This window comes from Podarcis melisellensis, assembly GCF_964234715.1.
Source record: "Podarcis melisellensis genome assembly, chromosome: 8".
In the NCBI taxonomy this organism is placed as follows: Eukaryota; Metazoa; Chordata; class Lepidosauria; order Squamata; family Lacertidae; genus Podarcis; species Podarcis melisellensis.
The window spans coordinates 11,599,116-11,830,858 of NC_138540.1; the positions used below are offsets into that span (position 1 = coordinate 11,599,116).

The 231,743-nt window shown below is 49.2% G+C and overlaps 9 protein-coding genes and 2 long non-coding RNA genes across 44 annotated transcripts in view; 2 read left to right on the forward strand and 9 right to left on the reverse strand.

The window, feature by feature from the left end:
- The window catches only part of FBLIM1 (filamin binding LIM protein 1), a 10,926-nt gene extending 9,434 nt beyond the window's left edge, over nucleotides 1-1,492 (reverse strand). Inside the window, exon 1 of the mRNA XM_081923150.1 lies at nucleotides 1,298-1,492. The gene's annotated coding sequence lies outside the window, so the exon portion shown is untranslated. The remainder of the gene's footprint in view (nucleotides 1-1,297) is intronic.
- Nucleotides 1,493-6,595: 5,103 nt separating this feature from the next.
- On the reverse strand, nucleotides 6,596-16,048 carry TMEM82 (transmembrane protein 82). Its single transcript, XM_081923153.1, has 6 exons — nucleotides 15,796-16,048; nucleotides 15,645-15,717; nucleotides 14,035-14,209; nucleotides 12,061-12,469; nucleotides 8,690-8,877; nucleotides 6,596-7,700 (listed from the first exon to the last, which is right to left on the reverse strand). The coding sequence occupies exons 1-6, from the start codon at nucleotides 15,887-15,889 to the stop codon at nucleotides 7,599-7,601; spliced, it is 1,041 nt and encodes a 346-aa protein (XP_081779279.1). The 5' UTR covers nucleotides 15,890-16,048; the 3' UTR covers nucleotides 6,596-7,598.
- A 6,528-nt stretch (nucleotides 16,049-22,576) lies between these two features.
- On the reverse strand, nucleotides 22,577-32,517 carry SLC25A34 (solute carrier family 25 member 34). The gene is made up of 5 exons (XM_081923154.1): nucleotides 31,836-32,517; nucleotides 29,539-29,604; nucleotides 25,034-25,186; nucleotides 24,308-24,442; nucleotides 22,577-24,083 (listed from the first exon to the last, which is right to left on the reverse strand). Exons 1-5 carry the CDS (start codon nucleotides 32,292-32,294, stop codon nucleotides 23,907-23,909), a joined length of 990 nt encoding a protein of 329 aa, XP_081779280.1. The 5' UTR covers nucleotides 32,295-32,517; the 3' UTR covers nucleotides 22,577-23,906.
- Nucleotides 32,518-35,646: 3,129 nt separating this feature from the next.
- On the reverse strand, nucleotides 35,647-69,874 carry PLEKHM2 (pleckstrin homology and RUN domain containing M2). Of its 2 annotated transcripts, XM_081923123.1 has the most exons (20): nucleotides 69,299-69,872; nucleotides 61,376-61,482; nucleotides 59,938-60,047; nucleotides 58,599-58,698; nucleotides 57,775-57,862; nucleotides 56,627-56,813; nucleotides 55,435-55,494; nucleotides 53,465-53,702; nucleotides 49,565-50,332; nucleotides 47,861-47,930; nucleotides 47,401-47,491; nucleotides 45,658-45,722; nucleotides 44,165-44,253; nucleotides 43,259-43,391; nucleotides 42,277-42,467; nucleotides 41,907-41,972; nucleotides 41,652-41,811; nucleotides 40,696-40,875; nucleotides 38,926-39,042; nucleotides 35,647-37,136 (listed from the first exon to the last, which is right to left on the reverse strand). In XM_081923123.1, the coding sequence occupies exons 1-20, from the start codon at nucleotides 69,359-69,361 to the stop codon at nucleotides 36,999-37,001; spliced, it is 3,021 nt and encodes a 1,006-aa protein (XP_081779249.1). In that variant the 5' UTR covers nucleotides 69,362-69,872; the 3' UTR covers nucleotides 35,647-36,998. The 2 variants fall into 2 exon arrangements, with proteins under 2 accessions (XP_081779249.1, XP_081779250.1); XM_081923124.1 differs by lacking the exon at nucleotides 55,435-55,494 and having other exon boundaries at nucleotides 69,299-69,874.
- LOC309376644 lies at nucleotides 37,037-56,616 on the forward strand. Of its 2 annotated transcripts, none has more exons than XR_014171258.1 (3): nucleotides 37,037-37,168; nucleotides 37,581-38,394; nucleotides 56,461-56,616. It is a non-coding gene; the product is annotated as an uncharacterized lncRNA (long non-coding RNA). The 2 variants fall into 2 exon arrangements; XR_014171259.1 differs by lacking the exon at nucleotides 56,461-56,616 and adding an exon at nucleotides 40,094-40,366.
- Nucleotides 69,875-77,857: 7,983 nt separating the features above from the next.
- Nucleotides 77,858-97,358, reverse strand: DDI2 (DNA damage inducible 1 homolog 2). 4 transcript variants are annotated; one of them, XM_081922819.1, is made up of 10 exons: nucleotides 97,094-97,357; nucleotides 92,873-93,002; nucleotides 90,538-90,795; nucleotides 89,679-89,805; nucleotides 88,927-89,054; nucleotides 88,424-88,552; nucleotides 87,591-87,694; nucleotides 86,243-86,432; nucleotides 81,449-81,512; nucleotides 79,719-79,856 (listed from the first exon to the last, which is right to left on the reverse strand). In XM_081922819.1, the coding sequence occupies exons 1-9, from the start codon at nucleotides 97,229-97,231 to the stop codon at nucleotides 81,496-81,498; spliced, it is 1,221 nt and encodes a 406-aa protein (XP_081778945.1). In that variant the 5' UTR covers nucleotides 97,232-97,357; the 3' UTR covers nucleotides 79,719-79,856; nucleotides 81,449-81,495. The 4 variants fall into 4 exon arrangements, with proteins under 4 accessions (XP_081778942.1, XP_081778945.1, XP_081778944.1 ...); XM_081922816.1 differs by lacking the exon at nucleotides 81,449-81,512 and having other exon boundaries at nucleotides 77,858-79,856; nucleotides 97,094-97,358; XM_081922818.1 differs by lacking the exons at nucleotides 79,719-79,856; nucleotides 81,449-81,512 and adding an exon at nucleotides 84,678-84,897 and having other exon boundaries at nucleotides 97,094-97,358.
- Nucleotides 81,512-84,568, forward strand: LOC309376456. The gene is made up of 3 exons (XR_014171200.1): nucleotides 81,512-82,168; nucleotides 82,718-84,029; nucleotides 84,317-84,568. It is a non-coding gene; the product is annotated as an uncharacterized lncRNA (long non-coding RNA).
- A 2,003-nt stretch (nucleotides 97,359-99,361) lies between the features above and the next one.
- DDOST (dolichyl-diphosphooligosaccharide--protein glycosyltransferase non-catalytic subunit) lies at nucleotides 99,362-111,272 on the reverse strand. Its single transcript, XM_081923148.1, has 11 exons — nucleotides 111,052-111,272; nucleotides 109,268-109,378; nucleotides 107,902-107,988; nucleotides 106,782-106,885; nucleotides 105,712-105,806; nucleotides 105,109-105,202; nucleotides 104,730-104,878; nucleotides 103,112-103,259; nucleotides 102,884-103,004; nucleotides 101,399-101,505; nucleotides 99,362-99,869 (listed from the first exon to the last, which is right to left on the reverse strand). The coding sequence occupies exons 1-11, from the start codon at nucleotides 111,242-111,244 to the stop codon at nucleotides 99,720-99,722; spliced, it is 1,359 nt and encodes a 452-aa protein (XP_081779274.1). The 5' UTR covers nucleotides 111,245-111,272; the 3' UTR covers nucleotides 99,362-99,719.
- Nucleotides 111,273-111,717: 445 nt separating this feature from the next.
- SH2D5 (SH2 domain containing 5) lies at nucleotides 111,718-121,583 on the reverse strand. Its single transcript, XM_081923149.1, has 10 exons — nucleotides 121,303-121,583; nucleotides 120,792-120,925; nucleotides 119,464-119,544; nucleotides 119,073-119,147; nucleotides 117,951-118,097; nucleotides 117,301-117,549; nucleotides 116,680-116,854; nucleotides 114,585-114,690; nucleotides 113,812-113,971; nucleotides 111,718-113,207 (listed from the first exon to the last, which is right to left on the reverse strand). The coding sequence occupies exons 2-10, from the start codon at nucleotides 120,891-120,893 to the stop codon at nucleotides 112,986-112,988; spliced, it is 1,317 nt and encodes a 438-aa protein (XP_081779275.1). The 5' UTR covers nucleotides 120,894-120,925; nucleotides 121,303-121,583; the 3' UTR covers nucleotides 111,718-112,985.
- A 3,725-nt stretch (nucleotides 121,584-125,308) lies between these two features.
- HP1BP3 (heterochromatin protein 1 binding protein 3) lies at nucleotides 125,309-140,936 on the reverse strand. Its single transcript, XM_081923147.1, is given in 13 exon segments — nucleotides 125,309-126,395; nucleotides 126,398-126,512; nucleotides 126,650-126,775; nucleotides 127,343-127,454; nucleotides 129,292-129,451; nucleotides 129,599-129,689; nucleotides 130,618-130,775; nucleotides 131,306-131,386; nucleotides 131,959-132,102; nucleotides 132,912-133,071; nucleotides 133,430-133,583; nucleotides 134,766-134,868; nucleotides 140,780-140,936. Coding segments are annotated over 12 exon segments (1,572 nt in total). The 5' UTR covers nucleotides 134,851-134,868; nucleotides 140,780-140,936; the 3' UTR covers nucleotides 125,309-126,209.
- A 7,390-nt stretch (nucleotides 140,937-148,326) lies between these two features.
- Nucleotides 148,327-227,482, reverse strand: EIF4G3 (eukaryotic translation initiation factor 4 gamma 3). Of its 29 annotated transcripts, none has more exons than XM_081923114.1 (38): nucleotides 227,334-227,480; nucleotides 209,387-209,462; nucleotides 201,125-201,253; nucleotides 198,519-198,620; nucleotides 190,889-190,984; nucleotides 189,942-190,055; nucleotides 186,793-186,828; nucleotides 182,569-182,589; nucleotides 181,759-181,938; nucleotides 180,256-180,370; nucleotides 178,691-178,797; nucleotides 178,038-178,160; nucleotides 177,260-177,368; nucleotides 173,139-173,993; nucleotides 169,350-169,438; nucleotides 168,246-168,498; nucleotides 166,610-166,743; nucleotides 165,957-166,076; nucleotides 165,298-165,408; nucleotides 163,131-163,301; nucleotides 162,063-162,260; nucleotides 161,311-161,457; nucleotides 160,920-161,156; nucleotides 160,327-160,431; nucleotides 159,849-159,981; nucleotides 159,318-159,412; nucleotides 158,255-158,348; nucleotides 156,935-157,052; nucleotides 156,392-156,615; nucleotides 155,472-155,587; nucleotides 155,067-155,239; nucleotides 154,784-154,909; nucleotides 153,564-153,645; nucleotides 152,949-153,047; nucleotides 152,545-152,691; nucleotides 151,858-151,939; nucleotides 150,620-150,766; nucleotides 148,327-149,458 (listed from the first exon to the last, which is right to left on the reverse strand). In XM_081923114.1, the coding sequence occupies exons 4-38, from the start codon at nucleotides 198,519-198,521 to the stop codon at nucleotides 149,277-149,279; spliced, it is 5,142 nt and encodes a 1,713-aa protein (XP_081779240.1). In that variant the 5' UTR covers nucleotides 198,522-198,620; nucleotides 201,125-201,253; nucleotides 209,387-209,462; nucleotides 227,334-227,480; the 3' UTR covers nucleotides 148,327-149,276. The 29 variants fall into 29 exon arrangements, 28 of the variants coding, with proteins under 28 accessions (XP_081779240.1, XP_081779241.1, XP_081779239.1 ...); XM_081923115.1 differs by having other exon boundaries at nucleotides 177,260-177,365; nucleotides 198,519-198,623; XM_081923113.1 differs by having other exon boundaries at nucleotides 198,519-198,623.
- Between the last annotated feature and the right edge of the window lie 4,261 nt (nucleotides 227,483-231,743).

Genomic DNA, 231,743 nt, shown 5'->3' on the forward strand with positions numbered 1-231,743 from the left:
TGTGTGTGTCCCATTTTCAGGGTGAAGCCTCCAACACATTGGTGGAAAGCCAGCCACTTCCTCATCTGCCAATGGAAGAAGGCCTTTCTGCCTTGCCAAACCTCACAGCATGCACCCCATGTCCCCTTTGTATTCTGTGGGGCTTCCTCCTGGGAAAGAGTGCCTTGGATTGCAGCCTTTGCCTCTTAGGACAATATTGGAGACACAAACTTCTAAGCTGCACATGCATGCTATTTTCGTTTTCAAAGTGCAGAGGTTTTTCACCTAAAGTCAACCAACACCTTCACTTAAACAAGGGTACCTAAGTTATCACCTTACCAGGTTCACAGTCCTGACAAGCAGTGGCGTAGCGTGGGGGGTGCAGGGGGGCCTGGCCGCACCGGGCGCAACATCTGGAGGGGGGCGTGCACTCGCACTAACTAATCTAGTGGAAGAGACTCGAGTACTAAAATCCACGGGTTAGGGGGCGCAAATTACTTGCCTTGCCCCGGGTGCTGACAACCCATGCTATGCCACTGCTGACAAGCAAAAGCTAGAGTTTCCCTTTCCCAGGATCACCATGCAAGCAGAGGGAAGCAGGGTCCTGACAAGGCCACCCCCCCCAAAAAAAAGAGAGGAAACGAGGCACAAGAGTTTGCAACACTAACGTTTTGTAGGGAGAACTGAAGTGCTAGGAATCAAGACCGCTGTAGGCTTTCTTTGGCTAAGGGGTTGTTTCGGTGGGGGCCACTCCCTGCACCGAGGCTGTGTCTGTGGAGGAGGAAGAGGCGCCCCCAGTGGTGGACCTACATTTGTGGGAGGGGTCCCTGAAGCTTGAACTGTTATGCGGGCCCCTTTGCAACCAGCAGCAAGTTTTGGGTAACCGCTGTTATCTTCTTCCACGACGGATCACCATACCTTTGCAACATCTGTGCAAACTTGGGGATCGTTGAAATGTATCCACCAAAAAAAATCCATCAAACTTGGCCTACTAGACCCAAATCTTAGAAGCAATGTAGGCTAAATGGGGGCCCCTCCAGGATTAGGGGCCCTGAATTAGGTTCATCATAGTAGATCCACCCCTGGGCGCACGCCCCCCCATCTCCGCCCTGGCTCCCCAAAAGTCCTCCCGGACATTGAATGGGGCAGCTCCCGGCAGGCAGGGCTGTGCCCACGGGCGCCTCCTGCAGGGGGAGCCTCCAAAGAGCGGGAGACCCGCCGCGCCCTGCTCCCTCCAGCACCCTTCTCTTCTGGCGGGCCGGGGAGGCTGCGGAGGGCCACCGACAAGGGCGCCGGACACCCTTGGACGCCACCCTACCTGGATCCGCGGCAACGCTGGTCCGGCCACTTGGTACCTGCCCGGCGCAGCGGAGAGCGTGTGCCAACGGAGAGAGAGAGGGAGGCGGGCCGGGCTGGCGGCCCCCGGCTGATCTCGCCCCGGTCCCCGGGAGGGAAGGGTCTGCTGCCCCCGCCTGCTGCGTCCTGCTCGCCGTCCTCGACGGGCGCCGTCTGCCCGCTTCCCGCCCCTCCTCGAACAAAAGGTGGCCCCGCCCGCGCGCTCCCCGCGCGCCCCGCCCCCTCCGTCCCGCTACCTACCTGGGTCCGGGGGCTCCCCTCCTGCAAGCCCACCCCTTTCTCCGGCAAGCTCCCACATGCCGGCCCGGCCCGGCCCGAGGTGGAGGAGCAGCCCGCGCCACGCAGCCAGATCAGGCCACCCAAAGGCCAGAGGTCGGCTGCCTCTGCTACTGATTGGGGGGCAAGATGCAGCCGCATCGGGACTAGTAGTAGCCACGGAGAGCCTTAGCCCCCACCCCACCCCCTCGGCATTTGCGCCTTTGGGAGTCCTCTCCCCTAAGGCCAGCAGAAGAGACTTGCGCCTCCCTTGGACCACAAGCGAGCCCATCTAAGCCAACATCTTAGGAGCCAACGTGTAGGGGCCAAGGTCCCTTCGTGCACCCCCCCCCCAAATATTTAGGCATTGCCATTCAAATGGTGTGTGTGCACTGAGTCATGTGATCGATTATGCAGGTTGGGGCTTACCTGGGCCCCCCAATATTTTATTCCAAGTTGGCACCACTGCCCCCAAAGACTTCTCCTGGACACACTCACTGATACCCTCTGCCACACATGGGTATCTAGGCCCTGCCGTTGAAGTCAAGGAAAATAGGTTTAAATTCTCTGAACCCTCTCTAGCCCAGGGGCCGCAAAACTTTTTGGACCTGGGGGCACATTTGAAATCCTAAGAAACACTCACAAGCACTGCCATTTCACAGAACGAAAACCGGCAATCCTCAGACCACATAAGACCTCCTACACAGCCATAGGCAAAGTTGGCCCTCCAGATGTTTTGGGACTACAACACCCATCATCCCTAGCTAAAAGGACCAATGGTCAGGGATGATGGGAATTGTAGTCTCGAAACATCTGGAGGGCCGAGTTTGCCTATGCCTGTCCTACACCCTACTTCCAATGTATGCAACAACAGCAGCAAGAATACTTATAGCGAAGTATTGGAAGACACAAGATTTACCCACCCGGGAAGAATGGCAGATGAAGTTGATGGACTATATGGAACTGACGGAAATGACTGGCAGAATCCGAGACCAGGGAGAATATTGTAAAATTAATGAATGTTAGAAAAATGTGGGAATGAAGTTATATGGCGTTAGTAGAAATGTTATAAGGAATTAAGTATAAACAGATTATTAGAGTATTAAAAGAAAAAATAAGGTTAGAATATGTTAAGATAATTATAGGATAGAAAACAGAGGAAGATGGAAAGGAATTGCTGAAACAATTAACAAAAGTGGAATACAAAAAGGGAGGTGTGAGGAGGTTGTTTAAATAAGCGAATGAAGGATAGGATGATGAAATTGTATGATGTGTTGTAAATTGTTTTTATTTTGTTGTGTTAGTTTAATATGTTAGTGTTGTGTGGTGTTTTTGTATTGTATTGTCTATTTTGTTTTGTAGTGTCAAATGTTTAAATTGTTGGAAAAGTAATAAATATTATTTTAAAAAAACAAAAACAAAAGAAGGCAGGTGAAATGCAAAAAATAGGCACCTCACTCCAAGAACCCTAATTTATTCTAAATTAAAATTAGGAGGAGCAGGGTACAGGATCAGTGGGTGCCAAGGGGGGAGGCTGAGAATGCTGTGGTGCCCGCTGGCAGCAGATCCCAGAAGAATCCTGCTGGAAAAGTTGATAAAGAGTCCCATCTAGGCCAGCACCCAGCCCTCACAGTGGCCAACCAGTTGCCCCAAAGGGAAGCCTGTGAGTGAGACCTGGGCACAACAGCGGCCCTCTCCCCACTAGCAGCACGCTATCCAAGGACAAAAGGAAACAGTGCTTCAGGTGCTGTGGAACTCACCGCCACAGGCTATTGCAACGAAAGCCAGCTGGCATAAGAAGCAAGCGTTGCAAAGGACTGGGTAAGGTTGTGGGCCTAGTGACAGTCTCTCTGCCTCTGGCGTTCCCCTCTCATGTCTTGGCCCTGAATCATCTTTGCTGCTTCATGGAGACCACTTCCCTCTATGGGAGACAATGTTTTCTCCTGCCTGACCTTGCAAGGGGCAAGGGTACAGATGTGTTTCTCAACTCCCAAGCAGAGCTCAGACGCTGCGTGCTCTGAGTCATTGGCCAGCCTTGGAATGAACCTTTGCAAATATGCACCACCACAAACTACAGGATAGAACAAAGGCCTTCGACTGCTTGTGATGTTTCACACAGGAATGTAGGAAAGTGGCCTTACACTGAGCCAGACCCTTTGACCACCTAGCTCAGTTTTGCCACTAGCCTGGTGCCCCAGAGAAGGCTGCAAGCAAGACATGAGCACAACAGCCAGTTGCGTAGCGTGGGTTGTCAGCACCCGGGGCAAGGCAAGTAATTTGCGCCCCCTAACCTGTGGATTTGCGCCCCCTAACCCCCAAAAAGCCTTTGACTGTGTCGACCACGGCAAACTATGGCAAGTTCTTAAAGAAATGGGAGTGCCAGATCACCTCATCTGTCTCCTGAGAAATCTCTATGTGGGACAAGAAGCTACAGTTAGAACTGGATATGGAACAACTGATTGGTTCAAAATTGGGAAAGGAGTACGACAAGGCTGTATTTTGTCTCCCTGCTTATTTAACTTATATGCAGAATTCATCATGCGAAAGGCTGGGCTGGATGAATCCCAAGCCGGAATTAAGATTGCCGGAAGAAATATCAACAACCTCAGATATGCAGATGACACAACCTTGATGGCAGAAAGTGAGGAGGAATTAAAGAACCTTTTAATGAGGGGTGAAAGAGGAGAGCGCAAAATATGGTCTGAAGCTCAACATCAAAAAAACGAAGATCATGGCCACTGGTCCCATCACCTCCTGGCAAATAGAAGGGGAAGAAATGGAGGTAGTGAGAGATTTTACTTTCTTGGGCTCCATGATCACTGCAGATGGTGACAGCAGCCACGAAATTAAAAGACGCCTGCTTCTTGGGAGAAGGGCAATGACAGGCCTAGACAGTATCTTGAGAAGTAGAGACATCACCTTGCCAACAAAGGTTCGTAGATGGTTGGATAGTGTTTTCGAGGTTACCAGCATGAGTTTGACCAAACTGCGGGAGGCAGTGGAGGACAGAAGTGCCTGGCGTGCTCTGGTCCATGGGGTCACGAAGAGTCGGACACGACTAAACAACTAAACAACAACAACAACCCTAACCCCCAGATGTTGTGCCCGGTGCGGCCGCCCCCCCTGCACCCCCTGCACCCCCCACACTACACCACTGACAACAGCCCCTCCCCACTTGTGATCCCCAGCAATGGGAATCACCCAGGAGTGGACATTCAGCCACCGTGCCTGGCAACCTTTTGGAGGTCTCCATTTGCCACATTTCGGAGACAAATTCAGTGAGATTTAGGCTGCAAGGATAAGCAGGACCACCGCCCTCTCCTCCTCTGTGTCTCCTTCAATCATTTTCTGGAGTGGGGCTGAATGTTTTTATTTCCTGGTCTGCAGTGGTTTCCTTTCTTTTGTCCAGCACTCTTGCGGAAGCAGCTGAGCTGTGTCAGCATTTGACAGCTCATTTGAGTTGCAGTGGTGAAGCCTTGAGTCAGCTTGAGCTGGCGTGGGGAGGAGGTGGGAGAGCCATTGAGGATTCCCATATAAGCCTTGCTTTTCGCCAACCAGACAGGCAGACAGGAAGTGCAAGTGTGGGAGGCCTCCCTCTCTACACATAATCGTGTATCCCCATGATTACAAGGGCTGGAGGCAAAGGGAAGGGAAGGGAAGGGTGTGGAGCACAGCACTAAGAATATAAAGGAAGGGCATGCAAGATTAGGCTCGAGGCAGAGAAGGAAGGAAGGATTGATCAAACCCCAGTTTGCAAAGAGGCTTCTGGGTAAGTAGAGGGTGTTTGCACACACGAGGATTAAATCACTTTGTGGTTTAATCCGTCTGCAACAACACAGCCATGGATCTGGCTCTGCCCGGCCAGCTTTTCCCACACTCCTGATAACGTACAATCCCCCCCCCCATAGCTTCCTGAACAGCAAGGCATTTGTAGCACAAAGTGCAGCTATAAGTTAGTTAAGCACACTAAAGACCCCCACCCCCAAATTTCAATGGGTAAGAGTTAAGGACATGGGTAGGCAAACTAAGGCCCGGGGGCTGGATCTGGCCCAATCACCTTCTAAATCCAGCCCGCAGATGGTCCGGGAATCAGCGTGTTTTTACATGAGTAGAATGTGTGCTTTTATTTAAAATGCATCTCTGGGTTATTTGTCGGGCATAGGAATTCGTTCATTACCCCCCCCAAATATAGTCCAGCCCCCCACAAGGTCTGAGGGACGTGAACTGGCCCCCTACTGAAAAAGTTTGCTGACCCCTGATTAAGGAAGTCCTTGGGTGGCTAGTCAAGAAGAGTTAGACAAATGCACTGGGGATAAAGGCTCTCAGTAGCCACTAGCCACAATGACTATGTTCTACTTTTTTATTGATAAAATTACTTTTGTATACCACCGTGTTATAAGTGAAAATCCGGACACAAAAGTTGTTGAGCGGAAATTCACCAAAATCTACACTTCTGACATGGGCTGCCATATGTCCGGATTTTCCCAGACAATTCAGCTTTAAAAAAACCCACAATAATACAGATAATCACCCAGGTGGCTGAAGAATCCATGATTAAACAATAACAGGCCCCGCTGGTGCAAAAATGTATTCCAGAAGCGAGGTGGCCTCGGCTGAATCTCTGCTGGTAGGGAGACGGGTGACACTCCATGCCAATTTCTGGTTGGATAACCGCCCTTGCAAGGTAGCCCCTTCATAAGTAACAAAGAGTCTTGTCGGCTACCAAATGTATTATGGAATAAGCAGATACAGAAAGTGTGCGCCTCCAATCATAGTACCTGGGTCTATTCAGTAGTGTCTGAGTGTGGAGAAGGAGACAGTAAACTCTGAGGAGAGGGAAATTAAATGCCAAAAAAACCCCCCAAACCACTCAACAACAAAGCAACTCCAACCACAGGCAACATTTCGCACATTGGACTCTGATCTACAAAAATCTTATTTCCATAATATAATCCCATAGTTTTTCAGCTGCTCCAAGACTCATTTTTGATGCATGAATGCTATATCATTGTTAATGGTTTATTATTCTCATCATCTCAATTTCCTACCTGCTGCTCACTGTCAGGATCCAGGTCAGGTTACAGGAATTTAAAAACAGTTTAAAACAAATTACTACTGTCATGCGAATAGGGTGGATCCTGAACACACACATCTATTGATCTATTGAGCTGAGGTGTCAAAGGCCAGGGAAAGAGGTGGGTCTTCAGCAAACAATTGAAACGACACACATAGGAAGATGCAGGAGGAATGACGGATGAGAAAAAGGGCTGGGGGGGGGGGGACAACCTTATTTAGGAATGTGGGGCGTGCAGAGAGCATGAAAAAGACTCCAGAGTTTCACATAAATATTTGTTGTTGTTTAGTCGTTTAGTCGTGTCCGACTCTTCATGACCCGATGGACCAGAGCATGACAGGCACTTCTGTCTTCCACTGCCTCCTGCAGTTTGGTCAAACTCAAAATAGAAGTCCGCTTTATTCCAGTTTTTGCCAGAAGCCTTTGCTCCCTAGGCACACCAGCTCCTTCCTTAGCTATCAGCAGAGTACTTTAGTGTTTATTTAAGACAAAGGGGGGCATTTTCAGCACCCCTGCAACACACATACATGAAGCACATAATCCCTTGGTGCAATCTGTCCACCTACCAGCCCCTGTGTGGTTAGTGTGTGTTATTTTGGTGGCATTCCCATAGCAGGCTGACTTTAAAAAGGGTTGGCTGTTTGTTCAAGAGAGGAGATAGCTTAAATTGGGGAGTAGGGGGGTTGCAATTAATGGGGTGGGGAAATGCAGTTGGGCAAGGCAACAACTAGCACAGAAATAAATAAGTCACCATTTAGTAAAGTGACAGGCATGAAATATCTATCCCACATCCAATGCGGGGCCCAGAGAGTCCACAGTACAGTGGATTGGGATGAAATCAAGCATTGGGATGAAATCCAGCCCCTAGGATTTCCCCACCTTGGACCTGCAGTCACTGGCTCATATCAACCTCCTCCAAAGCCCGCTCTGTGTTTCAGGATGTTGCCATTGCAGAGTGGGATTTTGAAGGGTCTTTGTAGTGTCTCGAGGGCTTTCGGGAGGCAGAAGCTGAGGGCGCGAACCTTTGAGAATAATCCTGAAGTGCCACAACAAACAAAAGAAAAAACAGAAATATTAGGTTCTAGAAAGCAAATCAATGACATCGTTTAGCCATCTTCAAATATCTCAAGGGCTGTCACAAGGAAGATTTCTTGTTTTCTCGTGCTCTGGGGGTGAGAACCCAAACCAATGGCTTCAAGTTACAAGAAAGGAAATTCTGAGTAAACATGGGAATAGTTTTCTGGCAGTTATAGCTGTTGGACAGTGGAATGGACTCCCTTGGAAGATGGAAGGCTCTCCTTCATTGGTGGTTTTAAGCAGAGGTTGGACGGCCATCTGTCCATCTGCCATGGATGCTTTAGTTGAGATTCCTGCATTTCAGGCAGTTGGACTAGATGACTCTCAGGGTCCCTTCCAGCTCTACAATTCTATGATTCTATGATTAGGAGGAGATTTGTGACAGGCAAAGAGGAGCATTTCTTTCATGAAATAGCTGTTAAACTTGTGGAGCTCATGATCACAGGACGTGGCCTTTTGAAGCAGATTAGACACATTCATTGAGTATATATAATCCCGTCTCTCCTAACGCTCTGGTGGCCATGAGATGCTTTGCATTGTGGCTCCCTTCTCTGCCTGGGTCTGAAACATCTGGAGGGGCACTAGGTTGGGGAAGCATGGGGCAGGCTATATGCCAGGAGAGCAGGAAATGTGTCCTCCGAGTTTAGAGACAGGAGCAGATGTTGGAGAGAAACCCCAGGGATTGGCTTTCACCATCTTCCTCAAACTGAGAGCTTTCCAGACCTCCATGTGACAAAATGGTGGACCTCTGGTATGATTCAGTGTGACTGTTTCCAAATATGGTTTTTTTAATAGGTTTTTAAATATTGTCTCCCCCCAAGGTGGTGGCAGCCTCCACTGAGGTCCCTCAGACTTCCCACCCCAACAAAGCCCACTGTTCCTCTCCCTTCCCACTGCCATCTTGGAATACCTTCCAGATGGCGCCAACACTCTCTTGCTCCTCCTCACCTGCTTCCTGCAGATATCCAGTATAATTCCCGCCCGCATCAGGCACCAGATCTCCCCCACCAGTGAAACGAGGACGTTCACAATGTCCATCCACCGGCCAACGGTCATCAGCAGGATCAAGAGGCCCCCCATTCTGACAAAGACCGTCTGGTAGGCCATCTGCTCTGTGGGGTTCTGCCGTTGCTCTTCTGCCATTGGACAAAGGAAAGATAAAATGGTTAGGTTTCTGCTGGTCAACTTATATACAATGCCAGTACTATTCAGAGGAGACTTGTTTAAATTAATGAACCTAAGAAAGACTCACACTGGATACACTCTGCAAATGAGAAGGCAGGGATGGGGAACAACTGTGGTCCTCCAAGTGTCAAGGACTGGCTGGATGAGGAAGAGCAGTGGGAGCCCCCCGCCCAAGAGACCCCCGGGAAGATGCAGAAGATGACGACTTAGATCCTGGGTCCTGGTGGTGGGACACGGAAGAGCAGTCTGGGGAAGGGACGAGCTGGGAGGTGCTAGAAGCAGGGAGTTTGAGTGATCCAGGGGAGCCAGGAGGAGGAGGCACCTTCCAGGACAGGATCTGAGGCCGAGTGTCACAGTGTGAGCACAGACTCAGAAAGAGAGCAGTCAGAGGTTGCCCTTGCTCCCAGCAGCAGGGCAGTCTCGGTCCTGCTGGGTCGCTTCCCCCTCTGATACCCCAATCGATGAGAATCCTGCACGCTGCTGAGCGTTGGGTCAGACAAGCCCAGAGGATGAGCACTCCCCTTTGACGCAGCCTTCATCTGCTTGGGAGGGATCCAGAGTGAGAGGCTAGAGGGGAATGTGAAGGGCTAGTGGTCAGTTTCAGCAACTTCTCAGCTGGATTAAGGTGTTGTTGTTTCGTCATTTAGTCGTGTCCGACTCTTCGTGACCGCATGGACCAGAGCACGCCAGGCACTCCTGTCTTCCACTGCCTCCCGCAGTCTGGTCAAACTCATGCTGGTAGCTTCGAGAACACTGTCCCACCATCTCGTCCTCTGTCATCCCCTTCTCCTTGTGCCCTCCATCTTTCCCAACATCAGGATCTTTTCCAGGTGGCCAAAGTATTGGAGCCTCAGCTTCAGGATCTGTCCTTCCAGTGAGCACTCAGGGCTGATTTCCTTCAGAATGGATAGGTTTGTTCTTCTTGCAGTCCATGGGACTCTCAAGAGTCTCCTCCAGCACCATAATTCAAAAGCATCAATTCTTCGGCGATCAGCCTTCTTTATGGTCCAGCTCTCACTTCCGTACATCACTACTGGGAAAACCATAGCTTTAACTATATGGACCTTTGTTGGCAAGGTGATGTCTCTGCTTTTTAAGATGCTGTCTAGGTTTGTCATTGCTGCTGCGTTAATAAAAGCTAATTGCATTCCGTGCCTCCTGTGTGTCCCTGCCCTGTGGTCAACCTGGGCTCACTTGGTAGCTTCTGGACACCAAGTGATACTGGTCTCCCAACTCCAGCATAGCCAGTAGTCCGGGATGATAATGGGAGCTGGAGGAGTCCAGTAACATCTGGAGGCCCACAGGCTCTCCCATCCCTGCATTAAAAGGATACAGAGTAGTGATGGAGGCATCTGGAGCAGTAAAAGCAAGTGATGGTCTAGTTAAGGGACAGAGAACCTGTGCTGCCATCTAGACCTTGCAGGACTCCGGGTCCCAGCAGCCAGCATGGGCAAGAGTCAGGGCCAGAGCTGGGAGCTGGAGTCACAACAACATCATCCGGAAGGCCACAGGCCACCATCCCTGCTGTAGGGATAGCTCAGTGAGAACAGTCTCTTAATCTCAGGGTTTCTGGTTCAAGCTCCACATGGAGCAAACATTTCCTGAATTGCAGGGTGTTGTGACTAGAGGACCCAACTCTACAATTCCACGATTGTATCATCAGCAGAACCAGTCCAATTCTCTCTTCTAAAAAAGACAAGAAACTGAACTATCATGTCAACATAGGAAAAGGCCTTGTACCAAGTTGATACTATTTTGCCAGCCTCATGTCCTTTTGAGGAGGGCTGAACCCGGGGTCTCCTACACGGCAAGTGTGTGCTCTGCTGTGTGCTCTTTATTTGGGGCCTCCACAGTTAAGAGCAGAGGAAGCTGCCTTAGACCAGACCATCAGATGCTTTCTCCGCCTTTCTCTTGTAATTGGCAGCAGGTCCTCAAGGTCTCTGGCAGGGTGTGTCTCTCTGTGTGTGCCTTGTACACATATTTGCATTTCTTCTTTCTTTGGTGATCCCTCGTAGTCAAGTAAGACTGTCTTCCGTAAACACAGTTTTAACAATGAGTCCAGAAGAAGAAGAAGAAGAAGAAGAAGAAGAAGAGTTTGGATTTGATATCCCGCCTTTCACTCCCTTTAAGGAGTCTCAAAGCGGTTAACATTCTCCTTTCCCTTCCTCCCCCACAACAAAGACTCTGTGAGGTGAGTGGGGCTGAGAGACTTCAGAGAAGTGTGACTGGCCCAAGGTCACCCAGCAGCTGCATGTGGAGGAGCAGGGAATCGAACCCGGTTCACCAGATTATGAGACTACCGCTCTTAACCACTACACCACACTGGCTGTGGAGGCCAATTCTGGATCCACACATCCTTCCACAGTGGGGATATATGTTTCCGGGCAGGAGTTGATCACGATGAGGGTATGCCAAGTGTGTCTTCTTCTTAGCACATTTCTCCCTTTCATCCTGAGTTTGAGTGTCTTCAAAGCCCATGACACCTTTGGAAAAGGCTGTTCTCCAACTGGAGCGCTCGCAGGCCGGTGTTTCCCAGTTGTCGGTGTTTATCCTACTTTTTTAAGATTTGCCTTGAGACAGTCTTTAAACCCCTTTTGTTGACCAACAGCATGACACTTTCCATTTTTAAGTTGGGAATAGAGTAGTTGCTTTGGAAGACGATAATCAGACATCCGCACAACATGACCAGTCCAACGATGTTGATGTTGAAGAATCATTGCTTTGACACTGGTGATCTTTGCTTCTTCCAATGCACTAACATTAGTTTGCCTGCCTTCCCAAGTGATGTGTAAAAATTTTCAGAGACACCGTTGATGGAACGGATCTACAAGGGATCTTTGTATTTAATGGATCTTTGTATTTAAGATCCCCCTAGCTAGAAATGCCAGGAGTTGCACCTGGCGACTTTCCCCCTTACCAGACATTATTCTGATGGCCTGTGATGCCACGGAACGTTCGCAAACATTCCAACCGCTCCAGGAAGGGAAGGTGCCAGAAGTGGACCATTCTGCAGGAGGGTGCTGCTTGCTTGCTGCTGGGGAAGGAAGCCAAAGGCCAACGGCCGCCCACACCTAGCAACCTCCCAAAGATCTTGCCCACTGAGCCAGAGGCCCACGAGGGGAGGAGGAGCTCACCTTGCATATAGATGACAAGCAGCGTGTAGCAGATGGTGAGCGGGGTCCAGAAGCGGATGGCCTCTGAGGTGGTGAGGAAGTCCCGGTTGATCAGGGCCACCGCCGCCAGGTCGGCCACCACGAAGGTGACCTTGAGGGCGTTGCAGAGGAGGCGAGGGATGCCGTGCCAGGTGGTCAGGAGGAAGAGGCAGGCTCCGCAGTAGCGCTCCTTGCAGTGGAGCTCGTACATGGTGAAGATGTGGCGCGTCAGGCGCCAGACATAGTAAGTTAAGAGTCCTGCCAGGCCGACGCTGAGGAGCAGGTTCCAGGTGCGGTGGGGCGCCCCCTCCTGGAGGTAACTGAGACTGCAGGAGATGCCGCAGCCCAGGGAGTACTGGCAGAAGAGGTAGAGCTGGCTGCTGTGCGCCCCCTGCAGGATCCCAGTGGAAATTGAGAGATGGTAGCAGCGTATATTATTTTTTTTATATAGAAATAATTTCAATTATAAAGAAATAGAGTGCTACAAAGGGGGGGAGAGAGAAAGTAAGGGGGGAGAATAAATGTGTGTGTAAGAAAGAGAGAGAAAGAAACAATACACAAAACTGCAATGTAATATACAGTCGTACCTTGGATCCTGAACGCCCTGGAACTTGGACTTTTTGGCTCCTGAATGCCGCAGACCTGGAAGTGACTGTTCCGGTTTGCGGACGTTCTTTTGGAACCCAAATGTCCGATAGGGCTTCCACAGCTTCTGATTGGCTGCAGGAGCTTCCTGCAACCAATCAGAAATAGCTACAGTGGTACCTCAGGTTAAGTACTTAATTCATTCCGGAGGTCCGTTCTTAACCTGAAACTGTTCTTAACCTGAAGCACCACTTTAGCTAATGGGGCCTCCTGCTGCTAGCACGCCGCTGCAGCATGATTTCTGTTCTCATCCTGAAGCAAAGTTCTTAACCCGAGGTACTATTTCTGGGTTGGCGGAGTTTGTAGGCTGAAGCGTCTGTAACCTGAAGCGTATGTGACCTGAGGTACCACTGTATTTGGTTTGGAAGTCGAACAGTCTTCCAGAACAGATTCCAAGGTACGACTGTACTCCCATACATTCATATATTAATTGATATGGACGGTGGCAGTGTATGGGGGGGTGTTTATTTTGATTAAATATATTTTGATTTTAGATTTAGATTCTGTTCTGTCAACCACCCTGTGACTTCCATGTATAGGGCGGCATATAAATTCAAGAAATAAATAATAATGGTTAGTGTGTCGGACTAGGACCAGGGAGATCAGAGTTCAAATCCCCACCCGGCCATGAAGCTCACTGGGGGACGTTGGGGACCAGTCACTGCCTCAGCCTAACCTACCTCACACGGATGTTGTGGGGACAAAATGGGGAATGAGAACCACCGCGTACAGCGCTTTGAACCCCTTGGAAGAAAAGCTGGGATGTAAATGCAGTGAATAAATAAATAAAAATCCCTCCATCCAAATGGCAGGATAAATCTCGACTGTCGCAGGAATTCGCTTCCTTCTATCGCAGGGCTCCTGGTGACTTTGACTCCACTCAGGCATGTGGTCCCACCTCAGCCCGCACATGAAGAAATATAATAATAATGATAATAATATAATAATAATTTATTATTTATACCCTGCCCATCTGGCTGGGCTTCCCCAGCCACTCTGGGCGGCTTCCAAAAAAATATTAAAACACTGTAATACATCAAACATTAAAAGCTTCCCTAAACAGGGCTGCCTTCAGATGTCTTCTAAAAGTTTGCTGGTTGTTGTTCTCTTTGACATCTGGTGGGAGGGCGTTCCACAGGGCGGGTGCCACTACCGAGAAGGCCCTCTGCCTGGTTCCCTGTAACATGGCTTCTCGCAGTGAGGGAACCGCCAGAAGGCTCTCGGTGCTGGACCTCAGTGTCTGGGTAGAACAATGGGGGTGGAGACGCTCCTTCAGATATACTGGGAAAAGGGAAAGAAAGAGTCGCTCACCTTGTCAAGGGAGAGGACGGTGGAGATGGCCCGAAGGGAGAACTCTAGCACCACCAAGGCAGCCACACGATAGCCGACCACCGTGAAGGTCCCGGTCAGCACCAGGAGATGCAGCTGGTCCAGCAGCGGCCACTGGTTGCGGATGATCTCCTTCTCCTTCTGCCGGTCGGGGTCGCTGGGGCAGAAATGAGGGTCTCAAGAAGGGAAAGGCAATTTCTCCGCTCAGGACTGAGAGCTCAAACTCAGGAAGCTACAGGGACTAGCTAGAGTAAACACACCTTCCCTTTGCTGAGTCCCATCTGAGTACTTCCGGGAGAGCCCAGAGAGTTTCTCCCACCACCAGGTCTCCAAAGTTGGCAGGAACCTGATATCCTCTGAATTTACTTCCACCTAAACATTAGGAAGAACTTCCTGACAGTAAGATCTGTTCGACAGTGGAATTTGCTGTCGAACACACCACAAGGAGTGTGGTGGAGTCTCCTTCTTTGGAGGTCTTTAAGCAGAGGCTTGACAACCATATGTCAGGAGTGCTCTGATGGTGTTTCCTGCTTGGCAGGGGGTTGGACTCGATGGCCCTTGTGGTCTCTTCCAACTCTATGATTCTATGATTCCATTCTATGATTCTACTCCAGGAGAACCAGAGGGGGTGCTCCTCTTCTGTACTGTTTCTGGAGCCTGAAAAGGGTCTTCTTGGGGCTTGGCTCTGAAAAGACCCTTGGAAACACACAAAGGTTTGTTCGCTGGCAAACACAACCTCCCTGGCTGCCTTTCCCTGTATCAATCTTGGGGCGTGTTCAGGTCCTCTGTGATCATTTCACATTTCCCAAGTTGAGTTTGGTCACCGAGATCAAATGAAACCTGCTCCTATTTAAGCTCCCGGTTCAGCCCTGACCGAAACCGTCCCCAAATCCATAGGGATGTGTTTGCAATGTCCCTGTCCTCATACAAAGAATCACGGCTTAAGGACAACCTCATCCTCTGAAAAATAGTTGATACACTGCTGAATATCGTTTTCCATTGCCTGTGCTCATCTGCTTTGTTTTCCATAGCTGAAAAGATGAAGGAAATGCCAAGGAAGGCATCTTTGCCTGGCAATCTTTTTCTCACCAATACAAAAGGCATCTTGCCAGCCAGCGTACAAAGAAGTCAGCTGGGCACTGCCCAGGTGGGGCTATGCTTGCGCCCTGCCCTGGAGATAAGATGCTGCCACACCAATATTTAACTCCCAGGGATCCCTGGGACTCCAAAGCATGGCATTGGTGGAAGCTCACATGAACCAGATCTTAAAAGGAGGTTCCTCAAAGGCAAGACCAGAGACAATCAACTTTGCAGGAGCAGAAAATCTGGGCTTATCCCTATTGAATTAATAGGAGTGTCTGAGATTCTTTCTGCAGACAGACAGCCATCAAAGCATCCGGTTTCAGGAGGCAAACGTGACACTAGGCAGATCGGCTTGCTGGTCTTTATGGCTCCTACCTTCCACCACCTAGTCAGCACCTTATCAGAGCCCTGCAGGGGTTAATAGCCACCCCAGGGCCGCCTGCAAGGACAGATTGAGGAAGCGGCTCTCTGTTTAGAAATCTCTGCTCTGCTGCCTAACAAACACTCACTTCAAACAGTTGATGTAGATGTAAATCTTCATCAGGCTGCCCAGGATGGAGACGGCACAGGCGCCCACCAGCCCTGAAAGGAAGCAAAGGTCAGAACAGGGGTAGGGCTCAGTGGGTGAGGAAGGCCCCCCCGGGAGGAGGAGAAGCTCACCCTGCAAGACGGAGTCCACCAGATCGGAGCCCCAGGCCAGGCTGGGGAAGGCGGGCAGCCAGGAGACCAGGTAGGAGTAGAGGCTGGAAAGCATGGTGGTGCCGTGGGGCAGGGGGAGGGTGGGTCTGGCCTTCCTCTTCCCGGCTGCAGGCTCAAAGGTCTGCTGTTGGAGGGCTGGCGAGAGCCCAGGGACCTTGTCCTTGTGTTGCTGATGCTCTGGTAAATCATTGCTGCCTCTTTGCCCCTCCTGGGGAGGAGGCCACTCAGCCAGAGCCCTTGCACAACCATTTCTGCTTGGGGAGAAGCAGGAAAATCATTTCCTGCGCCAGTAGTAGTAGTAGTAGTAGCAGCAGCAGCTCCCCACAATGAAAGCAAAGGGAAACACTTCAGGCAAGGAGGTTTTTCAGCTCCAGCCCAACTGCAAAATGTTCTTCTTCTTTTCTTTCAAATTTTTTTTATTACTTTTCACAAAATTATAAACAAAAACAAACAAACAAACATACAAAGATAAATCATAACCTTATTAAAATGACACTTATTAACATTGTTAAGTGACTTCCTCGCTTCCCCTTGGTTGAATTTCCATGCATATCCTTTTAACGGCTTTCCAAATCATAATTCTTATAAACTTCACTTAGTCTGTTAACATCCTTATATCTTTTCAATTCAAGATTGAACACGTTCAACATCACACCAGCTGCAAAATGTTCTTGCAGGTGTTGTCCTCTCTGCCTGCCTCCCTTGAGCCTCTTCTGAGAAGCCCCTTCTTTACAAAAACAGGTGCCAAAAAGGAGATCATGTAGGGAAGTGCTGCTGAGCATATGCAGAGTGCTTTTCCCTCGCATCACTGGTGAGTAACTTTAAATGGAGGAGGAGGACTCTCATGCGGGCCTGAGCCCCAGAATCCATTTTTCTTCTCAACAGACTACTTTTAGGTCACAGCACTTCAGAGCTGCATTTGTTTTACTTGTGATACGTGGGTTTTTATGCATACTCCGACAGACAGCATAGCACACATAACAAATGCATGCAGATAAATGTATCTGGACGAACACGAGCCCTTGCTTGGACACACCGCATGCCAGAAACAAACCCCAGGTGCCAAAGCTCACTCGTCTAGCCCACTTCCCTTTGCACAATGGTGAAGCAAAATATAACAAAGACCTGTCAATCAAAGCAGCAGGATGCCTTGTAAATCAGCACGGTTCCAACTGTGGTACTAGTAATAATAATAATAATAATAATAATAATAATAATAATAATAATAATAATAATAGATTTATACTCCACCCATCTGGCTGGGTTTCCCCAGCCACTCTGGGCAGCTTCCAACAAAATATTAAGATACAATAGCCTGTTAAACATTAAAAGCATCCCTAAACAGGGCTGCCTTCAGATGTCTTCTAAAAGTCTGGTAGTTTTTCTCTTATTAAGCTTCTGTCAGATAAAGAGAAACCACTCCCCTTTGTGTAACAAATATTTATTTTTGTACTCAGCAGGGGTGCCAAGTTGAATAAAATATTGAGGGTTTTCAGGTAAGCCCTACTCCACATAACTGATCACATGATGTGGCACATGCACATTTGAATGGCAATGCCAACGAGCTTAGGAGGAGCCCTCAAATATTTTGGGGGGTTTGTCGGACGGGACCTCAGCCACTACGAGTTGACTCCTATAGTACTCAGTATATGTAAAGACCGTAACCAAGGAAGTCAGGGGAAGTTTGTATCTTGAATTTTTATACTGTCTCGAAAGTCCCATCTCAGGTGAGCTGTGGAGGGGTGAGGCTCCTTTTTTTCTGATCCTGAGGTGGTTCCTGCTAAGAGGGGGTCTTCCCCAAGTGCACAGTTGCTCCTGAGTTTGAGTTTATCTCCACTGAAATCAAGGGACACTGCCAGGACAGTGGTACCTTGGGTTAAGTATTTAATTTGTTCCAGAGGTCCGTTTTTAACCTGAAACTGTTCTTAACCTGAAGCACCACTTTAGCTAATGGGGCCTCTCACTGCCGCTGCGCCGGCGGAGCACGATTTCTGTTCTCATCCTGAAGCAAAGTTCTTAACCCGAGGTACTATTTCTGGGTCAGCGGAGTCTGTAACCTGAAGCGTATGTAACCCGAGGTACTACTGTACGTACTGCCATGCAAACCCTCCTTGACAAGCTTTCTGTCAAAATGTTTTGCAAGGAGGGGGGGCCGGCCGCACCAGGCGCAACATCTGGGGGTTAGGGTTAGGGGCGCAAATCCATGGGTTAGGGGGCGCAAATCCATGGGTTAGGGGGCACAAATTACTTGCCTTGCCCCGGGTGCTGACAACCCACGCTACGCCACTGCACAAGTACAAAGGCAGCAGGGTCAGTTCTGGTGCCAGAAGACCCCCATGGAAGCATGCAAGTCTGCTGGGCAGACCTTTGAGCTAACTTCCATTTGGCCTTTGCATCCTGAGCCCTCATCCCAATTTCTGGTCCTAGGGACTCAGGTTCTCCCTTCTGCTCCCACAAACCACCTACAGTGGGTGCAAAGGGTGCTAATCATGTACACCAGCTAGAGCTCACTGGGCAGGTGGGAAGGTGATATATAAATGTAATAAATAATAATTGAGGTTTGGGGATATCTTGTTAATCACTTAGGACTTCAGTCATGAAGTCAAGGCCCTCTGCAGGTGACAAAGCAGCTCCTTCTGCCATGTTAAAAAATGGAAGCATCTGCTAGATCCGTTGAGTCCGGCAACCTATTCTCAGCTAGAATATGCTTTGACCCTCCTGCCTGAATGAAAATGGAACCTAGAGTGCTTCTTTAAAAGCAATTAGAGGTACTTTGCCTGCAACAGTCATTATTATGTGCCAGGCATCATAGCCCTTGGTGCAAGCCTCGGCTAAAAAGCTTTCGGAAGAGCTTCTGCTCATAAGCCGGACCACAAAATGAAAATCGCACAGAGCAATTAGAGCCAATCAATACCAAGTGATAAAAGATACAATTGTGTAATAGTCAGCGAAGGCACCAGGGAGGGAAAAGCTGTGTGTGTGTGTCTGCTAAAAAGGCAGTGTGTTTGTGCCAGGGGAGTCCAAATGTGGTGCTGCATCTGAGATTTTTGCTCCCTTCCTCATCACATTTTCTCTTAAGAATGTTGCGGAAACTTATGGGCTGCAGTAAGTTGGCCCTGGGGGCTGATGGGGAAGAGAGGGGAATCGGAATGAGAGTGGCTTTGACAGTGGCTCTAGGGTGGAGTGCAAGACCCAATCAAGTAGAGGGAAATCCAGCTCCATCCTTGGTACATTTTAACCTACCCTGCCTTCGGCTTTTGTGAAGTAGTCTTCCTTACTTTTTAATATTTGCGGAGTATCACAGTCCTATATTATGCACTGATAGTTTTAATTACATAACATAAAAGAAAAGATAAAATTGTTTTGGGCTTTCCCTCTACTGCACAGGGTGGCGCTGTGGTCTAAACCACTGAGCCTCTTAGGCTTGCCAATCAGATGGTCGGAGGTTCGAATCCCTGCGACGGGGTGATCTCCCATTGCTCAGTCCCAGCTCCTGCCAACATAGCAGTTCGAAAGCACGACCAAAAGTGCAAGTAGATAAATAGGTACCGCTCCAGCAGGAAGGTAAACAGTGTTTTCCTGCACTCTGGTTTCGGTGTTCTGTTGCGCCAGAAGCGGCTTAGTCATCCTGGACACATGACCCGGAAGCTGTACGCCGGCTCCCTCGGCCAATAAAGCGAGATGAGCGCCACAACCCCAGAGTCATCTGCGACTGGACTTAACTGTCAGGGGTCCTTTACCTTTACCTTTTCTACTGCTGAAAGTTGACAGTCTTTATGGCAGCATTTAGTATATTAAAAAAGGATTCCTGGACAAAGGTGACTATGGGGTGCGGCGCTCATCTCGCTTCAGGCCAAGGGAGCCGCGTTTGTCCACAGACAGCTTTCTGGGTCATGTGGCCAGCAGGACTAAACCACTTCTGGTGCAACGGGACACTGTGACAGAAACCAGAGCGCACGCTAACGTCGTTTACCTTCCCATCGCAGTGGTACCTATTTATCTACTTGCATTGGTGTGCTTTCGAACTGCTAGGTTGGCAGAAGATGGGACAGAGCAATGGGAGCTCACCCTGTCGTGGGGATTCGAACCGCCAACCTTCTGATCAGCAAGCCCAAGAGGGGTTTAGACCACAGCACCACCCACGTCCTGCTATTTAGTATGAACATAATTTTGGCTCGATGTGCTTTAACAGCCCTTCTCTAGGCAGACATATGCAATTGTACATTGAGCATAATGTATTTTTGTGGGATGGATGGGTTTTTATTGGTAGGAGATGATATATTAATTGAAATTTATCCCTCCAGGCTCCCAGATGTGGGGATTTCAAAATCTAAAAAGCAAAGGAATTAAGAATGGAAAGCCTTGTTTTGAGCAGGTCCAGCTAAGAAAGCAAGCTGGCTTCGCCCCTCTTACCACACTTAACAAAGAATCAGGCAACAACTTGTAAAGTTTGTTTAAAAACAAGATTATCTGGGAGAGGGGAATTGACATCACACCAAGCTCACTCTACCAATTGTATTCCTATGGTCTGAGTATCTGCCTTTCTGCAGGACTTAGCCCCTTCTCAAGCTAGCTAGCAATAATATGCACTTGTTGGGTTTGGCTGCTAATCTCCCAAAATTGTAATAGTTTAATTGTTTAGTGAAATGTGCAGCTGAGCAGTTAATGTGCAGAGTCACTGGCCACTGTGCACTTTCCTGTGAGGAAAATTTGTAGCATTTGGAGCTTTTTAGTTTACAGAACAGATGAGTAAGAGGCAACATGTTAGAAACTTTGTCTAGGTCATGATTTTCTGAATTTGTGATGTTTTGATGATTTTGTTCCACATGGTGTCAAGCTCTTTTAAAAAAAAATGAGTCAGCTGTTTATAAATAAAATAGCCATCAGGCCTATAGAGAAATTTATTTTACAACCTTCTGCTAGATGGCAGGAGAGAGGTTTGTGGACTTTGTGCGAAGCATATTAAACTGGTTAGCAGGGCGGCATTGTTGGCTGATGACTATCCTCTGCTGCTTCTCTTTTGCTATTTGTGCACCTTGGCCTTCCTCAAGCCGATGTTTTGAACTACAGCGCCCCCCAGCCCCCAGCCAGCACAGCTGCATGGGGCTGGGGCTGATGGGAGCTGTAGTCCAACTAGCTCAGAGGGCACCAGATTGACAAAGGCTGGCCTTGCTGATGACAACAGTCGTGCTGAGCTCCCTTCCGTCCTTCTGTCTGCCTTGCTACCTGTTCCCATCCTACAGAAGTGCCACCAGGTTGGAGCAGCCCATCCCTGTGAGCTTTCAGCCAAGGGCACCTATAGAGAGTCAACAGTGTATACCTGGTGAGGTGGCACCTTCTGGTGGATTTCTGGTGTGATGTTGACAAAGGTGCCTGTTCATGTGTAAAGCTGAAAGTCCACAGGAGGGTGCGGCTGTTTGTCTCATAGCTGTTGTTCAGAAATGCCCAGCCTGTGAAGAGGGAGTGCCCCTCCCCTCCCCATTGCCCCGGTTGGCACAACTCCCTCTTCCCTTCCCCAAACACGCTGCTTCTCTGGCAACAAGATGCCCAGGGGAAGCCCACAAGCAGGGTATGAAGAGAGCAGTAGCAGACACTCTCCCACATTCGCTTGAGGAAAAAACTGAACTTGGTGCGCCAGTGGGCTGGAGTGGTTTTGCAGGTGCCAGGCTATTGAAGGGGAGACCCAAGTTCCAATCCCCTACTCAGTTGTGACTGCCAGTTGCTCCCTCTCAGCCTATCCTGCCTAACAGGGTTGTTGTGAGGATAAAATGTGCAGAACGGTCCTTTTTGCCGCCTTTGTTGCTGTTTAGTCATTTAGTCAGGTCCGACTCTTCGTGACCCCATGGACTAGAGCACGCCAGGCACTCCTGGCTTCCACTGCCTCCCAGTTTGGTCAAACTCCTGTTAGTAGCTTCAAAAACACTGTCCCACCATCTCGTCCTCTGTTGTCCCCTTCTCCTTGTGCCCTCCATCTTTCCCAACATCAGGGTCTTTTCCAGGGAGTCTTCTCTTCTCATGAGGTGGCCAAAGTACTGGAGCCTCAGCTTCAGGATCTGTCCTTCCAGTGAGCACCCGGGGCTGATTTCCTTCAGAATGGAAAGGTTTGATCTTCTTGCAGTCCATGGGACTTTCAAGAGTCTCCTCCAGCACCATAATTCAAAAGCATCAATTCTTCGGCAATCAGCCTTCTTTATGGTCCAGCTCTCACTTCCATACATCACTACTGGGAAACCCGTAGCTTTAACTATACGCTTTTTGCCGCTATATTGAGCTTATTTGGGGGAAAGGTGGACTAGAGATAAGAAGTGAAAACATAGAATGGGGAGGAGGGACCCATTGAAGCCTCTTACCTGTGGGGATGCACAGGTGGGTTCTGTGTAGGCAAAAGAGTACATTGTGATTCCATCTCTCTCTCTCTGACAGTGTTTGCACAAAGGGATTTATATAGCGCTCCCCAATATTCCTACACCACACACACCATCATCTGAGTGACCCTCACAAGCAACTTTGTGGGGCAGGGCAGTGCCCTTAAGGTGCTTTAGCAACTCATGGTTGACTTTCTAGATTTGTGCTGGTGGGGGACAGGAGCTCCCTGCCAACTCCCCTGGAAAGAAAGTGGGGGACAAGGAGGCCTAATGTGGCTTAGAACCCACCCCCAGACCTATTTGCTGAACTGAACATTGCTTACTCATCCATGGAAACCCCGCCCTCCAAATGACACCTCCTGAGAGAGGGCTATAAATACAACAAAGTAGAAACAATCTTTATTGGGCTTGAGCTCTGCCCAGCCACTGGGCTCCAGTTACAGCAGCTGTTGGAGGAAACAAGATCACCTTGCTGAGCAAACCTGCCACCCCTCCTTCCCCAGTCCCGGAGGGAGGGGGGCTCTGCTCTTGGCAAGGGGCAAGGAGGACAGACGGGAACTTGGCAGGGTCCAAATGTCAGAGGCTAAGGCGTTGCCTGCGTCGCCGATGTCTCCGGAGGATTTCGACCTCGACCCAAAACACAGCTCTGCTGTTCCTGAAAGTGGCCACAGCTCCTCTCCTGCTTGCACTCCTCAAACTCCCATCTGACGGGTTCGGAGATTCCAAACAGACCTATTGTCAGCTCTCCAGGGTTTCAGGCTGGGAGACTGAACCTGACACTGCCTGCAAATGGCAAGGAGGCCGCAGAGCTACAGCTCCTTCCCCAAGTCCTGAGGACTGAATGGGCTTTGTGAGGGCCACTGTCTCTAGGACAGAAGCCTCCGCCTCTTCAAAAAGCAGGAGCCTCTTCTGCTAAGGGCGAACCACTTTTGCCTCTCACTCTCCGCACAAGTGCTTTGTCTTTCTGCTCACCTTCCCTGTCGCTTCTTTGGCTTTCTTCTCTTCCCCTGGCACAGGACGTGCTGCAGTCTACCTTAGACCCAAGCTTTGGAGCCTTCTGCACCAACCAAAGCAACACTGGTCCATCAGGACTCATAACTGGGAGAGCCTCACCGGGCCAGCCTTCTCATGCCATTTACCCTTTTATTTTGGTCTGTTAACGCCTGGTGCCCATTCGGTTGCAGGGAATGTGTGTCCCAAGGCAGGGGATGGACAGGATACTGTTTGCAGGCCACCAAACACCCAAATCTGCACAGGTGGAGCTGCAGGTAGTCCGGGGATGCCCCTCCCTGAGCAGCTCACCCCTCCCAAAAAAGGTCACGTTGTTGTGAAGCTGATGTTTGACTCAGAGGCAACAGTCCTTCTCGTGCAACCGAGTGCGCGTTTGCAATTCTTGCTTTTCAGAAAGTTGGTTCTTGGAGGCCACTTCTCTGATGTCACACGACGAGTGAGAAAACAAGATGGGGAAGGGCCAGGTGCTCCCAACCATCTCCTGGAAGAAGGAGCTGGACGACCGCCCCCAACCAAGAACTCTGGTCCAGGGAAAAGAGAACAGGCAGCGCCGAAAGCCCCATTCTTCATTCCAAAGCTGCCTGGGGAAAGACCAGCCTCCCACCGCATGTTCTGGTCCCATCAGTGCGGCGGGGAGAGGGAGGAAGAGAGCAGGCGCCCCTCTCTTTGGAAATGTCGTCTTTTCTTGCAGGGTTTTCAAGCCCCCTGGAGCTGGTAGGTGAATTTCCTCAGTTCGTCCCAGAAGAGGAGGCTGAGAATGGTGTGTGGTCCCAGGCGGAGGTAGGCAGGCCCCAGGCCCTTGTAGAGGGCCAGGACACCCTCCTTGCCGGTGACTTGCACCACGCAGTCGAAGAAGCCGCGGTAGTGCTTGCCCTGCGGGTGGCAGAGGGGAGAGAGACTGGTTAAAATCTGGACACACGGCCTGCAGAACAAGGGAATTCAGCAACACCTTGGGGGGCTGCAGCTGCTCCCCATCCCTGAACTAGCCCCAGGCTGCTTCTATTTAGGCTCAGAGCCATGAAACTCCTCACCTCCCTCCACAAGCTTCTTGGGGTTCCTAAGGCTGCCAGTGACCACCCCTGGCACGAGAGACTTACCATGCCCAGCTCGTCCACTGGCTGGTTGTAGAGTCTGGTGCTCACCACGTCGAAGGGCGTCATAGCCACAGCAACAGCCACGCTGCTGATCATGCCACCAGCAAGCGCCACAATCCAGCTGTCTTCCTGGAACCACTGGGGGCAGAAGAGGGCAACAGTAAGGGGGGGGAGAGTCGGCCCCACCCCACCCGCTCTTGACAGCATCAGGATCGAGCAACAGGAAAAGCCATAAAGGCTGAATATTGTATTTATTTATTTAAGGTATATACCACCTTCCTCCCCAAAGCAGCCCACGACGGCCAACACACAAGCGATGAAACAGTTAAACCATGTGAAGATAAAGCAGGATAGAGGTCTTGAATTAAAAGGAAGGTGTTCAGCAGGTGCCAAAAGGCAACAGAGACAGCGCCTGTCACACATTTAATGGGAGAGAATTCCAAGGGGTTGGTGCCACCACCCAAAAGGCCCCGCTCCTATCCTGTGTGGAATGGATTTCCTGATGAACTGGCCACCCTCTGCAGAGTGCAGGGATCAAGTGGGGTATATAAGGGGTGAGAGGATCTGCTAGAGGAATCAAACAAGCTGGCAGGGCTCATCTTGGAAAGGGGTTTAGGACGGGGTGGGTCTGAGGCGCTGTTGATAGACTTTTGTTCCAGAGGCAATGACAAAACCAGAGTCATGCAACTGCCACGGACCATCTCCCCCACCTTCCGGCCCCCTCCTCACCTTTTGCTTCCTGACCCACTCTTTGGCGGAGGCGAAAGTGGCCAGCTGGACGGCCGAGCCCACCATGACGCGAGGCACGGCCCCGTTCACCCCTCGCCACAGTCCCAGGAGGCCTTGCTTCTTGTAGATGGTCTCAAAGGCGCTGGAGACACTCTGCAGGGGGAGAAAAGCTGCAGGGGTTAGTCAGCAGGGGGCAGCAGAGAGCAGGGGCAGCTGCCTGCATTGCCCCACTGTGGCGGGACACTCATCTCTGGCTTTGCCCCCCTCTTCTTGGTCTGGTAAGGGGGGGCAGGAAGGAAAGCCACACCCTTCTCAGGCTTCAAGCAGTTCCTCCCCATAAACATGGGAACTATAGTTTACCCCTTACAGAGCTACAGTTTCCAGGATTTGGAGGTGATGTGCATTAAATTATAGAAATGTAGAAATGGAAGGCGTCCCCAGGGCCATTTAGTCCAACCCCTTCAAACTACGGTCCCCTATCCACTGTCCCTTATCCCCTATCCAATTTGAAGCCATACCGGACCCTGCTCAGCTTTGCAAATGTGCTAGCAGTTTTATTGCTTGCACCACTAGGATGACTAGTTTTGTAGCTTCGTTCTCTCTCTTTCAAAGAGATACACCATCATGCCAGTGAGGGACCATCTGCTTCTGTTGCCTCAACCCAGACTTAATCTGAAGGCAAAAGGGCCAAGCCTACGAGGTCAAACTGCATTTCCTCCTCTCTTAGTGATGAAGAGTTGCACTCCAGACTCCTGAGGGGCTCAGGAAGGGTTTCAATGGAGTCCAAATTACCAGGGACACCAAAGAGCACATGATGCACCTATCCTGACCCATTTTGCTTTGGATAAAACAACAACAACCCTACCTCACCCACCAAGGCTGTTGTTGCATGAAGCAGACGGGAGAAATAATAATAATAATAATAATAATAATAAAATAATAATAATAATAATATATTTATACCCTGCCCATCTGGCTGAGTTTCCCCAGCCACTCTGGGCAGCTCCCAATCAAGTGTTAAAAACAATACAGCATTAAAAATTAAAAACTTCCCTAAACAGGGCTGCCTTCAGATGTCTCTTAAAGAGAAGATAGCTGCTTATTTCCTTCACATCTGAAGTGAGGGCATTCCACAGGGTGGGCGCCACTACTGAGAAGGCCCTCTGTCTGGTACCCTGTAATCTCACTTCTCACAATGAGGGAACCGCCAGAAGGCCCTCGGCACTGGACCTCAGTGTTCGGGCAGAACGATGGGGGTGGAGATGCTCCTTCAGATATACAGGACTGAGGCCGTTTAGGGCTTTAAAGGTCAGCACCAACACTTTGAATTGTGCTTGGAAACGCACTGAGAGCCAATGCAGAAGGAGATCTTGCAGGGGGAGTACCTCTGAAATGAAATGAAGACTGTTCTCTTGGTTCCATGGGCCTGAAATTGAGGCCCACTTAAGGTCTGAAGTCATCCCCAGCTGGTAATCCCCCCACCCAGACCTGGTCCACCCATGAGGCAGCTGCCTGGGGTGGTGCCCCTGTGGGCCTCTGCATGCCCAGGGCAAGCGGCATGGTCCTCTTTCACCCCAAGCGGTGAAATGACATGCTCTGGCTCTGCCCCCTCACCCCAGAAGTGGTCCTCCTCTCTAATGGGGGATCTGGATTTCACATAAGCCACTGAGAAACGCCAGGGGACACAAGAGCCAAGTGGTCCAGTTTCATTTCTGATGTGAACAACTTGACTTCAGCTCCATGGCCACGGACGACCTCATGGGCACACGATGGAAAGATGCCCTTGGCCAGAGAAAGCAGATGCAGCACACAGACCAATGAATCTGCAGACCCTCCAAACGTCCCTATTTTCCAGGGACAGTCTCAGATTTACAGAAGCCATCCTGGTTTCTGATTTGATCCCAGAATGTCCCATTTTTCCTTAGGATGTGCCTATTTGCATCAGAGAAATGTTGGAGGCTATGGAGTTATGCCACCCCGAGCCAAGGAGATAAGTAACCAGACAACCTTTAGAAGACATCTGAAGGCAGCCCTGTATAGGGAGTTTGTTTTAATGATGTTTTATTATGTTTTTATATATGTTGGAAGCCCCCCAAGAGTTTGGGGCAACCCAGTTGTTGTTGTTGTTGTTGTTGTTGTTGAATAAAGGGTAAAGGGACCCCTGACCATTAGGTCCAGTTGTGATCGACTCTGGGGTTGCAGCGCTCATCTCACTTTACTGGCCAAGGGAGCTAGTGTACAGCTTTTGGGTCATGTGGCCAGCATGACTAAGCCGCTTCTGGCGAACCAGAGCAGCGCACAGAAATGCCGTTTACCTTCCCGCCGGAGTGGTACCTATTTATTTACTTGCACTTTTGTGCTTTCGAATTGCTAGGTTGGCAGCAGCAGGGACCGAGCAACGGGGGCTCACCCCGTTGCAGGGATTCGAACCGCCGATCTTCTGATTGGCAAGTCCTAGGCTCTAGAAGCTGTTATTTTCATTGGAGAAATATTGGAAGGTATGAATCTCATACCTCTGATTGAACGCTGTGGGTTAGCTCTGCAAAAAACACCTGAAGACAAGTTGAACCAGGTGAGGGATGGAGTGTGGTGGATACTATCCAGGCCAGAGCTCTGAATCTCCTGATCTGAGGTTGGGTGGGCTCTGGGAGAGAGGGTCTTGCCCTGTGCCAGGGAGGGCAAAGGGAGCCACATCAGCAGGAACCCCTGGCCGCTGGGCCTGGGACCAGCACACACTAGTGGCACAGCTGGAGGTCCCTTCCCCAGGCGCTTTGCTTCCACCTCCCTGCTGGGAGAGAAGCCAGCCGGAGGGAGCTCAGGCCAAGGGGGAGGGTGCAGAGAGGACGTCCGTGTTTTGCAAAACAAACATGCTGAGGTGGTTGGAAAGCAATCCGTGCGGAGCGGCACAAACAGCTGACGTCACCTGAGCTCAGGAACAAGCCAACGTCACCCTCTGCCCTCTCTCCTCCTTCCCCAACTCCTCCCATTCGGCAACTCTGGATGCTGCTAAACACTCGCTTGGTTCTCAGGCTGGCAAAGTGAGAGGGCTGAGATTCTCCTTAAGAGCAAGAGAGCCCCCCACCCCTGTTCCGTTCTGCCCCGGGAACGGGGTGGAGGCCAGGCATAATCCAAATTTAAACCTAACTGGGGCAGAGAAAAGAAGAGGAAGCAGAGTCTGCCTCTAACATGCCATAAGCCATGAGTAGGCAAACTAAGGCCCGGGGACCAGATTCGTCCCAGTCGCCTTCTAAATCCGGCCTGTGGACGGTCCGGGAATCAGCGTGTTTTTACATGAGTAGAATGTGTCCTTTTATTTAAAATGCATCTCTGGGTTATTTGTGGGGCATAGGAATTTGTTCCTCCCCCCCAAAAAAAATATATAGTCCGGCCCCCCACAAGGTCTGAAGGACAGTAGACCGGCTGAAAAAGTTTGCTGCCCCCTGCATTAAGCTGTCTAAGATGGCACACTAAATATTGGCGTGGTGGGCATATCAGAACCCCCTGGAAGAATAAGAATAGCCCCTGTTGGCTGGAACAGGGCTGAGCAAAGCCAGACAATATCACTGGACTTCAACTCTGGCCATCCCTTATACCACCCCTTATACAGAGGCAGTCCATGGGTCCATCTAGGTCTGTCTCATTTATACATTGACTGGCAGCAGTGGCTCTCCAGAGCTTCAAGACAGGGGTCACCCCCAGCCCTACTTGGAGATGTTGCCCGGTCTCGAACCTGTGACATTGTGCATGCAAAGCAGAAGCTCTGTCACTGAGCTACGGCCCTTTCTCGGCCGTGTTGGCAGCTGGGAGTTGGGAGTCCAACGCCATCACCTATAGGGGCACTGCGTTGCCCATCCCTGCTCTAGAGGCACCTCTGGCCTCTTTGTCAATGAATCAGCCCTCCTCTGCGGCGACTGATGGGACCGGGGACAGCAGGCAACAAGGAGAGCTGCTTCAAGCCATTTTGCAGCCTCAGAAAGAAGTGGCACACCCACACAGGCGTAACACATTACTGCTGCTGCTGCTGACCACCCCACAAGCGCCGCCTGAGGCAGCTTCCTCACACTGCCTAATGGAAGAGCCGGCCCTGGCTGTTATGGTGGCTGCTGATTGGCTGCCTGTCGTTTATACAGAAAGTGCCCAGACGATGCTGCCAGAGCATGGTAGCCCGCAGCCCAAAGGTCTTGGGTGTGCTCACCCAGTGCTTTCTTCCACCAATCCTTGCTCCTCTTCTCTGCAGCAACAAACCCCTTCCCCTTTAAATGGTACCAGCTGGGGGGGGGGTGGTTCTGCTAGAGCGTCTGCTCTGCATGCAGAAGGTCATCCCCTGTTTTAAAAAACCCATTGACAGCTGATGGTTAGGTGGCCTGGCCTGATAGAAGACGGTTTTCTGTCTTCCTCCTGCATACACAACAGACTAGACATCACACACTCTCTCTCAAAGGCCACTCCCTGCAAATTCACCCCCCAAAGCCTCATCGCCGCCACCCCCCTGACCCCCAGCTCACCTGGTGGTTGTGCTGGTGCCCCACGGCGATGGCGGCCAAAGTCTGGGCCTGGAGATGCGTCTTGACCTGGAGTCGCAAGCAGAGGAGAAAGGTCAGCGAGAGCAGAGGGGGGGTGGCAGGAGTCCCCCCCCACCGCAGATTGTTTGAACCACTGGCTCCTTTGCAGAAAGAGGAGGACTCTGCCCGACCTTGCAGGCAACAATAACGCCTCCACCTTCTCTGCTCTGTCAACACCCTGGAGAGGTACCTTGGGGACAGTTACATAACTCTACCTGGCTGGTGATCAGACTTTTGAGCACCCCGGGAAGGCGCCGCTCCTCTTTCCAACGGCCAGCCCCTAGGCCAAGTTACAGAGGGCTTATGGTCCGTCTCAGGGAAGTGGATCCTCATTTCAGGCAGGCTGGAGCCCAGAGGGTGTGTTCTCTCTGAACCGTGCAGTGTGGATACTGCGAGATTTTGCTAGAGTTTAGCGGGGCCCTGCCAGCAGATGTGCTGACTTGCATAAGATATTGGGGAGGGGGCCCAGGTAGGTCCCATCCCACATAATCAATCACAAGATGCAGCACACACACCCCTGTATGAATGGCAACGCCAATCAGTGGCGTAGCGTGGGTTGTCAGCACCCGGGGCAAGGCAAGTAATTTGCGCCCCCTAACCTGTGGATTTTAGCAGGGGGCAGAGAGCTGCGAGTGCGAGCGCCCCCCCCAGATGTTGCGCCTGGTGCGGCCGGCACCCCCTGCACCCCCATGCTACGCCACTGATGCCAATCACATTTTTCGGGGGGGGGGCAGCCCCTTCAAATATTTTATTGGGGCAGCTCCTAAGCCTGCCAGGTCTTGGCCATGTCTTCAGAAGTCCTGAGCTCCCCTGAAGGGTGTGTTAGGCTGTAACACAGATAGCAAAATAGCCACCCTTCCTCTATGCCCCCAGCTCTCTAAGAATGTCTTAACCACCAGGTCTTCAGAAAAATGGGTACCACCATCTTTTCCTCATTGGTGCTCACTCTGTGCCGTATCTTTTAAAGCGCACAACTTTCCCTTTGTTCTGTGCCGGACCTCAGCATCCTCTGAGCTACTTGGGATCCTTGTTCAGACCATAGGTTGGTGGGTGGAGAAAGGCTCTCGCCTGGGCTCCTCCGGCATCAGGATAGGGCCAATGGGAATTGCAGCCCAAAACATGCTAGAGACAAGCTTGATCCAGGGCAGTCAGCGCAAGATTGATAGGCTGTGCATTTCACATGCACCTAACCTCTAGCAAAGAGCGGTTTTGTATCCCAGGCACAAATGAGCAAGATTGCCCCAAGTTTGTGCGCTTGAGTTCTCTTCTGGGCAAGGAGGAGGCTGTGAGAAGGTCAGCCATCCCCTGGGAATCTTGCTCCTACGTTGCCCAAACACATTTCACAGCCTGCCTTCACTGGGACAAGACTCTTGGCAGCTTTACGAAACAGGAACAGCTTCGCGGAATGCTGCAGAGCAACTCTTGCAACCCCACACAGGGCTGTCCTAAAGCTCTAGGACGGATGGTTGGACAGACAAGACAGACCCAAGCAACCAGCAGCCATTTTCTGGGGTGGTTGGTAGCTGCTTGTGGAAGAAACTGCTCAGCCCTCCAGGGTTTTTTTTTCTGTTTCTGTCCTGCCATTCCTCCAGGGAGCTCACAGCAGCGGTATATGTGGTTCCCTCCTCATTATATACTCACATCTGCCCAGTGAGGTGGGTGAGACTGAGAGTGGCTCAAGACTATACTTTCAGGGATCATCCAGTGAGCTTCATGGCTGTTTGGGGATTTGAACTCAGCTCTCACCTGGTCCTAGCCCAGCACTAACCACTACAGCACTCTGGCTCTCAATGGGCAAAGAGTGGGGGACGTCACAGCTGTTCTACAGACCACCAGAGGGTATCTGAGAGACACAGCAAGAGAGGCACAACAGGAATGCCTCGGATGTGGCAGACCTGTGCTGAAAAATCCCATTTCTGACACAAGCGCAGTTCATGGCCAGAGGCCAACTGCCTCAGCTTCCTGTTCTGTAAAATGGGAGCAAGCCATGTGAAAGGGAGCCGCCTGATACACGGGCAAAACAGGACACGGGTTCACAACAGAATTACTGCAGATTTGTGGGGCTTGGCCAGCTTTCTGCCTGCCTCAGTTCTAGCTCTGCAAGATGGGGATGATGAGAACTGGCCTGTGTGCAAGGTTCAGATGACAAAATAACATATTTCTACTTGCTACAAAGCAGGGGTCACGGAGACACAAGGCTGCCCACTGCCCTGAAGCCAGAGCATCGCCAGGAGACTCACCAGATAGGCTGGGCTGCCCACGAAGGCCCCCAGCGCCCCGGCCACAGCCCCTGCCATGATGGTCCCGCCCGGCTGCTGCGTCAAGCCGATGTCTTCGGCGTGGGAGTAGAAGAAGAAGCGCACACCGTTCATCAGTCCCTGGTAGAGCAGCCCGGCCGTCAGGCCTTTCTGGAGCCCCCGGAGCCCGTCAGCCCGGCTGACAGCCACCATGGCGTGCAGGACCCCCCGGTAATGGCGAGGGTAGGTGCCCCGCGAGCGGAGCTCCCCTTGCAGCTGCAGGCGGGTCTTCACCACCTCCAGAGGGTTGGTGAAGACGCAGGCCATGCAGCAGGCCGTGGCCCCCAGCACAAAATCCACCGGAGGAGAGATGGAGAGCATGGCTGCCGTGGGGCTGGGTGGGGGCTCCATGGCGTGGCCCCCGCTGGCCCAGCTGTTGATGGGGACGACCTGGCAGGACATGCAGGGGGGTCTCCTCTGAAACTGAGCTCTGTCTCCAGAGAAGTTTGGTGGGACCGCAGGTGGGCCCCAGCAGGAGCCTGCTTGGCCAGTGCCAATGCCGCCACCAACTCCTCCTTTCCTAGGGAGATCAGCCCCTCTCCTCCGGCAACCAGCTCCTCACTTCCTGCCCTGCTCTCCAGCTTGCTTTGTGCCATGCAAGCTTGTTTGTGCCACTTGAGTGACACCTTTGGGCTTATATCGCTGGCCAGCCCCCTCCCTCAGCTGACTCTCCGCCTCTGGGAGGGATGTTTGGGTGGTGCCTTCCTCTATACAGTATTTGCCTGGGTGCCAGGGAAGGGGTTGGGCAAGGGAGGGAAGCAGGCAAAATGTAGGGGAAAGTTCACACACACACAACCTTCTGCCTGCCTCCCTCTTTTGTTTACTGGAGATCATTTTGCTCCTGAGCTTGCAGGAACACACTGCTCTGCAAGTGGGAGGCGGGCGGGCGGGGGGGGGGGGGAGAGAGATTCAGCTCTTTCCAGACCAGAACAAAAAAAAACAAAACAAAAACAAAAAACCCAACCCCAGCGGCCAGCCTTGAATTCCTGAAAAAGTGTGATTAGTGGGATGCATTCCTTGCGGGGAGAGCAGTCCAGTCAGCTAGGCAGGCAACACACACACTTGTGGGCGTTTTTTTCATCATGTACACATACCCAGAGTCATCCAAGAGGAATCCGTGTCATCCAATTTTTATCAGAATTCTAAGGTCTCAAATATAGAATTAATGTTCATAAATGTATATGTGTTTGAAATAGCACAGAAGAGCAATCCTGAAGCCATTTTGACTCTCCCAATTTGGCCTCAAATATTTCTCTGCAAGGAGGAAGGAAATGGGGAAAGTTTTCCAATTGTCTTTGGACTGTAGGGGCTTACACCTTCCTGCAAATACAGCCTGGCAAGTATTAGTTAAGCTGAGCAAACTATCAAAATGTGTAAGAAATTCAGGAACTGAAGTATTTGCCATCTCCAAGGAATGGCCAGGCTACTCAGAAAATGCAATCAAGTACCATAAGTCATTATCAGGTATTCTGGCAGACAGAGAAGCGACACTCTCAAATTTCTGCTGGAGACCGCCTCCTTCTGTGATGTATGTATGATGTTTTGGGGGTGGTCTTGGGCAATTTCAAAAGTCTTTATAGGGGCTTGCGCACCATTGTTCTGGGTCTCTCCTACCTCCTTGCAAGGGGGGGGGCTCTTGCAACAGAAAAATAAAGACCCCTCTTGCTTTCGATGGATCTTGCCCCCATCCATTCATCTCTGACCGATCATGGACTTAGGGGACTCAGTCACTTGGGGAGCTGGGCAGCAAAAACCAAACCCCCTATTTTTACTATAATACAATGAAGCTGAATTTGGGAAGATTAATAGAGTTGGCAGGGACCCTGAGAATCATCTAACCCAATCCCCTGCTGTCCCTTACGGGGATCGAACCTGCAACCATGGCATTTTCAGCACCACGCTCTAACCAACTGACCTATCAAGTCTGGAAAGGCAGAGGAACAGGCCCAGTTAAGACCAACATAGTTAAGAATCTGAAGAAAGCCTGGAAGCAGTGGCGGAGGAAGGGAGCAAGGGTGGCAGTCATCTCTGAGGGGGTGACAAGAGAACACCCCACACGGGGCTCAGCCCACCGCCCCCGGTTGCAGCAGTGCCAGCCATCACCATTGCGCCACCGCCACTGCGTGTGGTTTCCTCTGCTGCTGCTGCCGTGAGCGGAGGAACCCTCTGCTGCTGCTGCAGCCACGAGTGGAGGAACCCTCTGCCATCTGTATGGTGCATGCGCAGCCGCACATGCGCTGTATGTAGCAGCGTAGTGCATGTACCGCCAGGCAGTTTGCTCCAAAGGAAGACTGAGGGCAACCACCACACTCTTGCGACTCTCGGCCACTGGGATTCAGAGGCGTTTATGGCCTCCAGCTGCAGAGGATGGCTAAGGATGGCAGTGCAGTGGCGAATCTCAACAAACGACGCACCAAGAATCCTGCCCCGGGTACACAGTGCCTCTGCTGCTGGGCATGCGTGGCCCTTCCAGAGAGGCAGAGCAGGAGCACGTCTTGAGCACATGTCCAAAGAGGGCAGGCAGCAACCCGTGCCCGAAAAAGAGCAGCTGGCTCGGTTTGGAGGCGTCTTCTTGTCAACAGCTCGAAATAGCACGTCTCGGGAGAGTGTGGCATTGCTGATGCTTGCGTAAGATGCACTGAGAGGACAGAAACATGGAAGGGTGCCGAGGAGGAGGCAGGTTGGGAACTAGGGCACAGGAGGGGGCAAAGGGACCCCTGGCTGCCCTTTGCCCTGGTCGTGGAGCCTTCTGCACCCATCTGGGGGCACCAGCTTCTCCTGCTCTTGGGTGTGGCCCTGAGGCCTTACTGTGCAAAAGGCACATGAGGTCTGTTTCCATTTTGGGGTCTCTACAAGTTGGCACTTCCTGCCAGGACTGCAAAGGTTAGAAAAGCCTCCCCCCCCCCATGGCAATGGACTGGATTGCCTCGGCCTCAGCCTCCTCCCTGGCATAGGAATCTGCCTTACACTCATTCAGACCACTGGGTCCATCATGTTCTGTATTGTCTGCACTGAGTGGCAGCAACTATTCAAAGTCTCTCCCCCAGGCAGAGTCCTTTCCCAAGCTGAGGCCTTTTTACCAAATGACACCCGAGGCTCCATTCCTCACCTTAAAGCACAAACAGGTAAACAACAGGGGAAGGAGACGAGAGAACAGAAGCTAAGATTAAACTGAGATAACAATTTGTCAAATCCCTTTGGAGAACAAACCGCCAGAGAAGAGCAAGCTGGTCCTCCCGCCGCCTTGGCAAATAAAACCACCCTACAACTCTCATCGGCACAAGGGTGGCGCTTTGGGTTAAACCACAGAGCCTAGGACTTGCCGATCAGAAGGCCGGCGGTTTGAATCCCCGTGACATGGTGAGCTCCCGTTGCTTGGTCCCTGCTCCTGCCAACCTAGCAGTTCGAAAGCACATCAAAGTGCAAGTAGATAAATAGGTACCACTCTGGAGGAAAGGTAAACTGTGTTTCCGTGTGTTGCTCTGGTTCGCCAGAAGCGGCTTAGTCCTGCTGGCCACATGACCCGGAAGCTGTACGCCGGCTCCCTTGGCCAGAGTCGTCCGCGACTGGACCTAATGGTCAGGGGTCCCTTTACCTTTACAACTCCCATCATCCTTAGCTAGCAAGACCATTGGTCAGGGATTATGGGAATTGTAGTCTGAAAACAGCTGGAGACCCAAGACTGGGAACCACTGAGCTACAGGGAGCTTTCGGGTCACCCCCTGATGTCCCAGGCAAGCAGGCAGACTCAGCATTAACCAAGAAGTGTTTATTACAGGGTAGGAGGGGAGATGTATGTGCAGATACATTCTGCCACACAGGCCACCTCTTGGGGGGAGGGGAGACCCCCGCATGAATGCATATAATACATTAGCAAGTCTTTTCTCTGTTAAAGAAAATTTAAAATACCAACAGCTTAAAAAAAACCACACCACCACCCTCCTCAGGCAAATAAAACCCGAACCCTGCCTATCATGGCTGGGATAACCAATGCGGCCCCTGCTGCTTCCTATAGATTTGCTCTTGGCATAAACAGATCAGCACCACCCACCCAGCACCCCCCAGCAGCACTACCACTGCCCTAAAGCCAGCCAGGAGGGAGGCAGGCACAGAGGGACTCCCCTCCTGCAAAAAAACAGGAATGTGAAGAGGCAGGATCTGCACAGACCAGCAGCTGCCAGGGCAGACTGCCCCCTCCCCAAAGGAAGCTTCTCTGGTTGCAAGGGGCAAGGAGGAGAAGAGGATCTCACTGCACCAGGTCAAAGCCCACTCCTGACAACAGGTCCTTTCCTGGGAAACTCCACTCCACCTAGGGAAACCTGGGGACAGAGCGCCACCTGCTGGCCTAGCAGAGGAAGTTGCTGGTGCCGCCACTCCCACCCTGGCTGCTCCTTCTCAGCTTCCTTGAAGAGATGGCGAAGGCCCGATCCGCTGTGCCAGCTTTGCCCAGTAGCAGAGGGCAGGGCAGAAGGGCTGGAGACAGGCAGAGATCCCTTCACAGAACAAGAACATCTGGGGGACGAAGGAGAGATGGGAGAGCAGCAGGCGGAGATTTGTCTGTACCTCAGGGTGGGGCGAAAGTGGAATAAGACCGGCGAGCTTCTGCTTCGTTTCGACAAGAGAAATGCATGCAGGGTGTCCGCCACGTCCCAACCTTGCCTCATCCTAACAGCTCCAGACCTCCCGGCCCGTGCCCCTGTACCCCATCCCCGTTAATAAGAGATTAGTATTCTTCCAAGATGAGGCCTTGCCACCAGGCCCCTGGGAGGGCTGCCAGTGGAGCGCCAGCAAGCCAGTCCTGTTCACCGCTGCCGGCAGCCCTTGTACCGTAACCTCCAGCTGAGATGTAGCCGGAGAAGGAGAGATGCAGCAAGGTGGGCCCGGTGGAAGTTGCTCGAGGATCGCAGTGCTTCATCGGCCTATTATTACACGTGCACACTCACTCACTCAGTCACCCACACGGCCCCCTTTCGTCTCCAGCTGGATTCTGCTGGCAGCCAGGCGGCCGCAGGGAAGCCCAGCTCCACTTCAAGCAGCCTCTGGCTCGTGAAGAAGGCCAATGCCTGCGCTGCCGCAGAGTCATGTTTTTCCCTGCCGGCCGGGAGGCTAACACCAGGGGTCCCGGGAAGCCCTCCCGCGGCAAAGGCTGTCGCTCCGCTGCCAGGCGCTGTGGATCAAGCTCACGGCGTCCTCACACTTCTTCCGGATGGAGGCGTCCTCGATTGGCTTGTGCAGGAGGTCCACCTGTCAGGACAAAACAGGGGCAGGAGAGGAAGGTTTGTGGCTTGCTAAGACCAAAAACAGGCAGTTGGGCGAGGATGAAGGGTGAACCCTGCCTGGTTAAAGCCCCAGCAGCCAAACCACAGAGCCTGTGGCCACCTGGTCCACAGGATGCGACAGTAGCTATTTCTTCATCACAGGTAAGAGACTCAAATGGTATTGATGTATTGTATTTCTATCCCACTTTTTTCTCAAGCTGGCATACATAGTTTTTCCTTTTCCTTTTCCATAGAATTTCCTTTTTTGTAACTTGAAGCCATTGGTTTGGGTCCTCACCTCCAGAGCAGGAGAAAACAAGCTTGTTCCCTATTCCTTGTGACAGCCCTTGAGATATTTGAAGATGTCATTGATTTGCTTTCTAGAACATAGTATTTCTGTTTTTTTCTTTTGTTTGTGGTGGCACTTCAGGATTATTCTCAAAGGTTCTCACCCTCAGCTTCTGCCTCCTGACAGCCCTCGAGACACTACAAAGACCCTTCAAAATCCCACTCTGCAACGGCAACATCCTGAAACACAGAGCGGGCTCTGGAGGAGGCTGATATGAGCCAGTGACTGCAGGTCCAAGGTGGGGAAATCCTAGGGGCTGGATTTCATCCCAATTCTTGATTTCATCTGATCAACAGTGCTGGGCTGCTCTGGACTCTCTGGGCCCAGGATTGGATACGGGAAAGGTATTTCATGCCTGTCACTTTACTAAAAGGTATTTATTTCTATGCTAGTCATAGAAATATTTCTATGCTAGTCATTTTTACTTCTTTTTATCTTTCCATTTTATTCCTTTATTATTTCCTTCAATACTCTTCTCTCTTTGCTCTCTTTTCTTTTCTCTGCTTTCTTTGTGTTGTTGTTCTGCTCTGGTCTTTTGCAATTTTTGTGGTCCTCGACTCAGGATTAAGGAGGGGTTAACATGGATGGATGGATGAAGGGAAAGGAAGATCTTCCCAGGGTGGGAAGATGGAAAAAGAAAGGTAAGCTCCAAAGTGAGAGCTGGAACAGTCCCCCCCCCCCTTTGTGTGCGACAAATTAAGATGTACCTGTGAAAGAGGACTTTTTCTTTCTCTGTTTTGGTTTAGATTTGTTTGGTTTTTTTCTTGCAGTGCATTATGTCTGAATAAGCCATATTATATAAAAGAGGAAGGAGTGATGAATGTGCCCAGAGTCTCATAGTCCCTTGCTATACGTTGAATCAGAATGTGACGACAGCCTTATATCATCAGTACAGGTATTATTCGCAACTAGGAGAAGGAAAACTGTGCCTTGTAGGGTATCTTTAAGAGAAGACATGGTTAAGGAATAAACCCGACTCAAATCTCTAAGATTGGTTGGATGGTGCCTTGTGGACCTCCTTCCAGCAACTCCTGCAGCCCCTGGTGCCAAATGTATTGCTTGCTCCACATCAGCGAGGCCGAAAGGGGGGTCTTGTCGTCTGGGCACCCCAGAACATCCATGCACACTGTCTAGGCTTGCGCCCCAGGGAGGTCACTGGTCACTTTGGTGCTGCTAATGCAGCAGTTTAACTTCACCCCTGGAGGCGCACTCCATTGTCTCTTGAAACAGAAGGACATCAACAAAAGGCCCTTTTTACGTTTCATAGCAGCAGCACAGCCACGCCTATGGTTTGATGGCAATGCCACGGTAGGAGCCAAGACAAAGCATGGGCTTCAGTGTGTAGGAAAGGGAGGAGAGCAGGCAAAGCCTAGCCGCCTTTCAGAGGACTGGGAGGAGAGCCAGGCCAACAGCCAGGCCAGCTTACCTGGTAGGTGCTTTTCCACACTGTGTCCAACGCCAGGAGGAACCTCTCCAGTTCTGCTATGCAGCTAAAATAGAGCACCCAGGAGGGCAGGTATTGCTTGCGGTCCTGGGCAAATTCCTAGGGACAGAGAGAGGGTAAGACACACATCAGTTGAGGGGAAGGGCACCTGCTTGGTATGCAGAAGGACCCGGGTTCAATCTCCAATGTCAGCATCTCCAAGGAAGCTGGAAATGGGCTCCTCCTGTCTGAAAACCCTGAAGAGCTGGATAGCTAAGTCGGCTAGAGCATGGTGCTGGTAATTGCAAGGCTGCCCGTAATGGACAGCTGCATGTTCCTGCATCGCAGGAGGCTGGGTTAGATGATCCTCAGGCTCCCTTCCAACTCTAAGCCTTTGGATATGTTGATCAGTAATTGACAATAATGAGCAAGACAGACTACGGGCCGTGTAGTGATCAGGTGGGAATGCTATGAGGAATTATAACAAATATAGAGTAAGCCATCTGTGTCAGCAATGAAAGCATTGCGTTGACTGGGTTTAAACTCTTTTGATATGATTCTTGATCAATCCACACCTCTGCATCCCTGTTCCATTTCTCTTTCTTGACCAGTCACGTACACTGCCAGTTGCTTCGCCAGGCAGGCATCCTGGGTCATCAAAGACAGTGGGCAGTTTCTTTGATGTAGCTTTTCTGATATGTTAATCTTAGGATGTTAATCTTAGGGCCAGGAAACAGGTTTCACATAAAGGTGATAATGATTGCTATCCTCCTGACCATCCTTCTTATCATGTATATTGCTTGTTTATCACCTCCCGGGGTTGCCAAATGCACTCCTTTGTAGTTTTGTAGTCTGTTTTATTTACCCCATGCTTAATTAGTTTTGGTAGTTTAACTTTGTCCCCACTGGTTTGTTGAAATGCTCAGAAGAAATCTGATTGGTTCTTAACAAACACTCTGTAAAAAGTTCTTTTGTGAATAAAACGACCTGGGCCGGAGGGTGGAGGGAGAGATTATTATACGCACCCTTCCCAGAGTCTTGCTGGTTCAAGCCTCTGTGTGTATTCTTATTAATCAGAGTATAATCCTTCCTTTACTTTGAGAACGCTTCAGGGCTGGACTTTGTATAAGGCAGCTTCCTATTTTCTTATTTAAATCGGCCCTTTATTCAGAACTATGCTGGCTTGGTCGTGGTACACAAAATGAAATATGGCAGGATCCCCAAGTATGCTTTGCGGAGCTGCCTTTAGGCCCATCAGCAGACCAACTCTGCGTTAGGAAGGTGTCTGCAAATGAGTCACGAAGGTTGGCTTCATCAGTGGCCAGAGAAGGAATGACCGCTGGGAGGAGCACACAGAGAAGACATGCCATGGTGCACCCACAGCAGCAAAATTTGTCCCACCTACAATAAAACAGGTCTCCCCACATTGGTCTCTCCAGCCACAGCAGGCACTGTAACTCTCCAATGGTTTGACTTCACTCCCAAAGGTGTCTTCCGAGACAGACGGATGCCAATCATTATTCAGAACTTACTTTATTTATGCTTTAGGAGAAGGGTCATAGCTCAGATTTGGATGCAGAAGGTCGCACCTTCAGTCCTTGGCAGCACCTCCAGGTAGGCCTGGGAATGTCCCGTGCCCAAGACCCTGGACAGCTACTGCTGACAATACTGAGCTAGGTGGACTGATGGTAAGATCTGGTATAAGGTGTCTGTAGCAACTGCTGGCTGGACACACCCATGTGGCACATGCCCCCAGGTCGCCCAAATACTCACCAAGATACAGTATTCCCGGCCAGCCTCTGTGGAGACAGAGACCACATCCGCCAACTCAGTCGTGGCCAGCGAGCGAAAGAAGCTGGTCTGGCAGTCCTCGTGGCAGGTGAAGAGTTTCTGATCTGTCAGCACCAGGCAGCAAGGGACACAGGGGGCAGGAACCACACCCTGGGGGACCACCTGGAAGAAGGCAGAGATTTCCAAACATTTCATGTTGGTGACACACTTTTTAGACATGCATCCGTTCACAAAATAGTAAATCAGTTTTATTAGCAAATTAAACTAACCCATTTCAAGCCCGGCAAGAGTTTGCGCAACACACCTACACACTGCAGTTGACACACTAACAGTGTTTAGAAAGCTCTGGCATATGGAGTGTGTTGGTTCTCCAGTTCTACTCAGGAGTTGACCCACTGAAGTTAATAGACATGGCTAACTTGCAGTCATTCATTTCAGCAGGTCTCCCCCTTTACTAGGGACGCGGGTGGCGCTATGGGTTAAACCACAGAGCCTAGAACTTGCCGATCAGAAGGTCGGTGGTTCGAATCCCTGCGACGGGGTGAGCTCCCATTGCTCGGTCCCTGCTCCTGCCAACCTAGCAGTTCGAAAGCACGTCAAAGTGCAAGTAGATAAATAGGTACCACTCTGGTGGTAAGGTAAATGGCGTTTCCGTGCACTGCTTTGGTTCGCCAGAAGTGGCTTCGTCATGCTGGCCACATGACCCGGAAGCTGTACGCCAGCTCCCTCGGCCAATAAAGCGAGATGAGCGCCGCAACCCCAGAGTTGGCCACGACTGGACCTAATGGTCAGGGGTCCCTTTACCTTTACCCCCTTTACTGATGAGGGCCAAAAGCGGTTTTGTGGGGCCACAGAAGCCCAGGCTGCCTTGGACCCCTCATAAGCGGCAACCCCTGTGAGTCATAGTGGTCTCATCTGGAAGCAGAGCTCTTTCTCACCCCTTTGGAGACCGCCTGGCACAGGTACTGCATCCAGTCAGCCATCTCCTCCTCGCTCTCAGCGCTCAGCTCTAGGGAGGGTCGGTCGGTCAGGATCACCTGGAAGGAGTGGGGGCGGTCCGTCCCGTTGGACCTCCGGCACCCTCCACACTGCTCCCCACTGCAAGGAGGGCCAGAGAGGGTTGCAAGTGAGTGAGTGGGGTGGGTGTGGGTGGGGAGGAGGGAAGATCTGGAAGACTCGCGGGGCAAACTCACCCCATGGTCACGGAGAGAAGAAGGGTGACGTCCGCACGGTCCGGGTACTGGTACAAGATGCCGTTGCTGTGGAGGGAAAATGCAAGAGCCGATTTTGTTATGCTCTCCTGTCCTGTGTTCAGGACTCAAGCTGAGGAGCTCCATCACTCTGGCAAAGGGTGGCCACTCACGGCAGCTGCTGCATCAGCTGTGCATCAGCTTGGTGCTGATGCGAGTCGCAGGGCACAATGTCCGACGGGGGCGGGGGGAGGGTCATTAGGAAGGCAAAGGGGGCTGCACATTGGAGGCACAAACGGCTCAGAGCAAGCGCCATGGGCTTGCTTCTCTTGCTCCCGTCCTTGCTCACTCGGGAATCCTGTTTCTCTCTCACCTGAGCACCACGTAGCAGGTCTTCCAGTTCTCCTTGCCCAGGTAGTTGGTCCCTGCCTTGTAGCTCAGGACACCTTCCTTTGTGATGGGATGTTCGGCTAGCATGTAGTCCGAGGGGGCTGGCCCCAGAGTCTCGTCCATGGGGTCTTCCCAGTGGATCAGGCCGTAGAAGCGGACCACCACATCCGAGATCTGAAGGAGACCCCGCCCCAACCCACAAGTAGGGTTAATAGCTTCATAGCACTGGGGGTGGGGAGGAGGAAGGAGCTTGTGATGAAGTCCCTCCAGGGCAGGTGCCTGAAAGGCCCCTTGGTGGGGGGGGGGGAGAGGGTCTGAAATGCTAGGGGGACCCCTGAACCAATCCTATTTGTGGGGAAGGAGGACAGCAGCAGCTAAGTATCCAGGTGGGAAAATTGGCAGAGACCATGACAGTCTCCTTCTTCTTCCCTCACAGCTGAGGCAGGGAACCTTTTTGGCACATTCAACACCCCCAACCCACCCGCCAACGTCATTAGGATATCATGTGACCCCTGCCCACCAGGGTGTTCCTCGCAGGAAACAGGCTGGCAAAGCAGCAGACAGCAGGACTGAGCTCTCTGTTCACCAGCTGATGAGTGGAGGATTGGCTCCTGTTCTCTGTAGGGGGAACACTCCTCATGGGGAACTCCCTGGTGAAGCAGAACCCAGCAGGACTGACCTGCCAACCGGCTAATGTCACCTGGTGATGTCAGCTGACTGACAGGTGGGTGTGGCTTTGGGAAAACAGCCCCCCCCCCTGCAGCCTTATTGCATATGGAATTTTCTTAGACGCAGTGCAAAAGTGGAGCAGGCCTGCCGTTCTCATTCTGATCCCGAGGACCATCTGATCATTGTGCAACATGCAGACACTAGTCATGTTCTCCCCTTGCTGAAAACAGGTCAGCCAGGCTTGCACTTAAACTGCCTGCAGTTGGCTGGGAAATGGCCCAGAGTGCCCTCCTCACCTCCCGCTTAGATTCTTGAGCCACAAACTTGGCCAGTGCCAGCTTCTCCATGGTGGCGTCCGTCAGGATGCTGGGATAGGGAGGCTCTCGGCATCCTTTGATCATGGCTGACTTGAGGCACACCAGGAAAAATCTGGGGGAGGGAGGGGGAATACAGAGGGCAAAAGCGGGAGTCAGGGGGTGAGGATTCATTCCCAGAAATCGGGGATCAGGCCAGAAAACCAAAGCTGACCTAATTCTAATAATAATAATAATAATAATAATTTACATGCTGCCCATCTGAGTGGGTTTGCCACAGCCATTCTGGGCAGCTTCCAACAATTAAAACATTAAGCACAGGAAAACAACGAACATTAAAAACTCTCCTATATGCCTTCAGATGTCAGATAGTTGTTTATTTCCTTGACATCTGAAAGGAGGGCGTTCCACAGGGCGGGCGCCACTACTGAGAAGGCCCTCTGCCTGGTTCCCTGTACCTTCACTTCTTGTAGTGAGGGAACTGCCAGGAGGTCCTCAGTTTCAGGGCTGAACGATGGAGGTGGAGACGCTCCTTCAGGTACAGAGGGCCGAGGCCATTTAGGGCTTTCTAAGTCAGCACCGCCACTTTGAATTGTGCTCAGAAATGTACTGGGAATGTACTGAAATCCTCCCCGTCCCCCCTTAATAGCATTTAGATGCTGTTAAAATACAGTCTTACTGCAGCCAGCAGACTCTTCTGAGGCCATCCCAGAAGCAAACTGATAAGGGAGGAGCCCTTAAAATGTGGGGCCAGTCCCTTTCTGCACCCCCAGCTGGCACACTGTTCTGCCTTGTGCAGGGCAAGAGCACCCAAGGCCACAAAGCGGGCAGCTGCCTCATAAAGGTGCCAGGAAGGGAGCAGGCATGCCTGGCTGGCGCTTTACTCACTCGGTCAGGGTGACATCGGCCGTGTCCAGAAGGAACTGCTTCCTGCGGTTGGTGCAGACCAAGGTCACCGTCTGCTGGTCCAGGCCCACCTGCGGCAGAAGGAAGACACCCCAGGTCAGGGAAGGAGCCTTTGAGCTGAGAAGCTGCTCAAAGGTGGGCTGCCCAACTGAATATTTACAAACAAACTGTAAACAGGTAAGAACACTGGCAGGACTACTGTAATAACCTGCAGTTTTATAAGAGTATGCACTTAAAGTAGATGAATAAATGATTAAGTTAATATGGAATATGCATTTCTGAAACAACAATGGGATATTAGCTCCACCCAAGGCATGATGGAGAACATCAACAACCAGGAAAGACAGACACAGCATTTTACAAGGACAGGAAGAAACATTATGGACAGAATAATTGTCACACACAGGAAGAACAAGGACATAGTTTGAGTGCCTCACTTGTAGTTTCATAAACCATTTAATGTGTCAATACGAATAGAAATTAATATTGCAGTTGTTGTATATGGGATTATTATCGTGACAGGAATGTAATTGAAATTAGTATCTGGAATGCAGATGTAAAGAAAACAATTCAATCAATTCTAGCATGCGGGGGAACACCTAAACTACAGTGGTACCTCGGGTTAAGTACTTAATTCGTTCCGGAGGTCCGTACTTAACCTGAAGAACCACTTTAGCTAATGGGGCCTCCTGCTGCCGCCGTGCCGCCAGAGCCCGATTTCTGTTCTCATCCTGAAGCAAAGTTCTTAACCTGAAGCACTATTTCTGGTTTAGCGGAGCCTGTAACCTGAAGCGTATGTAACCTAAAGCGTCTGTAACCCGAGGTACCACTGTGTATTTCAATTTGGTATTAGAATGATTGGTATTAGTAACTGTATTATAATTTGGCATTGTTATAATGAGGCTATTAATGGGTTGTAATTGAAAACTAATAAAAAATATTATTAAAAAGGGTTAATTTGGAATATGCAGAAAATATGTAAAATAAATTTGAAGAACCACAGAAAGAGCGGGAAGGAAGATGAGTTTCAAAATGTTAAAATGATTGTAAAATTACTGAAGTGTATAAAATTGAAAATCATAAAAAATAAAAAGGTGCTCAAAGGTGGGCACTGGAGGTGGGGCTTGGTGCTGCGGAGCCTGGCATGGTGCCCTCTATGGCCATGACTCTGCAATCTCCTTGGGTGCCAAGCAGTTTCAACAGGTCCAGGTGCCCCTGCTGCATTCACACAATGGTGTGTGTCCCCCCCCCCCCCCCCGGCAGAAGCCAGCAGCTCAACCTGGCAGCTTCTGTGCCTTTGAAACCGCACTGGTAAAAGCCCCACAACTCTTTGGGAACAGCACCCTTGCCCTGGAATTCAGAGCACTGAAAACAAGAAGGCCCTCTCCTCCCAGGTGTACCATGGCTGGATCCAGCTTCTGTCCCAAGAGGCGCCAACACTGTCCCCCTGCCTCAGTCCCCCTTTCCCAACTCACTGAGATGTAGTCCAGCTCATTGTAAGAAACGGCTTCCTCCACCATGTAGGGCTTCTCAGCGGCTCCTGAGCCAAAAAGGGTGAGGGTGCAGGGAGGAGGAAGAGAGAGAGAGCCAAGTCAGTCACATGGTTTGGGAAAGTTGCAGCCCATCCACGAGGGTCTTTGGATCACCTGGCATGGCCTCTTACTGCTCAGTGATCAGGCCCCAGGTGATACTGCTCACATCCTCACTTAAAAGAACAACAACAAAGCAACTAGAACAGAAGGCGGGGAGATGGCCTGGAAGCCACACTCCCTGGACACAGTCACAGCAAACAGGGAGGCAGGCTTTGAACTGAGCAAGGCAATGCCACGCAATGTGCCCGTCCCCACCAAGATGAGGAAGGGCTGTGGCTCAGCGGCAGAGAATCTTCTTTGCGCACAGAGGATCCCAGGTTCAATCCCTCGCAGTTTCTTCAGGTAGGGCTGGGAATGCCTCCCCCACTTGCCTGCAACCATGGAGAGGCACTGCTGCCAGTCAGCGCAGGCAACACTGAGCATCAGCAAAGCCCACTCACTAAACCGCCTCCAGGGCAAATTTAAATTGGGATGCCTCCATGCCAGGTTCTTGGGCTGGGGGGAGGGGAGGGCTGTTGCTGTTGGTTTTTTTTTTTGCATTTTTATTATAGATCTTCTTGTGATTTATGTGAAAGCTGTTCAGTTGGGTTGTGAATGTTTTTAATGTTTTATTTGTTGTTTATGACTACAGTGGTACCTCTGGTTGCGACCGGGATCCGTTCCGGAGCCCAGTTCGCAACATGAGCAGAACGCAACCCGCGCCTGCGTGTCGCGATTCACCGCTTCCGTGCGTGACGTCATTTTGAGCGTCTGTGAGCGGCGAAACCCAGAAGTAACACTTTCTGGTACTTTTGGGTCGCCGCAGGACGCAACCTGTAAAGATTTAACCTGAAGGAAACATAACAAGAGGTATGACTGTACTATTGTCATGTTGTAGCTATATATTGTTTTCATTTTGTAGGTCACCTTGAGCATGGTTTGAACTGTGGAAAGGCAGCATACAAATTAAATTATCATAGAACTGTAGAGCTGGAAGGGACCCAGCTCTACAGTCCAACCCCCTGCAATGTGAGAATCTCAACTAAAGCAGCCATGGCAGATGGCCATCCAACCTCTGCTTAAAAACCTCCATGGAAGGAGAGTCTACTACCTCCCGAGGGAGACCGTTCCACTGTCTAACAGCTCTTGCTGTCAGCTAGTTCTTCCTGATGTTTAGTCGGATTCTCCTTTCTTGTAACTTGAAGCCATGGGTTCGAGTCCTACCCTCCAGAACAGGAGAAAATAAGCTTGTTCCCCCTTCCATGCGACAGCCCCTTGAGGTATTTGAAGATGGCTGTTATGTATGCATGCCACCAAAACCCTGCCTTTGGAAGTTGCCCGTGGCCCAAAAGAAAGTATGATGGGGAGTGCCAAGTTATTTGCTGAGGGGGAGAGGGAGAAAGACAGGTGTATGTGGGGTATATTATGTGATACAAATACTTTTTGCGACTCCAGTGGCCACAAAGGGAGCAGAAAGGATGTGTTAAGCAGCCCTGGTAAAAATGCTTTTTCAATCCACCATCTGCAGCACCACCTGCCAAATAATCACCCCTGAAGCATCACTAAATGGCTCCTTTGCAAGTACAAAGCCAGGAACGGGGCCTGTGCCCCAAGGAGGGAAGAGACTGGGCCAGATTGGCAGGATACCTTTGCGGAGAAGGTAGACGTAGCAGTCGGTCAGCAGCACGTAGACGAGCTGGAGGTTGCCCTCCATGTGCCCAGAGCTCATGCGGATCATCTGCGTGGGGGGGAAAGAGAGAGGCGCCCTGTTAAGGCTTTGCCGCAGGGGCTCCGCGAAACGCACCCACTGGCCACAACTCTGCCACTGGGGCAACGCTGCCCATGGAACACTGCTCTTTTGCTGCAAGGCGCGTCGGAGATCCTCCCTGCCCCTGATCTGCTGGAACTGCTGGTGACTCTAGGACGGAAAAGAGTTCTTTCCCTCCTAAGAAGGCTTTGAGCTGGCTGGCATCAAGCCCCGCGCACACAAACACCCCCCCTTCACTTTGCCTCTTAAGGACAGGAGAAACTGAGTAAGTGGAGAGGGGGACATCCCAAAAGGAGTGGGGGAAAGGGAAGAGAAGGCGGCAACACCTCACAGACCTACCCGGAACAGCTGCTCCTCATTTTCCCGGAAGACATGGATCATCAGAAGCAACAAGTGGTTGTTGTCTACCCTGTGCAGAGAGAGAGAGAGAGAGAGAGAGAGATATGAATCTCGAAAAGCATGGAAGATTTAGACCTCCCCCTAATATCTCAGGGCCAGTGGGAGAGGGGGAGATTTGGGCCTTATGAGGTCATTCCCACGCGGCAATTTAATATAGGACTATATTATCCAGCAATGCTTCCCGCACCCAATGGTCAATATTCTTCTTCAAAGTTGACCCTCTTGCATTTGGGCTGGAAGGAGCAACACCTCACCGTCACCCCAAGTCAAAAATGTAAGTGCTTGCATGCCACTAAGGACAGAAGTCTCCACAATGTTTGCTCAGAAGAAAGCCCCATTCAGTGACAGGTCTCCTGCAAATTGAGTTAGAAGCTTCCTTCTTGTGGCTTCTCCCTCTCAATACTGATGCAACTGCCCCTGGCTTAGTTCTTGTTCCCACAGAGGAGGAGGGGAGACTGTTTCTTCTCATTCCTCCCCCCCCCCCCAGTAATTATATAATACAATTACATGATAAACAAAAAACCCCTAAGTAAATAATGAGAGGAAGCCAGTAAAATTAAAGACGTTTTGCCTGGGTGGGGAAAAGGGGATGATTAACCGAGGAGCAGTTCAAAGGCAGTTTCTTGTCACTAAACAGGAAGGAATGAGAGGAAGATGTCGCACAGGGGAAGCTCCGATTCGAAGGCACAGCACAGTGGTACCTCGGGTTAAGAACTTAATTCGTTTTGGAGGTCTGTTCTTAACCTGAAACTGTTCTTAATCTGAAGCACCACTTTAGCTAATGGGGCCTCCTGCTGCCACTGTACCGCTGCTGCATGATTTCTGTTCTCATCCTGAAGCAAAGTACTATTTCTGGGTTAGCGGAGGTACTATTTCTGGGTTAGCCAAGTCTGTAACCTGAAGCGAATGTAACCTGAGGTACCACAGTAGCTGGAAGCCTCAAATGAATTCTGCCAGCCCACCTGGGCCAACGCAGCACCTCAGCTGTGGCAAGTCAGAGAAGCTGCCTGGGTTTTTAAAAACACAAAGACTGCACAACGTAATGTTTTGTCAGCTACGCCATCTGGATTCTTTGTCATCAGCAAGTGAATGCAGCCAAGAAGAGATTTCAGGCTGAACGGCTCCACCATGAGGTTAGCAGGCTGGAGTGACAATTTGCCAGACAGATAAAAAACGACTGAGAATTCCCTCCCCCGCCCCCCGGTCTTTTCTCCTTGTGTCAGGAGACCCAGCAGAAGGAGCCAGCCACCTTTTGGGGGGTGGGATTTGATATCCCGCTTTATCACTACCCAAAGGAGTCTCAAAGCGGCTAACATTCTCCTTTCCCTTCCTCCCCCACAACAAACACTCTGTGAGGTGAGTGGGGCTGAGAGACTTCAGAGAAGTGTGACTAGCCCAAGGTCACCCAGCAGCTGCAGGTGGAGGAGCAGGGAAGCGAACCCAGTTCACCAGATTACGAGTCCACCGCTCTTAACCACAACACCACATTTTGTCCTCAGGTAGAGAAACTCATTCACCTTGTTTATAAGGGGAATAACTGTTTCCCCTTCCCATCCTACCCTGCCCTGGGTCAGAAAGGCTCCCACCTTCTTTCACCCTCTGTCGTGGGCAGCTTTATTTGGTTCCCTCTGCGCAGCCACTTACCTGAACTCAGAGGGGTGAGCTGCCTCAGAAGGGCTCCCCTGGCCTTCTTCCACGCCAGAGTCTTCAGCGCTGCTCAGAGAGGGGCTGGCCCTGTCTCCCTTTAGCTTACCGAGGGCCTCCACACTGCCTGCCTCAACCACCTCCTGCTCCTGCTCCTGCTCCTGCAAGTCCGTTGCTATGCATGGCTCAGGCGTCTCTTCTCCTCCTCCTCCTTCCTCCTCTTCTCTAGCAGCTTGAGGGCCACCAGGAACATGTGGCGGTTGACCATCCCCTGCAGCGTCATGGCGGCCACCACCTGCCGAAGCAGCGTTTGGACTCTCGACGGTAAAGCGGTAGAAATCCATGGGGGCCGAAACCCCCTCGCTAACGCTGCCAGAGGGTGGCCCCTCCGAGGGGGCCTCCTCTGGCAAGACGGTCCGAAAGGACTGGTCCGGGGGCTCGAGGGAGCGGCTCCACCCACCGGCATCGTCCAGGGAGTCAATCACCCTGCTCAGAGATTGCCCCATCCTCTCCATGGAGGTGTCCTTCATCTCGGGGATGCACAGACCCAGCTGGGGAAGGGCCGGGCTCCTCTCACTGCTGACATCTGGGTTGGCCTCCAGGACAGATTCCTGCCGCCTGGCTCCGGTGCCCGACTTGTCCCCCTCGCCTGCCCCTTGAGTTCCAGCCTGGGCCGCAGAAGAGTTGGGAGTGGTGCTGGAGTCCTCCTGTCTGACCTCTTCGGTCTTGACCTTTTTCTTCTTGCCTGTCTTCTTCTTTTTAGCTAATCTACAAAGAGATGGAGAAGTATTAGATAGATGATAGATAGATAGATAGATAGATAGATAGATGATAGATAGATAGATAGATAGATAGATAGATAGATAGATAGATATAGATAGATAGATAGATGATAGATAGATAGATGATAGATAGATAGATAGATAGATAGATGATAGATAGATAGATAGATAGATAGATAGATAGATAGATAGATAGATGATAGATGATAGATAGATGATAGATAGATGATAGATAGATAGGTAGATAGATGATAGATAGATAGATAGATAGATAGATAGGCGCCGACTCCATGGGGCCTGAGGGGGCCCGAGCCCCCTCAAAAATTCGTTTGGGGGGGCTCCGCCCCCCCAATAATTTAAGAAAATTATTAGTTATATTATGCTTTGTAAAATCACAAAATTATGCTGGTATTTTTTATTTTCCTTGTTTGACGATAGTTACCTTTTAAAATACATTCAGTAATGAGTTAAAACAAAGCCACTCCCGATCTAGAGAGGGGGTGGGGTTGCGGGCTCTCGACCCATCAACAATCTCGCGGGCTGGCGTCAGCCCCGCGAGAAGCGGGGATTCCCCCTAGCTCATTAATATTCACCGCCCACGGCGGCAGCCAATCGGCTGCCGCAAAGGGCGGGCCCTCACAGGTTCACTTAAGGTCGGGGCAGCCCAGGGCTCGCCCCTTTCGTTCCCCCAGCAGCAGCGGTTTGGAGGTCTTGGGCCCCCCCAATATTTTTTATAAGTCAATATGGGCCCCCGCCCCCCCCAATATTTTTAATAAGTCGGCGCCCCTGGATAGATAGATAGATAGATAGATAGATAGATAGATAGATAGATAATAGATAGATAGATGATAGATATCTAACACCGAGTAAATTGGCAAAAATGTATAACTCTAAATCAAATAAGTGTTGGAAATGTAAGGAGAAAGAAGGTTCTTTTTATCATGTGGTGGTCTTGAAGCTTCCTGGGAAATGATATATAATGAATTGAAAAAGATTATTAAAATAACGTTTGTAAAAAGACAAACTCAGAAACTTTCCTTTTGGGAATTATAGGGACAGAACTACCCAAACTATACAAAAACTTATTCATGTACGCTACCATAGCAGCAAGAATGTTACTTGCCCCAAATTGGAAAGAAGCAGAAGTCCCAGCAAAAGAAGAATGGATACAAAAACTTATGGAATATGCTGAAATGGCGAAACTTACCAGAAAAAAAATAAGAAATCAAGATAGCAAGCTTTTTATAAAAGAACGGAAATGGTTTATTGAATATTTACTGACAAATTGTAAACAGATAAGAACACTGGCAAGATTTTTGTAATCTGCAGTTATAAAAGAGTTTATTTTTTAAAGTAGATGAATAAATGAGTAAAGATAATTTGGAAATGCAGAAGATATTAAAAATAAATTTAAGGAACCGCAGAAAGGGGGGAAGGAAGTCAAGTTTTGAAATGTTAAAATGACTGTAAAATTGAAATGCATGAACCTGAAAATCATAAATAAAATAAAATAAGAGATGGAGAAGTAGAGGCACCGTGAGGCATAAGGGCAGTGTCAGGCCACGGGGGTGTTGGGGGGCAGCGACAGCCCTCCAGAAAACGCAGCCAGCGTGAATATTTGGTCCCATACCGAAGGACACCCCCCTAGGCTTATTAGGAGTAGAAGCAGCTGGCTGGGGCTGATGGGAATTGAAGTCCAGCAACATCTGGAAGGCCACGGCTCCCCCAAACCTAAACTAGACTGCCACTTGCCTCTCCTGCCCCTGCTTACCTCCATCAAAACTCTGCCTCCTCTTTAAGGCAGGGGTGTGGAACCTGTGGCACTCTGGGTGTGGGACTCCAGCTCCTTCCATCTTCCCTGACCACAGGCGATGCTGGGCCTGGAGGGAGTTGGAGTCAAGCAACATCTGGAGGGCCACAGTAAGCCCAGCCATGAGTAAAATAGAGCAAGGTGCTGCCTCTTTCATCCAGGTAATTTATTATACTGTATGTTTTAAGGAGGGGACAATAGCAGTGAAGCCTATCCACCTCGCTGGTATCTCTGACTGCAAACCTGCTGACTGTCAGGAGTAGAGGACACTCAACTAGATGGAAGAATGGCCCAATTCAACAGGAATGCTGAAGAGGTACTCCCTTACTCCGACCTTTGACCCCTCAAGAAGTGAGGTTTTTTAGGATATACTCTCTTCCTCTGACTTGCTTCAACTGTTAATATGGTAAAGGTAAAAGGACCCCTGACCATTAGGTCTAGTCGTGGCTGACTGGGGTTGCGGCGCTCATCTCGCTTTACTGGCTGAGGGAGCCGGCGTACAGCTTCCAGATCATGTGGCCAGCATGACTCAGCCACTTCTGGCGAACCAGAGCAGCGCACGAAACGCCGTTTACCTTCCGCCGGAGTGGTACCTATTTATCTACTTGCACTTTGACGTGGTTTCGAACTGCTAGGTCGGCAGGAGCAGGGACCAAGCAACGGGAGCTCACCCTGTCGCGGGGATTCGAACTGCCGACCTTCTGATCGGCAAGTCCTAGGCTCTGTGGTTTAACTGACAGCGCCACCCACTGAATTTTAAATTGCTGTAGCCTGCCCTGGGATGATGATGATGATAATGCTAGCCCAAAGATGGAAAGCACCAACAGTTCCGACCAAGGAAGAATGGCGAGCCAAACTGAAATGCTGAAATGGCAAAACTGACTGGGAGACTCAGGAATCAAGAAGATAATGACTTTAAAAAAGAATGGGGAAAATTTATTATTTACTTAGGAGACCATTGTAAACAAATAAAAATGTTAGCTGGACTTTAAAAATAACTTGCAAAGAAACGAAAAATATGGACAATTTAGAGAAATGAAAACTGGAGAACCTAATGATATGTAGTTTTAGAAAAACCATTTTAAGCACCCATGCAGGGGAGGTGGGGAAGTCACGAGATTCAGAGAATCTCATATATGGATATGGCTCAAGTTTTTTCTCTTTATTATTTTGAATTTGTTTTTATAAAAACCAATAAAAATATTTTTTTTAAAAGATAAGGATAATGATAATTATGATAATAAGCAGTTTCATAGGATTCCAGCTGACCAGGGAACCCTGGACTTTCTGCCCCCCCACCCCGCTGACCTTATGACCTCCAGCTCCATGAAGTTCTCCGATTGGTCTGTGCCCTCCGTGGTTGTGAGGTCTGCCTTCTCTTGGGAGGCAGAGTGGACTGGGGTGGTCTCAATGGAGGACAACACCTCCGCCTTCTCGTTGAAAGGGTTGTAGCGCTGCTGAGTTGGGCTCTTGGCCGACGCTCGGCAGTTGTTCACCTCGGAGGCTGTGGAGCGCGAGCAGCTGAGGGTGTCTGTTAGGTCTCCGTCTGAGCAAGAGGAGAAGAAAAAGCAACAAAGTGTGATTCAGCTCCCCCCTCCCTACGAGAAGGTCCTGAAGCCAGAAGCAAAGCCTGGGGAAAGAGTGGCCCATGAAGGACCCTCCGGCAAAGGGATGGTTTTTGGTGCCCCCTGCAGACCTCCTGAGACAACTCAGGGTCATTCAAAGTAAGCAGCCAGGAATCAGAGGAGGACTCGTCTACATCACAAGTGCTCATTGGTTTTGGTTTAAAACTGATTTTGGAAACTTATCACAGATTGCGATACTTATCATCGTTCATCTCACTGAGATCCAGCACTGAGGCCCTTCTGGCAGTTCCCTCACTGCGAGAAGTGAGGTTACAGGGAACCAGACAGAGGGCCTTCTCGGTGGTGGCACCCGCCCTGTGGAACACCCTCCCTTCAGATGTGAAGGAAATAAGCAGCTATCCTATCTTTAAAAGACATCTGACGGCAGCCCTATTTAGGGAAGTTTTTAATATTTAATGCTGTACTGTTTTTAACACTCGATTGGGAGCCGTCCAGAGTGGCTGAGGAAATTCAGCCAGATGGGCGGGGTATAAATAAATTACTATTATTATTATTATTATTATTATTATTATTATTATTATTATTATTATATCATGGCATTACAATCTGGCAAAGGCAGTGAAAAGTCTTATTCAGCACCCCCTGATGCTTTAACGCCTGTTTGGACAGAACTCACAGGTTTTCAAGCTTGATCAGCTATTTAAAGAACTACAGCACTGTGGTGCAGAAATGCCCCTGAGTGCTGAGCTGCCTTGGGATTGGACTTGGTTCCAAGCAAGGCAAGAGGAGCAGTCCCATTCAGCTGCTCTGTAAGCAACCCAACATCAGCCATGAACAGGTGCCCCAAACCCTGAACACCGCAGGGTTGGTAGGCAGATTGCTCTTGGAAGAGAACGGAAAACGGGCAGGAGGAGCCTCAACTCAACGTTTTGAGCACCTTCCCACTGGCAATTTCTGCTGTCCTGTCCTCCCTGTCTCCCTTTCCAATCATAAGGACTAGAAGCTCGCCTACAAACAAGACAAAACAATAGAGAGTCCTTGGTTTCCTTCTGCTGCAAAGCCCTGTGAGGAGGACGAGGCGGCAGCAGCACAGAGTCCGAGGCAGCCCGTAAAGAGGGAGAGCAGAGCAAAGAGATGGGCCCGCTTAAAAAATGAGGCTGCCAGTGGGGAAAGGGGGGTTGGTGGCAATCAAGTAAGTGATGGCTTCTTTCAGGTCTTTCCCATGCACTGTTGGAACAGAGAAAGCGGTTAGTGGCCCAGGAGAAGGGAGAAGGTGATCACCGACGCCTGTGCAGAAAAAGAGGGTTTGGAAGGCTTGTTAATCTGGAGACGAGGAGGACACCCAGCATCTCATGCTGCCAGAGACAAAGCCACAGAACGAGGAAGGATGTTAAAGACACTCAGGACTGGCCTCACTGGGAGGGAGAGGGAGGTCAAAGGCTGCGGGGAAGGGCCAGCGAGGTGGAGAGCCTTGCTTCCCAGAGTGCCGCAGCACCCAGTGCCAAGCCCTTGTTTACCCCACAAGGAACGGCGGAGGGAGAGACCTCACACTCTTCTGAGCCGTTGGTTCACCCTAGGGGTGCCAAGCGGCTTTAGGGACCCATGGCGGGGCATGCAAGCAAGCTCTGACGAAGGAAACAAAAGCGGCACAGAGAGAGCACGGCTACGGAGAAGCGGGCGAGCTGGTCGCACCTTCCCAGGCTGTGGTGGGCATGGACGGCACTGCAGGGAACACATCTCCAAAATCATAATCTACAAAACGAGGGATAAAAAAGGAGGGTTAGAAATGGAGCCTGAAGGAAGGGGTGGGGAATAAATGGCCAGTAGTGTGTGCAAGGGGGGCATCAAGGGGGACAGAGGCGGGGTGCTAATTCATTGCTCTTATTATTTATATCCCACCTTCTTTCTCCAAAGAGCTCTAGAATGGTATACATGGTTTGCCTCCTCCTCATTTAATGGCAACAACAACCCTGCGAGGTAGGTTGGGCTGAGAAGAAGTGACCCTGAGCTTCATGGCCAGGCAGAGATTCGAACCCTGCTCTCCCAGGCCCTAGTCTGACAAGCCGTCCACTACATCATGCTGGTTCTTCCCAGCAGCACAGGTGTACATATGAGGCAGAGAGGTGGGGAACTGTGGCTGGATTATACCACTCCAGGCTATGGGGGGGGGAAGGTGCCAGTTTCCAAATGCTCCCCCAAATACAAAACTTCCAGAAAGGAAATGCCATCATCGCCAGCAACAAACACGGCAGTTTACCAGGGAGGAATATTCAAGTTTGGTCTACTCCTTAGTTGTGCCTGCCTTCTATACCTCTGGGTGTGTTCCTGCTTGCTTGTTCGTTTTTTGAATGCAAGAGGGCATTAAAAAAGTGGTTCCCCTGACTGGCTCTCAGATGTGGTACAGTCCAGTCTAGCACCCAGTTCATTCTACAGCACAGGCAGATGAGGCTTAACCAGCATCAGGTGGGGAGAAAACCGTGCAACATGACATTTTCAAATACCTTATTAAACATACCACTCTTAGAGAAGTACTCCATTCATGTGTCTCCAAGAGGAAGCCTTTTAGGCCATGGAGAGACCTGGCTGCAGGTAACTCCCCCACCCTGGGTTTTGCCCACGAAGACAGGGAGATGTCACCCACGCTCTGGGTCTCCAGCACAGAGGGCTGGAATACCCTACTAGCAAAATCACTCACGCTCCCTCCCCTTCTCTCTGCAGAGAAACAGCACCACTACTAGATACCCAAACTGGATTAACTCTCTGTGCCTTCGCCCCAAACTGATGTTTTGTGAGCGAGGAGGGATTTCTGCCTGCAGACTTCAGACACTGTGCACCAATCGCCTGGCCTCCTCCAGCCCTGTTCAAACACTTGCACCCCACTTACCCTCGCTGGAGGGGGCAATGGCACTGTCGTCCCATTCCAGGTTGGTGGAGGTGACGGAATTGAAGGAGTTGAGGGAGAGGCTGTCTGAGCCATGGACTGAGCTGGGCAGGCGGTCCTCGAAGTCCAGCAGGTACTGAGGCTTGTAGTAATCTGGCATGTAGGGCGCCAGGTCCAGGTAAGGGGCATCCTGGAAGGGCCAGGGAAAAACCTGGGGTTACTGTTCATCTAGGGAATGGAGAAACCCCCCTCCTGACCTGCCTCCCCTAAGGAGCCCCTGCTGGCAGCACAGCTGGCTGCTCACTGCTGCCACCATCCTCCTTCCAGGCACCACCTCTCTTAGGGCACCTGCATGTGGCCAGCTGCCTCCAAGCACTGCAGAGAACTGGAGCCACAGCCATGCCAGAGCTCGGAGGGCTGCTTATTAAGGAAGAACAAGAGGGGGTAACTTGACTAGGGAGAAGTCTCAGTACCCAGAGCCCTGGGAGAGGCATCTTTGTGGGGAAAGGGTCTGCTTGCAGGCTCCTTGACACTGATGCGCCTGGTTGGCAAATTAATTGAAAGGGGCTCGCCACTGAAACTCAGGACACACCTCAAGGCACCTAAGGAATAAAAGGAAGGCGAAATGCTGCTCCTCTTTGGTCCAGACTAAATCAGAAGGCTGTAGCGAAAGGGGTTTGAACAGCCAATGTAATGAAGGGGTCCCTCTTGAGTCTCTCTCTCTCCCCCCTGCCAGCCCAGTAAATCACTTTCCACACAGGGCTCTTAGTCCTAGTGTCTAGCAAAGTACTTCTTAAATGCTGCTAATGTAATACAGAAGACGCAAGGGCCTTTCAAAATGGGGGGAAAAAATCAATGCAGCATCTTTATTTGGCCGTAGACGCAGGAAATTGAAGGGTAGGGCAGGAGGTGGATTAAGCTTTCCTCGTGGCACCAACAAGATGCTGCAACTCAAAAGGAGGAATGGAAATTTCCGTGCGTGTATTCTAAGCCTGATGGAAGTTGTGCTGCCAAAGACTGGGGTAGTCAAATGGGGGCCAGGGGGATTGAAAAATACCGGGCAGGTTTGCATCAAGAGTTTGTTCTTTGCTGCTTCTGTGTGTGTGTGTGTCTCTCCGCTACTCTCCAGCAAGAGGAGATGATTTGCTCACCAGGTCCAAATCAAAGCGGATGAACTCCAAACCAGAGACCAGCGTGAGGAAGAGGGTCAAATGATGGTGGCTGCAGACAAGAGCGTTCCTGTGGGAGAGAGAAGTTGAAGCTGGTCATCCAAGAACCCAGAGGTTTCGTGGCCCACCCAGGTAAAAACAAGGCCCAACCTCTTCCCATCTGATCTTTCCCTTCCTTCTGCAATCCAAAAAGACAAATTCTGCAAGTTCAGCAAGGAAGGAAAGATTGAAAAGGCTTCCATTTAATATTCCAAGTCACATAAGCAGATTTGTCTGTTCGGACTCCTTGCAACATCATTGAAGAAAAATATGTTGGTTTTCCAGAAAATTTTCTTTGTCTGGTATTCTGAACTGAACTGTGTTACACTGTTGTAAACATTTTCCTTTTGCGGGTCTTGTTTAAATAAAATCATTAAGTTTTTATTTAAAAAAAGAAAAGAGAAGAGAAGTCTTCTGGCACCCTCAGCCAAATGGAATCTGAATTAGTGTGTTTATTTGAATTTCATTTAGAAAATGAAAGTAAGTCACCCATGCTAACGATATGTACCGTTTAAACCTTTTCCCAATAACCCAAAGACTGTTGAACTGCAATATTCAATTAGGTGGAGACACCCAATAATGTAAACTTTGTGTGTTTTCTATGGTGCATTCAACAAGACGATTAACCTAAGAAACCAGTGAACTGGAATAGTTGTATGTATTTTAAAACATGCCGACTCAACAGTTTGCACTTCCCATACACTGTTTGAACATTAAGGGTGGGGGGAAGTGCAGCTGTGCCTTCTCCATGCCAGTGCCAGACTCACTTGACGTAGTACTTGTGCAGCAGACTCAGGTTCTCCTGGAAAAGGCGCAGGTAGCTTTCCAGGGAGTTCTCATTGAGGGCCAGGTACAGCCATGCTCGGCCTGCAAGGGGGGGGGGGACAAAAAAGGAGAGGGCTTTACGGGCACTGCATGAGGAGTAGGCAACCTCCCACCCGTCATGGTTAAATGTCAAGAGCAATGCACAGGCTTTGGGTAATGCCTCCGAGATGTCATCATGAGACAATGCTCAGCTGCTGCCAAGAGGTGCTGGGAAGCCATGCACTCTGGGCCTGGCCATGCCCTGCTCCTTAACCTCAGGTTGCAGGACAAGACAGGTTTTTCTGTATTACACAAGGCCAAGCCCATCAAATGTCCCAGGATTAAGCCCTTTTGAAAAAGGTGCCAGCCTTAAATCAGCCCCTGCTTTAACCAGCAAAACACTATGGGATCAGAGCATCCTTGCCCCTGTTAAGGAACCTGGTTCTGTACAAAGCTGGCAGCCTGGCGAAGATCTCAGTGCAGCTCAGAAGCTTGCATGTCCTTGTGTCAGCAGAGAGGGGTCTAGGGAACACAAATTCCCCTCCCTGCCCAACGTATTTCAGAGTCAACACAACATGGTTACAGTAGGCCTGGGGGGGAGTGCCTGGATGGGGGACCCCTGTGAGGAGGAGGACTGTGGCCTGGCAGCTGGAAGACCGGATCAGTCCTTTGGCTAGGAGCCCAAAGGGAGCAACAGCTTAGAACAAGATATGTGTTTCATTCATTTCAAAGTGTTTATATTCTCTCGTTCTACAGTATTGAAAGCAACAACGGCAGTGCTCAGGGCAGATTTAAAAAACCCCCGAAACAACAGCAATACAGCATTAAAAATAATAATAAAAGACCACAGGAAAAGAGTTAACAGCTAAAATAACTGGAGTAGAGCCATTTAAAATCCAGAATTGTAGCCAATGCTAGCCCTACTCGGGGTAGACCTGTCAAAGTTAAGGAACATAACTACTTTAGGTTTTTTAATTTAAATGCGTCTCCTCTGAGTAGGACTAGGACAATTCCTAACTGGGCAAATTAAAAGTTAGCTTAAATAAAAGTGTCTTATCTGAGTGGTGGAAGGCAGGGAGAGAGGGGCCAAAGGGACCCCCTGAAGGACAGAGTTCCTTAGTTTCTCTACTGCATCCTGAGTGCTCTAGTCCTGGCAGGAGCCAGGATGCAAAGGAGAGGTTTGTCTTCAGATTCCAGGACACAGGTTGGGTTTAAGTCGAACCAGAAAACAGGTAACACAAACACTATGCCACATTACATCCCGGGAAGGCGGTTGCCAGCCAGGCTCTGGCCCACACTTACTGCGCCCCAAGTTGGTGGCCACATGCTCCAGGACCTCGATCTGCTCAATGGCTTCTCGGCGAGTGAAGTGAACCACCAGGACCCAGTAGCCCGAAGGGAGATCTTGCAGCCTGTGGAAATGGAGGAGTAAAAACAGGGTGATGTAGGACAGCCACTGTGTCAAGGCCTCGGCCTCAGAGCTGTTTAACAGCCCAGCCTGCAATATGAATATTATTTATCTGTGTAGCTGGAGCCATTACAAAATAATAATAATACACAAAGCGGAATAAAATACATTACACAGTTACAATAATTATTGAAACCAGGCATTCTGTCAGACAAGAGTTTGCTCCCCTGAAGAATTTAACTCATCACCCCAGCAAACTTTTCTCTTTAAAATGGGCACTCTAAAGGCAAAACAGGTAACTTTTACCGAATTGTAAGGGCAACCAGCCACACAGCCTGGAAGACACATGGAATTCCTTTCATTGCCTCCGCAGCCCCAGAAAAAAAGTTCAGGAGAGATCCAGCCCAGACCCAAAATATCTAACTCAACTTGCTCATGAATGGACTCCAGATACCACCTCTCACCTTATAAGAACACCAGAGGAGCTTAGCTGCTGGATCAGGCCAAAAGCCTATCAAGACAAGTGTTCTGCCCTGCAGCAGCCAATCTGGCGTCTCCAGGAGGCTCACAGGCAGTGCGTGAGCACAACGGCCCCATGGCTGTTCCCCACCAGTTGGCATTCAGATGGCCTGCCATCTCTGATACTGGAGGAAGACTGTGGCTGCAGTAGCTAGCAATTCCCCTCGGTGAATTTCTGCCCAAGGTGGGGTCCATCACCACCTCTGGAGCAGCAAGTTCCACAGCTCAGCTCTGTGAGAACTCATAAGCTGCTGCTGCTTCCTGCTTGCCCTGAATCTCTCACCTTCTGAAAAGCTTCCCCTTGCCCACTTTCTCCACGCCTCTATCCCATCTCTCCACCTTTCTCCGCTCTTTACACTAGCAAGTCCCAAACATAGCGACCTCTCTTCACAGGGGAGCTGCTCCATCGGTCATTTGGCTTTTTGTTTTCAGATCCTGTCTGAGGGGTGGTGATGAGAACCGTACGTCGTACTGCGAGCGAAGTTGCACCTTAGATCTGTAGAAGCGCACTGAGATATTGGCGACTTTAACATCTGCCTGACAGTTTTTCCTGCCTGAAGCTGGCAGGGCTTTTACGCCTAGCCTGTTGCTTTAAGAGAAAACGCTCACCAGTTCTTTCGTAAAGTGGGCCGAACAAGGAAGGGGGGGGGACGGTAAGAGCCCTTCCCAAGTGCCACACAAACAAGCCGGGTTCTTAATTCACCAGGTGTTCCTTCGCCTTTGCAACATTTTCAAAGAGAGGAGTGGCACTGGGGGTTGGGAATATTTTCAGCACCGAACTGGAAAGTGGTTAGGAAGGCCTGGCTGCCTTACCCATACAGCAGCGCATGGTCAAGGTGCTCGCAGAGCCTCTGCAGGACCTTGTCGTGGTTCCTGATGGCCGGGGTTTCATCCTCGCAGGCGGCGAAGTAGCTTTGCAGCTAAGGGTGAGAGAAAGAGAAAAAACACGTCAGTGAATGAGTTTTGGGGGAGAGCATTCTGCCTTGTAGAATTACAGAACGGTAGAGCCGGAAGGTAGCAATGCAGGAATCGCGACACCCCAGAGGGGTCCGGGGGCAAGCACCTAGGAGCTCAGACGCCTCTCAAGGGCTCAAAAGGCTTTTCCCAGCCCTGCCTGAAGATGATGATGATGAAGAAGAAGAGTAGTAGTTTGGATTTGATATCCCACTTTATCACTACCCAAAGGAGTCTCAAAGCGGCTAACAATCTCCTTTTCCCTTCCTCCCCCACAACAAACACTCTGTGAGGTGAGTGGGGCTGAGAGACTTCAAAGAAGTGTGACTGGCCCAAGGTCACCCAGCAGCTGCATGTGGAGGAGCGGAGATGCGAACCCGGTTCACTAGATTACGAGTCCACTGCTCTTAACCACTACACCACACTGGCTCTGCTGACGGGGACTGAACCTGGGGCCTTCTGTTTGCAAGGCAGGTGCTCTGGCTGTGAGCTATTTCCTGCAGGTGACAAGAGGGATCCAACAGTGCAGCAAGGGGGTGCCAGGGAGATATTTATTGTGGGTACCTTCCATCAGCACCACCTCTGTATGCCTGCTAGGATACAGTTGTGTACACAGACAGTTCTCCCGGCCAATCAGACGCACAGAGCAAGGTGGGAGGGACATTTTCTCCCTAAGCCAGGGTTCCCAGCCTTGCCAGTTTTGGGAGGGACACCCAAGCAATGCGCTGGCTCAGCTGAATGAGGCTCCTGCGACGAGCTGATCGGATCGCAGGGAGAGCCTGGGGCAGGAGAGGCAACACCCCATAGCTCCCGTCGCCCATTTTGCAATTGCTCACTCAAGGGGTGTGTCCCAAAGTGTACCTGCACAGAAGCTCTCCAGCATAGACTGCAAGGAGGGGAGGGGGACGCAAGGAAGAGCTGCTCCTGGCTTGGAGGGGGTGGGGCCTGGCTGCCTCTTGGAGCTCTGCCCCCTAGGGGCTAATGGTGGCAAGTGCAAGGGAAGCAACACGGAGGACACACAGGGAAGGGGGCTCGGCGGCAGAACATCTGCTAAGCATGCCAAAAGTCCCAGGCCCTGGCAGCGTCTCCCCTGCTTGAAACCCTGGGGAGCCACTGAAACTAAAGGACTGAAATTAATCAGAGTTATTGATTCCAATGGATCTACTCTGAATAAATGTTAATTGGATACAACCCTTTCTTTCCCAACCATAAAGGAAATCTCAGAGTCCGACCGCACTACTGGCTCTAGGCCTGGCCCCAGTACAGCAACACCCACTGTACCACACTATCACACCCTTGGTGTGGATGCAGAACAGCACCCAAGTGGTGTTCGAAACTAGTCATTTGCACCTGGCTATCGGTCACTTGCGTCAAGCGAAGATACCTGGGCACCAGGATGGTGCCTGACTTCTCCACCATCTGGAGGTGTGAAGAATATTCTTATGTTACGAATGGTCTGTGTAACCATTAAAAAAAAGAGGTTGGAACAGGCCAATATATGTGGACTGTCCCTGGATCAATTGCCTTTTCTTCTTTAAGTTCTCAGCGTTCTATACCTAGTTCATGGTTGCCATCTGAACTAGCCAGAATTAATCACAGTCAGTCCATCATTTGAAAAATAAGACTTCAGAGCCTCCTGGCCCAAAAATGGCAACTAAACATCCTGTGTTGGTGACTAACTTTGGTTTAAGGAGCCATTCGGCACCTAGTTTATATATATGACTTTCTCACACTGCACCCAATGGGGAAAAAACTGCATGTTCTGGTAAAAACACCTGCTCCAGGGGGCTGAAAAATCCCGACCAGCAGGAAAGGCAGGAAGCTGGACCTCCCTCCCTGATCAGGGTGTCGATTCACGTGTCAACTGGATATCCTGCCAAGCAGTACTTGACTGATCAGGTTCTGCTCCAGCTGATGCCACCAAGCAAAGCTGACCCATAAGGTGACAGGGCAAAATTTCCTCCTGTGGGAATGCTGGTCTGGTGAGTCACAGAGCTATTTATAAACCCTTTGACAAGCAAAACAAACGGCGTCCATGTTTAAGAGACACCCATGTGATTGCCCAAGCGCATTCACAGGCAGGACACACAAACAGAGAGAGCACCGTAAACAGTCGCCTGGCTGAGATGTTCGGCTTGAACCCGGCTGACCATTCAGAGCTGGTGGAAAATAACCCCATGACAAGAGGGTCAGTCCCAGCCTCCCCTGCCGTATGGAGTGCTGAGGGGCCTATTGCTCTGTGGAATACTTTTCATGAACACCTAGTCCCTAACTGGGGATCCACAACTGCTCAGACCAGAAAGGAAGCAGTGTCTCTGCAACGTCCATACGTCACCAGGGCAGAGGGCTGGTATCTCATGCTTTGCATGCAAAAGGCCCCAGGTAGGAGCAAAATGCCTTTCTCTGCCAGATACCCTGGAGAGCTGCTGCCAGTCAGAGCAGGCGACACTGAACTAGATGGATCAATGAATCAACACTACATAACTCAGCTTGCCATGCTCCTGCTCTGTGGGCACAGGGGGCCACATGGGATGGGGGTGATGCCCACCAGAGACCCTTTCATGGCAACTCTGAGCCAGTTTGTTCAGCGCTCGGCTGCCAGCGCTGGGCAGATTCCAAAGACTGGAACAAGTCCAGAAAGGCAGCGGCTGGTGCAGTTCATGAGATGAGCAGGCTGAGACTGACGCAAAGCATATGACTGCTCCTTCGAGGACGGAACAGCCACTTCACAAAGGACGGAGTGGGGGGTTGCAGGGAGGCCATAGATCCCCTGCCATGCGGCAAAATCCTGGAAAGCACACTAAGAGAGGGCCGTGCAGAGAGGAGGAGGACTGTGGCTTGCTCACTGAAACCCCCCTAGAGGAAAGGGGCTCCCCACTTAAGCCAACTTCTGCAAACTGGCCCTCGTACTGATGTGAAACTTGTCGAGAGAGGAAGGAGGGAATGTGCTTTTGACAGCATTCTCTGCTCACGGCAACAGCTGGAGGAAACTCTGCTGATGGTAACGCGGGAGCTGGAAAGTTGCTCTTCTCCATTTCGTTCTTTCGGTGGCCATTTGGGTCCTGCTCTACAGCCAGTAACTGGGGGCCCTGTCAGAGCTCAGAGCTGATCACACAGCAGCCCTCCTCACTTTCGCTGCCTGGATGCCAACGTTTGCCCCTTCCCTGGCCACATGCCATGCCTGACTGGCCGCAGGCTGCAGGAGACAAGGAAGGACATCAGCTCCCTCTTCCAACTCCCAGCCTTGGCCTCCCTCCTCCTGTGCCCAGCAACCAACACAGCCAACAGCTGCTCTGCTCCTACAAGGGGCCACTCTCAGCACCTTTCTCCTACTCCTATGCATCACAGATCTTCCATGCACCTGCTGGTGGGTGCCTGACACAGCACCCAACGCACAGGCTACACAGTCTGGCACCAGTGGGAAACTCTTGTTTTATAAAGCAGCCCAGTAGTTGTTAAACATAGAAGACCGTGTTCCTGCCACTGAAGCTCAGGACCCTTTGGCTGAACTTCATTAATGGATTTACCTGATATGCAGCTGTTCCCCTTCACCTCAAAGAAAGAAATCAAGCCTTTAATACCACTCTTCCTTGGAAATTCCTAGGGCTGAGATGAGCTGTAGCAGCCCCCTCCCCAGGGGATTGTGTTTCTTGCTGAAACGACAGTCTCCAGGAGTTGCATTCCACGTTAGTCCTCCTCAGAGTAGGCCCACTGAAATTAGTGGGTGCGACTATCTTGGGGTCATTGATTTTAATGGGATGACGCTGAGTAGGACTTACCTGGATACCACCCCAGGGTGCTTTAGGAAAGCCCACAAAAGGTTAGCACATATGCAATGGCAAAGACCACAACTCTTGCCAAAGAATTTTGCAATACTCCTTCACGCACCCACTGCATTATGCCACCCACTTTCAAACAAGAGGAATGAAGGAGTTGCAGCAATGCTCTCCTCCCAGGGTGGAGTTAGGGAACATTTGGGCATCTTATAAAATTAAACCTAGGCCCATCATCTGATTAACTAGTTTATGAAATGTATATTCCACCCTTCCCTCACAAATGAGCCCCGGGTGATGCGACCTTACAGTACGAACTCATGGAGACCCAATTTTATGAGGAAAAAACTACCGGACAGCAATTTATGAAAGTTTTGGGATCTCTACCTGCTTCCTTCAGAATTTTGGAAAGGAGTTTACAGGGTTTTTGCATTTTCTCTGCTTTGCAGCCACAGGGAGAAAGCAGGTGGGCATGGCCAAAACAACCACATGGGCCAAATGGGGAGGTCTGGTAGGCCACAGGCTGGAGATTCCCTAACCCAGCACTAGAGTTTATGCAATATCTCGTGTTGAGTGGGAAGAACCAGCCATGAAATACTGGCAATTTGTGCAACTGCTGTGGGACAAGTGGAAATGGATTTGCCTGGGGAAGACAGGAGCGGTTATGTGGAGCAAGGGGCTGGTGGAGGGTGGAGGAGTTGAGCGAGTGAGAGGGGAAGAGAAGATGAAAGCAAGTCTGAAGACATCTCCTTGCTGGTATCTAGGGTGCACTGCTGATTGCTTTAAACGGTTTTAAGTTGTGATTACTTTATGTTGCGTGTTACGCTATCTAACTGGAGCTATCAAAGAGGACCGTGTAGAAACAGTGACTAACCTACCAACAATGGCTAAGGTGTTCATTATGTACTTTCAGAAGAAACCCCACTGTCCTGCCTGCATTGGACCGGTTCTTAATAGAATCTGAGACATCCCGATGACGCCAAAATGAACATATTGTTCCTGGATGTGGAAAGGACTAAAGTTGAGCAAAGAAGCAGTGCATAATATCTGCAACATCCTGGAATGACAGATGTCAGGGCAATAGTAGCCTTATGAATGCACACACACAGTTATCTGAACATTTTAAATATTTGCATTGTACAGGTGTATCTCTGCTTTGAATATTGCTGTTTGACTACACATATATACATATACCACAAAGGGTGAGTTACTTTTTATTACTGTTTTGTAAACCACTGTAAGAGTCTCCAGTTTAGGATTACGGCTGGGCGATATCTGGTTTTCAACACTGTGATATGTCACCAGCTAAATGTTGCAATATACCGATATATCACAGTGTCTGAAATAAGAATGACACTATGTAGAAGCATTGGCTGGCTTCACAGTTTTTCCTGCATCATGATTTCTGCATAGCACACACACACACACATCATGATTCACAACATATTGCCAAGTCAAAAATTATGAAACCGGTATCACAATATTGGCTTCAATCCAGTTTTGGATGATATATTGCCAGCCCTAGTTAGGATTAAGGCTAAGGATGAGCACTATAGGGTATAAAGAAATCCAAAGGCCAGATCTAGTAAAAGCATGAAGCCTTAAAAAAAAAAAAAAAGGATTTCAGCAGTGAATATAAAAGGCACAGTTTGATAACAAAGAGGACAGACTTGCCTCTAGTTCCCTACAACCAAGCAAAGTCATGTCAAAGGATAGCTAGATCTAGATAGTATAAAATCCTAGTTCTGCAAACTGAATATATTATCCAAAGGCACTTCCCCTTCATATTATGTCTGGCTGCAGATATTGCACAGAATGGCCTGTGCATTTGGATAAGTGGGTTATTATGGGCTTGGGGGGTGAAAGTCAGGGGCAGGGAAAAGGTTACAAAAGGCAAAGGAGAAGAAAGAATGACTGGTAAATTGGATGATGCAGTGCTGGGAAACACAATTAATGGAATTATGAGAACTACACACTGCTGGCTCTCCTTCCTGCCAATCAATGGGCTGTTTCTTCAAGCAGCAAAGGACCAGCAGAGAGCAAAGTGCCTCTGCTTGTTTGAAGGCATCTGCTTGTTTAAGAGGTTGGGAGAGATAAGCTCCACAAATCACTGAGGCTTTCCTGTCATGGTGGGGAGCCATCAGGGTACCCTGCAGATGTTGCTGGACTCAAATACCTATCATTCACAGCTGCATGCCAAACAGTCAGAATAGCAGCTGCTGAGAAGCACAGCAGGGGAAGGATGCTGTTGAACTCAGGTCCATCATTTTGCAGACTTTCCAAAGGAATCTGGTTGGCCACAGCAAGGACAATTGGCCTTACGTTCTTAGGATGGTAGACCCTTGGTCACCTGGCTCAGGATGACCCACACTGACTGCCTAGGGTTTTGAGCAGGGGATGTTCCCACCTGCACAGAAAGCAGATGCTCCACCGCTGAGCTGCAGCCCTTCCCTTCAGCCTCGGTTTGTTGTCAGTAAAATGGGAACAGAGGCTTCTCTAAAAACATCCATTGCTGAAGAAAGCAGCCCTTTGGCTCACTGAAAATTCAACACGCGCTGCAACTTGCTTGTTGCTGAGACTGCATACCCAGGCTTATTACAGTCCAGCTAGGATAAAGAAGCAAGAGAGCACAGTAGCTGGGCTGTGGGCGCAAAGGCAGACCATGCGGGAAAAGAGATGTACAGTCACAACCAGGGATGCTGGTTAAGTGATGTCATATGGTGCTAAAACAGAGGTGACAGCTTTGATGAAATGGTCAGAAAGCACAGCCTGAGCAGTTATCATTACCATGGGGTGGGCCCTGATAGGGTGCTCCTGGGTGGGTAATGTTCAGAAGAACCCACACCAGCAGGAGAATCCCGTACAGTATTGTATTCTATGGCAGCTTCCCTGCCCCTGACTTTCTTCCCCCACGCCCACAACAATCCCCCAGCATAGGCCGCTTATAGCAGGGAAAGGATTGAGTAATCTGCAATGAACTAAAAAAGGCTGATTTAATAGTATTATAAGTAATACTATGCTACTGTGGCTAATCACATCAACAACATGTGACAATGATGAAACGACGTTACTAACAACACTATTGTTGCGGTACGTCAACAATGGGCTGTGTCCTCTTCTGAGAAGACCCACTGAAACCAATGGGCCAAAAATCCACCACGCCTATCAACTTCAGCGGGTCCAGCTCTGAGTGTAATTCGTACCGGATAGCACCTCTCGATTTTATTTATATTGCATTAAATCCATAACCTGCCCTTCCTCCCCGAAAGGAGCCCATGAAGCAGTTTTTAAGTGACTCAGATTCCTGTGACCTACCCTGCTCTTGGTTTAACTGCTTTTAATTTTGAAAGTGAAGCGAAGGCTGTAACCCTGGAGCCTGCCTGTCAAAGGGGGGGGGGAATAATAATAATAATAATAATAATAATAATAATAATAATAATAGAATTTATATATTGCCGTATACCTGGAGGTCTCAGGGCAGTTCACAGAAAAGGTCATAAATTTAAGAACGCCGATGATGGTAGCAAAAGGACAAGAAAACTGACAGATCTTAATAACAAATCATAATGATTGTGAATAACAGCAACAACAGCGAACAAGAATAACGAGTGACATGTAATAGTAATAACAACGAATAAGAATTGGGAGTAGGGGGGTGAAAGGAATATGCTGGGATCAGTGGCGTAGCGTGGGGGGTGCAGGGGGGGCCCGGCCGCACCGGGCGCAACATCTGGGGGTTAGGGTTAGGGGGCGCAAATCCACGGGTTAGGGGGCGCAAATCCACGGGTTAGGGGGCGCAAATCCACGGGTTAGGGGGTGCAAATTACTTGCCTTGCCCCGGGTGCTGACAACCCACGCTACGCCACTGGCTGGGATGGGGGTGGCTGGCTGTGTGTGTCTGTGGACGGCCGCTGAGTGGGGCTGGGAAGGGCACCCTTGTGGCGGGTCTGTGGGTCTCCCCCCCCCCAACAACACCCCAATAAAAACAACCCCTCCCAACCCCGCTGACCTTCTTGACGGAGAGGGAGATGTTCTCCAGGATGCGGTCCTTGACCTGCCCGGGGGGCTCCATGGCCGGCGCCGACGCGCTCCTCTGGCGGAGACCCCGGCCGCCCCGACGGCGAGGACGCCCGCCCCCACGGCGCTGCGGACCCCTCGCTCCCTCCGTCCTGAGGGTCCCCCGGGGGCCACGGAGAGGAAGGTCCTCCCCCAACCCTCAAGGCCCGCCCCCCGCCGGGGGCACTTCGGGGGCGGGGAAGAGGAGGACGAAGAGGGCCCTCGGGAAGGATCCTGCGCGGAACCGAGGAGCGGGACCGGCCGGGGAAGAGGAGGAGGGGGAGGGCCGCCGCCGCCGCCGCGGGGTGGAGCCGCCTCGTGACAAGCGGGGAGGCGCCCAGGGAGAGCGCCGGACCGGCCCCTCTCGCCTCGGGCCTCCTGCGGCCTGTGAGGAAAGGGAAGCGAGGAGGAGAGGCTCGGCCCGGCAAGGCGGGAGAAGAAGTGGCAGCCACCGAGACCGCCGCCGCTGCCGCCGCCTCTGCCTCCCGGCGGCTGCTGCAGTCCGTCCCCGGCCAGGCCGCTCTCGGCCCGCGCAAAGGACACCGGGAAATGTAGTTCGCCGGGTCTGAGGGGGAACAGGGAAAGCGTATATAGTGTGCCTAGGAGGAGAGGGAGAAGCGTGAGGGCTCTTCAGGGGCCCCCTTCCCACTCTACAATTCTACCAGTCCGTGGTGGAATCTAGACACACACACACACACATATATTAAAAAAACAAAAACCGCTGTGAAAATGCTTTAGAAAAAGAAAGACACGTTTTGAAAACTATGTTGAATCTGCCATGAGCTCACCACCGCCATCTAGTGTCACATTTGTATAATGCACTTGGAATGCTGTATTTGCAGATGTATAGCTGAGTCCATATGATTATACAGTAATATTATAAATAAAATCTTTGTGGGGGTTTTTTGTTGTGTATATCTATCTATCTATCTATCTATCTATCTATCTATCTATCTATCTATCTATCTATCTTATCTAGTTTTCCTTCCTCCCATAGGTGAAGGACTTTGGGTTCCATTGCTTTAACTGTATGAATGTTTAATTGGGGTTTTTTTTAGTGATTGTTCCCTTCCCCTCCTATTCCCCCCCTCCTATTTTTTGTTTGCCCCCTTGTTTTTCTCATAAAACCCTGCGAAGTAGGCTAAGCCAAGAGGCACTGCCTGCTGTTCTCCTCACAACAAACCTATCAGGTGGGCCAGGCTTTGTGTGAGGGCATCCGTCTCCTTTTTAGTCCCGCGACCACCCAGGGAGGAAGCCAACAACAAGGTCCACCAGCGCAGCTTTGCAGTTGAACGCAGCTTTGAACCCAGATCTCCTCCACCATGCAGCCTTGTGTTATTGTTAAGATAGTTTTTAAAGCTCTTGAGAGATATATTTTTGCAAGCTGCACAGGGTAGGAACTGACCAGAGAAAGGTAGGTTCTAAATACCAAAATAAATAAAGAACCCAATACCCTCATGCCAGCACCCCCATCTCTGGTAAAAACTTTCTTCAACCTTCAGCTCAGTGTTGCAAACACTTCTTTTCTCCTTCCGCTAACAAAATTATGTGTGTGTAAATATGCATGTGCAAATACGTGACTTCCTGCCCTCAACACACATGGCGTTTTCCAAATTTCAAGGGAGAGTAAGGTCCCAGCCCCCAGCAAGTTTACAATCTAAAATTTGGCTTGTGCTAATTCACCCCCTTCTGGCGCTGGATGGGAGCCTGTTTACACATTTTATTGTGTGAACACCCTTCCAAGAACTTCTACCTATTCAATTCCTCCTCCCTCCCAATTTGTTTTCCTTTTGTGCTATGTATTTTGGGGTTGCAAGGCTGTCCTTTTTTAAAAGTGATGTCCTTAATTTAAAATCTGCAAGCACACATCTTACCAGCCTTACAAGAATTCCAGCGTTCACCCTGGGGAAAAAATACTTGCATTAGGCCAACCAAAACGTTTTACAAAACAGCGTGTACGACGTGGCAGTTGGCCTAATGAAGGTATTGCCCCGATGTGGATTTTCTTACGTGTTGAGGTAGCTCTGTGTGTCCTTGCCATAATGCCAGTTTCTATTCCATTCCAGAGGCAAATTGCAAGCTGGAGTTTGGCCCTTCTGTCAGCTTGTCAAGGCTTCACCGGTGAAATCCGTGCCTATTTATTAAAGACAGAGATGAGTCATACCACAAGACGGAGACTAGAGTTGGCCACCCCTGCTTGGTGTGGAAGAGGAAAGCAAGCCCAGACAGGTAACTCGGTGGCCTATTTCTCGGGGTGAGCTTGTTAGCTTGGTGGAGTAAGCACCTTGGAGGTGTCACACACCCACAGATGCTAAGCTGAACCTGTCTAACCACTTTATAGGGTGCAGTGGGAAAGGTGTGCAGAAGTGCTTGAGGGGATGCAAGCAAGAATACAAAAGTGCTCCAGCATCAGCAGTCCGCTACTGGATCAAAGGCCTGTGTGGACCAGTATCCTAGAGATGGGTGCAGCAGCACTTGCCAAAGTGTGTCTAGGCTCCCTTGCGCCCTTGGCAAGGAGCTGTATTGGTGCTCTCTCGCCAACCCCTATCTGGCTTATGCTCCGCCAGCAACAGATATTCACCCTGCCTCTGATAGCAGAGGTAAGATATCCACATCTATGGTTTTGTCTAAGCCCCTTTTAAAGCCCTTTCTCGCCCTGATCTGGCCACAGTGATCCATTCGATGGTCACCTCCGGGCTTGATTATTGTAACTTGCCCTTGAAGCTGACCCAGAAACTCCAGCGGGTGCAGAATGCCGCAGCAAGGCTCCTTACAGGGCCCTTGCCGCGGGATCACATCATCCAGTGCTTTACCAACAGCGCTGGCTCCCGGTGGAGTACAGGGTCAGGTTTAAGGTGCTGGTTTTGACCTTTAACGCCCTATGCGGCCTAGGACCCATATACCTACGGGACCGCCTCTCCTGCTATGCCCCGCGGAGGAGCTTAAGGTCCACAAATGACATCATTTTGGAGGTCCCAGGTCGCAAGGTGGTTAGATTGGTCTCAACTAGGGCCAGGGCCTTTTCAGTACTGGCCCCGACTTGGTGGAACGCTCTGTCACAAGAGACTAGGGCCCTGCGGGACTTGACATCTTTCTGCAGGGCCTGCAAGACAGAGCTGTTCCGCCTGGCCTTTGGTTTGGACTCAGTCTGACCCTTATGTTTCCCTCCCTTTTTGGTTTTGATATATGGGCTACATTTAAAATGAGGCTGCATTTTAAATTGCATTTTAGCCTGTATTTTAAATTGGTTTCCCCCCCCTATTATGTTTTTACTGTAATTTTACTGGTGTTAGCCGCTCTGACCCCGGCTCTGGCTGGGGTGTAAATAAAATTTATTATTATTAAAGACATCCAATTCAGCACTCACTAAATCCTGCAGCAGTGCGTTCCACAGCTTAATTATGTGCTTTGTGAAGAAGTCCTCCTCCTTGTTTGTCCCAATTTTTCTCCAACATTCAGCTTCATTGGATGAGCCCCCCCCCCCAGCTCTCCCAGCTATGTTCCAGGTGTTTTTTCGTGAGAAAGGGAGGAAAAAATCTCAACAACCATTATGATAAAACTTTTTTTATTTTTAAAAATGTTTTTACATGTTTTTCTTCTGATTGTTTATCCCCAAGTATTAAAAAAACCCAAATAAACCAAAAGTTGGCTGCCAGTGGCAGTAACAGAAAACATAGCTTGATCAGAAAAACAGCAACAAAACTCCAAATGCTCCCACAATGCTGAAGCTGTCGGTGGCAAGAACAACCCAGCCCAAACAAATAAGTTTATAGCCCAGAAGGGTGCATTGAAGCAAAACAGATTGAGGATTCCTGAGAGGCCCAGACCACTGGAAAAAGCCTGAGCTCAAGGACAGACAAGTTCTACTCAAGAATGGACACACTGAAATTACTGGGCCCAAGTTAGGTGTGTTCATTCATCTCAATGGGCCTACTTCGAGTAGGGCTAACGTTGGATGCAGCACCTTTCCTCTGTTCAGCATCTATCACACAGGGTTTATGTTCTTATGCAATAACTAAACAGTAGGGAGAACTTTCTCACAGTAGTAGCTGTTCCAACAGCAACTCCTTTGGAAGGTTTACAGAAATTCCTTCATTGGAGGTTTTTAAACAGAGGTTGGATGGACATCTGTCAGGGAAGCTTCAGCTTTCCAGCTCTACATTTCTATGATTTTGTATCCAGACAGGCATTGGACATTTTCTCCATCTTGGCCCATACACTAGAGCAGAGCTTTCCAAACTTTTCATGTTGGGGCCAGACTTTTTAGACACGCATCATTTCACGACACAGTAATTCAGTTTTACTAGCAAACCAGAGGTTAAACGTGCCCCTTTCCAGCCCCAGGAGGAGCATTTGCACAACACACCTACACAATGCAGCCAACACACTAACGTGTCGCGACGCACAATTTGGAAAGCTGTGCTCCAGAAGTATCCCTGTGGCATGCCAGGTTTCAGATGAGGTCATGAATCCTCTTGTGAAAAAGGCCCCACTTTGGTAAGCTGTCCACCATCTTCTGCAAATTATTATCATGAATGGGTGGCGGCGGCTCTGGCAACCTCTCAGATCATTATTTAAATAAAGATGTTTGCCAACACTCTTTTGTAGGGAAGCTACCCAAACTCGTCCAAGACTTCTCTTACAAATTTGCAGACACCGTTGCTTGCTAATGGGGGCAACTGTATTTCTAAAAGAGGTACCCTATATAGACTATTCTACCTGGGTGCCCTCCAGATGTTTTGAACTGCAACAACATTCATCTGCCTCAGAATTCAGAATTCTTACCTATGGCTGAAGCAGATTTCCTATGAAAAACAGGCAAATCCATTAGTGGGGTAAGCTTCCCAAATTTTTTAGTTAAAGCCAACGCAGCCCTGAGGGGCTCAAGGTTTCCCAAAATATGAGGGGTTTTTTAATATTAAAAAAGTAAAATATAATCAGCTCAAGATTCCCACCAGCTCTGCCCCAACACTGACATGAGCCAAAGGGCAGAGTTTGGAGCCCCAAATAGCCACCTGGGAGACCTTGGGTTTTGTGCCAGCTCAGAGATGGGCAAAACCGCTCAGGCCTGAGAGTCACCATCAGAAATGTGCTCAGTGGCAGAACACCTGCTTTACACATTGAAGGCTGCAGCTTTAATTCCTGAAGGCATCTGCAGCCGGGAATTTCCTGTGTCTGAAACCCTGGACAGCTGCTGCCGGTCAGTGTAGGGCCAGGCCTCCAATTGCCTACCCCAGGACCATCTCTTGTATTAAAGGAGGCAGCCCTTAATGGCAAAGGGGAAGTAATCAAAGCTGGTAGAAGACATCCTTTAAGTCAGGCTTTAGGGCTGAAGCAAGTTGTAGTCCAAAACATCGCACAGCAGGTTCTTGCAGGAGGAAAAAAATGGTAGTTGCAACTGAAGCCCATAAGAGCAGCCCTGAAGCTGGATCACCCCAGCATAGTCCAGCACCTGTTCTCTCAGTGGCCAACCAGGCATCCCAACAGGAAGTGAAGACAACCTCACTCTCCCCATTGTCCCACCACCCCAGCAACTGGTATCTCGGAAGCATTGGTGCCTCCTGACAGCACGGCCACAACATAGCCTTCATGGCTAGCATCCTCCCTGAATTTGCCCACTCCCCCTTTTAAGGCAGCCCAGGCTGGTAGCCAACACTACACCTTGCAGCAGTGAATTCCACAGTTCCACCATGCGCTGGGTGAATAAATACCTGCTTTTGTCTGCCCTCTCACCATTCAACGGACGACCCTGTGGGGTTCTACTGTTCTGAGATAGAACTACCAACCCCACACATTTTGGGTTGCCCTTTTTGCAGCTTCACAATATCCCATTGGAGCCAAGGAAAACAGAACTGTGCCCAGCATTCCATAGAATCACAACTTCGGCAGTTTTATTTTCAATCTCTTTCCAAATAATCCCTAGCGTGGAATTCTCTCCCCCCCCCCCCGCACCCTGGACTAGGTTTCCACTCTAAAAGCCTTCTTTGTAAGGATTTCCCTCTTTACCGGAGGAAGAGATGAAGAGGAGGCAAAGATGTCCCTGGGTATGACAAAAAAATCCCCCTATGCCATTATGAAGATGGAACAGAAATATTATGCAGACTTGCAGCCCAATTCTTTCTTTCAGGTCCCAGCTCACACCTACAATTGGAGCTTTAATTAGGTTGAAGCCCTAATGAAGAGATCTCGGGTTGTGTCAAGAGCCACAGGACAAAGCAACACAGCTGCCCTTTGAAAAATATGAAAGCCAATTGTCATTCCTATCAGTTCTAGTGACACTCAACACACACAGGTTCCTGGTGAGGCAGGGAGCAGAACAAAAGGGGGCATGTTTTGCTTTGGGTCTGCTCTCTGCCATAAAGCGGATCTGTAATGTCTGAATGATAGAAGGAACAGAATAATGGGGTGGTTAGATTGGGGTATTGTTGAAAAGAGGGTGTCCGTTCTTTTCCTTCTCTCTCCTAGTGCCGTCTCAATATTGCTTTGCACCCAGGACAGTCCTGCCTGATTAAGTCTGACACATCTCGCCCATCTTTTCAGCGGTGGACTCGGACATTTTCATGATCCTCCAGGAACGTTTTCTTCCCTGTCTCCACCATTTATTTTCTTTGCAAAATATTCTCTTAGCTGTGTGGTTCCAATGAGAGCTTGGTTCACTCAGTGCAAAAAAAAAAAAAAAAACAGCACTCCCAATTGCTCATTGCTTTTCAAACCCCAATGTAGCCATGCACCATTTTGGTCCACTGGGAACTAGATAATCGCCATTACAATGTAAACAGAGTACTGGACAGTGCAGCAAGATAGTTACGCAAGGAAACACTCAAGCTGCAGAGTACCCAGAACGGCAGAGAATTCACTAGTTTAAACCTGAGTCTCTTTTCAGATGCAACAAAGACAGTTTCAGGATTTTGCAGGGCCTGCAAATATAAAGCTGAGCCCCCTGGGCTTGGGTCTCCGTGTATGGCATTCCCATGGCAAACGTGATACCTGATGTACCTAAAAGCCATTTCAAGAGGGGATGCCTGCTGGAGAAAAAGGCTTCTGGGTTCCTCACCTTGGAATGTGAGAGGTTTACACAACCCATTGGGGCCCAAATGTCATCATCTCCCACCGTGCTAACTTCGGGGCACCTTCAGAACTGGTTGACAACCCAACAGCACCACATTCTAGTCCTCCCCCTTGAAGCCAAACACACGCCAGGAGAGGCCCAAACAAAAAATAAATAAATTTAAAAATAGGGGGAAGGGAAAGAGCGTTTCAAAATGGACAACTCTACTGACAAGATTTGGGTTCAGCCCCTGGGCCTCAGTGGTTATTCCTGTTACAGATAGGTAGCCAAAACAATTTTTTTCCCCTTCCAGTAGCACCTTAAAGACCAACTAAGTTAGTTCTTGGTATGAGCTTTCGTGTGCATGCACACTTCTTCAGCTGAATTGCAACTTATCACCAAACTTAAAACCATGGAGAAACCTGGTCTGAACAAAGACATTGGATTCTTATCTCATTATACACGACAAAGCCATTTTTCACCTTTTCACCCCTTGCTTTTTCCTGTAAGACCTATTGCAGTCGTTAAGAGTCGTCAACAGGCTCATCACAGCTATCTGCCAATCATCCATTCCCACCACCCTTCTGAGTAATACCCCTCCCCACCTTCTCACTATATAGAAGGGTCTGGAAACTTCTGTTTCAGTGTATCTGAAGAAGTGTGCATGCACACCAAAGCTCATACCAAGAACTGACTTAGTTGGTCTTTAAGGTGCTACTGGAAGGAATTTGGTTATTCCTGCTCAGTGTTTTTTTTTCTGGGGGGACGCGGGGGTACACCCCCCTAAACATTTTGTGAATCTTTGTACTTTTGTCCATTTACTGCATTTATTTTTCCCAGGTCTGAACTATAAAATGGTGATTTTCTTGAGTCAAAATGAGAGAACCCCTAAACATTTTTTTTAGGGGGAATAAAGCACTGTTCCTGCTTCTAGGTTGCCAGCCCGACTGCTCATCAGCAAGGCAAGATACAGCAGCAGGAATCCAACCCAACAGTCAAGCTTGCAGGGGTGGCCCCTACCATTCTACTGGCTGCGACAGATTTAGGGGCTTCTCCTTAACCAGCCTAAGAGCATGCAAATGGAGTATTCTCTCAGGGACCTTTCTGATCACCACACCCGCTCCATGCAGAGCATGGATGATGGCATTCTTGGGGGAAATGGAGATGCTTCTGCCAGGGTCTTGGCAAACTCATGAGCTCACCTCCTCAGCTTCTGGAGCTGGCCCTGGCTTGCCCACCCCTCCTTGCAAAGCTGCACAAAGCACCCCATTGTGACACTCTGCTGCTTGCTAAGCACCCAAGATTCTGCAGCCCCTGTGAGCATCAACCCCATGGAGGCGAAGGATAGCCCAGAGAGCAGAGATCCTCCTGCCACGCCTGTTTCTGAGGGATTTGCTGAAGAAGAGGGACTACATTCTACAGCTTTCTCGCCTCTTAAGTTTGGCCTCTTCTTTTAAAAACAGGTTATTTAAATAAAGACTTTATTCCATTATACATTGCCTTAATCATCATCATAATCATCATCATCATAAAAAGCTACTGTGCTGATACATTACCAATGCTTTGCTCCTTTTAAAATGCCTAAATTCAACAAGGGAAAACAAGACAGAAGATACTTTGGCTGAAAATAAATGATATTCTCTCTTTTCTCCTTTTTCTTTTAAGAAAAAAAAGTGTGGCTCAATCATCGAAGCAGAATATTCTATGTAGTTGAGATACAGACTCTTTTTTGGGGGGTGGGGGAGTACAGGCCAGCAAGCCAGGCCGTCTTCCTGCCACGATTACGTAGGAACGACTATATTCTTGGCTAGCAAAATGAGAAGGGCAAGGTCTGCATTTCCGCCGGCATGCTCCAAAGCCTCACCAGCTTCCTGGGGTGTAAAGCCGGCCCCCACAATCTGATCAATGTCTGCAGCAGGGAAAACAGAGGGCCAGGGGGGCACGAGATCTGGGAAGCCTAGAGGCAGCAAGGGGCCAGTTGGCTCATTGAGTGGCCCCAAAGCACCTTCATTTAAGGTGTCTGGTGGTCCAGTTTCTTCCGGGAAAGAACTCTGAGAGCTCAGAGATGCATCTTGACCCATGCTGAGACGCTGGCCCTGCTCCAAAGTTTCACCACCCAGAATTAAATGAGGAGGCTGGCTTTCAGAACATTCACAGTGCGGAAGCTGAGCAGAAGCTGCCGATGGGCTCAGAGAGAGGGAAGTGCTCAAAGTAGAAGATCCTTGGATGACCAGAGCCTCCCGTTCGGACGTCACAGCCAACCTGTGGGCCTCCTGGAGGTCAATGGACACTTGTATCCCTGCACTTTCAGGGATGGGGAGTTCCACATCCTGGCTCTCAAGGCGTGCACATCCGTGTTCCTCTTTAAAGATCTCCCCACCTGCCGTTTGCTCTTCAGGGGCAGACGCGGACGGGCTGGTGTCTTCATGCCAAGGAACACTTAACTCCCCTTTGCAACTGACAGCAAGAAGTTGGTGAAGCTCCTTTAAGGCAGAGGAGAGGGAGACGTGCTGGTCTTCCGCCTGGTTGGTCAGTTGGCCACTGGGAGGGGTGGCGGGTGTATCCGATTCAAAAAATGCATTTCCTGGCTGCATCAAATCAGTGGCTGGAGTGGAGTCAACTCGCTTGGCCCATTCCACCTCCATCATGGCACATTCTGAGCTCACAGCAGCCAGTCCAAGGGAGCTCTGTGGATCTGAAGGGTCCTGGGTGGCTCCCACTGCAGGGTGTTCGGGCGGCAGGCTCTCTGAGCTCCTTCCCTCCCCTGCAGAAAATCCCACCTCCCTTTCCATGGGGGTGTTGTCAGGGCTCTGCTCTCCATCAGCAGGGGGTGGGGAAACAGCCATCTCGCAGAGAGGCTCCTGGTTATCTGATACCTTCTGCACCCCCAGAGGCTGCTCATTTCCAAGGGTTTCAAGTGCCTGGAGGTCTAATTGAAGCTTATGTGTTTGTTTCCCTTCCTGCTGCTCTGAAGGGAAGGGTCCGTCCAGATCCTTTGGCCACCCACAAATGCCCAACATGTGGCTTCCTCCCTCTCCTTCAACAGCAGGCGCCAGACCAAGGGGATAGTCTTCAGCACTGGGCTTCTGCAGGCTGCCATGAGCAACTGGCTCTCGGTCCTGTGAATGAGGACGGGACCCCGTTCCAGTTTTTTCAGCCGGGGAATCATCGGAATTGGCAGAAGCAGTATGGTTTGGTGGAGACAGAAGCGGCTCTTTGCCTTCCAAATTGGTTGGGCATTCAAGAAGAGAGTCCATGGACTTGGCCGCCTTGGGGCTAAGAGTCTCATCCTGGCTGCCCTCGTGGGAGAAAACAGAAGGCGCAGAGACTGAACGGTCAAGCAATTGGCTTGCCAGGTCGCCGGCCTTCGGACCCATCTCTGGAAAACGGACTGGACGTTTTGTCCCATCAGAAGTTGGTAGCGATGGCATTTCTAGTGAGGTAGTTTCTTTGTCACTATTCTCTGTATAAAGGGGAGAGGAGAAAGGGGGGTGGGAAGGAGAGAGAAATGGAATGAGATTCTCCCTTTGATACATTCCACAAGCGTATATAAAACCTTCAGGAGGTACAGCCCATTAGCTTGCGTCACTGGGACTTGCTTTGGGATATGCACTCAGGGTGCTGTTAAGAAATGCCTGGAGGCTGGATCAGGCCCAAGGGGGCCCATCTAATCCTCACAGTGCTCAACCAGATGCCCCAATGGGAAGCCCCAAGGCAGGACCTGAGTGCAAGAACACTCTCTTTTTACATGTGATTTCCAGCTACTAATATTCATATCCAAACTGCCTCCAACTGTGAAAGTAGAAAGGAACCACCAAGGTTAGTAACCACTAGGCAAGGCTCCTGTTTTTCCACCCGCACCCCAAGTATAGTAACACTGGGGGAAGAGAAGCAGGGGCAGCCCTTGCCCTTGCCTCGCAGGGGGTTGGACTAGACGACCAGTTTGGCCCCTTCCCCACACTATAATTCTATGGGTCTGAGATTCCACTGGGTTGGTTTGGGACAAAGGACCACTTGGCTTCTGTCAGAGCCGCCTCCATCAAGCAGTCACCTCACCTGTCATTATTATTATTATGCAGCATGAAACCAACAGCTGGCACCCAAACAAGCACCAGATATCTTCGTCCTCTGCCCACTTCTTGCCCTTTTGGCAGGAAGCTGCCCATACTGCTTTGGCAGAGATACAGCATATAAATAAGGCTGAGAATCAAGAGTGGCCACAAAGCTACAGGTTTCACTGTTTCCCCCCATGCTCCAATAAGATGCAATTAGTGAAACCAACATTCTTGCTAACGTTTTAAGAGTAGGTATAAATATCCAAAACTGGGTATTTTCCCTCTTTCCCAGGGTGAAAAAAGGAGAGGGGGTTGAGTGGTAAAGTAGCCTGGCCATGTTTTAAAATATATTTTATTTCAAGCAGCTGGTGTATTAAAAGCAGCCAGGCTGATTTGCTCAGCACTAGGCAACCTGTTAGGTTTGAGCTCGGGGGTCATCTAAGCTCCCGAAATTACAGATCTGGATATGAGCCTCCTGGTTAGTCAGTCTTGTGAGATAATCAATCGCACAGCAAAAGGCGTTAAAAGTTTTGCTAGCTAAAATAGAAAGAAATGACACTGCATTTTCGACTTGAGTTATTTGGCAAACAGTCTTAAACAAGCAGACGGTTCTGAGGTCCGCTTTGCATCTACTCACCTGAGAAACTCCCCGGAGACCGAACGAAACAAAACTCCTGCACTTCCCCCCACTTATCGGTTCTGGGGTGAACATCCAAAAAAGAGGCCAAGTCTGGCCAGTGGTGAGTTAATCCCTCAGAGAGTGGTGTTGAGTGTTCAGCTCCAGGCACCACCAAAAACTACTGCACTCAAGTTGTCTGAATCGAGCACATCCACACAAATATGCCCCCTCTGCAGTTCTCTTCTCTCTGCAGCAGACGCTGGGAAGATCCAAGAGCCTGCTCCACGCCGACCAGGGAAGATGCCAGAGTAGGCAGGAGCTCCTTTAAAGTCCCCACCCCTGCAACCCCCGTCAAGGAGATGGAAGAGCTCGGTGGAATACCTGGTCTGTGGCCCACTCCAGCGGCAGCAAACCCCACACAACATGCATCAAGGCTTCTGGCGTTCTGTTTGGATTAGGAAACAAACACACCAAACTCGGGTTAGCACACACACACATGCACCACGACTCGGGAGGTGGCTTGCAGCCCTCGTGTGGGTCCTCATGTCACGGTCTGATTTCCTGTCCCCTCCCATTCCTGCATGCAACTTAGCAGCTTCTCACGGCTGGGACTTCTTCCAGGAACGATCCTCAGCTATCTTAGCCTCACAATGCACACTGAATTGCTTTTTAGAACGGGTCAAGAACTGTCCGCTTGCTCTCCAGTTGACGTCTGGTATGGATGGGCGCTGGCAGGGCTCCTGTCTTCTATTCTCAACTAGCATGGGTTTTTGGCACTGCATGCTTCTGGGCCACTTTCTGAGCCTGAGCTCTGGGTTCCTCTCTGCCTCCCTGCCATCTAGATCTCGATGCTCTGCAAGGAAGGGACTCTCCAGCTGCCTGAAGATCTCCACTGCGCTACCTCTTCAGAATTTCTTCCTGGCTCTAGTTGACTCAATCAGCTCAAGTGATAAGGTAGGGCTTGCGAACCCTGCGCAGGCACTGCCCCAGCTGGTCCCTAGGGAGGGGGGGCCACAGCTCCATCATCTGCTGCAAACCAACAAAACCAATGAGGGCTCAAGAACTAGAGAGGGAGGAGGCCTCCAACATTGCCTCTGCGGGGTGGGGGGAACACCGTACTTTTTGCTCTATAAGACGCACACGCCCATAAGTTATTAGGGGAGGAAAACAAGAAATAAGAAGCCTCCTGAGCGAAGAGGGAGCGCTCCTCCCTCTTCGCTCAGGAGGCTTTGCGGGGCTATCCCTGAAGCCAGGAGAGCAAGCGGGATTGGTGTGCACCAATCCTGCTTGCTCTCCTGGCTTCAGCGAAAGCAAGTCTCCTGGCTTTCCCCCGACCTCTCACAAGAGCCGCACTCTCTTTAAAGGGAGCGCGGCTCTTGGGAGCTTTTCTGGGAGGTGGGGGAAGGGCCACGTGCTCTGTCCCTTCCCCCACCTTCCGCAAAAGCCAGGATAGCTGCACGAAGCCTCCGCAGGGCAGCGGGATGAAGGCTTTGCGCAGCTAAGCCAGAAGCTAGAACAGCGAGAGGGAGCACTGTGCAGTGCTCCCCCTAGCTGTTCTGGCTTCTGGGGTAGCCTGTAAAGCCGCTCCATAACACACACACACATTTCCCCTTACTTTTTAGGAGGGGAAAAGTGCGTCTTATAGAGCAGAAAATACGGTATTTTAAAAGTAATTCAGGATGGCCAGACTTGCAGGGGGTGGGGAGGTGTGCAGGAGAGAAGCAACATTGGATGGGGAACATGGAGGAACAGTTATCAAATGCGTAACTCAAGAATGGAATGCAAGCTTTCCTTTGCTAGATTTTCAAGGCAGAAAAGTGACAGTGGGCATCACAAGGAGTGACTCCACGTCTTCCCGGGGTTATCAAGTGCTGTTTTTATTTTTTATTTCATAATTTCTATACAGCTTGATTGTAAAACAAAAACCTCAAAGCGGTTTACAAAAAATAATAAAACAGTAACAGTATCACACTAAGAAAAATTAACAAAAATAAAGAGTTTGAGAGAGCTCAGATAACACACTAACAGATGGATTTCTTACAAATGTAGAAATGGCGTCTGTAATAACGCCAGTTCAGCCGATCAAAGTTGTCATGTGGGCATATATGGGCTAAGGCAATCTTGTTGTTGGCACCTGTCTGTCTCAAGAGACAATGCAGTGCGCCTCTGGGAGTGAGGTCAGGTGTTAGCAGCACCAAAGAGACCTCCCTGGGATGCAAGCCTAGACAGTGTGTGTCTGGGAGTCCTGGGATCCCTAGATGACAAGACTCCGCTGCTCTTGGCCTCGCTGATGGTGGTCCAAAGGAAAGCAGAGCAATACATCTGGCACCAGCTTGGCTTGCAGGAGTTGCTGGAAGGAGGCTGACAAGGCGCCATCCAACTGCCTTAGGGACTCCACTCCGGATTTCTGTTTACTCCTTAGCCTCTCCTTCTCCCACAAATATCCAGTGGAGGTTTTGGATCCAAGGTTTCCTTCTCCTAGATGGGCTACCTTCCCAGGTAGACAAGCCCTATCTGCCCCCTCTCAGTAGGTCCCCATATAAATATGGGTGTTGGTGTTGTTGTTACTTTGTGCCCCCTAGGCTGGGCGCTCTGTGCAGCGCAACTGCTTGCACTGCCCTAAATTCCCTCCAGATGTTCTTGGGATGCCTAGCCCCTGCTTGCAGGGCCAGTGGCTGAGGATGATCTGCATCAGCCTGCCAGCTGCTGAAGCCTTCTTTCTCTGCCCCTTTGCCACAAGCCCTTGGGCCCCACAGAGGCCTCAGCCCGGGCTCTTGGGCATGTTCCAGTGTTTATGTGGCACGTGAGATCTTGTAGGTAAACAAACATTAGCTTCTGGAAAGAGCATCTAAGCTGCGTTTCACTGCTGTGGGCGAGAACGTGGTCAAAGGCTTTCCACATCACCCCACATGGCAACCAGACTGGCATGGTTCAGTTTTACAAGACTGAATGGAGAAAGGTTGTTTTCTGCTGCTCCAGAGAAGCGGACACGGAGCAATGGTTCCAAACTACAAGAAAGAAGATTCCACCTAAACATTAGGAAGAACTTCCTGACAGTAAGAGCTGTTCGACAGTGGAATTTGCTGCCAAGGAGTGTGGTGGAGTCTCCTTCTTTGGAGGTCTTTAAGCAGAGGCTTGACAACCATATGTCAGGAGTGCTCTGATGGTGTTTCCTGCTTGGCAGGGGCTTGGACTCGATGGCCCTTGGGGTCTCTTCCAACTCTATGAGTCTATGAATGTGCTGTGGAGTAGTGGTGAATGTTAGAACCCACCACTACTCCAAGCCCCTAGCTCCTAAACAAAGGGCCATCCTCCTTTTCCTGAAACACCAAAAATCCTGGTGCATTTCAGGTAAAGAATTATAATGCCACAAAATCACAGCAGCCACTAGTAAGGAGCAGAGGGGTCTGCCCACTCAGATGCCCGGGCAGAAGCACTGGGGGATGGGGAGAAATAGCCTGGCAGAGAAAAGGGAGAGAAGGATGGAGGAAAGGCAAAGCCATTGCTTCATCGAGACAGGCCTGCCCCACCCCCTGCCCTCCTAAGCACTCCTGTCTCTCCTCGAGGTGGGCCAGGGGTCTCCGAACAAAACTCGAGACTGAGCTAGACGTGTTGGAACGGGAGGCTTTTAATGTCAGGACTGGAGTACAAAGTAATTCCCCTGGCACGCTGTTTTATCCAAGCTGTGTAAGGCCTGGGTGAAGGGAGTGCCAGGCGTTAGAAGATGACGCACTGGGAGGCCCTGTGGCGGGCAGAGGCTCCCGAAGACAGGCGACGCTCCCTCCGCAGTCTCCTCTCCTCCTCTCTTCTGACTCGGATGTCTCGGGCAACTGCAACTAACACATCCAGAGGTGGTGGTGGGGAGGTGGGTGAAAGCGTCAGTCAAGGCCCTCGCATTTTACCGGGCCAAGATATTTGGTCCTAGCTTTACTTCAATATGGGACTCGGGTGGTGCTGTGGGTTAAACCACAGAACCTAGGGCTTGCCGATCAGAAGGTCGGCGGTTCGAATCCCCGCGACGTGGTGAGCTCCCGTTGCTCAGTCCGTGTTCCTGCCAACCTAGCAGTTCTAAAGCACAATAGTGCAAGTAGATAAATAGGTACCACTCCAGCGAGAAAGTAAATGGTGTTTTCATGCGCTGCTCTGGTTTGCCAGAAGTGGCTTAGTCATGCTGGCCACATGACCTGGAAGCTGTATGCTGGCTTCCTCGGCCAATAAAGCGAGATGAGCGCCGCAACCCCAGAGTCGGCCATGACTGGACCTAATGGTCAGGGGTCCCTTTACCTTTACCTTACTTCAGTATGCTTAGCTTTGCAAGAGGGGCTGGGCCACAATGACCCCTTGGGTCCTTTTCAACTCTCCAGTTCTATCCTATGATTCTATATGCGCTGTTCTGCTGCTATGGAGGACACCTAGCCTGGCTTGTGAGGAGGGGGCAATCCTGCTTTGGGACCAAGGTGGAAGCAGGGCCCGCAGAGAGCAGGAAGGGGCCTCTGGTGGCTTCCAAGTCTTATTGGTTGAGCAGCCAACAAAGCTCAGTGACCAGGAAGGCAGCCATGGGCCTGGGTTCATCATTCACTGGGGAGCCTTGGGAAAGCCAGTGTCTTGCAGCCGAGCCTACCTCACTGGGTTGCTGTAAGGCCAAAGCTCCTTGGCAAATGGGTTACGAAGGTAACTGCGATTCCTTTTATAAAATTTCTAAGCAAACGGGGTTCTGCAACTTTCAACTGATTAACTGGTTAGGTTAATAAGGGTTTAATGGATTAACAAATTAAAAAGTCACAGGCACCATCTCTAGGAGGCGTAAGGAAGAAGCCTCTAGGCTTGGCATGCTCTTAAACCAGCTTGGTGTTCTCCAAGCGCTTCAGACTACAACTCCTCTCGGTCTCGGCCTTTGCAGTGGCTTGCACAAAAACAGCCAGCCAGGTTGGCAAAGGGGAAACGAGGGAGGCTTCTGTCAACAGAAACACAGAGGGAGCCACCTTATGTGGAGCCAGAACCTTGGGCCCATCTAGCTCAGCACTGACCTACACTGGCTGGCAGCAGCTCTCCAGGACAGCAAGCAGAGAGGGGCTCTCCCAGCCCTACAGCTAGAGATTCCAGGGACTGGGCCTGGGGCCCTTTGGCATGCCAGGCAGGTGTCTTGCCACTCCGCTTTGCGTATCCTTGCCGTACCTGCTTCGTCGACGGACTTCTGTATGGCTTCTGCCAGCTCCTGGTCTGCGATCTCCTCGGGCCGCACGTCCTCTCGCCCCGCCCCGTAGGCCAACCTCGCACACTCGGGGAGCTCCCCCTCCGGCAGGAAGGTCGTCTGGGAGCCGGTAGTGCCAATCACCAGCACGTTCTTCTTGAGGTCTATGGAACACTGGTGGTGGGTGGGAAGGAGCAGAGATCCTGGTTAGGGGACACCAGGGGAGCTTCATTGCTCTCAACTGCAGGCAATGCCCTAATGCCAGACAGCTTCAAAAAGCACCCAGGGAAAAACAGGGTAGATGGCAAATGCCCTACAAATGAATGTGACAGGAAAAGCATTCAAATGCCCTGAATCCATTCAGTTACCTTCCCTCAGTATAATATAGAGACCATGGTTTTTAATCATCTTGTTTCACCATTATGTCTATGCCACAAGTAGTTCCAGCTGCTACCTTCCTCACAGTCACATACCTGTGGCTTAGTTGCTTTGGTTTTATTTTACATTTGTTTTTGTTCAACAGTGAACAAAAATAATTTTATTTTTCTTATAATAAATTCCTATTGAATTTTCAAAAAAATATTAATATAATGATTTTGTCTTTTCTCTACTTCCCACCCCATTTTCCATGGTGTTTTAATTTCTCCCCCCTCTGCTGCTCACTGCATTCTATTTCTTATGCCAACACATCAAAACTGTATTCTCCAATTCCTTCTGTGGCTCATAATTCAAATCCTGCACGCGACGTCATCGAACTATAATATCTCCTTAAGTAGTCCTCAAAGGGCTTCCATACTTCCACAAAACTATCATTGTTAGATTCTCTTATTCTGGCTGTTAACTTTGCCAATTCTGCATAGTCCATCACCTTACTTATCCGTTCTTCTTTGTTGGGAACTTCTTCCTTCCAAGCGGTCCTCAATTGTTTATGGACTATGTATACTGCTATCAAATCCTGATAGCAGTTAATTTGCAGGATTTCTGTATGACGCTTAAAAAAAACCTATTGAACATACAGTGGTACCTCGGGTTAAGAACGTAATTCGTTCCAGAGGTCCGTTCTTAACCTGAAATAGTTCTTAACCTGAGGTGTGCTTTCGCTAATGGGGCCTCCCGCTGCTGCTGGTGCACAATTTCCATTCTTATCCTGGGGCAAAGTTCTTAACCTGAAGCAACCACTTCCTGCTTAGCGGAGTTTGTAACCCAAAGCGTCTGTAACCCGAGGTACCACTGTATTTTTTTTAAAAGCTAGAAGCTGCTGGGCAAAGACCACACACAGAGACACTCACACAAACACATTTCAGAGGATGCGGCCCCCTTTGCCAGCCTCACCTGGTGCCTCTTCAGCATGTCCAGTCCCAGGAGCATATCCATGGGCTGCTCCTCCAGGATGGAGAACGAACAAGGCAGGAAATCTCCTTCAATCTGGACCTGAGCTAAAGCAGGTTGGGGGTGGGGAGGAGAGAAGAGAGACTAGCATATTAACCAAACCAATCCAATTCAAATAACTTCATTGTTCTAGCCGTTGGCCATGACAAGTCGTATTAACGTAAGCAGCTGCCCGAAAGCAGCATCAGGCTAGAATTCCCACCCAAGTCCAGCACCCTGTTCTCCCAGTGGCCACCCACAAGCAGGATTCGAAAACAAGAGCAACTCTTCCCTAACTGTGATTTCCAGCCACTGGCACTCATAAACATTCAGAGCAATATTTCATAAATATCACTGCAGACATGTCTGAGATCATGGTATTTCCAAAAAGTGGCTCCTCTCCGGGTTTGTTAAATGTTGTGAGGATCCTATGCCATTTTAAAATGTGTTTTTTGGGGGGATGGGAGGTTATTGGGTTGTTGTTTTTATTTTGATTATGCATTTTGCAGTTCTGTGAACCGCCCTGAGACCTCCGGGTACGGGGTGGTATATAAATTCAATAAATAATAGTAATAAAATAAATTTCCTGCCTCTGACAGCAGAGGGAACACAGAGCCTCTACCCTCCTCTGTCAATCTAGCTCATGCTCTCTGCAAGTTGGCGGTCATCACTGCCTCCTGTGGGATAAGAGTTCCACTTTGTGCTGCCTGCAGCAGCCTCGACTCTGGCTCTGGAAGCAGGGAGCTCCCCACCCTCCCTGCCCTGCCAGCCAGCGGCAAGGAATCTGCCGCCCTTACCCAGGTGGACCCTGCCAATGATCTTCTGGGTCCCCACGCCTTTGGCAATGCCTGCCCACCTCCGGTCCACCAGCCGCATGATGTTGCACCTCTCTGCGCACGCTTGGCTCATGATGGTCATCTGTGCCCCTGCCAGAAATACAGCAGCCGGTGTTAAAAGGCACACCCAACCTCTTCCCAGGGAGCAAAAGGGGCGGCTGCCCCATACCCTCCCCATTATGGGGGCAATGCTTGGGAAAACATTTGCCTCTGGGGGGCAAGGCTCTCTTAGAAGCACAGCAGAAATTTAGCATTAAGTACACAGGACCAAGGCAAGGGGTTGTAACCAACAGAGGTTTACTCAAGAGTAGACCCAGCACTGGAAGCAGCCCAATGTCTTATTGGGTGACAAGAGCAAGTTTGGCATAGCGGTTAGCATGTGGGACTAGGATCCTTGAAGCCAAGGTTCAATCCTCGCTCAGTGGGTGACCTTGGGCCAGTTGCTGTCTCTTAGCCTAACTCACCTGAGTCCACAAAGGCTTTCACAGGGTGGCCGTTGACTTTGCAATTGATGTAGAGCATCACCACCTGGCCAAAGCTCTCCGGGGCCTCCTCCATGGCGATGGTCATGTTCTCCTCGATGTTCTGCTGCCTGGATCCAACATCAATACACGGGTGAAGGGCAAGAATTAAGCGCCAGCACCATGGATTGGGCTGCCTGCCACGTGCTCCATGCCAGAAGCAGAGGCAGAGCAACCCCCCTGGGTCAGAGGGTGAAGCTGACAACAGGGCTGACCCACAGCAACACAGCAGGCCTGGCCTCGTGCAGGGGCCCCGAGATACTTCACAGGTTAGCTCTCTGTGTGCGTGCGTGTGTAGAGATGCCGCCTGAGATTCTTTCCCACCTGCTCTGTACCAAGTCAGACCCTTGGGTCCATCTAGCTCACTATGGTCTGCACTGACAAGCAGCACCTCTCCAGGGTTGCAGGCAAGGAGTCTCTTCCCAGACCTACCTGGAAATGCCATTAGGAGCTGAACCTGGGACCTTCGGTTTGCAAGGCAGACACTCTGCCATTGAGCTACAGCTCTTCCTCATAAACCCAACAGATGTGGGTTTGAGGATACCTGTTGTCGCCCACCTCCTTAGAGGACAGGGAGGCGCAGGAGTTCAGAGAAGGCTCAGCCAGGAGGCGACAAATCTGCACTACGTTTGCTCCAGGTTTGAAACCGACAAGCCACTTGCACCCCCAGGGGTGGCTCCCAGACCTTTGCCTACCTAATGTCCTCTTCGATCTTGGCCTGAGCTTCAAGATCAAAAGGGTCGGCGGAGAACAGGCGGATCCTTTCCTGCTCCCGGCGGGCTCGATCTTGCTGCTGCTCTACAAGCACCCGGGTGAACTTCTCTAGAGTAAGGAAAGACATTTACAATAGCGACTGGCAGGAGGAGGAGCACCGGGAGGAATGGAAGAAATTTAAAGACTATTTAGCTAAATATGTTAAGATAATTTAAATAGAATTACTTGCAAGCATCAGATTGGCCTAGGATTTAAATATGGGATGTTATAGAATAATATGCTTAAAGTTAAAATGAAAAGAAAGAAATATGTTAATTGACTAAGTAAATTTTATGTGAAAATAGTTTTGGAAAACTGCTACAATGATTTATATGGAAACTCAGCCAGAGGGATTCGAGGAAGACACTTAACAATGTTAACAAAAGTGGAATTATTATAGCCATGATAAATGTTTGTTTCTTTCTTCTTGTTTTTCCCCCCTGTTTGTTATAAACTTGGAAAACTAATTTAAAAAATGGGGGGGGGGGGGAGAATACAATAGCGACTGGCAGCCACAGCTAGCGTTTCTGTGGCACGCCTTGACAGCTCACGAAGCGCTCCACTTGCACCACCCGGCTCCAGTTTTCCAAACACTCCTCACTTCCCTCCTCTCCCCAAATCCTTGTCAGTCTGGGATAGTGCAAAAACCAGGAAGTCAAACCATGCACGAACCCACCCATTTGAGCGCAGCCATGTGGCTAAAGCACCCATTCTTCTGCCCGTCCTTGCAGCCTTCCAGCAAGTTACCCCAAAGAATCCAGAGGGTTTCTTCTCCTCCGGCACGCCAGGGGAGAAACTCACCCAGGTCCCCGCTGAGCAGAGCCTCTGCTAGAGGTGGGTTGCGCTCCTTCAGCAGGGAAAGCTCGTGGGGATTGGCCAGCAACATGTCTCTCAACAGCGCCGGGTTGTCCAAGCCCTGCGGTGGGGAGGGGAACTCGGGAGGAGACGGGCCGGGCTGCGAGGAGGGCTGCTGCACTGGGGGTGCCAGTGAGGGCAGCTGGGGAGGCTGGCCTGAAGTCCCAGGAACTGTGATGCTGCTGAAGTCTATCCTGGGCAAACCTAGGCAGAGGGGAATTAACAGAACAGTTAATACTAGCCCTGGTGATTTTTACCGTATGGGGGACGACGACCCCAAGGCCCAATCCCCTCTGATACACACATATACCATAGCTGTCAACTTTTCCCTTTTCTTGCGAGGAATCCTATTCGGAATAAGGGAAATTCCCTTTTTAAAAAAGGAAACTTTGACAGCTATGGACATACACACACACACACACACACACACACACACACAGCCATGCCAAGAATCCAGCCTCCACAATGTAGTTCAGCAGGTTGACAAAATAATAGAATCACAGAATTGTAAAGCTAGAAGGGACCCCCAATGGTCATCTAGTCCAACCCCCGGAAATGCAGGAACCACAGTGACATAGTCCTAGACAGGATGGCCATCCAACCTGTGCCTAAAGTCCTGCTATGTAGGAGAGTCCACACCCTTCTGAGAGTGTTTGGTCCACTGTCAAACAGCTCTCCCTGCCAGAATGTTTTTCCTGACGTTTAGCCAGACTCTCCTTTCTTGTAACTTGAACTCATCGGTTCAGGTCCTGCCCTCTGGAGCAGCAGAAAACAAGCTTGCTCCATCTTCCATGTGACAGCCCTTTAGATATATGAAGATCCAGTCAAGAGACACAGCAATGGTAGCTCCGGGATCACAGCAGCCTCTGCTACGATGAATCTCCTGCTTTCCTCCTGGGCAAGTGATGGCCGGCTCCAGGGACGAGGAAGTTCACAAGTGTCCTTACAGTCTCAGCATGTGCAAACATGACAAGGAAGCAATGCTCAAGAGTGGAGCAGTAAGAACAGCGGTGAGCAGAAGGCAGTTTCCCAAAGCAGGACAAGAAGAGGAGGCTGGCTCAGCCCACAGTTTCATAGAGTTATAGAATGCAGGAATCCCACCCACTGCTGCCCCTGGGTGGGCTTGAACCACCAAACTTCTGGTTAACAGTAAGACACACTGGCTCAGAAACCTTTTAATGAAACCGTTATTTAAGACAGTGCAATACAAAAAATTAAAATCATATATATATATATGATCTACGAAAGCATATATATATATATATATATATATATATATATATATATATATATATGGTTTTGGTGTCCTCGGGTGTCTTCCCGTGTAAAAGTTGGGGTGTCTAGGCGACGTTTCGACGAGGTCTCACTCGTCATCTTCAGGCTGGTGCTTTCGGCTTCTTGTTACTGGAACAGAGCAGGATCTCCAGTAACAAGAAGCCGAAAGCACCAGCCTGAAGATGACGAGTGAGACCTCGTCGAAACGTCGCCTAGACACCCCAACTTTTACACGGGAAGACACCCGAGGACACCAAAACCTGCATTCCTGTACCCGTGAAAATCTACGAAAGCATATATATATATATATATATGATTGTGCATAAATGTACCAACCAAGCACAAACATAGATATGTGGACCACATGTCTGGAGCAGCACAGGAAGACCGCCCTGAAACCATTTTGACTCCCAAACTGACCAAATGTTTTCTCTGCAAGGAGGGTGGGCAGGAATTGGGTAATCACCATTTCAAAGGAATGGGCAGACTACCAGGAAAGGCAACCAGATAAGGCATTATCAGATAAACTGGCAGACAGGAAAAACAACAACATTCAAATTTCTGTTGTAGACCACCTTTTCTGTGATGTAGGTATGATGTATGGAGGGGTGGTCTTGAGCTCTAGGGCAGGGAATTTAAAATGTCTATATAAGGGCAGGCACACCTTTGTTCTGGGGACTCCTCCATCCTCCTGCAGGAACAGGAACACCCTGTTACAACAGCTTTAATAAAGATCAGGCTTACTAGCTGCTTTGCTTCTCAATATTCTCTGGTTGGCCTCTGTTATTTTCTCCTACCAATAGGGAACCCACGTAAGGACTCTATACGGGGCTCTTGGATACCCCATAAGGGGAAAGGGACAGATTTTGTTTACAACAGCAGCAAAATTAAATGGTTAGAGAATCAACAGACTCCTAGGCTCAATGTGACCTGAGTCCTGTGGACAGCCCAGACCACGGAGAAGTCTGCCAGGGACAGGGTGGGGTGAAGAGGGAGCCTTCCTCACCGGGAAATGGGGCTGGGGGCCGCACCCCTGCATTCTCCACTTGCTGCAGGATCACCACGTCGCCGTCTTTCAAGCCGTAAGAAGCCAGCGACCGGTGGTTGTCAGTCAGGGGCTGCTCTGCATAAACAATCTGGGAGACAAGGGAAGGCTGGTTAATAAACAACTCACCACATCTGACTAGGAGAAAAGGACTGCCAAGAAAGCTCAGACACGAGAGAATAAATGTCCGCACTCCACTGCTGCCCGGACACACACAGGATGGAAGATCCCCAGAGGGATCTGTGAGGACCAGGCCTTAAGCAGGACAGACTCAGCTTGCCTCACTTTTGCTAGCCAACAGGGTGCCAGAAAAATGAGGACTGGGGGCTTGTGCTGTGCTTTGGACTGATTCAGGACATGTGACACAATGTTTTCCCCTATGGAATACCCTCCAATCAGATGTCAAGGAGATAAAGAACTACACAACTTTTAGAAGACATCCGAAGGCAGTCCTGTATCAGGAAGTTTTTAATGTTTGACGTTTTATTATGTTTTTATATGTGTTGGAAGCTGCAACCCAGCGGGATAGACGGGGTATAAATATATTTAAAAATTAATTATTATAAGAAACCTGGCATTTGCGGGGGGAACTCCTTCCACATTTCCCTGCGCAACCACACTCAAAACCACAGATAATGCTATCGTTATCTTGCTTTGCTTCATGAAACCTGCACTGGAAGTCAATGGCCTGAGAGATAACACTGAAACACAGGACTGCTGGCTATCAGGTGAGCGCCTTATGACAGCTTTGCATCTAAACACTCTCAAGGCAGACAAGAGGTGGCAAGAAAACGCCATGTCAGCGAAAGAGCAGGCTTGATGGAGGAGGGAGAGAGGGCTTTGCTGAATTCCCCACACAAAGCCTCAGGCAGGTAAGTATCACTTTCGCTTTCCAACTTATAGTTTTGACATCCCATGGCACAGCCCTAGACAAAGACAGCCCAGGAGCAAAAGAGCCACACTTGACTCAAACAGTTCACAAAAGCAGCCAAGTCAGGGGCTCGTCTCTGAACTGATCCAGGTTATGAAACACACACTACTTACACCAGCCAGCCTGGCGCGGAGCAGGGAGCTCTTTGGAGCAAGTCGCTTCTCCTCCCAGTCCCAAGATACCATTAGGAGTTGGCAAAAGTCGTGCACACCTCTACTATGGGATGCGTCATTCACAGTGCAAGATGGGAATTCAAAAGCAGCTCCTCCAGAGCCGCCCACAAGCCTGAGCAATCTTGCCCAACTGGCACAAAGGATTGTGGGTGAGCCAGTTCTATCAGAGGCAGGAGCCACCTCCGTCAAGGGAGGGGCGCCAGGAAACACAGCAAAGGCAAGTGCAAGGGGTTCCAGTACCAGGAGACACCTGGCCAGTTCTCTGAGAGGGGGGCATGGACTGGGCTGGATCCCTCAATGTTTCACTGGGGGAACATCTCCGCCCCCTCCAGCTTCCTTCTATCACCAGTCCATAATGTGCAATATGAGAAGGAGGCAGGGAGAGAGATTGAGGAGGCAGGACAGAAGGGGAGTAAAAGGAGGCCCAGTGAGTCAAGGGGGGCTCCCTACTCTGAGACAAGGATCCGGGGGCCCATCTGGGAGGTCCACGGTGTTTACTGCTCCATGATGTTTACTGCTTGCATGAAGGGAGCAGTTTAGCTATGGAGGCGGGAGAGAATTCACAGCTTCCCACAATCTTAAAATAGACGGTCATGATACTCTGGCGCAAGAGTCCGGGGAAGGACCTCACGTTGCCAACCCAAGATGAGCCGGACACTCACTCCTCTGTGCCAGGCGGTTGCCTCATCCTGCAAAGTCCTGTTGACTGCAAGAGACTTCCAAAGAGACTTCCAAGCTATGAGGTCCTCCTTTTGACTCCCTACCTTCCCATGGGACAAGGTTGATTCCAACTAAGCTCTACTCCAGATAAGACCCACTGGCATTGGTTGGTCTTCATTCTTTTCAGGTGTGTAGGGCCTGATGCACTCCTGAGAAACATGAACCATACCACGGAGACTCCTCTGGGTGGTTACAGGGGCCAGATCAGCATAACTATCTTCTAAGCTGAATTATTATTTATTTAAATTTACTACTCGCCTTTCACCCTAAGAACCCAGGGCAATTTGCAAGTATTTAAAACACAACATTAAAAACTGTTTTAAACAACTTACAATAACAAGAACAGGGTCAAAGCCCAGGGTAAAGAGGTGCCAGGGTAAACACAGACAATCCTAAAAACCTAGCCTCTCTACCTTAGTGGCAAAGCCCCTGCTTGGCATGCAGAAGGTCCCATGTTCACTTTCCACCAGGATCTCCAGGTAGGGCTGCGAAAGACCAAGGCATGAGAGCAGCTGATGGTCTGTGTCAGGCACACTGGGGCAAACTGGTTGACTTGGCCCAAAGCAGCTTAAGCTGCTTTCATTTTTACAGACCCACAGCTGGAGGAAGTGGGCCCCACCCCAATCCCTGATGCAAGATGCTCCTAGGAGAGCTCGGCAGGGGCTTTCCTCTCCCACTCTGCTTTTAACAAGCTGCACACTGTGGAACGCAGAGACCGCCGACACCGCCTCCTTTATCAGTCTCTTGCGAAAAGCCAGGCAGTTTTATCACATATCATGAGGAGCCACCAACAGAGCCAGCTGCAATAAAAACTGCAGCACAGCACCCAACAAACACCCCACCAAGGATGCCTCCTACACAACCAGAGCACAAGTTGTTGCTGGGCTACCACCCCATCACTGGCCACACTGGGAATTGGGAGTCTGACAATACCTGGAGAGCCACCAATGCCACTTGCTTTTACTGGCCCTAGCTACCTCCAATGCTATTTTTCCTTCTTTTAACGCAGGGACTGAGAAACCGCAGCCCCCCTGGATGCTGCTGGCCTTCAGCTCCCTGGTCATGCAGGATCACTGATGGGAGTCCAGCAATGTCTAGAGCAGTGGTGGCCAAACTTGGCCCTCCAGCTGTTTTTGGATTACAACTCCCATCCTCCCTAGCTAATAGGACCAGTGTCCAGGGATGATGGGAATTGTAGTCCCAAAACAGCTGGAGGGCCAAGTTTGGCCACCACTGCTCTAGAAAGTTTCAGGTTGGGAAAGGGTGCTTTGATCCACCTGGAAGACACCCATCCAATGTTAGCTAGGCATACTCGAGAATAGCCCACATTGAAGCCAATAATGGGCTTATGAATCAACCCCACCCCATTAGATGCAAATGGGTCTACTCTTGAGTACAGGTGGCTAACACTGGACAGATACTGTCCATTTGGTTGTATAGCCAATGTGGGTCCTACTCAGCGGAGGCCCACTAACAATAATTGGACTGAGTTAGTCTTTATTCATTTAAAGAAGTCTGAGAAGAGCTAGTGTCTTATTTGGACTGTGCTTGGCACTGAAATCTGTTGATTTCTTTGGCAACGCTAACCCTACACAGAGTGGACACAATTTTAATAAATGGGCATGGGTAACTTTGCTCCATTCCCTTCAATGGGTCTACTCTTGGTAGAACTTACATGGATATGACCCACGGGGTTGGGCACCCTGAAGCTTTTCGGAGGGGGACAACTATCCCCACCACAGCTTTACTAATCATACTATCTATACTAATCATACTATCTATACCATATTCACATACCACTTTTTTGCCAAAGGTGCCCAAAGCAAATTACAGTTTAAAAGGCAAATGGTGCAACATGTAAAGAGGCGATTTGCATGTGTCTTACACACAGGATAATTATTTAAAAATAAATAAAACATGACTAAAAACCTTAAGAAAGCAGATATATGGGAGGGGGGAAGGGAGAAATACACACACTGCTGGGTCAAGACCCCATTCACCCAGCTGGGGAAAGCCGGACCCATGCATCGAAACGGTGAGCTCTACTCAAGAGGAGACCCTTCCATAGGCCTGAAGAGCTGAAAGGGACCAGGGACGACTAGGGTCATCTAGTCGCACCCCCCCCGCCCCGCCCTTGCAATGCAGGAACCACAGCTAAACCCGAAGTTGATTAAAAAGCAAGGGAGGCCGGATTAAGCCGCCCTCGTTTTAAAAGAGGGTCTACTCGGAGTAAGAGGGGGAGAGCACACACAGAGAGACACACGTGCCCCTTTGGCCTCGCCTTATTTCCCCCCTCCCCCCTCTTCATGTCCCGGCCCCGGGCACGCGCACCCCTCCCCCTCCCGGGCGCGCGCTGACCTGGCTCTCGGCGGCGGGGATGCCGGACTCGAGCTCGCAGAGGGCGCGGAAGTTCTGGAGCTCGAAGTCGGCGTCCACCTGGAGCGAGAAGGTGAGCTCGGAGCGGTCGCGCCGCAGGCAGAAGACCGTCAGGAGCATCGCTCGGCCGAGGGGTTGCCGGGTGGGAAGCGAACGCGCGAAGGACGGCAGAGCGGATCCGGAGCCCGCCTGGCTGAGCCCCAGCTCGCCCGCCTGCCTCGCCTCAGAGACGCCGCAAAGCGACGCCGCGTTTACGGCAGCGCCTCTTGAACGCCCCGCCCCGCCCCTCCGTCGCAAAAGGACGGGCAGGTGGGCGGGGACAGCGCTGCGCCAGCGCGGCGTCGCCCCGCCCCCGGGGCGGAGACCTTAGGGGTAAGGGGCGGGAGGAGGCGCCCACGACGTCCGGCTCCGTCGCCAAGTGCAGGGCAGGACCAAAGTGGGGCGAAGGTGGTGTCGTTTGTAGAGTTGCAGCGTTTCTGCTGTTATTTTATCTTTCCAGGTCGCGATTAAAATTTTAATGGAGGCTGTGGATTAAATTTAATGATTACTTCGTTAAATATGTTAAGTTAAATTAACTGAAAACAGCTTGCAGATACTTAATTGGCTCAGGATTTTAAGTATCCAATTAATATGTTTAATTTCATAATGTGAAGTTCTAAGGATGTTGAAGTTAAAATTTATAAGAACTGTGATTTGGAAAACCGTTAAAGGGACATGCAATGAAATTCAACCACGGGGAAGCGAGGAAGTCACTTAACAATGGAAACAAGTGTAATTTTCAATAAGGCTATGATTTATGTTTGTTTGTCTTATGTGTTTGTTTGTTGATAATGTTGTGAAAACCCCAAAAAAAATTGGGGGGGGGGAACACAATTTTAATAGAGGCTGAGTGGCAAGAAGGTAAAGGATCGCTGGACGGTTAATAATAATAATTTATTATTTCTACCCCGCCCATCTGGCTGGGTTTCCCCAGCCACTCTGGGTGGCTTCCAATGGAATATTAAAATACAATAACCTATTAAACATTAAAAGCTTCCCTAAACAGGGCTTCCTTCAGATGTCTTCTAAAAGTTTGGTAGTTGTTTTTCTCTTTGACATCTGGTGGGAGGGCGTTCCACAGGGCAGGGGCCACTACCGAGAAGGCCCTCTGCCTGGTTCCCTGTAACTTGGCTTCTCGCAGTGAGGGAACTGCCAGAAGGCCCTCGGTGCTGGACCAGTGTCCAGGCAGAACAGTGGAGGTGGAGACGCTCCTTCAGGTATACTGGACCAAGGCTGTTTAGGGCTTTAATGGTCAGCACCAACACTTTGAATTGTGCTCGGAAACGTACTGGGAGCCAGGTTAAATCCCGTCAAAAGCAACTACGGGGTTGTGGCGCTCATCTCGCTTTCAAGCTGAGGGAGCCGGTGTTTGTCCGCAGACAGCTTTCTGGGTCATGTGGCCAACAGGACTAAACCGCTTCTGGTGCAACACGGGACACCGTGACGGAAGCCAGAGCGCACAGAAACACCGTTTACCTTCCCACTACTGCAGTACCTATTTATCTACTTGCACTGATGTGCTTTCGAACTGCTAGGCTGGCAGAAGCTGGGATAGAGCAACGGGAACTCACCCCATCACGCAGATTTGAACCGCTGACCTTGTGATCAGCAAGCCCAAGAGGCTCTGTGGTTTAGACCACAGCGCCACCTGCTCCCTCTCCCAGTACTATCCAGGTGTAACTCAAGGCTTCTTCCTGCTGCAGGTGCTGCTGCCGCCACCCTCCTCCCTGGAGCCTTCAGTCTCTGCTGCAAACTAGGCAGCAGAGAACCGGTGCTGGTCAGTTTGTCCCAGGCTGGCTGGCTGTTGGCGAGGGTGACCTTTTCTTACTGTTGAGAAGCACAGTTGCTCCAAATGTAGTTAGATTGCATTTGTTCAAAACTCTGCTTTATATTTAAATCAAAATATTACATGAAACACCCAGACTGAAAAATTGCAGAGTTGTGCATTTTCAGGATTCAGAAGCTACTTCTGGTTCTGCCCCCTTCAAAAAAAAATGTGTGCCCTATCTCATCACTGAGCAAGTTTCTTTAGGTTATTCAGGTACTCCATGGCAAAGACATTCCAGAAGATGCCACTTGCCCCTCTTTGCTCATATGCGTCTTCACATTCATTGCCTGTTGCAGCTAATTGTTCTTATTTATTTCCCACCTTTCCCCCCAAGTTGGGAATCAAGGCCGCTCCCAAATTATTTTCAAGAAAACAACTATCACTGGAAGGTGAGGCTGCTTTATTTCAGAAAACAAAATTCAAGTACAGCAATCTTTCGTTGGGAGACCAGAAACAAGTCACAGTGGCAGTAAGCATGTTTGAGAGACGTCCACAAAGGAACTGACACGTGGATTCTGTAAGAGTTCATTCAGGGGCTGCTCACTCTCCCTTCTCTTCCTCCAAGAGGCATCTGCTTCCCCTTGCCCACCCCCAAAATCCTGACCCCCACCCACCAGGCCCTGGTCCCTCAATCCTGAGGACTTCCAGTCTCCAAATGTTGTGTGTACTCAGCGCCTGCACTGCTTGGGGCCACCGCCTTGGAAGAGGGGTGGGCTCCCTACTCCTTCTGCTGGGAGACCCTCAATCCGATTTCTCCTTCTCCTTCATGTGGAGGAACACGATGCTGAACAGGAAGAGGCCCACCATCATGGAGAAGGCGCTGGCATAGTAGGGGTACGCCGAGGGGATGAATCGCTCGTACTGCGTGTGCTGGAGGGGACGCACCGATACCTGGCAAAGGCGGGAGATAGCAGAGCAAGGTGTGAGGCGGCTTCTCAGGAGCCATCCAGACGCACAGGTGGGGAGTTCTGTCTCCCACCTTACGGGCAACAAACAGGCTTCTTGCAAAGCACACACCCAGGAGAGAAAAACAACTATCGAGCCAAAGATTTAATCACTATAATTGATAAATATATCTGTCAGGGCTGCCGCTAAGTCCCAGCTCACAGAGGACCAACGCCCAGTGGATGTTATATACAAAAGTCTTTATTGAAGTTTAGTCTCCATTTCCAAGTTCTGGGCGCGCAGACCCACGTCTTGACGCTAGACCGGCTAAGTCCCCTCTGACTCACTGCTGACCCCACACCAGTTTAAGATCGTAGCCCGGCTCCACCTCCTGCGCTGGGTCCTTCTGCCCCCTGGGGTTTCCTCCTTCCTGGACTCTTCTGACGCTGACCCCCCTGAGTCTCGCCCTTCCTTCCGGCGGGCTTTAGGACCTGGCTCCCTGTCAGGACTCCCTGCTGTGCCGCTCGCCTGTACATTTGAACTTGGCGCGCGCGCCCAGCCGGTAACCTTCCTTCTGACCGTTTCCCCGCTTCCTGATGTGGGCGTTGCCAAACCTGACTCCTCTCCTCCCGCTGGTGGTGAGAGCACTGGTCCCGACTCCTGGGACTCCCCCTCCCCACTGCGCTCTGGTGGGGAAGCTGGTCCTGATTTCCAACTGCTGCTCAGGAACTCCCCGCTGGCCCCTCCCTCCTGGGGCTTCCCCCCTGGAACCCCCCTCGCTCTGGCCATTGGTGCTCCCTTCTGTGAGTCCTCCGATTCGCTAGAGAGGCTTGTGGAGTGACTCTGGCCGCTGTCACTGCCTGCTCCCCCTTCGTACTCCTCCTCCTCACTCTCCATTTGCTCCCCCTCCTGTGTCTCTCCTTCTGAACCCCTGACAATATCCAACTCTATTAAAAGCAAACAGAGCGGTCTGCAGCATAATCATTAAAGGCCTGTGGTGTTAGGAGGACTGGGGAGTGATTCTGCCCCTCTTAAAGGGCAATTGCAATGAAAAGCCAAAACTGCCCTGAATCATTCTCAGCTCACTGAGTTCCTCCAATGAGAGCCCTGTCTGGGAGCCCCTCATCTCACATTCCCGAAGGGAAAGGGGTCAGGATAGCTCTTTGGTGGCCCAGGCACTGTGGGCCAGAGATGGGGAATCTGCAACCACTGGCCATGCCAGCTGGGGTTGCCTATTTAACATAAGAACCACCACCTGCTGGTTCAGGCCAGTGGCCCATCTAGTCCTGCATTCTGTTCTTGCAAGTGGCCGACCAGATGCCGGTGGGAAACCAGCAAGCACAATTTGAGCACAAGAACAACTCTCCCCTTCTGTGGTTTCCAGCCATTATCTTCTAATGGGCTTGTCTTTTTACTGTTAGCTAGCTTGAGAGATCGGGGACCCCAAAATTTACAGGAGACACCATCCATGGTATCTTTCTACCTGGCTCTTGGGCCAGAAGCTCCTTCCTTGCCCAGGCCAAGGCTCTTCTTACCTGGGTGGAGGAGTACAGGTGGGTGTAGCCCAGCCGGTTGTAATCCACTTTGAACTGGAAGACTCCATAGACGTCGGGCAGCTTGAACTGGACACGGTACTTGCCTCCTAGGAGGCAAACACATTTCAGGGGGGCTCAGGCCAACTTGTGGTCAACATGCAAAGAAAGTGAAGGAGTCCCCCCTCCTTCCCCTGTGCATTTCAACAACCTATCCTAACTTCTGTCATTCTGACCTGGAAGCGTAATAGTTTCTGCGGCTCTGGTGGCCACACTACCCTTAATGCAGTAGAATTTATGCCCATTATACAGTTGGGAACTGGAGGTCGCCTCCCAAGTAGGAAATTCAAGCCCTGCTCAGAGCACACCTGCTGAAACTCATGGACCTAAGTGGGTCACGCCTCGAGTAGGACTAGCACTGGCTGCAACTCTCAGCCCCAGCGAAAATTCTCTGCACATATCCCTCTCACTGGCTGTTGCAGCTAGTTGCTGTTATTTTTATTCTATTTCTTTATATCCCACCTTTCTCCCAAGTTGGGATTCAAGGCAGCTTACAATGTTATGAAATGCAAAGTAAGAAAAGCAATCTAGTTATAAGACAGTAATTCAAATACAGTCATACCTCGAGTTACAGACACTTCAGTTTGCGTTTTTTCGGGTTGTGGACTGCCAAAACCCAGAAGTACTGGAATAGGTTACTTCCGGGTTTCGGCGGCCGTGCATGCACAGAAGCACCAAATTGCGCTTTGCGCATATGCGCCAAATCGCAACCTGCGCATGCACAGACGCACCGCTGCGGGTTGCGAATGTGCATCCCGCACAGAACACGTTCATAACCTGAGCGTCCACTGTATATCAAAACACATTTAGAACCAGCAATTAAGATCCAGTTCGCCCTGACAGCAGCCCATTGATCAACACCATCTGCACTTTATCTTTCAATGGCCTGTCTGAACAATAAGGTGTCAGCATGCTGACAGAAGAATAGGAGGGAGCCAGTCTAACCTCTCTTGGAAGGGGGCGGAATTCCACAATCAGGGAGCAGTCACTGAAAAGGCTTTCCCTCTTTTTCTTTTTCTTTCTTGTGTCACCACCAGCGGTGCCTCACATGTTTTTAGGACTGAGTTAAGCTGCTCAACCTGAGGATCTTAGCAGCTGGGTAGGTTCAGACAGTATAGGTGGCAGGTCTCTCAATGCGTATCGGAATTTCTCATCACCACCCAACATCACTATGACAATTTCTTTTTGTTAACGTGGACGTGTTAGGATACTGCAAGCCTGGGTCATAACAGACTGCAAACCTGCATACAAGCTACTCACCTTGGGCCAGAAATGAATCTTTTCTAAAAGGGAACAGAGGTGGTCTCACCTCTCCCCCACTCCCAGGTCACAGTGGAGGGGACACGAAGGAATACAGGCAAATGGGAACAGCAGAAATTCTGAAATTTTCAAGGGGCTGATAATGCACGACTGAGAAAACCAGTTTACCATTCCTCTTGAGGAAAGTTCTCACAAACGGGTCGATGCGGACAAATTCGAGCTGGATATCATCGCCATCAAAGGGGACCCACTTCCCATCAGAGAGCTTCTCAATTACGATACTGTATTCCTGAGATAGAGGGGGGAGCGAGTGTCATTGGCCGGCTAAAAAGGCATGTGCAGACTGTGAAGGGAACTCTTAAGCTGTGGCTGCAAAGGATGGTTTAAAAATCTCACCACCAGGTCTGTGACGGTGTAGGCACTAGGGGGCGTGATCTCCCCCACCCGGTGGTGGGACACCTCTCCCACGCGAAGGACGCCTTCCTCCTTGAACACCCAGCGCGACAAAGCCATGGCCAGCTCATAGTTCCCTGTCTGGGAGTACCTGAGAAGAGGAAGCCAAGGAATGAGAGTTAACATTTGCTCAAGGGATGTTGCATAGCCACAGAAATTCAACTCCAGTAGAGAAAGATTAATCAGCGTTATTTGCACGGCAGATCAAGCACGGTCTGCATCGACTTTTGCCAACCTAGAGACTTCCAGGTGTTTCGGACTACAAACCTAGCTGGGGTGGTGGGTGTCAGTTGGCATTTCTTAGTACAGTACAGAAAATATTGATCTGATGTGTAGAGATCTTTCCTATTCTAATTAATTCAAGAGGGTTCTGGAAGCTTCCCTGTGTGAAAGAAGCAAGCAGGAGGTTACTGATGTTTGGGTTATTCCTTCCGGGAAGCCGAGTACAGCTGGTTTAAACTGGTTCTGTTCTCTCTTTCTGTCAAGGTCATGCTGCCTATAAAAGTAGGGCCAGAAGGAGCCGGAGTTTCACCCTCTCTCTTTTCGCTCTGGTGTGGTGTTCCGTACATAGTGTTACGGTTTAGTCTTATTATAAGATATTGTAAAGTTTAAGTTAAGTCTGCTGCAAATGGATTTCTTATAGACAGTGCCAATCCTGAATGTATTGGATTTGTGACCATTAAGCTCATTTGCCTTCAGTAGCAGTAAAGCTCTGCTGGATGAAATGCCTCTGGTCTATTTTTTGGGAATCCTGCAATGTATTTAAGTTTTTACTCTGCTAACTATACATTGGAATCTACTCTGGATCAATACAACGTAGAATTTCAACGACAAAAAAACTGCAGACCTAAACACCTGGGGGTCTCTAGGTTGGAGAAGGCTGATCTTGCATCAGGTATGAAGTGGAGAATCTTCCTGCATGACCTACAGAGACTACACTCTGTGTCCTGGTAATAGACCCATCTGCCTGGGGTATGAGAGAGACATTTTCAGCGGTAGCATGCAGATTACGTCACATCCCACCCCCACCCCCCACACCTGATGGCTTTTAGCCACCTCACAAAATACCTTTCTGATTCCAGCAGCTGTTTAATCTTCTGGTTGCTGGTGCTTTTATGCTTTCATGCTGTATGGACTTTATCCTCTACTCTGGATTACCTGGCAGGAAACTGTTAGCTATTTCCAATAGCGTTCCAATGGTTACTTGAGGGCTCGTTCTCATGTACCGATGTAAACCGCCCTCAATGTCTCTTTTGAGGATGTAAATTTCCTAACACGGGAGACCAGGGGTTCAAATCCCCCCACTTGACCACGAAGCTCACCGGGTGACCTGGGGCCAGACATTGCCTCTCAGCCTAACCTACCTCCCAGGGATGTTGTGAGGATTAAATGAGGAGGGGGAGAACTATGTATACCACTTTAAGCAACTTGGGGGGGGGGAGTGAAGTAATAAATAAAATAGAATTGTCTCTGTCAAAAGACATGGGCTCTGTCCCTCCTCATGCACACAGAAGGTGGGCATCATTTGGAACACAAGAATGGAATGGAAACCCGACTGTACCTTTGGGAGCCAGGGGTAGCTTTCTGCACAGCAGAGTTGAAGAAGGCATCACTGAAGAAATCCAGGGAACCGCTGAAGACAACACGGGCGTTATTCCGGGCCTGGAGACCCGCAATCAGGAGCGTGTTCTTCCCAACAGCATGAGGGTACTAAGGGAGCAAAATGACTGGTCAGTGCAGGTGAACCATTTTTCGGAGAGGATGCCAATTGCCACCAATTTGGGCTCTCAAATTTCAGGTGTCCTGTGCTCCGTCCTACAGCATTGTTTTGGCGCCCCCTGCAGTCCCCAACTAAAACGAAAGCAATTGGAGCCTGGCACCAAGGTACTTTTTGTCAGCAGGTTTTTAAAAAAGGCAAGCCCCCCCCCTTCATGTCATACCTGTGTGATGGGTTTGTCAGGAAAGAAGGAGTAAGAGGTTGAGGAGCCAGTCAGGATATCTAGAACCAAAGGGTTGTCAGGATCAGCCACCATCCTGCAGGGGGGAAAAACTAATTGTGAAGATTTCCGACAGCAGGGGAGAAGTTTCCTTCCAAGGCGCAGTTCAAAATGCCCATGCGCCCCTCCAGGTGGGAGCCGCCAAATATTAATAATGTATTTATGGAAAGCACTTGGTGCAAGACCCAACACTGCCTTGAAAGGAGGCTCTTCTCTTTATGCTTAGGATTTAAAATAAAGGAAAGATGAAAAGAAACCATGGGAGGTATTCACTGCTAGTCCTACTTAAGAGTAACCCCATTGAAATTTATGGACAACAGGACTAACTTGGGCCAATTCATTTGAGTGGGTCTACTGAGAATGACTTGGCTGGAGAAAGCCCCATGAGCTGGGAGCGTAGGAAAGTAGTTACCAAATTTTCTTGTTGTCTAGGTGAAGACATAGTCTCTTCACACTTTACTAAACTTCACTCTTTCCTAAACTGGCCAAGAGCACCAGCTCCTATAGCTGTGGCCAAACACAACCCTCGTGTTGCAGGAGACTCACCCAACTCCCCGAAAGAGTATGGGGTTCAGAGGCTTCTTCCCCACAATAGTCGGAGCCTTCAGGAGGTTCTCAGAATCTGCCACGATGAGGGTGTGCTGCAAAGAGACCGCAGTTAAAACCTTTTGGGGACTGCCAACTCTACAGGCAGGTTCAGCCAATGCTTCATCAAATGACAATGTGGCTAACACTTTGCCTTAGAAGAAGAAGCAGCCACAATCCTTTGCCCACTAGCCCCAACTCTGCCTTTCTGCCCTCTCCAACTTTCTCTGCAACACACAGAAGGCTGCATTTGGATGGTTACAGCTCAGCACCATCAACCAAGATATGCAAAAGCATCTGCATTACAAGGGCACAGCACCATTCAACGCACAGCACAATTCAACCAAGTAGTCTCCATATAGCTGGATTTCATGAGTCGGACATTTACAGTTACTAGCCAGAATATTTAATCATAGTTTGAACCATAACTTCTCATAACTCTGCAATTTCAGTTTATCTCCTGACAATATGGTTTTTAAACGCCTTATGTGCTTTGTCCTTACCGTACCACAAGTATGCATGCCATCCAAAAACATTATCATGTCCTTCCAAATCAAGAATGTCTGTATTCTCAAGAAGTAGCCATTCCTTCAACCAGCAAAAGGCTGCCGCCTTGTAATATAGTTTAAAGTCCGGCAGGGCAAACCCCCCTCTATCCTTTGCATCAGTAAGAATTTTATATTTAATTCTGGGCTTTTTTACAAAAGTTGAGAATGTAGCCAGTGGCTGCTGGCATTCCATTTCCATGTTGGGGCCGAAAGTAGATTCGTCTGATCAATTAACTGGTAAATTGGCATATGTTCTTTGTTTTTTCAAATATACATGTAGATGTTGTAGCAAGCACCATCTTGGAAGCAGCTTTCCCTCCTCTGTGGAAGTGAAGAGGCTGTTGCCTTTTCTAAGATTCTGGCTGCCACCTGCAGCCTTTGTAAGAGCTTAATGGCTAACACAAGCAATTGTTTCAAAACAACTAAATATTTACTGCCTAGAAGAAAGCCGGTCTACCCAGCACTTTGCATCCTGCTGCTTACCTGACCCAGATCAGAGACATCGTAGTTGTGATGGTCAATGACAGCTGTCTTCTCCTCATCAAATTCTATGCCACATTCACTTCCCAGCTCTCGAAGGGGATCGCCTAAGAATTGTCAACATTGTACTTGTTTAGAAAAAGGGGAGCTGTTCATAATTAAAGCCACAAGTAGCCTGGCATCTACTTAGATGATACACACACAAATCACTCTCCAAGTACGAAAAAATGAGACACTTCCGGGTCACGTGGCCAGCGTGACGAAGCTGCTCTGGCGAGCCAGCACCAGCACAGCACACGGAAACGCCGTTTACCTTCCCGCTATAAAGCGGTATCTATTTATCTACTTGCACTTTAGGGGTGCTTTCAAACTGCTAGGTGGGCGGGAGCTGGGACCGAAAGACGGGAGCTCACCCCGCCGCGGGGATTCGAACCGCCGACCATGCGATCGACAAGCCCTAGGTGCTGAGGTTTTACCCACAGCGCCACCCGCGTCCCTACTCTGTTCAAGATACCAGCTTCCAAACAGATGCAAAGGAAGGGGGGGGGGGAATCATGCCACCTTCAAAGATGACAGCAGACAGAAACAGACCCTTTTGCTTTCCTTTGAGATAATGGCTATATAGAGAGAAAAGGTGCTAATGGAAGAGCCGTAAAGACGTTGAGGCACCCTGGGTTTGTTGTTTCTTAAATCTATACTCATTCATCACTCAGGTAAAAGTATTAAGTCAGCTCCTGCCAACCTTGTGCCCTCCCTTTGCAACTCCCATCAGCTCCAGTCAGCACAGCTGCCAATACCAGTCTAAAACACCTAGAGGGTATTGGGTTGGCAAAGTTTGGCCTAGGAGGTCAATTATCCAGCTAAATAGCAAAAGGTTCAAGGCATTTACAGTTAGCATTCACACTTTAAGGTGGTTAGAAAAAGTACTTTGTCCTGTATTTCCTGTTTAATTTACAGTGGTACCCAGAATTCCAGGGCTGCTGTAGCCAAAGGAATTCTAGGCACAGGCGACTCAACCGAACTACAAAAAATGGCTGATCAACGAGAAGTTCCCCGTTCATGGTGGGGGTAGGGAGAAGCTCTCTTTCAAGTCAAAGGCTTGGATAAAGTTCATTTTACTGACCAATATCTGAACTGGCGGCCACAAGGACGCTCCCCCCTCCATCGATGAAAGCAGCAATGGTCTCCACATTGATGTTGCCTCCAAAATCTGAAACGAAGGGCCAATGATGTTTAAACATGTCAAAGCAAAAGCTAGATTTGAAAGGAGCAGTTTACAGGAGGGATAATACCTGCAGTGCATACAGAGGTAGGTGAAGCAGCTGGACTTCAGGGCTGCACACCACAAATGACTGACTTCCAGCTGCCAACATCCACCCCCAAAACTCATTTTTAAAAACATAAATGTTTTTCTAGCAAAAAGCAGCATGCAGTTGTATTTATCCATGTATTCAACCGATAACAACTCTTCCTCACCTTTTACAATATTTCTCCGCCAAGCTAAGCAGTTGGCTCCTTACCTCTCTTGCCCTGACCTAGCCACTGTGATCCACGCGACGGTCACCTCCAGACTGGATTATTGTAACTCGTTCTATGTGGGGCTGCCCTTGAGACTGACCCAAAAACTCCAGTGGGTGCAGAATGCCGCAACGAGACTCCTTACAGGGTCTTCGCTGCGAGATCACATTCATCCGGTGCTATACCAGCTGCACTGGCTCCCGGTGGAGTACAGGATCAGGTTTAAGGTGCTGGTTTTAACCTTCAAAGCCCTATACGGCCTAGGACCCTCGTACCTACGGGACCGCCTCTCCTGGTATGGCCCACAGAGGAACTTACGGTCTTCAAATAAAAACATCTTGAAGGTCCCAGGCCACAGAGAGGTTAGGCTGGCCTCAACTAGAGCCAGGGCTTTTTCGGCTGCGGCTCCAACCTGGTGGAACGCTCTGTCACAAGAGACAAGGGCCCTGCAGGACATCTTTCCGCAGGGCCTGCAAGACAGAGCTGTTCCACCAGGCCTTTGGTCAGGGCGCAGCCTGACTCCCTCCTTTGGCAATCTTTACAAAACTTTAGTTTATGGTTGCCATCAATTTTGATTTTAATTAATTTTTATAATGTTTTTATAATGTTGCACTACTTTAGTGTTGTTAGCCGCCCTGAGCCCGGCTTCGGCTGGGGACGGCGGGATATAAATAAATTTTTTTATTATTATTACGCCTATCGTAAGGGTGACAGAAAGAAATGCCTTCCAACTCCAACCAAAAAACCCTCAAATGAAGCCCATTACCTACTCAACAGGTGAAATATAAGAAAAAAGCAAAACAGGTGCAGAAAGCAAAACAGAATAATGACACACAAGTATTATTTATACAATAAGCACTGAACAGTTCAAGGAAATAAAGCTCGAACAAACTTTGTGGTCTTCACTTCTGAATAAACACAGCATAGGGTTGCACTGCAAACTTCTCTACATTGCTTCATTTCTGTCTTACCTTCTACAGATGGAGAGAAGATAATCAGGTTGTCATACAGGAACTCTCCATATTTAATGAGAGACAACCCAGGGTCATCTGCAGTCCTGAAGGTGAGATCAAAGCCCCTATCTAGATTTAGAAGTGCAGGAGAAAATAAGGGACTTGTAATATTCCCAAGCACAAAGAGAAATTCAGGAACCAGTAAAGTTCTAGGTCCACTAGACATTGCTAAAAGACTAACGGGCAAATCAGGGAGTTCCAAATTCCCATTTTGCCTCTGCTGGGTAATATTAGCTGGCCTGAAACAACCCTCACAGTGCCTCTTCTATTCCCCTTGTTTGCAAGCGGAATAAAAGCCCAATACCTGCCCCACAGAATTATTCACGCCAACTGTTCATTTATCCTAAAAGCATTTATAAACCATAAAACATAAAATCTCTTGAGCTGCCTAAAATGAGCTTGAGGGTTATGTTATTAAATAACCAAGTTATTACTTGGAAAAGCCTGGGAATAAGAACAAATCATGTCCTACTCACGCTTCAACCAACACTGCCTTCCACTCCTAACCCTCTAAAGCAGGCTTAGGCAAACTCCAGCCCTCTAAATGTTTGGGACTACAATTGCCATCATCCCTAGCTAACAAGACCAGTGGTCAGGGATGATGGGAATTGTAGTCCCAAACACCTCGAGGGCTGGAGTTTGCCTATGCCTGCTCTAAAGCTGAGGTGAAGAGTCAGATGTAGCCCACCAGGCTTCCCTCAAGGCCACATCCCACATTAGCTCTGCACCCTCCTTTGAATGTTTTCTATTAATTTCTTTTTTGCTTTTACAACTCACCAAGGAGCTCAGACTGGGATACGCAGCTCCACCCCTCCTCTTTTCATCCCCTTAATTCCCCTGCAAGGTAGGTTCTGCTAAGAGTGACCAACTGGCCCAATGTCAGGCAGTGAGTTTCATGGCTGAGTGGCAGTGGGGATTTGAGTGCTGGTCCCGGTCTAACACTCACTGTGCCACACTGGAATGTATGCTGGGACTCTGATAACAGCTCTCACTCCCCTGAATGGAGGATAGAGAGGTGCGTGTGTGAGAATCTGTGCATATACATACAGCCTAGTGGTGTAATGATTCAGAGTGCTGGACAAGCACCTTTGGAGAGGCGATGCTCTGAATCCCCAGCTCAGCCATTAAACTCACTGGGGGGGGGGGGCAGTCAGTGTCTCTCAGCCTGATCTACCTCACAGGATTGTTGTGGGGATGAAATGAGGAATAAGAGAGCCATGTGCACCATCCTTGATAAATGTAATAAATATTTAATGCAAGTTACAGGGAACTGACACTAAGGACCTGCTGGCAGTTCCCTCACTACAAGAAGTGAAGTTACGGGGAACCAGGCAGAGGGCCTTCTTGGTAGTGGCACCCGCCCTGTGGAACGCCCTCCCACCAGATGTCAAAAAGAAAAATAACTACCAAACTTTTAGAAGACATCTGAAGGCAGCCCTGTTTAGGGAAGCTTTTAATGTTTAATAGGTTATGGTATTTTAGTGTTTTGTTGGAAGCCGCACAGAGCGGCTGGGGAAACCCAGCCAGGGGGGCGGGGTATAAATAATAAATTATTATTATTACAGTGGTCCAAAGCTAGGAATTCCACGTGTTCACACACACACACACACACACACACCTCGCTGACATGTCCCTTCTGGGAGGTTGCCTTGAAGGGAATGCTGCCCTGGCGCTGGAAAAGGCTCTCACCCCCCCCTCCGCACCCCGTCTGCTCTAAAGCGCCCCCCGCTCCCGGGCCAGACCTGCCAGGCTGCGCATGAAGAGCGAGTGCGTGTCCTTCAGGTTCATGTTCTCCAGCAGCACCAGCGTGCGGGTCCCGCCTCCCCCGGCCGCCGCCTCCCGCGCCAGGCATAGCAGCACCAGCGCCGCCGCTAGAGAAGCTGCCATCGACCTCCGCCGGTGCAGCCCGGGAGCTCCACGCACTGCAGCCGCCATCTTGCCTTCTCTCACTCTCCGAGCGACGCGGAAGCGAACTCCGCCGCAGCCGCCAATCAGCGGACGCCGCCCTCTCAGGGAAGGCGGGCGCCCAAGCGTCTCCCAGCCAACTAGCAGCAAGCGACGAGGCAACGTGGGGCGCGCGGGAGCGAGTGCTCGCCCTGCCTTCCGCCATGAGCCAATCGGAGACAGACAACTCTCGACACGGCGTTGCTCCCCGCGGCCGGATCTGCCAGTCTGAGCTCGGCCCTTGGCGGAAGCCAATCACATCTTTTCTTTTGCTGCTGGTATCCAATCAAGCATGAGAGCAGCCATGGCTAATACAGCGCGGAGCTGAGCGATTGTTGCTAGGCAACGGAGGCATCTAGGCCTTAATGGCCGCCATTGATTTTGAAAACTAACGTTTTAAAGGTCTTCTCCTCCCAGTCACGTTTTATTGCCATTTCCCAACACACTCTCACACACAAACAAACGACAGCTAAAATTTAATCATTTTGGATTACAAATATATTTTTCATCACATTTATATATAAACATATTTAAAATATAGGTTATGTATTCATATATTGGCATGCTCACAAATATTTCCCCCCCCAAAAAATATTTCTTTCAAAATATTCTGGCTGGAGCAGGTACATAAACCCCCATAAGGAAAACAAGGGATTGTAACCAACTAAATTCTACTGAGAGTAGACCCATTTAAATTATGTACATTAACTTTGAGTAGGACCAACATTGGACACAACCCAAGGAACATAAGCCAGCAGCATTAAGTGGGAAAGAGGGTGTTGACTTAACTGACCTGCAAGAGCTAAAAACCACTTGCAGAATTTTGTTTAGATTAAACCTGGAGTTATCTCTGACCTCTCAAATGCTCAGTTAATTTGTTTTGTTTTTAAGATAAGTGGCAAGAATCTGGAAAACCAATGTTCTAATTGAAGGAGCATTTATTGTCTGAGCTGCAGCCCAAGATAGGAAAATAGGTGGTGAGGGAACACCTAGCTACTTTAAATGAATTCACAGTTGAGATTCCAGCATTGCATTGAGTTGGACTAGATGAGCCTTGGGGTGCCTTCCAACTCTACAATTCTGTGATGCAGTATTGAGACAAAAAGTGCAACTCTAGAGTACTTCTAGTCAGTAGTAACTCCAAGACCAATGGGGCCTTTGTGCTTGGAAAGTAGACTTGCCACACGTCAGGAAAATTCCTGCCATGTCCTGGTTTTTGGTGTAAAAATGTTGTCAGGGGGGAATTCTGCCAAACAGCCGAAATGTCTGGGAGAACATGGATGTATGGCAATGTGATAGAAAAAGCTCAAAAAGCTTAAAATAACTATTGGTTTTCCAAAAAAAAGCTAAACAATTTGGGTTTGTTCCCAAATTAGTGGTGGTTTCCTTAAAAAAGCTCAACAACTTTGCGGGTGTCAGAAATTTTACTTTTTAAAAATATGGCAATTCTATTGGAAAGCATGTGCAGGATTTCAGCCGCTGATGAAAAATCTATCTCTGAATGACCAGGGACATCAGCGCCATGGGACCCTTTGGCTAGAAAAGTTAAGACTAGTTTGCCATTCTACTAGGGGGCAAGAGGGAAGGATTGGATCAATGCCATCAAGCCTAATCCCTACCATATCAGTATGAGAAAGCTAGCCCAAGTGCAAAAGTGCCACATAGCTTGAACACCACAAAAAGAGTTAGCACAGTTAGCATGTGGATGGCAGGAAAGCTAAGCCCAGACTCCTCATCCCAGTTCCTGTGGGACAGCCAGAGATTTACTAGTGCCATGTAGCCAAGATGCCTGCCGGCGGCTTCTATCTTCCTTCCAGGAATCCTCCACTGCGCAGTCTTGCTCCTCGTAACAGTGGTTGATCCGGCCTGCAGCCAGAGAGCAGAAGAGGCCTCCTTGGATTCCAGAGTAGTGATCCAACAGAGCTTCCATACTGGGGAACTCCACATTCAAATGCTATGAGAACAAAGAGAAAAGGAAAGAAATGATAAGAGATCGAAAACTGGCTGTTGCCCGCAAACCACCCCTCATTGGACGAGCTTCTGTGATGTCACATAATGTTTCCACACAATCTAATTTGCGAAGGGGAACAGTCCCTTGTGGAATTTCAACACAAATCAATGCAGGAGCTATTGTTGAGAGGTAAGGGAAAGATTTATTTAAAGGGGGGAAAATGTACCGGATTGGGCTTAGAGATGAGGCTTTGGGGACAGGAAGAGCTGTGTAATGTTTCTATTACTATTGTCATACTTTGTTTCTGGACTGCTTTTGGCCAAAAAGGCCCCCAAAGGAGCTCAGAAATGTTGGTGAGAATTTTTATTGTTTTCAATATTTCAGTTAATGTTTTAACATTTTAATCTTTTAACCAATTGATACAAATCCACCTAGTTACCATTCCTTCTGGCTCCTGGAAACTTGCTTATCTCGTGCACCAAAGTGGTCCAATATATTGGCAATATTGTATGACAGGAGTTTAAAAAAACCTGTCCAAATGTGCTTGCAACAACTGAATCAGGCAGAATCAGGCAGAGCCGGCATGTCATTTCCCTCAAGTTCTCACCTCCACAGAATACTTCCCAAGCTGGCTCCTGTAAATCTGGTAAGGGATGATTCCACATCTTGTCCTCACTGTAAGACACCACTGATCGGTGGCCCCTGGCTCAGCCCAGAGGAGGAAGGCTCCAATTACATCATTCCTGAGCAGCGCCATCCCAGCATCCCTGAAAACCAGAAGGCAGTGTGGAAGAAGGGACCTCTGAACAGGAGGAAAGCAGCCCATGGAACCAGGTTTCTCTCTCTGGAGCAGAATCCCTCTCCCCGCTCCAGCCCTTCCACATCTGGGAATAAAGTCTACCATCCAATGAGCCCTTCCCTTGGAGTAAGCTGCACTGGAAACAGTGGGGCTTACTTCAGAGTAATCATGATTAAGTTTACACCACAAGTGTGGGAAATGTTTGGCTATCTTTCTTGGGTCATTCAACAACAAGCAGTGTCAGTGGCTACTAGCCATGATAGCAGTATGCCTTTTGATGGGAATCACAAGTAGCGACAGCACTGCTGTTGTGCTTGGGTCCTGCTCACAGGCTTCCCATTGGGATTGGGCCCTATGAGAACAGGATGCTGGACCAGACAGGCCATTGGTCTCTTCTAGCTGCAGGGCTTCTCTCACATTCTTACCAATTTGGCACCAGCAACCATGAATTTATATGGGAAATCTTAGCTTCCTTCTTGTGGTCAACCACCTGTGCTGTGCAGTTTACTTCCATTCCCCAATTCGCAAGCATCCTTGGAGGCCTCCTGTCAGAGGGCACACGAGGGGAGACCTCCCCATACCTGTCAATGCCTGCAAAAGACCACACGTTCTCCATCAGACTACTGTCGTTATCCAGCAAGCAAGCCAGGCTCCCTCTGCTGCCTTTGCTGTCGCAGCTGGTGAGAACTGAAGCCAAGAAGGAAACAGAGGGGGAGGTTATACAAAAGAGACCATCTCAGCAGCATAGATGCTTGAGCAAAATCTCAAAAGAACAAGGAAGGAGGACTTCCGGGGAGAGGAATTGGTGGTTCAGCTGTCTCTCTATAAGCATGCCGCAAACAGAATATAATTATGTGGTGATTGATAACAGACAGACAGACGGTCTGAATATTAATCACTCTGGAATATAAGGGTGATTATGGGAGCAACCTCAAATGCTTTGGATGAAGCCATTTTATGCTGTCTTCACTTGGCGGCTTGGACGGGAGTGAGAACAAGCTGGCAAGCTAGGGAGTTGACACTATGCCCAAATGCTACGTAAGCACCTTTCATAGGTAGAAAAGTCACAGCCCCACTTTCTTAAACACTTCAGGGACAAGGTAACTTAGAGATACCCCTCCATCTTCTGGTGAAAATTTACAATCTAAAAATTTGCAAGTACTGCATTCTGTCATTAAGAAGAACAGAAAGGAAAAGTGGACATTAAAGTGTCTAAGGAAGAGTGACATGTCTGATTTATGTTTGGCAATAAAGATTAAACGGATGAAGGAATCCCATGTGTGAAGAATCATTAACACTTTTTCTTTTGCTTGCCACTAAAGAGCTGAAATAACTGAAAGTAAACCAGCAATAACTCCATTATTCCAGCCATGGAAATAATTTATTGTGAGAAAGGATATGCTGGCTGTGATCTTAATGTGGAAATATTAAGGTAGACTGAGTTGCTAATAATATTCAAAACATCAAAAGCACCCAATATGGCAAATGTACCTTTGGATCTCCCAGTGGCCGTTGGTATTGTTCATCAGTTGAGGCTGAACAATTAAAAATGATCAGATCGGTGTATGATGAAAGGGGGAAAGAAAATGAATCTGAGAAATACGAAATGGAAATGAATAATACTTCAATGCTTCATACTGAATAGATGAAAAGCTGGCAGGGCTGGATGATGAAATAGCTAAATTGAAAAAAGCAAGTGCTGAAATGGAAATGCCTTGCATACAAGGATTTGGAGGAGAAAATCACAAATGGAGAGATGGGGAATTAAATGGATATGGCATCAATGGAGCTGAGAGGATATAAAGCTTTGGGAAAACTTAAATCCTGCCCTTTCTTCAGTTCTAGCAGATAAAAAGTATTTTGCATACAATTTGGAGCAAATGATGCTACTAAATTTATGCTACTCTCTGGAAAAAGACTGGGGGGAAATCAAGATACTATCAAAAATACATCAGGAAATGGAAACACAACAGGAAATGGGGGAGACTCTGGATGAGAGATAGGGGAATGTTGGTCTCCCAGGATGAAAGGCTGGGATGAGAAAATATCTCAGGTGAGAACCGGGATGAGCTACTATCTTCTGTGGTTGGTAAGGGCTAATAATTACTTTTAAGAGGACTCCACATTCTACTTATTCAGTTGGTTTTTTTTTGTAGCAGCTATTTTACAGTATCATGTAAAACTTTAATAATAATAAGAAGAGGAGTTTGGATTTGATATCCCGCCTTTCACTCCCTTTAAGGAGTCTCAAAGCGGCTAACATTCTCCTTTCCCTTCCTCCCCCACAACAAACACTCTGTGAGGTGAGTGAGGCTGAGAGACTTCAGAGAAGTGCGACTGGCCCAAGGTCACCCAGCAGCTGCATGTGGAGGAGCAGGGAATCGAACCCGGTTCACCAGATTACGAGACTACCGCTCTTAACCACTACAGCACACTGGCTCTCCATAAGAATCTCATTACAAGAAAAATAAAGAAATGAGGAATGAGAATGCAAAAGGAGATGCAGGAGGCAAGATATCCTCTGAAAAACAGGGATAAAAACACCCCAAAGACACTCTCGGAAATAAAGAGAAGCTCTTTACATAGCTGGAATGCAACATGGATGAAAGAGCAGCACAGGATATTCTCTTCTGTCTCCCTGAACAGCAGAATCTTCCGCATTCCCCGAATACTCACACATCTCTCGGGCGCTCTGCTGCAACTGAGCCTCGAATGTGCAGCCCCTATAAGCTCCGGAGCGGAGGGTTTTGCTGCGGATCGCCTTCTTCCTCACCAGGATTGGAGAGCAGTATGGATTCCCTGGGCGAGAGGTGCCCAGGCTGCTCCTTTCCTCCAAATCCAGCCTCTCTCTCTAGGGATAGGAGACAGAGACCGATGGACACTGAGCAGGAGAAGCAGAATTTGGAGCTGGCGATAAAGTTTAGCGTGAAGCTGAATGGCTCAAAGTTCCACCCCAGCACAGTAGGTCACCTTGAATCAATTCAGGTGGTACCTTTCCTCCTGGCCCTCTGGATAAGACTGAAAGCCTTCTTTTGGAAGGCAGTTTCTTCCTGATCCCGATCCGGACATAGGAAACTGCCTTATACTGAATCAGACCATTGGTCAATCCAGCTCAGCATTGCCTACATTGACTGGCAGCAGTGGCTCTCCATGGTTCCAGGCAGGTAGTATGTTTCTAGCCCTACCTGGAGATGCCGCTGGCAGGGGGAGGTAAGAGGCCTTCCTTCCACTGCCAGGTGCAGCTGGGCTCACTTCCTCGGCTTACTCAATGGAGAAGCCCAGAGAGAACCCACTTACCACACTGATGGAGGGGCCAAAGTCAGCAGGGCACGGAAGCCTCCGGAAGGACACCAACGCATTGACGTTTTGAGAGACATCCTCTGGATCTAGGGACTCCCAGGCCACCCGGTTATCCAGAGAGGCTCCCAGCAGCCTCCCAGGCTCCTGTTGTGTGGAACCACTGGGGAGCCATTCTTGGTCCTCAGGATGCATCAGGAGATAGTAGAGCTGGAAGGAGCGGCAGAGCAAAAAGTGCAAAATCTGGACCTGTAGGGCAGAAAACGCAGGAGGCACATTAGCCACCACCAGCCCACCCCCCCGTCCCCCTTCCAAGGGCCAGTCTGTTAACTCAGGCAATGGCTGAAAGCAGCTTCACTCCTGAGTAGCACATTTCTGTCAGGAGAGGAGCAGGCACTAAACATCTCCCTTCATGGGGCAGTAGGATTAGTGCTCTCCAAGCTTTCACGGCAACCAACGGTGCTCACTGTTTCTGGGGGGCAAGAGGCAGGGCCTTCTTGGTAGTGACTTCACCAGTAATAGAATGTTCATCCTCTAGTGGGTAAGGCAAATTCATGGATGATAAGTTCATCAGTGACTGCTACTCAGGGTGGCTGAATTTCTCCTCCACTGTCGGAGATGCCATACCTTTGTCCCACCAGCTGGCCTACCTCACTGGGCTGGCTGCCCACAAACAAGTGGCAGAAGAGGCTGCTGCGAGGGCTGCGTGGGTTGCGGGCCACAAAGGCGAACTGGCACTCAGTGGGTATCCAGGTGCTATACAGGATGCGCTTGAGGGCATGCGCCATAAGCAGGGCCTGCAGGAGAAGAGAGGAGGAGGAAGGGGCAACGAGGTCAAGCAGTTGGCAACCCACGTCCTCATCAAACAACCACTGGGGCTGCCTCATTCTGTATCCAGGGCAGCTGTCTACCAACTCCACCTGGTACGCAGGTTGAGACCCTACCTGCACCTGCCCGCGGACTGTCTCGCCAGAGTGGTGCATGCTCTGGTTATCTCCCGCTTGGACTACTGCAATGCGCTCTACGTGGGGCTACCTTTGAAGGTGACTCGGAAACTACAACTAATCCAGAATGCGGCAGCTAGACTGGTGACTGGGGGCAGCCGCCGAGACCACATAACACCGGTCTTGAAAGACCTACATTGGCTCCCAGTACGTTTCTGAGCACAATTCAAAGTGCTGGTGTTGACCTTTAAAGCCCTAAACGGCCTCGGCCCAGTATACCTGAAGGAGCGTCTCCACCCCCATCGTTCTGCTCGGACGCTGAGGTCCAGCGCCGAGGGCCTTTTGGCGGTTCCCTCATTGCGAGAAGCAAAGCTACAGGGTACCAGGCAGAGGGCCTTCTCGGTAGTGGCGCCTGCCCTGTGGAATGCCCTCCCATCAGATGTCAAAGCGATAAATACCTGACATTCAGAAGACATCTTAAGGCAGCCCTGTTCAGGGAAGTTTTTAATCTGTGATATTTTAGTGTATTTTTGGTTTCTATGGAAGCCGCCCAGAGTGGCTGGGGAAACCCAGCCAGATGGGCGGGGTACAAATAATAAATTTTATTATTCTTATTCTTATTCTTATTCTTATTATCCAAGCAGAGAAGGCCTCCCCGGCTCAGTCATCCTCAGGATATCCTCACCACAACCCAGGAAGGTGGGCCAGCCGGAAAACAAAACGGGACCCCCACCCAGCCTGGCACAAGCCCCAGTTAACTCCCCATAAGGCAAGATGGCTCCTAGTTCCGGCATGCTGTCGTGCATCAAACCATGAACCCACTCCTACCTCCCCCTCTGCGCTGTACATCTTCAGACCCTGCAGGCAAAACTTGAGGACAACAGATCGCCGCCTGGGGCAGTCCTGTGTTCCGGGAGAGCAGGATGAGAGATGGAGAAAAGGAGAAACGGAGTCAGAGATGGCACACCAAGGAGACTCACTTTGCTCTTCTAGTCACACAAAGATTCTGAGCAGAGACAATTCTCTTTTGCTCCCCACACTTCCAGAATTTTGGGGGCTTTGCTGCATGCACATCCCAGGGGCTCAGAGCCGGAGCTGGTTTCACAGTGCCAGAGTAATGACCCCCCCCCCAAATAGGGGGAAGAAGCATTGGGTGGGGCTAGTGCCTCTAAGCACGTGCAGAGGGCTAATGAGGCCACAACCAGCTCCGACTGCTTACCTTCAGGCGCTGAAGCTGCTGCTGGATGGCCAGAGCCTTTTGCTGGAGCTCCGCGTCCTCGACGGTAAAGGAGCCCACATACTGTTGGCAAGGGAAGGAGGAGAGTGAGAGAGGAGAATACCCTGGGGAGCCCTTCTAAGGACCCACATGGAACACCAAGGAGGACCTGGGAAGATGAGGCCTCTGGGGAGCAATTAAGGGAGATGCACCTCAAACCTCCACTGCCCCCCTTGCAAAAAAGTGGGGGGTTCTGACAAACTCCTTAGACTAGCTGCTGAGCTAGGGTGGCCCTCTCCTTTCTCTGGGATTCTCCCTTCCTCTCCTTTGATCCGTTGCAAGGTTTTCAGATGGGACGTGGGTGGTGCTGTGGGTTAAACCACAGAGACTAGGACTTGCCGATCAGAAGGTCGGCGGTTCGAATCCCCGTGACGGGGTGACTTCCTGTTGCTCAGTCCTTGCTCCTGCCAACCTAGCAGTTCGAAAGCACATCAAAGTGCAAATAGATAAATAGGTACCGCTCTGGCGGGAAGGTAAACAGCGTTTCTGTGTGCTGCTCTGGTTTGCCAGAAGCGGCTTAGTCATGCTGGCCACATGACCTGGAAGCTGTACGCCAGCTCCCTCGGCCAATAAAGCAAGATGAGCGCTGCAGCCCCAGAGTTGGCCACGACTGGACCTAATAGTCGGGGTCCCTTTACCTTTACCTTAAGGTTTTCAGGGGAGTGGGCTGAGCAGCAAAGCAGGCTTCCACCCAGGCTGAGAGGGAGGTGGAGCCATGGGCTGCTTCCGTGGGCACAGGTGCCCCTGCAAAGCCAGACAAGGCACCAGAAGAGGCAATAATGGCCCAACCCTGCTCACTTTCCAGATTCCTGGCCATGGGATCAAGGCAGGCAGGATCTAGATCAGCCCCTCTACCCCACAACCTCTCCCCACCCTCCCAAGTCCTCTCTTTCATAGACACCTAGAAAGTTGCCATCCACGTAGCTCAGTACTGCCTACACTGACTGGCAGCGGTGGCTCTCCTGCATTCCAGACTGAGGTTTTACCTGGCTTGAAATTGAGCTTGAGACCTTCTGCATGCAGAGCAGATGCTCTACCCACTGCCCCCACCCCCAGAAAGCTGCCTTATACTGAGTCAGTGTTGCCTACACTGACTGTCAGCAGTGGTTCGCCATGATTTCAGGCAGGGATCCCTCCCAGCCCCACCTGGAGATGCTGCCAGTGGAGATTGAACCTGGGTCCTTCTGCATGCCAAGCAGCTGCTCCACCCCTGAGCTATTACGATCCTCCCTCACCCCCTCCCTCCCACAAGAGCGAAAGCCCAGCCTCACCTCCGCCAGTTTGGCTATGACCCGCCCGCCCCTCTGCTGGTGGTGGTGCGGGGAAGCCAGGGGCTCTGGCCCTCCCCAGTACTCGGAGCGCTGCTTCTTCATGGCGCCGACGGCTGGGACCGCTCCGGGGGTTGCTGCGGGGATGGAGACAGGGAGATGGGGGGAGGAGACGGCCTCTCCCCGAAGAGGCACCGCGGATGCCCAAGCGGCAGGGGAGGAAGGGGCACCTCCGCCCCCGCACTGGCCCCAAAAGAAAACGATGGGGAGGGGGCGCTGGGTGCCAGGAAAGAGATATTGGGGGGCGGGCGAGGACGAGAAGATGCCCCAGGAGCAGTTCCTGGGGTCCCACCCCATAGGAAGCCCCTAAAGAAGAAGAACTCCTCTTTCCACGACGGGAGATCAAGGACCCGGGGGGCGCTCTGCACGTGCCCAGAAACCCCCTTCTCCCATCCTGCCACAGGAGAAGGATGGAGAAAAGCCGCCTCCCTCCCTCCCTCCGCGCAGCCCTCACCTGGCAGAGGCGGTGTGGGAAGCCGCCGCCGCCGCGCATCTCCTCCGCGCCCAGGCGCTCCGCTCTCCGCAGCTGCAGCAGCAGCATCTTCCCGGCCCCTGCTCGGCCTCTCCGGCCCGGCTCACCTGGACGCGCCGCCTCCGCAGCAGACTCCGAATCCCGGCCGACCAATCAGCGGCCAGGAATGCGAGTCCCCGCCCCCGGCTGCGGAGATGTAGCAGCGGGTGGGGGGCGGCGGCGTAGAGCGACCTGCAGCGCTTAGGGCTGGCGAGAGCCCCCCCACTCGCCCTTGCCCGCTTTCCTTTAGAACAGCTCCCCCATCCAGGGAAGTTCTGAGGTCCTGTTACAGGGCACCGCACAGAACAGCCCTCCCCGGCCAGCGAGGGGGCGCCCCCAGAATCATTTGCAAGAGAAGCAGGGGTGCCAACTTGAATAAAATACTGGGGTGGGTGTCCAGGTAAACCCCGCCCTGCTGCACAATCAACCACATGACGTGGTGCATGCAACCATTTGAATGGCAAGTCGCATCAACTTGGGGGGTCCCCAAGCCCCTCAAGTATTTTATTGTGGAGTGGGGGGGGGGGCAAAGAGATCTCAGCCTTTAGGAGTTGACTTCTATGGATACAAGCATTTCCTCAGAAGGGAAGGGGGTACACTTTTGGGGGTTGTGGACCCTTTTGAAAATCTGATGAAAGCTATGTGGACTGTGGGACGCGGGTGGTGCTGTGGTTTAAACCACAGAGCCTAGGGCTTGCCGAGAGCTCCCATTGCTGGGTTCCTGCTCCTGTCAACCTAGCAGTTCGAAAGCACATCAAAGTGTAAGTAGATACCGTAAATAGGTACCACTCTGGCGGGAAGGTAAACGGCGTTTCCGTGCGCTGCCAGAAGTGGCTTAGTCATGCTGGCCAAATGACCTGGAAGCTGTACGCCGGCTCCCTCAGCCAATAAAGCGAGATGAGCGCCACAACCCCAGAGTCGGCCACGACTGGACCTAATGGTCAGGGGTCCCTTTACGTGGATTGGCCCTCCCCCACAATACTTTGCATATTTTTATGGCATCGGGGAAATATTTTTTTGGGGGGGGGATGGGGCAGTTCATAGACCCTTCAGGGATCTGTGGATGAAAGGGGAACCCCTGGTCTGTATGGAAAGCAGCCCATTCAAACAGCCCAGGGTGGCAGGGCAGAGTAGGACTGTTTGAGCACTTAGGTGGCACTTTAACCAAAGGGCACCTCCATGGTTCCTGCCCCAACATGTGCAGAAAAAGGGCTCATTCTTTGCATGCCTCCATCCCATCCTGAGGAAAGGCTGCACCTGTGGTACATCTGTCTTTCTCACAGCTCCTGAAGCCCCTTTCCCTGCAGAGCGTGCAAAGTAAGTCACAAGAACATAGGAAGATCCCTGCTAGATCTGGCTAATGGCCCATCTAGTCCAGCCTTCTGTTCTCTCAGTGGCGACCCAGATGCCCCAATGGGAACCCCAAAAGCAGGATTTGGGGAACATGTATTCCCAAATAAGGGCTTCCAGGAGCACGTATTCAGAAGCATTGCTGCCTCCAACTGTGGAGGTGGAACATATAGCCCCATCCTCCCGGAATTCGTTCCCTAATCTTTGGAAGCCACCCAAGTTGGTGGCCATCAGTGCGTCTTGTGGGAGCGAGTTCCAGTGTGAAGTAGAACATAAAAGAACAAAAAACTAGGATGGACAAAATAATCACAACCCCCTCCCAGAAGTGACCTTGAGGCAGAATTTATTTTTGCAGACAAAAGAGGACTGGAAAGAAGCCACCTTCCCGGGAAGAATTAAAGCACCAGATTTGGGCCGAGAGCATTGCCAAGGCAGAAGGGACAGATGGTTCTTGAACATGCAAAAAGGGGGGGCAGGGCAGAACAGGAGCAGGAAGTGGTTGGAAGTTAAGGAAGGAAGGAGCTGGGATAATGTGTGGAGGAACTCTTATTAGTGAAGGTTGCCAAGGTGGCGAGATGATGTGTGGCTGTTGCAAGCTGCCCTGCAAAGATTCTGCGGGTGGGGGGGGGGGATCTAGGAAGGTACCTCTACTCTTAAAGGCAAGGTAAAAGTAAAGGGACCCCTGATGGTTACGTCCAGTCTCGGACAACTCTGGGGTTGTGGCGCTCATCTCGCTTTACTGGCCGAGGGAGCCGGCATACAGCTTCCAGGTCATGTGGCCAGCATGACTAAGCCGCTTCTGGCGAACCAGAGCAGTGCACAGAAACGCTGTTTACCTTCCCGCCGGAGCGGTACCTATTTATCTACTTGCACTGCATGCTTTCGAACTGCTAGGTTGGCAGGAGCTGGGACCGAGCAATGGGAGCTTACCCCGTCACAGGGATTCGAACCACCGACCTTCTGATTGGCAAGCCCAAGGCTTAGTGGTTTAGACCACAGTGCCACCCGTGTACCTGTCTTAAAGGAAAGGATGCCTCTAAATACCAGTTGCTAAGTATCACAGGTGGGGAGAGCCCTGCTGTTGAGCTCAGGTCTTACTTGCAGGATTCCCTTTAGGGCATCTGTGAGAACTAGATAGATTGGACTGGACCAAGGTTTCCCAAACTTTGGGTCTCCAGCTAGCTGTTTCTGGACTACAACTCCCACCATCCCTAGCTAGCAGGAACTGCGGTCAGGGATGATGGGAATTGGTAGTCCAAAAACAGCTGGAAACCCAAGACCTCAGACTTAGGCTTGAAGCTGCAAAGCAAGGACTCTGGAGAAACCAAGATGCACCTGGGAAGCTCTTCGCCAGCATATTCCGGATCTTATGTACTGTAGCAAGAATGTTAGACCTCTGGCCCTCCAGGTGTTGAGGGGATAGAACTTCCATCAGCGCCAGGCAGCATGACCAACGATGATAATGGGAGTTGTAGTCCAACTTGAGGAGCCCTGCCCCCGTTCCTGCAGCCTTTCCTTCTAGTGAGCCCTGGCAGTGCTGTTGCTGGACTCCTTCCTGTTGATGGTACTTTTATGACCTGACTTTGTCTGTGGGATGTGCTTGATCAGCCTTTGGCAGACCATGGATGGCTGCATCAGTGGTTTTGGTAAACCTCTTGTATCTGGACTCAAGCACTGCTGCTAAAACAGATGTTGTGCCATTTAAAGTCTTTTCTCCCTGCCCTGTAGAAGCACATGGGTCTCCACAGCAGGGCGTGTGTCTCTACTGTGTGCTCCTGCACATTTGTGCACCATCCCAAATGCCAAGCGAGAGCCCAGATGGCCGACACTGCCTGCATTTTCACCCTTGACCATGGATCACAGGATCCCCGCTGCCCAGCTCAGTTTTACGTGTTGTGTTCTGGGTACACTAAATGCATTTTATTTATGAAAGGAACCTTCCAAACCTCTGTGAATTAAGGAGTGAGGAGCAGGAGAGCGAGGGTGGAATGTAGCAGACAAAAGTGAGATCCTGACGTTTTCTTGAAATGAAGGTGGTCCTCTGCAACCTCCAACACTTCCAGCAGCTGCCTGCCTAATCCACCAACATGGCCATCACTCCTGCCCCGGCCATCTCCCCCCAGAAAGAACTGGGCCAGATATGTGGGCATCTGATAAAAGACCTAGGTCAATGCAGAGCACGTGTTTTGCATGCAGAAGGTCCCAGGCATGGCTGGGCAGAGACGCCTGCCTGCAACCTTGGAGACTCACTGCTGCCAGTCAGCAAAAACGCTAAGCTAGATGGACCGATGGGTCTGACTCAGCACAAGGCAACTTCCTATGTTCCTAGGGTTTTGTGGAAATGAAGAATTGAATTAAATCCAACTGGGCATCATCAACAACTTTGGGAAACAGTGGCCAAAAGATTCCCAAGCCCTCTGTTGAGGTGGTGCTTCAGGGCACTTCTGAGCTGCAAGCAAGACCCTCTTGGCCCATGACAGAGCTGGAGCTATGCTGGGATGGCTCTGGGGAGCAGGCTTCTCTCTCCCACATCCCAACCCCCCAGGCCCCAGCCCCACACTTTGTGGGTGTCTGCAAAAGACCACACCCCAGACAGGTGTCAAGAGTCTACTTTTTATTTTAACAAACAGCATGTTCCTTTGCTTAATGGCTCTACTCATTTGCTCTACTTAGATTGTTCTCGGTCATTTTCTTTTCTCTCTTTTTTTTCCTTTAAAAAAAGGGGAGGGGGAACAAATGACGAAACCTGGTGTTTGTTCCCAACCCCCCTCTTTCTTTACAGAACAAGCTTCAAAAGCTGGATTCAAAAAGAACTTTATGCAAGCTTGGTTTTCAGGCGACATTGAAACACTGGGGGTGGGGAGCATCTAAGCTAAAAAAAAACAAACACAAGAAAACACAACAAGGTAATGAAGAAGGCGTCTGTGGGGAAGCCCCCCGCCCCCCCATCTGGCACCCAACTCTTCTTCTGAGAAGACTTGCTCACCCCAGGGGGTTCACTGGCCTGCAAGAACCAAGCAAGGCACCCAAAAGGCGGGAGGAGGGAGAAGGAGGAGGAAGTGCCCTGTTCAGAAAGTCTTCCCGGGGATCCTTTCCACTTTCTAAAAATATAAAAATCTTCTTCTGCAACCTGTTTCAAAAGCCCAAAATTCAAAGGCAAGGTGACCCTGTACAGATTAACCTTCTCCTTATTTTTTATTTTCAAAAAAGAACAGTTCTATGTTACTGATTAAAGGTTCTGGAGGGGAAGGGGTCAGGTAGATGGGAGGGGGGGGAGGCGAGAAGGCACAGAGGGCAGGACCTAGATCTAAGGGGAGACGCTTGGATTATTAAGTGCCACTTTGACTAGCTGGCTTTCACCGCTGCTGAAGGAAGTGGGGGGAGAAGAGAGAGATGTTTGAAAGCATCAGGAGGAAGAGACAAAGGTGGCCTTGCACTTCGCAAGCAAGCGTGTGAGATCCCCACCCCCTTGTGCCCTGCCACTCCGGAGGGAGAAGGGGTTACTTTTTGGCTCTCAGGGACTTGCGCATGGTGGTCTTGCTCTTCTTGGCCGAGGGCTTCAGGTCCTTCCTTGCGCTGGTAGCCGAGGAGGGCTTCTTGGGGGCAGAGAGAGTCTTGAGGGCTGGGCGGGGCGGGGCAGCTGGCTTGGCTTTCTTGGCCTTGGGGGCCTTGACCTTGGGAGGGGGGCTTTGGCCTTCCCACGGCGGGCCACGGGGGCTTTGCGGGGCTTGGGCTTGGCCTCCCGCCGCTTTGCCAGTGGGGGGGCCCTGTTCCGGGCCTTCGGCGGGGGCCGCTTCTGCATCCTGCCAAGGAAAGGAAAAGCTCTCAGGACAGGACCTGCAAGCCCAGCCCCAGCCTCTTCACAGCAGGCCAGGTGGCCCCGGAGGGCTGCCACGACTGTCAAAACTACTTGGACCCAAAAGCGCTCCCCAACAGATACCTTTTCCTTGGAGGGGGCTCTTCCTCCTCTGACTCCTCCTCTGACTCCTCCTCTTCCTCTGACTCTTCCTCTTCATCCTCATCTGACTCTTCCTCTTTCTGTTTCTCTGGAAACAGGACACCGGGGCTGCAGGGGGGGGGGGAAGGAAGGAACACCCCCAAGAGGAAATAATCAACTCAGCAGGTGGGAAAGTGGAGCTCAATGGGAGCAAAAGGGGCAGGATCCTCCTCTCTCCCATACCTTTAACCACCCAAGGCTTTAGAACAGGGAGGGGGAACTTTGGCCCACTGGGGGGGGGGGTCCAGTTTTGCCCGCAAAGTCACTTCCCCCAAACCAGGCCCACCTGTCAATCATCTGATGTCAGCTGGTAGCCAGGGAGAAGTGGGAATCAATCCTGCTAAAGGCTGCTTCACCAGGGGGGCGCCACCTATCAGTCACCTGACATCAGATGATTGGCGGTTGGGGGCCTGCGGGGTGGGAGATGAAACGATCTGGACTTGCCAATCAAAAAGGTTCCCACTCCTGCCGTTAGAGAGTCAGCTGGAGGACAGGTGTGTTTGTGAGAATAAGCTTGGCTCGAGTATTTAAAGCATTTTCTCAACTTTTCCCGCTCACCTTGCCCTGTCCCACATTGCACCTTGGAATCTCAGGTGCTTCCTCTTAAGGCAGAGGCTCCCCCCCCAACCCCGTTACCTGGGATAGTAGGGGAAACACAGCTGGAAGGTGCCACTGAAGCCCTTCCCGGAAATTTGCTCCATCCAGCCGTACTTCTCACACTTCTGCAGGGTCCTCTTCAGTAGGTGGACTGTGGGGAGGGAGGGGGATGGCAACATCAGGAGGGGACCAGCCGCTTGAGCTTAGCACACCCCCAGCAAATCCCTTCCCTGCCACGGAATGGCCTTTTTTGCAAGCCCCGTTACTTGGGATTCTGACAAAGAGGCCAATTTTGAGCCGCCTGTGTGCTCGGGTTGAGGAGGGGTTCGAGAGTTCAGGCCAAAGCTGCAAGGCAGGACCTCTGAGCATCCCAACCTCTGCTCTTCCCAATAAGCCGATTCCTACTTGCCCCCCCCCCCGCGGCATGGCTGCCAGAGCAACTGGAAAGCTTGCCTTCATCTCCCTAGCAACAGTTTATGCTAAATGCCTCCCCACTCCACCCCTGCTCCTCCCTCCTTTTTTTTTTAAGGTGAACTTTGGCATGAACTTGCACCCAGCACCTTCTCCAAAGGGAACAAAAATCCCAAAGGAACAAAAATCAGATTCCAAACTGCCTCTCTCTAAGCCCTTTCAAAACAAGGTCAAAATTGGGCCCCAAAGCCTTTGTCTGTCTGTCTGTCTGTCTCTCTGTCTGCTCCCCTATATTTGCAATGAGTATTCTGAGCCAAGTGGAGGGGCTTTTGCTTCAACCACTGCCCCCGCCCCCAAGATGCCTGAGGCAGGGTGGAAAAAGCACTCTGGCTTTGTGTTGAAGGAGGAAATAATCCAGGCACAGGCTGTGAGATATAAGCAGCAGCCCACGGACTTCTCCTTGTGGCGGACAGAACAGGCTGCCTTGAAAGGGCAGCTAGAAGGGAGCCCATGTGGAGAACTGGGGGGTGGCAGCTTCCATTAAGCCCTGTGCCCTTTCCAAGGCTCAGTGTCTTTTCAAGAGCAGGCGCTCCTCTCCTGGAACAAAAATATGCGCATGCGCGCGCGCACACACACGCACACAGCCTGTACACGCTTTCTCCCAGCAGGTCTCCTGCAAACCTCAACACTGGGCTATTTTAAAACCCAAGATCTGAGAGGGGAAACCTGGGCTGTAAAGGCAATCAATGGAAGAAGGGAGTGAGGGAGGATCGTGCAGGCATTTCATTTGCCTAGGCTCTGCTCCTGCAACGTAACCCCTGTCCTGGTTGAAGCCCTCACCCTAAACCCACTTAACCTCCAAGGCTCTTCTCTGGAGATGTAAATCTCCAGAAACCAGGGGCCCTCTGTAATCCAAGCACCACCAACCTTCCCTACACCTGACAACAGGTGGCGATGGCTGGTTGCCACTCTCATCTTTTCCTATTTCTATAGATCTGGGTGCCCCAGAGAGATAAGAGGAAATACACTGGAGGGGGTTGGACTGCGATCAACGCATTAACCCCAAAGTTAGAGGCTTGTAGCCTGCGCACAAACCAATGAAATGTGTCAGTCTCCTTCCCACCCCTGCCGTACCCCACGGCTGGGCCCTGCTGGTATTCACTTTGGTCAGTGCACGGCCCTCCCAGATGACAGGGGGATTCTTTAGCTGCAATTCTTGCATTGCAGGGGGGCTGGAGCAGATTATCCTTGGGGGGTCCCTTCCAACTCTACAATGTTACACTTCTATGACTTTGCCTGCTTGCTCTCTCCCCCAGTGTGGTGTAGTGGTTAAGAGCGGTGGACTCGTAATCTGGTGAACCGGGTTCGATTCCCCGCTCCTTCACCTGCAGCTGCTGGGTGACCTTGGGCCAGTCACACTTCTCTGAAGTCTCTCAGCCACACTCACCTCACAGAGTCTTTGTTGTGGGGGAGGAAGGGAGAGGAGACTGTTAGCCGCTTTGAGACTCCTTCGGGTGGTGATAAAGCGGGATATCAAATGCAAACTCTTCTTCTTCCCCCCCTCTGTGCCTCCTTACCTTGGAAGCTGGAGTTTGACCCTGGGTGATTCTCCAGAACATATTTCTTCAGAGCAGTGGTGGAGCAGGTCTTGGGCTCATTCATGGCCGCAATGGCGGAGAGGATGGCATCTTCCATCAGGCTCCCACCCAGAAGGGGCTTCTCCCCAGATTTCTTCAGCTGAAACAGATAGTCGTTATGGTAAACCCCAGCCCAAACCAGACGCAGCCCCCTAAGCTGCTTGCTCTTGGCAGGCCAGTGGAGGAGGGGAGCCAGACTGAGTCAGGTTAAAGGGAGCTGGGCTGCTCTCCCCCCCCCCCAACACACCTGGAAAGTTCCAGAAGCTCCTTTGCCTGTGATCTGCTCCAACTGGCCCTTCTCCACTGCTCTCTGCAGAGCATTCTTCAGCAACTGGGGTCTGTGGGAGGGAAGAAAAAGAGCTTTAAGGCCATAATGGGCAGAGAGAGCGGCAAAGACCACACGGTCCCTATCTCCCAGCAGCAGGGAGATCCTGCTGAAAAGAGGGAGGATGGGTGAAACGGCCTCCCAGGAGGAAGAGTGATGCTTCTTTCCTGGGACCGAGGCTGACGCAAAGCCCTCCTGGGAGGCCCTTCCTTGAAGTGGAGGAGATTCTGCTCCCTCACGGGATGCAGAATTGCTTGTTCTGTCCACAGGCTGTGAACTGGAGCACAAAACCCTCGCACAGACTACCAGCCAAGTAGTTACACCCTCCCCCCCCCCCCCCTGTTTGAAAAATCCAAGTATACTTCAAAACATTTGGAATAAACCTAGAAGAGTTTAAGGGTTCCTTTTTTTGCAGAGAGGAGGATCACAGGAGCAGTGGGGCGAAACTAATTTTGAGCAGGAGCGAAAGCTGCCTTCTACCAATCCTGGCTGTTTGCCCACTGAGCTCAGAATTGAGCTTTCTTTACAGCTCAGGGGTGGAGCACCCGGCTTTCGTGCTGGGAGCCCCAGGTTCAGTCGCCACTGAGCTGTAAAGAAAGCCATTTCCTCTGCTCTGGCTACAATGGCGGGACACTCTGAACACCCCATAGGTACATGTCTCAGGTGAGAACATCAGTTCGTACCCAAAGTTAGTCCTACTTGAGTAGATGCAACTGATGGACATGGCTCAGTTCCTCTCATTGAAATGGGTCCACTTCTGTGAACATGGTACCACCCGTGTTCCCAACAGGGAATAATCCTTTGCTGCCAGTGCCAAGTCGGAAGTTGTTGAAGAGTCGTGCCCAGCCACCTGCTGTCACAGAGGGCAGAGCCTAAAGCAAGAAGTCCCGGCTGGTTGGTCGGCCAGTCCCTCCTTCCTGCCCTCCCCCTTCCAGCCCTACCTGATGTCCACCTTCAGCTTCGGGTAATACTGGGAGACATATTTCTTGATCAAGCTGTAGGATGCCTCCTTCGGCTCGCAGAGGCGTGTAAAGGCCAGCGGGAGGATGTCTTCCAGCTTCACCTGCTGCTCTGGGCCTGACGCCGAAGAAGAGCTCCGCTGCGGAGGAGAGAGGTCGGAAGCAAAGCAAGTATTCATTTCTTCTAATGCATTCCTAGCCCCGTTTTCTACATGTTGTTTACAAAGCAATTGTCTGTGCTAATCATCACGCCCACATCACATGCTTAAAGCACATCCCACTCCCCAGCAAAGAATCCCAGCAACTGTAGTTTACCCCCACACAGCTACATTTCTCACAACCCTTAAACTACAGTTCCCATAATTCATTGGCGGAAAGTCATGTGCTTTAAATGTATGTGGCAAATGTGGCTTTTATCTCAAAGATTATGTATGTTTACTGTAATCCTTTGCCATCAACAGACATGGAAATAGGTCTGCCACTAGTTCTTCAAGCGCTTCCACCACTGTGGAACGTGTGCCTTCTTCAGAGCTCTTGAAGGGATACAAGACCTGATTCAGACAAGACCCCTTGTTAGTTCCTTCAGAGAATGGAGGATTTCAACTGTGCACACTAATTACGAGTTTTGCTACCTCAACTCCTAAACCTCCCCCAGGCCCCTCAGCATTACCTTCCGGTCCCTGGATTTGGGGGCCGTTTTCCCTGAGTTCGGGGCCACCACAAAGCTCCCAGAGGCTCCTTTTCCTTTCACCTGGCATGGAGAAAGAGGGGTCCAGTTCAGGCACCAGGCAAACTTTCCTTAGGAGGAAAGGCTGGGAAAGCTTCCCTATGCCATGCTGGCAGATGCTTTCCTCAGGCCTACTGTAAATTGGTTTTAGTGGTACATTTAACACCTTTGTTCCCTGCCCGTGAATTCTCCTTGGGACTGAGTGTTGGACAAAACAAATGCATTTCCTTCTCTTAGCTTCTAAGATGCTACTTTAAACCACATCAGGGCACTGTTTCTCTAGTAATCTATCCAACATTTTTGTAGTCTCTTTGTCTAAGTTAACTGTGCCCCTAAAAGCTCAGCCATTTTGTTTCTCTCTCCCAACTCGTTCTGACAAGGTGTCTGCCATTTCTCTCTCTTTAGCTCTGCTCATCCTGTAAGTAAATAGTTTTTGCCAAGACAAAGCTGCTCCTGCATGAATAAAGCCTTTGAACTCTGGAAAATGTAAGTGATTGTTTCAGTCTTAACAGACCCAATCTGCAAGCTCTCCTAATGCTGGGCAGGCTAGAGAGAAATAAGCAAGCAAAAGAACCCTTGACCCACACCCAACTCACCTGCCGAATGACCCCTCGCTCTAGCTCCCTCTTGAGGGCCTGCTTGAGGAGGTAGCCCCTCCTCTCCAGCTCCAGTGAAGGGTACTTATGGATGATGTACTTCCGGATGGCCACAACTGATGCCCCGCCTTTCTGATAGCATGCCTGGAAGGAGAAGAGGCACCTGTGACTAGGCTTACCCTATGCCAGTTGCTGGGGAAAATCACACCGAGGTGTCTGCTGGGTATAGTGAGAACAGGAAGATGGCCTGATCTGGCTGTATCTTTCTTGCACAGTTTCAAGACGGGGTGCTTCATAACCCTACCTGGAGCGACTAGGAGGTCAATACCATCTAGCTCAGGGTTACCAGATGGACTAGCAGGGGCTTTTCACTCGCAGGATTCTCCCAGGACAACTAGCAAAGCCCAGGCTGCTCATGACTTGAGCCATTCTCCCTTTCTGACTCAAATCAGGGTGCTCTCATAGCCATACGCTGCCCTCCTAAAGTGTGTGCATTCCCCCCACCTCCACATGAAATGTGATGGTGGCAGATTTCTGACAGCATCCCAAACAAAGCCCTCTATAAAGATACTTTAAGCCTGGAGGACTTCCTATAGGAAACTGGGAGGTCCAACTGGCAGGTGTCAAGGGCGTCTCCTGGCCCAAAGGCTGAACACTGACCACAGCAGAGCTGTGCCCTTTGAGCTGGGAGGCAGGGGCGTTTGCACTGGTGCTGACGGAGAGAGCAATTATTATCAATGATTTATTAATCGCCTTCTAAACAATCCGTTTCAAGGCGACCTATGCAGTAAAAACACAGAAACAGCAAATATGTTTAAACCAGCGGTGCAACTGGCACTCTATTCCTGGGGAGTGAAAGGTGACCAAAAACACCACATACCTGGGGGCGGGGAAGAGGCACAAAGAGAAAGGAAGAGCAGCAAACCCACTAGAAGCCCACCCTTTGTGCTCACCTTGATTGCCTCAATCAAAATGGCATCCATCTTGGGGCGAGAAGAAGCTGCCATATGCGTCTGCTTCTGTGCTCTGGCTAGCTGGCTGGCAGAGAGGGTGGCCCAGGCAGGGATGGTCTTCTTGACTTTCTTCTTCTCCTCTTTGACTTGATCCTTCTCCCTTTACACACACAAAGGGAGAGACTCAAAAGTTATGCAGGAATCCCAGAAGCCCAAATACATTTTCTGCAGCTCAGGGGAGCTCTGAGTTCACAGAAAAGCAGAGAGCTGGAATCAGAAGAACTGGGCAACTGAATGTTGGACATGGCCTTATACAAAGTCACTTCCACTTAGCCCAGGACTGCATCCCCCAAATTGTCAGGGAAGGATGGCAGCTCAGAGGTTGAGCACCTGCTTAGCATTCAGAAGGCCCCAGGTCAATCCCTGGCTGCATCTCCAGGTAGGCTTGGCAGAGACATTGGCACAGCCTTTGCCCCTGGGTATGGACTGCCCCCCACTTCAGTGCCCCCACCCCTTACTCCTTTTTGGCTTCCTCGGCAGGCTTGGCCTCTCCTTCCTTTTCCTCCACTTCGGACTCCTTGGGTGGCTCGGCCTCATTGGGTGCGGCTGGTGGAGTTTCATTCTCTTGCTCCTCTACAGTCGAAGCAGATTCCTCTGAGCTGACATCAGGATCTGAGAGGGAAGAGGAAGAAGAGGGCCATGTGCAAGTTACATGCAAAGGACAAAACGCACCCACTGCAGTTGGGCCAACAGGCCCTGCCTGAGGAATGCCACAATGGGACAGATCGACCTTGGCCCCTTCTGCTATGTCTCCTGGCTGAAGTGACTGCTCACAAGCAGGCAGGATGGCAAAAGCAATCAGCTGGTAGCCAGAGGCAGACGGGGGGGGGGGGTTGCCCACTGGTGGGCTATTGGGAACCATAGGTAGTGACGGAGTTGCCTTTTTGGTACCTTTCAGCCTCCTTCACTTATAAGCTGGTGAGTTGGAGGGCAGCCACTGGCTCAATCGGCAACTGAGGCTCAGTTTCCATCCGCAATACTCTGCAGGGTGGGTGTGGTGGTGAGGGCAGGCCATAGTTCAGGGGCTGAGCCCGTGCTTTGCCTGTACAAGGTGGTCTTCTTGGTGGTACGACCACGGGGGAATAGCCAGTTGGCAGTGAGCCCAGTTGCTGGGGACGGTTCTCACCCCTTGTGGAACGCTCTTCCCGGTGACATATGCCCGTTTGTGCCATTACTGATTTCCAGGAGGAAATCTAAAAACATCCTTTGGCCTTGGATGGCTGAAAGGTAATGTTTCAGGCAACTCTGAACTCACTGGTTGGGGGAACACTTTTCAAAACTGTTTTTATTGAAGTTGAAATACTTTATTGTCACTTGTACAACTTGTATACAGTGATATTACATGAGCACCCCCCACTCAGCTCTCTTAGTATCTCATTTTTCTGTTTTAGAACACTTCTCCAAACAAAAACAAAAACAAAAAAAAAGGAAAGGAAAAAATGAACCACTTTTAATTTAATAAAATTCATACACCTCTTGATTGTAAAAACAAGGAACCCAAACCAGTTTACAAAAAACATTGTTCCTATTTTTCTTATTAGGAAGGGAGGGATGCAAACTGAAATAATAAATGCTATTAAAAATAACATAATGCATCAAACTTTCCAAACTCCCACCTGATTCTCTGTGTGTCTCATACATACACATACAATTCCAGTAGATCCCCAAGGGTCAACTTATAAAACAGTGATGGTTCTCTGGCAGAAAGGACAAGGCTGCATGCGAATCAGCCCTACCACCACCACTTGACCACAGACCAAGGAGGACAACAGGTGGTCAAGTGGGAGTCTTTACCTGGCTTGGCCTCCTCCCCTTCAGCAGGTTTGCTTTTGGGAGGAGTTTCCCGAGCAGAAGAATTCACGGCCCGGCGGATGGGCATGGTGGCGTCTTCAGCCGTCTGGAAGGGAAACAGTGTCAAGAGCGTCACGAGGAGAGTCCAGGAGGTGCGGAGTGGGCTGGGGCAGGGGTAAGGCTCCAGAGGGAAATAGGGACACCCAGAAGGAAGCCACCATCACCCCACCATGTATTCCACCTAAAACGGAGGCAACTGCACTCAGGCTCCTTAGGAGGCAGCTGGCTCCAACTTCCTGTTTCCATCAGAACTTGTGAGCTTCACAGGATGTATATACATTTTAATACGTATACAGTATATTGCTTCTGTTCAGAACGAGAAGAGCAAAGGGACCCAGCAAGGGAGGTCTCAGGGGAAGCAGGGGAAGGGATCATTGCTTTGGGGTGGGGTGGGGAGGGGAGGGCAGGGGAAAGGGAAGGGGGGTGTTGGAGGCAGCCCCAACCAAGATTCCTAAAAGCAGCAGGGGAAGGAAGAGTAGAGCAGCCCTCGCAGGGGCCAGTCCAAGGGCAAGCGTGGGGAAGGGTCGGCCCCTACCTCACTCAACTTGTCCGGGGGGGCTCCCGTTAACAGTGGAAGCGCCTTACGGTGTGCGGGATCAGCTTCGGACAGATCAGTCGCCATTTTAAATTAATGTATAACCCCAACGTGAGGGTAACACTTTGGAGCCCCAGGTTTTAACCTCAAGGGGAGAGGACTTCCTAACACAGACAACCTGAAGTGCAGAAAAGATTTGGTGTGAAGGTTAACAACGAAACAAAAACAAAGGCAACTTCATCTACATCCCTATCGCGCTACTGAGCAGTCAAAGCAAAAGAAAACAACAAATTAAGCAGTTGCAGAGGAGGAGGCCAGGAAGCCCACTTTGATGGTGGTCCAACAGAGAAGCCGGAAGCTCCCGTCAGAAAACCCTGCAGGTGGGAAATGGGTTTTCCTTGCACAGATTGAGGGAGGGGTGAGGGAATGTCCTCCTCCTCCAAGGCCCCTTGCCCAGCACCCAACAGACCAAGGATGGAAGTGGAGGCCCCAGGGTAGGCAACCCAAGCAGAATGCAACCAGCTGGCATGTTGTGGGTGGAAACGTCCCCCTCCAGCCCCAAAATCTTATTCTACATGTGGGACGTTTAAAGACAACCCCACAGCTTTCGTCAGCAGAGGCCTGAAGAGCCCAGCCCACCAGCTTCCACCCATTTTTACCGCAAAGCAGCTCATCGCCCTCACCTTCACCGGCTTATTTTTAAATGTCACAAACCTCCAGGCAGCAGAGGGCTACCTTTAAAAACAATCCCACCAGTCACCCCCTCTAACAAACAAGGAGTTGCAGCAACAGACCCACACAGCTCCATGGCGGGGACAGCAGGGGGGAAATGAATTTGGAGTTTCAGCCCCCAATCCTGTTTCTTGAAGCAGATGAAATGTGACACTCGGGGAAAACAACTTCTCAGCCCCACTGCACTGTAATAGAGCTGAAAGTGGGTGGGTGGAATCCTCATTTTTCAGAATTACAACTTTTTTGGGGGATGAGAGGAAATAATTAAACTGCCTGGAGCACAAATCAGTCTTATCCCCTCCCCCCTAACCTATTTGAGGTGTGGGAAGGATGTGGGTCGGACGAGGGCAAGACCTGCAAGGCTGCAACTTTAATAAAAAAAACCCCACCAAGTTAAAATGCAGGAAATGAAAAACAGCATGGGGAGGTTCTAGGCCCACCGCAGGGCAAATTCCCTACATTCCTTCTGGCCTCAGGCCCCACCAACAAGAAAGGTTTTACGTCCTCTCGGGGGGGGGGGGGGAGGAGCCTTGATGGAGCGACTGGGAATACAGGGTAGAGGGGGGAAGGCAAATGCAGGAAGACCACCCCAGATTTATCTCCCAAAGGGAACAATGCCCTGCAATCTTTCTGAATGTTTACTTCTGTCAGAAGAGACTGGAGAGAGAGACCGAGAGATCTGGGTGACACTGGGACACCTCTGCCTCTTTGAGCTCAGGCATGGTAGGGCATAGGTCCCCTTGGCTGGCACAGTCCTGTGTATGGATTTGCAAAACATACCTTCTTCCCCTCCTCCAAAAGACCCAGGAAAAAAACTTAATTTTTATTTTAAAAAACAACCCAGATAGCCTCAGACAGCCAACATGTGTGCATTATTCCTGGCATGAAGTGTAGTAACCCCTCCACCCAGGCTAGCAACTGCCACCTCCTCCTTCTTTGCCTACAAAACACTCTTCTTCAGGCTGAGATTCCGAAGCATGTAACCTGTACATTTCAAACCTTTGCTTAATCAAATGCAAGTCCCCCCTCACCCATTTTACTTTTCTAAAGAATACTGAAAGTGAGCATGATGTTCAGGAGAAGGTTTCATACATTTCTGTGGGACCAAGGGAACTCCTTAGGCTTTGATTTTGCTGGTGCTTGAATGGACTTTTTTTAAAAAAAGAGAGCTGCCCCTCCAGAGAGCCGTCGTGTTTGAATCTTGCAAAGCTTTGTCTCTGCACAAGGCTGGTTTCAAAGCGTGGAAGCTACTAACAGGGTTTCCCCCTAGGCAGTGGCGTAGCGTGGGGGGTGCAGGGGGGGGGCCGGCCGCACCGGGCGCAACATCTGGGAGTTAGGGTTAGGGGGCACAAATCCACGGGTTAGGGGGCGCAAATTACTTGCCTTGCCCTGGGTGCTGACAGCCCATGCTACGCCACTGCCCCAAGGAGATTAAAAGTGCTGTTGTACCAGACCTCCTAAGCACAGAATGAAAGGATTTTCTTCTACCTTTTTTAATCTTGTCAAGCTGTAGTAGATGCTAACAACAGTGTGGTATGGTGGTCAGAGTGTTGGTTTAGGATCAGGAAGGTCCAGGTACACATCTAACCCTCAGCCACAAAGCTCCCTGGGCAAACAAGGGACAGTTACCTAACTCTCTCTTAGCCTCACCTACCTCACAGGTAGCAAGACCCTCAGGCCATGGAAAGGATCGGTTTGTCCCCGTATGTGCTAGAGGTCTCACAGAGCTCTGGGTGCAAACGAGCACCTTCTCTGTGTGGAAGGTCTCACTGCAGGTGCATTTCAAACCACATGCATTTTTCTAGGCAAAAGCGAGAATCATACAAAAGACTCCAAAGGCCCAGATTTAGCTATAAGCTTTTACATCACAAGTCATATAGGGGATTTATGACGCCAACATTTCAAACTAAAACTAGGTGGCAAAGCTACAATTGTTCCGGGAGACTTTCAGCACCTACCCAATACTCTGATCGTGTATCTCAGTCCTCCAGATGTATTGGTCTACAACTCCCATCATCCCCAGCATCATACAGCTGTGCTGGCGGGGGGGGGGGGGGCGATGGAAGCTGCAGATCAAAACACCTGTAGGGCACCAGAGGTTGGGGAAAGCTGATCATTATTTTGCACTTATAAATCACCTGCTGTACAAGGCAATTTGCTGTTGCAGCCCTTATAGCTGTGTCCCCCCCCAGTTGTAGATTAGGGGGTGCAATAAGGCTGAGAGACTTGCCTTAAGGCCACCTAACCAGCTCATAGCAGAGGCAGGATTTGCACTGGGGCATCCAAGTTGGCAGTTCAGCCACTGAGATGCTACACTCTGCCACTTCTCAAAAGAAGTTAAAAGCATTTCCAGGAACAATGTCAGTGCCTAAATCAACACGACTCTATACTTTCCTGATGAAACACACCTACAGGAACACACCTTCCTGTGGCCCAAGCTAACTTCAGTTGGAAATTCTGTGCTGGATTAAAATAGTCCACATGGACAGCATTCCTCCTCTTCCTCCTTGTGACAGGCCTTCTGGTATCTCTGACACTGCTTGCAGGGTGGGAGAGGGATGCCTCTGTGTGCGTCTTTCCTGCTGAATCCAAAACGAAGCGGCTGGTCGAGATGAAATAATTTTGCACTGGAACCTTAAGGAATCATCGCTTGTGGATTCTGCTATAGGCAAGACAGAGATCAGAGACCACAATGGAATTGCCACAATAATTATATATTGAGCCAGGCCTCTGGGTAGATCTAGCTCAGTGTTGTCTACACAGACTGGCAGCAATGGCTCTCCAGGTTCAGGCAGCGTCACTAAAGATGCTGTCAGGGACTGAACGTGGATATTCTGCTTTCAAAACAGATGCTCTTCTACTGTGCACTTCCCTAATGAAGATCCAAGCACAGCAGTCTAGATTTTAGCTTTTCTACCAGAAACTTGGCGGGGGGTATGTGTGTTAGTAGTTCTTGCCTGCTTCAGCCATTTAGCCCCCAAAGCAGGTGGTGGTAGGCTGGAGGAGGAAGGAGCTACAGAACCACACCTAGAATGTGATTCTGGAGTTGCTAGCTCCACCTGATAAAAGTTTTCAAGATTCTTCTGTGTCTTACCCATCATCCTTGTAGTTTCCTCTTCACCACCCTCAGATCTACTGCTCCTTTATGTAACACCCATCATTCCTCCATTGTTGCCCCTTATGCCCAGAGCACCTTACCAAACACCTGCACACCATCACCTCTGCCCTATTTCATCCTGCAAAGCCTTCCTCAACACCCACCTCCTGGCATGACCCTTAGCTCTCACCCCTCCCTGAAAGTACACCAGGGCAATGGGCTGTGTGGAGGCCCTTCAGACGTTGTTGGACTCCAACACCTATCAGCAATGATCAGGGATCCTGGGCCCACCAACCTCTGAAACCCCTGACTTGCCCCGGATCCACATTATTGGACCAAACAGAGCACAGCTGCCCTTCCTCTATTTATTGCTGCCTCCCCTTTTCCTTGTGTCTCTCCTGTTCAGCATTATGCCTTCCTCAGATGCCCAGCAGCCCCCAGCAGCGTACAAATATCCTGGCTGGGGCTGATGGAAGTTGTAGTCAAAAAGCTTTGGAGAACACCAGGTTCCCCCTGGATTTAATAATAGATTACATTCACACAGAAGTTGCCAATGTGGTGCCCTCCAGATCTCACCGGGATCCCCAATTCCCATCAGATAGCATGGCCAATGGTCAGGGTCAATGCTGGGAGTTGTAGTCCAGAGCACCTCATTGGCTGCCAGTGGAGGCTAGTCCACTAGAGGAAAAGGAGCACTGTCCTGTGCCAGGCCCCACCTTCCTCCTTACTTACATCCAGCTCCGTGGAATGGCTGTGCCTATCAGTTTTCCCTCCTCGTCGTCGTCTCAGTGTTGCCCTTGTGAAACTCAACAGGGGGATGAATGGGTACAAAACTAGAATTTAGTTACCTCTGTCATTGGCTCTGGCACCGCCTACTGCTGGGGCTCCCCCTCCTTTCCTCCCAGTCACTGCTGTTGGCTCCCTTGGAATGAAAAGCATTTCAAACTAGGGGGACCCAGCTCATTTTTGTAAAGTGCGATATAAGCACTGGCGAGGATGCATACGCAGCACGCACATCGAAAAGCTCACCCTGCTCAAAGGCTCCTGGGAGCTGCAGTTTGCTAAGGATGCTGGGGATTATTGTAGCTCCGTGTGGGCAAGCAAACTTTGGGCGTGGGGAACGTGCATCAGCTGCCACCTAAGGCAGGTAAGCAAGGAGGAGAGAGGCTGGACGAGTCCCGTCTTCTGCGCCAGCCGGCCAGCCTGTCAGTTAGCCAGCCATGGTGTGTCGCTTTCTGCCTCTCGTTTCTCTCTGCGCAGCAGCAGCGAAGAGGAGGATGCGCAGGGGCTGCTTCGTAGGTCCAGTCCGGGGGCCGCTGCCAAGGTGTGCCATGAGCCCCGAGCTCCTCCCCTCCGGGCCAGAGGGGCTGGCACAGCAGCCGCGGCCACCGCCATCCAGGCCCCACGGAATGAGCCTTCCAGGGAACCGGGGCCGCCCCGCCCCCCTGCCCGGCACCGAGACCAGCGCAGGCCTCCCGAGGCCAAAAGCGTCACACGGATACAAAAAAAAAAAAAGCGTTATGCAAATAGGAGCGCGGGCCCAACGCGTGACCTTTGACCCCGCCCCCGTCTCCCCGCCCGCCCGCCACTCACCGGCTTCAGGGCCTCCTCCTCTCCCCTCACACCCCTCTCTCTTTCGGCGCGCGAGGCACAAAGCAGCGGCGGCGGCCCCTTCAGCGACGGTAGCAAGAAGCGGCGGCGACGACAGCGGCGGAACCGGAGGGGACGCTGGGGGTTCGGCGGTGGGCAGGAAGAGGCGGGGCTTACCGGGCCGGAGCAACCAATAGCCGGCGGCGAGCGCCTTTCGAACGCGCGGCGGCGGCCAACCGGCGCCTCCGAGACGCGCGTGCGCCGCGCTGCCACTCCCGTTTGTGTTTTCTTTCCCCCTCCCTTTCCTTTCCGAATAAACAAAAACGCAGCCCGGCTTTGAACAAGGGGGAAGGGCGCATGCGCGCTTTTGAGGCTGGGAGGAGGGGGAAGGGGCGGAAGCGAGCTTCTTTTGGCGGGAAAAAGTGTGACCCCCCCCCCCAAATCAGGGGACTTCGCTCTGTCTCGCGGCCAGCCACGCCCCCACTTCTGAGAAAGCCTCGTTCACATGGGAATTTTGTACATGCTCAGGAGACGGCGACTCTCACTTACCTCCAGCGCTCGCTGTTCCAAGGGGAACGAATCCCCGGCAACCAGGGATTCCTTCGTGAGGGGCAGCAATCTTGACATGCTCAGAAGCTCACCCGGTCTGGTGGTTTAAAAATGAGCTGGTTTATGCATAGGACTCGCACCAGAGAAGAAGGCACGAGGCCCAAAGGCGAGTGGAATCTGCTGGCTCTCTGCACATGCCCAGGAGATAACCAGGAGCCCATCGAAAGCAGGCGCTCTAATTTATATGGACATGGCTTCTGTAAAGACAGGTTCATCTTTGCTTGACGCTTAAAAAGAGATAAGACCTGTTGTAGCGAAGCAGGGAGAAAGAAAGAAAAAAATGGTTCTGTGGCTGAAGACAAGCTCCTTAGAAGTTCCAAAGAGACACCTGCCACATGAAATGGAAAAAAAATCCAAGGATTTTATAGAGCAGGCTTAACGGTGGTTCCTAAGGGATGCGAGTGGCGTTGTGGGTTAAACCACAGAGCCTAGGACTTGCCGAAGGTCGGCGGTTTGAATCCCCGTCACGGGGTGAGCTCCCGTTGCTCAGTCCCTGCTCCTGCCCACCTAAGCAGTTCGAAAGCACATCAAAGTGCAAGTAGATAAATAGGTACCGCTCCAGCGGGAAGGTAAACGGTGTTTCCGCGTGCCGCTCTGGTTCACCAGAAGCGGCTTAGTCATGCTGGCCTCATGACCCGGAAGCTGTACGCCGGCTCCCTCGGCCAATAAAGCGAGATGAGCGCTGCAACCCCAGAGTCGGTCACGACTGGACCAAATGGTCAGGGGTCCTTTTACCTTTAACGGTAGTTCCCAGTGCTTGCAGGAACCAAGCAATGGGAGCTCACCCCGTCACAGGGATTCGAACCGCCGACCTTCTGATCAGCAAGTCCTAGGCTCTGTGATTTAACCCACAGCACCACCCGTGTCCCATTGTGGTTCCTTAGTTGTAAGTAAAAAGCAAGTCCATTCATTACCAACTCATATTCACCCCCCTGTAACAACCGCCCTGCAAAGTAGGCCACTGTCTTCACTGTCGTAGCCAGACAGATAATGTGGTCTCTGCTCCTCCCTCTGCTTAGGAATGGCATGCAGGAGAACAAGCAGGACTCCGGGTCTTGGGTCCTGTGACACGTTATGCAAAGGAATGTCCCTCCTCACAAATACGTGTGTGACCATATGCAGAGTTTTTAATGAAAAATGAAACGCCTCTTGTTCCTGCAAACCAGTTTAAGTCACAGCCAGGCTCCTATGGTGGAGTAAGCAAACAGTGCATGAAAGGCTGTATTTTGACATCCTCAAATGACAGCAGGCACTAAATACAGTGGTACCTCTGGTTACATACTTAATTCGTTCCGGAGGTCCGTTCTTAACCTGAAACTGTTCTTAACCTGAAGCACCACTAATTAATGGGGCCTCCCGCTGCCGCCGTGCGATTTCTGTTCTCATCCTGAAGCAAAGTTCTTAACCCGAGGTACTATTTCTGGGTTAAGGGAGTCTGTAACCTGAAGCGTCTGTAACCCGAGGTACCACTGTATATAAAATGGCAACCTTTTCTTTTTGGATGAATTCAAAGCCCTGCCAAGTCTCCGCACCCTATTTCCTGGCCGCTGGACCAACCAAATGTAGAGACCCCATGAACAAGGCAGAAAGGCAGCTATCCTCCCTTTCTGAGCGAGGCCATCTAGATGCCTCCAACACCCCACATGAACAGGGCAGGAGTATACTCAAGCCAAGCTGGAACTAAGGTATACTGCACCTGAAAGTGGAGGTTCCATCTCTTGCTCACAGCTGCTGGTGGAACCATCTCAATACCACAGGTACTACCTTGCTGGGATAGTATCTTGTTTCTATTATCGGACAGCTGGTTGTAATGCAGGAAACCTTGAATTAGGACGTTTTGGAAGGCTGGGATAGGGAGATGAGGTAGCCTCTCCAAACGCCTACCAGCACCTTGCAAGCTATTCTCCAACATTTAATATATAATTCGTTTTAACATTTCTAACCTCCTGCACTGAAAGATGCAAGATGGGGTTTCATCAATCTGAAAAAAGAGCCACTTCCACATATATATTATTTGGCAGAATTAAGGAGTAAAACCACCCCATGGGCAGCAGAATCCCATCTTAATCTGCTGACTGACTGAGCCATGGCCATTAAAAGCAAACCCTCCCATATGCAAAGGAGGCCATTTTTACTGACGTTCTCTCCTTTAGCTGCTATAAGTGTTTCCCGGGTTTTATTGTAGATTTCTCTGATTGTTAACAGAGAGGAAGGGCAAAATATATGTTCTGATAAGTCTATTCCACCATCCTGTTCTATTAGGGGCCAACCAGAGGCCCCAAAAGAGAAGCCCCCATGCAGGACCTGGGTGCAAAAGCCAGCACTCTCCTCACCTCACTCTCCTCACCTGTGCTCGCTCGTGACTTGGATTCAAAGCCATACAGTGACCACTGACTTAATTAAAATAATCATCTGCTAAAGCCTTCCAAGTTGGTGGCCATCACTACATCTAGTGGCAGTAAGTTCCATAGTTGAAAGATTCACGGCAGACGAAAAGAAATAATTAAACAGTCAGCTCCACTGGATGGCTCTTTTTTGGTTCTACTATTATGAGGGAGGAAAAACTCTCTCCATCCAATGCATACTTTTATACCCCTCTATAATTTCCCTCTAACAATTTTTCTACACTTAAAAAAGCCCGAAATGTTGCAGCTTTCCCTCACACAGGAATTGCTCCAGCCCCATGATCTTCCTGCACCTTCTCCAACACTACAATGGCCTTGGGTTCTTCCTTGTCCTACTCAAGAGTTGACCATTGAAGTTTATGGGCTTGGCCAATTTAGGGTCATTCATTTCAGTGAGTTTGCTCTGAGCTGGACTTAAGCTGGATCCAACCTCTTTTATAAACAAACAAATCGGCATTAACAAGGCTCCCCCCACCCAACACTACCACTTTCCAGCTTCTGCTCAAGATGGCGCATGCCATTTTCACCATTCAAGTGGGTGATCTTGGGCCAGTTGTTCACTCTCAGCCTAACCCACCTCACAGGGCTGCTGTGAGGATAAGAGAGGAGAACTATGTACACCACGTGGAGGAAAGGTGAGATAAAAATGAAATCAATCACTCTCTGGCCAAAGGCAGCAAATGATAAGCCCAGAAATTTGGCAAAAGCTTAGTGCAGTCTGGGCCAGACCCATTGTAAAGAGGGGGCTATATCCAATGCTATTCCCTCTCTTGAGCAGGCCCATTTATTCCAGCCAGTCTGCTCTAATCTACTTGGAAAGCATCTATGACTTTTGTTAGCCAAACAGGAATTGCCAATTTCCCCTCTACTTCCAGAGTGCTTTAATTTTGCTGAAACTGCACAGCAGCAAGAATACTTATTGCAAAGTATTGGAAGACACAAGATCTACCCACCCTGGAAGAGTGGCAGATGAAGGTGATGGACTATATGGAACTGGCGGAAATGACTGGCAGAATCCGTGACCTGGGAGAAGAGTCGGTGGAAGAAGATTGGAAGAAATTTAAAGACTATTTGCAGAAACACTGTAAAATTAATGAATGTTAAAATGATGTTGGATTGAAAATAAGTGGCATTAGTAACAAAGTTAATAAGAATATGCAAAAATGAATTGATAATGGATGAAAATATAGAGTTATAATATGTTAAGATAAAGAGTTAAGATAAATGAAAGAGGGTAAGGATTTGCTGATTTGATTATGTAAATGGGAACACAAAAAGGGGAGGTGTGAGGAGGTCAAGGTAACAAGCTAATGAGTTTAAAGTTATAAAAAATGGATTTGTTTTTAAATTTTCTAGCAACATCACCTGTAAGGCTACTGGTTCCCCATCCCTGTTCAAACTCAAGGAGGATCAATTCTGCCTGTTCCCAGCAAGATTTGTAAAGGAAGCAGCTTTTACTTTCATGGTAACAGAAAGCTGGAGTTAGTGAAGAATGCTAGGCAGGGTGAGATTCTTTTGGTGTGTGCGCACATGCATAGAAGCCCATTGTTTATGACGGCTCTATTGACATCAGTACTTTCCATAGAACCATTTTTAAAAAGGACTCGAACCTTCCTGACCCAAAACTGCTCTTTCTTTCTCTTTCAATACACACAGAAGTCATGGTTGCTAAGCTAAATCAAAACCCAGAAATGCAGGCTTTAAAGCCAGTTGGTATTAATAACTTTGGGGCTGCAATTATGCATGTTCTGCTCACTTCTCTATCAATACTCCCATTTCTTCAGACCTGCTTCCTTCAGCTGTAAAATTCTAAAAACCAAACCTTAGAGCCACAGGAGGCTGTGCCATTTTAACTGAAGCAAACTGTGCCACTTCTAAAACACCCAAACTGTTCAATAGCTCTAAGTGTTTGAATGTGGCTGTGGCTTAATTAAAATCCTTTCACAGCCACCGCCACCAGCAACTTCTATATTTTTTAGCTTCTTGCAATAAGGCGGCTGCCAGCCCCCAGGAGTTGAAAGGAGAAAATGATACAGAATGCTCACACACACACACACAATGGACTTAGGTTGCCTGAAGGCAACAGTGTGAGAATCCCCAAGGAAGTGCTGTAGAAGACCTGTAGGTGCCAGCATAGTAAAATTAGCAAATGTCTGTGACACTCTTTGCAAGGCAGCTGCCTGGGCCAGCTTGTAGGCCCTGCTGAAAGCCTGTGCACCTGTACCCCCGCTTTAAATTCCCTGACGCCACCCCAGGGCTTTGCAAGTCTTGGCCTGGAAATCTAACTTCTTTGGGCTTACTGCTTATGAGGGTGCAGAACCCCCTTCTCAAAATACACACAGTAGTTCCAAGTAAAAGCGTATTCATTTCTGATTGTAGGTCTTGTGCTTCTGTGGAATGGGTTAAGAACTAGGGCACACTGCTTCAGGTGTATGGTCAGAGACTGCTGGCAAAATGGGATGTTTGCCCATGATATCCAACCAGTGTTAATTATTTTCCAGATCCACAGATAGGAAATGAACGCCATACAGCATGCAGAAATAAAAAAGCAAGGGTAACATATACAGAGTAATGTTGGGCTCGAGTGCACCATCTCTTCCAAAAAGGAAAGAAAGAAGGAATATGTATCTTGGTTCTACTTGCATAGAAAGGAAAAGTTCACACCCTGCAACTAACAACATGGCATAATTCTGTAGTCTCAAAATGTAGTGCAAAATGACATCTACCCTTCCAACATGGCACAAACAGTGTAGATAGTAGTCTGCTACACCTGTTTCCATTACCTCTGTGGTAGAAAAGTAAAAATAAAACCCCCACATACAAAAAAAACACCCCGCCCTCCAATCATGACTACTAACACTTTTGAGATTATATGATGGTTGCAAAGTTCTAAGCCTAGGACTCTCCAGCTAATTTACTTTTAGTCAGACTTTGAACTTAAACCTTTTGTTGCTGTTGCAAGTTTTCAACTGGCTGTTATTGCAATTGCTGATAGAGCTTCATAAAGGGACATTTCTACCCACGTAATCTTGAGTGAGGAAGTGACCAAGTTCCACGCAGCTTGCTTTACGATAGCAAACGGAGAGAAAGAACCTTATTCCAGGCGTTTTTGTTACTGGAGTCACCTCTGGACTATGACAACTAGGCACTCCCATGAATACTTAACAGGTTGAACAATTCCCTTTTCAAAGGAAGCAAGTGTGGACCCACTTACTTATCTCCACTAACTTTGCTGTAAGACAAGGTTGTCAACCTTACTGGAATAAATAACATGCTAGCGGGACTGGCACCTGCTTGCTCAAAGAAAACCAGGCCTTCATTTCTAACAATGCCGTGAAGAGTAAACAGGGACCCTGCAAAGCTCCCAGTGAAAAAGACAAAACTCTCAACTCCTTTTCTGTTACTACTAGTTTCAGCAGCAAACAATTTGAATCACACCCATTTTCCATACAGAAGATGTAACAACGCTTCTTTATGCCACTGCTGCAGTAGAATTTTCATCTTATGGAAAGGTGAGCAGCCTTGACCCAGTCACTCCTTGGCTGAAGAAGGCAGGGTCAGGAGCAGAGCTCAGTGTTCCTGCATCATTTAAAAAAAAAAAAAACTGAGGGGAAAATACCATACATAGATTCTCTGTAGCCAACCCAAGGAAGAAGGCACCCCCTCGGCCTGACTCGTCTTGAAGCATGATCTGAGTAAAGCCTGCTCCTGCAGAAGCCTCCCCAGCAACACTTAAAACAGTTTTCAGTTTCCGGTGATCACATGTAAACACAGCAACCCCGTAACAAATGAAGTAAAACAAGGGTTATTTTGCATTTTCTTTTGGAATGACAAGGTGAGGCCATCCTAGACTTCCACAAATTGCAAAAGGCAGCCTGAGGGGGGGCTCATTTAAGAGCAGATGAGCCATCACAGGGAGAGCCAGCAGCTGGTTATCTCAGGCGGCCAACAGAGATCCAACTTTTTCAGATGGAGAAGGTGCCTTAGAGAACTTCGTGGAGGTGTATTGGGATGTGCTGACATAGCACCTCCCTCCCAAAAAAACCCCACAACTGGATAAAATGGGCCAAGCAGAAATTCTGACACCGCAAACCATTAACCACATCATGTACACTCCTTTCACCTCAAAGGGAGGGAAAGCAACACACTCCCTTAAGGGTAGGCGGGAAGTGTAAGAGATTTAATAAGCACCTTATTGGAGGATACTGCTCACAAGGAAGCTGCAGCCGTACTGACCCTTTCTGCACACTGTAAATCACCTGCAGCAGGGTGCAAAGGTTGGTGAAGATACTTTGGCATGCTGCACAGAAAATCCATCCGTAACAAAAGCTTTCCCAAAGAGTGACCCACCTCCTCTTTATTTACTCCTTTCAACTTCCTCCCTCCCTGCTTGCCCAATAGATTGGGGCAAACAAGGCACGGGGGCAGTTCAGGTCAGGAATGTTAATGCCCCCCCTCCGAGGGAGGCAGCATGCCATGGCTTGAGGGGGCCAGGCACCTTCAAAGCTGCCATCAAAAGAAGCCACTTTCTTGTGCTTTTAAACTTGCAAGGTTTGTCTTTATTTTGTTCTTTATATTTTGAAAGTGAAAAGAAATAGTATCGAGTCAATTTCTTTCTTTTTTTAAATATTTGTTCTATGTATTTACAAGCCTTAAAGTTGCTCTAAAGGTTCTGAAAGTATCACTAGTACTTTTTGCTGCTTTTTTTCTTCTTCCTCCAGGATAGCACTGTTTTGCTTTGAGCAAGTTATTTTTCCAAGCAGTCTGGTCCACAGCCGTTTTCTCAAACGCGGTTTTCCTTCAGCTCCAAGGTTATGCTTTGTTGCTTTTGATTTTTTTAAATTGTGGAAAGCAAGCTGAGAGGCAGGCGGAAAAAAATTGATGATTTTTTTTCTCTTTTTAAAAAAAAGTTCATCTCCCTCATCCTAGTTCATTCCCAAACCCCTTTAGAATTTAATACACAGATACCGTGCTTTGAAACAAAACTGAGGTGGCTCTGAAAAGGGAGGGAAATTTATTTATCTGTTTTTTTTTTTTGTCTATTATACAATTTGCTACAGAAACTGCAAATTTAAAAATTACACTGACATTTGCAGTTCTTAAAATAATAAATTAAAGTTCTCACTTTTTGTCTAAAGAGATTTGTTTCTTTTTAAAGTAGGAGTCCTTGTTTAAAAAGGAAAAATAAAAGATTAAAACAGAAAATATTTTTCTATAAATAGATGTATTTTGGTTTAGTGCTCCTGCCCTCAGGTTTGAAGTGGACTTGAATTTTCAAGTACTTTTTGTCCTCCATGATCGCCTTTGCGTTTATATCGGTTTTTTTGTCTCCTCTCCCACTCGTGCACATGTGGGGGAAGGGGGGGCTCTGCGCGAGAATTGGCCTTGCTGCACTGTGATTGGCGAAGACGTGAAACTTTTTTTAAAAAAATACTTAAATTGTTTTTTTGAGTTTTTTTGAGTTTTTTTTTTTTTGTAATTCAGTTTCAATTATCCTCCGACTCCTCTTCGGCTTCTCGTAGCCACGTGAAGAATGCCGTGACCGATTTTAATGCTACACCTTTCCCATTCTGTTCCGCGGGGTCTTTGCTGCTTTCCCACTTGTAGAAGGCATCCTCTGATATCACCTCCTCATCATACAGGCAATCAAAAAACATCCGTAACAAATCTGAGGAGGAAGGAAAGGAAGAGGTGAACACTCCCCCCTGGACAGCAGCCAAAGCAGACACGACTGGCTAGCAAGCTCAGTTCAAAATGTGAATTGCAGTGTGCTGAGCCTTCAACCCAACCCTCCACTTATATATTATAAATTTACTCCGTCTGACCCCTTTTAGTCCTTCCTCAATCAGGGAGCCAATGAAACACAAATATCGTTGCTCTTCAGAGCTCAGAGGGCTCTCTTGGAGGCAGCGGCGTAGCGTGGGTTGTCAGCACCCAGGGGAAGGCAAGTAATTTGTGCCCCCTAACCCGGGGCAAGGCAAGTAATTTGCGCCCCCTAACCTGCCGCCGCTGCCAGCTTCTTCTTGCTGCTGCCTGGTCTGGTCTGGTGTGGTTCTCTCCCGCGCTCAGCGCTGTGCTGGGCGGCCGCTGCACTGTCCCTCCCCCAGATAGTCCCTCGCTCTCTCTCCGCACCGCACGCCTGGCACCCACCCCCTCCACAGTGGGCGGCGACCCGGCGACCCGGATCGGATTCGCACAGCCAGCACTGCAGTGAGAGAGAGTGAGTGAGCCAGGTAGGGGCAGAGAGCTGCGAGTGCGAGCGTGCCCCCCCCAGATGTTGCGCCCGGTGCGGCCGGCCCCCCTGCACCCCCCACGCTACGCCACTGCTTGGAAGCCTCTCCCAGGTGAGAGGCCTTTCTAGGGCTCCACAGTGGGTAGGTTTTTTGTTCAGATGGCGTGGGCTAATCCTGCATCAGGGCAGGTTTAGAATCCAGGCTCCCAACACTGCAAAAAGCTTTCAGATAGATAGATAAATAATATATGGATGATATAAAACTGAGGGGAAATTGCTATATACTTGACATTCCCTCCATTTCTCTGGATGACAAGGGTAATAGGACTGGAAACAGAGAAACTGGAAACAGAGGGCTGCCTTTTTTCGTTGCTGACTGGGAGCCACATTCAAACTCAGGAGGATTTTCTGTGGCCCTTATTCATCCCGAACAAAAGCAAAATGATGCACCCCAAGAAAATCTAGTATAAATTGGCTTTGGGGTACCAGCAAACGGCCCTACAGCCAGGGACAGCACATCATGCTCCGTCCTATTTTACACAAGCCCAATTCAAGGGACCAAGGCCCAAAGACCACCCTGACCCTGAGTACACTTACTCGGAGGTTGATCAAGTTTTACTATTGATGCTTGTAGTGCGTAAAGTGCTTGTAGTTCCTTCTCTGTGTCCGCGTCTAGGTACTTAAGTAAGATCGGCACTCTCTGCTTGATAACAGCAGTGTCCACTCGCAAGCTAGAACTGTCCACTAGAAAAGAAAAGAGATTCAATGTCAGCATTTGGTTAAAAGCTGGCCAGGAAGGAGGAAGGCAGGCAACTCTTATCTATTCTCTGTCTTCACAGACAAATCTCAATTCAAGGCAAAAGGGATAGCAGCTGCAGCAATTAAATATTCTTCAACGTCTGGACTGCTTATGCAATTGGAAAGGTTTATTTCACCAGCTCATCTTCCAAAAATTAGAAGCTTTGAAAGAAAGAGGCTGTGTCACTTCATCCTACCTCCTGCAATTTTAGGTACCAAAAATATAAAAGATGGAATACATCACTACCTGTATCTGGGATCTAAAAATATTTAGGCTTGACTCTCACTGGGTGGTACCCCTTCACACTACAGGAGTCGGGTTCACATTGTGGAATGCTCTTCCATATCCCTCCCCCCAATATCTCTGCACACAGAAAGCTAGCATGTCAGGACAGAAACCTGACACACTTGTTTTCTATATGCAGGGACTCATTAGCTGGTGTGTTAATGTTCTCCTCTCCCCTCACAGTTTTACTGAACTTCTGAAGCGGCCACAAGTATGGACTTTAGCCAACTAAATCCCCATTCAGCTACACTACAAAAGCACAAAAAGGTTTAATGCACAGAAACTGGAAGGCAAAAAGGCAACACTCTCACTGGCACCCCTGCCCCAAATCCATGGGGGCCACTGCTGGCTAGAATTCAAAGATCTCCTTACACACACCCTCAAAATGAAGAACTGCCATTGGAACAGTTATCACTTGATGTTTTCTAATAGAACAACTCAGGATATAAAACAACTGGTGGAAACGGTAATAAGGTAGGTGATTTCTCTTCTTCCAACCATAGTATGCTTCCAAATGATATGGATTGGATTCACAGAAAAAACGGATCTGGAGAATCCCAGGAATCCCTGGGATGGAAGACACATTACATGACCTGTTCTTGTCGCTCATTATCTGTGTCTCATCAGTGGGACATTTCATGCAGAGCGCATGCTTAAAAAGGGACTGTGGCAAAGAATTCAAATTCCATGCAAAACAGAGGAAAGATATTGATGGCTTCATGTCTAAAACTTCTAGATGAACATTACTCACCTATAATAGCGGCTTTACAAACTGCTGTCATTAAAGCTCTAAGGAATGTAGGTGAACTCATCTGGCTCTCGTCTAGATTAGCCTGAAATCAAGAGTATTTGCAGAAGTCAAAAAAGCCCACGGGTTGCATCACAGCACCTCGTCTGAAGAACTCGCTGATGAAGAATCTTATAAGCTCACTCATTAAAGTGCTTCCTACCAGATCAGCTCACCCCAAAGTGCTCCTGGGAGCAGGAAAATGGCTTATATTCTCTCCCCCAATTCTGCCTTCTACGGTGTTATTTATTCAGCAGGAAAAACAGTCTGTTGCTGGAGAGTCACATAAAAAAGGCATTCTAGGATGGAACTCAGTGCTACAGATCAAAACCCTCTGGCATCTGTAAAAGCAATAATTTCTCTCTAGCCCTACAATGCAGCCCTCTAGGCGAGCAAAATTGTGTTCTGGTGACAAGCAGCAATCCCCAGGGGCGAAACCAGACTCTGCTGAAAGTGAGAGTCAGGAAAGCAGTGTGGAGACAGGTGAGGGCTGTGGTGAAATGCTCCCAACCCCGTGATTCTGTAAGAACCAAGAGCCCACTCCTGAGAGCTGCTCTTTCCAAGAGCCCAGGCTCCAGGAACTGTAACAGATGGGTTCAAATAACTCTTAACTTATTAGTGTACGGGCATAGATGGACTTGGGCTTTGTACCTCTACCCAATCAAAGATCTGCTCATCATTCGCCTTGTCCTCGATAATGAGTTTCTCCAGCTGTTTGTTCAACTCTTCAGCAGAGAGCTCCTTCTTTGAAAGTGCTTCTGAGGAACTGGAACTGTCAGTCTCTGTAAAGTCCAACTTCTGCAGTGTTACAAGAGAAGAGAGAATGGCTTTAGTTTGGTGTGACATGCAGGGTCCCCTGCCCATGCCAGTGAACACCCTGAAGTGGGGCTTAACTATCTATTCTTCCAAAGGGTTAAAGACCTTTTGCAGTGGAGGCTGGTTCCACCTCAAGGGTCAGAAGGGACAACATAGCATCTAGTCAAACCTCCTCCCCCATCAGAAGTGAACAGAGTGACCAAAAGGTCAGAGTGACCCTGCTCTGGCTCCCAACTCACCTGCTCCATGAGAAAGGTGTGGACATCCTCCTCTTCAGGTAAGAAGTCTTTCCAACTGAGGCCAGCCTCCCTCCATAAGGCTGCCACTTTCTTATGGCTCTAGAACACAGAAGGAATTTGAAAAATCAAAGAGAGAAGAGCAGGGAGACCCAAAACAGCCACGGTGTTCAAAGCAACCTCCAACCCCACCATAACAGTTCCTTTTCGGGGGTGAGGGGGAAACCTGGGTGAGTGCAAAGTATCACATTCAATATCCAGACTTTAGGATGTTCTGTTCCAACAGGAGGGTTCAATCCAATGCTGCTGTGGGGTCAACGGGATTCAGCAATCAGTGGGGCCATGAAAGTGCCACCCTTTCTGGGGTAGGGGCCTGCTCAGGTTGGGTCAGCAACTGGGAACATCTCTGAATTCGAAGCATCTTCAGAATGAGGCTGTCCTTTGTGATTCCTGCTCCTGATCAACCAAAGGCAGCTCCAAAGCCTTTTCAGGCAAAATGTGAATGCAACTCACTGACTTGGGAGTCTTGGGCAGGCTTCTTGACATTTTTCATTACGTTACGGATTCCCTTTGCACACACACACACATCCAGATCTGCAAGTGGCCTGGAACGCTTACCATTTGTTTGCATAGAAGGTGCAATATTTCGGAAAACAAGATGCCGGCTCTTCCCACAGGGAGCAAGGGTTTGCTAAATTCTCTGCAATAGGAGAGAGCAAGAGAGCAGTGTAAGCTTTGCCACCTGACAGGCAACTAGAACATAGTGAAAGGTCACCATGAAGGGGGGTGAGGGCTCTGGCCTTCACTAAGTTCTACTTCAATCTTTGACCACAGAAGCAACTCTGTTCTGGAGCTGGAGGGAGACCACAGCAGACAAGTTTAGACAGGCAGGATATTGGGGGAGTTGCCGCCCTCTGCTGGTTCAGCCCTTAGGGCCTGCTGGGAAACCCTATTTAGCTTGCCAGACTGTTTCTGGTAAACTGCACCCACCTGCCATCATACGAGACATCAGGTGCGGGACTAGGGCTAGTGTGGCTTAAAATGAGCTCTTAAGCATTCCTTTGCTGGAGGTAAGGCATGTCTCCACTGTCCAACAGCTGAAGCACATCTTACTCCAGACTCATGATGGGTTTACATTGAAATCTCTGTGAAAGCCCCCGTTTTAGTTGAGGTCTGTGCAAATCCCTTGGTGATCTGGGAGTGTGCCTTCAAAAAGAAACATTGCCTGACGTCATTTTAACTGGTGGGCCCCGTACACGCGTCTAATTAGGCCCATGAGGGGTCTGGCAGATTTAACAATACAGTTTGTAGCAAGCAACAGGTCTCGCATAGGTCACTGCGGTTGACTGTGGCTAGCTTGACCTTATCTATGCAAGTCAAAAGTCAAACTGTTTTATTTGGCTTTATGGCCATCATGAAACACACACACACACACACACACAAATCAAATAAAACAGCGGACTCGTACAAACCACAAATAATATAACACAATTCACAACTCACAAGGGCAGATATTAGCCATTCATAAGAAAAGATTAAGATTAAAAATTTTAGACACTACATTAAAATCAATATCTGATGTCATTATAGAAAAATCTTATAACTATCAATAATCAGCTAACATTCCATTCCGTCTCTTGTACGAGAGGACGGCTGTTAGGAATTTAGCAACCTGTAGTTTAATATAAGGATCCACATCTTGGAGAACCCAGGCAAGCTGAAGGTCTACTGGTTTGTCAGCCATAGGCTGGATTATGGAGTTTTATCTATGCAAGGAGTTCCAAGGGCAGCCGGTGCAAGCATCACCCCACGGCTAACGGAGAAAGAGTGCAGCTTACGTCAGAAGTTCTCTCATAGAGATTCCTCCTTCTTTCAACATAGGCGTCACTAACTCAGCCAGGTATAACCATATGTGGGGTATATCGATGGCCATGTCGTCTGCCGTCTCCAAGGTGTCCGCAAACCTAAGGAGGGAAGCAGAGTTGCTCAAGGCACATTCCGTCTGGGAGGCAGCTGGTCACTCTCTGCATCCAGCCCAAATGTAACTGTTTGTAGTGAGCACCCATGAAAGAAAGAAAAAATACCCAGAGATCTTGCTTCCTTCCCTGGCAGACTACCAACCCCTTGAAAAAGTCCTGCTTGCTGAGCTTCTCCGACTGCACCAGCTGATACAGCAACTGGCCCATGTGGTCTCTGGTGATCTGACTCCGCTCCAGGGTTGACTCCACGCCCACCTGCACAAACACAGGCAGCACTCCCGGTATGCTCAGCTCCTCCACGCACTGCATCGCTTCCTGTCCAGACAATAGAAAGGGAGGTTTCTCTGTAGTCCGTGGGCTAAGAGACTTTCCTTGTGTAAAGCTCCTCAGCTGACCTTCATAAAGGTCCTTCTTGCTCTCTGCACTGATATTGTAAGATCAGCGGCCACAAAGCCAGACCTCGGAAAGGGTGGCTTTTAAACGCTTAAGTCCTCCGCCCCAAGAGAAAACGCCAATGCACGTCACGATGGGCCACTGCTCTCCTTACCTTATAATCGTTTATGTGCAAGAACTCGTCAATGATCGATTTGCACTTTCTCTCTATTTCCTCTTCTGACAATGCAGGTTTTTCTTGGGCTGGGGATGTGGAAATTTCAGGCTTGGCTGTTAAGACAGTTGAATGGGTAAGGGGAGAGGGAGAGAAAGAGGCAGGAAATGTAGAAGGCTTACTTCAATGCAATGCCAGAGAGGCATTTTTCCCATGCACAATGCCATTGTCATTACAGACAAGTCCTTAGGCTGTGTCCTGCCCTTCTTCGTAAGTCCTACATGCAGCTACACACTCTAGGACTTTTGGTGTAACTCATCCCAGAGAGAGATCTGCACAGAATACCTCGCTTTAGATCACCACCATTTTGACTCAGAAGGGGCAACAAATGAACGTAGATGAAATAATGCTATGAGCTCAAGAGGGAATGGACAAAAATTAAAGGTAAAGGTAAAGGTACCCCTGCCCGTATGGGCCAGTCTTGCCAGACTCTAGGGTTGTGCGCCCATCTCACTCTAGAGGCCGGGAGCCAGCGCTGTCCGCAGACACTTCCGGGTCACATGGCCAGCATGACAAGCTGCATCTGGCGAGCCAGAGCCGCACACGGAAACGCCGTTTACCTTCCCGCTAGTAAGCGGTCCCTATTTATCTACTTGCACCAGAGGGTGCTTTCGAACTGCTAGGTTGGCAGGCGCTGGGACCCAGCAACGGGAGCGCACCCCGCCGCGGGGATTCGAACCGCCGACCATGCGATCAGCAAGTCCTAGGCGCTGAGGTTTTACCCACAGCGCCACCCGCATCCCTGCAGGACATAAATTAGCACCAACCAAATCAGTCACAAAATGTTTCTGCTCATCCAGCAGGAAGGACAGCCCAGAGTTCAGAAGCCCCAACTTGGAGGAGGAAGAGGAAAAGCTCACCAGTTTCCTTGGCCTTGCTCCTCTCTGCCTCTGTGCTGTTCCAGTCGCTCTCCAGCCCCCCTGTCAGCTGCTTCACAGTCTCCAGCATCTCCCGCCGCTGTTCTTCCTGAGCCTGGTTGTCCAAGAGCTGCTCCTTGCTGCTGCTGACCCGCAAGAAGGTGTTGGGTCGTGAGGCTGGAGAGGGGAGCAGCTTGTCGTTCTTCTCCCTGCCTGTGCTCCCCCGACTGTGGGAGCAAAGACATTTCTCAGGAAAATTCCTTACTCACTCATTGCTTGAAAAAAATTAACCCCCAACTCGGCTATGTGCCAATTAGCTTTCAAGTGACTTTCAAGTGATAGTAAACACAGCCATAAAGCACTAAAAGCAGAAGAGTTTTATCAGAGAGGCAATTAAATCTCTGCTTTTTTCACACATTTCATTACGCGGACAGAAGTCAGCTTAATCACATAGAACACTTCATTCAAGGCAATTACTATTACTACTACTGCTACTACTACTAAATGAAGTGGGAGAGAAGCACCCATGGGTGGCCCGAGACTTACCTAGTTAAGGCCCTGCGAGAGTCCAACTCTGCGGATGTGGCTGAGGCAGACACAGATGATGCGGGAGGCTGCAGTGCAGAGAATCGGTTCAAACTAGTGGCACTTGGTCGTAAGGAATCTGCAAGAGGATGTTGGGGAGAGTAACAGCTGCCTCAAGGGCTCCAGGAAACCCATCAGCCAGAGGCCCAGAAGCTCTTAAACCTAGCACAAGTTTAACTGTGTCAAGTGGATGCCTTGATGATCTCTCTCAAGCTTTAGGACAGAGGGTTTTTGCAGAGAGATGGGTCACCTACAGATACAAGAAACCCTTTAAAGCCTTAACTGGCTTGGGTGTCTCCTAAGGACCAATTCCTTCCCTAGAAACCAAGCCTTATGAGGAACAGTTGAGGAAGTTGGGTATGTTTAGCCTGGAAGAGATTGAGAGGAGATAGCTACCTTTAAATATCTGAAGGGCAGTCAAATGGAAGTTGGATTCAGCTTGTTTTCTGCTGGATCCGAAGGACAGGACCCAAACCAATGGATTCCAAATGACAAGAAAGGAGATTCTGACTAAACACCAGGAAAAACCTCTGGCAGAGCTGTTTGACAGTGGAACAGACTCCCTTGGCAGGTTCTGGACTCTCCTTCAGTAGAGGTTTTTAAGCAGAGGTTGGATGGCCATCTGTCATGGATGCTAGGATAATTTGCTCTGATTTCTTGTTCCAGGCATTGATACTGAGTGAAACTCAGCAATCATCCAATCAGGGCAGAGTCTTTGCAGTAGAGACGTCAGCACTGTGGTGTGGACTCCCCAAAGATATTTGCCAAGCTCCTACACTGAGCTCTTTTCGGAGCCAAGCAAAAACCGGCTCTTTCAGGAGACTCTCTAGCTAACTTAATCATGCTATTCTTAGCTCTTCATCGGTTTCCGACTGTAGTACTATAGTGTGTTGTCTACAGACTGCTGCAGCACTACAGTTGGAAACGGATCAAGTGCTGGTTTGATCCACCAATTTAGTTACTTTGGTGAAACATTTGAACGTTTAAGAAAAAGAAGTAGAACATGGGAGTTATATCAGGCTAAGTCCTCCCCAAAGTAAATCCACTGAATTTAATGAACCTAAGATAGTTGTAGCCATTTAACTTTAGTGGGTGTTCCAAGAGGAGGGCTAGCACTGAATATGGAGTTTGCACGGCCCATTCAGAACAGGAAGCAAGCCAAGACTGGAAATTCCAAAAAAGGAGAAATGACAAGGAGATGTATTTGACGAGGAACAGTAACTGTCAGCACTTTTCAGGGGGCACAGAGCAAAATGCAGGGTGGGGGGCCTCCACACTCACCAATCTCACTGGCCTTGGCTCCCCCACTGCTGCCTTTTCCCCAGCTGCCCAACTGGGCTTTAGGCACAAGCTGGATCTTGTCATCTATTGTGGGCTGAAAGACACACAGAAAGGAGCACCAATCAGAGAGAGCCTGCTGGAGATTGGAACCGCCCCAACCAATCCTGTTTCTCAGAAGAAAACAAATCCTCCTGCCCTCCGGCTCACTGCCACCCTCTCTCCCACTTTCCGGTTCAAAATGCCTAGATGCACAGATGGACAAACAGCTTCCTTGGAGGGCAGGGCAGCAAGAAAAACCAAGATTCCCCAACCAGGCACTCTCCAAGCATTCTGAACTACAGTTCCCACTGGCACCAGCTACTGTAGGTGTGTGAAGCTAGTGAGGAGATTTCACCCCTCCCATATCCAAGAATCTCCTGAGGAGTCTGCTGATTCTCCAGAGAGGAGGAGCAGTGTTCTGCTTTCTACTTATTCTGCTCCAGCACCAAGTCAGTCAGTCAGTCAGTCAGTGTGTCAGAGAGAGAGAGACTGAGTGTTACAGATCGTGTGTAGAGATAAGGTTACTGCTAAGAGCAGCTGCAGACACTCAGTGCAGTTTAGCATTCATTTATGCTTAGAACCCATTAAGCTCTGTATATAGTTGTATAATAGTTGTAGATAGAATATATTCTACAGAGCTGCTCTCCGAGTCGTGTTTATACTCTGCTAGACTCTGCTATACTCTGCTGTGCGACGACTGTCTACTTGTTGGAGTGAATCCGGTGCTCACAACTTTAAGTTGTGAGTCCACAGCACTTTGACCTGTTCCTGTCCAGAAGGTGGTCCCTGGAAGTGCTACCCAGCTTGCCTAGCCCAGTCGGGGCTGAAGTGCATGAGTCCAGTTGGTGGCACTGGCTCAAGGGCGATGCTGACAGCTAGAGCCTGTGGGAATTGCAAAATGTCTGGGAGGGCACCACTTTCAGGAAGGCTAATGTTGAGGACTGGGAATGTGGGAGATGACCAACCAAAGGAGAGTTGGTCTCTCAGGATTCCTCTCAGAAAGAGATTCTTCCTCCATACAAACCTTGGTGATTTTAAGGAACTTGGTGGGGTCCAGCACACGGGTATTTTTCGCCCCCTGCACCGTGTTCCAGCCACCCTCCTCTACCCTCTGAACACCTGCAAACAAAACAAACAAACAGGTTACTTTTTAATAATCCCTGATATGGTAGCTAAAGTGGTCTGGGATGAGTTGAATGTGTAAAGTGAAGCTTGAGAGCCTATGGGAAGAAGGCTGCTATGTTTCCTCTGTCGCATCTAGCTGAAGAGTGCATTTCAATTTGCATTTGTGTGGTAGGTTTTTAAAAAAATTATTTGTGCAGTTTCACCATTTGCCTATTCTGTGCAATGGTCCATGCACACACTAGTAGAACAAATGGCTGGAGGTTGCTCCCCAATATGCTTAACAATATATATTGAGGCATATGGGCAGAAAGAGATATTCAACCTGGACAGGGCACTCTATAATCTAGACACCGGAGGCAATTCTCATGACATGGACCCTTGTTTCTCTCTCCTCCTGGTCAAGCATCAGATGGGAACTCTGGGAACTTACCAGGCCTCCTCTTCTCTTTGGTCATTAGTTGCTGGACTTTCCGCTGCTCCTCCTGTTCTTCAATTTTTGCTTCTTTATGGATCTGCTCTATCGTCTTGGGGCCTTGATCTGCCCTCCGTGAGACCCAGTTACACTGTGGAAGACAGGAAAGCAAAGATGGATGAGGCCTTCTTTCTCCCCTGCACACTGTGGGGTAGTTGTGGTTGATGCAGACAGAGGAAGTGGGATATTCTACTGTGGGGAAAACTGCTCGCAAAAGCGTGACACAAGTCGACTGTAAAACCACAGCTATCCCATGACAGCAGCCCATGATGCAGGAGACAGCAGCTCCACTGCCCATCATCAAAAGATGGTCTCTGGCAGCCCTTTGAAAAAACCAAGAACTACCCTCTCAAGGTAAGACCAAGAGCCAGGTGAGAGCAGTACCCCTTTTCTCTTGTGGACAATTACTCATCTGTTTCCCTTGCTGGACACGTACCTGCCTGAGGTCTATGACATCTTGAAGCATGAATCGTATTCTGGAAGAGGTTTTCCTCTCTTTGACTATCTTTTCCATTTGATTGAAATACTGGTCCATTCGAGGCTAGAGGAAACACAGATGCTCTCACCATACTTCATAGGAACATGAAAAACTGCCTTACAGCGGGGGATGGGGAAGGGGATCCTTTCCAGCCTCTCCTGGGAAACCATTCAGGGCCTGGAGCAATGAGGGTGACTCTTACCTTTGGACAGGGGCTAATCCCAGCCAGGCAAAAGTAAAGAGGTTTCTATGTAGAAATACATAAAAGTCACCCACCCGGCCCTGCACTTTCCAAGTGGCCTCACATTCCATCCACTCCTGGCGGGTATGAAGAAGGGCCAGTAAGGGGCATGGATCTAGCTTTTCTGAACACTAAGTTCTTTTCAGAACCAAAGAAGATGGATTTGGGTGTTCACTCTTCCCTGATGACACAAGGGGCAAAGCAACCCTACTGCCCCATCTTCTAGGGGAAAGCACAAGCGCCATTTAGCAGCCCTCAGAAAAGGCTACAGCCACCAAGGGTCTCAGTGTGGGTGCCAGGCTCTTCTAACCTTGGCTTTCTCAAAGTCCAAGTCTTTGCCAATGGTAGTCAAGAGGCGGCAGAGGCACTCAAGGGACTCCTCGTCGTGGTTCTTCAGCAGCTTCACCACACAGTCGTGCATGATGGCCTCTGTCAGCATCTTCAGCTTGAAGAGCTCCCCAATGAACTTTATGTTGCCAATGGAGCGCCGCCGGGCCTTGTCCTTGGCTTCTTCCAGTTCATCGTGGAGCCGCGTCCTCTCCTCTGGCTGAGGGGCAGAGAAGGAAGGGGTGGTGAGAAAGGGCTGCCTGCCACACCACAAGCCCATGGCCTCGCTTCCCAGGCCAGCAACACCACAGGACTCCCATGTCTTGGCCTCCCTGCTCCTGGGAGCGCACAGAGGGTGCTCTGCAGACACTCACCGTTGTGGCAGCTTCCAGCTCCTTCTGCTTCTTCTCAAAGACATCGTCATCAGCTTTGTCCTTTTCAAATTCTTTCTGGCAACGATTCAGGAGTAGCTTCCGGAAGTTGACAAAGCTCCCGGGCTTATCCGCCATGGGCACCTTCAGCTGTGTGCAGCACATGTCAAAAGGGCCAAGGAGGAGGAAGGTGAGCACAACACAGGCAAAACAGGGCACTCTCATCACTTGCTGCATTCCTAACCAGCATTTTATCATTTTATTTATAAAAATATTTATGGGCCATTATTCATAAAAACATATTAGAGCAACAGGCTGGTTCACAGCATTCATATTGAAAACAACATATATACATATATATACATAATATATATAATACATATATATATATATACATAATATATATAAACTTTTAACATCAAAGGTGAACTATTATGGAAAGGTGCTATTATTAATTGCCTGCATGAGCCTGGTTCAGATAAACATCTTCAGGACAACCTCCCCATAAACCCCTTTTCGTTCTGGTGTCTAAAAGGCAGCAGATGACAGACCAGTGCAATTCAGCCCAGTATTGTCTACCCTGAATGGCAGAGTATCTCCTGAGACTCAGGCCAATAAGGTCCTTTTCAAATCATCCTTTTAACAGCAGATGGCAGGGATCAAATCTGGCCTATCCTGCATGTTAAGCAGGAGCTCTGCCATGCCCCCGCTCCCACTGGGTATTTTCCTCTTCCAAGTTCCCACACCACACTTACCGTGACGAGACACCTGCACATGTTTGCATAGGCCACAGAGAAGCTGGGTTCATCAATGGCTTTCTCGAACACAAGGTCGATGACGCCTTTCAACCTCTCTTCGGTGTCCACAGTTAGATCAGTCACTTGCTTCATCAGTTGATTGAACATCTGCGGTGTCAACTTATTCAAGATGCTTCGGACCTTGCGGAATAGCTCCTGAAGGGAAAATGCAGGTGTTAAGGTGCAAAACTCAAATGAGGCAAAAGGCCTAGGAGAGCAACGGCCCAAGACAGCTGCTTTCAGTACCCAGGCAGGTATGCTTCATTGCGTCGTATGCCCAAACCATGCCAGGTCAGCTTGAACAGCTCCACCCATGTTCACAGCAACTCCAGGAGGAAAGGGGAAGACAGGCAGACAGGGAAGTTCAGACACAGCCAGGTTGAAACAACCAGACTCCAGAGCAGCAAAAGCTTTGTACAGTGGCAGCTCAGAACGCAAATATATTCCACACAGGAAGTCTGTCCTCTGTGGGATCCCCCTTCTTTCCCCCTCCCAAGGAAAGGCAGAAACAGTCAAGTAGATAACATAGAGAAAATACACCTGCCAGAGAGGTAGTAGGTTGTCTGGTATCCTCACTTGTCCTTTTAAGCCAGGAAGGTCCAACTTTTCATATCAAGTGGGCCGCAATTGTATTTCAACAAGGCACCCATGTGTTGTGGGGGGGGGAGGGGGGAGGAGCGAGTCCAAAATTTGTGCTGTCTTCCCATAGCCGGGTAAGTGAGTCCCTCCCACCTCCTTCCAAAGCAGGAAAGCACTAACCAGGCTTTGGGAAGAAGGTGGCAGAACTCTAGGACCCTGTTAGAGCACCCCCCCAGCCCAGCCCATCACTTGCTCAGCTTGGAAAGGCAGCACGAGGGCTGGGGAGGTGGGGGTGTCAAATGTTGCCATATGCGGCCTTTGGGCTGCACGTTGGACCACCCTGTTCTTAGCCATGCAAATCACACTACAGCTAAGGGTGGGTGTTAAAGTGGGGAGTAGGGCCAGCCCCTCGGCAGCCCAGCCAGGAGGATCATGTTCTTGCCTCACCTGGGTTTTGATGCTCTCAGAGTCTTCTGCTTGTGTCTCACGCTTCAGACTCGGCTTCCAGGCATTCTCAGCTTTCTTCAGGTGTACATCCTCTTTGACACAAACCGTGATGATCTTCCTGGGCTCCCGCCTTTGGCCTGGCTGAGATCTCCGCTGTCCAACGTTTAACAGCTAAGAGAAAAACCAGTCCCTTGAATGTTAAGTCCCTTTTAACACAAAGAGGCTCAAACAAGACATACAGTACGTCCAGCATCAAAGCAACCCTGCTCTGCCAACACTAGCATCTACTTGGGAATTTATGCAGGTGAATATAGGAATGTAGCAAACTGCCTTATACAAAGTCCATCTTCAGGGTTTCAGACAGGGAAATTTTCTCAGTTCTACCTGAGGACTGAAGGATGGAGTTACAGACCTTTCCCACAGAGAGAATATGAACCAAGACGGAATGCTGCCGGCAAGCAGTCCCTGTCACACAAAAAGCAGCCCCTCCTTTGCTACCTGAGGCTAAGCCTTCCTGACCATGTTTCACTGTGGCTGTGATAAACAACCCCAAGTTTTCAGGACACTGCACCTTCTGAGGTACAAGAGAACCAAACGTTTAAGAAGGGCAAGGTAGGAGGAGGAAGAAAGAGAAAGAGTGGGGTTTTTTGGGGGGAGGTTTTAAAGGTGCTGGAGAACACACTTCCCCCTGCTGTCTAGCAAGTGAGCACAACAGCCCCAATCCTGCAACATGAGGTCCATATCCAAGCAAATAATCAGGACTTTGCCTGAGAGGCACACCAGCGTACACAGGCCAGTGTGATCCAGACACAGCTCCAACCGGCCCACGGTGCTGCTGAGGAGACAGTGCCAACAACAAGCCTGACTGGTGGGACAGAGCAGCAAACCACCAGCTCGCTCCTCCTGAGGTTTCACTATTCACACATGTTCTGCACCAATTAAGGCTAGCACGCAGGCACCAGCACCACACCAACTCCTTCGAGAATCCAGCCCTTGACATCCAAAATGCAGCCAGGAGCTTCTCTGTGTGCTTAAATTCTACACCAGCAGCTTGAGCTGTAGCACCTGCGACTGTAGCTCCCTTTCTACAATTTTTTGGGGAAGCAGTGATCATTATGGGATACCCTAACAGGCAGCAGGATACCTTGATTTTGGCACTTCAACAAGTGTTTCATGGACATCCCCCAGGAGGAGTCTCTGCTCAACACAGAGCAAAGCAAAATCATTTCCCAGTCTGGGCAGGAATAAGCAGCAAAGGAGCTGTACTAAGATCACAAACTTGTGAAGTTCATGATGCCGGCCACATCAGGTCTGATGCAGACACAAGATCTTCGCTTCTGCCCCCCTGCCCCCCCATACCTCTCACTCCCAACCACCGCTCCCAACCTCTCATTCCCAAACACCACCCAAGAATGTTTAATATTTTGCAGTCAGACGTAAGGGTTGCCATTTCATGGTAGCCCTCAGCCAGCACTCACCTATCAGCACCACAATCAACAATAATTCAATCCTCTATCTCTGGCACCTTCTGTAGCACAATGTCCCTTGCATTCTTTTCTAGCGTTAGAAAACCGAGCCACTGAGTTAGATTAAGGCCTTCCTCCTGGTGCATCTGGGGTAGCTTTTACAGCACAGCAGCTGGCTATTTTTCTTAAGCTATTTGTACCTATTTCTACTTCACCTCACCCAAGTCGTTTTTGAAAAGAAGATGCATTTTTTAAACTTGTTACCCGATTACACCAGGTACCAAGGTTAGTGAAAAGCTGTTACTTTCCAAAATGCAGAAGGGGGGAAAAGCTGCCATTCAGCAAGGCTGAGATGGAGCATCCACGAGCTGCTAAATGCTCCAAGCCAAAAGAAAAACGAAGACAGGCCAAGCAGGACTTACCTGGTCTCCCCCTCTACACAGGACTGCGAAGAGCAGCCCTAGGGCAGATCCAGCTCAGGCCAAAGTCCCAGTATGCCCTCTGCTGGTGCTGTCCCACCCACCACTGAAGAGACGGCAGCCTAGAGAAGAGTACAAGGCAAGGCTGGTGCCATTTCCATTACAGGCTTGTGCTCTGTGGGGTTGTTTGCTAGCTCCTCTGAAGACAGGAGGGCAGAGGAGAAGGCTTTGCAAAAAGACGCTCACAGTGAGGGAGGAAACTTAGGGGGCAGGATGGCTTACCCCTATGGTCAGGTTCCTCAGCTGTGGGTGAGATGAGACCAACAAAGGGCATGCTGGGGGCCCACACCGAGCAAGGGGCTGGAGTCCAGGTGGGGGCTGCACTTTGCAGGCCTGTAAAAAGAAAGAAAGGGGTGGGGGAGAGGAAGGTATTATCCACAGGCTGACACAGAAAGACCTGGCATGCCCAAGTAGGCGTCTGTTACAGCAGATGGGCATCACAACTTCAGAAGGTAGGTCTTTAGCTTAAATTTAACCCCCCCCCATTTTTTGTTATTTCCCATTAAAAACCCATTAGCTGGATGGCTATTCCGCAAGCCAAGAAGCAGGTGCCACTTGCAAATAACTTTTTTCACCTGACTCCCCATAATTATTTTAAGAAGATTTCTCCTCTTTTTTTTTTTTGTCCCCCACCCAGCCCCGTATCGTCCCTGCTTGGCCACCCCCTCACCATTTCCAGGCCCCCACTATCCAGAAACCAAAGAGTTCAAGAAGCAGAACCTCAGCAGAATACTAAGCTGGTGGCGGAGGGAGGAGGAAGGAAAGAGGGAAAATGGAAGACTGAGAAAACATGACTGCAGAAGAGCCCCCAAACTGGGAGCTGCTCCAGATTCTGGAGGGAAAAGGTCATTTCTAACTGTGGATGTAACTCTGACACTTACAGGTGTGCCCCGCCCTCCAGGGATTTGTCTTCCGAAATCAGCAAATGCTGGTGTGAAATCTGGACCCCGTGCCAATATCCGAGGATCCAAAGTTCGAAGAGGCAGTTTTGGCTGATTGATCTGTATTGGTAGAAAAATGTAAAGTTACGGCTAGCCATGCAGCAACCGTCTGCACAGACAGCAGCATTTGGTAGATACTCCCAAGTAGCCTCAAGAGCTACAGTTGAAAACAAAATGCACAGCCAATGACTCATCCTGCCCATCAAGATCCACTTCCCTTATAACTTTACCTCTGAGGGGGGTGCCTGCTAAAGCTGAGCAAACTGAGGCATGGCAGTTCAAGGCCATCTAACTACCCCACCACCAGAAAGCAAAGCTTCTTCATGTCTGTTGACAGAGAGGCAGCTCAGGGGAAGGGAACTGGGGGTTTTCTGCTTCCTGAGGCTAGAAGAATGTTTTGGGGAAGATTTTAAACCCTGGGTTTTAAACCCAGTCCAGTGGCAGCATCTCCTCTTGTGCCTTATTAAATCGGACCAGGTCTTCAAAATGTTGCAAAATCCAAGTTCTCAGTTTAAAACACTAGGCATGCCTTACTCTTGACCTTCAGCCGCCACCACAAACTCACTTCCTCTGCCTACACACTAGCCCCATACCTTGTCAAGGACCACATCGCTGATGGGCGGCAGCCCCTCCGGCTTCTGGATGCAGGCAGGCATGAACTGGAAGTCTAAGAGGAACTCCCGGTCGTACTGCTTCTTCCCTTCGGAGTCCTGAGGCTTCCACTGCTCTGTAATGACACCACCAGCCTCAGGATGGGGCAATTCATTGCGCCATGTTTCCCCACCAAGGCCCCCTTGCTCCAATTACAATTGTGGACATGGGGGGTCTTTCTCCTTTGCCCCACCCTGTCCCCATTTTGTGGGGAAGTCACGAAATGGTCGAGGGAATGACTGCATGGCTCCATGGAAAAAGAATGTTGCACTCTGATTGTGGAGGTCTGGCTTTGCATCCATTTGGTCACATGGGGCCTTGCTTGAGCCCTTTCTTGACTGAGGGACACCCCCCCACCCCGCATCTCTTTGCACAGAAGGAAAAAAAGAAGGGTTTGATGCTGAAGGGGAAGAAGCAGGAGCAGGACAGCACCGCGACAGCCGTCCACAGGTTTTGTAGCTTTGTTCTAAAGAACCCTTGGGAAGCACAGTACAAGCAGCAGCAGAGCAGGCAGCAGAGGGACAGTTGCAGAGGGACAGTTGTGCACTCTGCTCTGTGCAGATGCACCTGGAGGCTCAGGGAGCATAGGTTGCCCAAAGAGCTACAGGTGGTCACTTTTATCACACAGAGGGGCAATGCAGCAGAGATTTGTAGAGAAGACGGTAGTCTAGGCCCAGCAGATATTCTATAAAGAATTTATATGTTTCAGTCTTTCAAAGGGTCATTTTCAGGAATTAACCACCAATGAAGTGCTCTTTAAAGGGAGGCAAACATCTGGAGCCACAAGTTTGACATCCTGGAAACGAGAGCTCTGGCACCACATGAAAAATTAAAAGGCCTGGAAGGGAGTCGGGAGGCGTAAGTGCAGTGACGGCTGCCAGCTAGGGCCCTGGAGGTGCCAGCGTGGGCTCCACCACGTGCCCTGCTGAATCCACACAGATTCAGAGTCAGAATCTCAGGGAACCAAGCAGCAAAGGCAGGTTTCCAGGCAGGAAAAGCATTGACATGGAGTGATGCCTTCTTCTCCAGAAGCCACCTCACAAGGGGCTCACTCCACCTGCAGCCAGCTACTTCTTTCAAAATACTGGCAAGTCATAGCCAACTGTCCATTTCCGGCTCATGTGTACAAGAAATAAGGCATGCCTGCCAACTGCATGAAGCAGCCCTTAAACTCCGGAGGTGGCCTGGAGATTTGAGTCAAAGAATCACCCTCTTAGTCCAGAAGCTGCATCTTACACCACACCAAGCCCTCTCCTAGGAAGGCTCCCTCCCTCTCTCTCTGCCAGCTTGCTCAACATTTTCCTGGTTACACAGGAACAAAGCAAGCTGCCTTACTCTGTTGATCTAGCTCAGTATCATCTACACTGACTGGCAGCAGTTCTCCTTGCCCTGGGCCTTCTGCATGCAAAGCAAGTAACTAGGGCCACTTTCCCATTGCTTTCTCTTACCCCTTTGCTAGGAGAAATGCTGTTTCCCCCAAAGAGGCAGAGGAGTAACAGTCCATGCCACGGAAAGGCAACACTGCTGAGGATGCCCCAACTTCTAGGGTAAGATGAGCAGAGGGTGACTGGGACTTACCTGGCTTATACTGGCAGGCCGGGGTTTCACTGGGACTCTCTGCGCAGCCTGAATTCCCCTCACCTCCTTCCCCCTCGGAGACGTTCTCAGCACCGTTGCGAATGGGCTCCCCTTCCTGCTCACCATTCTCCTCCGCAGCTTTCGCTACCTTAAGGTCAGAGTGGGAGTCCCTCCTAGGGCAAGTCTTCTGGCTCATTGCCTCTTGTTCAGATTCAAGTATCCTGTCACCTCCAGGTTCCACTTCTGCTTTAGGCTGAAACAAGAAGCAAGCCCCAAATCAGCGCCCTACTCTCTGCCAAGCACTCAATAGACAAAGCTCCACTGCCTCTAATCTAAGGACTGGAAGTCGCATGTGGCCCTCCAGACTCCTCTCACTGGCCCTTGGGACTCTTCCAAGGAAATGCCCCTTTCCTTAGCTCTGCTGCTGCACACCTGGTTGGAGCCGTGAGAATACTTCTCACTTGCCTAGATAGAGTGGCGTGTAGAATCCTGCATGACGGTACAAAGGGCGGGAGTTGCATCTACTGCCCTGCCTTCTTTTTTATGCCCCTGGCCCTGCCCTCCACTGGCCCCTGGAAGGCTGCCCATGAGGGAGAAAGGCTCTCGGTCTGAAAAAGGGAAATACTGGCCAAACAGAGATTATGGATTTTTTTTAAAAAAAACAAACAACACCAGGCATTCTCCAGTTTCTATCATTTTGGAATAGTTTCCAAAGTACTGACACTGCTCTGTTGCTGTAAAGCGTCCAGAACAGCCCAAATGATTTTTTAAAAAGGATTTTGTTTTTCAATTGACACCCCCCCACACCAAATCAACACTTCCCCATCAGAACTGATTAAAAGCTCCACTAGCAAACAATACTGCAGCCTCTGCCAACCTGGTTAATGGGAGTCTGGAGAGGAGTCTGGTGAAGGTTGCAGCACTCTTAACATTTTCCTCAACTTATCCCTCTCTAAAAGGGCAGTCACTCAAAATCAGAAGCTAGGCAAACTTCTGGGGCTCCCTGGCTTAGTAGGTTCACCTCTAGGGCCAGGGAATCCCTTGAAACTTGGCAGCACGATGGCTCCTGAGCACCCAACCTCTCCGCCCTCCTGCCCGCCTTACCTCGGGTTCGGCCTCCACCCCCTCCTCGGCGGCCTGGCTCCGCTCTTTTGGTTTGTTCCACATCTTTGGTGCAGTTGCAGCTGTTTGGGCTACAAGATAAAGTTGGACAGGTTATTTGTCAAATCTGGAGCCTGCTTGGAACAGAACAGCCTTGAGCACGGGCTCCCTTTTTCCAATAAGCTTAAAACTATGGGAAGGGGAGAAACTTGCCTCAGCCTCACAGAAACAACCTGAAGACAAGGGGAAAGGGGTCACATTGACAGCTGACATTAGGAAAACAATTCAAGAGATTCTAGAGCTGCAAATGAACCAAGAGGTGACACTTCTGCCCCTCACTGAAGTTCCTCTGACTTCCTGACAATTTACGGAAGCGTGGCCCTGGCCCTGGCCCTGTTGTCTCTTCCTTGGTCCAAGGCAAGACACAGCAATAGGCAGCTGTGGGGTGCAGTGGGGGACACAAAGCTGCCTATGTAAGTCCTCTTGTATGACTCTTGGCTGAGATTTTGTAAATGAAACACAGAGCAACTGATTTTTGCAGTGCAATTTTAAATGCCCCTTGAAAAGATGATTCATTGTGCTTCCAACCTGGAAGATCAGATTCCCCCATCCCAATTATCTCTTTCTCTCATGCACACCCACACCAAGTCAAAACACAGCCACAGTGCAGTTCTACACCTCCAACACCAGAGGGCAAACACCAACAGGGCCTATATAGAGAGGTGGCTTTGGAGAACCATGAGTGCAGATACTTCTTTGCTTAATATTGTTTCTGTTGGCAACAAGAGCAGAAATAGGTCTGAGCACCTTAAAATGTGCCAAAGGGTTAGCAGCTTGTTAACAGCATCAGCTTGGAAGAGACGGTGGACCCAGGGAGCTGTGACAAAGCACGAGGGGACAAAGAGCCTGGCCAGCTTTGACCCAAGGAAAAGAACTTAACCCTCAGTCCTGCTGTTCTTCCCCAGCAATTGCTATTTAGTGAGGATGGGGATTCTCAGAAGCCAGGTCTACCGACTGAAATGCATGGGGGTTCCTGGTCTACTCGCAGAAAACCACAGAGATTTTTGGTGGCCTGTTCTACCCACTGGTATTCAGAAGCAAGTGGCCTCTGAGCTGGAAGGAAGCACATAGCCACTGTGTCCTATTGGTGGTCTTATCCTTCTAGGAATGAGTGCAGCATTTCAGCTGGTGAAATCAGTCAGGCCCATCTCGGTAGAAAAAAAACTATCTGCAAAGAGCTCACCACCTACTACCTCTGGAGGCTGGTGCAAAATGTGCTCCCCATACCTTTCCCTGCTGCAGCCACAATGGGCTCAAACTCACTCCCCCCAGTTCAGAAAATGGTCAGGACGTCCTACAGAAACTAGTTACTGGTGGACACACAAATGACCTGCATAACTGTGCAACAGGCAACTTTTCACCTACTCTTCAAAACAAGCCACAAAGCAAAATTTACCCCCCCCCCCCGTAATAGGGTTAATTACCCTAAACCTCCCTCCTTCCTTCTAATTGCAATATTTAAGCTTGAAAGAAACAAAGGATGGCAGAAAGGAGCCTCCTTGTGCGGCGGCTTCTTTGCACGCCCGTAAATAAAGGCAATGAGGACTGATAAAGCAACACAGGATGCTTCTGAGCTGCACCTGACAGACCAACCCAAGATATTCTGGACTTTAGCAATTCAGAGCCAGCCTAAGTAGAAGTCATTAGAACCGCAGAACAGCCATTCATATGCCTGGAGTCACGGTTATTAAAACATTCTCAGATGCTTCTCTTTTTAACAATTGATGGCCATAAAGCCCAGCCAAGGTTCCTCTCAAGTGCTTTCTCTCTCCCCGCTCCCCCCAGAGTCCCCTTCAAGTTAACTGCAGAGTTCAGTAATGAACCCAGTACTTCTTCCCACCTGGGGAGAGGCCCAGAAGACAAACACCGCTGCTTAGAAATGCTAGTGGTGAACTGCCTTAAGCACATACCTGAGATTCTCCCACCAGGAAAGGAACTGCAAATTCTGTGGCCACCCCACAAAGCAGCCCACAGCCTCCCTTTCCACTAGCACTGGCCACCAATGACCAAGGACGAAAGGATCGCAGGGAGGTCCGAGGGATGAAACTTAAGGCTTGACCGGAGCATAGCCCTGTTGCCATGTCATAATGCGATGGCAGAAGACTATGACATACTGCCCTGTCAGGCAAGGCTCAGGAGGAACCCTGGGAGGGGTGTGTGCAAGTCCAGGCCATGCCCACATGAGGCACCCCATGGCACTGGGTGAGGGGGGGGAGGAGCTACCATCTACTTCCGTCTGTGGTGGCAGCAGCCCCCATGTTTGCAGAGGAGGAAGGAATGGCATCAGACTTCAGACAATGGCAGCTGGGTGCGAAGAGCCATTTCAGAGACTGAGACCCCCAAGTCATGTCCTGGTGCTGTCAGCATCTCTGCTGGCAAGGAGGCTCCACTGCCAAACCAAGTCCTTTGCAGCACTACAGAAGCTGGCTTCCCTACTTTCCACCATTTCAGCGCATGCCCACGCAGGGAGCTGCAACACAGATGAGAGGGAAAGCTTTGCAATCTTCCCCAGATCAAGAGAGTGATTAAGAGACGTGCTTGTGAAGGGCCCAAGTCTGAAAGGACAACAATCCAAGCACACCTTCTAAGGGACCCAAGCACCCTGGAGAGGCAGCTTCCAACTCACACAAAATATTGGTGAGAAGCAGGAAGAAGCAGGTGCTACACTGACACAAGAAAAAAAAGGGGGCTTTTCCTAGTTCCCATCTAAACTCCACACCCCATATGTTGCTGCTGCTGCTGGCTGACTTTCCTCAAATCCTCACAAGCCACCAACATCCCATAATTGGCTTCTATGGGGCGGAAGAAGGAAGGAAAAGAGAAATTATTTTGGCAAAGCTGTGCAACTAGAGAAAATTAAAAGAAAACTACCTCAAACTGGGGCGATGATCTCTTTGATAAGAAATGCAATTCAAATACCATACATATTTCTCAGAGACACAGTAAAACTTTTAACATTAAAGAGGTGTTGGCAAGTAATCTCACAAATCATTTGGGACCAACTCTGGGGACTGCTTGGGTTTCTTTTTATGTAAAAGGAAAGGGAACCGTGCAAAGGTAAAAAGCCCAATCCTAAAGATGTAGGATAAAAATAACTTTAAAATGAATAATATGGGAAGTGATTCTGAGCCAGAAAAGAAGGTGGGTTTTGTGAATTATTTTTTTACGAGAGAGAGAGAGAGAGAGAGAGAGAGAGAGAGAGAGAGAGAGAGAAGCAGCAAAATGCCAAGCATTTGAACCATCCCAAGTCTGCCACCCACCCACCAATGCAGCTCTCCCTAAATGGTTGTTCTGCCTGCTTTCTGCTAGATAAAGCAGGAAGCATAAAAACAAACCACTTTCACAGGCTGTTTCTCGCTTTTGCTCATCATACTACAGAAGCCCTGTTCATTGTGGAGAAGGAAACAAGCCTACCCCGTCCCCATCAGTCCCTGTCTCTCCTTCAGGATTTGAAAAAAAGGAACTGGGCAAATTTCCCACCCATCCGGCCTCCTCTGGGCCTACTTAGCTGCCTTCTGAAATACAAATCTCTAGATCCTTTTCCAAGTTGCAACCGAACAAGAGAAAGAACACACTCACACATGGAGTTGAGGCAACTGATCCTATTTCCCCTGTGCAGCCAACCTTCCTCCCCCCCCCCCCCCGCAAAGCTGTCCAGGCTCTGAATAAACTGTACCACAGACTTTTAAGGAGTTGGGAGAGACCATTGTGACCCCCTGTGAGGACACTCACCTGCTCCGGGGCCCTTCTTTGAATTCAAGCCCTGAGAGTCTGCATTGTCCTCCGGTTGTCCGTCTACCTCCACCTCTTCTTTCTCCAGATTTTCCTGGGTGTCTTCGCCAAGGGTAGTTCTTGTGGCCTCCTCTCCTTCTAAATCCCCCTGAAGAGCAGGGAGGGCACCAGGTAGTGGGAGAGGAGAAGCAGATGGTGGCGGAGGAAGAGGGCTCGTCGCTCTAACAGTAGCAGCGGCAGAAACGGGAGGAGGGCTGGGAGGAGGAGATGGAGGCAGAGACGGAACAGCAGGAAGAGCGACAGAAGCTGGAAGTGGCACACTTTCTGCCTCGTCCAGAGGTGCCTCTGGGCTCTCCAGATCCACAGCCAAGGGTCCAGCTGCCTCTGGTTGATCTGGTTCCAAGATGCCATCAGTCACTGTGACCCTTTCACTAACTCCGTTCAGTTCAGTAATTAGATTAGTACTAGCAGTCACTTGGAGGTCGTTGGGGACTATTCTAGGGGGCTCCCTGCCTATATCCGCGCTGGCGTCCTCTGTTGGGGGGCAGACGGGCACTTCCATGCAGGGCGCAGCACTGTGAAGAGGTGCGGCTTCCTGTTTCGAGGAAGCAAGTTCACATCCATCCTCTGAGTCTGGTGCAAACGTTGATTTAGGAGGCAGAGGAGTGGCGGCGGCAGCAATGACCACCGCAGGGGAGGGCAAAGCCGTGAGAGGAAGCTCTGTTGAGGTCTCGGAGGAGGAGGTGGTCGGGGTCTCTGCTGTCAGGCCCATTTGATCTTTCCTCTCTCCACTAGGCTCTGGTCTGAGGGCAGGGGAAGGAGATTTTAATACTGGATCTGCTTTAGGCTTCTCTTCTGGGGGGAAAAAATGGAAGAGTTAGAAAGGGCCATTTAACTCGTCAGATCAGAATGAATTTGCATCAATTATCTACGCACTCCCACTTTCCAAGAGGAACTGCAGAAACCCCCACGCAGCTCCCTGCCCAGAGTCCTCAATTCTCAGCCCAGAGGTTACTGAAGGAAGAAATGGGGATTAAGCAAGCAATGTGCTGCTCTTTTCTGTCAAGTTTGCTTGCCACCCATTCTGCAATACAAAAGGAGTCTGAGCCCCCAAACCCTAGCTGTTCTCTTTGGTGGTTCCTAATAGGGCAGTTTGGCTTCAAGGGCCACTTGCCTTGGCACTAAGAACCACCTCCTCACAGAGGAGGGGACTTTTTGGAACCACAAAGGGCTCCCATGCGCAAGCAGTGTAGCTGTGAAAAAAGCGAACTACGGGCCCTTTTGTGGATTTCTTTGCCAAGGTTGCTTCGAAGACGCTGATTAACAACATGGATGTGCATTTACAGGATAAATCAAAAGACAATGTCTCAAGTCCTGAGAACTATGTTGGAGCTCCCTTCGCCCCACAGCATTCGCTTTTTACCCTAGAGTCTTGTTATGTGCATGAGGGGTGGAGATGCAAGATGTACAATGGGAATCTTGGGATGCAAGCCCAATTCAGCAGCCAATGCAATGAGTGGAGCGCATGCATCGCCCCTAACCCCCACAAGCTAGGCTGAGCCTGGTGTCTCCTGTCACTACTGTCAAGGGACCAACTGAACTTCCCCCTTTGGACTCGTGGTGCCTTTCTAAACTCACAGTCAAGAGGGCCAGTCGCTATTTACAAAAAAGGTTTTGCCAGTAATATCTGAAACCCAACTGTCTTGCACAAGTCAGTAAATAAGGGACTGAACACTGGAAGGCCACCTCTGTTATAGGGTCACCAAAGACAATGGCAGCAACTGAGGGGATTGGTTCAAGGGCACTGAAGCACCACTAGGAAAGAAGAGGACTAGTTTTGTGGGAGTCGCAAGGCTGAGAAATCTTCTGGCTGCCATTTTCTCAAGGCTTTTGCAGCCAGCCTCTGACTTTCAGATCAGCTATCATGAACTGACTGAATGCAACATCTTCATTTTTTATTTTTTGCCTTTGGCCAGACATAAAGCAGAATGTGGCTCACTCCCAGTAACTACAGTCTCTCACATGAGGTCTGGACGTCAAGATTTTCCAGAGGGGCTCTTCTTTCTGTCCTGTGAACACCCAAAGGACATTTGGTGGGCTCCTAATTGGGGAGCCCCTTCAGCGTCTGCTCCCAATGTCTAGAGCTCCCATATCAAGGGGAGTCTATATAATCCCTTCTGCCAGCAAGAAAATACAGGTAGATCGCACCTTAGGCTGATTTCACTTTCTTGATCATACCTTACATGGATCACTGAATTTTTTTAAAAATAAAAAGGGCCAGAAGAGCAAGAAAAAAACCCTGGAAGCCTTGTCCAAGATCTCATGAGCACCCTTGCAAGACCTTTATACAGCTTAGTGAGAATGATGAGGTGTCTTACATGGAGGGGCAGGGGCAAGGCCTGCTCAGAACTGCTTTTGGACAGGTAGGGATGGTCTTGCAGGACCATTCCAGAGGCTGTTCTAGTTTTACATGCTTTTGCCTTTGCACGTGACAGCCAGGATCATAACCCCGACATAATGTGAGATGCACCTGTGCATTTTTATCCTGACAGGTTTTTGACCCCAGTACCTATAAATTGTTTGAATTTATTCTAGTGCCAGTGGTATTTAATTAATTCTATGGAAGTGATTTTACCTGCCTTGTTTATTGCCATTATTATTATTATTATTATTATTATTATTATTATTATTATTATTATTATCATTATCATTATCATCATCATCATCCAATTTTAACTGCCTGGGGCACCAGATGGGTTATGTATTTAAGAAATAAAGACTAAAAATTGCCCACTCACCGTTACCTGCTCCACCCCCTGCCCAGAGTCTTACCCCAAGGTGACCCTGCATATCCCAGAAGGAGGAGTTACAACCCAAAGCCCCATTGTACAGCTGGGGGAACTCAAGAAATGTGCAAGGTGTTCAAAGACCAGGTTTAATTTCTAATCTTGACATCTACAAGCACAGACTGTTTCATGGATACAGCAAGTCTCAACAAGGCTCTTAGATATATAAGTTATATATAAGATATATAAGTTATATTGCAAAAACAGAAGTAAAGACGTGTATTTTAAGAGCATTTACTGTTGCAATGTTTTTATAACAACCAGAAAGAGAACAAGCGACAGCCCACCCATGCATAATTATAAACAGCGGAACGAATATTAAATTAACACCATCATTATTAAATTAAGAGCAACAACTATGAATGCCTGTCAGCCCAGGCAGCCCTACAAACATCCCCCCCACCAACCAGACTCCTTCCTACTTGGCCAAGGAGTCATAGCAGCTGCAGTGACTCAGAACCCTGCCAACAATGGCCCTAAAATGTATCATTCCCCCAATGTCTTCTCCATCAGCCACCCCACAGAATACCAACAACCTCAGCTACATCTGCCTCCCTCTTCAATGGAGAACCCTAAGGAGTGCAGCTGGGTCCCTCTAAGCACTCAGCAGAGCAGCAACTGGGCAGCCACTCCAACCTGGCAGTTGCTGCCCTCCTTCCAGGTTCAGAGTGGCTGTGCCGGGTCACAACAGAACTGGCCAGAACTGTGACCACGACCGCTTGCTGCTGCAGCCACCTACGTCAACCACCCCTGCGGAGGTGTTGGCAGCAAAGAAGCACTTGGTTCTATTGAGCGTTCAGTGCAAGTGTGAAAGGAGCTGCCCAACGGGCCAGCAGTCAAGCTGCGGGGGGTAACTGATGGCTCTAGGGTGCCAAAGAGAGGGCTTCCTTGTCAGAAAGAATTTACAGCTCATTTAAGCACTAGCTTGAGACTGCCTTTGCCAACCTAGTGCCTTCCAGATGTTGTGCTCCTATCGGTGATAGGTCATTCATGACACATTTCCCCCCTAGTCTGCCTTGGCCAAAATTCAGAAAACTTGTTAACTTCATGTGGTTTTGCCCAACAGGCTGCTTGTGAAAGCGCTACAGAAACCAGCAAGGTGGGTCAATGTTATCATCACCACCAACTTGCAGATGGGAAGCTGAAAGGTAGCGCTTTCCACAAGGTCAGAAATGATTCAGTGTTCAGGCCCACAGATTCACCAGCTCTCGAGGCTCCTCACAGAGAGAGGGAGAGCACCTCTCAAAACTGGGACAAAGAGATCCGTCCACCCACCTTGCTTCAGGTCGCTTGTCACAGCGATGGGGGTGCTGGCAGCGAGGTGAGAGCTCTCCATGGCCCCGAATGCCACAGGGCTGTGCTCGGGGACCTGGCTGGGCAGCTGCTGGGATTTGAAGTACAAAAAAGGGTGATAATGAGCATGCGAACATAAAAACTAGCAACATGGAACACAAGCGAGCAAGAGGGGCAGAAAACCCAGTTGGGTTGGAAAGGAAAAAAAATCAAGAAAAGGAAGAAATAAGGTATACGGTCATAAAAAGAAAAAGCGCATGGGGAGGGAGGGAGAAAAGCAGCAGGAGGAGAAAGACAAATTACTATTCACAGCAGCGAGAAAGGAGAAGGCACAACCAGTTATCTGGACACCCCCCATGCCATGGAATTTGGGGGGAAAGCATGCCTCTCCCCTACCCAACTATTTAAAGGTTGCCACAATTCAACTGAAAGCCTTTCAAAGCACTTTGTTTAAAAAAAATGAAGTGTTGAATAACAATAAACCGAGAGGAGCTACAATTGAGGAATGTTCCACAACCCAAGTCCTGGAGACCCTCCCGCCTGAAGCAGCCAAGGTCCTTCTCCAACTTTCCTTGCCCTCAGAAGCTGGCTCATCTCTGGCAAGAAGTTTTCCAAGGACGACTGGCTTTGCCTTGCAGCTGATGAGCAGGAGAGGGTGAGGGCAAGAAGCGCTACCGGGATACAGACGCTGCGCAAGGAGGCTACAGCAGAGAATGAGTGCCAGCCTCCCACCACCATGTGTCCGTCCCCACGCAGTTACCTGGGGCGGGGTGGGCGTGGACGAGGGCCTGACCGTGGGAGGTGTGGGGTTGCGGCTTCCTCCACCAGACATGATCTCTTCCGTTATGTCTTTGCCCCCTTGGTTGGGATCTCGGATGCGGATCTGGAAAGGATGGAACGAAGCACCCGCTCAAATCACCTCCCCCAAAAAGTGGCTTGGCTGGGGGTCCAGCCTCATGCTGTGAGGGGAGCATGACACTCACAACTCACGGTTCAGAGGGCCGCACCAAGGGCCACAGCAGCACATGGTGGAAGGAAACCCCACCCCAAGAGGTGCCCCTTTTATAATGTTACACCCCCACCCCCAAAGGTACCCCCATTATAGCACCCACTAAGGTGTTGCCAAGAGGTATTTTTGTTCCGAAAAGCTTTCTAAGTGGCTGAGGTCTCCACAATGGGTGTTTCTTTTTAGGGTTTTCCCATTCGTTTGCTGCTATTTTAAACTGTTTTGATTATATTGCATATATCACCTTAAAACACATAGGAGGAAGGTGAGTAAATAACAAGAAAGGCTTTAAACAGAACACCTGTGCGAGAGACTCCTCCCATGGTGAGGGGAGCGTCAACCTCCCCAGTTTCCAGCTTCTCCCTTCAACCCACAGGGCTCAGCATTCAGCTGCAGAGCTCTCTTACCGTTTTCTTCTCCCGCTTGGCTGGTGGGATTGGCTGCTGCTGCTGCTGCGTAGGCACTATGATGGGCGTGGACTGATACACCGGGGGAGTTGGGTAGAAAGGTGCCCCTGCGGTGGGTAAAGGGGGACAAGGAGAATCTTAGGCTCACTCCCTTGGCTGCCTGCCTGTGGCAAAGCGCTCAAAGCCACGTCCCTTCAGCCAGGACGAGGTACCTCAAAGTGTGACTCCTAGTTTTCCTCTTTCAAGGTCAGGGAAATGAGGGGCCACTTGCTCCCTCTGCTTGGGAGTGCCCCCCCCCCAGGCTTGCATATGTGTGTGTATATCATAGCAGCTTACTACAATGAAAAGCCATACAGTAAAACCATAAAAAAATAAAAACAAGCATTATTAGACCACTGTGGAAGGATGTACTCTTAACTGCCTGCACAGGCCTAATGGAACAGAAGAGTTTTCAGTAGGCATTTAAAAGTTGGCACAGAAGGCGCCCGCTGAATCTCCAGTGCCAAAGAGTTCCATAGGAATGGGCCAATGATATGACAGGCTCAGTTTCTTTTCTGGAGGAACAAAGCCACCTCCTCAACCTCTGCATGCACGCATACACACACACACAAACAAAATTGCCGCCAGAGCCAATAAAGCAAAGTGCACCCTCTACTCCTAAGAAAGTAAAGACCTCAGAGTCTCCCATTTGCCAAAGGTTCTAAGCAAAGTGGTGAGCATGCCCCAATTTCACAAGAAAGCCGATAATCCACAGGACTGGGTGCTGGGCAGACTCCAGCTTCCAGAGATTTTCAGCCCCCAATCCACTCCCATACTTTTTTTTTTTTATAACACCATTTTACGCCTTCTGATGGCAAGGCTGGCTCTGACCCCAGGTGCCAAAGGAAGATCTCCAAGCAAGATCTCCAGCAGTTAAGTGCTTTGGTTGTCCTTGCCTAACTCTCTTCCTGCCCCCAGGATGACCAGAGCGCACCAATAAGGCAATGCAGCCAAAGTGACAGAATTCATTCATCAAAATTAAAGAGGAAAATCTACTCAAGTCACAATTTAGACCTGCAACTGACATGTGATTTATTTGCACAACTGCAGCTTTGTGCAGATGGCAGGAAAATAAACGAACTGGAGGGGGCAGGCAGCTAAAAGGGGTCATACAAGATCTCATGGAACCTTCCCAGATCTTGATAAGCAAGGTGAAGGCTCTGGGAAGGCTACGCAACACCTCTGGAAAACTGTGTGAGACTCTAGCAAGATCTCACAGAAGCTCCCCCGCCTCTTCCAGAGGCCTTGCATGACCTTCCCAGAGCCCAGTAAGACAGGGAGAGTTAAACGGGGGCGATTCTGGGGTTTTCCCTGGCTTTGCATGAACCCCTGGAATGTAACCTGCAGGCCTACTGTATATTCATTTTAACACAGAGAAGCCAAAATGGGAATGCTACAGTGCTGAAGGTGTGGAATACGAACACAGGAAGCCTGGTTTGCATAAAGGTCAGTCTACAGGGTGAAAGGACCATATCAAATGGCCCTTGCTCTGCTACCCATCCCCTTCAAAGGAAACCTCTTCTTACCATAGGCGTTGGGGAACTCTCCGGGTCCCGGTCCTGGGTAAAATGGTCCAGGCCCTGGCGGCTGAACGGGATACTGTTGTGGGGGGCCCACATACGGAGGGCCGCTATGACGATACTGAAACAGAAATGGCACAAGAGGCTCAGAAAATGGCGCAAGGCGTTTTATGAGCAGGAAAAGCTATCCTGCTAACTTATTAATGATGCCATTAATGCAGTTCCCCACTCAGCCCTGCAAATGCCAACTCTTGGTCTCGTGGCAAGTGCTGGGCAGTTTGTCGCCCACTTCCTGACCTGCTGGTCCCTTGGAAGCAGGGACTAAGTCCACAATCAATACAATTCCAGACTACTTACTGGCCTCTCTTCCCACACCAGGCAGAGCAAAGAGGGAAAAGATGCAGCAGTGGAGGGCAATACAAAGGGCGCAGCCACCTACCTCACAGGGTTGTTGTGAAGACTTAAAGAGGGGGAGACTGAACATCATGGGTTGTATCCAACAGTAGGCCTGCTCAGAGGAGATCCATTGGAATCAACAGACTTGGTTAACCTAGGTGTGTTCATTTTGATGGGTCTACTCTGAGTAAAACTTAGCTGGATACAGTCCCATGCGATGCTGCTCTGAACACCTTTGAGGAATGCTGGGAGCTAAAAAAGCAATAAATAAAACAAATATATTGAAGATTCCAAAATTCCAGGGAAAGGGTCTCAGCAAAGTGGCAGAGCCCCGGCTTGGCATGCAGAAGGCCCCCAGGTTTGATCCCTGGCAGCATCTTCACACAGGTCTGGGAAAAGACCCCTTCTCCTGAAACCTCAGGGGCCATTGCTGCCAGTCAGTGTAGACAATACTGAGCTAGGTGGGCCAATGGCCTGGGTAAGGCAGCTGCCTGCATACCAGAGTGCCAGAGATTCCTCCCAGTCCTGCCCCGATTCCCCTTTTCCACCCAAGGACTGAAAACTCAGGGGAAGGAGGGAAACGGAAGCACACCTGTGCTGTGGATTTAACTTGCACCCAGCTGAGTCACAGGAGGGCTGACATTGGACACAACCTGCAGGCAGCTGCAGATACATCGTCACCACCAGCCGAATTAAAGAACAGGAGCACTTACATGCCTCCCTCCCTGACTTGCCCTACCTGCCATTAATGGCAAAACTTTACAGTCAACTCGCAACTTGCGCCGCGGCTCCTTTCTGGGGATGTCACATAAAACCAAAATTGCTCATAGTCAAAACAAGCCTGGAAACACCCTGGCATGAGCATCGCTACCGTGCTGAAATGCCAGTGCATTGTGTGGGTCTTGCCCTCCCCATGCAAGGCAGAGAGCTTTTGAGCTCCCTCACTTGCTTACCAGGGACTGGGAAGCTCTCACACAGGCTTAATGAGTTCTTCACCTTGCGTAGCTTTCATTTGTGCCCTGTTAGCTGGCCGGGTGCCAAGCCTGTGAAGCTGCGATTGTGCAGGTTAAGATGCAAGTCAACTGTATCATTTTAAGGGTGCTGTGACCTTACCTGTGGTATACAGTACTGGGGGCCCTGAGGCATTGGATACGGCATGGGAAGGTGGTTCACCATCATGATGTGCTGATTGGTCTGGTAGACAGCGGTTGGGGTCTGTGCACCAGGACGGATGGAAGGGCTGCTATTCTGGATCGTTGCTCTGGGAGGCTGGATTTGAGGCCTCTGGAAAAACTGGAGGAAGGGAAGCAAGGAGCCCCATATTTTAGCCGGCCATCTCCTGGAAGAGCAGTGCGCCGCACTCATGGTGCTTCCGCCATGCACCTGATCCACAACTAGCTGGCCCTCTCTGGCCAAGTCTTCTGCCTCGGAAGCCCACTTGCCCCACGTGCAACGCAGGTGGGCGGGGAAAAGTGATGAGTCTGACCAGGATAGTCTTTGCATCTAACGAGTCCTGCCCTGGAAGTGAGGGGGCAGGGCAGGAATGGTGATGGGTGTCATTTGGAGATGGACTGTATAAGGCCACTTCTCTAAAGGGGTTGCCAAGAGGAACCTGACACCTGCACTGGCGTTCAGTCCTAGGGCAACCACACACTTACCTTCCCTGACCTGCCTGAAACTGGGGAAGCTTCTTCATCACTCCGGGCATGATCTAAGTAGACGGCAACCCCTTCCTGGATCTAAACTCAACTTCTCTGACCGTACAAATGTCAACCAGAGGACTAGGGACGTGTGACGACGACATCTCCCAACGCTCAACATTCAATGTGCGAAATGATGCGTCAGGCACTAAGACACCTGGCCGCTAATGGCGCATGTGATCGAGAGGCAGTGAGGCCATGCAGAACCAGTAGTGAAAGTTACCTGGATGGGTCTGAATCCTCCCTTCAACAACGAAGCAAGAAAGCAGCAGGAAATAGAAAGAAAGCCAATGGAACAGCTGACAGGTCAACAACAGGAGGGGTGGGTGGGGTTCCAGCATGCAACCTAAGGCCCTCCTTCTGCCTAGCCCCTCCAGTAGGCATCGAGGACTCCTCCCTGGCCCGAGTCACCATCATGCAACAGTCTAGGGCTTTCTAAAATTAGTATTTGTTCCACTGACATTAGCTTTCCTCAAAACACAACAAGGGACTAAAGCTTCAGTGGAAAGAAAATGGCTAGGAAAAGTTGCCCTATCGACAACTACCCTTTCCTGGGGGTCCCTTCTCCTCTCCAACAGAAACAGCCCAATGATCATCAGAACCCTGCTAAAATCCTCTTGATGGTCTCAAAAAAAGATGAGAGAAACCAGCCCCAAGTTTAGTGGTCAAGCAGGAAGGGAAGGGAAGGCTCTCTGCCTCACAGCCACAGGTTGTCTGTAGAGGACAGAATGAGCCACCTGTCTGAAGAGATCCACCTCCAGGGTGGATAGGGAGGAGGAGAGATGCAGAATACAACCCCTGGGATGCGGCTACAGGCAGGGACGGACAGCTATGCTGGCTATCAAGAGCAGCCTTGCTGGCTGGCAACTCCAGGTTTAGATGGCCATGAGGCCTCCTCTTTCAATCTTCTGCACAGAAACCAGGACACACAGCAGGCCACTGACAAATTTTGTCCTGCTCTAAGCAGTGCAAGGGGGTTGAGCTCAGGGTTAAGGCAAACCACAGCCACCAGGGATGTACCGGCTGGCCTCGGACAAGCCTGCCTCAGTTCTCTCGCCTTGGAAAGCAGCCTTGCTTACAGAGAAATCTCAAGGCTGCACAATACATCAGCTGGAAAGCTCTCCAGGCATGTAAAACTGGCACAGATGGGATCGTAAGGAATTCGGAGATTGTCTGGGCCACCCCTCAAAAGAACCACTTTCGACCTGCTGAGAGAACCTGTGGGGCGGAGAGAAGGAAAAGTGATGCTTTGGAGCTTTGCATTTTGTTTCCTGTTTAGAGAGCAGACCAGGTCCAGCAGCCGCTCAGGGACTCAACTAGCCAAAGTCTCTTTGATGATCAAGCAAACACAACGAAGTACCTGACCAGCTTCAAGAGGTGGAAAGAAATCCCAAAATGCTGCTCTGAAAACAGCACCAGAAAAGGGTCTGGAAGGGGAACATGCAAGACTCCTGCAGCTGCTACTCCCCTCCCAGATCCCAACTCCTGCAACTTGCAATACTAACAGTGAAGAAATTCAGGGTTCCAGACAAGATGATGGAGGCCATGGCTGCAGCAGTGAGTCAGAGATGAATTGGTGTTCTTTTCTCTGTTTTATAATCGTTCTGTCAAACAGGTCAAAATACCAGCCCGTTCCAAATCCCACTGGAGGAGCACTTTGTGCTAAATCAGGAACACAAAGAGTCAAGGCCAACCCTGTGCAGCAGGCCCACTGGCTTGTCCCTGGCCCTCATGGCTGGTGCTGTTAAGACGCAGGCTTTGTGATGGTGGTCATCAGTGGGATGCCCAGACACACCAAACTTCCCAAGCCCAACAGTTTCAGCTGCCTGACAGAGCAGCCTCCGAATGAGAGGATGAGCAAAACTGCTTCCATTAGGGAAGGGGTAGGGGGGCCTCAGACCCAGGGCCTGAACACAGCTCTCCAGGCTTCTCGATCTGGTGGCCCTCAGGACTCTAGGCAGCACCAATCACTAGCCCTTGCTTTGAACCCCAAATGGTTTAGCCTTTCTGGAATGAGCCCTTGACCACTAGTCACACTTCTTGTTTGCCTGAATGGAGGACAGAGTGTGTGAACAAATAGCTCATTTTCTTCCAGCATCAGAGGAGGGGTGGATGTGGCTCAAGGCACCTAGCTGCAGTTTGAGGACAACATCTTGGCTGGGTGGTGGGAAGGTTACTCCCCTGCTACTGCTTTACTCTCTAACATGGTATCTTGGGACCCTCAGATACTATCTAAGGAAGGGGGGTGGGAGAGAGAAAGAGAGGAAAAAAGAAAGTAAGTGGAAATGGGAGCTTGAAGAGCTCAGAAGAAACCCTGCCCTTTGGAAGGTGACAGAGCCAATCGGGGAGGGCAGGGATTGTTCCACCTGTGTACCACACCAGAAGTGTGTAGAAGGGACCAAGCCTGCTGGAGAAACAAGACTGGCACATGAATCCTTGCTCAGCAGTCCCGAAACTAAGAGGCCTGACAGAATTCACAGCATCTGCCCAGCAGGAACTAAAATAGAAATTTTCTTAAATAGAAAATGTGATTCCCTAATGAGGCAGGAGTCAAAGGCTGCCAAGGAGAAACCCCTCCAACTCTAAGGCAAACCTCAGTTCCTGGTAAGCAGAGTGTTTTCACACCCTCCCTCCTTTCCTTGACAAGGTTTGCTGCTGCTCCCCACAGGGGAGTTCACAGTTGCTTCCAACAGCTTTGTGTTGCACATCTTTGTGCAAACACTTTGCGCTAATTGAATGAGCGCAGAAGCAAGGAGGGCCCCAGGAATAGCGCTCCTCCTGGAGGAAGACGTGCCCACAGCCCCCTCGGTCTTCAAATAGCAGTTGGCAAGTTCAATGAGCCTCACCAAGCGTCACAGCAGCTGGGCCGGAGGAGCTGCCAGTTAATGGCGCGAGCACATGAGTCACACTGACCTGAACATCTTATGACACAATAACTGCAGGGAATGATGCCTGTGAGAGTGCTCTGCATTAGACTATCAGAGTTCCTGTCATTTTCAATGGCAGCAGGAGAGAGGGAAGGAACCTCAAGTTGCACCTGACAACCAAGAAGCTCTCCACAACTCTCCATCAATCCAGTTGCCTCCTCATCACCCATTTGCTTTGAGCCATTTGGTAACATGTGAAGTTAAGCTGAACTCTGGTTCCAAGCTAACCCTTGATTATTTTGTGTTGGGTTTCTAATCAATGGGACACCATAAAGGTTTACGGCAAGTTGCAACACTTTTCAAAGCCGTCTCTAAAGCTAAGCTAACCTAACTGTAACCGCGTCCAGCACTGAAGATGGTAAAAGGATATTTGAAAATCTACAGCACCAGCCAGGAAGCCCAGTACTCCCCTGCCCCCCACTGATATGGACCCTTTTAACAGCCACAGAAAATATAGGACCTGGCATCTCCAGCATGTAGAACTGAAGAAACCACAACATTTTAACCAGAAACAGCACCTCTAAAAGCCACACCCCTCCACACAGCAAGTAGCAGCCACAAGAGTAACTCAGGCTGTCTGTTTGGGGGGGGGGCGGGGAGAGAGAAGATGAGCACATCAAAATTAACTTATTCCCTGATGATTTAAGGCTACATGGGGAGGAACCCCCCTCCTATGATGTGACACAGACCTACACTTTCACCACTCCAGTATGCTTCGGCTCGGATGAAACAACAGTGCAACCCCCTTCTCATGAGTTGTTTCTGACCAAGGATGGGTTGTAGAAATGTGGCGGACTCATAGGTCCATCCACAGCAGTCAACCTCAGATGCTGAACACCTCCCCTAGATGCTGCCTTGAAGGGGGCATGGAAGGTGGGCTGGGCCAGCCCCACAAGACCAGAGAAAAACCCCTGAACCCAGAATCCGATTTCACTATTCAAGATTTTTCACGTGTTTCCAACTTAGCATGGCTCTATTTGGTAAAGAAAATCAAGCAGTCTCCTGACTGCGGTAGACGTTCATAGTGTTTTTATTTCAGGTGGAATGTTGCCATCCTCAGAATGGAAAGTACTTGGGAGTATTGTAATGTGGCAATTGCTCCGGGCAAGTCTTTTGGATTCTGACCCCATTTCCCCTGGTGCCCAAGAGAACTAGATAACCAAACTAAGCACACACACACGCACGCACGCACACCCCTGACCAAGCAAACATCAAAGATCCCAGACCAACAGCCATCAGAAAGCTTTGTGGCAGCAGCAAAAGCCAGGGAGCACAGTTAGTGGGGTTGTTAATTGATGCAACAGAATTAGTAACCGTTAGAAGCTGAAGCTTGACTGTGCCATGGGGTTAGGGGGCTCTTTAGAAAGGGTGGGGGGGTTCTAAGAAAGCAAGGTGCAGGACATGGCCTGCAGAATTAGTGGAGGGCCAGCCAAGTAACACCCCCCCCCCGCACATTTTCCTCCCAACCAGTTGGCAGCAAAGGGGAGGCGTAGTGAAGAGGGGCAAGGAGGGTACTGTACCTGATGATGATGGGCAGGTCGAGGCCCCGCTGCAAACTGAGGAGAAGCAGGAGAAACAAAAACACAAAAAGGAAAGGCACAGAGAGTCAGAAACACCACAACAAAAGGCAAAAACTGTCACACTGTATGCAAAAGAAACCCACAAGGGGAAATCAAACAAAAAACCCAACACACATACACAGACACTCTCACGGTCAAAGCTGTGCTGCAGGACAGTGACAGACAGGTACCAAAAACCCAGAAGGTAAAACTCTGCTGCCAGGTGAATGCACTGCTCAAAATGTGGGTGGTGGAGGTGCCTGCCAAAGTTGTTAGATAGCCAAAAGACACCCTAACACTAACATAGTTGAAGGAGGGAAGGGGGAGAAGGATTCGCTGAAAAACCAAACACTAAGTTATTTTTTTTAAAAAAGCAAGGCAGGCCAGCCCTTGCTGATGCGCATCAAAGCTGAGTGCAGGATGGAGAGCCCTGTCTGTGGCACAGTCAGCCTCACCTAGGGATGCTGATATCTTGGCATATATGAAGCTTTCTAAGTGCAGCTGTAGAAACCTCTAAAAACTTCACTGGGCTCTCCTTCCTTTTTTAACGGAAAGCAAGCAAAATCCTGCGGCATATTCAGTGCAGCTGAGCGTGTGGGGACGGGTAGACCTGCAATGCTGTAGAATCAACTCAATATTTCTCCCCTATCCTCTCCCACAACACACATGAGAAAAGCCACACTCACTATTTCTACCCCCGAACATTAACAGAAAATCTGCTATGAACAATAAAGCAAGAGGAGACTGCAAATGAGTTCACAACAGCAACCAATAAGCAGAGAGTGTGTCACCAGAAATCAAGGAAACTACCAGAGCCTTCAGATCAACTGCCACTACCTTGCGGAAACATCTGGAGAGTTCAAGCTCTTTCTCAGCAGAAACCAGCTTTCCTAAGTGCCAAGGTTTACTGTGATACACTTAAATAACCTACTTTCCACACCAAATATAATATTCAGAAACAGAAACGGCAGACAGTCTCTCACTAGCATACAAACCTACAGAACAGGCTGCAGCGTCTATTTCAGGCAGAAAGAGATCACTTGTTTACCATCAAAATGCCTAACAGATTTTTTCTCAAAACCTCAATGTGCTTCTTGAAACTTCCTAAACACTTTAATATAGCTGAACGGACAGTTTCTGGCCCGTTTGCTCAACTCTGCCATTCTACTGATCCTCTAGCTGTTGAGAAACACACAAATTGAGAGCAAGAATTGGCTGCTAGTTCTTATATTAAATTCGGCACAGAAATATGGTTCAAAATTTGCTCTGCCTCTAGTGTGAAAAGTGGGGGCACAAGCAAAATAGGATGGTAAATATCTGACCAGAGAAGCATAAAGCATTAAGCATGTCTACTTCTGGTTAAATAGGTTGAGGGATAGAAAGTCTATATTCCCAGAAAATCAGCAAATGCACACCAGTAACAGACCAAAAAAACTGGTGTTCATCTGTCCAAAAACAAAAGTACCTGTCTTATCACTGTTCCACAGGAAGTATCACTTCTAAACAGCTCAGAAATCAGAGCCAGATAGTTGCAACTTAATAAAATTATGTGAAAACCAACGGCCCAGTAAACATGTTATATGAAAAATAAATAAAACTTCAACGTTAGTGGGAGGAAAAAAGAAAGACCCTAGTCTATTTTGCACTTGTCACCATTGGCTATTGGCTGCATAATTCCTGCGGACAGAATTCTTTCTCTCTGCCTCTCTCTCTGCCCCCCTCTCTATTAAGTAACTGTAAGCAACAGAACAAACTGTAGTCACTGCTGGCTCAGATTAAAAATAGGTTTCCTTTTTCCCTTTGCCTGGAGTCACAATTTTTGCCTGCCAGATGCTGGTCTTGCTTCCAATTCCTTCTGTGCATATTTGGCAGGGGGGCCCCTCTCCCGCCATGGGTTAAAGCTGCGTTGTGGGCACACTGGCTGTGGCCATTTGAAAACCTCCCACTATAGCTTTTCTCTTCCCCACTTCAGCATTTTCGCTATGATGGCCAAATTGCTTTAAAAAGAAACAAAAACCTGTTGCAATTTAGAAATTCACTGAAAGGTTTTTAAAGTCTTCCCAACTGGAATTAGCATGCAGAGTGTGAAGCACTGGCCCTGCTGTAACAGAAAACTTGCCTGGGGATGACACCAAGCTACCTGAATGGCCGTGTCCAGGCAGAGGCTGTGCAATTGCCAATGGCCCTTGAATGCAGAAATAGATTGGAGTAAGCTGAAGGGCAGCTATGGGAAGAAGAACTAGGGTCCCTTCATTTGCCAGCACAAAAACAACTCCAGGGCCCACCAGCTCCCTCAGCTGGGGCTCTGGTGCCATAGTGGGTGGGGGGCTGTCTCTCTCTCTCTTGCTCTCCCTCGCTCACCCTCCCCCAAGCCTCCCTTCAGGGCCACAAAGGGGGGACGGGGAGAATAAACCAATGGAAACCAAGCCCAGAACGAAATGCAAGAGCTGCTCAGCCTAGCCCATTTTGCATTTGTTTTGGACTTGCGAGGGGAGGAGGAGAGGTGACTGGGGGAAATGAAATGTTATGTGAGCAATTTTTAGTCATGGGGTGGTAATGATCACAAAACGTGACGATGGCAGAAGACTGCACGCAGGGTAATATTTTAGAGGGGGGATTGTTCATGACCACAGAAAAATGGCTGACGTCATAGGTAGTTTCTTCTGTCTTAAGGTTTCTGCCAAAATTGGGGAAAGTTCCTGTTTTGAGTTCTTGCCAATTTCCCTCGAGTGACTAATCCAATCAAATGCAAATCCCCCACAAGGGCTAGAAAAGTAAATCTCAGGTACCTGATCACTCAGATCACCTGAAAAATTTGTACCAGGGTTATTGGGTTGTGGCTGTTGTGGGTTTTTTTAAAAGGAGGGGGCACCCTGCCTCAATTTCTTCCTGCCACCACCTTCGACAGCCTTGGCCCCTTCCAAACTGCCGCTGAATGCGGCAGCCCGCAAGACACAGCGGCTTAAAGCAGAGATCGGATCAGTGCTTTTCTGTAGATCAGTCAACAATGTGGTCAAAAAATGAAACCAAAAAAAGCAACAGAACTGAAAGGGGTGCCGCGGGGGCACGACTGCCTGCAAGAAGGGAGTACAGTTTGTTATATTGCTTACAATGCAGTATTTTATCCAGCCTCTTCCCGCCAAGGACCTGTAAACCGGACTCTGTTCCAAAACCTTCCTCCGCTTCCAGTTGTCTGGGCAATGTACTGGCACTGCTCTGCTGGGCTGTCAAGAAAACTGGTTTAGAGACATGGCTCTCGAGTCAGACTCTCCCCTCTCGTTTCAGCCATGAATGTTTCAGCTCTTGCTTTTTGCGCATCGTAACAGGGAGGAACATGCCCTACTACATTAAGGGTGGCTGCGGATGGAAGGGTGTCCCTTCTGCTGCTCAATACCAGTTTGTCATAGAGCAGGATTGTGGCCAACTACTGGGGCTGAGTGAGGAGGGAATGAGCTGGAGGGTCCTTTTCTAGACAAAAAACAAGAGTGTGCAGCTGGAACCAGCAGGGCTGTGAGCACAGGAGCCCAGAATTGCATTGGCCGCAGGAAACAAGTTTCTCCTTCCCCACTCACTACAAGCCCTTTAAAGAAGGGGGCAGTAAAAGGTAAAGACACAAAGGGAGGGGGTGTCCATGCATCTACCACACAACAGCCACCACCAGAAGACACACCCTTGAAAGGCACAGGTTGTATCACTGAAACTTATGATGCAAGGTGGTATGGATCAACACAAGAGATTGAAGCCGGGCTGAGGGCCCCCTCTGGCAGCAGGGCACCAGTACCGTAGGCAATGACAGAAGTGCCCAGGAGTAGGCATTTACAGGCTTCTGGAGAGCAGGCAGGCAACTCAAAAAAGGATCTGACTCTTCATCTCTGAGAGGCCCAGAGGGCTTCAACACTACGTCACTTGTGCCACCTGGAAGCAGAGGGGAAGTCCTTCGGGTGCCTTTTTCTCAGGGAAGCTACTCGCAAAAAGGTTAGGAAGTGCAACGCAATGGCTTTGCTGGACGGCTGGACAGATGCAGCACAACACGCAGGCAAAATAAGGGCTCCCTTACCGGCGAGCGCGTCTGAGGCTGGGTGCTCATCGTCTGAGGGGCCTGCGGGTACACCAGCGTAGTCGGTGCGGCGTTCTGTCCAGAGGGGTAAGGGGCCTGCCATGGGAGAGAGAAGAAAGATGGTTAAAGACATGACAAGCAACGGCAACCGGGATGGAAACTGCCTTCCCGCTGCTGCCTCAACTCTCAACTAGACTCACACTTTGTACCTTCAGACATACGCCATTGATGTAAAAGCCCGGATACAAGGAACTAACCTTAACTTCAGGTTTTCAACAGTTAGGGGGTGTCTACTATCTCACTTAAACGCAATGGTTATCTTGAAGGCACTTAACTGCAACATTTGCCATGTTGGGTCAAGAGCAAGAATCTGTCCAGTCCAATGTTTCATCTCCTGAATGATGCTGGGGGGGGGGGCTGAACCATGGCAGAGATAGCTGTCCTCTGTGTCTGCCATCAGTGCCTATAGGCCAAACCGTTTGCTTCTGAGGCTCTATACACCAGGTACTCCCACCCTGCTGGCTTGCTCACCTCACTGACACAGAATCTCACACACCTCATCCTCCTCCCTGCTGGATGACTCAGTGGCACACTTAGCACCAGAAATGTTTTGCTAATTCATGCCAAGAAGCAGCAGAATATTCAGCCCGTTACAATATTCATCAGGAGACTATTTGGCTCGAGAAAAACATTTCCGGATTTATGTCACAGTGATGCGACTGAGGCTTAGTGCCTCTTTATAAGACAGGACAATGGCAGCTTGCACATCTGACACCCACACAGTTTTAGAAGACTTTAAAAAAGAAGCTCTACTGTTGCCCTTTGACTCTATGTGGCCAGGAGTTAAATGCACCTTCCTTCTTGCTCCCATTAACAGTCCAAGCCTCCTTGTAAGACTACAGCAAACAGCCCCGTTCCCAGGCCCCTTGGTTGCTCCAGGGCCCTGTAGAGGAGGAGATAAGGCCCTTTGCAAAAGGCAGCAATACAGATAAAGCAGGTAAACCTCTTGCAGCCAGTTAAGACTAAGCAATGACACCTCAACTGTCATTTCACAAGAAAAGCAGTGCCTTCTCCTAACAGGCCCCTGAGTTAAGGCCAGCTTGTTGGTAGGAGGGGAAGCCTGCCCAGCAACAGAGCTCATAACACAGGCTGGAGGACCCATTCACATAAGCAAGCAAACTCCCCATCACCCCATTTCAACAGAGGCAGCCCACTCAACAGAACACCACACCCTGAGCCCCGAAGCAGTCCTACAGCTTAAAGCAAATTGCAGTGCCAGAGCAGCATACCCTTCCTCCATAGCCAGTTTTGACACACAGGCTATGAAAGGAAAAGTTCCTCCACCAAGCAGACTGGCAGAGGAGGCTCAGTTATCTATCCTGGTTGTGGAGGATGAAACCTTCCTTCCACTGCAGCTAACACAGGACTCAAACAGACTGATGGTGGTAGAGAAATGGAGTGATCTATCCCTCCTCCGTTAGTCCATTCACATGCCTGAACAGAATTCCCAGTCACTTATAGCTACAAGGCTAGTGCTTAACTGCAAGGCTGGTACAAAGGGTAAGCCAAGTGACAACTGTATGCAGGTTGCCTGTGCGCGCCAGGCTTAATCCATAATTGGTCTCTGGGTGTTCAAACAACTGCCAGGTTTAGAGCAATTCCTGTTGCCCTTCCATCAGGGCTCACCAACCCATATGCCCCCTAAAAGATGCTATGCACACCTCCATAAGCCATTGCTCAATTCTGCCCATCCTTCAAGGCTCTCACTGAAACATGTGACACTTGCCTTTCTTCCATCCCAGCTGAATGGGATAATTATCTTGCCTACTGATCTCTGCTTGGCACAGAAAGATGAATGCACATGAGAATTTTAATCGGCTTATTTGTCTGAAAAGTGGTGGATCATTAAAGTTTATTCTGTTCAGCATTTTTTGATTTGCCTGCCAGATGCAATGAGAGAACCAGGGAGTGGATCATTCTAAAATTTAGGGAGATAAAATACTTCTGTGCATATGTGTGTGTGTGTATGCGAGGTGTGTGGTTTTTGTGCACAGAGGTACTTTTTTTTTAAAAAAAAAGAGTCTCTTATCATCAGGTACATGTGACTACAAACACTGAAAGCAGGGCATAAGGCAGTCATTTGGCTCATATTGAATGCAGAATTCCAAGATGGACCAGGCTAGGTTTCAAAGTCAGCAGCTCAAAACTGTGAGATCTTGGACCTCAAGAGTACACAGCTGAACAAAGGGATCAGTGGCAGAAATGTGGTAAAACACAATTAGTAACACCCTCTTAGGTCCCTAATCGGAACCCATTGCAAGGTTGCAACCTAGCCTAAAACAAGTTGCAACAGCAACAGTACTACCACCATACAAATAAATGGCAAAAAAAGAAGTGGGTACCCTAATGCCATTCTGGGCTAAGGATAGGTGCTGAATCTGAAAAGGTTGAATGAAAACTCCTCCTAAAAGGGGTGTGTGACAATAAGTCATACTGTCCTTCCCTTATTACAGTCAATAGATTAAAGTCAAGTGCAGCTTTCTGAGACCGGGTGGATTTTGGTCCCACCTTAGCACTGGACAAGCCCAATACTCTGGAAGGGACTCTGGAAGTCATCTAGTTTAAGCTGCTGCTCAAACAGCACCCTCTTTAAGAAAAGTTACTACAGGGTATGCACAGATACTCAGAAGCAGTTTGCTAATTAAAACATGCCAGAAAAACAATCACTACTGTAGTGATTTGCCTTTGACAGAGGCAAAATCCAAAGCAGGCACCTAACCACCTTCCAGGCTGGTGGAAGGGAGGGGCAACAGAGGGCAGCCAGGGCAGCCTGAAGCAGCAAAATAGCATTTTCCAGAAGCTGTTCAGTTGCATGGCTCTGGGGATGACCAGATGTTTGAAGCCTGCAACTGTCTTGTTAGGTGGAGTGAAATGGCAAAGCAGACAAAGATGCAGCAAGGTCACTTAGGAAGCAAATTTTGGCTCCAGTCAGGAAACATTCTGCCCATGAAGCACCCCTAACTTTTGACAGCCTGGCTGCATCAAGCCCACTGCAATGACTCAACAACCCAATCTCTTCTCCAATTCACTGTCTTTGTCTTGGAGTACATCAGCAAGCGGCAATTAGCAGCCACATTTCTGAGTCCAATTTCAGAGCCCAATTAGCTGGCCCAGAAGGGCGAGATGAAAGTTCCAATGTAATCCTGGGGAGCCAATCAGGGTCTGGCCTGGGGTGGGAAGAAATGCTTCCTGCCATGCACCAAGAGCATTCCCTGCCACAACAATCTGTATCCAGGTTAACTCCAATTCTAGCCTGTCCAACCTCAACATCTGAGGGTTGGGACATGTATTTTTTTTTTTTTTTTAAAAAAAGAGGTGATTATTTCTAAACTTTACAAATGCTGTAGCACCGTGAGACACAGCAATGAGTGATGACTACAATTTGCAGAGCACTTCCCACATTCACACCATACATTCAAAGCAGGATTCTTTGGGGGGGGGCATATGCTTTAAATGCATGGTACAGATAAGCCCATGAACACATGGGCTTAAGGAAGAGGAAGTTATTTGTACAAATAAAAGCAATTACTAGACAAAGTGTCTAGCGCTCCTCAACCTTTTCATGGGAGGCAATATTAACTTAACAGCTTAAACCTTTAAGAAGTTCTCTTCTCCTAGCAGCCAGGCTCATTAACAGCACCATACTGGAACAACCTAGAGGGGGATTTTCTGACAAACTGGAACAACAAAGTGTGGCAAACTGTATTTGTGGAAAAATTAAATAAAACTGACACAAGGCCTGAAGCACAAAGACTCATTTGGAATCAAATGGAACAGTTTTGTTTATGTATATGGCTAAAAATGAAAACAGAGGACTTTCCTCACGTTACAAAACTTTGGTTAACTTAAACGGTTTATCACCTTCTGTACAAACAGTAGTCTCGGATAAGAAGCTTACATTATTTGGTAGTTATTTTGTAAGTACTGCTTAAACACCAGCATTCATGTTTGAATGAATTTAATGAAGAAAGAAAAGCAGCAGCAGCAGCTGCCTCTTCCGGAATCAGCCAGCTGGTTCATTTAACCCAGGGCTGTCTCCTCTTACTGGTGAGGACTCTGCAGGGTCTCAGGCAGAGAAGGGTGACCCCCAGCCCTGCAAACAGACTGGTGAATATGGGGCTTGATGCAGGCAATGGGTGTTTTTGCCGCCAAGCAATGGCACTTCCTCCTTCCTACCTTATCTCGGAGTAAGAGGTATGATAAAGGAATTCTTATGTGTTTCAAGTTGTCAAAGAATCCTCTCACCATGGACCTTCCCCCTCATTCAACCCCCACCCTCTGTTCCTGCCAGCTGAAATAAGCAAACAACAACAAGGGGAGGATTATTTTTATCTGCATTTCGAAAGGAGTTAGACCTGCTGTGCAACAAGATCCCCCCCCCCTCCGCCCTTGCACTAAATGTGCCAGGAATAAACAGGCGAAAGCCAGGCTCACGTCAGGGGGAGGCTGAGAAAATGCTGAGTCACGCACAGCTCTTGCGCTTCCTGCTCTGAGCAGCGGAGTGGAAATTTCTGCCTCAGCGCTGTGAATTCTTTCAGCACCCTGAGAACTTTCCGTGCCCACAGGAAGTCACTTGCCAGGTTAAATGCTAGGTGCATCTGAGGGACCACCAAGGAAAGACATGACAAAACCAGCAACACCTCACCCCCTTACACAATCCCAGCTCTGAAATGTCCCATGGATGAGGACAGGCTTGCAAGCCCTGGGAAGGGTTAGGCCAGGGATCACTCTCACAGCATCTCATGAGCAGGCCGGACCCGGAAAAGGTATGGTTCCACTCTCACCACCTTAATGCATTTGGCAATTTAATCCTACTTCTAGCTACAAGCAACAAGGCCCCTGGGTATTTCATGCTTTCCTTCGAAAGCCAGCCGTGACCTAATGACACTTAAAATAGCTGCCTTAGATTTCAGAAGGTCTTTATGAAATTGTTGCCAAAACAGCTCACTGGAAAAGCATCCATAGTGCATAAGATGGCTCAGTGGCTTCAAAGCTCCTTAAAGCCACACCTTCTCCATCCGTCTACACAAAGTTCCACGGAGAGCTATTTATATAAAATATAGATATTCTCTGCCTATCAATTCTGCATGCAGAATGTAAGCCAGCTCTAGCAAATGCTTCATTTAAGGTTCTCAAAAGAGGGATTCTTTTTTCTTTTCTTTTTTAGGGAATGGAGTGGACCACATATCAAAATATCAGTCCAGTTGCAAGAGTTTTGCTTTTTAAAAGAAGCAAAAAGAGGTAGGCTGCATCCTGTGACTGCAAAGCTAAAATTCTCTGAGATTATTCCTCAGCCTAGCAAAGGACACTGCTGGTGATCCAGGGCAAAAAGGAAGAAGACTAGCATGTCCTTACATGAAATGGCCCAAGAGACCTTGGCTGGCACTGCTGCACGTTCCCATCTGTAGAGCTTCCTTCTAAACACAACATGCTTTTGAGTCACATTATGAATTAAAGCAAACCCCCATCTCCTCCCACTCCATTGATGAATTGCCACAGCAGGCACAAAACAAAATGCTTTTGGGCACTGGGGACAAAAGGACAACAGTCAACATGACTTTTCCTCAAAAGCCCACACTGAAAATGACATCCCACATGCTGTTTTCTATGGCAGCACACTGATGACAGCGTATTACATCATGCCATATTTACATGTGATATGGGATCCAAGACACGCTGCTTTATTAAAGCAGAGTCTACCATCAGAAGTGCTGTGGAAGGCTGAGCAAAGAGTTGGAAGAGACCCTGAGGATCATCTAGTTCAACATCCTGCAACGCAAGAATATGCAGCTGTACCTTACAGGGATTGCCCCTGAAATCTTGGCGTTATCAGCACCATGCTCTAACCACACTGTTACAGCCAAGAGGGAACCAAGCTGTAGAGAACTCTGGAAATGCCTTGCAGGAAAACATGACTCACTTAAGGCACCACATAGGAGAACGCTACTCACCAAAGCCTATGGCACAATTCCCAATGCCGTTTCCACTACTACTATACTTTACCCAGCCAAATGGGACAGGAAGGGGACAATCCTAGAGTAAGCCACATAGGAAAAGGCAGCCAAGGTCACAAAACTCCAGAGTCATGAGTGGGTGTGGAATTTCTGAAATTCAGAATCTCTTCATTTCGGAAGGCAAATTGCTGGTTCTGGGCTACCTGAATATTAAACAAAGTCTAACTACATTCTTGGGAATTAAATAATAAACCTCCTATTCATGAAAGCTTAGAAAACTGCAAAAACCCTTTCAAGTAGGACAATAAAAATATTTTTCCAGAAAAGCATCATGTAGATAGGGGACGTTTTATTCTCCGCCACTCAGAGCATCATCAGTTGGGCCAAGAAAACTCTAAATCAAGGGGTAAAACACTCAGATACTCAAGTGGGACACCTTTGCAAGAACTCAACAGGGCTGCACGACTATGTTAACCACAGAACAGCTTTGTTACAAAAGTTAAATGTCTTCTATGACCCATTCTCTGTTAACCCACTTCCCTCCCTGTCTATGCCTTACAGCACCACTTCTCTATTCTCCCTTTGTGAGCCTCTCTTTTCCCCTTTATGTGCCACACCATGTGCTTCTGGATCCAGGAAGACAAAAGGAGCAACAGAGAAGTCATGATGCAAGCTGCATTTTCCTGTCCCCACCCCTTTGGACCGCTTTCAGTGGACCTTGGATAGCTCTCCGCGGCTCCCACACACCAACACATCATAAAGGTTTGGAACCGAAACTTTCCTATTTTAATTAAACACCTCCCTAAAGGAAACATTTTGAACCTGAGCAATGAGTGAGCGCCAAACCAAGTATAAGCGACTTTCAACGCAAGACCAGCCCTCCCTCGGCACTGCCAAACTGAGGTTAGTGCGAAAAGCTTCACTTTCTGACCTCCTCACATGCAAAATCCCTTATAAGCAATCCTGAATAAAGGGTGTGGAGGGAAAATGGAATCCCTGCTGTTTGAGGGACAGCCCAAGTAGTCAAGAGGGTGGCACCCAATGCTCATCCTACTAAGAGTAGACCCACTGAAGTTAATGGGTACGACTAATGATAATTAATTTCAATGGGTGTACTGTGTGTAAAACAAATGTTGGACACAACCCAGAGTGTATGGGGGAGGCAGATGTGGGCCGACAGGTACAGCGACTGCCAATGGCTGGGAACACAGGTGGGCCTTTAAAATGCTAAGCCACCATCCTCAGACTGGACACGAAGCTAAGACTCTCACCCTGCACATCTACGCCTACTCCAAATTTGAAACTTTGCCATAGAATTTAACACTTTCCAAGACAGAGCAACAGCTTTGAAGCAAAAAGTCCAGATGGCATGGTAAGATGCCTCAAGGGCAAAATACTGAACGGAGCCCCTCCACACATCTCAAGTTCTCAACGTGTTTTTAAGGCTCCCCATGAACATTCCTTCTGCCCTGAGTCTTCCACGCCTTTGCAGGAGGGGCCTCCCCTGTAAGCCACAATGGCCCCACCCTAAATGAGATGTCCACCCATTAGAAAAACAAGAGCCAGGCTTTTCCAGCGGGGCATCACTTAACCTTTTTTTCCCTCTTGTCACTCACCATCCCACATCCCAGAATCCTTTGCACCAGTTCCCTTGGATCTTCAAAAAGACTGCTGGCTCTTGGGTGGGGTGGAAAGCTTCTGTCCCTCCTCCCTCCTGGCTGCTGGAGCGAGAGTGAAAGAGAGCGACAGAGTAAGAGAGAAAGAAAGAGAGTGACAGAGAAAGAGACAGAGAGAGGGGGAGAAGGGGGTGGGGAGGACGAGAATGATGGCGGGTGGGTGGGGGATGGACAGGGGTTGGCACATCTCCACGTCAATGCTCCGTTCTCTCTCCCCTTCTACCAGGCTGATGGGAGCAGATGCATCCCCTCCAACTTCTCAAAATACCTTCTACACACCTGGATGGGGACGACCTCCCTTTCTACCTGCCTTTTTACAATGGGCTAAATGAACAAAAGCATCCCAGGGACATTTCTACCCATTCTTCCCCTACTCTAGGACTAGGGAATTGTTGTCAGCAGAGCTTGGTACTCTAGATAAAAGGGTACCCGTTAGTAGTGACCTGTCCTGTCATTATGCTCTCAGTGGCTTCAAGTGCAGGACTCTGCTAATCTCAAAACAGCAATGTGAAAGGTCTGTGGACCAGTTGCCATCAATTCTCAACGCCCCCTGCAGGAGACCAGCTCCTTTGTTTGACACCCACCTCTCCAAGTCTCCTGTGAGGTTGCAGGGATCTGAATGGGGAAACCAAATGGATCTATGCAGGCAACCCTTTTTACAGAACAAGCTACTATGTAAGACTGCCTCTCCAGGGGGGAAAACGAAAAAGTGGAGAAATACGATCAGTTATCAGAGACAGGTGACCAATACATTTTCCTATGATCAGCACGCTACACTCATGACAACATCCCAAAGATGAATGTACAAGACTTTATATATTCTTATGCCATGTATCAAAAATGTGAATTACTTTTGGTAAATTTAGGCCTGTGCCCTGGAAAGAAGCAAGAGTGCATATCCTGTTAACAACTGAGAATACGGGCAAAATATTGGTTAACAATTGCCTTAAGCCCTGAGTGGGTGAGCAATGGATCCCCCCTTTTTGTAAGTGGAGGAAGCGGTGGCATTCAAAATTATCTGGACCCATCAGAGAAAGATCTATAACAAATGAACAAGAAGTGCCTCTTGTTGGCAGACAAAGAATTGCAAGACCTTCTGAGGCGAGGAGGACACCCCTTGCTTTTGTTTAGAACCAAACTAAGAAGACTAGCAGACTCTGTGCAGGGCTGACCTGCCAGACTTGGCCGTGACTTAAGTTCAGGTAAGAAATCTGGAGAAAGCGTTACACAATCAGAGGTGCAACATTCGGGAGTGACTTTCTGTGGAAGAACCTCACTGTACTCAGGACTCAACTGATAAATTCGTAAGGAATATTTGCAGTTTTTTCTGATGCCTGGAGTTGGCTTTCATCTCTCTTCTGAAATACTGGGGATTGACACAGGAGTTGGAGGTTGTGGAGATGCAGCTGGGCAGGGTAGCTGTTTCTGGTGCCCACAACAGTTACTACAGTAGCCACTCCACAACTTTCAGAGCACTTCTTTGGTTAGGCTCTTAACACACAAGACTACACAAAATCCTTTTCTATCAATAAACTTGGCAGCAAGTTTTGAGCTGAACTGGTGGGGTGTCATGCCTACTGTCACATGATGCACATGTCAAGTCCACTGGAAAAGGTGCAACAACTTGAGTGACTCATGCACTGTCTGGCTGGAGGAAACAGATGCAGAGGGTTCTCTCATGCCTGTATAAAAAAAGCTCAACCTCGCCTCACCCCCAATTCCTCCTTTACTAAGGAACCAAAATGGGGCCCTGCTTCACGCTTGAGGGTCTGGAAGTTATCATGGGAATCAAAGCAGCTGATTATGTTCCAAGCAGGATTTCAAGCACCAGCTCATCTGTCCGAGAAACAAGACTTCTAGTCTCATGCAGGAATCTACAGAAACAAAGAAGGGGCCAATGCCCCCTCCACTTGTATGCTTCTGAAAGCTCCCACACACTCTGCCTTGAGGCATCATTGCCAAGGAGGCCTTGGTGCTCAGCAGCTCACTGCCTGAAGCTGCCACAGGTCACATTGCCTAGGCATGAGGCCCACCCTTGGACAGCGCATCTGCCCTACCTTTGCTGACTACAAATACATTCCTCCTCTGCTTTGCCACGTCATCCCTCGTCTCTTGGAAACGTTTTGAGGAATTAAGTGATTAAAAACAAGTTATGCTTTTCAATTATCTAAATTCCTTGTCCACGTGTATTATTTTTACTGTGTCCGTTTTCTCTTTCAGCACATGCAATGAGTGCTGGTCAGAAAAGAAAAATGTACCTGCCTAAAGGCATGTTATTAAAATCACTGCCACTTAGCAAAAAAAGAGCGCTTAGTCTGACACGAGAGGCGTCCCTGCCAATTTCCAATTGAGGGGGTTGGGGTGGGGAGCACCCTAAAGGGAACCCCTCTCCTCTTCCCCTATCCTTGGCCAGCAAGAGGAAGAGCAGCTCAAGTGAAAGTAGCATGCAGACCAGGGTTAGCACTGCGCAAAACCAAGATCTCACCCACACCCCATAAACTTATAGAAAGGCAACTCAGACCTGAGAAGCAGGTGCCAAACCTTACCTGGGTGAGGCTTGGGGAGGAGGCATGTCCTGGTGGCGTTGCAGCAAGGGATGGGTGCCCCTTGCCTATTTCATGTGCAGAGTAAGGGGAGGGGGCAGGAGGGCCTGGCTGTCTCGCAACCTGCGTGACCTGTGAGGAGATAAACTGTTAGTAAAACCAGAGATTAGTAAAGCTCCCTCCATGGGGGTTCATTTACATGCTGAGGCTACAGACCTGGGGAGGAAAAGGAAGCGATCCATCCTTTGGCTCACAATTAGCTACCACTGGATACACTCACCGTCTCTCTGGCCACCCGTAAAAAAGGACAGGGAGAGCATGACGCTGCAGGAGCAGAGCTTGTTCACACGCCTTATCTTGCATCTCAGAACTTGAACACAGATGAGGGGTACATCTCCAATGGCAAAAGGGCGAGCCTTTCACCTGGTCAACATTGCCTTGCTTTGAGAAATCTTTAGAGCTTCAGTAACGAGAAGGCACTTATCTTTCCTTGTAAAACTTTCCACTATTTCCCAATGCATCCCTGTCCTTGGCACATGCTCGGTCCGCATCAAGCAGCCAATGGAAACAGGTGGCTGGCAATTATTTTGGAATTCTTAAATTCCTATTTGGCCCTGAGACACACTCAAAGAGGCTTCCCCCCAAAAAGATAAATCCTACAGTTTGTAGCCAATGCTAGTCCTACTCAAGAGTAAAGCTAATGAAGCTATTGGACACAACTGATTTAGGTATACACCGAGTGAAACTTAGCTGGATGCAACCCCATAAAATTGTACTGAAGGAGCACTAAACACAACCCTCATTGCAAGTCAAACAGCAGCACTCTGAAGCTGAAAGTGGGCACAGAAGTCACTCAATGCCTGGCAGAGAAGAAAGACTGAAAGCAGGCCTGAAGGTGGTCTCCTTAGAAGGAAGTCCTAGGACACCTGATGATGCAGGTGAAGCAGCTCATCTTCCAAGAGGCGACAGAGCTGGTAACAGCAGCTCTCCCCATTTGATCTTTCACTCGCGGACTGGAGGAGCAACTTGGGAAAGGTGCTCCTGGAGAGATCCAGAGCCCAGGCTGTGCAGGGCCTGATTGGTCCAAACAATTGGAAAAATTCAATATGAAGACATCAAGTTTTAATATTTTAAATCCCCAAGGAAAGAGATACTAATCTGAAATCACTTGGTTCAACCAACTTTCCCAAATTTTACTTTATTGTTATTATTTACTAGATTCTGAGTAACTTACAGTATATGTAAAAACACAGGGTTGTCTCCAACAAAGTCCTACCCAGAGTAGACCCACTGAAACTAATGGCCCTAAGTTAGCCGTGCTTATCAATTTCAATAGGTTTACTTTGAGTAGGACTAATATGGGATACAACCCATAAGCATTAAGCAAAACATATTGTACTATCAGCACATTCACACAGAAACATATGCAATTCATTAAAAAATAATCATAATATACGAACCCACCCTTCCACAGCAGAAACAGAAAGCTTTGGCAGCACGCTAACAGATTTTGCAAATCATGCAATTGCAATCAGTGGCTGTGAACTATCCTTTACCAACCAGATATATAGGACTACAAATCCCATTTTCCACAGAGAGCTCCAGCATGACACAAGAGCTTCAGTCCAAAATTTCTAGAGGGCACAAGGATGGTGACGGTCACTATAAACAAATTAATGCATGTTGGTTTGCAACTAAATGAAACTTTTAGACTACCTACCTAGTAGCATACATAAAGGAAAACCTTTTGTATCTGCTCAGAGGCAATAAAGGCGGGGAGCAATCGCAAAAACACTGTGATTTCTGTGTGGTTCTATATACACAAGCGAAGATACTAAGGGAGAACACTGAAAGGCCACAAACCAGTGGAATGAGATGCCCTGGTTTGTGGGCCAAAGTCCCAGAACTGCACAGTAGCAAGGCAGGTAATTACTGAACAAAAACTGCTTTTCTCCACAACATTTGGCTGCTAGAGTCATAAACACAAATGAATTTACTGTAACGACACATTACTTATTGAATCATGCTTATAATGCTTGGCCTGAGAAGTCAAAACACCCCGCCATGGAGTTTCCTTTTGCACAGAAAAATGGGCTTTAATTTAGTGTATATGAGAGAGGGTCATGGGCTCCAGTTTTAAGAGGGTAGGGCACAATTTAATCCCACAGCGTGCAAAACAGGGCAAAAGCCTGAGTCCTAAAATTTCCGGTTTGAAACAGTTGTGAATATTAACCTAAAGCTGAAGCTGACAGAAAATGCACATCGCCATAGATGTCACCTGATTCAGGAGTGCCCTTAACCCATGGGTAGGCAGCCTAAGGCCGGATGCGGCCCAATCGCCTTCTCAATCCGGCCAGCGGACAGTCCGGGAATCAACATGTTTTTACATGAGTAGAATGTTTGCTTTTATTTAAAATGCATCTCTGGGTTATTTGTGGGGCACCGGAATTCGTTCATTTCCCCCCAAAAAATATAGTCCAGCCCATCACATGGTCTGAGGGACAGTGGACTGGCCCACAGCTGAAAAAGGTTGCTGACCCCTGCCTTAACCCATGAAAATTATTGTCAGAGGAAGTGTAACATAATCATAATGCTTTATTTTATATTTTTGTAGACTGCTCAGAGGTTTTCTTACAATCAGGTAGTATATAAATTCTCTTAAATAAATAAATATCTCCAACACAAACAAGAATGTGTCAGTCTATTCTCCATATCCAGATCAATGTATCATCTTGTCTGGATTCAGTTGCTGCTTTGAACACTGAAAACCTGTTCAAAACACTGCTGTAAATTTTTGTTATATTTTTCATAGCAGAATGCAAGTATAGTAAATAAGTTGTTCTCTTATTGTAAGATTATTCAGTTAAATTAAGTGGCTAATTAAGAAACTTGTGCTTGTGTTTTCTGTAATACAGAACCTTACCTTGAGCTCCCTGCCCCCCATTGGAAATGTACTTGAAATTAATTCCACAATAAATACAAGATCGGATACATTAAAGTGCCAGGAAGAAGGCATTATCCTGAATGCCACCCTTCATTACTTAACGGATCTCTCTCTTTCAGCATTTTCTCTTGGGGAAAAACTCCACCCACCTGTAACAACACCAGCTTCCACCCAAAAGGAGAAGCAGAATTGATACAAATCCAAAAAGGACAGAAAAACACTGCTGAGGGTTTTGCAAATGCCACTTTTATGAGTTAACTCCGCACCGTTTGCCAGTAAAAACAGGCTTTTCTCCACTGGGGGAAGGCTGCAAATCTGTAAATGGGATCTTAACTTTGCAGCTTTACAGGGACAAAGCAAGACTGGGCTGCCTTTCCTGCCAGCCGGCCCTTTGTGATCTGACAAAATGGCTGTCTGTGTAGGAAGTCAATGCAGACTGGGCCAGAGGAATAGTGCAGCGTGTCTGTCACTCTTGATTCCATCACAAAGTGTGAGAGATTCTTCACCTTAGGGATGCTTCTGCATTCTACCCTGAAAACCTATTTCAACAGCCCTTTAAACACCCAAACCACCTAAGATTAGAAAAACAACAGCTGAGAGGAGGAAGGCAGTAAGGAAGCCCCACAAGAGAGAGGCCCTCCAGTCTCAAGAGCCCAGCGGGAAGCAAGAATTACCAATAGTTCTATTTCCCCAAAGCTGAGGCATCACAGGAGCAACGGCTGGAAATGGTCCCAGGAGCTTCTGTCTGTGTGTGTTTCTATGCTGACAATACCTAGGAGAGCAAGAAAAAGGACACAAATCCCAAGACCCTCATGGAGCTCAAACTAAGGAGCTAAAGGAGGCCCTAAAAAGATACCCAGCCTTTGGGCTGCACCGCCCAATCTCCTGAGGTAGTCCTGGCTGTTCCCTTCAGAGTCATAGAACTGCATAGAACTGACTGGCTACCAATTCATAAAAACCAAAAGTGCTTTTTGTTGGGAAAGGAAAGCTGCTGCTCACCTAAGGGGCTCACTGTCCACTAGCAGAAGCACTGGCAAAGGTGCTCTTGGGGGAGAAATCATAATGGGGAGAGGTTCCCTCTCTTTCGCTTATTTCAACTGTGTCAAGGTGGCTGATCAGAAACAAGGAGACCCAAGACAGGAGGCAGAAACTCTTCAAGAGACACTTCAAACAATGCCAATTAACACATCTGATTCAGAGGCTGCATTGCTGGATTCCTTTTGAAGAGAGGTGCTACACTAAATGTTAGCACCTAACTTATGTGCCTCTTTGATCAGAAATTATGCACATTTTGCAGGTATAAAGAAAAACCTAGAATCCAGCCAGCATACAAACTGGCCCTTGATTTTAGAGCACAGCACTGCAGTTCAGTAGCAGCAGCAGGAAAGGTCTGCTCTGTTCTGCTTATGAAGCGGCAAGAGCTGCTTAGATCACAAGAGACCAAAGTTTTCGAGAGGATGCTGGAGATTATTGCTGTGCCTTTGTTTAAATGACACCCATCTCTTAACAAGGGGCTGTAAATCCTTTGGCTCAGATCTTCAGAGCTCTACAAGTCAGCCAGCTTTACCAGTTACCTTCTACAGCAGGTGTAGGGAAATTCTCTGCATCTGCTCAGGGAATAAGTAGGCTGGGCTGGGAGAGGGCAATGGGCAGGGCCTACAGTGGGACCTCGCAAGACGAAATTAATTTGTTCTGCGAGTTTCTTCGTCTTGTGGATTTTTCATCTTGCGAAGCACGGATGCACCCTGGTATTAACGGTTTTAAGAAAAAGGAAACAAACTCGCAAGACGTTTCGTCTTGCGAAGCAAGCCCATACGGAAAATTGTCTTGGGAAGCAACTCAAAAAACGAAAAACTCTTTCGTCTTGCGAGTTTTTCGTCTTCGAAGGCATTCGTCTTGCGAGGTACCACTGTACATTCAAAGTGGGCAGGGCTAAAGCATCATTCATAGAATCATAGAATCATAGAGTTGGAAGAGACCACAAGGGCCATCGAGTCCAACCCCCTGCCAAGCAGGAAACACCATCAGAGCACTCCTGACATATGGTTGTCAAGCCTCTGCTTAAAGACCTCCAAAGAAGGAGACTCCACCACACTCCTTGGCAGCAAATTCCACTGTCAAACAGATCTTACTGTCAGGAAGTTCTTCCTAATGTTTAGGTGGAATCTTCTTTCTTGTAGTTTGGATCCATTGCTCCGTGTCCGCTTCTCTGGAGCAGCAGAAAACAACCTTTCTCCCTCCTCTATGTGACATCCTTTTATATATTTGAACATGGCTATCATATCACCCCTTAACCTCCTCTTCTCCAGGCTAAACATGCCCAGCTCCCTTAGCCGTTCCTCATAAGGCATCGTTTCCAGGCCTTTGACCATTTTGGTTGCCCTCCTCTGGACACGTTCCAGTTTGTCAGTGTCCTTCTTGAACTGTGGTGCCCAGAACTGGACACAGTACTCCAGGTGAGGTCTGACCAGAGCAGAATACAGTGGCACTATTACTTCCCTTGATCTAGATGCTATACTCCTATTGATGCAGCCCAGAATTGCATTGGCTTTTTTAGCTGCCGCGTCACACTGTTGGCTCATGTCAAGTTTGTGGTCAACCAGGACTCCTAGATCCTTTTCACATGTATTGCTCTCAAGCCGGGTGTCACCCATCTTGTATTTGTGCCTCTCATTTTTTTTGCCCAAGGGCAATACTTTACATTTCTCCCTGTTAAAATTCATCTTCTTTGTTTTGGCCCATTGTTACAACACAGTTGCTATTCTCATCACATTTTTATTTATTGTATACATTATTTATATAACTGACTTTTCTTTTTCTTTTTTGTTGTAATTGTATTTTGACTAACCTGTACTTTTATTGACAAATAAATAAATATGGAAGGAAAACTGAAATCTAAATACAACAAACACTGTAGTATTCTGGTGAGGGAGAACCCACCATTCTATATCTGTCTTTATGGTTTGCAAAAGCTATCCAGACTTCTCAGGCCAATACCGTATTTTTCGCCCTATAGGACGCACTTTTTCCCCTCCAAAAATGAAGGGGAAATGTGTGTGCATCCTATGGGGCGAATACAGGCTTTTGGTGAAGCCTGGAGAGCAAGAGGGGCCGGTGCACACCGACCCCTCTCGCTCTCCAGGCTTCGCGGACCTCTCCACAAGCAGCAGGAGAGCTCCCGCTGCTTGCGGAGAGTGGCCTGCATGCTGAAGCCTGCGCGCGCTGAGATCAGCGCGTCCAGGCTTCGCGGTCCTCTCAGCAAGCAGCGGGAACCAGCACTGGGCTCCCACGGCTTGCAGAGAGCTGCCTGTTTGGGGGCTGGGGTCGGGGGAAGCTCGGGCGGGCCTCCCCCACCCCAGCCCCGCACCTGGGGGGAAAATAATTTCCCCCCCTTTATTTCCCCCCCAAAAAAACTAGGTGCGCCTTATGGGACGGTGCGTCCTATAGGGCAAAAAATACAGTAATTATAAATGATACAAAGTCATTGGTTGCCTTGATCATTGGCCTCAGCCCTGTATACCTGAAGGAGCATCTTCACCCCCACTGTTCAGCTCAGACAGAGGTCCAGCTCCAAGTACCTTCTGGCAGTTCCCTCACTGAGAGAAGTGGCGCTACAGGGAAGCAGGCAGAGGGCCTTCTTGGTAGTGGCGCCCTACCATCAGATGTCAAGGAGAAGAGTAACTATATAACCTTTAGAAGACATCTGAAGGCAGTCATGTATAGGGAAGTGTTTTAATGTATAATGTTTTATTATGTTTTTATATATGATGGAAGCCGCCCAGAATGGATGGGGCAGCCCAGTCACATGGGTGGGGTACAAATAATAACAACAACAACAACAACAATACAGTCATAATTACAATTAATAATAATAATTATTATTACTACTACTATTTGCTTGTCATGGGACACACAGACTGACAAGCTGTCAAAGACACCAGAAGCCAAGTGATGTATTTTGCCAGGACTGTTCAAGGTGCCTGTATAGGTGATTGTGTACTGTATTCCTAAATTGCACCCTCCAGTTACCAGAGCTCTGTCATGTGTTCAGCTCTCAAATTATGACTATCATTCTACCAACCAAAAAGGAGGGAATTTAATTTCCATCTCACAGTGGAAAAAACAATGGCCCCCAGTAACACTCTGGGTATTTGTAACACATGCATGTTTTCTCAGAAGTTACGCAGTCCTTGAGAAATATGCCTACCAAAGACTTTGGAAGATCTACTTAAGTTATTTCTGTATTTTTTCTAAAATGCAATTTAGGCAATGCACAAGGATACAACATAGGTCACATTCACACCATCCATTTAAAGCACATGCCCCCCCCAATAAACATGGGAACTGTAGTTTACCCCTCCCAGAGCTACAATTCCCAGCACCCTTAAACTATAATTCCCAGGATTCCTCAGGAGAAGCCATGTGCTTTAAATGCATGGTGTGAATGTGACCTCTGTAATGAAAAAATAAACAGTGTTGGTGGCCATCTGGGCTAGTTCATTAGCAGTGGGTCTCACTGCCTTGATGCTCATATCATGCCTTTAAAAAATGCAGCATTTTTCTCACAGCTCAGTAACAGTCACACAGCCAAATAGCCCGGCCTCCTGACCCACATCTTTGGCATAAACCCGGAGTGGCTAGATCAGCTAATCCTTCCTAATCTCTTTTCTGGAAGAGTCACTTCACTGTAGGTTACCTGTTCAGAAGCCAGGCACAGAAGACACCTCTTGGGCATCCACCATTATGGGCAAAGAAAGGCAAACACACACAGAACCCACAAGACACCATTTGAGGAATGAGAACAATTTAGCACCACAGTCAATATGTGGCAGACTCTTTCATTCTTGCCTTCCATAAGAACTCATTCCTTTTTTAGTGTAACTCCAGCAACTATGTTAAAGAGCACCCAAAAGACTTTAAGAACTTTTGCAGCTTATATTGAGGAGTTGTGATTGCACTGCAAACATGTTATCTGAATCAGGTTTCACCTGCCAAAGATACTGGGCAGAAGAGGCCTGAATGAGGGCATCTTCCTAAACCAGCAGTTTCTGTTGAGAAAGTTCAACTCTGAATTATTCATTTGCTTATTTTGAATTAAACAAGTGGTTTTAAAACAGAGCTGCTTTTCTAAATGAAGATTACACACTTGAGTCCCAGGATTGTTCTGTGGCTGGAGGCAGCTAAACTTTCCACACAGCCCAACAAAGCTCTAAGTGCTCATATCCAGCTGATTAGCTGCAGGAGGAAAAGCAGTGTTACTTAAGCAAACCACAACTACACAGGAACCAAAGAACTTGGCAAAACTGCTGGGGAATACTTACAGTGCTGTACACAGCTGAGACGGTTGGAGTGAAGATTCGATCCTCCAGGGGCTGCTGCACAGGTCCCCGGGGGATTCTGCAAAGCAGCAAATCAAGGAAAACACAAAAGTCTAGAGGAAAGTGTGTTTGGCAGGAAAGAAACATGTGAAATCCTTTGCCCATACTAGCATAAAAACAAAAGTTGTTACCAAATGCCAGAAACCACAATGAAAAGGGGCTCACATTCAACACTGCAGCTGGAATAATTTCTACGGCCGAAAACTAGCTTCCCAGAAGATGTGACCAGATACAGTAAAACAAAATCAATAGACCTGAGTAAATGAGAGATCTAAGCTGAGAGTTGTAACAGACGACCCAATTTTTATTTTCAATATAAAATGGCCACCCTCTTTCAGTCACCCAGGAAAACAACTCGTCAGCTGCAGATCCGTCTGACGAAGGCCAGGCCTGAGTCTCCAACAATGCAGGAAGAAAGAGAGAGAGTGTGCATTTATGTCGCTGGCATTTCACTCTATTAATCCTTTTCCCTACTTAAAAGTAGTTCTGGGAACTAGAATTCACTTCTTAACAGGCTGAGAATTTTGTAGCTTAAAGGAAAGCTGCCTTTGATTGGCTGCCCTAAACTTGCAATTAAAAGAGCTGCAATAATCCAGAATATCCACACTGTAAATAAAGGTGTATCAAAAAAGGTTTTTTTCTAATGCCACAGAAGGATAACAATAAAAGGTTTGGTAAAATAAAATATATGTGATTCAGCAATTAGAATCCTCTGCAACAGAATTAAGCTCTCTCATAAACTACTAGTTTCCTTCTTAAAGCAGTGTGGTCACTTGCTAAGAGGTTCAGAGGATGAATTTCCGCCAGCTTATAAAGAACTTCCTATCAACACAAGGAGGCTCCCACACTCATTATGAAGAGAAGAATGGTCAGGCAAGAGAGGAAGGAAAAAGCGTGTTGTCCCTAAAATTGACTCAACTTAAACTGAGCTCCAATTAAAAACCCAAAAAACAGGCAGTCTTTCTCTCTAGAACAGCATGCTTCCATCAGAGTGTGGTTCAAGTCCTGGAGATCCAGGGCAGTAAACACCAAATTGCAGATTATCACTGTGAGAGCTGTTTCCTAGTTCTGCTGGATCTCTCAGCGGCGTTTGATACCATCGACCATAACATCCTTCTGGACAGTCTTGAGGGGCTGGGAGCTGGGGGCACTGTCCTACAGTGGTTCCGCTCCTTCCTCCTGGGCCGTGTTCAGAAAGTGGTGGTGGGGGATGAGTGTTCAGACCCCTGGGCTCTCACTTGTGGGGTGCCTCAGGGTTCTGTCCTCTCCCCCATGCTTTTCAACATTTACATGCAGCCGCTGGGAGAGATCATCAGGAGGTTTGGGCTGGGTGTTCATCAGTATGCAGATGATACCCAGCTCTACCTCTCTTTTAAATCAGAACCAGTGAGGGCAGTGAAGGTCCTGTGTGAGTGTCTGGAGGCGGTTGGAGGATGGATGGCGGCTAACAGATTGAGGTTGAATCCTAACAAGACAGAAGTACTGTTTCTGGGGGACAGGAGGCGGGCAGGTGTGGAGGATTCCCTGGTCCTGAATGGGGTAACTGTGCCGCTGAAGGACCAGGTGCGCAGCCTGGGAGTCATTTTGGACTCACAGCTGTCCATGGAGGCACAGGTCAAATCTGTGTCCAGGGCAGCTGTTTACCAGCTCCATCTGGTACATAGGCTGAGACCCTATCTGCCTGCGGACTGTCTCGCCAGAGTGGTGCATGCTCTGGTTATCTCCCGCTTGGACTACTGCAATGCACTCTACGTGGGGCTACCTTTGAAGGTGACTCGGAAACTACAACTAATCCAGAATGCGGCAGCTAGACTGGTGACTGGGAGCGGCCGCCGAGACCATATAACACCGGTCTTGAAAGACCTACATTGGCTCCCAGTATGTTTCCGAGCACAATTCAAAGTGTTGGTGCTGACCTTTAAAGCCCTAAACGGCCTCGGTCCAGTATACCTGAAGGAGCGTCTCCACCCCCATCATTCTGCCCGGACGCTGAGGTCCAGCGCCAAGGGCCTTCTGGCGGTTCCCTCATTGCGAGAAGCAAAGCTACAGGGAACCAGGCAGAGGGCCTTCTCGGTAGTGGCGCCCACTCTGTGGAACGCCCTTCCAGCAGATGTCAAAGCGTTAAACAACTACCTGACATTCAGAAGACATCTTAAGGCAGCCCTGTTCAGGGAAGTTTTTAACGTGTGATATTTTACTGTATTTTTGGTTTTTATGGAAGCCGCCCAGAGTGGCTGGGGAGGCCCAGCCAGATGGGCGGGGTATAAATAATAAATTATTATTATTATTATTATTATTATTATTATTATTATTATTATTACTTTTGAAAAGCACCAAAAGATAATATTACTACTCAAATGCAAGCAGCTAGACCACTCTCCCATAAGGTGCCTGTCCTGTCCTGTTGCTTCTGTGTCTATTCTCCCTTAAATTTTATCAAACCACAAAACCAGAACCTATCCAAGGCATTTGAAAATCCCTGACAACAGCAGCAGCTGACCTCACACAACCGGAACTGGGACCTTTGCACTCAGCTAAGAGACAATGCTGGTTTCTACACACCATCCCCAGGAAAAAGAACCTGACAGGGAGGAACTCTGTGGCCTGGAGCTTACTGAGGTGGTGGTAGCTGTACGAACAGTCTGCTACAGTGGAGAGAAACCACACTTACAAACCTTCTAGAAATAGTTAACAAGCGAGGAGTCAAGTTTACCGGAGTGTAAGGATGAAAGCATGGGAGACAATTGCTCACCCTGGTTGCCCACGAACATTCCTGCCACAGCAAACAAACAGACCTTCATGTTGGGATCCCACAGGACTTGCTGACTTATGTGGCAATGGACTGAGCTCTGCAAACCTTGTGGGGCTCCCCTCCCACCTCCTGGCATGAGGTAAAGTCAGGCCCTCATCATTCCAGAACTATGAACACACAACATTTCCACAAAAGCTCCACTGCAATTTGAACCTCACCTGGCAAGGGGCCAGAACTTCCCTTCTGCCCCCGCCCCTCCTGCATGCTGGCTTGGACTAATAAAATACACCCCTGAGATCTTGACGGCAAGCCAAAATCTGCTCTGGCTTGTTTACACAGCTGCATGCCCCGTCCAGCACCACAGGGCAACAGGCAAGAGTGAGGCAGAAGCGTCACCTAGCCATGGCTACTTTGCAGGAGCCCAGCCAACAGAACCCTTCTAAACTCTGCTTGGACATGAGCCTCTACCTGTTTGTGGACAGGAGTCACAAGAAGATTTAGGCAGCAACGTCTGTTACCAAGGGGGAACACTGAGATGCCACCCACACGGAAGGAGGGCAATGTGGCCATTTTTCAGCACAAAACACCTCCCAGCTCTGTTGGGATAGCAACAGCAGTGCCACTCCTTTGTCTCTCCAATTTAGATATCTGAAGTCGCCAAAGAATGTGGAGCCTTAACCCTACACAGTCCAAAATTTAAAGACAAAGCAGGATATAATGATCAAAGAGAAGCAGAGTGAGCGGCAGCCTTTCTGAACCAGGCGCCTTTCAGCTGTTTTAATAAGACCATGCCCATCAGCCCCAGACAGCAAAGATTGAACCCAACTCACCTCATACACATTGCACTGGCGACCTTCAGGCTGTGAGTTTGGAAGAAATCCGAGAACAGAATCCCAGGCTCACTTCATGAGGTTCTCAAATACAATCCCACACAATGGTGAGTTGGATTAGAAAGTTCCATGCCGGCCCCTAGTAAGGAAGTCCGTTTCTGACAGAGCGACCGGTTCACCGGCTGCCTTCTGATCATCAAGAAACAGTAACTGGAGCTGACAAACAAGGCACATGCCTTAAAAATATGGAGCCCACCATGTGACGTATCACATCACAAAAAGCAGGGCAGTGACAGAGCAGAACACGTGCCCTCTGTATTTTGAAATCCAGGCTACATGATCCTTGCTTAATGTACACTATTTATTAAGAAGTCAAGAAATGGGCTGAACAAAACAGCCTCTTTCCCCTGCAGCCAAGCACCGCTCCTGTTTCGTATTCCCCTTGCATGAACTTGCATTACACCCACATACAAAGCAGCCTCGGCACTGACCAGCTTCCTTCTTTCTCTGCTCCTTGGAGCAATTTCCAAGCTACAAACACTGGCAAGGTTAATAATCAAAGTCGTTCCAACTATGAAGACAAATAACTCACAGTTAAGCTTTGCTTTTTTTTTTTAAGGCAGGGAGCGCCTTCACTGAGAAATTCAGAATACATTTAGCAAACTGTCAAAGAAAGTGGAGCTCAGATACATGTTACAATGCAGCAGCAGCAGCAGCAGCTGGAGCTGTTTTTCCAGAGGTTCAGGACCCAGGAGGCCTACAACCAAAGGGAGGTGGGGGGAGGCGGTAGGCCAGCTACACAGACCCGTTGTCAAGTGACCATCCCTGATCTGACCAAGCAGCACAGACTCAAGCAGCTACAATCACCTGCTTGGCTGCAGGTCTTTATAAACATTTCAGCAGTTCCTTGAGACGTAGCAGCGGCACCAGAAAAAGGGGGTGGCAAAGCACTGTCTGGGGTGTGTGGGAAGCATGTGGAAAGAGTCTTTCTAGCAACAAGGAGGGGGCAAGCTACCTATCTTCTTCCCCACTGGTGCCACATATGATAGGATGAACCCACAGAAAAGTGGCTCTCAAAGAGCTATTACAATGTGTGAAGGACACCTCGGGATACTGCAAAAGCAATATGCCCTTTTTTAGGGATTTTAATGCATTTTCACAAAAGCAGCTTCTAAAACGGGGGTTCATAGCCCATGGTAACTTCCCGGTGTAAGCGGAGAAACGCAATTGCTGGAGCATACCAGACAGAGGGGTGGGTAAACACTTGAGTCAGTGCAGGAAGGAGGACTTCCTGCTTCCCACTAGCAACCGTTCACCTCGCACTAGAAAATATTGGGGCTTACCTACATTAAATAACAGAATTTTAAAAACCTGAGAATATAAACAAATAAACACCAGAGAAGGAACAGATGATGCAAACCCTCTTAAATTAAAATGGTTTTAACCAGGCACCAGAAACTCAGCAGGGACAGTGGCTGCCTTGACTTCTATTGGGAGGGAGTTACACCGACCTCAGCCCACAATACTGAAGAGATGGCTTCTGGCTGTCATGAGTCATGCTTCTGGTCCATGGGGGATCACTAACAGCATTCTTCCAGAAGATCTCAGTGACCAACCTGGGGTGTATAGGGGAAGGCAGTCCTTAAGGTATTGTGGGCCTACGTTGCCCAGGGCTTTATATACTAAAACCAGAACCTTGAACCTAGCCCAGCTACACTTTCGAACAGCACCTCCCCTGCACTGATCCTATGTTACTTCAGATGACGCCTGGGAGAAACATATTTTGTCAAAGGATAGGAGAGTTCTTGCTTAAAGCAGGCACACACCTGCTTAACAAGGCTTGCTATGCCAGGAACACCACGCTAAATTCACTTCCTGGATTGTGCACAAGAGATTTCATTTCTATACCAGGGAATTCAAAAAGAGATGGCACCTTGCAGAAAGTGAACTGTTTTTCACATAGCAATCATTTCTAGTCATTAAATACCTGCCAGCCATAAAAGATTAAACTACATTCTAGTACTGTTTATTAATTAGATGCCATGAAAATTAATTATTAAACTGATGGAGGGTGTCATCATTCATGCCCCTGCATTCTTCCACAGGAATATAACAACCTAGTAGATCAGGCCAGCAAACGATCAAGCACCCTATCCCCTACCAGACACCGCAATGGGAAGCCTGCAAGCAAGACCTGAACACAACAGCAACACTCTCCCCACTTGAGATTCCCAGCAAATGGTATTCAGAGACATGCTGCCTGCAAGAGTGGAGGTAAAGCATATCCATTAGGGCTAGTTGCTGACTCACCAGCAATCTGTTACTTGAGGACAAAGAGGAAAGGGACAGTAGCAAAAAATGGCAAAATGCACACATGGGAACTCAACACACACACACACACACAAAATTGTTTTGCTATTTAGCAATTCAAACTAATATAATCAGAGTGCCAGGCCACCTTGGCTACACCACCCTAGTACTGCAAAAGCCTACAAGGAGCAGACCTATCAGAATGACTTAGAAGATCCTAGCACTGCTTGTGGAGATATCTGCCATTCAAGTCTTAAGGCTTGTGATACAAAAGGCTCAAAGGAGTGTCACTCCTCAGCTACCATGAAGCCCTGGGATGGGGTGGGTTTTATACCCACAAAAATTAAAATGACAGCTTTTCAAGCCCATCATCCATTGTGAAGGGGCAGAAGCACATTGTCCGGTGGAAGTCACTTAAACCAGCAAGCACCTTGCCTCCGTGGAGAGGATTACTACTGATCAGGGCATAGACCTGGTTATGGCGAGATCAGCCAAATATCTGTTCAGGAGCACCGCTTCCTCTCCAGAAGGATGCAGAAATATGAATGGAATATACCCCTGACTCTCGCTACAACTGTGCAACATTCATTAACAATCAGAGGAGGGAGCAGGGAAGGGAAACTTGGGAGCATTAACAAAAGCTCAGGGCCTGAAAGAACTCTTTGTCTCCCTGGTCAATGCCAGTCTTTTGAATGGCAGAGCACAGAGCAGAAAAAGAATGAGGGAGAAAGGGAGGGGAGGCAGGGAGGGAGGGAGACCCACTGGGCCAGCTCTTCAGGGGACATCTCCTCAGCTGCCAGGCAGAAAAGGACTCTTGCATGAGCATCACACGGCCTCCCAAGCAGCCAGAAACACAGGCATTGTCCACTCACAAGCACAGCTTGATAGAACCAACACATTTTGCTCTTGTTCCGCTAGGGAGCTCACATTCCAGGAACAGAACGCCCTATCCTGCATCAAGCCACAAAGTGAAAAGTGAGGAAAGCAAGTGACAGGAAATGTACGATCCTGACCTTTTCTTCATAACCTGGGAACCTTTTCTTCATCTCCTTCTGGAGAGATTTGTGAAAATACATAATGCAAGACTCCAAGAGTTAAGCGCCATTTAGAAGCAAATTGTGGTGTTAACAGAGACTGAGTCTGACCAGAATACTTTAAACAACAAAACATTGAGATCGCTGAGTGTCACCACATAAACCCAGTCCTTCTAGCTCAAAGAAATAGCTTCAAAATAATGTCAAAAGGCAACGTGTAAGTCTTGTTTCTTCTGATTAGCATTCACGCCCAAGGGTACCATTTAAAAAACCAGGTCCCTGCAATTATTTGACTGCATTCCAGAGGCTCTGTTCACAGCCAAGAGAGGCTTAACCCCAGGCCATCCTAAGAAGAGCTTAAGGTTATGAATTCACCCCACAATTTCTCTTCATGACCTCACCACCTTCAGTTAAGAATGATAATGAAACCTAAAATAATAAGTTCCCCACTGTCCTGGGTCTTAAAATAAAGGAGCATGCTAGGCAAAGCCAGTTACAAATGTGACTGCAGTTCATTTCAAGGCACAGCCTTGTGGCTTCAGCAGCAGTTGTAAACATCTATTGGCCACATCTGGACTTCATGCCAAGCTATAGTTTAGTGACCTCCAGGTTCACATGCTCCACTGCTGCTCTTTGTCCAACATGGTTTTTCCCTTCCACTTTGGCTTATGAACTGATGTTGCTCTAGACAGACAAACAAACTCGACTTCATGTTAACTATGGTTTGTTTCAAGCATGCCTCGTCTTGGCCACATGGGGGTGGGAAGAGGAATGGGGAGCATGTGAGCCTCTGGCTCATTCACATGCTCTTGCAACCAGTGTTAGAAACTGAGATGTGAAAGGTGGAGGTAAATGGCACCTTAAACCTAGGTTATGGGCACAACGACAGATTTTTTTTTAAAGAAAAAATAATAATACAAAGCTGAAAATGAATGAACTGAAGCTAAAATAGTGTGTTCATTTTTCACATGGTGTAGTCCTTCCCCTGCCCACCCTCCTAATATTCTTAAGTGGGTCTTTCTCCAGTCTTCAGAGAATAGCTGGAAGTGGGGAGGCAGAAAAAAGGTCCTCCCTTCCTTCCACTCTGCAGTTTTAATCTGAAATCTTAGGTGCAGTCAGAAACTGCTCATGCTAATGAAATTCCTTGTCGCAAAATACACCTAGGACAATGTGAGTTTCGAACACTGCTTCCAACCTGTAGCTGTCCAGGTGTTCTTGAAATTCAGCTTCCATCATCCCTTATTACTGGCAAGCTGACCAGTACAATAACTGGAGGGTGGTGGACTTAGTATAACTCTCAAACATGACCACTGTGCCAGGTTCTAATGGTAACTTTTTGAAGTTCTTCACTCCAGTATTTTTAGCCTTATTTATTAGAGTTGTTACTCTCTAATGAGGTTTCAAGGCAAGTCCCAACCTATTTAAAAAAACAGCATTAAAAGAAGCTTAGAACAAATTAGTCACAGGAATAGGTTCTTGAAAATCTCTCTCTCTGGTGTCAAAGACCAGCTAAAGAGGTGTATCTTCACACATGACAAAAACTACATAATGAAGGAACCAGGCACACCTTGATGGAGAGGGAATTCCATAGCTTAGAGGATGCCACAGAGAATGTGTTCTCTTGGGTTGCTACACCCAAAATGGATGTGGATGGGGGAACTACAAAGAAAGTCCCCTCTGCTGATCTTAACACTTGGGAGAGTGAATGCAGAGAATGCATCAGAGCTAAGGCATGAAGTGGTAATTGTGAGATCTGTTGGTTGAAGTTGTAAGACATGTTCTTGGCTGATCAATGCCTCACACCAAAGGCTTGCATCAAGCTGGACTGTATGTTATTTGGGTAAACACAACCTTCCAATCAATGCTTTCCAAATAACTCATTTTCTAATTTTGCAAACTGTACCCAAGTCCTGCATCGTGCTGCTTCTGTACTCCTCCTCAGAGTAGAAAACGAAATTCCAAAAAACTCCCATTTTCTACCAAAAAAAATAAAAATAAAAAGTAAAGCTGAGCACAAGGGAATGATGTTCTTTTTAGGTGCAAGTCCAGTCACCTACCCTTCACACTGCCAATATTACCCTGACCCTAAGATTCAGATTACAGTTTAAATCCCACTTCGCCCTCACCTTATTAGAAATTCACCAGGCACTAGGCTGTTTTGCAACTGTTGTGGGTCCAATTGCGACCACATGGAGATCTCTGGACCCCAGGTTGGCGACTGACATCTCCATCTGGCTTACCCCTCCAGCTTTCTTAAGCAGGTAAGAAGAGTTTATTCACTGAAATTTATATCCCATCCTTTTCTCCAGTAAGCACATGGTTCACCTCTCCTCCCCCCCATTAATCCCTACAATGACCCTGTGAGGTAGGTTAAGAGGCTGTGACTGGCCCAAGGTCATCCAGTGAGCTTCTTGACTGAGTGGGGATTTGAACCCTGATCTCCCAGGTCCTAGTCTAACACTCTAACTGCTACACCACACTGGTTTCCTAGAGTACTTCTGCTATTGGGCAGGTAGGTAAACAAATATGGGGAAAGCAAAATGTCACTCAGAGAAGGATCTGAACTATTTTCCTTGAAGCTTGAATTTTATTCTGGATTGGTTTATACTGTATCATGCTTTAATGTGTTGTAAACTGCTTTGAGGTTTTTTCTTTAAAATATAAAGCGGTACAGAAATGAAATGAATAACAACAAATATAAAAATAAGCACCACAAGGGGGAAAATGGCACCTAGACATTCCGTTTTGGCAACTGCAACCTAGAGTTAAGGTGCCATTTGCCAATTAGCTTATATATCTGAGCTTCTAACACTGGTCCAGGAAATTACTTTACATTCAACCAAATGTTTGGGTACCAACTGAAACCGAACAGGCACTGAGCACCTTGATATTTAGGGAGCTACTATAGACATCTCTGCTTAAGAAGGCTTTCCCTGAAGTGTGGCACAGCCATTTTATAGAACAGTAATTGTCCAACTGTAGAAACAGCTTTACTGTTTTTACTCTGCATCGGTCTCTTTTGTATTTCATCTTGTTTTATCTTACTGTACACTGCTTTGGTAGCATATGGCTGTGAAGTTGTTTTTTTATATAAATCTAAATAGCAATAGTAGTAATAATGAGGAAAAAATGTCTGAAGATGATAAGATTATGCTCAAAATGCACCTCAGATATTTAGTGCTACAGCAAAAGAGGCCTTCTCCAACCCTGCTTTTCTTTCCAAATAAGTCATTAATACAGATCCATGCAGATCCATGGGAAGAACATGTAAGCTCAAATGGATCATGCCCAGAAGGAAATGATTTAGCAATGCAGCCGCTGTTTACAGGATCAGTTTCTCAAAGCTGCAGTCTGAGCCTAAGCTTCATGCTAAGAGAGCAGTTGCTTTTTTGGGAATGCAAAACTTGGGCTCTCCCAAACATACAAAAACCACCTCAAATTGAAGAATTTAATTCTCATTTCAGGACTCAGAAAGAATACTCCCTCGCTAGCCATGAGGTCTTCCCAATAAGCGAGCAGGGAGAGAAAGGTACAACTTTTATTCTCAAAGGCATGTATCTGCAATATGGCTGAAGTTCCAGTAGTGCTCCAGCCTGCTGGCAAATGCAGAAGCACTGCAAAAGAAAAGAAAAAATGACATCAAAAATCCTCAACCACTAAATCAGGAGACCAAGCAAATAGTCTCTGGAACTCTGTGACAATGTATCTTTGATTTCTGCCCAAGCCAGATGGCCACAGAATTACTGATGCTTCCCAGATCAGAGTCTATCCCCACAATCAGACCAAAGCCAATGCAAGGCATGAGAGCAAGTCCATCAAAAATCCCCAAAGCAACTAGAATGTCTGTGATGGTGCTGAAGGCAACCATGCTGCAACTGACATATTGAGCATGGGAATGGGATGTTGAGGGGATGTGAGCAAGTGGCAATAACTTCCATCTCGCAGTGTTCTTGCCATTTTTCTTCAGGTGAAGTTTTCTTCAGAGTTGCTCTGCTGCTCACTTTCAGCATAAGAACATTAAGGACAGCCACACAGCTGGGTCAAGCCAAACAGGGCCCTCCTGGTCCAGTCCCCTGTTCTCAAGAGTGGCTAAGCAGCTGCCCCAAAGGGAAGCCCACAAGCAGGGCCTGAGCACAACAGCAGCAACCTCCCCACTTGTGATTCCTAGCCACTGGAATTCAGGGGCCTACTGCTTCCGACAGTGGAAGGAGAACATAGACATTGTGGCTAGTAGCCACTGCTAGCATCTAGCAGAGAGAAAGCATGGGGAAACCGCATTCAGCACCATCAGTTAAGAATATGAAAAACAGGAATCCCCAAGCTACAGCTGAAGGTGTGTGAACAGATGACGAAAAAAATACAGGTGGACTGCCACTCTCCTAGTACAGTGGTACCCCGCAAGACGAACGCCTCGCGAGACGAAAAACTCGCAAAACGAAAGGTTTTTTCGTTTTCGAGTTGCCTCGCAAGACGAATTTCCCTATGGGCTTGCTTCGCAAAACGAAGCTTGCCCCGGGGACAGCGGGTCTTCTCTTTTGAAGCAAGGGGCGGCGGGGAGATCGCTTCTCCCCACCGCCCCTTGCTTCAAAAGAGGTCCGGGGGCAGCTCTTCCCGCTGCCCCCGGACCTCTTTTGAAGCAAGCGGCTGCGGGGAGATCGCGTCTCTCCGCAGCCGCTTGCTTCAAAAGAGATCCCGGACCTCTTTTGAAGCAAGCGGCTGCGGGGAGATCGCGTCTCTCCGCAGCCGCTTGCTTCAAAAGAGATCCCGGACCTCTTTTGAAGCAAGCGGCTGCGGGGAGATCGCGTCTCCCCGCAGCCTCTTGCTTCAAAAGAGATCCCGGACACCTGCCCCAGCCGCCGGGCTTCGTAGCGCTGCTGCGAAGCCGGGCGGGGGGCGGGAACACCTGCCCCAGCCACCCCGCTTCGGAACGCTGCTCCGAAGCGGGGTGGGGGGGCGGGAACACCTGCCCCAGCCGCCGGGCTTCGTAGCGCTGCTGCGAAGCCGGGCGGGGGGCGGGAACACCTGCCCCAGCCACCCCGCTTCAGAACGCTGCTCCGAAGCAGGGTGGGGGGGCGGGAACACCTGCCCCAGCCGCCGGGCTTCGTAGCGCTGCTGCGAAGCCGGGCGGGGGGCGGGAACACCTTCTGAAGGCGGGCGGGGGGCGAAAGTCTTTGTCCCCCCTGCCTGCCTTCCCAGGGGCTTTTAAATCGCCCCGGACAGCGGAGAAGTCCTCCGCTGTCCCAGGTTTTTTAAAATGCTGGGGGTGGGAAGAAAAGCCCTTGTCCCCGCCCCCCAGCCTTCAGAAGAGGTCCGGGGACAGACTGTCCCCGGACCTGGTCTGAAGGCGGTTTCCCTAGGAACGCATTAATTGATTTTCAATGCATTCCTATGGGAAACCGTGCATCGCAAGACGAAAAAACCGCAAGACGAAGAGACTTGCGGAACGAATTAATTTCGTCTTGCGAGGCACCACTGTAAATAATTCTTGGGGGCCACAATAGGTGATAGGGAAATAGGAAGTGACTTCGACAGGTGGACCCATAACTAGTGTCCCCTTACAGCTGAGGAATCAGTGATATACTACTACATCCTTTCTCCAATTCTCATTCGCTCTTGCACAGACATTAAGCTATAATGGAAGACTGAAAGGTAACACAATTCCTGCAGATCTGTACTTTTTTATTACAACTAGATGTCTCCTGACCAACCAAGCTAGAACTATCCCTTGAAGAGTTAAACTAACACACCATTTTGCTTTGGAATGAAGGCATTCACATCAGACAAGACTATGTTTGCGTAGCAGTGAGGAAGAACTTCACAACACAACCACAAGGAACTGCAGGACAAAAAACAACAACCCTGTGTGGTTTCACTGCTCCAATTATGGGTATTTAAGGTCCCTTATGAGTCTGACAAACTAATGTATCAGGGTGGTTTTTTTCAAAGGAACTCACAGGAACTCAGTTCCAGCACCTCTCAGGTGGGAGCCATTGCTATTCTAAAAGAACAAGGGAGGTGTTCATGCTGAATTCCAGCACCTCTTTTTCTAGAAAAATAGCACTGTATGAAGGAGATCAGAGCCAAGAGGAAGTCAGGCGACAAAATGTGCAAGAAGAAAAGAACTTCCAGAGGGTTTGCTTCGTAAGCTTTGCAGGGCAGAAGTTTTTGCTTCATAAGCTTTGCAGGGCAGAAGTTCCTTTCATTAACGCTACCAAGGCAGTTATAGCAAGACGCAGGGCGGCACACCCACCCACTAGTAGCAAAGCAGAAAGCGCATATGTTACATGCTTAGAACCTAAACCATCGTTTGGGTTTGAAACTATCACAAAACGTAACTTGGAGCTATGCCTCAACTGAGTCTCTGTACCTGTTAACTAACTGTTGCTGCCTAAGGTCCATCAGGTATCATTTTGCATGCACTCAGCAGGCTCTAAACACAAAGATTTAAATGGAATCCAAAAACTCAAAGGGGGTAACCTTTGAATTGCCTGGAAGGAACAGGAGGAGATAACATTAGGAGCAGATTCTTTTACCTGATACACAAGTTCAATGCACATCAAAAGGCTCTTAAAGGTCACATCTCATTTAAGTTTTCAAAGCTCACCTGTCCTGCAGGACATTTATTTTCCCAATATCCAACCACCCCAATGCAGGGCTGGGCAACTGTTTTTGCACTGGGGATTAAAGATGAGGCTTGTACCAGGGGACACTAGCTTCTTTCTTTTTCCAGGTCCTTCATTTTTATCTGCTTCTAAAGCTTTTAAAGCAGAGAAGCATTCCAAATGTCATTGGATTCTAACTCCAAGCAGCTCCAGCGACCAGCATTTTAACCATCAGGGATGATGGGAGTTGTAGTCTATCAACATCTAGAGGGCACAATGTTGGTCCTGAGCTGTTTAAGGCTTTATAGGTGAAAACCAGCACTTTGAATTGGGCCCGGAACAATTGGGCCCGGAAACTAACTGGCAGCCAGTGCAGTTGGATCAGGATTTGTGTTACATGCTCAAACTGTCTTGCCCTGATAAGGTACCTGGCCACTGAATTCTGCACAAGCTGACTTTTCTGAACTGTCTTCAGCGATAGCCCCATGTATAACTTGTTGCAGTAATCTAACCTAGACCTAGAGGTTAACAGCGCACTCACAACAGAGCAAAGACTCTAATATTTGTGTGTTTTTTTGTTCACAAGTCAAATCACATCAACTCAAATCAGCCTCTTTCAACGTTAAGGCAGAAACCTCAGAAGCTCTGAAGTGATACATAACCTTATTACCAAATGGCACTTTAACTCTAGGTTGCAGTTGCCACAACAGAATGCCTAAGCGCCATTCCCCACCCTCAGTGGTGCTTATTATTATATTTTTTATTGTTATGATAGTAATTATTCATTGCATTTCTACACCACTTTATATTTTAAAGGAAAAAAATCTCAATGCACTTTACAACACATTAAAACATCAAATAAAAAAATCCAAAATAAAAGAAAATATTCAAGGAAAATAGTTCAGATCCCTCTCTAAGTGACATTTTGCTTTCCCCATATTTATTTACCTACTTAATTTATACACCTGCCCATAGCAGAAGTACTCTAGGAAGCCAGTGCGGTGTAGCAATTAAGAGTGTCGGACTAGGACCTGGGAGATCAGAGTTCAAATCCCCATTCAGTCATGAAGCTCACTGGGTGACCTTGGGCCAGTCGCAACTTCTTAGCCTACCTCACTGGGTCGTTGCAGGGATTAACTGAGGAAGTGGGGAGGGGTGAGTCATGTACTCCTTAGAAGAAAAGATGGTTTAAAATGTTGTAAATAAGCCCTTCTGCTTACCTGCTTAGGAAAGGTGGAGGCAGGGCAGTCCGATGGGGATTGTCAGTCACCAACCTGGCATCCAGAGATCTTGCACAAGGTTGCATTGGACCCACACTAAGTCGCAAAATGCACTTGGCACCCAGCGAATTTCTAGCACTTGACTCTAGGGTTTCAGGCAGGGAATCTTTTTCAATCCTACCTGGAGATGCCACTGAGGGTTGAACCAGGGGCCTTCTGCATGCAAAGCAGATGCTCTACCACTGAGCTGAGGCCCGTCCCCAAACTGAGCTACTTTATATATACATGTATATGTAATATTTTAGCAGCTCCCTCTTACAATATATATCCTGTTCTTAAAGGTTCAACTATACTTTGCCACACAAAACACTACTGCATTTCCAAACGGTTTCTTTACACAAACCTGCCACCTCTTTAAATGACCAGAAAAGCACCCGGTCTCCTTTTCTTTCAATGACAGTATGCATGGATGGAGGGCACAGCTGAGCTAAGGGTTAAAAATTACTACAAGTGAAAGCATTTTCCAGCAAAGAATAGGGCCAGCTTCCCCAGTCACACTAAGCTGACATTCACAGACGTTGGGAAATTAAAATGCACTTTTAATACTTTACTCACTACAAGAAAATAGTGGTTTTGGAAAGTTTTGTGTGTTCATGCTTCATCCCTACAGCCAGGAAAGCAGAAGCTAACTACCATAGCTATTGGGCATAAAGGTGTTGCATTCCAGCCACAAAGTGCGCTCAGAAAATCCAGTAGAAATTGGACAAAAACAAACCCAGCATACACTTCAATTGCTTGAGGCAGGCCAAAACTCCCACTGTAATCCTTGGCAAGGCACTCAAAACTAAGAAACTTGCCCTGATTTAACTCAAAGCAGCAACACTTAAGGCAAGTGCTACTCTATGTGGTCTTTTAAAGAAGTTTCCACATACTGTATTACAATTTGTCCAGTAATACCAGAGAACTGGTAAAACTATATATGTACCACACAAGAATCTGAAGAACTCCGTGAATAAAATTAAATTGACAATCAGCACCATACTCAGTAAAAATCCAGTTAAGCAAGCCAACAGAATTACAGGTTTTAATAAGGTCTGACGTGCCTACCTCAACCAGCAGTAGATAAGCCAGAAAGGGAAGTAAGTTCTAGGTAAATATCTCACAGCTGTTACAGTCTGTCCCTACAATAAAGAGAAAATCTGCTTTTGTTATGAACCATCAGCTGACCTTGAGGACAAAGCAAAACCAGCACTTCTGGACACCATCCACAGGCATTAATCCAGAGGATGAGGTTTTCTCCAATTCATCAAATATTTTGATATTCCCAGAGATCTAATTTCACTGGTCTACAAAAAAACCCTCCCCTTTAACACATGCATACAAATCCTTCTATGCAGAGGCTAATATGCTGCTTCTATTGCACACCCATTTCTCATTTATATACCTTCCTTTCTAATACACACACTTTTCAACTGATTCCTGCAATATTTACCTCATAAGACTCCTGTCCTAGCAGCAAATATTAAACACATTTTATGTTAAGAATGCTCTTTCCTAAGGGTCGCCATTTCAATGGACATATTATATATAAACTTATCAACTCCACCAACCCACCAAAACTAGATTTTACAGAGGACCAAAAAAAATTAAATTTATCCTAGTTTCACATTCATAATCAAAGAACAAAACTGAAAAATCTGCTCATAGTTTACATCAAACGAATTCTTATTTAAAAACAAACAAGCGGACTTTTAACCCAATCCCATGCATGCCTACACTCAGAAGTACGTACCACTAAATTCCATAGGACTGTGGTCTTAATCTCAGCATAAGCACACTTGGGGAACAACATTTACAGTTGCACTTTTTTGGCAAGTGCAAAGAATAACAAACTCTCTGCAAATAAAACAGGAGACCCTGAAGTATGTGTCCCTTCTTCAGCATTAAAAAGGAGTATCACAGCACAAACACAGAGGCACCAGGCCCAACTCCTGGCTGGTGGGATTCCCTTTCCACCCACCCTCCATCGATTACCTCCCCTTCCTGTTGTAAAACACCCAGACATGTACACTGGTCTCCCTCAAAAACAAAGCAAGGATACTTTCCCCTCCAAGCCAACCCTCTTGGATCCTCTTCTGGAGGAAGAGCCATGCCCAAAAGTCACCTCCTCTCTAGGCAAGAGAGCCCTTCCTTTTCTTACAAAGTGAAAGAGAAACTGTAGTACAGCTGCCTTAGTCCTGTATGACATCGACATTTGTTTTTCCTGTTTTGTTTGAACATAAAAAATGCTGGCCCTTTCACTGAGAGGCTCAGCCAGGCAAGAGTGTGTGGGAGAGGACCCTCCTTTCTAACAGAGAAATAAAGAGGGTGGGCATGTGTAATATCATCCCCCACCACCCATATTTCATATGCTGAGGGGCCTCCGGTAGAGAAGAGGTTTGTCCTCTTGCCTACACAAGTTTGGGTCCTGCTCCTTCCCCCAGTTCACCTCTGAGGTACACACAACACATTCATCCTGAAACTGTCTGATGGACAGCTCCATCCTATCCACCTACCCCTGACACACACACAAACCACTCCATGCTGCCTCCATCCTTAAGGGAAGAGATCTGACCTCCCCACACCTTATTCTAATCTCCTTCCCCCTACATTCTCTCTAGGGCCCCCTTTTCTTTCCCCTGCACGCTCATCCATCTTTAGAAGCAGCTCCTTGACGTCCCCTTAGAGGAGATGCTCCTGTTCCTTTTTTCTTTCCATCTACACGAAATAAGTTCAAGCTCTCCATATATGAAACATACACACACACACACACCCAGGCTACACCCGTTCCTCGCTTCCAAGTCCTTAAATCCACACATTCCCCCACAGACGGCAAAGTCCTCCTGGCTACACACGGGTTCCTCAAAAGATGACACACCTACCCCTTTTTGTCCCCTCATAAATCCACACATTCCCAGAGAGAGGACACCATACATTCAGACGATCCTCCAGAAAGTGGACCCGTTTTTACATGACTGACACACACAGATATTTTCCCCCCTCCTAAGTCCACACGTTCCTCCTGGCTACACGCGTGCCTCTCATTGGGGGGGAGGGAGGGTGGAGAAGCGATGCATGCCCCTCCATGGGTGCCAAAGGATACTGCTGGGGCGGCTGTGTCTGGAGAGCCCTGATGCTGGCGGGGTGAGGAGGCGCCGTCGCCGCTCCTACAGCCGGTGCAGCAGCAGCGGCAGCGGCGGCAGCAGCAGGGGACGGTGGCGGCGGCGGCGGCCCGGTTGCTGCTGCCGCTGCTGCTGGAGGCGGCGGCGGGGCAGGAGCAGCAGCGGGAGGCGGCGGCCCTCCGGGCCCTACCCCTCCACCAGAGGGGGTCCCCGTGGTCGTGGCCGCTCCCGCCGCCGCCGCCACCGCCGCCGCGCCGGGCTTGAGGGCCGCCTTCTGCGGTAAGCTCATGGCCAAGCGGAGCCACCACCAGGCCGGCGGCGGCGGGGCGGCCGCCGCCGCTGCCTGAGGGGGCGGGGAGCGGCGGGGCGGCGGCGGCGGCGGCGGGGGCAGCCCGGCGGGCCAGCACCCCCGGCCGGTCTCCGTGACAACGCGGCCGGCCTGCTCCCTCCGCCGCCGCCTCCCTCAAGTGCTGCCGCGCCGCCGCTGCCGCCGCCTCTTCCCGCCGCCGCTGCTCTTCTTCGCCCGGCCGGCTCCTGCGGCTGCTTGCCTGCCTGCTCGGCTGGCGAAGGGTCGGGCGGGGGCCGCTCAGGCCGCGCCGCCGCTCATAGGGCCGCCGCCCTCGGCGGGTTTCGGTGCCCCTGGCCCCGGCGGAGCGGCTCCCGGGCGTCGGGCGGGTGTCGGGCGGGCGATGCCGGCGGATTCTCCTCACGGACGGAGCGGAGCATCCAACATGGCGCTGGCGGCCACCTCCAGCAGTCCGGCAGGACGACGACGGGCGACGAAGGAGGGCGCTCGGCTGCTCGGCAAGCTCCGGAAGCGCTCGGCTCCTCCGGCTGCCACAGCAGCGTCGCGGGTCGCGGGTCGCGCTGGGGTGGGGTGGGGGGAGGGGGAGGCGCCCGCGCGCTGTAGGCTTCCGAGCTCGGGTATCTTCGGGGAAGCCGACTCCGGCCGCTCTGTTCGTACCTCGCTCGCCCGTTTGTGCCGAGCTACTTCGGCTGCTCGGGAAGGTTCGGAAAGCCGGCGCTCCTCGCCAGCCTCTCTGCTTCGGAGGCGTCCATCCCCCGGTGGTACCCTAAAGGCAGCACTTTAGGGCAGGTCCAGACTCCCGCCCATGCAGCAGAGCTGCATTTCATTTCATTTCATTTCATTTCATTATTTGCTGCTGCTGCTGCTATTATTATTATTACAGACCCTCCAAGTGTCCCTAATTTCCATTGGCAGTAGTTGATTTACAGAAGCCATTACAGTTTCTGATTTAATTCTGGAATGTCCTGCTTTGGCTTAGGTCAGGCATCCCTATTTTCACCAGATAAATGAGTTATAAGTCCCCCGAGCCAAGGAGATAAGTAACTATAGATCCTCTAGAACGGTGTTTTTCAACCACTGTTCCGCGGCACACTAGTGTGCCGCGAGATGTTGCCTGGTGTGCCGTGGGAAAAATTGAAAAATTCGAAAATTTTTAAAATAAAGTGTTTTATAATTTTTCATATTTCTGTTTACTTACTATTTCATAATAAAGTAATTATAAAATACTTTCTTTGTGTTTATTTGAAATCCCATTCTTTATATATAGTCAATATAGGCACAGAGTTAAATTTTTTAACATTTTCTAATGGTGGTGTGCCTTGTGATTTTTTTCTTGAAACAAGTGTGCCCAAAGTGTGCTTTTTTTGCCCAAAAAAGGTTGAAAAACACTGCTCTAGAAGACGTCTGAAGGAAGCCCTTTATACGTAGAACTGTAGAGCTGGAAGGGACTGCGAGGGCCATCTGGTTCAACCCCCTGCAATGCAGGAATCTTTCACCCAATGTGGAGCTTGAACCCACAGCCCTGAAATCAACAGTCAGATTTTTTTTTAATGTTTTATTCTGTTTTTATATATGTTGGAAGCTGCCTGGAGTGGCTGGGGAAACCCAGTCGGATAGGTGGGCTATAAATAATAAAATGATGATAATGGAATATTTTGATCAGATAAATATTGGAGGTTTATGTTATTACTGCCAGTTTCTTATCCAGCCTTCACCCTAAGGTCCCAGAGCAGGTGACAACAATTAAAACAACACTACACAGCATTTAAAAACCATTTCAAACAATTTAAAAACTACAAAAATAAGACAAGAGCAGTGACCCATCTACCTTGCCAAGAAAGGTCCGTATAGTAAAAGCTATGGTTTTCCCAGTAGCGATGTATGGAAGTGAGAGCTGGACCATAAAGAAGGCTGATCGCCAAAGAATTGATGCTTTTGAGTTATGTTGCTGGAGGAGACTCTTCAGAGTCCCATGGACTGCAAGAAGATCAAACCTTTCCATTCTGAATGAAATCAGCCCTGAGTGCTCACTGGAAGGACAGATCGTGAAGCTGAAGCTCCAGTACTTTGGCCACCTCATGAGAAGAGAAGACTCCCTGGAAAAGACCCTGATGACAGAGGACGAGATGGTGGGACAGTGTTCTTGAAGCTACCAGCATGAGTTTGACCAAACTGCGGGAGGCAGTGGAAGACAGGAGTGCCTGCCGTGCTCTGGTCCATGGGGTCACGAAGAGTCAGACATGACTAAACGACTCAACAACAACAGCAGTGATCCATCTAGCTCACTAAGGTTGGTGTAGACTGGCAGTAGCTCCAGGTGGTTTCAGGGTGGAGGTGGTTGCACAGCCCTACCTAGGGATGCTCCCTGGGATTGAAAGTGGGACCCTCTGGATGCAAGAACAAATGCTTGACCAGGGAGCTTCCCAAATGATGGTTTCATGTGCTACCTCCAAGATCAGATGCAGTGCACTGCCAGACAATATGCTCCCACTTTGGCCTGATCCAAAGAAATACACGTCACCTTCTAAGAGGGAGCCCCCACCATGCCCACTAAGACAATTAAGTCTAGAATTTAAAATTACCTTTAGCACCTCTCTGTCCATTGAATCTGGGAATCTGCTGAACAGGCAAGGGGTTCATGTAGATTTTGTGCTCCCATATTGGACTCTACAGCCACAGCAGGCACTGCAACTTTCCAACGGCTTGACTTCACCCCCAAAGGCACATTGCATCCCGAGACAGAAAGATGCCAACCAGATAACATCTGAAAGGGAGCCATTATATGTCAAAACTTCTACTGGAGCTAGGGTTAAAGCCCCAGGAGCAGTTCAGAAAGCCCAGCTGTTCCTCCTTTAAATATGTGATACTGTAATGGATAAATATATAACCTGTGAACATGGGCAGAGTGCATTTCCGTAGTGTCCCAGTAACCACAGCAACCCTCCCCTGGGATGAGAAGGGAGAATTAAGTGACTGGAGTTGGGGTCTGGCCACAAAGGCAAGACCAGGGTCAAATCTTTGATCTGTTTTTGACTGTATGACTCACTCAGTCCTGGAAGCTGGAATAGGAAATAATGCCTCTCCACAGATGGAGCGCGACTTTCTCTGGCACCGGACACTCCACATGCATCAGGTAATTGCAATAGTTGGTGAAGGCGTGTGAGACACCACAGGAGCCGTCACTGAGCAGGTCTCCTCCAGATGTTTTGTACTACAGCTCCCATCAGCCCCAGCCAGCACATGATGGGAGTTGTAGTCCAAAACATCTGCTCCCTGAAGGTTGCAGTAGGTCAAGAAACCAGAGGGCAAAACAGGAGGGGGGGGCTAGACCTGGAAAAACTTGACCCTCCCCCATTCCCAAGTAACTGCTGACTGTGGGTGATCAGAGACAGCCTTAAGTTCGCAATACACCTCAGGGTTTAATTAATACCTTCTCTATAACTCTCTTTCCACAACAACACAATTCCACCCTGAATTAACTTGGTCCAGTTGTCATTTTATCCTCCCCAACTGCAGCCTGCCCAAACCTCGTGCACCAGTGGCGTAGCGTGGGGGGGGTGCAGGGAGGGCGGCCGCACCAGGCGCAACATCTGGGGGTTAGGGTTAGGGGGCGCAAATCCACGGGTTAGTGGGTGCAAATCCATGGGTAAGGGGACGCAAATTACTTGCCTTGCCCCGGGTGCTGACAACCCACGCTACGCCACTGTCGTGCACTGCAGGTGTTATGGACTGTAATTCCCACACACCTCCAGAGCATGAGGGTGTCATCCAAGACCTCTGGAGGACACTATGTTGAGAAAGATTTCCCACTCTATTGAAGGTAAACGTCCATTACTAAACATCCCACATCCCTTCCCTGTTGTACCTTCAACCGCCATCTTCCTTCTCTCTGCATCTGATTTCAGGGCAGAGGCCTCCCTTGTCATTCCCCTGTACACCCTCGACGTCAAATAAAACAGAGGCCGTTGAATTATTTTCTTAGCTGGATGGTCTAAATTCTAAAGAACAGCAAATGTGGAAAACCAAAACCAGCTTTGGGCATCCATCAGAGTCATGCCTGCTTTGAAGTCTTCGGCATCACTGC

Coding starts and splice junctions, on each gene's coding strand:
- TMEM82 (XM_081923153.1), bottom strand. CDS start 15,889: ATGCTTTCCAGCCTCTACTCCTACCTGGTCTCCTGGCTGCCCGCCTTC. Junction 14,210..15,644: donor ATCTACATCAACTGTTTGAA/GTGAGTGTTTGT, acceptor TTTCTGCCCCAG/CGACCCCGACCGGCAGAAGG. Junction 8,878..12,060: donor GCTTGTCATCTATATGCAAG/GTGAGCTCCTCC, acceptor GTCCAATGGCAG/AAGAGCAACGGCAGAACCCC.
- SLC25A34 (XM_081923154.1), bottom strand. CDS start 32,294: ATGTCCTGCCAGGTCGTCCCCATCAACAGCTGGGCCAGCGGGGGCCAC. Junction 25,187..29,538: donor GGCACCAGCACAACCACCAG/GTGAGCTGGGGG, acceptor CTCCCCCTGCAG/AGTGTCTCCAGCGCCTTTGA. Junction 24,084..24,307: donor CAGTGGACGAGCTGGGCATG/GTAAGTCTCTCG, acceptor TGCCACCCGCAG/GGCAAGCACTACCGCGGCTT.
- PLEKHM2 (XM_081923123.1), bottom strand. CDS start 69,361: ATGGAGCCCCCCGGGCAGGTCAAGGACCGCATCCTGGAGAACATCTCC. Junction 55,495..56,626: donor CATTGCCCCCTCCAGCGAGG/GTAAGTGGGGTG, acceptor CTCGTTTTGTAG/ATTATGATTTTGGAGATGTG. Junction 40,876..41,651: donor GCCAGGCGGTCTCCAAAGGG/GTGAGAAAGAGC, acceptor GCCTTCTTCCAG/GTGGTCCCCCAGGGTGTGGT.
- DDI2 (XM_081922816.1), bottom strand. CDS start 97,231: ATGCTCCTGACGGTCTTCTGCCTGCGGCGCGACCGCTCCGAGCTCACC. Junction 90,796..92,872: donor GCCCCCAGCCCCATTTCCCG/GTGAGGAAGGCT, acceptor CCCTCTGCCTAG/GTTTGCCCAGGATAGACTTC. Junction 79,857..86,242: donor GAAGTCCGTCGACGAAGCAG/GTACGGCAAGGA, acceptor CCCTTTATACAG/AGAATAGTGACAAAGAAACT.
- DDOST (XM_081923148.1), bottom strand. CDS start 111,244: ATGGCGGCTGCAGTGCGTGGAGCTCCCGGGCTGCACCGGCGGAGGTCG. Junction 104,879..105,108: donor CTGACAAACCCATCACACAG/GTATGACATGAA, acceptor TTGCTCCCTTAG/TACCCTCATGCTGTTGGGAA. Junction 103,260..104,729: donor GCTACCCCTGGCTCCCAAAG/GTACAGTCGGGT, acceptor TCCTCTTCTCAG/GTACTCCCAGACAGGGAACT.
- SH2D5 (XM_081923149.1), bottom strand. CDS start 120,893: ATGAAGAAGCAGCGCTCCGAGTACTGGGGAGGGCCAGAGCCCCTGGCT. Junction 119,545..120,791: donor TCATAGCCAAACTGGCGGAG/GTGAGGCTGGGC, acceptor CCTTGCCAACAG/TATGTGGGCTCCTTTACCGT. Junction 119,148..119,463: donor AGCAGCTTCAGCGCCTGAAG/GTAAGCAGTCGG, acceptor CCCGGAACACAG/GACTGCCCCAGGCGGCGATC.
- EIF4G3 (XM_081923103.1), bottom strand. Junction 165,409..165,956: donor CTGGAGGGCGGGGCACACCT/GTAAGTGTCAGA, acceptor TTCTTTTTACAG/GCCTGCAAAGTGCAGCCCCC. Junction 156,616..156,934: donor TCTCGCAGGGCCTTAACTAG/GTAAGTCTCGGG, acceptor TTGCTCCCACAG/TCGGGGGAGCACAGGCAGGG.